This window comes from Taurulus bubalis, assembly GCF_910589615.1.
Source record: "Taurulus bubalis genome assembly, chromosome: 7".
Lineage (NCBI taxonomy): Eukaryota > Metazoa > Chordata > Actinopteri > Perciformes > Cottidae > Taurulus > Taurulus bubalis.
In genome coordinates, this window is record NC_136595.1 from 5,804,797 (window position 1) to 6,068,247 (window position 263,451).

Consider the following 263,451-nt stretch of genomic DNA (forward strand, 5'->3'; position numbering starts at 1 on the left):
AGCTCAACATTGAGCATGAATTGAGAGTAGCCGTTCCAAATCTACAACCCCGTTGTAAAACGATTTGTAGAGGAAAGCAGGCTCATTGCAGCTACGAATACTGATACAACGTGATGGCTCACACATATCTGCACTCATTTTGTTTTGTTTTGCACAGATTGCATGTTATTGTTAATCTCTTAAAAATATTTTTTGTATGAGTAAATACATTTGTTTTTAAGAAAATGCTTTAAAGTGTTGAATACAGAATAAAAGAAAGAACTGAATAATACTATCTCTTTAAAATTAAACTGCATTCATGCGTGGAGACCACCGCATGGAGATTCTTAGTTTTTTCACAGAAAGATGTGTGTCCCATGCAATTAAATATGTGTTACTTAACTAAATGTAAAGGTAAAGGGATTGCTATATGAGTTTTGAGAGTTTTAACAATTTTGATGATTATTTGGACATCGTTAATCACATTCATATTAGCCAGGATGGTCGTCACATTAAATTAGTATATCATTCCATGCATAGTTCCATCCACCACAACTCCGACTGCAACCACATAAACATAAAACCTGGCTGGCCACAACCTCCCTTTTGAAAAGTTATTGACACTTTGAAAAAGACAAAAAGGTTTTTGTTACTTTGTCTCTCACAGGTCTAGGAGCATTATTAGACAATGCATGTGTCATATTGCAGAACATTATATCTGTTGCTTTTTTTATATATTGCCAACAGACATTTCACTATACTGATTTTATACGTTATTTTAATTTGTTTTATTTATCGTTAAGTTAACTTCCAGAATGCACTAATGCAACCAAAATACATCATAGACAAGTCAGGATCATTTCCTACCTTCAACAAATTATTCAATTCATGTCCCCAAGTGTAAAAATAAAAGTATAACATTCTGATTATGGACAGGTATCTATATAGGTAAAATATGGCAGAAAAAGTAACTTTAGATGTTGATCTATGGCATTAGAGCTCTAGTGCTATTGAAATGGTCATAACAAGGTTTATTATGATTAATTGTACTGGGCAGAAGGAAAAATCACTCTTTGGTAAATGATGTATACAATTAACTGACCGCAAGGCAATTCAATAATATTAACCAAGAGAGATTATCAATGATTCACATAATTATCTTTAAAAGTTCAAGTCCCATTTTGTATTTTGTTTGTCTTTTATTCATTTCCAGATTTATGTTTTTTTCTTTAATCCCTACAGATGTGGTATATCTAGAGATGAAGATGACATTCTTTGAGGAGTATAGCAATGAAATCATCACTGAACGTGTCAAACAGGTAAACAAAACTGTGTAAAAAACATTTCCGTGAAGGATATTCTCAATGGCAATGCAGACACGATGTAAACAATGTCTGTTTTCTCTCCATTTAGTTTTTTAGACAACATCTCCTGAATGGAACAGTCACTGTGAAAAAGATCCAAAAGGTTGGAATTGAGAATAACACCACAACAACACCAAGCACCACTACTACACCACCAACTACCACACCACCAACTACAACACCACCAACTATCACACCACCAACTACTACACCACCAACTACAACACCACCAACCACACCACCAACTACAACACCACCAACTACCACACCACCAACTACCACACCACCAACTACTACACCACCAACTACCACACCACCAACCACACCACCAACTACTACACCACCAACTACCACACCACCAACTACACCACCAACTACAACACCACCAACTACTACACCACCAACTACACCACCAACTACAACACCACCAACTACTACACCACCAACTACCACACCACCAACTACTACACCACCAACTACCACACCACCAACCACACCACCAACTACTATACCACTAACTACTACACCACCAACTACCACACCACCAACTACCACACCATCAACTACAACACCACCAACCACACCACCAACTACAACACCACCAACTACCACACCACCAACTACTACACCACCAACTACCACACCACCAACTACTACACCACCAACTACCACACCACCAACTACCACACCACCAACTACTACACCACCAACTACCACACCACCAACTACAACACCACCAACTACAATACCACTAACTACTACACCACCAACTACCACACCACCAACTACCACACCACCAACTACCACATCACCAACTACTACACCACCAACTACCACACCACCAACTACAACACCACCAACTACCACACCATCAACAACAGCTTCCCCCACGACAACTACAGTTGCCCCTACAACGACAACAGCTGCCCCCACGACAACTACAGTTGCTCCCACGACAACTACAGCTGCACCCACAACAACGACAGCTGCCCCCACTACAACTACAGTTGCCCCCACAACGACGACAGCTGCCCCCACGACAACTACAGTTGCCCCCACAACGACGACAGTTGCCCCCACAACGACGACAGTTGCCCCCACGACAACTACAGTTGCCCCCACAACGACGACAGTTGCCCCCACAACGACGACAGCTGCCCCCACGACAACTACAGTTGCCCCCACAACGACGACAGCTGCCCCCACGACAACGACAGTTGCCCCCACGACAACGACAGTTGCCCCCACTACGACGACAGCTGCCCCCACAACGACGACAGCTGCCCCCACTACAACTACAGTTGCCCCCACAACGACGACAGCTGCCCCCACGACAACTACAGTTGCCCCCACAACGACGACAGTTGCCCCCACAACGACGACAGCTGCCCCCACGACAACTACAGTTGCTCCCACGACAACTACAGCTGCACCCACAACAACGACAGCTGCCCCCACTACAACTACAGTTGCCCCCACAACGACGACAGCTGCCCCCACGACAACTACAGTTGCCCCCACAACGACGACAGTTGCCCCCACAACGACGACAGTTGCCCCCACGACAACTACAGTTGCCCCCACAACGACGACAGTTGCCCCCACAACGACGACAGCTGCCCCCACGACAACTACAGTTGCCCCCACAACGACGACAGCTGCCCCCACGACAACGACAGTTGCCCCCACGACAACGACAGTTGCCCCCACTACGACGACAGCTGCCCCCACAACGACGACAGCTGCCCCCACTACAACTACAGTTGCCCCCACAACGACGACAGCTGCCCCCACGACAACTACAGTTGCCCCCACAACGACGACAGTTGCCCCCACAACGACGACAGCGGCTCCCACGACAACTACAGTTGCCCCCACAACGACGACAGTTGCCCCCACAACGACGACAGCTGCCCCCACGACAACTACAGTTGCCCCCACAACGATGACAGCTGCCCCCACGACAACTACAGTTGCCCCCACAACGACGACAGTTGCCCCCACAACGACGACAGCTGCCCCCACGACAACTACAGTTGCCCCCACAACGACGACAGCTGCCCCCACGACAACTACAGTTGCTCCCACGACAACTACAGTTTCCCCCACAACGACGACAGCTGCCCCCACTACAACGACAGTTGCTCCCACTACGACAACAGCTGTCCCCACGACAACTACAGTTGCCCCCACAACGACGACAGCTGCCCCCACGACAACGACAGTTGCCCCCACTACGACGACAGTTGCCCCCACTACGACGACAGCTGCCCCCACAACGACGACAGCTGCCCCCACTACAACTACAGTTGCCCCCACAACGACGACAGCGGCCCCCACGACAACTACAGTTGCCCCCACAACGACGACAGTTGCCCCCACAACGACGACAGCTGCCCCCACAACGACGACAGCTGCCCCCACGACAACTACAGTTGCCCCCACAACGATGACAGCTGCCCCCACGACAAGTACAGTTGCCCCCACAACGACGACAGTTGCCCCCACAACGACGACAGCTGCCCCCACAACGACGACAGCTGCCCCCACGACAACTATAGTTGCCCCCACAACGATGACAGCTGCCCCCACGACAAGTACAGTTGCCCCCACAACGCCGACAGCTGCCCCCACGACAACTACAGTTGGCCCATAACGACGACAGTTGCCCCCACGACAACTACAGTTGCCCCCACAACGACGACAGTTGTCCCCACTACGACGACAGCTGCCCCCACGACAACTACAGTTGCCCCCACAACGATGACAGTTGCCCCCACTACAACGACAGTTGCCCCGACAACGACGATAGTTGCCCCCACAACAACTACGACAGTTGCCCCCACAACAACTACAGTTGCCCCCACAACGACGACAGTTGTCCCCACTACGACAACAGTTGCCCCTACAACAACGACAGTTGCCCCCACAACGACGACAGCTGCCCCCACGACAACTACAGTTGCCCCCACAACGACGACAGTTGCCCCCACAACGATGACAGCTGCCCCCACAACGATGACAGCTGCACCCACTATGACAACAGCTGCCCCCACGACAACTACAGTTGCCCCCACTACGACGACAACTAACTGAACATGTCAAACAGGTAAAAAAAACAACAGTGTAAAAAAACATTTCCGTGAAGGCTATTCTGAATAGCAATGCAGACACGATGTAAACACTTCTGTTTTTTCTCCATTTAGTTTTTTAGACAACAACTCCTTAATGGAACAGTCACTGTGAAAAAGATCCAAAAGGTCGGAATTGAAGATAACATGCCGCCCACGACGGAGCCCCCAACGGAGCCCCCAACGACGGAACCGCCCACGACGGAACCGCCCATGACAGAGCCGCCCACAACGGAGCCGCCAACGACGGAGCCCCCAACGACAGAGCCCACGACTGAGCCGCCCATGACGGAGGCGCCCACAACGGAGCCGCCAACGACAGAGCCGCCATCGACGGAACCGCCCACGACGGAGCCGCCCACGACGGCGCCGCCAACGACAGAGCCGCCCACGACAGAACCGCCCACTACAGAGCCGCCCACGACGGAGCCGCCCAAAACGGAGCCGCCAACGACGGAGCCGCCAACGACGGAGCCGCCAACGACGGAACCGCCATCGACGGAACCGCCCACGACGGAGCCGCCCACGACGGAGCCGCCAACGACAGAGCCGCCCACGACAGAACCGCCCACGACAGAGCCGCCCACGACGGAGCCGCCCAAAACGGAGCCGCCAACGACGGAACCGCCAACGACGGAGCCGCCAACGACGGAGCCGCCAACGACGGAACCGCCAACGACGGAGCCGCCATCGACGGAACCGCCCACGACGGAGCCGCCCACGACGGAGCCGCCCACCACGGAGCCGCCCACCACGGAGCCGCCCACCACGGAGCCGCCCACCACGGAGCCGCCCACGACGGCTTCTGTCCATCCAGGGAGAGGGATCCTCCTCTGTTGCTCTCCCGAAGGTTTCTTCCCTTTTTCCCTGTGAAAGTTATTTTTCAGTTTGGGGTTTTTTTCCTGATCTGATGTGAGGTCCTGGGACAGGGATGTGTACAGATTGTAAAACCCTCTGAGGCAATTTTGTCACTTGTGATTTTGGGCTTTACAAAATAAACTGAATTGAACATTTGGTAGCAACTTGGGGTTCAGCATCTTACCCAAGGACACTTTAACATGCGTAGAGGAGCAGCCAGGGATCAAACCGCTGATCTTCCGATTGGAGGACGAGCCCTCTGAGCTACAGCTTCAGTGATAATTATAGGTGTACATTAAATACTATTATTGATCACTGTAAAAGAAAAAGATGCAAACAATGGAGAAAAATAATTTTGTTTCTCTGGCCTTATATTTTCAATACAGCAAAGGCTTTTGATTTTTAGCGCAAATGTATCTTATAGCTCAGATAAGGGAACCAGATACTGTCTTGCCATCTTTGCTATGCAACATCTTGATGTGAGACAATAGTGCTACCCTCCACACCACCGTCCAGCCCTTAAACAACATGTATGAAATGAATTATCAGCCTTTAGAAAATTTGAATAAACTCAACCTAAATAATACCAAGCTGAAGTTTTTGCAAATCAGATACAATTAATTATGATCCTCCCACAGTTTCTCCACCTGTTTCAGAGACTATAATTTCCGATTCCTACATCAATATAATAATAATTAACTTTATATAAAACAATGGAAGGAAAATTAACCAAAGCAAAAATATTTTTGTGGTCAGCCATTCCGACCCTGCAGAGCTATTTTATTGCAACAAACAGAAATGCAGTATGATATGGTCGGACAGAGCAGAAGCACAGTGGCTTTCAATTGAGAGAGAATCCACAACAATGTCCATAAAACACTGCCGTTTATATATATACGTTATATATATATGTATATATATATATATACATACATATATAACGTATATATATATATATATATATATATATATATATATATATATATATATATATATATATATATATATATATATATATATATATATATATATATATATATATACGTATATATATACATATATATATATATGTATATACATATATATATATACATATATATGTATATATAAATGTATATATAAATCTAAAACTATATTTATATACAAATATTTTAACGCAACAAAAAATATTTCTGAATAGGAAATCAGTAGGAAAATCACCACAGAATGGTCACACAGAATCGCAGCCATGAAGCTAACAACTAGGAATTAGTTAAAACCCTGAAGTCCATCAGTTCAAAGATTTCATGTAACTAGAGGAAATCTTAGAAATGGAGAGAATCACTTCTAGATTTGGAAACAAAGAAACAGAGGATAAAAGATGTACTGTATGTTTCAGTTGATGAGATATGAGGCCATGATATATTTTATAAATGATGAATAAAATATTATTTACACCCAGATTAACAAAATAGTTTATAAATGGAGAGAAGCAGTGCCACCATCTAGACGATTGAGGGCATATTTGTTGAGAAGCATTTGCACACAAGTTCCAATCTACGATGTATCAACTCACTGGAATTTGCGCAAACATTTCTGTTTGCGACAAAGGTCGTAGTTTCAACCAAAACACAAGCATCTTCTTATATATGGATGTCCCATACAACTGTGTACAAATACTTCCTGAGATGTTTGATGACAGTTGTACAAACGAACCACCTGATCCGATGATCCATTCCTTATGCTGCGTTCACACCAAAAGCATTGCGAATATTCACCGCACACAGCACCTAGTCCTCCAGGAACTGCGTCTGAATGACGGCCGCTTCCAGCGCTACTTCAGGCGGACCAGTAGCAGTGATGACGGGCAGAGCATCTCAACGCTGAATGACACAGCGTCACGTGAATTTTTCGCAAGAGTTGGAACATTTTAATTTGCGTTGGTAGCAACCATTCGCGTCTGTGCATTGACTTCACTTTTGATGTGAACGCAGAATAACAAGTTAAACATAACATGATGTATTGAAAGTCTGAGGTATTTGATTTCACAACTGCGGCTCCAGCAACTGCAGCGGAAACCACAACTTTGGTCACAACTTCAACTGTGGCTCCAACCCCCACTCCCCTTTGCACAACCACACCAAGCACCACTACATCAACGACGACACCTGTCGCAACGACAACACCTGTCCCCACGACGACATTAGACCCAATGACGACAACTGTCCCCAGGATGACATTAGACCCAATGACGACAACCGTCCCCACGACGACACCTGTCGCGACGACGACACCTGTGGCAACGACGACACCTGTCCCCACGACGACATTAGACCCAATGACGACAACTGTCCCCACGATGACACCTGTGGCAACGACAACACCTGCCCCCACGACGACATTAGACCCAATGAAGACAACCGTCCCCACGACGAAACCTGTGGCAACGACAATACCTGTCCCCACGACGACATTAGACCCATTGACGACCACTGTCCCCACGATTACACCTGTGGCAACGACAATATCTGTCCCCACGACAACATTAGACCCAATGAGGACAACTGTCCCCACGATGACACATGTGGCAACGACAACACCTGTCCCTACGACGACATTAGACCCAATGATGACAACTATCCCCAAGACGACACCTGTCCCCACTACGACATTAGACCCAATGACGACAACTGTCCCCACGACGACACCTGTGGCAACGACAATACCTGTCCCCACGACGACATTAGACCCATTGACGACAACTGTCCCCACGATGACACCTGTGGCAACGACAACACCTGCCCCCACGACGACATTAGACCCAATGACGACAACTGTCCCCACGATGACACCTGTGGCAACGACAACACCTGTCCCCACGACGACATTAGACCCATTGACGACCACTGTCCCCACGATTACACCTGTGGCAACGACAATATCTGTCCCCACGACAACATTAGACCCAATGAGGACAACTGTCCCCACGATGACACATGTGGCAACGACAACACCTGTCCCTACGACGACATTAGACCCAATGATGACAACTATCCCCAAGACGACACCTGTCCCCACTACGACATTAGACCCAATGACGACAACTGTCCCCATGACGACACCTGTGGCAACGACAATACCTGTCCCCACTACGACATTAGACCCAATGACGACAACTGTCCCCACGACGACACCTGTGGCAACGACAATACCTGTCCCCACGACGACATTAGAACCAATGACGACAACTGTCCCCACGACGACACCTATCCCAACGACCACATTAGACCCAATGAGGACAACTGTCCCAACGACGACACCTGTCACCACGACGACACCTATCACAACGACAACACTTGTCCCAATGACGACATTAGACCAAACGACAACATCTGTCCCCACGACGACATTAGACCCAATGATGACAACTGTCCCCACGACAACACCTATGGCAATGACAACACCTGTCCCCACGACGACATTAGACCCAATGAGGACAACTGTCCCCACGATAACATTAGACCCAATGACGACAACTGTCCCCACGACGACACCTGTCGCAACGTCGACACCTGTCCCCATAACGACACCTGTTGCAACGACGACACCTGTCCCCACACGGAAACCGGTCGCTGCGCTGACACATGTTGCAACGGCGACACCAGTCACAAGGACACCTTTCCCCACGACGACACCTGTTGCAACTATGGCACCTGTTGCAACAATGGCACCTGTTGCAACAATGGCACCTGTTGCAACAATGGCACCTGTTGCAACGATGGCACCGTTCACGACACCTGTCCCCACGCCAACACCGGTCGCTACAACGACACCTGTCCCCACAACGACACCTGTTGCAACGGCGACACCTGTCCCCACGACGACACCTGTTGCAACGATGACGACACCTAGACCGACGACAACGAGACCTGTGGCTCCAAACCAAGGCTTGTGTTTTTACCCTAAGTATAGCTGTACCTCTTTATACTGAAACAAAAAATAATGTAAATGAACATAAGAAATGTATTAATTCATTATTAATTTACAATATAGTCAATTCAGAAATTCAAATGCTGCATAAGTCGTCTGTATCTATTATTCATTTTTAAGTCTCCTTTTGGGCTTTTACATGTAAAGTGCAATAATAACAACTTAACACTCAATGGAGATACAGTAAATTACACATCACACATTTCACATACGACAGTACATCAATGCATATCCTATACAGCAAGGTTTATAATGTTTTTTTTTGCTAAAATTGGGTACAGCCCTGGTTTGCTTTTTGCAATTAATCTTTGTTGTAAAATAATTTATATCCAGAATTAATTATATTTCAGTTGGTATTGTGTTCCATGGTTCACAAACCTTTTTAATGTGGTATTTTACAGTTTCCATTCACCCCACTAATACTTACTTTGTTACTGCTGAGTCTTTGGATGTAACTTGAAAGAGGCTTTGGGGCTAGACTGTGAACACATGAAAACTTTACTCAATGCTAAGTAGGAAAATAAAACTTCACATGCAATGTTTTTTTTATACCTACAGAGTTTGTATTACTGGCCCTACAGATGAAGATAACTTTCGTTGGAGAGGTTAGCAATGGAACCATCATTGAAGAAGTTGAAGAGGTATGTAAAACAGAATGTGTAAATTAGGCGTTTTTTTAAGGCTTTTTTAGCAAAATGTATCAATGATAATACATATACACATGATAAAGGGTGGGGGATGTGAATGAGATGAATATCCTGATGTGTTTTCTGTTTTTTCTCTCACTTTAGTTTTTAAGAAAGCAGCTCAAGAACGGAACAGCTTACAAGATCAACGTGACAAACATTCAAAGGGTTAAAGTTGCCAAATTGAAGCTTCATGTGGATGTTTAAAGACAGCAATTCAAGGTTATACTGGTCAAATTATTTCAATTTAAAGTCAAGTGGCTGTTCACATCAATCGTTTATCTGTAAAGATTTTTTCGTTAAATGTTGTTGTACTGTGTTGCGGTGATCTACAACCAACAGCTCGACATTACCAGAAGTATCTTGATTGCCCTCCATGTGTTTAATCAAAAAGTATTTTTTTGTATTAAACACAGAGGCTCAGATTTTAGATTCAATCCCATCGTCTGCGTCTTTATTGTCAAACTCATGGGTCAACATTAGGACCCATTTTAATTTAATAACCCCTGAGAAATATTTCCAAGAATTGGATGTGCAATGAATGTACACAGTCGAATGGGAAGCTCAAACCAAGCAATCTGATCTGTCAAAGAGGTTTTAAAGTAATTCCCATGCTGTAACTGGAGGAGCAGCTACCAGGAAACACTCCACCCTTTCATCACGAATGAGGAAACGTCTCACATACCTTGGTGAGAGTCTCACACAAAGTGTATGACGACGATTGAACCGTGAAAAGGGGAAATTAATGATCTGTCAGATGTTGCTGATAAAATGCGCATGTTCGTTTAATATTAATATGTTTGCCTTGTGCCATCAATTTAATGTATCTTCGTTCCGGAATGTGAACATTATGACCCATTTTAAATTTCATAATCCCTGAGAAATATTCCCAATAATTATGTGCTTGTTGTGTGCTATAAAACAATGCCTTGAGATATTGCAGTCCAGTAAAGGAAGTCTAACAGACATTCTGTGTGCAGGTTAAGTTGAAAAAAAGAGTTTACACAGGTGTAAACGGCAGACCGTCGAGAGTGCGTTTGAGCACATCGGTCAGCTCTCGTATTTTCCGGTAACAATGCGATTCGTGATGCCCAGATTTGTGCCCGCACATGTAACACCACCGACCCTCATGCAGTGTCACGTATATCCCAACCGTCAGTATCACCTTGGGAATCTACCCAGGGACCGTGATCACGTTCGGACAGTTGAATTGATGATCTCATATATATACACACACACACACACACACACACACACACACACACACATATACATATATATATACATATATATATATATATATATATATATATATATATATATATATATATATATATATATAAAAAACAGTTTGCTTGCCTGTAGACAATAGTAAACATAAAATAAAAGGCTTTCTCTGTGACACGAGACAATAGTACAAAAAAATAAAGGCTTTCTAGGTGACACTAGACAATAGTAAAAATAAAAGGCTTTCTCTGCGACACGAGACAATAGTAAAAATAAAGTAAAGGCTTTCTAGGTGACACGAGAGACTAATTGGATCAGGCAGTTAAAAGTCTCAACTATCCATCATATTTTTTTCCAGAATCTTCCTATGAGTGTACAGTTACATAGAAGCTTATTTCTAGGGAATTGTATGAAAGGATGGGATCTGTAAAATGAAGTGTCATCAAAGTTTCAGGAACAATAAACTTGCATAAGTATACTTGTATGTAGATTTTAAAACATTGCACAGCAAAATGCATTTTCAAACATAGATGTATTTGTACAGAGTTTTTAGTTTGTTTTTAGTTTACTCCGTCGCAGACAGACGCAGTATGTTGTCATTGTTTTAAAAAAAAGATTCATCATATACTCAGAAAACCCTTTCCCATTTACAAGCAAATTACATTTTAAACATTTTACATGTATTTTTTAATAAACACAAGAGAAAGAGAAGAACTAAAATGTCCATCATTAATCTTTCACAACTGGAAGAAACTAATCATATTCTCTGTGGACTCACGTGTCTCTTCAAACGTACCTGTAGTGTGAATCTGTTCCCACAAAGATCACAACTGTATGGCTTCTCTCTTGTGGATTCTCATGTGTGTCTTCAGCTGTCCCTGTTGTGTAAATCTTTTCCCACAAACATCACAACTGTATGGCTTCTCTCTTGTGTGGATTCTCATGTGCGTCTTCAAATTTCCCGTTACTGAAAATCTTTTCTCACAAACATCACAACTGAATGGCTTCTCTCTTGTGTGGACTCTTGTGTGTCTCTTCAGCGCTCCCTGTACTGAAAATCTGTTCCCACAAACATCACAACTGTATGGCTTCTCTCTTGTGTGGACTCTCATGTGTGCCTTCAGATTTCCCAGAACTGAAAATCTGTTCCCACAAACATCACAACTGTATGGCTTCTCTCTTGTGTGGACTCTCATGTGTGCCTTCAGATTTCCCTGCCCTGTAAATCTTCTCTCACAAACATCACAACTGTATGGCTTCTCTCTTGTGTGGACTCTCATGTGTGCCTTCAGATTTCCCTGTACTGTAAATCTTTTCTCACAAACATCACAACTGTATGGCTTCTCTCTTGTGTGGACTCTGATGTGTTTCTTCAGATTTCCCTGTACTGAAAATCTTTTCCCACAAACATCACAACTGAATGGTTTATCTCCTGTGTGGACTCTCATGTGCATCGTCAGATTTCCCCGTCCTGTAAATCTTTTCCCACAAACATCACAACTAAATGGTTTACCTCCTGTGTGGCCTCTCATGTGTCTCTTCAGAGTTCCATGTACTGTGAATCTTTTCCCACAAACATCACAACTAAATGGTCTCTTTCCTGTGAGAACTCTTGGCCATGATTCTTTCTTTTGCTTCACTCTAAAACATTTCTTGCTCACCAAACAGCTGGAGGGCATTTTCCCAAAATGACACACCATGTGTTTCTGCAGAAACCCCTTGTAGTAAAACCGTTTACTACACTTGAAGAAGCTGAAGGATGTGCTGGCAGTGTTACATCCCACATGACTTACAAGGGCTTCCTTATATTTCAGGGCATGTGCAGCAGACTCGGGCGCCCTGGTCTCCTTCCCAACAGTGTCCTCGTCTTCACTTTCAGGTCCAGAATATGGTTCTTGCCAATCCACATAACTGAAATCAGTCTCAGAAGATTCTGAAGCCTTTTCATCATCAGCATTTGGATGTGAATGACGATGTGCATTTAGGTTCCTGGCTGGTCCACAGTTCTCTCCGTCAGTTTCTGTTTTTATCGGAGTAGCTGAGCTGCCGGCTGGAGGCTCCGCCTCTCTGTTGACCTCCGCCTGGCTTTGATGAAGCTGTGAGGTCTGAGGTTTGTCATCTTCACGCTTCCCAGTAACAGCAGTGAATGGAAACTTGGTGATATCGGCCTCCTCCAGCACATTAAGCTGCTCTCCCTCTGGACGGGTCCAGAGATCCTCCTTTTCCTCTTTCATGTGGAGGGGATCCGGGTCCTCTGGGTCCTCCTGGTCCAGGTACTCAGGGGGGGCATCTGCTGTAATCGCCAACAGCTGCTGGACATCTGCAGGGAGCACATAATGGACGACTGTGACTTCAGACTGATATCAGCTTTCATTAGTGGAGACATTCAACGAGTTTGACTGAATGTACTGGATATGTGTTGCTCTTCATGTACAAACACAGAAATACATATACAAAACAATAACACAATGACATTGTTAAATCGTGCTTTTAATTTTTACTCGATTGCGTGTGATGAGCACACAGACACCGCTCAGCTGTTAATGCTTTTGCGGGGAGTTGACGATAACTTTTGCATTACGGAGGAGCTGCTGGATCTGAGGAGTCTCAAGTGCATAACAACGAGGAAGGACATGTTTGAAGCTGTGTCAGATTCACCACAGAGAAGTTCAAGCTTTCCTGTCTGATGTTGAAGCTGAATACGGGACCTACTCTCTCAGTCTGAGGTGCGCTGGCTGAGTCACACTGAACAAGAGCCTGCAAGGCAAAGAGCAAGTAGTAGCACAACTTCACGCCCACATGAATGCATTGTGTGTGACGCTCCGTCTCTTTGAGACACAACTACACAACTGCGCACTTTGCCACGCTGTCTGAAATCCAAGTAGCTTTTCCAGAGGTCAACCTTTCTGCTAAAATGGGGAAATATGTGTGTAGAAGCCATTATATGATTTGTGTTTTACCTGTCTGTTTGAGTCGTTATGTTTTGATGATGCAATGATGTCAGGGGGTGTCAACGTTATATATAGACGTCCCCTGAGTGCAGTGTTTTTGTTTAGAGAGCGGGAGGGAAACCTATTTTTAACCACATAAAGACAGCATTATTAGAATGCATTAGGATCACATTAAGATATCAACCTTTTGAAACTCATTTAGAGACAAAGCAGTTTTTTTCTGTTCAAGAGGCGTTTTCATTTATTTTTCTGTTATACAATAAAAGGATTTGAAGTGACACTACGAAAATGCGCGTTATTTTACCGACCGCTCCTACAATGTGTCTGTCATCACATCTCTCATGACAGAATTCAGTCAGTGCTTCCAAGATTATTACTTTTTTTGTAATGAAGCTCGACTCCCTTCCTTATGGATACAGAAGAAGTGAAAGAGAGTCTGCAATTAGAACTGATGAAAATGTAGTGTGATGATTCTCTGAAGAATCAGCATCAGCTTCTCTGATGCGACGCCACTCTAAAAGAATGAGTCTTTTCAGCTCAACATACCCATGTGAGCAAACATTTTCTCTGTTAACGCTGAACCAAAATGACCGACAGCCATGTCTGATGTTCTTCGCATCTCAACCACCAAACATATACATAGACACACATTAGAGATAGATAGATAGATAGATAGATAGATAGATAGATAGATAGATAGATAGATAGATAGATATATACACACACATACATACATACACACATATACACACACAATTTTCCTCATTTGATTAATTTTGCGATATACCTCACCTCTAGTGAGTGGCCGGGACTTTCGTATATTTTTGTTTGTGGCCCTCAGTGAATAATTTTTGGACACCCCTGCTTTAAAGAAAACACCCTGAGGTAATAGAACTACATTCTTTGGTCGAGCAACAGACTGTTTCTGGATCCTGAAGGAGAAACGGATAACTTGCCCCGTGCTGCTTTACTGTAACCCGCAGAATGAAGACTTCCAGGATTCTTCAAGGCGACATTTGTCGTTTTCTTCGCTGTCAGATGAGAATCAAGTAAGAGGCTTTTGTCTGGGCAGAGATAGGTCAGTGTGTTTGTAACCTTGTTTCTTTTGGTTTAAGTTTAATTGCACTATTTACCGTGTTATTGTGTTTTTTACGGACTGTCGAGTCCCGTTCAGTTCAGTGTAACATAACTGTTGTGCTTGTTGCTGCTGTAATAGTGTTGTTCCACGCTGCTGAGCTTTGTTGAGTTTTAATCCTTCACAACGAGTAAAGTTGGCAGATGTAGAGGTGTAGTACAGTAAAAAGTACAATATGTACCTCTAAGGTGTAGTACAGTAAAAAGTACAATATGTACCTCTAAGGTGTAGTACAGTAAAAAGTACAATATGTACCTCTGAGGTGTAGTACAGTAAAAAGTACAATATGTACCTCTGAGGTGTAGTACAGTAAAAAGTACAATATGTACCTCTGAGGTGTAGTACAGTAAAAAGTATGAACATTTATAAATACTGCAGTACAGTACCTGTAACTCTACCTCAGTACATACGAATACTTCAGTACAGTACCTGTAACTCTACCTCAGTACATGATGTGAATACTTCAGTACAGTACCTGTAACTCTACCTCAGTACATGATGTGAATACTTCAGTACAGTACCTGTAGCTCTACCTCAGTACATGACGTGAATACTTCAGTACTGTATCTGTAACTCTACCTCAGTACATGATGTGAATACTTCAGTACTGTACCTGTAACTCTACCTCAGTACATGATGTGAATACTTCAGTACTGTACCTGTAACTCTACCTCAGTACATGATGTGAATACTTCAGTACAGTACCTGTAGCTCTACCTCAGTACATGATGTGAATACTTCAGTACTGTACCTGTAACTCTACCTCAGTACATGATGTGAATACTTCAGTACTGTACCTGTAACTCTACCTCAGTACATGATGTGAATACTTCCTCCAGAACTGGTTTAAAGTGAAAAACAAACAAACAGAACCAACCTGCTCTTTCTATCCGGACTTCCGGGTTGAAAACAGCGTCCAGTCGTCTCCGTTGTCGCTCGTCCTTCTTATTTGATCTAGAAAGTTCCTCCTCGTTCTCTGCTGTCGTTCTTTCAAACAGCGTTTCAACTTTAGACATTTTCACACAACGACAGAAACGTTTCCTCCACACAAACTCCCTCACAAACCCCGTTTCCTCTCCATTAAGACGGGACCAGGTGTGTTGTTGAGTGCCGTCACGTTGCTAATGGAGGAGCATTTGGGTCAGCTGCACCTTGCGGGTTCACCTTCAAAATAAAAGCCCGTGGAAGATTGTGTTGCTGTAATGGCAGACTTCGTGCATAGAGCGCATTTTATCAAAAATAATATTTTATCATTGTCATCTTAAGTTAGTGGTTGTTCACTTGGGAATTAAAGCTTAAAAACTATATATTTTTCAGATCCAGCCATGGCCATGAACAGGTTTCTAGAAATACAGAGGTCCAAAAGCTGAGCTTTCTATAGTCTCGTTCGTTAGAGCTGCGCCTCGCCTGGAATCCAGAGAGAGCAGCGGCCGCAGCAGGAGGCGTTGACAAAAAACTGCAATCAAGTCGGACAGTTGTCAGCTGTCAGCTGTGTATACATATATATATGTATATATTTTTTGTTTGATAGTTATAAACAGGTAAAATAGCAATACAATCTAAAAAAATGTCTTTATTCTTGTTCTATAATTTCATAAATACAACAAACTATAGTTTTTTGTATATATAATATGACTATGTATAAAACTTCAGAAGCTGTGATATAAAAAAATTTTTGGTGGAAAAAGGTCAAAATGGCTCTTTGGATACGAAAGGTTGCTGACCCCTGCCTAAGGCTGTGTTTGAATGTTTTGTATGTTTCTTTTGTGCGTATGTGTGATAGAAGAGCATTCCACGAGTTCGCTGAATTAATAGAAAATGCAGATTTGCCTATAGCTTGACCTATGTGAAATGACACAATCACCTCTTGAAGCAGATCTAGTGTGTCTGCCACTTTGAGTGTGTTGGTTAATAAAATCACTAAGCGGAGGCGGAGCCATACCATGTACAATTTAAAAAACCAGTGAACCATCAGTGAATTTAATGAGATTCTCCCAACTCAAGATATGGTGTTTGATGAGAATATTGCAGTAAAGGTGACTTTTTTTTTAATCCAGTGTCTTTAGAGCTTGTTAATGGAGAATATGGATAGGTTTTAATGTCATGCTGCTGGCTTATGCCCAGCTGGTTAAGCAGTAGGTGAGTTGGGGGATAATCATTTCGGTAAAATACAGTTTCGCAGCCTGCATGGGTAGACAGTTTCTTATACTTCTAAAATTCACAGAACACAGAGTTTAGATCAAAGTTCAATTCACGTAGATTTATTCGTAACACACAGTTTACAAATAAAACGAGTTGCACCCGGTATCGTTAGACAACAGCTCCCATTCCCGTCTGTCTAACGCAACAAGCCCCGAACAAACAAACAGACACATTATTATATCAATTCAAACAGTTTGAGGTACCACCCCGCCTCCAACCCCCATGATTACATATTCCTTGTCACCCACTCTCCTCAGCATACTAGTCCAAGCCGGTGATTTAAGGAATGTGGCTGCTTGCTGACGTCTCTCCCCTTATCGTTGTTTTGGTCTGGGCTTCTCGGCTGACTGCTGAGCAGAACAAGGTCACTGTGACTGTCTACGCTCAATGTTCCCTTTGATATCTCGTGGGGCTGATGATATTAAATGATTTCTACAGGGGTACTTTACGCATTAACGATCTAAACACAATACTTAATATTACACATTATTATAAAACATTTTCCCTCCACATGACCATTACTGGAGCTTTGAGTTAAAGCTTCCACTGAGTTGTAAAAGTATGAATTGAAAGCTGTACAGATTACAACTTCATCTTGTGTAAGGCACACGTTCACATGTATTTTAAATTGCTTCCTTGAATTGCTGTTTGTCTGTTAACTTCATCAGATTATCCAATATCAATGTTGAATTACCCCCTGCTTCATCAATGATCCTGATAAAAAATAAATAGCTTTTGCTTTTCTAAGTTCTTTCGTGACCTGGTTTCACAACATTGTAAATTTCTGCCTATCATTTCCTAATTCAGACTTGAGGGCTAGTTTTAAAACATAGTCCTGTTTTTTCATTACATTCCAGATGTCACTATTTAACCATGTAAGTGTGTTCATTTGATTTTGTTGATTTTTTTTTTTTTTTTTAAGGGAACTGTTAATTATGCTCTGTATTGTGGGTAAGAAGATGTTGCTATCTTCCTCCACACTTGCACCCGTTAAACAGTTGCTCCAATCAATTCCCTGTGTAGCACCCTCAAATGTATTTTGATCACCTTTCGGTATTCTCAATTGATAAGCCTTTCCATTCCAATTTGATATCACTTGACCACCCAATCTGGCTACAATTAAGGTGTTCTTTAATGTAAAACATTACTCCTCCTTGACCACTAGGTCTATCTCTTCTAAACATATTGTATCCACGTACATTCAAAGCAACAGAGGGCGAGTTTATATGTAGCCACGTTTCTGAGAGGCATAGAAAGTCCAGGTTTGAGTCAACAAGAAGTCATTTTAGACAAGAGACTTTGAATATTCAAATGCCCCCCAAACAGTCCTTTAGGTCTTTAATGGATAACCCAGAGCACCCGGGCATGATTTACCAACTTTGAAAATTTTATGTTTTCGTAATATTCTGATAGCTGGATTCAGACCGCTTTGTTTCACTTTAGAGCGGCGCCAGTTATTCTGACCGGAATGTTCATGGGTCGGGAGCGGAAGTTATGGTGGAGACTAGAGGGAGAGTAGTAGGAGACCCACCAGGCCACCGGGGGGAGCTATTGCTGAATGTACTGAGGGGATGGGAGAGCTTGTGTGCACAGGCTACCAGGTGAGGAAATGCAGGTGGGGTAGTCAATGCGATGGTGAGGTCAGCATAGAGTAAAAAGTATTGTCCGATAGAGTGTGTGACCCTAAGCCATTTGGGTGGACGCCATCAGGGATGAAAAAGGCAGAACGTTTCCAGAAAAGATCCCACATGCACAACCACATCATGGGTACGTGGGTGTTTGGCCAGGATGCTGGGAAACTTTTCAAGTATGTCAGTTAGCTTTGTGCCCGGAAAACAAAAAGTAGCGCAGCTTTTCTCCTCACGTTCCTCACAATTGAGTCCCCAATGATAAGTGTGGTGGGAGAGGGCGCAATCAGAGGAGAAAATGTTGCCTGCGACGGTGGAGAAGATGCAGGAGGACGGACGGAGCTGGCGGCTGCAGCTCTCTGCGGTGCCGGTGTGAATTGAGGAATGGAGTGCAGGATTTTGTTGTGGGAGACGTTTTGCGTTGTGGATTTTGGAAGGACAGCGAGTCGCGGAAAGGCCGGAGAGCTGAAGGAGGCCCCTCAGGCAGAGGTGGGAAATCATGCTGGTCCAGAATATCATACCTGCTCACCAGCTGGATGTTACGGCAGGGAGGTGAAGGAGAGAGGGGGGGGGGGGGAAGCACCTCCCTCTCCTGCTGCGAGCACTGACCAGGGACCATGGCTCCTGATGGTGTGGAGTTGAGCTGACCAAGGATTCAAGCTGAGCCCCGCGATGTATCCAGGAATCCCCGTCAACGGTGACCGGAGGAGCGTCAGCAGCAGCCGGGCAGCAAGCAGCGACACCGGACTCAGGTGGCGATGCACTCCCAGCGGCCATGGCAGCAGGACAAGGAGCGGTGTGATCAGGCACTCGGGCACAGGTTGCGTTGTCTTGTGTAGATCCGAAGATGATGGTAGGTACCGGTATCAGATTTCCATACGGTATGAATTTTTCATATGCCGTCATACCGGTCGTGCATGCCGTAACGACTGCTATCGCTCTTCAGCAGGCAGCAATTACAAACAAACTACAGGAGTTTTGTTGCCTTATATGGTAATATTACATGAAATATCCTATTACACAGGATAGGTTGTACAGGAAATATCATACATTATAGCATCTTATGCAGGTTTTATGTACATAAGTATACTTTTAGAATTTTCATATTTTTCCTACGATCATTCAACAATTGGCAGAACTTTTCAACTGTTTGAGAGCCACCATGAAACAATTAGAACAGATCACTGTTTTATTACAACTATTACAATCGTAGTAAATCAAAGAGAAAGTTCAGTCAACAAAAGGTAAAATATTCATATGCTAAAACAAAGGACAGAACCCCTATATCTCAGAGATGAGATCAGTAGAGGATGATGTTGAAGAAGAAAGAAGGATGGAGATAATTAACCACAATTCAGTCATTCTTCAGTTATAGAGCACAACTGCAGTTTCTACAGTAAATCTAAATTAAGGAAGTAATGAGTTTAAACTGGAGAGAAAATGTTGCTGAAGAGAAAGAAGGTTAAATATTTCCCTCAGTTTCATCACCAATGATAATTCAGCTCAACCCATAGTGCTGTATAGGGGACATGGACTACTTTGACAAGTTAAAACAATTATAATTAATATATACATGACAATACATAACACATGAGCCAATAACATAGAAACAAAATACCAACATAATTTAAATTGATGTGTAGCTTCATCTTTGCTGAATAAACTTGTTTTGCAATCTGTATCAGCCTTTTTAAGTGTTTAACTGTCCCATTTATTTCTGATACTCTCATTAATACACTTGTGACTTGATAAATAACAGAGACGGTAGTATCTTGTTGAGCAAACTCCACAACTAATTTGTTTCTCTAGTGTGGACTTTTAAATGTTGTTTCAGGTTTCCCTTTTGTGAAAATGTTTTACTACACACGGAACAACTAAATGGTTTCACTCCTGTGTGGACAATCATGTGAGAGTTTAGGTTTCCCTTATGTGAAAATGTTTTACTACACACAGAACAACTAAATGGTTTCTCTGTGTGGATAGTCATGTGATAGTTCAGGCTTCCCTTATGGGGAAACGTTTTACTACACACGGAACAACTAAATGGTTTCTCTCCTGTGTGGACAGTCATGTGATAGTTCAGATTTCCCTTTTTTGAAAATGTTTTACCACAAATTGAACAACTAACTGGCTTCACTCCTGTGTGGATAGCCATGTGATACTTCAGGTTTCCCTTAAGTGGAAATGCTTTACTACACACAGAACAACTGAATGGTTTCTCTCCTGTGTGGACAGTCATGTGATAGTTCAGATTTCCCTTTTTTGAAAATGTTTTACCACAAATTGAACAACTAAATGGCTTCACTCCTGTGTGGATAGTCATGTGATAGTTCAGGCTTCCCTTATGTGGAAATGTTTTACTACACACGGGACAACTAAATGGTTTCTCCCCTGTGTGGATAGTCATATGATAGTTCAGGTTTCCCTTTTTTGAAAAGGTTTTACTACACACGGAACAACTAAATGGTTTCTCCCCTGCGTGGCTAATCATGTGATAGTTCCGGTTTACCTTTTTTGAAAATGTTCTACTACACACGGAACAACTAAATGGTTTCACTCTTTTTTTGGATCTAGTGTGTCTCTCCAGATGTACCTTGTGGTCAGAGCGTCCAGCACATTCAGGCGAGCTGATTGATGTATTTCCAGTACTACAGTTCACATCACTTACAGGTACTTCATTGTTTTGGAGAGGGTTTAAATCTGACTGAGGTTCCTGAGTCTCCGTCCAATCTCTACTGTCATCAGTCTCAGGTTCAGACAAGTCTTCAGTCTCATCAGTAACTGGTTCTGATCCTCCACAATCCGCTCCATCAGCTTCTGTTTCTATCTGTTCAATTTGTCTTTGATGAAGCTGTGAGGAATGAGCTTCTTCTTCGTCATCATCTTCACTCTTTACAGGAGTGAATGATAACTTGATATCAGCCTCCTCCAGCCCTTGAAGCTGCTCTCCCCTCTGATTGGTCCAGAGTTCCTCCTGTTCCTCTTTAATGTGTGGGGGCTCTGGGTCCTCCTGTTCCTCTTTAATGTGTGGGGGCTCTGGGTCCTCCTGTTCCTCTTTAATGTGTGGGGGCTCTGGGTCCTCCTGTTCCTCTTTAATGTGTGGGGGCTCTGGGTCCACCTGTTCCTCTTTAATGTGTGGGGGCTCTGGGTCCTCCTGGTCCAGACTGGAGCTCCAGTCCTGCTGCTCAGAGAGGACTTCTTCTTTAACCACCAACAGCTGCTGGACGTCTGTGGAGAATCATAAAATGCATTCATACGTCTGAGAAATCTTATATTACTTACTTATATTCTTACTATTATTGTCAAGTCAAACAATGATTTTTATTTTGTAGAAAAATATACAAAAAGACAAAAGATGAAACATATGTTTAAATTAAATAAACAAAGCCATTAGTAAAATAGTTAGTATACAGACAATCTGACACTCAGAGAGGAAACAGGGCGGATCTACGAATCTTTGGGTGGTAGACTCAAAGAGAAGTTCCGGATTCAGTAAGTTATAATAAAACAAATTTAATAAAAAGTAAATGGTGATACAGTGTATACAAGGGTGCACAAATCACAGCATTCACAGACCGCACATTCAAAATGCACCACGATCAGTGTAATACTTTTGCTATTATAGATCAGACTGCGAAGATGGCGCCGCAGATGGCTGCCTCGGTGTGTTGGTGCTCACTGTTTCTTGTTGTTTTTGTGTTAAAAGCTGCTTTCTGCTGCGATTCCCGGAGCTCTTTCACCAGAGATCAGCTCATGAACATCAGGGGAACAACTCCAGCAGACTTATTTCCAACTTTTTTAACTTCTGTGGAACTACTGGACATTATTGTGAAAGGTGCGCTCACCTTGGCTCACGCAGTGAGACGCCGCAGGAGAGGAAAACGTGCCGGCGCGCTCGTCCGTCTCCGTAAACGGGGATCTCGTACAGCGCTGCCGGGAATATTTCTCTCCAACGTCCGCTCACTGTGCAACAAACTGGACGAACTCCAGCTTCTTGTAGGGAGAGACAGAGACTTTTCTTCCTCCTCCGTTCTATGCTTCACGGAGACCTGGCTCAGTGGATCGATACCAAAATCCGCGCTCCAGCTGGCTGGCTTCCAGCTGTTCAGAGCGGACCGCGACAAGGAGCTCTCCGGCAAGACGAAGGGCGGAGGAATCTGTTTCTACTTCAACAGCGGCTGGTGTAACGACGCAACAGTGATTCTACAGTACTGTTCGCCGGACCTTGAATCTCTCATCATCCACCTCAAACCCTTCTACTCCCCCCGTGAGTTCGCTTCATTCATCCTGGTCGGTGTTTACATGCCGCCGCAGGCCAATGCGCAGGACGCACAGCGGACACTCGGCGAGCAGATACGGTGTGTGGAGCGGACCTACCCGGACTCCTTAGTTATTGTCCTTGGGGACTTTAACAAAGGTAAACTCAGCCACGAACTCCCTAAATACAGACAGTTTATTAAATGCCCTACTAGAGAGAAGAGCATTCTGGACCACTGCTACACCACAATCAGTGGGGCTCATCATGCCGTTCCACGCGCTGCACTGGGAAACTCTGACCACGCCATGGTTCACCTGATTCCCTCATACAGGCAGAAACTAAAGCTCTGCAAACCTGTGGTGAGGAAATTCAAGAAGTGGACCAGCGAGGCTCTGGAGGATCTCCGGGCGTGCCTGGATTGTACCGACTGGGATGTATTCAGGACTGCTACTAACAGTCTGGATGAGTACACAGAGGCTGTAACTTCATACATCAGCTTCTGTGAGGACAGCTGTGTTCCAACCAGCTTCAGGGTGAGTTATAACAATGACAAACCCTGGTTCACAGCGGAACTCAGGAAGCTACGGCTGCAAAAGGACCAGGCATTCAGGAGTGGGGACAAGGACTTGTATACAGAGTCAAAATACAGGTTTAGCAAGGCGGTGAGAGATGCTAAACGACTGTACTCTGAGAAACTGCAACAACAGCTATCAGCAAGTGACTCTGCTTCTGTCTGGAGAGTGCTCAGGCAGATTACCAGCTACAAGCCGAAAACCCCCCACGCCATGAACGACCTCCGCCTGGCAGACGAGCTGAACAAGTTCTACTGTCGCTTTGATAGATAATGGAGCAGTCCTGACGCCATCCCCCACAGGCCCATCAGCCAGCCACAAACCATCAGCCCACCCTCACCCAGTCCATCAGGGGCTCACGCCTTTCTACCACCGCCCTCCCCAGTGACGACCCTCACTATTCTGGAGAGGGACGTCAACAGACTGTTTAAAAAACAAAACCCCCGCAAAGCAGCGGGCCCGGACTCAGTCTCCCCCTCCACCCTGAAGCACTGCGCTGATCAGCTGTCTCCGGTGTTCACAGGGATCTTCAACACCTCCCTGGAGACATGTCACGTTCCAGCCTGCTTCAAGGCCTCCACCATCATCCCCGTCCCCAAGAAACCCAGGATCACAGGACTCAATGACTACAGGCCCGTCGCCCTGACCTCTGTGGTCATGAAGTTGAGCGCCTGGTCCTGTCCCACCTCAAAACCCTGACTGACCCACTCCTGGACCCTCTGCAGTTCGCCTACAGGGCCAACAGGTCTGTAGACGATGCAGTCAACATGGCCCTCCACCACATCCTCCAGCATCTGGACTCCCCAGGAACCTACGCCAGGATCCTGTTCGTGGACTTCAGCTCTGCCTTCAACACCATCATCCCGTCTCTGCTGCAGGACAAGCTCTCCCAGCTGCACGTGCCCGACTCCACCTGCAGGTGGATTACAGACTTCCTGACTGACAGGAAGCAGCACGTGAAGCTGGGGAAACACGTCTCAGGCTCTCAGGCAAGAAAGATCGCAGCTGACCCCTCTCACCCTGGACACAACCTGTTCGTGTCCCTCCCCTCTGGCAGGAGGCTGAGGTCCATCAGGACTAAGACCTCACGCCACACTAACAGTTTCTTCCCGTCGGCAGTCGGGCTCATCAATGGAGCCTGGGTTCCCCACTGACTGACTATCACAGGACTATTCTCGGACCATTTATTTTTATTCTTTATTCCTTTCTCTCCTCTTACCGGTCACTCCACTGCACAATTCATATTTAAACACTTATGCCACATACACTTAACTTTAACTTAAACACACACGTCACTTTAACATACACTTACATTAATGTTATCTGTTGTCTGAGCACTTTATCTTTATCTGATTTAGGCATCATTGCACTGTTGCTGTCGTTGATTGTTGTTTGTCTCGTCTAATGTCTAATGTATGCATAGTATGTATGCATATTGGCATAGTCTTCAACCAATCAGATCTTTAGTTTGACAAGCCGGGCGTATTATTTGATGTGCCAAGGCCTGCAAAGTGGCCTGGAAGTACGTCAGCATTAACATGCACTGTGATTGGTCAGTGGGCCAGCGTGACTTTAGTCAACAAAAAGTTACCTAGCTGCTAGCAAAACTCAGTAGGAGCAAGAAGAATTCAGGCTGAAACATAACAGAAGTTAGGGCATTTTTGTGCTTACAAAAATTTCAAAAATAAACCTGAGCAAAACAAACCGTCGATTACTCCTTGTGGCCCTAACTATCGGCAAGAAAACTATCAAGAACTGGAAATCAAGGAATAACATACATATTACACACTGGAGAAACTTAATGATAGAATATATTTCAATGGAAAATCTAACCTCCTTCATAATTTACAATACAACAGAACACCACTCCAACTGGTTTATCGTTCACTATGTTTTTACAAACATGACACCACCCATTCTATTAATATTAACATTTGTGTTGTCGTTTTTGGACTGAAATCTATACTTTGTTTTTTATTATTTCACCTCCGAAAAAGGCAGGCAGGCGCGCACACACAAACACACACACACACACACATTTTGCTTGCTTGTATTTCACTGTTTTGTTGGGGTGGGAAAAAAAATAATATCGATACAGCATAGTATCGCGATATTTTGCCTAGTGATATTGTATCGATACACGGAAGCCAAGTATCGATCTTTTATTTAATCCTAGAATAATAAAATCAATTGTTTTTTCAGTCCACTAGATGGTGCTGTGTTGTTGTCTGGTGAGTCATCAGAAAAATTATTATATGGGGAAATTATTCTCTGCATTTTACCCATCCTTAGTAATTAAGGGGCAGTGTGCTGCTGTGAAGCTCAGTGCTTCAGGGTCTGGCTCAAGGACACTTCAACATGAGACTATGGGGAGACCAGGGATCGAGTCCTGTTTCTGATCATCATCTTTGGAGTCAATTATTTTATCACATTACAATAAAACAGTATCAAGTCAACACTTCTAGGTTAAACTGAGTTGTGTGGCGCTTCATAAACTGTTTTCTGCATATTCTGATGATCAGATTATAATCTGCATACAAACCATACAACATAAAGGGATATGAGACATTAGGCTCGTTCGAGATGAGCCAGTTCTGCGCAGAATCGATCGGCGGCGATCGGCGCGCAATGCATGCCGGTTAGATTTGTGTCCGACTTGCTCCTGACTTGCTCTGACGTCATGCACACGTGGTCAACAATACTCTCACGAGACCAAGCCGGCTGTCGATTTCAGAGTCAGTCGCCGCAGTTGCTCTCAAACGACTGCTTGGCCCAGTGCATGATGGGAAACGCCTGGCTCTCGCCACATCAGAGAGCTGATTGGCTCTTAGATCAGACAGCAAACACCACGTGTTGTAGAAAATCCTTATTTTATGTGTAGTTGTAATACTTAACCCTTGATTATTAACTATTCGTCTCATGTTTAATCTAAAAACACATCTTGTGTGGTTGATAATACAAAATCGTATTTTCATAACACATCGCAGCTCTAACGAACGAGCCTATTGTTAGTGGGATAACGTATTTAATTCAGCATGTTTGAAACTGAAATCTGCTGGCTGACTGTTGTACATGACTTGATTGTAAACCTACAACACCACCCGCTGTGCCTATTATGGTGTAGTGGTAATGACCTCTGATGTTTTTCCACCCAATGATACGAGTTTGAATCCCGTAAATGTAATGTATGTGTGTATATATATATATATATATATATATATATATATATATATATATATTAATTTTTTTCCTGCACTACAGAGTTAATTTACGTGACATATTTGCACAAAACAGACTCCAAAGTCCTTTTAAAAAGGAAGGGCAATTTGCTGACTTTACGTTTCAACACAAACAACAAGCGACGGACTCTTTCCTTGAAAAGACTCAACAACGTCAAGTCCGGTATGTTTTGACCAGAGACTTTATACGAGAAGGCTTGACATTGAACTGCAGAATTAAACAATACGGCATTCACGAGGACAGCTACTGTTCTCTCGCTATTCTCAACATCTGCTTTAACGACGACAACAGTAGACGCTTTCGGCCTAAAGTCGCCAGATAACAGGGCCGCCTCTTAATCCGTAACAACGGCTCGCGAGGCTTCGAACGTCACCAAATACGTCATCAACACACGCCTCGATACGCACTTCACAAAACTCTTCCTGGTTACTCGACACGGAAGGACACATCACTACCTAATAGAACAAAGACCACCAACCTGCTCTGTGTATCCGGACTTCCGAATTGAGAACAGCGTCCAGTCGTCTCCGTTGTCGCTCGTTCTCCTCTTGTGATCTAGAAAGTTCCTCCTCGTTCTCTGCTGTCGTTCTTTCAAACAGCGTTTCGACTTTAGACATGTTCACACAACGACAGAAACGTTTCCTCCACACAAACTCCCTCACACACCCCGTTTCATCTGCATCAAACTGGGACGAGCTGTGCTGAGGGCCGGCCCCGTCGGTCTGTTTCCAGCATGCTAAGCTAACTTCAATATCTTTGTAGGCTACCGGGAGATGAGTCAGAGAAACAACACACTTTATCAACGCAACAACGAGACGCTGCTCTCTCTACTCATGGTAGCCGCCATGTTGCTAATGGAGGAGCACCTGGGTCAGCTGCAGCTTGTGGAGTCACCTTCAAAATAAAAGCTGGTGGCTTTAATGGTAGACTTGCGCCTTTTATCAAAATAATGTCATCATTGTCATTTTAAGTTGGTGGTTGTTCACTTGGGAAATAATGCTTAAAAACTATTTCCCAACACACATCCAACCATGGCCATGAACAGGTTTCTAGAAATACCCCATTCAGAGTGTATCATGTTCTTGATCTAAGTATGTGCTTTTTAAATAATAAGTAAATACATTTAAAAAAAGTAGATTTAAATTAAATATACAACGAAATAAAAGTTATATACAAAATATAAATAAAAGTTCTACAGTTGATATTTTTAATTGGAGTAACTTGAGGTACTCCTGCCGTCTATTGATTTTATAATTAAGTTCAAAATGATTTCTTCCGAGATGTGTTTCAGACACATCTGAATATTGGATTCATAACATCCAGGAATGAAAAACCTGGAAACCCGTTTTTCTTTGTTTTTAATCCCATTGGAAACAGTTTCAACACTCTCCCTCGGGTGAGAATAAAACTTCCATCCAACCATCCATCCATTTTCAGCCGCTTATCCGGGGTCGGGTCGCGGTGGCAGCCGGCCCAGCAGGCCGACCCAGACTTCCCTCTCACCCGCAACACTTAGCTCATTCTGGAGGATCCCAAGGAGTTCCAAGGCCAGCCGGGAGATATAATCCCTCCAGCGTGTCCTCGGTCTTTCCCGGGTCTCCTACCAGTTGGACGTGCCTGGAAAACCTCTAATGGGAGGCGTCCAGGAGGCATCCTGACTAGATGCCCGGACCACCTCAGCTGACTCCTTTCGACACGAAGGAGTAGCAGCTCAACTCCAAGCTCCCTCCTGATGTCCGAGCTCTTTACCCTATTCTCTAAGGCTGAGCTCGGCCTACGGAGGAAACTCATTTCGGCCGCTTGTACCCAAGAGAATAAAGCTTCAAAATTTGCAATCAAAACGGAACCAGTATAAATACAAAGTAACCAACTATCATATTCATTATTTATTAATCTGTATCTTTTTTTTTCGAGAGCTTTCTACAGTCTATAACATGTCCCTCCCAGTTATTCAAAGTCCAAGATTATAGCTTTAAATGTCTCGTTTTGACCAAAATCCAAAACATACTTTGATTAATATGATATTAAAATAGAGAAAAGCAGGAAATCTCAAATCAAGTCATCTGATCTGTCAAAGAGGTTTTAAAGGTATGAATAATTCCCACGCTCTCTAACTGGAGGAGCAGCTACCAGGAAACACTGCACCCTTTCATCACGAACGAGGAAACGTTTTGAATGACTAGATTCCAGGGGACCCGGAACTTGCTACCTAGTCACACAGACTGGGAGAAAGCAGCTTCACATCAGTACAACTATGCATCTACAAGAGGAGAAGAAGAGAATGAATGTTATGTGTGTATGTGCACGGCACTGCAGAGGTTAAATATTTCTTGGGTAGTGGCATTGACAAGGAATAATGGTGTGGAAGGAAAATGGTATGCAACAATGGTTTCCTGCTAGGAGCAAACAGGTTTGGTAAATCCATTTGTGGCCAAGTTTCAATTCAAAACGCTCATCTGGTCAAATAAACACTGGGTTAATTTACCATTTTGTGTTTTCACCACTTATTGTTTCATATGTAATACAATTAAAAGTATGATACACAGCAGTGCATCCAAATTAGTCACAGCAATCTAAAATCATAGGACATAGGAGTTTTTGTATTTCTGCAGTCCGAAGTACAGGCGTGAGGTTTCTGCGTGTGTTTTACCTGTTGCAGCCTGATTTGTGCATCAGCATCAACAATGTGTGTAGACAACGGGGTCCGGGCCCACCCTGAGTCAGAGACCAGCCAATCAGAACGCCTGCTTCGTAATACTTCCCATCTTCAAGCGCTTTGAGATCGTAGGTGAAGAACAGACGCCCCGGATGACCCTCAAACACAGAACTTTGCTGCAGCTCCAGCAAAGTCAATCTGTGTGAGAAGAGGTTTAAAAAAAGTCAGGGAACGAACATGCAATTCCTCTCAAAAACAACATATTAGTGCTAAAGATGAATCAATTAGTTAAACAGAAAATTACTTGGAAATATTGTATTATCACATCAGTAATGAATAGGACAATGTGTTGCACCCCTTTGCTTTTTGTCATTGTAAATAATAAGACTTTGTGCAATGGAACTAACAGGAGATTTAAATCCATTCCCCGAACAGCAGCAAAGTCTCCCGTCTCAGACTCCTTGGACAAGGGACGAACCTGAATGAAAGAGTCAAACGCCCCTGTGTCCCTCAAAATAGTCACTGGCACCATTTCTTTCCAATAAATTTGATCTCAAAATGGCCTTCACTCTCTCTTTTAAATGTTTATTGTCAATGTTATAATATTGATACGGCCGGCCGAATCTCTAAGATGAGGCATTCCACACGATTCCCGATCAGGCCGCACGTTTTCATGTATTTTGAACACATGCATCTGGGAAAGTGTGATTTTTCACAATTTATATTTATTATTGTTCTAAAATAAAAATCTGCAGGTTAATTGATAAATACATGTTTGTTCTTTGTTTGTTACAGCCTTACACTTTTTGAGACGTTAATCATTTTGCAAGCACTTTTCTTCCTAAACGTCAGAGGATAAAAGATGCATCTTTCAGTTGATGAGATATGAGGCCATGATATATTTCATAAATTATATATAAAAAAGAAATATACACCCAGATTAACAAAATAGTTTATAAATGGAGAGAGGCAGTGCCACCATCTGGACGATTGAGGGCATATTTGTGATCATTGGTCTACGATGTACCAACTCTATTGGAATTTGCGCAAATATTTCTGAAGTAGACGCTTAATAAAAATACAATATTATTGTTATTATTATTATAATTATTAACAATAATAGCAACAATTAATATACAAATCATGACCCACTACAAACTGATTAGTTTGCTAAATAAAGCTAAATAATCTATAAAACAACTGGGTTGTTAGTTTAATGCAGCATGGTGTCAGGTCACTGGATGGTGTTAGTGATTTAGTTTGTAGTGTGCACGATCTTCTAAATATCTGTGTCTGTGACATAACTGGTTGTTCAGGTTATATGAACGTGGCCTCTATCACAAATGCCTTGTCACTGCCTCCTCAGCTGAGGGAGGAGTAGTTCACAAACTAAGAGCAACATGCAAAAACAGACAAAGTATCGTCTATTCTTGAGTAGTGAGGAGGAACATCAATCATCATGGAAAGACACATCCTTTGTTGGATATTTTTGTTTGGATATTTCCATACATCCTCTGCACAAAGTAACTATATCAATTATATTTATTAATAATATGTTTGATTGTTATTCTACTTTATAATATGCCTTCTTGTATCAGAGTAGACTTGATACATCAGAAGTGTTAAGTACTCAAAAGATTAAGGATTTATTTCCTTCTTTGTCTTCCATTTCACATTCTATAAAATCAACATGTCAACACGTTGATGCCAACTGTTTTATCATTCTTATTTGATTTTTTACTGTTTATTATATTTTATTCTGATAAAGTACTTTTTGAGTCATGTTCTATAAGACAGTGGTTCTCAACTGGTCTGGCTCCGGGACCCACCATCACCCAAATCGAGGAACATTATCAACTTCTCAAATGTATTTAATGAAAAGATGGTGCAGTTTGAACCTGAGATAGTAGAGAATATGTATGCCAACACAAAAACAAGTTTAATTTGAATTAAAAACCCCAAAGTGCATCTTCAGGACACGAGGTATTACAACATACATAACAATTCAGAATCTTCAGCCATTTTTAAACAGACTCACCAGCTTTCATGCACAAACAAAAAAGTCCAACAACTAAGAAGTAGTTTAAAACAAACTCAAATGACCTAACTTTAACTGAGAATACACACTCACTGAAGCTATGACAAATACTTTACTATGGAACAAGTCACTGTCTTGAGGATTCAAAAGGATTCATAGATACAAAATTAACCTTTCTTGTAATTATGTCATCAGTAGGTAAATACTGAAAAACATTGTGCTGTACAGACCTCACAACCGTCAATTTTTTTCCTGTCATGCAGGCAGCGCCATCAGTTGTGAATTTTATATTCAGTAGGCTGTTTAATTCAATTATCCTAAAAACCCAGAGTCTCCCCCATATCAGGATGGTTTGACCCAACCTGGCACACGCTGCTGAAACATGCAAGGACAAGTGCAAAACAATGTCATAGACCCCTGCAGCAAGCGCACTTCATGTTCTCCTGCGGGCTTAAAAATAATAATAACTAGAAAATTTTACAAGAAATTTTGAAAGTGTGGCTACTACTGCCGTAAGACGTCGCAATATATATACATTACCGGTAGTGAGATGTGTTATTGAGGTACACACACATATATATATATATATATATATATATATATATATATATATATATATATATATATATATATATATATATATATATATAACATTAGCTATGAGGGCTTGATGGTTTAAATATGAATAGGACAGCACTTTGCTGCAACATATCACGTGATTACATATGAATACCAGCCCCTATTGTCCTTGATCTCTAAAGAATCAATAACTCCTTGACTTAAAAATATATATATATATTATTTATTTTTTGCATAAATATGGTCAAAAGTCAAGAGTCTGAGTGCACGCGACATGCACGTGCGCGGCCTTTCATGCGTGTACGTATATATATATATATATATATATATATATATATATATATATATATATATATATATATATATATATATATATATATATGCCAACATTAGCTGTGAGGGCTTGATGGTGTAAATATGAATGGGACAGCACTTTGCTGCAACATATCACGTGATTACATAACAAAATATTGTGTACAATTGTGTATTTATTTTCTATTTAATACAATAATCCTCATTTGAGCTTTATGTTAAGATACACTTAAATCATGGGGCTTTTATGTTGAAAGGGAAGACAGAAAGACAGACAGGTAGACAGACAGTTCCTCCTGCGTGTGTGTGCCCGCATGTCACCGATTGCCATGGTGACTGCCTTGATTGGCTATATATATATATATATATATATATATATATAATGTACCTCAATAACACATCTCACTACCGGTAATGTATATATATTGCGATGTCTTACGGCAGTAGTAGCCACACTTTAAAAATTTCTTGTGAAATTTTCTAGTTTGTTGTTAGAATTTGTAAAATTCTAATAATAAAAATTCTAATAATACATTATAAACATGCAAACGAGTTTGACTGAATATTATTCAAATACAAGAATATGTTTATGGTTCTGATTCATTTCCAAGATGACATTTACTGCCTGAATGATCTTCTTTACTTAAGCAATAAGGCACGAGAGGCAGTACTGTGTCGTGCAATAATGTACTGTTCAAGGGAGTTGTTAGGCCCGACGCGCAAGGTACTGTATAATGTACAGAACCTTGAACTGTACATTATTGTAGACACAGTACTGCCTCAAGTACCTTATTGCTTTTATAATACGGGTACCTGCAACTTTATAAATAGTAATAGTAAGCTCCCTTTCAGCACAAAATAGTTGTAGCATTTCAGCGAAAGAGAAAATAGTCCCGGGACGCACGGGACGCACATATGGGACTATACAACTGACTGCCTGGTCAGTGACCAGACCGGTTGGAAGCAGGTGGAGGATGACACGCAGCCACCGATGTAAAGAAGTGCTCTCGCTGCTTCTGTCCGTCTTTTCTCCGTCATTTTTCTCCTCCATGATGTTTAGAGAACTTTCCTCGCGTCGGGAAATTACCAACATAATTATCTCTCACTAGAAATTAACATGATTTTGTGGTCAAACCCTTTTCATTCCTCATCTCATTTTAGGGAGGAAGTGACGTGTGTGTTGTCGTTCGTTATGCGAGTGTGGGGGATGCTACGTGAGCTTGTTAGCTGTTCCGTTTGAGCTAACGTTACTGTTAGCGAAGAGCCCCGTTGCAATACTGTGAACACTCAAGCAATACACCTGCAAGTTAAGGAAACGTCTGCGGGTCGTTACCGCGGACGTTACAATATCAAAGTTTACACGAACATGTTTGGTAACTGTCAAGCTTGAAATGACAACTAACGGTCACGCAATTTAAATCTACCTGTTATTTTGAGTGAGCACTGATATGCAACGCTCTAAATGTAAACAGGCTGTACAGTACTTCATGGCTGATGAAACTACACCTTGTGACTCACTCTCAACCAATCAGAATGCTTGATTTGATCTACCCGTAATATAATGGTCGGTACTCAACAGTAAAGGTGGAAGTTTCAACTAAAACACAAGGTTCTTCTTGTGAATATATTTTGTCCGAATACATCCATTTGATGACAGTTGTACAAACAGAAAACCAATCTCATGATCCATTCCTTACAAGTTAAACAGAACCTGATGTATTGAAATACTGAGCTGATTGTTTTAATGACGTTATTGAATTACTCATACTGAATAATTAACCACAATTGCAGCAACAACTTTAGCCCAAACCACAACCGCGATGACACCTGGAGGAACGACAACACCTGGAGCAACAACGACGTCAACAACGACAGCTGCCCCCACTACAACGACAGCTGCCCCAACTACAACGACAGCTGCGCCCACTACAACGACAGCTGCCCCAACTACAACGACAGTTGCCCCCACGACAACGACAGCTGCCCCCACTACGACAGCTGCGCCCACTACGACAGCTGCCCCAACTACAACGACAGCTGCCCCCACGACAACAACAGCTGCCCCCACTACAACGACAGCTGCGCCCACAACGACAGCTGCGCCCACAACGACAGCTGCCCCCACTACGACAGCTGCGCCCACTACGACAGCTGCCCCCACGACAACGACAGCTGCCCCCACGACAACGACAGCTGCCCCCACTACTACGACAGCTGCGCCCACTACGACAGCTGCCCCAACTACAACGACAGCTGCCCCAACTACAACGACAGCTGCCCCCACGACAACGACAGTTGCCCCCACGACAACGACAGCTGCCCCAACTACTACGACAGCTGCGCCCACTACGACAGCTGCCCCCACTACAACGACAGCTGCCCCCACAACAACGACAGCTGCCCCCACGACAACGACAGCTGCCCCCACGACAACGACAGCTGCCCCAACGACAACGACAGCTGCCCCAACTACAACGACAGCTGCCCCCACGACAACGACAGCTGCCCCAACGACAACGACAGCTGCCCCAACTACAACGACAGCTGCCCCCACGACAACGACAGCTGCCCCCACCACAACGACAGCTGCCCCCACGACAACGACAGCTGCCCCAACGACAACGACAGCTGCCGCCACTACAACGACAGCTGCCCCAACTACAACGACAGCTGCCCCCACGACAACGACAGCTGCCCCAACGACAACGACAGCTGCCCCAACTACAACGACAGCTGCCCCCACGACAACGACAGCTGCCCCCACTACAACGACAGCTGCCCCCACGACAACGACAGCTGCCCCCACTACAACGACAGCTGCCCCAACTACAACGACAGCTGCGCCCACTACGACAGCTGCCCCCACTACAACGACAGCTGCCCCCACAACGACAACAGCTGCCCCAACTACAACGACAGCTGGCCCCACGACAACGACAGGTTCCCCAACGACAACGACAGATGCCCCCACAACAACGACAGCTGCCCCCACGACAACGACAGATGCACCCACAACAACGACAGCTGCCCCCACTACGACAACAGCTGCCCCAACTACAACGACAGCTGCCCCAACTACAACGACAGCTGCCCCCACGACAACGACAGTTGCCCCCACGACAACGACAGCTGCCCCCACTACAACGACAGCTGCCCCCACAACGACAACAGCTGCCCCAACTACTACGACAGCTGCCCCAACTACAACGACAGCTGCCCCCACGACAACGACAGTTGCCCCCACGACAACGACAGCTGCCCCCACTACAACGACAGCTGCCCCAACTACTACGACAGCTGCGCCCACTACGACAGCTGCCCCCACTACAACGACAGCTGCCCCCACAACAACGACAGCTGCCCCCACGACAACGACAGCTGCCCCCACTACAACGACAGCTGCCCCCACGACAACGACAGCTGCCCCAACGACAACGACAGCTGCCCCAACTACAACGACAGCTGCCCCCACGACAACGACAGCTGCCCCCACTACAACGACAGCTGCCCCCACGACAACGACAGCTGCCCCCACTACAACGACAGCTGCCCCAACTACAACGACAGCTGCGCCCACTACGACAGCTGCCCCCACTACAACGACAGCTGCCCCCACAACGACAACAGCTGCCCCAACTACAACGACAGCTGCCCCCACTACAACGACAGCTGCCCCGACTACAACGACAGCTGCGCCCACTACGACAGCTGCCCCCACTACAACGACAGCTGCCCCCACAACGACAACAGCTGCCCCAACTACAACGACAGCTGGCCCCACGACAACGACAGGTTCCCCAACGACAACGACAGATGCCCCCACAACAACGACAGCTGCCCCCACGACAACGACAGATGCACCCACAACAACGACAGCTGCCCCCACTACGACAACAGCTGCCCCAACTACAACGACAGCTGCCCCAACTACAACGACAGCTGCCCCCACGACAACGACAGTTGCCCCCACGACAACGACAGCTGCCCCCACTACAACGACAGCTGCCCCCACAACGACAACAGCTGCCCCAACTACAACGACAGTTGCCCCCACGACAACGACAGCTGCCCCAACTACAACGACAGCTGGCCCCACGACAACGACAGGTTCCCCCACGACAACGACAGATGCCCCCACAACAACGACAGCTGCCCCCACGACAATGACAGATGCACCCACAACAACGACAGCTGCCCCCACTACGACAACAGCTGCCCCAACTACAACGACAGCTGCCCCCACGACAACGACAGCTGCCCCCACTACAACGACAGCTGCCCCCACTACAACGACAGCTGCCCCAACTACAACGACAGTTGCCCCCACGACAACGACAGCTGCCCCCACGACAACGACAGCTGCCCCCACTACAACGACAGCTGCCCCAACGACAACGACAGCTGCCCCAACTACAACGACAGCTGCCCCCACGACAACGACAGTTGCCCCCACGACAACGACAGCTGCCCCCACGACAACGACAGCTGCCCCAACTACTACGACAGCTGCGCCCACTACGACAGCTGCCCCCACTACAACGACAGCTGCCCCCACAACGACAACAGCTGCCCCAACTACAACGACAGCTGGCCCCACGACAACGACAGATGCCCCCACAACAACGACAGCTGCCCCCACGACAACGACAGATGCATCCACAACAACGACAGCTGCCCCCACTACGACAACAGCTGCCCCAACTACAACGACAGCTGCCCCAACTACAACGACAGCTGCCCCCACGACAACGACAGCTGCCCCCACTACAACGACAGCTGCCCCCACAACGACAACAGCTGCCCCAACTACAACGACAGCTGGCCCCACGACAACGACAGGTTCCCCCACGACAACGACAGATGCCCCCACAACAACGACAGCTGCCCCCACGACAACGACAGATGCACCCACAACAACGACAGCTGCCCCCACTACGACAACAGCTGCCCCAACTACAACGACAGCTGCCCCAACTACAACGACAGCTGCCCCCACGACAACGACAGTTGCCCCCACGACAACGACAGCTGCCCCCACTACAACGACAGCTGCCCCAACTACAACGACAGTTGCCCCCACTACGATAACAGCTGCCCCAACTACAACGACAGCTGCCCCAACTACAACGACAGCTGCCCCCACGACAACGACAGTTGCCCCCACGACAACGACAGCTGCCCCCACTACAACGACAGCTGCCCCAACTACAACGACAGTTGCCCCCACTACGATAACAGCTGCCCCAACTACAACGACAGCTGCCCCCACTACAACGACAGCTGCCCCCACTACAACGACAGCTGCCCCAACTACAACGACAGCTGCCCCCACGACAACGACAGCTGCCCCCACGACAACGACAGCTGCCCCCACTACAACGACAGCTGCCCCCACGACAACGACAGCTGCCCCCACTACGACAGCTGCCCCCACTACAACGACAGCTGCCCCCACAACGACAACAGCTGCCCCAACTACAACGACAGCTGGCCCCACGACAACGACAGGTTCCCCCACGACAACGACAGATGCCCCCACAACAACGACAGCTGCCCCCACGACAACGACAGTTGCCCCCACGACAACGACAGCTGCCCCCACTACAACGACAGCTGCCCCAACTACTACGACAGCTGCGCCCACTACGACAGCTGCCCCCACTACAACGACAGCTGCCCCCACGACAACGACAGCTGCCCCAACGACAACGACAGCTGCCCCAACTACAACGACAGCTGCCCCAACTACAACGACAGCTGCCCCCACGACAACGACAGTTGCCCCCACGACAACGACAGCTGCCCCCACTACAACGACAGCTGCCCCAACTACTACGACAGCTGCGCCCAATACGACAGCTGCCCCCACTACAACGACAGCTGCCCCAACTACAACGACAGCTGCCCCAACTACAACGACAGCTGCCCCCACGACAACGACAGTTGCCCCCACGACAACAACAGCTGTTCCCACTACAATCACAGCTGCCCCAACTACTACGACAGCTGCCCCAACTACAACGACAGCTGCGCCCACTACGACAGCTGCCCCCACTACAACGACAGCTGCCCCCACTACAACGACAGCTGCCCCAACTACTACGACAGCTGCGCCCACTACGACAGCTGCCCCCACTACAACGACAGCTGCCCCCACGACAACGACAGCTGCTCCCACTACGACAGCTGCCCCAACGACAACGACAGCTGCCCCCACGACAACGACAGGTTCCCCCACGACAACGACAGCTGCCCCCACTACAACGACAGCTGCCCCCACGACAACGACAACTGCCCCCACTACTACAACAACAGCTGGCCCCACGACAACGACAGGTTCTCCCACGACAACGACAGTTGCCCCCACAACGACAACGACAGGTTCCCCCACGACAACAACAGTTGCCCCCACGACAACGACAGCTGCCCCCACGACAACAACAGTTGCCCCCACTACAACGACAGCTGCCCCCACTACGACAACAGCTGCCCCAACTACAACGACAGCTGCCCCCACGACTACGACAGCTGTCCCCACTACAACGACAGCTGCCCCCACGACAACGACAGCTGCACCAACTACAACGACAGTTGCCCCCACGACAACGACAGCTGTCCCCACGACTACGACAGCTGCCCCAACTACAACGACAGCTGCCCCCACGACAACGACAGCTGCCCCAACGACAACGACAGCTGCCCCCACGACAACGACAGGTTCCCCCACGACAACGACAGCTGCCCCCACTACTACAACAACAGCTGGCCCCACGACAACGACAGGTTCTCCCACGACAACGACAGGTTCCCCCACGACAACGACAGTTGCCCCCACAACAACAACGACAGGTTCCCCCACGACAACAACAGTTGCCCCCACGACAACGACAGCTGCCCCCACGACAACAACAGTTGCCCCAACTACAACGACAGCTGCCCCCACGACAACGACAGCTGCCCCCACTACAACGACAGCTGCCCCCACAACGACAACAGCTGCCCCAACTACAACGACAGCTGCCCCCACGACAACGACAGCTGCCCCCACTACAACGACAGCTGCCCCCACTACGACGACAGCTGCCCCAACTACAACGACAGCTGCCCCAACTACAACGACAGCTGCCCCCACGACAACGACAGCTGCCCCCACTACAACGACAGCTGCCCCCACTACGACGACAGCTGCCCCCACTACAACGACAGCTGCCCCCACAACGACAACAGCTGCCCCAACTACAACGACAGCTGGCCCCACGACAACGACAGGTTCCCCCACGACAACGACAGATGCCCCCACAACAACGACAGCTGCCCCCACGACAACGACAGATGCACCCACAACAACGACAGCTGCCCCCACTACGACAACAGCTGCCCCAACTACAACGACAGCTGCCCCAACTACAACGACAGCTGCCCCCACGACAACGACAGTTGCCCCCACGACAACGACAGCTGCCCCCACTACAACGACAGCTGCCCCAACTACAACGACAGTTGCCCCCACTACGATAACAGCTGCCCCAACTACAACGACAGCTGCCCCAACTACAACGACAGCTGCCCCCACGACAACGACAGTTGCCCCCACGACAACGACAGCTGCCCCCACTACAACGACAGCTGCCCCAACTACAACGACAGTTGCCCCCACTACGATAACAGCTGCCCCAACTACAACGACAGCTGCCCCCACTACAACGACAGCTGCCCCCACTACAACGACAGCTGCCCCAACTACAACGACAGCTGCCCCCACGACAACGACAGCTGCCCCCACGACAACGACAGCTGCCCCCACTACAACGACAGCTGCCCCCACGACAACGACAGCTGCCCCCACTACGACAGCTGCCCCCACTACAACGACAGCTGCCCCCACAACGACAACAGCTGCCCCAACTACAACGACAGCTGGCCCCACGACAACGACAGGTTCCCCCACGACAACGACAGATGCCCCCACAACAACGACAGCTGCCCCCACGACAACGACAGTTGCCCCCACGACAACGACAGCTGCCCCCACTACAACGACAGCTGCCCCAACTACTACGACAGCTGCGCCCACTACGACAGCTGCCCCCACTACAACGACAGCTGCCCCCACAACAACGACAGCTGCCCCAACGACAACGACAGCTGCCCCAACTACAACGACAGCTGCCCCAACTACAACGACAGCTGCCCCCACGACAACGACAGTTGCCCCCACGACAACGACAGCTGCCCCCACTACAACGACAGCTGCCCCAACTACTACGACAGCTGCGCCCAATACGACAGCTGCCCCCACTACAACGACAGCTGCCCCAACTACAACGACAGCTGCCCCAACTACAACGACAGCTGCCCCCACGACAACGACAGTTGCCCCCACGACAACAACAGCTGTTCCCACTACAATCACAGCTGCCCCAACTACTACGACAGCTGCCCCAACTACAACGACAGCTGCGCCCACTACGACAGCTGCCCCCACTACAACGACAGCTGCCCCCACTACAACGACAGCTGCCCCAACTACTACGACAGCTGCGCCCACTACGACAGCTGCCCCCACTACAACGACAGCTGCCCCCACGACAACGACAGCTGCTCCCACTACGACAGCTGCCCCAACGACAACGACAGCTGCCCCCACGACAACGACAGGTTCCCCCACGACAACGACAGCTGCCCCCACTACAACGACAGCTGCCCCCACGACAACGACAACTGCCCCCACTACTACAACAACAGCTGGCCCCACGACAACGACAGGTTCTCCCACGACAACGACAGTTGCCCCCACAACGACAACGACAGGTTCCCCCACGACAACAACAGTTGCCCCCACGACAACGACAGCTGCCCCCACGACAACAACAGTTGCCCCCACTACAACGACAGCTGCCCCCACTACGACAACAGCTGCCCCAACTACAACGACAGCTGCCCCCACGACTACGACAGCTGTCCCCACTACAACGACAGCTGCCCCCACGACAACGACAGCTGCACCAACTACAACGACAGTTGCCCCCACGACAACGACAGCTGTCCCCACGACTACGACAGCTGCCCCAACTACAACGACAGCTGCCCCCACGACAACGACAGCTGCCCCAACGACAACGACAGCTGCCCCCACGACAACGACAGGTTCCCCCACGACAACGACAGCTGCCCCCACTACTACAACAACAGCTGGCCCCACGACAACGACAGGTTCTCCCACGACAACGACAGGTTCCCCCACGACAACGACAGTTGCCCCCACAACAACAACGACAGGTTCCCCCACGACAACAACAGTTGCCCCCACGACAACGACAGCTGCCCCCACGACAACAACAGTTGCCCCAACTACAACGACAGCTGCCCCCACGACAACGACAGCTGCCCCCACTACAACGACAGCTGCCCCCACAACGACAACAGCTGCCCCAACTACAACGACAGCTGCCCCCACGACAACGACAGCTGCCCCCACTACAACGACAGCTGCCCCCACTACGACGACAGCTGCCCCAACTACAACGACAGCTGCCCCAACTACAACGACAGCTGCCCCCACGACAACGACAGCTGCCCCCACTACAACGACAGCTGCCCCCACTACGACGACAGCTGCCCCCACTACAACGACAGCTGCCCCCACGTCAACGACAGGTTCCCCCACGACAACGACAGATGCCCCCTCAACAACAACAACAGGTTCACCCACGACAACCACAGTTGCCCCCACGACAACAACCACAGGTTCACCCACGTTGATGACACCTGCGCCTCTAAAACAAGGCTTGTGTTTTTTTAAGTATAGCTGTACCTCTTTTTACTGAAACAGAAAATAATGTAAATTAACATAAGACATGTATTAATTATTTAGGAATTTTCAATATAGTCAATTCAGAATTTCATATGCTGAATAAATCGTCTCTTGCTATTATTAATGTATTCTCTGTTTGGGCTTTTACATGTTAAGTCTTAATAAATCATGAAGCTTCACTATCATTAAAACATCAATAAACAATGGAGATAAAATAAAAAAATAAATTGAGTAAATTACTCAAAGCTAAGTAGGAAATTTAATCTCAACATGCAATATTTTTTTTATACTACAGGTGTTACATTACTGGCCCTACAGATGAAGATGACTTCCGTTGGAGAGGTTAGCAATGGAACCGTCATCGAACAAGTTGAAGAGGTATGTAAAACAGAATGTGTAATTTAGGTGTTTTGTGAAGGCTTTTTAAGCAAAATGTATCAATGATAATATACACATGATAAAGGGTGGATGACTGATGTGTTTTCTGTTTTTTCTCTCACTTTAGTTTTTTAGAAAGCAGCTCAAGAATGGAACAGCTTACAAGATCAACGTGACAAACATTCAAAGGGTTAAAGTTGCCCAAAAGAAGCCTAGTGTGGATGTTTAAAGACAGCAATGTAAAGTTATGCTGATTGAATTATTTATCTTAAAGTCAAGTGGCTGTTTACATCAATTGTTTATTCATATCTGTAAAAAGTCTTTCGACAGCTTAAGTATAACATATCAAATGTTGTTGTACTCCACTTTGTTGCGGTGATCATCCAATACTCAACATTACCAGAAGTAACTTGATTGCCCTCCAGGTGTTTAATCAAAAAGTTTTTTTTTTTTACTAAGCACAGAGGCTTAGATTTTAGATTAAATTCCATCTTCTGCGTCTTTATTGTCAAACTCATGGGTCAACATGAGGACCCATTTTAACTTCAAATTCCCTGAAAAATATTCCCAAGAATTGGATGTGCAATGAATGTGCACAGTTAAATGGGAAGCTCAAACCAAGCAATCTGATCTGTCAAAGAGGTTTTAAAGTAATTCCCATGCTCTGTAACTGGAGGAGCAGCTACCAGGAAACACTCCACCCTTTCATCACCAATGAGGAAACGTCTCACATACCTTGGTGAGAGTCTCACACAAAGTGTATGAAGACGATTGAACCGTGAAAAGGGGAAATTAATGATCTGTCAGATGTTGCTGATGAACTGCTCATGTTCGTTGAATATTAATCTGTTTGCCTTGTGCCATCAATAACTTATAGAATGTATCTTCCTTCCAGAATGTGAACGCACTGTTTGTTGTGTGCTATAAAACAATGCCTTGAAATATTTCAGTCCAGGCAAGGAAGTCTAACAGACGTTCTGTGTGCAGGTTAAGTTGAAAAAAAAGGTTTTGATGACATGTGCTTGAGGCACAAATTAATGACTCAACCTGAACTTAGGCCAGTATGTATCAGACATTTCTTATTCCCTTGCTGCAATTTTTATTTGTGTACATTTTGTTGGCCTTTACTTTGTGGAGATGTAGGGAAATCGATTTGGGGAAACCGAGGGGAGGCAGATGATCGGCTCCAGTGATGAAGGCGAGCAGGTTTTTAATGGAAAAATCTGCCTTACCATCTGATTTTGCACGTGGAAAATCTTTAGTGAAAAACTTCTCATAGTAAACCCTGACACACCTTCTCACTCTCATCCTCCGTGCATCCTCTCCGTTCTTACCGCTGACTAAAGTAAGGACCGTTTCCCAGTGTCCAGCTGTTGCCTCCTCGGTCGCCCTCAGCTGGCTGTCTGGACGGCTGTAGCAGATGGTGAAGAGCCGTTTGAACTCTTCCTGAGTCAGAGGCCGCTGCTGCGCGCTCGTCATCACAGGCACAAACTCCTCCCAGTTGAAACCAAGACCAACTACGAACCATTAATACATCAGTTAAAGTAATCACTAATTAATTCATCTATAAGCTGGTCTAAATAGAGAAAAGAGAGTGTCGGAAAGCTAAAAACAGGTCTCTAAAATCCTAACAATACACGCACCTTATTTGCTACCGTGGACAGGCTAACAAACCCTCCGGTGTCAGTAACTTCTACGCTCCAAAGATAAAACAGAAGTAATTGTTTTTGGTCCCAAGGACGAACGATTGAAAGTCAGTGCTCAGCTTCGATCACTGATGTTAAAAACCTCAAACCAAGCCAGAAATCTAGGTGTAGTTATGGATTCAGACCTCAACCTGAACAGCCATATCAAGACAATTACAAAATCAGCCTACTACCACCTGAAGAATATATCAAGGGTTAGAGGACTTATGTCTCAACAGGATCTGGAGAAACTTGTCCATGCATTTATCTTCAGTAGACTTGACTACTGTAACGGTGTGTTCACAGGCCTCTGTAAAAAGTCAATCAGGAAGCTGCAGCTGATTCAGAACACTGCAGAGTCCTCACTAAGACCAGGAAAGTGGATCACATCACTCCAGTTCTGAGGTCTTTGCTCTGGCTCCCTGTCCAACAAAGAATTGACTTTAAAATCCTGCTGCTGGTTTATAAAGCACTGAATGGTTTAGGGCCTAAGTATGTTTGTGATCTGCTGCTACCTTATGAACCACCCCTCAGGTCGTCTGGGACGGGTCTACTTTCTGTTCCAAGAGTCAGAACTAAACATGGAGAAGCAGCGTTCAGCTTTTCTGCTCCACACATCTGGAACAAGGTCCCTGAAAGCTGCAGGTCTGCTGAGACCCTCAGCTCCTTTAAGTCCAGATTGAAGACTTTTCTGTTTGCTGCTGCCTTTAATTCAGATGCAAGGATATTAATCAAATTCTGCATCTCACTACTGCATTTTATTTCTTAAACTGTACTGCAACTTTTATTACATTTTTTGCTTTTTGACTGTTTTTTTAATGTTTTAAAATGAATGTCCTTAATTGTTTGTAAATATTGTTTTCTTCTGCATTATGTTTTGATGCTTTTAATGGTTTTATGTGAAGCACTTTGAATTGTATTATTGTTGAAATGTGCTATACAAATAAACTTGCCTATAAAAAAGAACTGGATTGTTAGTTTAATGCAGCATGGTGTCAGGTCACTGGATGATGTTATTAGTGATTTAGTTTGTAGTGTGCACTATTTTCTAAATATCTGTGTCTTTGATATAACTGGTTTTTCCGGTTATGTGAACATAGCCTCTATCACTAATGCCTTGTCACTGCCCCCTCAGCTGAGGGAGGAGTAATTCACAAGCTAAGCGAAACATGCAATAACAGACAAAGTATCGTCTATTCTTGAGTAGTGAGGAGGAACATCAATCATCATGGACAGACACATCCTTTGTTGGATATTTTTGTTTGGATATTTCTATGCATCCTCTGCACAAGGTAACTATATAAATTATATGTATTAAATAATATGATTGATTATTATTTTACTTTCTAATTTTTTTACGTTCTATGAGGTTCTAAAATTAATACACTTCTTATTTGTATTATTATTATTAACTATCCTTATTAACCAAAACATATAGGAATTATGTGTGTTTATTGGTAAAATTATAATAATTCAAATAATAATACATTATAAACATGCAAATGAGTTTGACTGAATAGTATTAAAATAAAAGAATAATAATAGTTGTTATGTAATTAAAACACTGTTTATAGTTCTGATTCATTTCCAAGATGACATGTACTGCCTGAATGATCTTCTGTCAAGGACGTTGTAGAATAAAAACAAAAGGGTGCACATAAAGCATCAGGTTTCACTTTTTAAATGTTACTAAAAAGCAAGATAATATGTTTGAAAGTTATTTAACCCTCAAAGCAATAATTCCAAATTAAAGCTGCATTAAACAAAACAAAAAAGCACGTACTAACAATGAAGCACTCATTAACTTCTGTCAATGTTTAACCATCTCTGAGTTAGATATTGTATTTGAAGAGAATATTGAACTATGAAAAAAATAGAAATCTCATACAAGGTTTAGCTTGATGGTCAGTACTTGAGAGTGGGTAGTTTTCAACTAAAACAATAGCATCTTCTTGGGAATATACGGATGTTCACATACAAATGTACACAAATACTTCCTGAGATGTTTGATGACAGTTGTACAAACTAACAACCTGACATACAAAAATCCCATGAAAGTTAAACATAACATGATGTATTGAAATACTGAGGTATTTGATTGTTTGAATGAAATCATTGATACTACTCATACTGAATAATTAACCGGAATTGCAGCCTCAACAACAACTTCGCTCACAACTGTGGCTCCAGCAACAACAGCTCCCACAACTACGGCCAAAACGACAGCAGCTCTGACTACTGTTGTCTCAACAACGACAGCTCCAACTAATGTTGCCTCAACTGCGGCCTCAACGACGGCAGCTCCCACAACTGCAGCCTCAACAATAGCAACTCCAACTAATGTTGCCTCAACTGCGGCCTCAACAACGGCAGCTCCCACAACTGCAGCCTCAACGACGGCAGCTCCGACTACTGTTGCCTCAACAACGACAGCTCCCACAACTGCGGCCTCAACAATGGCAGCTCCCACAACTACGGCCAAAACGACAGCAGCTCTGACTACTGTTGCCTCAACAACGACAGCTCCAACTAATGTTGCATCAACTGCGGCCTCAACGACGGCAGCTCCCACAACTGCAGCCTCAACAACGGCAGCTCCAACTAATGTTGCCTCAACTACGGCCAAAACGGCAGCTCCCACAACTGCGGACTCAACGACAGCAGCTCCGACTACTGTTGCCTCAACAACGACAGCTCGCGCAACTGCAGCCTCAACAACGACAGCTCCCACAACTGCAGCCTCAACAACGGCAGCTCCCACAACTACGGCCTCAACAACGGCAGCTCTCACAACTGCGGCCTCAACAACGGCAGCTCCCACCACTGCGGCCTCAACGACAGCAGCTTCGACTACTGTTGCCTCAACAACGACAGCTCGCGCAACTGCAGCCTCAACAACGACAGCTCCCACAACTGCAGCCTCAACAACGGCAGCTCCCACAACTACGGCCTCAACAACGGCAGCTCTCACAACTGCGGCCTCAACAACGACAGCTCCCACCACTGCGGCCTCAACAACGACAGCTCCTACAACTGCGGCCTCAACAACGGCAGCTCCCACAACTGCAGCCTCAACAACGGCAGCTCCCACAACTGCAGCCTCAACAACGGCAGCTCCCACAACTGCAGCCTCAACAACGGCAGCTCCCACAACTATGGCCACAACGACAGCAGCTCCGACTACTGTTGCCTCAACAACGACAGCTCCAACTAATGTTGCCTCAACTGCGGCCTCAACGACGGCAGCTCCCACAACTAAGACCTCAACGACGGCAGCTCCCACAACTGCGGCCTCAACAGCGACAGCTCCCACAACTACGGCCACAACGACAGCAGCTCTGACAACTGTTGCCTCAACAACGACAGCTCTCACAACTGCGGCCTCAACAACGGCAGCTCCCACAACTGCGGCCTCAACAACGGCAGCTCCCACAACTGCGGCCTCAACAACGGCAGCTCCCACAACTGCGGCCTCAACAACGGCAGCTCCCACAACTGCGGCCTCAACAACGGCAGCTTCCACAACTGCGGCCTCAACAACGGCAGCTCCCACAACTGCGGCCTCAACAACGGCAGCTCCCACAACTGCGGCCTCAACAACGGCAGCTCCCACAACTGCGGCCTCAACAACGGCAGCTCCAACAACTGCGGCCTCAACAACAGCAGCTCCCACAACTGCGGCCTCAACAACTGCAGCTCCCACCACTGCGGCCTCAACAACGGCAGCTCCCACAACTGCAGCCTCAACAACGACAGCTCCCACAACTGCAGCCTCAACAACGGCAGCTCCCACAACTATGGCCACAACGACAGCAGCTCCGACTAATGTTGCCTCAACAACGACAGCTCCAACTAATGTTGCCTCAACTGCGGCCTCAACGACGGCAGCTCCCACAACTGTAGCCTCAACAATAGCAACTCCAACTAATGTTGCCTCAACTACGGCCAAAACGGCAGCTCCCACAACTGCGGCCACTACGACGGCAGCTCCCACAACTGCGGCCTCAACGACAGCAGCTCCAACTACTGTTGCCTCAACTACGGCCACAACGGCGGATCTCAGTACTGCGGCCTCAACAACGGCAGCTCCCACAACTGCGACCTCAACGACGGCAGCTCCCACAACTGCGGCCTCAACAACGACAGCTCCCACAACTGCGGCCTCAACAGCAACAGCTCCCACAACTACGGCCACAACGACAGCAGCTCCGACTACTGTTGACTCAACAACGACAGCTCCAACTAATGTTGCCTCAACTGCGGCCTCAACGACGGCAGCTCCCACAACTGCGGCCTCAACAACGACAGCTCCCATAACTGTAGCCTCAACAATAGCAACTCCAACTAATGTTGCCTCAACTACGGCCAAAACGGCAGCTCCCACAACTGCGGCCACTACGACAGCAATCACAACTGAAGCCTCAACAACGGCAGCTCCCACAACTGCGGCCTCAACAACGGCAGCTCCAACAACTGCGGCCTCAACAACGGCAGCTCCCACAACTGCGGCCTCAACAACGGCAGCTCTCACAACTGCGGCCTCAACAACGGCAGCTCCCACAACTGCGGCCTCAACAACTGCAGCTCCCACAACTGCGGCCTCAACAACTGCAGCTCCCACAACTGCGGCGTCAACAACGGCAGCTCCAACAACAGCGGCCTCAACAACGGCAGCTCTCACAACTGCGGCCTCAACAACTGCAGCTCCCACCACTGCGGCCTCAACAACGGCAGCTCCCACCACTGCGGCCTCAACAACTGCAGCTCCCACCACTGCGGCCTCAACAACGGCAGCTCCCACAACTGCAGCCTCAACAACGGCAGCTCCAACAACTGCGGCCTCAACAACGGCAGCTCCCACAACTGCGACCTCAACGACGGCAGCTCCCACAACTGCGGCCTCAACAACGACAGCTCCCACAACTGCGGCCTCAACAGCAACAGCTCCCACAACTACGGCCACAACGACAGCAGCTCCGACTACTGTTGACTCAACAACGACAGCTCCAACTAATGTTGCCTCAACTGCGGCCTCAACGACGGCAGCTCCCACAACTGCGGCCTCAACAACGACAGCTCCCATAACTGTAGCCTCAACAATAGCAACTCCAACTAATGTTGCCTCAACTACGGCCAAAACGGCAGCTCCCACAACTGCGGCCACTACGACAGCAATCACAACTGAAGCCTCAACAACGGCAGCTCCCACAACTGCGGCCTCAACAACGGCAGCTCCCACAACTGCGGCCTCAACAACTGCAGCTCCCACCACTGCGGCCTCAACAACGGCAGCTCCAACAACTGCGGCCTCAACAGCGGCAGCTTCCACAACTGCGGCCTCAACAACGGCAGCTCCCACAACTGCGGCCTCAACAACGGCAGCTCTCACAACTGCGACCTCAACAACGGCAGCTCCCACAACTGCGGCCTCAACGACAGCAGCTCCAACTACTGTTGCCTCAACTAGGGCCACAACGGCGGATCTCAGTACTGCGGCCTCAACAACGGCAGCTCCCACAACTGCGACCTCAACGACAGCAGCTCGCACAACTGCGGCCTCAACAGCGACAGCTCCCACAACTACGGCCACAACGACAGCAGCTCCGACTACTGTTGCCTCAACAACGACAGCTCCAACTAATGTTGCCTCAACTGCGGCCTCAACGACGGCAGCTCCCACAACTGTAGCCTCAACAATAGCAACTCCAACTAATGTTGCCTCAACTACAGCCAAAACGGCAGCTCCCACAACTGCTGCCACTACGACAGCAATCACAACTGTAGCCTCAACAACGGCAGCTCCCACAACTGTGGCCTCAACGACGGCAGCTCCCACAACTGCGGCCTCAACAACGGCAGCTCCAACAACTGCGGCCTCAACAACGGCAGCTCCCACAACTGCAGCCTCAACAACGGGAGCTCCCACAACTGTAGCCTCAACAACGATAGCTCCCACAACTGCGGCCTCAACAACGGCAGCTCCCACAACTGCGGCCTCAACAACGGCAGCTCCCACAACTGCGGCCTTAACAACGGCAGCTCCCACAACTGCGGCCTCAACAACGACAGCTCTCACAACTGCGGCCTCAACAACGACAGCTCTCACAACTGCGACCTCAACAACGGCAGCTCCCACAACTGCGGCCTCAACAACGGCAGCTTCCACAACTGCGGCCTCAACAATGGCAGCTCTCACAACTGCGGCCTCAACAACGGCAGCTCTCACAACTGCGGCCTCAACAACGGCAGCTCTCACAACTGCGGCCTCAACAACGGCAGCTCCCACAACTGCGGCGTCAACAACGGCAGCTCCAACTACTGTTGCCTCAACTACGGCCACAACGGCGGATCTCAGTACTGCGGCCTCAACAACGGCAGCTCCCACAACTGCGGCCTCAACAACGGCAGCTCTCACAACTGCGGCCTCAACAACGGCAGCTCCCACAACTGCGGCGTCAACAACGGCAGCTCCAACAACTGCGGCCTCAACAACGGCAGCTCTCACAACTGCGACCTCAACAACGGCAGCTCCCACCACTGCGGCCTCAACAACGGCAGCTCCCACAACTGCGGCCTCAACAACGGCACCTCTCACAACTGCGGCCTCAACAACGGCAGCTCCCACAACTGCAGCCTCAACAACGGCAGCTCCCACAACTGCGGCCTCAACAACGGCAGCTCCCACAACTGCGGCCTCAACAATGGCAGCTCCCACAAATGTAGAGTCAACAACCGCAGCTCCCACAACTGCGACCTCAACAACGATAGCTTCCACAACTGCAGCCTCAACAATGGCAGCTCCCACAACTGCGGCCTCAACAACGGTAGCTCCCATAACTGCGGCTTCAACAGCGACAGCTCACACAACTGCGGCCTCAACAGCGACAGCTCCCACAACTGCAGCCTCCACAACGGTAGCTCCCACAACTGCGGCTTCAACAGCGACAGCTCCCACAACTGCGGCCTCAATGACGACAGATCCCACAGCAGTTGTCTCAACAACGGCCAAAACGACAGCAGCTCCGACTACTGCTGCCTCAACAACGACAGCTCCAACTAATGTTGCCTCAACTGCGGCCTCAACAACGATAGCTCCCACAACTGCGGCCTCAATGACGACAGATCCCACAGCAGTTGTTTCAACAACGACAGCTCCCACAACTGCAGCCTCAACAACTGCAGCTCCCACAACTGTTGCCTCAACGACAGCTCCCACAACTGCGGCCTCAACAACGGCAGCTTCCACAACTGTTGCCTCAACGACAGCTCCCACAACTGTGGCCTCAACGACAGCTCCCACAACTACGGCCTCAACAACTGCAGCTCCCACAACTGTTGCCTCAACGACAGCTCCCACAACTGCAGCCCCAACAACGACAGCTCCCACAACTGTAGCCTCAACAAAAGCAACTCCGACTAATGTTGCCTCAACTACGGCCACAACGACAGCTCCCACAACAGTAGCCTCAACAACAGCAACTCTGACTAATGTTGCTTTAACTACGGCCACAACGACAGCTCCCACACTTGCGGCCTCAACAACTGCAGCTCCGACAACTGCGCCGTCAACAACAGCAACTCCGACTAATGTTGCCACAACTACGGCCACAACGACGACAGCTCCCACAACTGCGGCCTCAACAACTGCAGCTCCCACAACTGGCCCCATGATAACGACACCTGTGGCTCTAAACCAAGGCTTGTGTTTTTATCCTAAGTATAGCTGTACCTCTTTGTACTGAAACAAAAAAATATGTAAATTGACATTAGAAATGTATTAATTATTTATTAATTTACAATGTAGTCAATTCAGAAATTCATATGCTGCATAAGTCGTCTATTGCTATTATTAATTTTGATGCCTCTGTTTTGGCTTTTACATTAAAATGTGTAATTAAATCTTTTTTTTTTTTTTATACCTACAGATTTTACATTACTGGCCCTACAGATGAAGATAACTTCCGTTGGAGAGGTTAGCAATGGAACCATCATCGAACAAGTTGAAGAGGTGTGTAAAACAGAATGTGTAATTTAGGCGTTTTGTGAAGGCTTTTTAAGCAAAATGTATCAATGATAATATACACATGGTAAAGGGTGGATGAGGGAATGAGATCAATCTCCTGATGTGTTCTGTTTTTTTCTCTCACTTTAGTTTTTTAGAAAGCAGCTCAAGAATGGAACAGCTTACAAGATCAACGTGACAAACATTCAAAGGGTTAAAGTTTCCCAATAGAAGCTTAATGTGAATGTTTAAAGACAGCAATTTAAGGTTATACTGTTAGAAGTATTTCCACTTAGTAAAGTGGCTGTTCGCATCAATTGTTTATTCATATCTTTAAAAAGTATTTCAACAGTTTGAGTATAGCACATCAAATGTTGTTGTACTCCACGGTGTTGCGGTACAACCAATGCTCAACATTACCAGATGCTCTTGATCAACATAAGGACCCATTTTTATTTCATAATCTCTGAGAAATATTCCCAAGAATTGGATGTGCAATGAATGTACACAGTCGAATGGGAAACTAACCAAGCAATCTTTTAAAAAGGTATGATTAATTCCCATGCTCTAACTGGAGGAGCAACTACCAGGAAACACTCCACCCTTTCATCACCAATGAGGAAACGCCTCACATACCTTGGTGAGAGTCTCACACAAAGTGTATGACGACGATTAAATTGTGAAAAGGGGAAATTAATGATCTGTCAGATGTTGCTGATAAACTGATCATGTTCATTGAATATTAATCTAAAAAAATTTGCCTTGTGCCATCAATAACTTCTAGAATGTATCTTCCTTCCAGAATGTGAACGCACTGTTTGTTGTGTGCTATAAAACAATGCCTTGAAATATTTCAGTCCAGGAAGTCTAACAGACATTCTGTGTGCAGGTTAAGTTGATCAAAAAGGTTTTGATGACATGTGCTTGAGGCACAAATTAACGATTAACCCTGAATTCAGGCCAGTATGTATCAGACATTTGTTATTCCTTTGCTGCAAGGATTTGCAGAATTTTCATTTTTGTCTTCAGGCTATATAAAAAAAAAAAGAATAAAGACATATTCAAAATACTTTTTATTTATCCATAAATTCTTTAAGAAACCTGTTAAAACTTTGATTTTAAAGCAAATATAATTATACACACACTTGAACAGGTGTTATCAATTGCCATCCATTTTGTAAAACATTTCCTTAATACATCAATGCATTTATATTAGCAGAGACACACGGCAATAAACCATTTTGTAAGATGTCAAAAAGACAGTCTGGTGAAATCTTTATCACAGTTTTGTATATTATATTAATTATTAAAAGATTAAAACAAAACGTGGATGACAATCTTAACTTTAAGAATTCATCAATGGAGTTTATTTTACCTGTGTCAACAACCGAGTGCTGTATGTTGACACAATTCATCATATCTGAATTACAACAGCCCATACTATTCCTTCATATTCTTCTGAAAAACAATTCTTCCCCGAAACAAAGCACATTAAAGTATGTCCACAGCCGCATTCATACACCCGACTGAATGAATAAAGCCTTAATGCAAACATTGATCGAGGCTTACTAATCAGGTCAGATGAGTGAACTGCTCACAGACCAGCACCTGGCTTCCTTTACAGTCACATTGTTCGTATTTTACAAAAACTTTGAGCTCCACAAAGTCAGTTTCCGCAGGACCTCAATAATCCATCCACTTCATGAACTTGTCACCTCATCCGTGCAGCCACCCTCTCCATCTCCATCTGGGTGGAAACATGTAAAGCCAAGGGCTTCACGCACGGCTCTGCTCAGCAGCGCCAACAGGTCTGCAGCCCCGGCTGCTCCCCTCGGCAGGAAGAGCTCGAGAGCGCAGGTGGAGGAGGTAGGCAGCCGCGCACCTGACATGCTCGCATCCTGGGAAATGAATGCAAGGAGAGGTAAATATGACAATAAAGTGCATATCTAATCTTCTGTGAAATTCAACCAAAAAAGAATACTTAGTTTGATTTTAAATAACATTGAATTTACATTATTCCTCATATCACAAATAATATTTTATTTTGAAAAACATCTATTAGCCCTGTATAGTAATACATATATTACAATAAAACAAAAAGGTTGAGTATCCTGTAAACAATTTGAATTGGCTGGAAGAATATTTAGAGATGAGGATTTGTCAGACCTCCTGTTTCTTTAGCATTTAAAAATGTATTTACCATCTTTGTAAAATCCTCAGAAACGTCAATAGTGCTTTGATCAATGTCAAGTTTTAAAAAATCCTGCGCATACGCGGGAGCCTCATTGCTGTAAGTCAGTGGTGCATGACGCAGCACCTGCGACAATTTGCAGAGACTTTGCAATATTCTGTTAATATTGGACCAGTGAGTACAACAGTGAGGACAGTAGTGCCTGTCATTCACCAGGTTGTAGTATGAAGTGATTTAACAATGGCTGGCTTGCGAGACAGATAGATAGATTCCAACCTGGGAGTAAAAACGTAGGGAAATTGATTTGGAGAAACCGAGGGGAGGCAGATGATCAGCTCCAGTGATGAAGGCGAGCAGGTCTTCAAAGGAAAAATCTGCCTTACCATCTGATTTTGCACATGGAAAATCGTTAGTGAAAAACTTCTCATAGTAAACCCTGACACACCTTCTCACTCTCATCCTCCGTGCATCCTCTCCGTTCTTACCGCTGACTAAAGTAAGGACCGTTTCCCAGTGTCCAGCTGTTGCCTCCTCGGTCGCCCTCAGCTGGCTGTCTGGACGGCTGTAGCAGATGGTGAAGAGCCGTTTGAACTCTTCCTGAGTCAGAGGCCGCTGCTGCGCGCTCGTCATCACAGGCACAAACTCCTCCCAGTTGGACTGCACCGTTTCCCACAATCCACCACAGCGATTCAGCCCCTCTGTAAACTGGGAGATCATACTGGCCACCCTGAAGGACAGCAGATGTGATCGCTTCATTTGCTCACTAGGCTTTTTGTATTTAAATTGTTTTACTGTTCTGATGAATTCCAATTTCACTTTGATGCTGCTGCAGTTGAACTTGCAGAACCTATTAAGAGGACATGCAGTACTTTCATATATAAATAACTGGATACACTACATACAAATACAAGACTTAAAGACACAAGCCCAGTACCAAAATAAATGTACACCATACGCCAAACTGGTCTGAACTACAAACATGTGATTGCATATGTATTATCTACGTCTGTGGGTCAAACCTGTGGTAGATGTAATGTTTGACCAGGCGGACGTAAATGGAGGGTAGTTCCTCCGATTGGGCTGAATAGATTCCAGGGGTCCCAGAGCTTGCCACCCATTCACACAGACTCGGAGAAAGCAGCTTCACATCAGTACAACTATGCATCTACAAGAGGAGCAGAGGAGTATTGATATCGTGTGTGTATGTGCACGGCACTGCAGAGGTTAATTATTGCTTGGGTAGTGACATTGACAAGAAAAAAGGGGGTGGAAGGAAAATGGTATGCAACAATGGTTTCCTGCTAGGAGCAAACAGGTTTGATAAATTAGTCACAGCAATTCAACATTGATAAGACATCGTTTTTGTATTTCTGCAGTCCGAAGTACAGGCGTGAGGTTTCTGCGTGTGTTTTACCTGTTGCAGCCTGATTTGTGCATCAGCATCAACAATGTCTGTCCAGCTGAAGTCCTGCAAAGATGGATTCTGGCCACATACCAACTGTGACAATACAATACAACACAATGACAAAGAGAATATCAATATGCAAAAACAATTCAACACAGCTGCTAGGTATAATATACTATGTGTTTTCAATACTGTGATTTAGGAAACTTTCTGTCTCCATAAGACAATGCACACTATACCTGGAAGAGTGCAGGGTGTAGACAACGGGGTCCGGGCCCATCCTGAGTCAGAGACCAGCCAATCAGAACGCCTGCTTCGTAATACTTCCTGTCTTCAAGCGCTTTGAGATCGTAGGTGAAGAACAGACGCCCCGGATGACCCTCAAACACAGAACTTTGCTGCAGCTCCAGCAAAGTCAATCTGTGTGAGAAGAGGTTTAAAAGAAAGTCAGGGAACGAACATGCAATTCCTCTCAAAAACAACATATTAGTGCTAAAGATGAATCAATTAGTCAAACAGAAAATTACTTGGAAATATTGTATTATCACATTAGTAATGAATGGGACAATGTGTTGCTCCTCTTTGCTTTTTGTCATTGTAAATAATGAACTAGAACATTTTGCAACTACTGACATAAGACGTTGCAAAATATGTATTACCGGTAGTGAGATGTGTTGTTGAGGTTATTGAGGTGTCATTTCTGTATTTGTGATGGACTTGAGAATAGCTGTTGCTTTATAGACGCAGATCACTGGTTACCATGGTGATTGGGGCACCAGGGTGAAGGAGCAGACGAGATCTTAAGACTGGGAGTGGATTGTCTACAAAATCTGTTAAACTAGAGTGACCAGACGTCCTCTTTTTCCCGGACATGTCCTCTTTTCGAGACCTAAAAAAATGCATCTGGCAGGGATTCCAAAAACGTCCGGGATTTTGCCTCGTTGTATATTTGTGTTTCTCTGGGTCTTTCACAAACTAGTTATTACGCCCTTACAAGTTTTGGAAATGGTATCTCCCTTACGTTCCACCTTCTTGCGCGAGCTCTGACTGTAGAGAGAACTGTCATTGGTCAACCGATCTCAGTGTTGCCAGATGCACGATAATTATCCTCCAAATACGACCATTTTGAGCCTTTGGTACGATACTTCGCCATCTCCAATCTGGCAACACTGAGCACCTTTATCACCTCCACTAGTTGCATTGTTTACAACAGCACATGACATCTTCAGCCATGCCGAAACGTAAATGTAAGTTCATGGACGAACAAAAAAAAAAATACCCATGTTTTCGCCTCGGCCGTGATGCTTCGGAAGCTGAGTGCGTGACATGCAGAGCAGGTACTTATGTTCTTTATAAAATATTTTATTCTTAAAACTTATTCTTAATATGTGGCCATATTACAAATTTATTATATTGTATTTGTTATCATTATTGCTTCAATATATGGACAAGACACATTAAAGAAGCACTGGACTAAATGCCACAAAAGAGATTTGTTTTACATTTGCACTTTGCAATTTTGTTAAAGTTCAATAAACAGATGTTCATATAGTCATGCGTGTCATTTCATTCGTGACATTTGTATGCATTCACATATATTCATATGCGGCATGCTATACACTATGCTGGGAAGGGGAAAGGAGTCAGGCTTAGTTACATTATTGACCTTATGAAAGTCAGAGCAGAAGCGTGGCGCATTATCAGCCTTTGGAACCAACACGCATGGTAAGGACCAACTGGAAGAACTTGGCTCCGCCATTTCATTTTACAGCATATATAATTCACCTCTGCATCCAAGTACTTCCGCTTATTTGTATTTACCGATATTAAACAAAGGTTCAACCGGTTTGGCATCTCCAACATCAATGTCATGCTCAATTATGTGGGTGCGACCAGGCACATCACTGAAAGCTCTGAATCAACCAGCACAGGATCAGCTACCTCAGTCTCAGGGCGAACCTGCAGAAACGCTTCTTCAGACAGGGGTCAGCCTGCTGCAGCCAGGTCACTGTTAAATGTATGCACCTTCCGCCAGGACCAATTCCTTGTATGTGTAAGCATACATGGCAATAAATGGTTCCGATTCTGAGTCTGACATTGACACAGGAATGTCAGACAGCGGCAGCGAGAATTTCCCTGCAATCTTCTCCTTATCTGACTGAGACACAGGTTTTGAAGCCGTCATTGCACAGACTGAGAAAAAACCTCTCCCTCTGCGCCTAGTTCCAATTTCAGTGGCACAGGTGACGCCACCGGAGGAGGTACATCTGCCCAGACACGTGCACCAACCAAAGCATTACCCAGGATTGGAAAAGCTGCACGCACAGCCAGCTCAGCCTGGAACAAATCACAATGGAGCATTACTTTGTGCAATTAACTAACAGAAGATTTAAATCCATTCTCCAAACAGCAACAAAGTCTCCCGTCTCAGACTTCTTGGAAAAGGGAAGAACTCCAGCCTGAATGAAAGAGTCAAATGCTCCTGTGTTGTGTCTGTCCACAGACACCATTTTATCTCAAAATGGCCTTCACTCTTTTTTTTTTAAAGTTTATCGCCAACGTTATAATATTGAAACGACCAGCCGAATCGCTTGGATGAGGCATTCCACACGATTCCCAATCAGGCCGCGCGTTTCCATGTATTTTGATGCATGTGCTGGTAACGCCGCGCGACGAGTTACGTTCCAAAGTTTAGGCAGAAGATGGAGAATAAAATTAAGCCCGCAGGAGTAAATGCAGTGTGCTTGCTGCAGCAGCAGCAGCAGCTCGCTACACCAAATAATCTTGGTTTTGGTATGTTGATTAAACACATGCCTCTGGGAAATGTATATTTATTATTGTTCAGCAGGTTGATTGATGAATAAATGTTTGTTCTTTGTTCGTTACAGCCTTACACTTTGTGCCGTTAATCATTTTGCAAGCACTTTTCTTCTGAAAAGAATGCAATCAAGCAAAACATAATATTAAGAAAGTATTACTTGGTTTTCAGTACTTTTAAACTGCAATCACTTGGAAAGAAATGCTGCAGGAGTGTAGGAAACAAAAAACATTGACATCTTATATTTCAGTCAATAATCATAATTATCACAACCTAAAGAATTCTCTGAGAGGTCCGTCTTGGCCGCCAGTCTCCTCTCCACTGAAAGAGATGATGGGCGTCGTTCTGAAACAGAAGTCCGGACTCCTCACCGCCGTCAGAGCGCCGTGGAGCAGGTCGGTCCTCCTCGCCTGAACGCAGATTTCTACGTCTTTATCCACGTTCTCCTGTCTGAACAGTCTCAGGATGGAGTCCAGGTTGTGCGTGAACTGCACACCATATAGAAAGGTTCAAACACTTTTTAAGATTTGGTCAAATCTCACACCTCCCCCATATCTGCTGAGTGGAATAAACTCACGCTGGGACCGCATGGTCGTCTTCCCAGGCGATTGTCTTTGTCCGAGCAGCGCTCCGTCATGTTCCCCACACAAAGCTCCTTCCTGGCAAAAGACAACGCACATTCATATCTTCACTTCTATAGTCAGGGAAATTATACGATTCACCATTCTTAAATGTTTCTTCGCAGGAACAGCAACTGCTTTCTTACCTGTTCACCACAGGTGTGTCGCTTGCTGACTTCTCAGATTTTGCCTGTTGAGAGAAGAGTATTTAATTGTATGCACTTTTGAAGAAGTATGTCAAAGTTTAATTAATGAGTTTAATTGAATACATTACTGAAAACTATTTCAACATAAAAAGGGAACTGTTGGAAGAAAAAAAACATATTTACTCTTCATTAGTTACCGTTTCACTGTTATATTATTAATCATATGTTCTGTGGCTTAAGACTTCTCATTGAGCTCTACCATGTTAAATCTTACATATGAACTCTGGCAAACTACTTGATAAAGTCATGAGACCGTTTGTCTCCGTTTGAAGAACATGGTGTTCCTTGTTATCATATGACCATGCAAGCCAATCTAAAGACATCATGGGAGCTTCTGTGATTAATGTATTTAAGAAAGTAGTTCTCCGCTCAGTCGAGGATGCACAATTCACATACCATGTTGTGTAATTCTGTCGCTGCTCCTCTTTGCAAAGAATAAATGTCCTGATTGAATAATTTTACCACCAGGTGTCGAGTACATTTTTCTAACAGGAACTCCCACACGGTCACAACCATTATATGTATGCAATATACCTCCAGCACTGACTCCATATCTGTTGGAGCCCTCACATCACATGAAACCCAGAGCAGCTGTGCTTTACCTGTGGGTGGTCCTGTTGGCTGAGGATGTACAAAGCACCATATCCAGAGGTCCTGAGCACCTGCTCTCCTGTCCAGCCCCGTGCAGGAGTGTCTGGGACAAATAGCACCCCGGAGCCCAGGACACACTGGAAACCACACACACATAACCAGATATGCATTGTACCAACATGTGGAAGAATAGGAGGGAAACCTTCCAGATTCACTGTCAGATATCAGATTTACTTTAGTTTGTGGAAAGCTAAATATAATCCTTCATTTGTAACCCGAGATCTCTCAAGAAAGTTGCACCATGTGAAGTCAAACTAGCTTTCACAGGGATAGGAAATGCACTATACTACACACACCTGTAGAAATGTGAAGGAGAACCTTTGTCCCGCTCGTTTTACAAACCGGCCCCGGAAGAGCGTCGCCAGCCGACTCTCCAGCTGATTGGCCGACCATCCATAATCAATGGTCATGCGAGCAGTCATTCCCATGGCCGCTAGCGCTGCCCGTTCTCTGCCTCGGGGAACAGTGCGTCTGAAACAACAAAGGAATGGTTCCTTCATTTAGACATTCTTACTGGATATTATATTTCTAGACAACAATTTAGAATTATGTAACCGGCTGTCACTATCATGAATGAAATTGTGTAAATGTGTTGCTGCAATTAATATTTTAGAAATAACACGCGCGTATGAAGCTAATTTGAATGGCAGTTTGCCAAACTGAGTGTCAGGGTGTCCAAAAGGGAGAGGCTTTATCCTCTAAGGAGCATGAGTTTCATTTCATTCTGACCATAAGTGTTGCTAGTGATGGCAAAAGTATAACATATGTACCGATTGTTGCTTCATAGAGGAAAGGTCAGTGGGGTCACAGCAAACATTAGGATTCATTCCCTCAGGAACAACAGAAAATGTCAGGGGAAATTGGCCTTGGGTTCAATAAAACTTATCATGGACTAATAGTGGTGCTGGAGAAAAAGTTAAAGGGGTCACAAAATGTTCAATCAAAAAGAGACTATGAATATCCATACCATATTGATTTCATACCAATATGATCAGTATGAAAAAGTCCCAAGAAGCAAAGATCACCAACTTAGTCCTCGCTAGCGTTAAGTAGGAATTATAAGAGACGTGGACGGAAACAAATGATCTACAATCACACCGTATACCTCTCCAGCTGTGCCAGGTAGTATCCTCTGGGGAGACAGACCACATCTTTGACCACCAGTCCCGTCTTCTGCGGAGTCAGCCTTTTCCACTTAAGACCCCTGGCTTTGTTTAGAGACGGCTACAGCGCGCACAAATAATGAAGCAAACGGACATACAGGTAGATTAGACATGATTAAATCACATCAACAATGCACACAGGTTCTCATATTGCAATGCGTTGCTTTTTTCAATACAAAACTATCCAGGAAAAGGGAAATAAGTATTAAATGATCAGTCGATAACTGAGTCAATCAACAGACAAGTACGGTAATCTATAAAGTTAATCACTTTGGGTTCAAACTGATGCTCAGATAAAATAACATCTTGCTAGCAAGGCAACCGTTTAGGCTCTTGTCCTTATTTTCAGACATTTTGTACACTAAACATGCACGTGAAAATGAGCAAAAATACTATGTAAACTACCATGCCTGAATCTTTCAACACCGAGATAAGGTTTGATTGAATCAGTAAACACCATTTGTCTTTCCGTATGGGCTCAGGATTAGTGCACAACAAACCTATTTTGGTTATTACACTCAACCTCATAAAATGTTTCTTTTATATTATTGTCATGGAAGGAGGCTGACCTGAGAACCAACCAACAGGAGACGGCGTGAGCCTCCATGTTCGCACAGATCACTGTGCTGAACGGTCGAGTAAAACATTGTGATATGCGGATGAGGAAAAAAAAACCTGAATTGACATACCAGGGCGATGATGGACGGATCATTATGTTTTATCGCCACTCCCTCAGTCTCAGACACTTTGAGGGGAGATAATACCTGCATGGAGGAAAGGAAAGTTCATTTTGTTGAGAAAAATAAAAGATGCCAAAGAAAGCTTTGTATTTCCTTCACAACCTGTAGTTTCCACAGTATTACAATAAGTGGGGATGGGATGCTCTATCAATGTATTTACCTATTTACTTACATTACTCATACTTACTGACCTCCATTTCTATCTCAATCTTCTCCATCCACCATCCTGGGAAAGGCTCGGCCTCGCTCTTGGCGGTGAGCTCTGTTTTGGGCTCGGCCTGGTGTCTGGGTGGTGAGGTCTGGACCTCTGGCTCCTTCTCACAGGAGAGGACCAGGGGATGCTCCAGGGCTTTCTGGGTTCAGGAATAGAAAAATAACCATTTATTTAAGATCCAACATTTTTTTTAATTATTATTGCAAAACCAAGGCATGACTAGCTATTCCATCATGTTTCAGTCCTTGTTGTCAACACTTGTCATTTTATACTAAATCGTGACTCGTTATGAGGAATCAGAGTCGTGATTGGTACTCAAAGAATTGTAAAAATATATATATATATATATAGGATTTGGTTGAACCTTTAATGTTAAATTCAGTCCTTGGTTTAATCAAAGTATATTCTTGCTATGTTAACAGGTCTAAATGCTATCCCTCAGTGATATCTCATGTGGACCAGTCACATGACCTTTACAGTGATTCATTTGTAAAGGAATCAGCAACATCTAATCTCACTCCATTTACCTACAGTCCCTGCTCCACTCCCAATAGATCATATGATCCCCACTATAAATGGAAAACATATTTACTTACATAGAGCAACTTGGTAGAAATTAAAACATGCGTTATATGATTTTAGTCTGAAGGCATGTGGTCACATTTTGGGAGTTTACCTGCAGAACATACTGTTTGGACTTTCTTTAAATTAAAATAGGCCATTACTAAATACATTAATATCAGTCTGAGGATCACCAATCTTGTTGTAATTTCAGATTCAACCTGTATGCCCAAATGCAATTATGACAGAAGACACACCTGGTCGTCGCTCCGTCCTTCTTCCGTCTCTTGTGTTGACGTCACCACGCAGGGCTTCCCTGAAGAAAACAGCACCATCTCCATGTTTTCTGTGATGGCCAGCAAAGCCACATCCGTCTCGCTCAGCTTGATCTTCTCTGATGGAACTTCCAAACATCTAAACAGCTGAGCTCTCATTACCTCCAGCTGAGATCTAATCAGCCTCTAACCCATGAGTGGCTCAGAGTTGCTCTCCAGATGTGATTGGTTCTGCGAACTGTGCTGAAGTTCTCATTGGTTGAGAGTTTTGTGGAATAGCTTTGGTTGGTTCTGCAGTTTCTTTGGGGTTACAAGTTGGCCTATTGTTGCTGTTTGGAGTTTTTACATTGTTGATTCCAATTTTCTCAACACATCATGACTTTGTGTTAAAATGAGTATTGGATGGCTCATAAAGGTCAGATAGAGTTTACAGAAGGTCAATTAACAAGATTGAAAAGACAAACACACAACCAGTCATTAATTAACCCCTCTTCACACATTCTTTGTGGCCTGTTTCATCATTGACCTGATATAAGGGACACTTAAAAACATTGCACACCTGTCACTGAAGTAGTCACAGGAACAAAATGCTATCTTAGAAAATTGAAACCCATATCGTCACCTTCCTAAAATAATGGCCCAAGTCATTTTTTCAGGTTTTTAAAAAAACACAAAAAACTTGACCAAATGTAATAGGGGTGCACAAGCTGCCTCTAGACACTGCACAACAGGCATACTGTAATACCGGTCAAATTATGTTATGATTACTAATATTATATTTTCATTGACAAAAATGCTAACTAAATTGCTAGCCTAAATGCTAGCTTCAAAATGCCATCTTGAAAAGCTTATAAAATGGCTGAAGTCACACTCTAGACATGGGCCGTTATACTACAGGGGTAGAATCACATGATCTGTTCAACTGAGGTTGTAGAAGATTTTACCAGAGGTGGCCAGTATCACAAGGAGAGGATTTAGGCAAGAAAATATTTGTTGTCAAGAAATGACTAAGGCCATTATTTTAGGAAGGTGACGATATTGTATTACATTAGTCTCCAAATGTCTTTAGTGTCTTTTGTAAACAATTAAAGTGGGACATTTCTTGAACTTTGTATTCAAACAGCCAAAAAACTACAAAAAGCTGCTCAGTCCCTTCAGTTTGCAGACTTCAAATCAGACCTGCTTTCCAGGCACAGACGTTATTGTAGCTTAGAACTTCCTCATTCCTGGTGAGAATCTCGGGACTCAACGTGCAAACTGAGACAACAGAAGTAATCTTTTGCCAAATAGTTGCAGCTTGCATTGTTACATAACAATACAAAGTTGTCATGTAACAGCGGCATTAAAACATCAACAGAAAAAGAAGGGTTGAATGTTTCGAGACATTTGCTACATAATGCAATGTTGAAGGTTTTCATATTCAACACATGTGAAATTAAAACACACTGTAGCAAATTCCAAGGTTTTTTTAGTTCTTTTTTTTTTTTTTACACTGAATCAAACATGGTTTAGGATGAAATCTGGTGATGGACACTGCAGCTTTTAAGTGCTTAACCAACCTCCTGGTTTTAGGAATTACAGGACTAGTTTAAGGACTACAAACTGTAACAAGTAATCATACATTTTCTTATGAGCTAGACATTTAAGTGTATATCACAGTATGGTTCACATGAAGACACAAACAAATTCTTCAAATGCTACAAAAATGACAATGCAAGTGGAAACCAAAACTCATATGCAAAGCAATATTGAAGTACAAACAACTAACTAAAAATCCAAAAAGAAAAGAAACGTTTCAGATATTAAAAACCACTTGTTATGATCCATATCTGCTCTGCATGACTTGCCCTCTATACTATAGTCTATTCTTGTGTATCCTGCATATTCTATATCTACCTTGTCAGCTAAAAACACAGAAGATACATCACCAGAGTGACTGATTAAATGTTAACTTCATTTGCCTCATACTCAAAAGTTGATCACGTATTTGTGTGATCATAAACATGATCTGAGAACAAACAAAGTGCTGATAGCATAAATATGAGGGATGTTTTCAGTATTGCCAGGTTGAATCCTCCTCAAGCAGCGCTGTTGAGAAAATCACTGAAATCCCCAACTGCTCCGGAGCAGCAGTTCAACTGCTGGATGAAGGACGGACACGTTGGTCCTTGTCTATTCTAGTGTGTGTGTGTGTGTGTGTGTGTGTGTGTGTGTGTGTGTGTGTGTGTGTGTGTGTGTGTGTGTGTGTGTGTGTGTGTGTGTGTATGTGTGTGTGTGTATGTGTGTGTGTGTGTGTCAGGCCCACAGGTGTCTCTGGCTACATGTCAACAAGTGAGGCAGGAAGTACGAGGCGGTGCCGTCCTCAGGCATCAGTTCCAGAAACTCTGTGGGACTCGTCTCCATGGCAACCACGACCAGCGTCTCTGTTGGCATGAAGAACGTCCGACAAAAAAAATCAACACCAGATCCCAACTCAACTTTCTGGCCCATCCAGTTATTGTCTTTCGGTCAGAAGCATTTGTCTGGTGGTGCCTCCGTTAGCCGCCGTGAAACCCGACTCGATTCACTCAACAGCCATTATATGTAGAGCACAATTACCTTATTGCTTTCATAATACGGGTACCTGCGACTTTATAAATAGTAATAGTAAGCTCCCTTTCAGCACAAAATAGTTGTAGCCACCAAACCTTGTGTATCGCATTTCAGCGACAGGGAGACATAGTCCCGGGACGCACATCTGGGACTATACAACTGCCTGGCCAGGCCGGTTGGAAGCAGGTGGAGGACGACACGCAGCCACCGATGTAAAGAAGTGCTCTCGCTGCTTCTGTCCGTCTTTTCTCCGTCATTTTTCTCCTCCATGATGTTTAGAGAACTTGCCTCGCGTCGGGAAATCACCGACGTAATTATCTCTCACTGGAAATCATCATGATTTTGTGGTCAAACCCTTTTCATTCCTCATCTCATTTTAGGGAGGAAGTGACGTGTGTGTTGTCGTTCGTTATGCTAGTGTGGGGGATGCTACGTGATCTTGTTAGCTGTTCCGTTTGAGCTAACGTTACTGTTAGCGAAGTTGCAATACTGTGAACACTCAAGCAATACACCTGCAAGTTAAGGAAACCAACGTCTGAGTCGTTACTGCGGACGTTACAATATCAACGTTTACACGAACATGTTTGGTAACTGTCAAGCTTGAAATGACAACTAACGGTCGCGCAATTTAAATCTACCTGTTATTTTTAAGTGCGCACTGATATGCAACGTTTTAAATGTAAACAGGCTGTACAGTACTTTATGGCTGAATAAACTACACCTCGTGACTCACTCTCAACCAATCAGAATGCTTGATTTGATCTACCCGTATTATAAAAGAGCAATAAACACGTCATTTATTGCTCTTTTGTGCTCTACATATAATAAACACATTCTAAGATGTTTTCATTATTTGACTTCATCATATTTTATGTATACAGCTAATCAGTTCCATCTTCTGTAAATAAAATGTACCTTCGTGAAGGTCTAACTACTGTTTAAAATCCTCTCTGTCGCCTTCTGGCAGTAATAAACGTGAGTCCTTTATCTATCTATTTGTTCTGTTGACTCATTCCCATCATGTGCACATTCGTTACGCCCTGTTCCCACAGTGTCCTCAGTGGAAACAGCCCTGATTTAGATTCCTACATTGTTCTAATGTCCTTCTTAGATTGTTGTCTAACAACAGTGCATCAGTAAAATAAACCAAGTAAAAAATGACCCAATATGAGAAGTTTGACTAAATGATGTCAAGTGACCTAAAACTCAAAAAATACAGTACTGGGGTACTTTTAACAGATTGATGGTATTCCGAGAGAGGCTTCTACCTTTGAGAGCGGCCAATAGGATGCTGTTGTCTGCGGCGGCTCTGGTCCGGTCACAAAGCTCCGGCAGCAGCTTCTGCCACCACAACGGCTGTTGAGATCAGACAAAGCAGACGGGGTAATACCTCTGATCAAAATGCAGAATATACCAAACATTCAGACAGTGAAAACATAACACTTTTGAAAGGTCAGGCTCCTGCTCAGCACAAACCATATGCTTGTCTTGTAACTGGTGGTTAGCGTAGGCGATGATGGCCTGAGGACATCGGTCCAGCAGCTTTCCGATGCTGCTGTCGTACTGCCCCTCCCTGGTAGCGCAGAGGAGGTGCAGGCTGAAGCCCCATAAGGTTTCCTCTGGAAGACGCTCCATCAGGGGCATGACGGAGCCCACCGACAGCGACGGACCACACAGGAGAGACTGCGGATGGAATCAGGAATAAAAATCACTGCACATTCATTGTTTTACACCTCAAAAGGCAGATGGTGTCATTCATAACACTTCTAGATACTTACGGAGACAACCGAATGTATGACGTATAGAAGCAGACGTATTACCTGCAGCTTGAATAGCGCCTCCTGGTGCTGTGAGCTGGTGGCGTGCGCTGGATTGAGGACAGTGAGCCACGGGTACAGAGCGCCGTAATGGGAGCACGAGTTTATCTGAGACACACACAGCACACATCCAGGACTCTTATGACTCACATGAACTCATTTCTGAACATCACGCTGGTTATACACTATGATACAGTCAATAAAAGTGGCGGTCAAACATCACGAGGAGTCTTGAATTTCTCACTACCAAACATACAGCAGTAATTTTTAGCGACAGTACCAGATCGTCAGCGCTCTTCAGTGGCCTGCGTCTTGAAGGCGCCTGTGGTTTGTTGGTGTGTGTGTCCGAGGTTGTATTCGTCAGTCGGTCGATGTAGACAGACGCCACCCGGAACAGAAGTTCCTGGATGACGGTTTCCTGTGAGGACGCCATGAGCGTCGCCTCCCAGAAATCCACCTGTAAGCAGTTCTCACAACCCAGCTCCTAGAAACACACACACATACACACACACACACACACGTATTGCCATTCTTTTCTCGATCTTTCATGTGTAATGGATCAAAATGGACGAATAAAATCAAGACACCTTCTTTTTTATATTCTTAAAAGCTTGAAACAAATGTGAAAAATCACTTAAAACTTGCCTTCTATCCTCCTAGCACACACACACACACCTTGAATATGTGATCAGCCTGCTCCAGCTGGACTTTGTTGTTTTCATGTAAAGCCACCATGGCGGCCACAAGCAGTCCTGGTTGGGACTTGGCCAATTGGCGGGTCAACGCTGTGGGCCGGACGAGGGAGCGCTGGCCTCCACCGCCGCCATGCAGCAGCAGCCGAGGCTCCTCAATGAACCCGTACACCAGCAGCATCTGAACACACACACACACACACACACACACACACACACACACACACACACACACACACACACACACACACACACACTCCTCTGGAATGACTCGTATGCTGGGTGTTGTGTGACTGTTTATTGCTCCTGTGCGATCAAACATTTTTGTAAAAGGAGATCTAGCAAAGAATTGCAAGTCTTAAAATCAGCTAATGTGAAACGACGCCTTTATGACTTGGAACAAAGAGGCAACCAGGAAACAAGATCACAAGGCCTGAATGTGTTTGATGGTATCAGATGAATACAGTTTATACTTCCATATGCGGGTCTCAATCAACTGTGATCTGCAGGCAGCATGTGACTCCAACCAGTTTCAGTAATCTTCCTAATATGATTGAATGCAATGGCATCAAAAGCACTTGATTAATTTTTAGCGTGCTTTTCCTCTGAAATACGACAATATGTTTAATAATTATTTAATGCAAACATTAAAAGGAAAGTTTAGGCATGTTTAAAACAATATAAAACTGTACAAATAGCAACACGCTGGTGTGACATAAAAAATATGAATCTGTCAGACTGCTTCTATTTGCCTTTTTTTAATGGCTTTTTGAAACCCAATACTAGCTAATACATGTTTATGTATTAGCTATAAGGTAATTCATCGAGTTGGAAGCAATTGAATATGAATGTGCTTTGATATAGAAAGTGTGTATTATAGATACTAAAATGGACTGTTTATTGACGACACACACACACACACACACACACACACTAACCTCAGCGTGTCTTTCCATCAGATGTGTGTACTGTGGCAGGTCGTCCAGACGCAGCATCATGGTTGCCATGGTGGTTGTCAAAGGAACAGACACGCCAGCGGTGTCTTCCAGATGTTGTAGGATTTGCAGCGTCCGGGCAGGACTGATGTCTATCAGCGACGGGCTGGCACACACACTGACGAGCTCCGAGGGCTCTGATTGGCTGAAGATGTCGATGACCTCATCAGCTGCCTCCTGCAGAAAACATATTCTTTAATGTTAAACCTTAAATGTTGTGTTGTTTAACACAAATAAATCAGATGAATATAAAAATGAATCAATAATAACTAAATTGCATGTTTTATACACAATGTATGGTTCGTGTAAGAGACTTCTTGAGCTCAGGGAAAAACTTTTTGTTGACATTAATATTGAGATTTGGCTGTGAATGTATAAGTTGGGTGCACAGAAGCAGATGGAAACTGACTGTTTTTAATGTAAATACAAATGTATTCCACATGATAAAAGCTTCATGAGCCTTTTATGTTTGTGTCTACCTGACTGAAAATCTGCTCTGCTTCTTCGAACAGGTAATGCTTCAGGTAGAAGAGGAACCCGGGGCCGTAGGAGTGAGGGCTGCTGGGAAGCGGCCGGTTCCTGGCCATGATGTCTGTGACGGACAGAGCAGACATCCTGTAGTACGGCAGAGCCAGGTGGCAGTCCTTCTGGCTGGCCCTTACAGAACAGAAACACGTAGAATTATTGCAGCAATGTCTTTAAGTCTACAACAGCAACAACTTCTGATCGTCAATTTATTATTCATGAAGAAGGAAATACCAAACATTCAAGCAATTTGAAGAAGTCACCTTGGGCTGTTGGAAATTGTGGAATTGTACACTATTTTCTGACATTTTATAGATCCTACAATAAATTAAATAGTAATAATAAATAGTAATAATCAAGATCAAGTCATTCATTGCCAAACATTATTGTTCATTGCCGTCCCAAACAGAAAGGAACATACTCAAAGAAAGTAGCCACATCGTAATGATAGTAATGCAATTATCTCAACAAATTCCTTTAACTGCAAACACTGAATCCTCATCTAAAGTATATATTAATCATATTAAAATAAAGAAAGTAAAATGAGCTTGGATTTATTCATTTTAAGGGGTTTTACAATATTATTGTATAGCCCAAATGGCTGAACTCATCGTTCTGCTGTTAATGCTTTATCTTTTTATTTTACCTTTATTAATTATGGGGTTGAACCACTTAATTTAACAAGTAACTCAACGGCAAAGACACTATTTTAGGGTGGTGTTAAATGACTCTTTCAGGTATATTAAAAGGTAAGTGGTCAGTAAATGTACTAACCTAAACTTGTTGAATCTATTTCCGTGATAAAGGGGAACCTCATTTCATACTAAGGAGTGTGCATAGATTAAAAGATGGTTTGGGTATTTCTAAAGCTGCTTTATGGGATGTTTGTCCTTTATATAAGTGTGTGTGTGTGTGTGTGTGTGTGTGTGTGTGTGTGTGTGTGTGTGTGTGTGTGTTACCTGCTGAAACAGTCTCCCAGCTCTGCACAGTTTTGTCTGAGTGCCTCCTCCAGGTCTTGTCTGTCTGAGAGTCCAGCTGTGTGTTTCTCAGCCGGTCCATCTGGATCCGTCTGCAGAGACGGCGCCGAGTCTTCCTCAATGCTTTGTGGCTGCTCTGATGTTTGGAGCAAGGAGCTGCGGAGGAGGAGGTGAGCTTCACTCAGCAGGTGGCGAAGGCTTTGAGCCTGCGGGTTGGTCTCCGCATACCGCTGGCTGTATTCAAGCTGACGCACACAGACACAGAGAGAGTGTATCGACTCATCAACATGCAGCGTGGACATACTCAGAGTAAATCTTATCTTTTCTTTCCGTAATCTAGGCCTAAAACCTGTCTGTATCTTTAAAAGGAAAGAATACAGAAGGTCGTTAAGCTAGATTTAGGAAATATTAAACCTGAATGCTACCCTGTGACATTTGAACTTTTGTTAGAAAATACAACTTTAAAAGGACTCATTGCAGACAATATGAGAAAATAGACTTTGCAATGTAGATACATATTTAATGTACATGTGATGTTTTAATTTTTTTTTTTCTTCTCTTTTCTATATTTATTTTGGTGTCATTTCTTTAATCTGTCATGATTATCATAAATTAATTATGAATAGAAATATAAAAATACATAAATACAACAACTGACATTCAGATGGATGTTCAGATGGATAATATTATGTGTGCGTTACCATCTCTTGGTAAAGCGTGAGAGGGGAGACGGTGTCGACCACATAGAGGTTCCATCCGTGTCCTGCAGTGCTGCTTTCTTTGGGGGAAGAGATTGTCCACTTCCTGCTCCTGAGGTCAGAGGTCAAAGAGAGAATAATCAAACAGAGAGCTGCATTAATCTCTATATCTTATCTCAGAGTAGATGCTTCACTGGTCTCAAAATCTGCAAACGGTTCAAAGTGAATTTCCCATGATTCATGGTAACACTTATCAACAACAAAGGACGGTGAGTAAAACTTAAAGTTACCAGGAATCTGTACAAATAAAGATGGATTATTAGGTTAGCTGAATAAAATCCCAAACAGATCTTATTTCAGTAAAAATAGAATTAGTTTGTGAGCAAAACGTCACACACTGAGGACCGTTAGGAGGGTATGGTTGCATCGGGTTGGATGGGGTTTAGGAACTAAAACAGGAACTGTTGTCACTTTTTGACCAAAGGCACGCAGACGTTTAGATCATCAATTAACCACGGGCTGAACTCACTGCTGTTTCAGGGTTTTAGCATATTGCCATATGGAGAAGCTTGATTCAAGAAAACAACGTACACGGCATTTGTAGACCATCGATAATGAAAACTTTTTAACAGTTTCAAATTAGCTTGTAAACTGGCTACTTGTGAAACATACGTGTTGTCTTTAAATCCAACTCTAACCAATAGCCATTGGGGACACCGATGTAAATCCATGATTAACCTCTCAATTAGAGACTGTAGGTCTGAAAGATGAAACAGCTTTTGTCTTATTTAATTGACCTAATGAATATTTAATGAGTTAAGTTGATACAAGGCAGTGGCAAAATGCTAGTGCCTTTACTTCCCTTCTTCTCCAAATGAAGTAGTACCTTTATGCCGCTAAAAAAGCCTGAAGGTGTGAGATGAGGGCAAAGACATACTAGAACATGTTAAAGGTTCAGGCTAGTTTCCACCTGCCTGCAGCTCGGAATACAGCTTTCAGAGAAAAATGCAAACAAAAGTGTTTCATTCTGTGACATTAAAGGTAAAAAAGAATCCAAAGCGTCAAAGTTTTTAAAAACGGACTGATAAAAGGATTGGGCTGAAGCGAGTATTTCAAGGGTTTCTTGGCGTTGGTCTAGAAGTGACAACTGGGACTGAGGTGGGTTGGGCTTTGTCTTACAGGAAGGGCCGTGAAAGAAGACTCTCCAGAGCCGGCGTGGTTGCGGGATCGATTCCCACCGCCAGGAAAATACCAGTCAGCAAGGTGTGTTCTTTCAACTCACTAAAATAACAACACACACACACACACACACACACACAGTAAACAGGTATATAAATGCATGTCTGCCTGCACGCACATTACCAGTGCTGATGAAGTATTCTGGTACCCGTAGGGAGGTATTTGATGACATGAAAGGTGTATGATCTATACCCTACCACTGTTGTGTGTGTGTTAACTCTGTGTGTGTGAGGGACGTACAGGCCTCTGCGTTGCGGGGTGCGCTCTGGTTCCTCTGGTGCCTCTGCGTCGGCTGAGGAGAGCAGGACAACGTGGCGACCGTAGACGCACAGCGAGCGCAGACCAATGAACAGCTGCATCCTGAGCGCGCACACCTCCAGGCTGCAGGGCGGACAGGCCTTCAAGCGCACAGAGTGGGGAGAGTCGTGAGTAAATGAGTCCAGAGGCCACATGGCAAGGTTTTAAAAAAGGTGAGGCTCATACCTTCATGGTGGTATCGATGTAGGGGTCTTCAAGCCTGGCTGCTACTGCCGCACAGCGCACGGTGAAACACTGCAACGCACTCCTACAGACACACACAGGAGCGAGATGAGACTTAGTATGCCAAACAAAAACATATTTCGTCTAGTATTGAGGCTCATATTTAAATACACACGTCACTTTAACATACACGTACAGAACACTTGTTTACATTACTGTTATGTTTGTCTGAGCACTTTATTTTTTACTTAATTTAATATCTATTGCACGGTTGTTGCTGTTGTTGTTGTTGATTGTCTCGTCTAATGTCTAATATTATGCACTTTCCGCCAAGAAAAATCCCTTGTTTGTGTAAACATAGCTGGCGAATAAATGGTTCTGATTATGATTAAATACGTCTTTTAATGGAGAAGAATCCTTCAGTTTCCCTTTCAAAAGACTCATTGGACGAGTGATTTAGGAGAACTTGACGTATTCACCAATTAACGCATAATCTTATATGATATTATTGGGGGGCGTTAATTATGCTAATTTACAATTATCATGAACACACGCTCATGTACACACATCCGTCGTGTTTACGCTGGTCATTTACACGGTTATCTGAAAGTAGAACGGATAAAGAAAAGGAGAAAGTTAAGAAAATAATATGAAAATGTCCTTGTAGTTCAAAAGTCTTAAAGGCGTGGATGTTTGTTTTAACAAGCTGCGATTCAGTGAAGATGATCCGATTTCATATCAAATCAGACCGCGGACGTACTTCGTTATGACGTGCAGCAGGTGGTCCGTCAGCACCGCCTTCAGGACCTTCTCTGGATACTGATAGGCCGAGAGAAGCTCGACGCCACCCTTCAGACTGTACAGGTAGCCGGCGGAGGGGAGGGAGAAGAAGCAGAAAATGCACGATGGCTCTTCCAGAGACTCTGACTGGTTCCCTGGAGCGAGTCAGACGGAGAGAAATACAGAAACAGTGTTCTCATGTTGTGGTAATAATTCATGTACAGTTATTTTGTCAGTTATTGTAAATTGTATGACCAGTGAAAGAATGACATCATTTCGCTCATTTCCAATAACAACCAACTTTTCCTTTCCTACCCGGCCATCTATAATGATTTACATATCAAGCCCAATGTTTCATGAATATCCTAGAATTATATGATTAGAATTATACTGATGACAAGCCTCCTTCTGTCTTGTTTCAATAAGTAATTTTTTTAAGTCCTGACAGAAAGGAAACTGCTCTAATAAGAACATCTCAGTCAACTGGCAGAATTTCTTTTGAGAAAAATAGATCCCGAAGGTGAAGATGAAACGTTATAATTTGTGTGGGAGTTGCAGTGAATGCTATGCAGGGCATTGCTGCAACCAAATGAAGGTGCAACTGGTCTGAATAAATAATGCTCTGATGGAAATGTTTCCATTTACTGCTCTATAAATATTGTTCCGACATGGAAGTTGAGTCGTAACCTCAATTCCTGTGGCAACGTATGCCGCTGTTGTACTGACACCCACATCTGTATCTCATGCTGTGGTGCGGTACTGACTGGTGAACAGCGGGTACAGCTGTAGGGAGTGGAGTTGAGTCTCCTCCACACTGCAGCCCTGGAAGAAGTCTGGAGTAAAACGCCTGCGAGAGAGACGATACGTGCGAGTTAAATAAACCTCACATAGCAAGAATATGCTCACTGAAGCTCAGAAATACGCTACACACCTGAAGAGAACGTACGACAGTGTGCAATGCCCCGCACTGTCCTCCAGCCCGGTCTTTTCTACGCTGACAGGAATGTCACAGTCTTTTGCTCGATCGCCGAGCAACTCTTGGTGTCTCGGAAGGACCTGAAAGTCCGCCTGGTCTTCCAGATGATCTGCTGCACAGACACAGACACACACACACACACACACACACTTAATGATAGTCTGGTGTGAAGGGAAATTCCCTCACTAAACTTTATGGTCTTCTCAATAGCTAATTTCACCTATTTAAATGTGTGCCTAATGGCGGTAATTTTTCGCTCCAAAATGGGATTTTCTTTTGGGATCCGCAACAGACAAACACTGCCACCAGTTGCAAACTCAAGACTCAAAACACTGTTTCAGAATCCACGCTTTCTTACAGTCTGTAAACTAAACAAAAAAACAGATTATTGATTAATAAAAGAGGCAAACAAACAGACTTGTCTTTGTGTCCGATGATTCTTCCAGCGTTTTAGGTTCAGAGGATGTGTCCAGTTTCAGAACCAGCACTTCCAGCTCCGCCTGCACGGCCACGTATCTGCCACACAGCGCTACCTAGGGGTCAGAGGAGGTACATTTTAATAGTTTGAACTTCTGAAATACCGAAACACAGGTAAATGCGTCCTATGTTTGTGAAATGATCAAAAAGACGATTTAGGATTTTTGCTCCATTTATTTTTGGGGTTTTCCTGAAACAGTTCAACTGCTGATCGCCACAATGTTTCAGTTGTTAAAAGAATTCCAGCAAAACAAATGAGAACCGGAAGAAAACAATGTGTATAGTATGGATTATAACAAATCAATAAAGTAGTTATACTGTTGTGTACAGTTGGTTTGGCTTATAATTAACTAGATGTGTACACACTCCACACTCAGAAACCAGACCCGTTAGTACGGGCATTATTTACTGGTGCAACTCTGTAGCAGATGAATAGATTGAACGATGAGGAAAATAAAACTGAAGTGTAAAAAAGACAAATTGAAAAATAAGTACCTGTTTAGGCTTGATATTTGGAAGATGCAGGATAACTGAGCGTTCAAAATCCAGGAAATTCTGATTGGAATTTACGATCTGACCTGAAAACAAAGAGAGGACAGATGATCTTTAGGTCTTCAACAGGATAAGCCACAAATAAGTTATATTCTAGTCATGAACTAGAAATACAAATGAATTGAATAAGAGAATCTGTGGACGTGTTTAAAAGGCAGAGAGCATTATCATGAAGTACATGTGTTACTTTGGTTGAGTTACCTTGACTCTGACTGGAACTCTGCTGAGAGCTCGTCCAGCTGCTCTGAAGCATCTGCTCACTTTGATTCTGTTGGTTTGTTTACAGAGAAAGATTCATGAAGCCACTGCAACATCTACTGCATCAATACGTCACATGTTTAGATACAATATTAGTTTTATGAGTGAGAAACCTGGTGATAAAGTAAGACTTCAATGCACTACATTTCATATGTTATTACTTTTTGACGGCTTAAAGACTAAATGACATTTTAATGTTGTGGAAAACGATCACTGTCAGGTCTGAAGTGACCTCTAATCAATATAACCATCACAGAGATGTGAAGTAATCACGGCCGTCTGGCCCTGCTATGAACTCAAGCAGCTTCATCTTTTTACATTACATTGGTTCACACTTTAGAATGATCCCTCTGCAATTTGTTTCAGGAATTACATCACATCAAGGAAGTCCAAATGCTCGTCTTTGAATTGAGATAATCTAAACAAGGCCCCGGATGAGCAGGCGGACTCGTACCAGGCTCTGCTGGTTCTGTCTCCTCAAAGCAAACAGAACCAGGGTGCTCTCGCAGCCGACCACCAGGTCTCCCGTTACTGAGCAGCAGGCCACGGCCACAGGGCGCTCCGACAGAGGGATCTCAATGATCTCCATCTGCACCCCGCCCCGCACAGACGCCCCGCGCAGCAGGTGGCCCAGCAAGCGCACCCCGACGCGGGCCTTCCCCTCCGCCTGGATAGAGAGCAGGAAGCAAGTGGATGAAAATACATAAGTAAATAACAGGGTTCATCCACATTTTGACCAATGGATTTCCATGACTTTAAACAAAATGTTCATGACCAAACATTTTGTGAAATCTTGGTGTAAACATGAAAAAATGAGTAAATGTCGTATTTAAACTAACAATGAGAAACTATTGTCTCATTCATTTGTGTCATTTAAGGTTTACTGTATGCTTTATACAGTAAACCTTAAATGACACAAATGAATGAGACAATAGTTTGATTAAAAGAATAAACATTTATATAGATGCCTGTATGTATGCCTGCTTATATTTTGAGCGTCTTTCTTTTAAAAGCATCTTAATTATTTCAAACTCAGCGTAAATGAACGTCATGAACACATGAATATAACACATTTAACACATTTTCATGACTTTTCCAAAACCTTTGAGATTTTATTTTTTTCAAGGACTTTTCCAAGCCTGGAAATAACCATTTTACAATTACATGATTTTTCCAGGTTTTCCATGACCGTAAGAACCCTGAAATTAATGAATATTGCAGTAGATACACGGACGAAAAACTAACTTTTAAGCTTCATACTCAGAAACACATATGATCTTCCATAATTCTCTGGACTACTGAGCCTAAAATAAGTCCTCATTTGTCTTTGGTATATTTTGACACACATTTGTGCACCTGGACCAATTCTCAATGTTAGCACCACATTAGTACGGAATGTCTAGCTTATTTTTTGTGAAATTAAAGGTGTATGTTCTTATTCCGTACATAATACGGTTTAAATTAAAGCAGCATATAATATCAAAGAGAAAGAAGAAGAACAGGGTGTCCTTACATTTTATAGCACTACGACATTAAGTGCGTACCTGATGGCGCCAGTTGGTGTAGGCTCTCAGGTAGGTGGCGCTGTTCTTCTCCTCGATGGTCACCAGGTAATCTCCTGGATGTCACAGTGGGAGGTAGAAAGGAAAGCAAGAGTGTAAAATGTGTTTCTCACTGCAGCTCACTCCGTGATCACTACTGTCGCCGGCTGCCTCGCTCACATATAAAAGGCCAACGACAAATACACTGACGCTCATACAGTTGCTGATTAAAAAAGAGAGGAAATGTGTTTGTACCCATCTTGCTGTGCTGGATGCTCTTCACAGTGCCCATGGTGGCAAAGCGGCAGATGAGAGGGCAGCCCTCCTTCTCCACACTGTAGGCATCCACCTTGGTTCAGTTCACATCACAACATAGTCAGAACCCTGCAGACACCTTTCATCTCCACAATGTTATCTCTTGTGTGACTCAAGAGTATTCAGACAATCTGCAGACAGTTAGATGTGTTCTTTTATGAGGTGACACTGATCCTTTATGAGTTAATATTAGCTTTAAAATATATATATATATATTGGATACCCATTAAATAATGTATCATAAGTTCTTCTAATTACGTATAGTTTTCATTTTCACACAAATAAGTAACAAAATGGTTTAAAAATATGCATATTTTGAAAGGTAACCTTGCATCCTCCAGTAGCCACCACGAACAGGGCTCCGCCTCCACAGCAGATGAGTCCAGGCTCCTGCTCCACCTGAGACACAGAGGGAAGGGAGATGAGCTAAGACCCGATACAGACAACAAACAAACAACTGAAGTTATATAATTAGATTTAAAAAAAATCAGTAAGTATGAACCTACCTGTACTATCTGCTGTGAGGAGAAAGGATGGCAGTTGTAGACGTGCACCATGTTTGGTCTGCGTCTTGGAGAGTCACTTCATTCAAAGGTGGAAAGTTAACTGACTGCTTCCTCTTTCGTTTGGGTTTCTTGGAGGCCCCATCAAGCAGGACACCTACAATCATAAAGACAAAAGGCTGAATTAGAAATGGCTTGTACACATCACTGTGGACTTGAAAAAAGTGTAAATAGTATTTGTTTTCAATATGTTTGAACATATTTTGATAGACTAAACAATTAAATCAAGAAAAACAATTGTAGATGCAATCAATATTTAAAAACAGAATCGTCAATTACAGCCATAACGGAATTGCACATGTAAACCACCTGTAGTAACCTGCATCACATGTAATACAGCATTTCACATGTGATGGATTCACAAATAAAATTGCCATTATGGTTTTCAGACACTTACATAGACTTCACATAGTACAACGGAGGTAAATGCAACTTTTGCTTGTGGAGCCTAAAAGCACTTTAAAAGCAGTATACCAAAGTGAACCATATAAAACGAGCAAAACATGCATTAGACCAAGCGCTAACTAAACTGAACGTTGCATCCAGCTTCCCCTGCATCTCTGGCATCGGGCTGAAACAGGGCTGCAGTGTGTGTGTTTGTGTGTGTGTGTGTGTGTGTGTGTGTGTGTGTGTGTGTGTGTGTGTGTGTGTCTCTAATCGATATCACATGCCGCGGTCTCGTGAGAAGCGGAGGGTGTGCGCGTTACATTCATCGGTTTACTCGCTCTGTATTTACAGACAGGCGGAACTTAGAGAGTCTTTAGAAAGTGAAAGTATAACGGGTTCTTTGCTTAGTACTTACTTTGCTGACGGGTATTTAGTTCCTTCTCCTTTCCTTCTAGCTTAGAGGATTCACGGCGGCTGCTGCTTATTGATTTCACGCTGCCAGCAGGAAGTGAACAGTCGACCACAACAAGAAGCGCCCGCCCACTCTCGATTTTCATTGGCTCACGCTTCCTGCGTGTCTTGTGTTTGACGTCACGTTGGTACCGAGCTGTCACTATATAGGGTGGATTTGTCATACAATTGTAGTTTATTAGACTTTTGTTTTATTGTATTTGTCGGTATTTTCTCATCAGTGTATGGTTGTGTAGGGAGCAGTAATGTTGTCAATTTAAAAAGATCTCATCAAAAGATCGAAGCAAAGATAATTTCGAATATATATTCAATAATCAGTGATATCACCGACAGTATCTCTCTCTCTCTCTCTCCTAAGCAGGCCACTACTTTTGCTTTTGAAAAACAAAATGATACAAATAAAACACTCCCTCAGGAATATATGTATATATATATATATATATATATATATATATATATATATATATATATATATATATATATATATAAAATAACAAAAAAAGTATAAATTATGTACTAAAATAATAGTAAGCATGTAATAAAATAATAAGGTAATACTTTAACAGTCACCAACCTGCTTCAGGTCAATTGATTCCTAACATAAATACATTATATTAGCATAACATGGTTGTGTTTACTGTTCAATGAATCAAACTTAGATTGTGGAAAGACCAAATGGAGAAGAGCTACAAATAACTAAAACAACTGTTAATACATTTGGCCAAAGAATACTACTGCAATTAATACAAACGCTACTATACCAGATTTACACATCCCCGTATTAAATACAGTGGAGCAATAAACCCTTTCAGATTGCCTAATTTCGAAAAAGCACGTGGCTCGAATATGTACATATTTTGTCCTGACCCGGCCACCGTTGCTGGGGAAACCGTGCTCCTGAGTCGGACACATCCGCTCTGCCATAGCAACCACCGCACACGGATTTATGTGTAAGTAGAGTCGATTCACCAACGAATGAAACTCTATGTGTGTACATGCACAACGTCATATACATGTTTGGATATGATAAGATACACCTTGATAGAAGACGCACTCTGACAACAAGTATTAACGAGCGGTAACTGCCCCTGAAGGAACGGAACAGATACCGTGTATTTACCGTTAGCAAGCTAACCCAGCTATCACGTGACTTGAGCTACACCTGCCTGCTGGTTCAGTCTGTTTCCGGTTGCGTTAGGACGCTGCTTAGGCTGCAGTAGAATAGTCAAATAAATGACTTCCTAACGTCTAACAATAACCACTTTTCCTTGACCTCTGTGGAAAACGTCACGGGGTTAAGGAAAGATGGGAAGAAGAATTCATGAGGAGTTAGGAAAAGACAACCGCAGTGTTTAGTAAATCCGACTCCACTTTCACTAAGTGACGTAGTTATGACGCGACGGCAGGCGAATGTTAGTGACGTCAGTCCGCTGCGGTGAAACTACAACGTTGTAGTCCATCTCGGACCACAATAAAGATAATTTTAAATACTTCGTCCGTGTGTATTTTTCAGACAGTACAAAGCTACTAAACTGTTCAGTTTCAAACATGCTGAATTAAATACGTTATCCCACCAATAATGTATCATATCCCTTTATGTTGTTATGGTATATATGAAGATTATAATCTGATCATTAGAATATGCAGACAATAGTTTATGAAACACACAACTCAGTTTAACCTAGACGTGTTGACTTGATATTGTTTTATTGTAATGTGACAAAATGGTTGATTCAAAAGATGATAATCAGAAACATGACTCAAACTCAAGAGCTCGTCCAGTTTAACTCTTTTATCAAATCTTCTGTAGCTGAAGTTAAATAAAAGAATGAGGGCCGAGGCTGAAGTACTATTTTGTCACATTACATTAACAACAAAAAGAAAGAAAAGCCCCCAGTAATTACTCCATGGTAGCGTGATTAAGCACTCATGTATTTAAAAAAGTGTAGGTGAAAAGATAGATGAACTTCATGCACTCTGGTTAGACATGTTGGGAGAGCGAGTGTGACGCAGTGCGCATGAGTGTGAAAACAAGAAGCCACACTATCATCTAAGTGGTTGATGTATTTAAGTAAATTCTAGATGTTTTCACGTGTTTGTCATTCAGCCCTGTGTTTGATGATGCTGGAGAAGATAGGCTAAACAAGAGAAGAAGAAAAAGCACAAAGAAAGAAAGGGTGCAGAAAGAAGAAATAAATGAAGAAAGGTAGGTGTGATCTTTGTAATGTGTCTTCATGCGTCTGTATTTTTCTTCATAGGAGCCTTGGGATTTTAAAAGACAAGGTTGATGTAGATTGTTGTTTGTTTGTTTGTTGTTATGAACGTTGACATGAATTCTACAATTACGTTTCCTTTTTAATTTCTTGTACTATGCAGAAGATGCCCAATATCCGGCAGACTAGACTGAGACGAATAAATGGAGCAAAGAAGACGAATCAATGGAGCAAAGACGCCATGGAGCAGGCCATGCAGGAGGTGCAGGCAGGCAGGCTGAAGGTAAGGCAGGCGTCCAAGCAATTTGGAGTCCCAAAGTCGAGCCTGTCCGACCGACTCACCGGACGTGTAGCCGCTGACTGCGTCCAAGGCACACCCCCGCTTCTCACTCCTGAAGATGAGAGGTCCCTGGTGGAGTATTGCCTGTACTCTGCCAGTCACGGGTGTCCTCAAAGAAAGTATCAGGTGGTGGCCAAAGCTCTGGCCATTTTTAATTATCGTAATCCGCACAAACCCCGGACTGTTCTCGGCCAAACCTGGTGGATTAATTTCAGGGAGCGGAACCAATGTCGCCTTACCTCCCACATCCCAGACATTGCTGACCACGGTAAGACACCATGCACACGGAGCGGTGCACTCAAAGACATCCCCTTTTCCCGGTTACCCCCACCGGATTATCCGCCTTCATCTCCATCTTCCGATCCCTGCCTCACCCATCCACTGGTCGCATCAGGTCGCGTAACGGTGGAACTGGCCCGTGTCTTGTCCAAAACCAACCAGACCTGTGAGGTCCGAGACCTCAGGAGTGCCTGCGTGCTGACGGCTAAGCAGATGTCTGATGTCATCAAGAAGGTGGGGGACAGCGGAGCACGAACGGAGGCCAGGAGCGTGAAGCGACAGGGGCCACAAGAGGCCGACCTGGTGGTCTCTTCCTCGACCTCTCGCCTCAGGGCCCGGCCAGCCACCAGTTCTGGTGCTGCTGGACCCTCGGCCGCCTTTGTTCCCACTTGTGCCTCATTCACCTCCAGCAGCCTGCCAACCAGCCTGAGCTTGTCGTCCAATGACCAGCATCATAACATTGGAGACGGTAACGTTTCCTTAATTGTTTTGATTGAGAAAAGCATTTCTATGTTTACATATGAATAGATGCACAAACATTATTCATTATTGATATAATCTGAAAAGACGATGTAAAACACATTCAACATCATTTTAACACGTGGGTAACATTATAATAAAAACAGTAACCATCTCCAGACCACTAAAGCATGTATTTTTATATACACAGCGTTCAACCTTTGGCAGACCTCCTCTATGCCTCCCCCTTCTTCTCCTGGCTCCTCCTCCTCCTTAACTGCTGAACCCACAACATCCACTAGTACGTATGCCGGACAGTCTTAACTTGTAAACCCATACAAATTCTGCAATTTCCTCACACGTGTCCTGTATTTTGTTTTTCTTCTTCCTCTGACTAGGTCACATAGCTAGAAAGAAGAGAACATTGGAAAAGAAGATGTTGCGATGTGGACGGTGCAGACAGCCGTATCCTCCAAAGGACCCGGAAGGATTGGTTCTGTGGGTTCAATGTGACAACTGCCACAAAATGTTTCACACCATTTGTGTGAGCTCGGAGATGGACCTGGATGACGATGAATTTTGGTGTTTTTGGTGCCTTGATCTTTGATTTTATTGTAATTTCTCATGGCTCATGATGAATTCAATTTTAGTTTGACTTAATTTTCAAGTCACAATTGTTCCACATTGACATTAAAAAAATGTAATTGTTAGAAACTTTTAAGACTGATGCTGCAAAATACATGTTCTTTATCTGACACAAATTGTGGTCACATTTATAAACTGTGTTTCGTGTACAAATGCATGTTTTGCAGAATAGACCGTTTGTAATGAGGAGAGCTTTTACAGGCGCCAGCAGGTGTTGTATGCACTGAAATATTGAAAAGATTAGACCCTTTACATAATCTCTGATGTGTTTCTTAACAGCAGAAAGACATAATTTGACATCCAATTGACTGAGTTTCTGAAAGACACCACATGGGGGCAGTAGTTTACCAACAAGGGAGTCGGTCATGGATAAGAGACCAAATGTATTTGCACATGCAGATGTTGTGTTGTTTGTGTGGCTTTCTACAAAAACTGTTTGTGACTCCAAAATATATTTTTAAGCTCTTGGAGGAACATAAATGTTGATGTTTTTTGTAGTTTAATGTATTAAAATTTCTGCTTGACTCGATTTTCTATATACTTGAATTTGTACAACACTGACATTACAAACAGTAAAGTTTACAGACTCCAAAGTGTCTTTTGTCTGAGCCACATTAAAGTAAAATGTGATCGTGTGCATCACTTTGAGTTGGATGAGTAATTCAACCCCACTTGGATTATAGAATGCATTATATGCATGGTGCATCAGTTAAACACAGTTTTACAAGTTAACATTTGTTTTGCTGATCATAGTTTAAAACAAGGGCATTTTGTTCAGGACCTTGTTTTGTATGAAATACACATTTAATAATTAGAGCCTTTACACAATCTGCAATGTATGTTTTGACAGCAGACGGGCACCATTTTACTTACAATTAGATCATTTATTATTAAAAACACCACCAAAACGATGTATTGTTATTTTTAGTATGTTAGCTAACCAGTAAAGTGACATATGCTAAAGTAGCATCACTGGTAACTTGTGCTGTTCGCTACGTTATTTATGTGAATGACTGTCTACAGTTACAACTGGCTTTTACTTGTTTTATGAATAAATATATCATAAACATAATTAGACCTTACCTGCAAAGATAAATACCAATCAGGATTACCAGAGCACCACCTTTTTTACATGACACTTTAATATCACGGAGGTCTCTCTCTTCTCTCTCTCCCCTCTCTCTCTCGCTCTCTCTTTCTCTCTCTCTCTCCCTCTCTCTTTCTCCCTCTCCCTCTCTCTCTCGCTCCCTCTCTATCTCTCTCTTTCTCCCTCTCTATCTCTCTCTCGCTCCCTCTCTATCTCTCTCTTTCTCCCTCTCTATCTCTCTCTTTCTCCCTCTCTATCTCCCTCTCTCTTTCTCCCCCTCTCTCCCTCTCCCCCACCCCCTCTCTATCTCCCTCTCTTCTCTCTCTTTCTCCCCCCCCCCCCCCCCCCCTCCCTGCTGACAGGTACTTGAAGGTTGAGTCTCATTACAGACATCAGCTGAGGTGCAGACGGCAGCTGGAGTCGCTGTCATCCCTGGACTGTAAACTTTGCCGTAGCGGTGCATCGTGCCTGGAGGACGCTTCAGCCCGCGCAGTGACAGCGGGCTCCCGGCTCAGCAAGCGGTGTCCGCTGCACCGCCTCTGTGTCTCTGTCGCTCTGCAACTCCCGCAAGGTGAGACACATCTTTTAACTTCAATGAGCGGCATCGCTTTGATTCATGAACATTTGCTGGTGAAAGACGTGCAGTCAGTGTTTTACGCCTTGAAGATGCATCCCGCCTCTCTCCACCTGCAGGACGCTCGTCTGTACGGTGCACTTGACTTGCAACTTCAACATCATTTGGTGCAGTTCAAATGATGTAGTTGGGTAAACTAAATAAAAGCAATGTTGCAAGTATTCCCATTTGAGGTGCGGGACCCCTGATACCATGTTAGACCTTCTGCATAAACAGATGCGGAGCTGTTTGAAGGTAGTTGGTGCAGAAGCCAGGCATTTCCCCGAAGGAATGCCCTCACCTCAGAGCTGAGTCATGCAAATTATACCTCCCTTCTCCCATCTCCCATCTTTCTGCTGTTATCACCAGGCCACCGTCATTTAATCTATAACACAAGTTACATCTCATTCAAATTAAGATTCTTGAAATCTTTTTTTTCTTCAATACATCTGATGTCTGTCTGGAGTGACATTTTCAAAATTGTTGCAAACTCACTTAAACATTTCATTAAAGTGGAAAAGCAAGATTGATTTTCCTCCCACTGTGTAAGGTTTCACGTAAACTAAAAGAGATTCCATACGAGTGATGACTAGTTGTGATGAAGCGTTCCTCTGCATATCCAGCGCGTTGGGTTTTATAGGCCAACAAACAGTGATGTGGAAACATGTTGGCTCACAGCCCCAATAATATTTTGGAGATCCAAGCAGCGTTGAAGATTTAATACACTCAGCCAGTTTTTAGGATTAAATAAATCTTTACTATATTGATTCAGACTGAATTATATAATTAGTGGCTGACTAGTGACTTGAGTAATATGAGGGTTTTATTCCCTCAAGGACAAAGTACAGGAGATGAATGTTGACTAAAGAAAATTAATTTTATGGGGTTAAATTACACTGCCAAAGTAGTTCCCTGTTACCCTCGGGGCTTGTAAAAGAAATACAGAGACACTTGTATTTAAATACCCAATAAAGCAGAGAAAAGTATCCCCTGGGAGAACACTGGAATCAGTGATCAGAGAAGGACTTTAAATGAAACGCAAACCTCCTGGAGGCACAAACCCAGACCAAGTGCAAACCGCCGGTATCGCGGTGCGGTGGGATAATAGCTGCTCTGCTCGAAGCGCATGCACAGTGAAAGTCATCTTGCCTTTCACACAAATAAGATATGGAAACCATAAAAGAAAAAAAGATAAGAAAAGAAGAGAACATGCGAGGAAACAAAGAACACGAGTTTGGAGTATTAGATGAAAGGAAAGCGAAGGCGAGATGTTTTTTTTATCAGCCCTCAGATTACTGCCTCCTAGTTATTCAACCTGATCCTCACTGACATGTGATCCTCTGTCATATTCCAGCTGCTTATTGCTACTGGAACCTACAGGTAAACACTTCCATGCAGCTTCAGACACGTTCTCAAGGCAAGCACACAAATAAAATGATACTCCACCTCTGTCGAATGTTTACGTTCACACTTTGGACGAAGTTCAGGGGAGGTCATGGGCTTCTCATAACCAGAACACAGAAAGATGCTGAACAGCAATAGTTCAATAGATTTTACACGTCAGGTTGGTGTGATGATATATTTAGTTTTTTATGAGTTTTGCCAGGTTAAGCTGTGTGCCGAGTATTATTTTTCTTCTCCTGAATTAAGAGTCAGTGATGGTTGACGATAAGACTTGAGATCTTACTTTAATACTCACTGACTGTACGGCTCGGCGACGTTTCAATATTCTGAAGTCATTTATCAACTTGCGGTCTGGTCTTGGTGATATTCTAATTTATTTTTCCAATACAAAAGTTTTAATGAATTCAAGCAAATTGTGATTCAAAGATAAGGAATTCCCCCCCTTTTTTTTTTACATCTCTTAAAGGCGCAGTGCATACCCTCTGAAGTAGTTCATGTCATGAAATTCTAGTTTGATTGTTTTATGTGAATATAATGATGAGCTCAAAATGGTCCGGCCCTAATAGCTCATCATGCTATTTGTGGTGGAATCATTTACATGTTGCCAGCTAGTAACAGTTTGTGCTTTGCTTCTATAATTGTGTACGTATGGCAGGTATTGAAATATGAACTGAACTTTGTTTGTTGCACTGGTGTCGGTTGTATTCCAGCTGGGGTGAGTTTGTTTATCGTCATGTGGCCTTTTTAGTCATAGGACACATGGGAAGCTAACCTACTGTATACCTGCAACCTAGAGTATTAGCACAGTGGCCAGAAACAAAAGTCTCATCTTCTCTGCGTGGCGTCCTTCATTTGAAATAAGCAAACATTGTGCTCCCCGGCTCAATAACAGGAGCTGGAATTGCCTTGGTGGTGATGCTGATGTTATTTTTGCAGCTTAATTCAATTGGTTGGATTGTGTCAGTCTAATGTGATTGGCAAAACGGATGCCCTTGGACTACAGAAGGCAGCCAATACAGACGTTCGAGAGTGACTGGCAAAATGGAAAATTGTCCTCTAATGCTGTCATGGCTGCTCCGGACCTTGAGTTTGATATTTGTCGTAGTTGCTTTGGTATTTGTTGAGTGTTTGTCGAATAGCCAGGCCTGTTTGGATCATTCGGTGAGTGGGATGCTGGGATAGGTCAATTTATTTAAGTGTTATAGTACAATGGGCACTGTGACCGTGCTCCAGTGAAATGTGGTCATGGGAAAAAGATGAGGTCAAACTAACAGGCAGAGGAAGTTGGATTGGACCGGACAGGAAGAAGAACCCCCGAGGGACGGGTCCAGTTTTCTGTATGGGGATCTTGTTCTCTGGAGCAACTGGGAATGCTTTTCTACTCATGAATGCGAACCTCTTCTCGTCTCCCTTGTCCTGTCAGCACTGCTGGTAATGTGTACGAGCATGTCCAACCCATTGTACACTAAACGGACGTGAGTTACACATGATGAAGCCTTTTGCTTTGGCCAGTCGGTGGCATCCCTACTGAGTTGCCTCTAATGACGACAACCAGTGTTTGTTTTTAGTCCAGAAAAAGGAACCCTGATCTCCCCAGAGGACATGCAAGAAATGTAAAGTTTTCCTTCCCCCCCAAGCAAGTCATGTCTAACTCCTTTAAACATGCTTTCCCTCTTCTTCCCTCAAGTCGTCAAATGTATTTGTTTGTCTGGAAAAGGTTCTGTGATCTTTCAACAGTTTTCAACTATCGCCATGTGGAGCTTTTTTTTGTGAATGTTTTACGAGATAAACCGCTCACACTATCAGGAGAAAGCCTCAACACTTCAAAATGACATCCAGCTGTTCAATAGGCTGTAATAGCCTTCTGAGCAGCGACGTGGATCATCTGGCTGAAAGATGCCGTGAAAGGCCCCCGCTATCTGTGTGCAGTAGACTGGGCCGCAGGCGTAGACAGACTGGGCGTGGCCAGCGCAGGTTTCATTGGCATCTCCTGCTCGACGAACCCAGTGGTTCAGACTGTAAAACTGGAGGCACTTTTTTACGGTAATCATATGGAGGGCACCGTTTTTAGACCCTTTTCCCTCTGTGATAGTCCTTTAAAAAATAAAATAAAAAGGGAAACGAGCCAATTTGGCAGCAGTTAGAGATGACTGAATGTACTTTCTTTTAAACTTCACATTTACTGGTTTGTGGGGTTTCATACTGAGGGGGTAAAAGAGGCAGAAAGGGCAGATGTCGATGTTTTCGTGGTTTCCCTGAATGAAGCTCAGAAGCTGCTATCTGTATCATAAAAATGTCATTACAGATATTCACAATAGGCTTTATGACTATTTTTTATTAGAATTGTGAAAAGAAATAACGCAGTTGCAGAGATATCCAAAAATATAAAGGTCTTGACTAATTTGACTATCTATCATTGTAAGTATGGTGCAACAGTAGTTTATTACATGGCATGTTACGTTACAATAGTCATCCATCAAAAGGACCTCCAGTATCTTTTTGGAAGAATAATTAAGATAATGAACTGGGCATTAAGAGATGAAGAGGAGGTATGTCAGTGTGCATATTTGCAACATCAGCATAATGTGTATCTGCCATAGAATAATGAAAGAGCCGATAATGCCGATGACTCTTCATGCATGCATTTGCAGGCATGTGTGTCTGACCTATAGTGTTCTTGACACACTACCCAGGAGTATCACTGCTTTTACTATGAAGTGACACAAAAACAAACAACCAGGACATAGTGCGTCTCCATGAGGTATTTCAAACATTTAAGGCAGAAGTCATAGAGCTTAGAGAGCCTTTCATTACCCATAGCAGAGTAATGTAGAAGTATAGTCTCACAGAAAGTGCTTAATTCAGCTTAATTTGATATTTCTGTCTGATTATTAGTTAAGATAAAATGATGAACATTGTAATAGAAAATTACACCACAACACAGGCTGTTCCCATTATCCATATCGGCCACTTCTAGTCATTGAACACTGGGTTGTGCCCAAAAATCTATTTCAAGCAGTTAATGTGATGATGATAAATTGACAGTTAATGAAAGAGAGCTCTAAAAAACTAAAGTAGATCTGTCATTGACTTCTAATGCTGTTTATTGTTCAGCTCTACTGTAGATTATCACCTTTTTAAAGACTCCTTGTGTAAATGTCAGTAAATTCTCAGTTTTATCATCTACTGTCCAGCTTCCAGAAAAGGGAATTCTGCTGGAAATCATCGTGAATAATTAGTTTACCGTGCTGACATTGACATCACGTCAGAGTGCAGACGTGAGTGATGAAGCATGCTCTTTCTGATGCCTGGTATACAGTATGTTACTGTGAATAAGATCATTGCTGTTGGGACAAAGAGGTCATTCATTCATCCTCCTGAACGACCTCCATTTCTCCATTAGGTTCAACTGGAAAATGTGCTTGACACTGACAGGAGACCATATACTGTCTGAACGACTCCTCTTCTCTATGTGTGTGTGTGTATGTGTGTGTGTGTGTGTGTGTGTGTGTGTGTGTGTGTGTGTGTGTGTGTGTGTGTATGTGTGTGTGTGTGTGTGTGGCTGGAGATAGATCCTAGGGTCTAACAACATTTGGTGGCAGTCTGTGACATCACTTAATCTGATTGGGTATGGTGGGGGTACTGCACGTGCTTAGTGAACGCCTCTTTGCCTGACAAGGTTTTTAGGTCTTTACAAAGGCGTGTTCCGACACACACGGATACAAACACACACACACACACACACACACACACACACACACACACACACACACACACACACACACACACACACACACACACACAGACATGCATAAAACGTAATGACAGCACAACCCCCAACATGCATGTGTGCTCAGCCACTCACTTAACACATGACACAAAGGACACAATGACAACACACAAGCAATGATGCTAACACACAGGTACTCAGTATGTGCAGCAGAGAATACAATTAATTTATTATTTTCTATTGATCCGGAACAATATTATACATCTTTAACATTCTGGAGGATGAAACTATCTAAAATGCAAACTTTCTAAATTTGTTAATTAGCTGCTTCTTTGTGTTGTTGTGACTTTTCTTCTGTCTTTCAAAAAGAATTGAGAGGTTTTGTTGTACCACATTGTTAATGCATGCAAACGGCTTGTGACAGTTGGGAGTGTGGTGTGTATGAATGAATATTAATATGAATGCACCTTCAGATAATGTGTGTACTGTCCTCCCTTTAATGTCTCCAGTTGTATTAGTTCATTGTGGGCAATGTTTAAAAGCAATGAGAAGAAGTGATTTATGGCAATATTGCATTTTATACGATGTTTGCTTCGATGTGATGAAGAACCTTAGTTTATCAGGTATTTCATTTGCCGAATTAGCAACAGTAAAGTACACACGTTTAAAAAAAAAAAAAAACATTGACAGTTACTGAATTGATTTATTCGAAAATAGATTATCTGCCAATCTACGGACCGATGTTTTGATAAAAAATTACACATGCACTTAGTTACTAACCAATACTATCGTCAGATTCCCAATAATGAAGGATTCGGCTTGGGAACCGGGCAAAAACACTTGATCAGCACATTTTTCTCTCTGTTTGTTTATGTCATCTGCAAACACATTGTAGATGGGTTTCCTGCCAACTTAAGACACTAACAGGATCTTTCTAAATGGAGCCAGTTTAAAGTCAGCAGATTTTGTTCTGTATATATATTCACCAAGATTGATCTTGAAATAAAGCTTCAACATTAATATTTCAACACTTTGTCATTACATATGTTGCTATGTAGTTACAGTGCTTCTTAAACATGATTTGTGGTCGTAATTAGCAGAGGTGTTAGGCTGAGAGCAGCTCTTGTTACCGGCATCCAACTCCTGTGTTGTTGCTGTACATTCTGTTTTTTTGTTTCATGGCTGTATCTTGATTGGCAGCAGAGTTTGATTCTCAGTCTCAGTATCAGCCTTCAGTTGAGACTGAGACATCATCACCCTTGGGTGTTGTCTGCAGTGTTTCTGCTAATCGCCCATTAGACTGATAAAGAACAAGACTTGGCTACAGAGCTGCATTGCAGTGAAAAATAAAGGCACACATCGTGAGGCGTACATGTACTCACACACAGAAAACTATGGGTAGACGTGGGACATAACAAATACACTTTTTCACAGAAATGTGAAAAAAGCAGAACCCCTAACTCACATTTTAGAGTTGAATCAACAAATACATCATCTTTTAAAGATATGTGTGCAGTCTACAGTACCATGGGAGGAGCGCAGTTTGTGAACATCCTCGAAAAGTATCAGCTAATGTTCTTTAACTGGCTGTAATGGCTTGGATGTTTTCAGTGAAACCTCCCACATCTTGTCTGTGCTTACAGTTCCAGACCCCCTAAGAGGTTGTGAGCATGCATCATTCACGTCTTGTTGTACTTTCCAAACGCCAACTAGAAGTAAACTGGCAAATTCCAGAGCCATTACAAGTGAAAGAACACTTAGCACAGAGAAGATGAGTAATTGTATTTTATTTGGCTTCATTTTTCGAATTAGATTCCATGCATCAATTGCACAAACCATTGAATCTATCACTGTGTGAGATTAAATAATGAAGGTTTCACAATTCGTAGCTTTGGCATCAATTTCTAATTGTGTTTTTTTTGTATGACAATCAGTCACCTAAATTAAATCGATCTTCACTTCCTCCTTTGTGTTTCAGGTTGCATCCGACTGTGTGTGAGTGTGCAGATCGTATGTGCGTCTCTGTGCGTGCCAGCTGCGCGTCCACGTGTCACAATGAAGCACCAGTCCATCTCTCGATGGCTGAGCCAGCTGGGGCTGCCACAATACTGCCCGGCGCTGGAGCTGGAATATGACGGCGTAGAGGTAATGCATGAATACACACCAACAAGCCTGTGACATCTAAAGAGATATTTACAGAAGTAGTTATTCATTTAAACTATTTAGTAATTGATGGCTGCAAGCAGGCTTGCCTCTTGAGGCAGCAGTAGACCAAACATACCGACAAGGTTAAAAAAAACGTATTTAAACCGTTCCAAACTGTTTGCAGATGTTGTTAAAAATATGAATAATTTCCACAATAGTTTTGAGACACTATAAAAGACTGGCATCCTTTCAAACTGAGTGCCTCGGTCAGCTTTGGTGGGGAATTCTCTGGTTTTGAATTCAGTAAATTTGCATTACTCTAAATGTACTTGTGCACAAAAATAGACATCACAGCTGGACAACTAGAGGTAAGGAATGCACAAGCGTTGTAGTACACTTCAATGCAGTCCACCACCAGCCCAGACCTCATCTCTAATAGTGCACTTCTATCTTTGTGTCGTGTTTGCTTCTAAGGAAAATGCCAATATTGGTTGTTTAAGTTTTGTTTTACTGTAAATGAAAACAGGTCCGTCCTTTTTCTGTCTTGAACTTTTTGTCATTCAACTACAGAATAACCATTATCTATCCTCACAAATAACTACTGTAGCAACTCATTCTAGGTCTAAAATTAAGCACAATTCAGAATATGCATGAACCATGTTTCATTATCTTTATTTGTAAACTAATTTGCTGGGTGAAATTTGAAGTTTCCAGAAGAGCTGCCATGTTTTCCTATACGGGAAACATGGGGGCAAAACCCAAACTCATCCCAATGATTGTTCACGGTGCACTCATATTGATTCAAAGGGGCACCAGTAGAAACATACTTTTTGCGAGTAGGTAATTATGCAATCGTACGCACTACCAACAGGGTAAAGAGCAGAACTACGTTTTTATAAGCGGCCGAAACCCAGAAAATGAAGATACAGGCAATAAGACTTGAGGCATAGCAGGAAGAATGTCAAACAAATGGCTGTTTTTTGAGCGTCAGCACATAAAGCTGTCACTATCTGAATGGCCAGACGGTAAACATGTCTGTTTAAAGGGGGGTTTCAGTAAATGTTGTATTGGAATGCCAACTGTTGTCGTTGAGAGTGTTTCCCACAGCAGCTTAATGCAGCAGCCCAATAAAACTTCATCACAGGCCTAATAGACTAGATGCACAGTGATGGGGGTTTTAGCATCCAACCATTAGCTAACTTCAATATTAACATTGCACAGCCATTGGCTAGGAGATGAGATTGATTATTCCGTTACCTCCTGCTAATGTATACCCAGAATGCATTGGTGTAATTAGTGAGGGCATAACGGGGAAAAAGCGTAAGAAAAATGAGGTGAAAGGAGCAAAAACAAGGTGAGACAAAGTGTTGTTTTAGTCTGGTTTAACCATCACGGAGTTTGGATTGAAGTTTCTGTGCGAGATATTCTCTCAAAGTTAGATTCTCTGAGACTAAATCTACAAGTTAAATCAGTAAATGTCACTTTTCACTGAGAGAAATGACTTTGGTTGAAAGGATAACTTGTCCAGGGGTGTAAGTTTGCATATGAGCAGTAGGGACACGTCCCGACAAATACTTTTGGGAGGACAGAATTTCCCTGACCAATATTTGGAGCAAACTTCTCAAATAACGTTTCGCATTATCTTCTGTCGCACAGAGAGAAATAGAGAAGAGCAGACTGAGGAGCAGAAATGCGCTTCTGGTGTGATCATCATGGCCGCAGGCAGCTATGAGGTCATCAAGGTCCCGACCTCGGGATGTATTTCTTAAACTGCCAGCCATCAGCTGTCTGTCGTGGCGAGGTGACTGGAAAGGGCAGAGAGTGGCGTCTCCACAAAACATATTCATGTACTTGGTGATTTATGCACAGTATTAGAAGGTTTTATCTCAAACAATTGGCGCTCTGTTGTGCCATTCTCTAAGTTAATGCTATTTGATGTTATATTTCTACAACTGATGATGATGATGATTTCATCAGCTGCTCCACATAATCCACGTAGCAGACATGCTGGTGTTGTGCACTCGGACAACCCTAAACTGTTATTTTAAATGTAGGGTTTTAAATGCAGACAAATGTCACTTTCACTCTGTCTCAGTAGATTGTGCTGAGATCACCATCTGATTGTTTCACAGTTTGATTTAAAGTGTTTCTACTGAAAAGGTAAAGGGTAAATAATTCAGCTGCAGAGTAATGGCTTCCCTTTTATTTCAGTTTAGGCTATAAGTTGCTATTAAATGTATACAATAACCTAATTTCATCTTTATAAATATAGTTCAAAAGTGGACCCATTATTTACCTGCATAGAATTACAAGCTCCTCAGACCAGGTGAGTGTTAAATGTATGAAATTAAAACAGCAACAATTATGAAAACAGCCAGAAATATCAGCTGGAAACATTGTTTGAATGTTACGTTCATGGAATGTCAACTCGAGACAGCCCAAAATATCTGATGCAAACGTTGTTTGATCCTAAAGTGTATGAAAAGGAACTTCATAGGTGGATGCATTATGTGGCAATATTGATATTTTATCCGCCAGGATTTTCTCCTCTCTGTTATTTCAGCCAAGATGAATGTGACATGTTTGCGAACATTTCTCAAAATGTTACAACAACAACATCCAGCTCGGTGGCTCCGAGGCATCCGGGCCGATAACTTATTAAAACAAACCGGTCCAACCAAACTCAGCCAACGTCCTCCACACTGGTGTCAGCTTCATGAACGTAAAGTTTCCAAAGGGCAAATTTTCTTTCTAGGTCTAATGCAAAGTATTTGTGTTCATGCCTGTGAGCTACGACACGTCCAGGTGCACCTCTGACGAGCCAAGAAAACTGTGAGCCAACTTTACATGTTTCAATATGTACCTTTATGGAATGATGAATGGTTCGCGCTCATCTCCAACACGGGAACATGGTTTGCATACCTGCAGTGGATGTGACTTTCCATTAACGACACACTGTTTGGTCAACGGCAGTGTGAACAAAGACAGTGTTCACGCTCTGTAGAGCTGCAGAACCACATGCTCATTTGATTCATTTTAACATCAGACATTTTGATTTATGGCGCAGCGCTGTCTGTACCACACTGCTCTGCCGTTTCATCGCTGCAACAACATTCACGAGGGGCAAAACCAACATTCACAACTGCTCCATCAACTCTCTATGAGGACCGCTATGAGAAACCGTACTGTTGTTCTGGAGAAGAAAGACAAAAAAAGAAAACATGTCAAGTTGCTGCTGCACACGGAGGGAGACGAGAACGACGAGGGAGGGGAGATAGATTCTGAGATAGATTAGGCTTGTGATATGCTCACCGTGTCTCACACACACACGCACACACGGTCAGCATCAAGGGGTGTGTTTGTGTGTGTGTGTGTGTGTGTGTGTTACTCGTGTTAAAATCAGCAGAACTAATGACGGGTCTTCTTCTTTTAAGCTACTAACATGTAATTCCCGAGCTCTCAGTCTCTGCACGTTGACTGCATTGACCGTGTGTGTGTGTGTGTGTGTGTGTGTGAGAGCATGTGCATGTGTGCTACTGGCTACTTTGGTATGCATGTATGTGGTCACGGTCATGAATGCGTGTGTAACTTCTAACTTGCCGTTTGTGACTAAGAGTGAGTGTAATTTGATTGTGCACTGTGTGTGTGTGTGTGTGTGTGTGTATATGTGTGTGTGTGTGTGTGTGTGTGTGTGTGTGTGTGTTTATATTCATGGGTTTGCCCTGTGTAGTCTAAATAGAGCTTGTGTTTGTGATGAACTCAGAGAATGGTCGTATTGTTGAGAAACCAAAACAACAAGGGTTTGAGCTGGGAGAGTCACAGTGGGTGTCATTTGCGTGTGTGTGTGTGTGTGGGTGGGTGGGTGTGTGAGTGTGTGCATGCGTGCGTGTGTGTGTGTGTGTGTGTGTGTGTGTGTGTGCGTGTAGTTCCATTACTGTACAAGGTTGTTCTGCTTCAAAGACTTGTGGCTATTCGAGGGGTCGCTCACGTTAATACCATAGTGAGGGTTGAGGTGTGTGTGTGTGTGTGTGTGTTTTGGAGTGTGTGTGTGTTTAAGACAATGCTCTAATGACAGGAGCAGGATGAGGAGGGGAGGAGATGCCACACTTGTGGAAGACAGGAGGTCACCAGTGGTCTCAACCATTTTCCTTTTGCTCTTCTGGAGCCACCAACCTGTCTAGAGTCACTGTGCGTTACTTCTCCTCTACTAAGCTGAATGAAGTGTGAAAATTGCAGAGAAGTGATTAATTAAAATGTTTCAATGCAATGCACTGCTATTCCTACTTGTCCACTGGGGGTTGTGCTGTCCTTATAAGAGCAGCATGTCCAATGCTGGTACGCTATTATAAAACATACGTGCTCACATACAGGCTGTGTGACTCAACAGTCAAGCACACGCTTGTTCTCATGCAGAAGCTGCCGCTAGAAAACATCTTTGTCAAAAAGGGGAGAAGCGTTGAGTTTTCCCAAATCAAATTTCATAGAGGCAAATGGGAAGCCAGTTCTCTTGTTGTGTTCACTCATCTTTCAGTGAGTATAATAGTATAATATTCAACGCCACAATCAGACGAGAACAGACATGAATGACAGTCTCATGCTGGTTATCATCGGTTCTGCAAATCAATTGTGAACGTTTTCAGAATATACTTGTCATTCTTCACACAAAAGAAATGGAACCATTTAGAGGTGCTGTTGTTCATAGATTATGATGCCATGTATTTACTCAAATGATTGCATTTTCTGTCAAAAATGAAACCCCTTCTTGTCAATCGGCTCATCCTACTCTTGTTAATGTGTGTTGAGAATGCAATGTAGATGAAGGAGAGAGTATAAACTATGGTTTAATCTGTGTCTAAACTAGTGCACACGGTGTATTCTATGACATCTGCTGCGTCCCATACGTCTTTCAGATGGAAAGAGTGACCCTGGAAATGTTGTTGTTGTCGATCAGTGCACAGGTCATATGATATCTTACGATATGGTATCTTACGAAAAGTTATTATTCATTTTTCGCGCGTTTTCCAACGAATGTTCAGCAGTCTTTTCAAAATAAAAGAAAACAAAAACAGCTGAGTCAGGCTTAGGCAAGAAAACTACTTCATCATCAGTAAAACATTCATTAGATTAAATGTTATAAATACGCTGCAATTATCCGAACAAAACACACATTAAGGCTCCCTCATGTGGCTCGATGGCGTACTGCACATTAACAGGTGTTAAATAAAATAAACGATGGAAGAAATGTATGCGGTGACCCAAATAAAACCTCCTGTGACCTTTCAGTGGCTTTGAGAATGAAAGCACCATCACTTTACATTAACTTCTGTGTTTGTGTTTTCCAGGACCTGCTCCACCTCTCAGAGTATGACCTGCTGGAGCTCGGAGTCCACAATCACCTCCACCGCCTTCACCTCCTCACTTCTCTACGCCTCCTCCAGGAGCGAGACAGGAGGAGAGGTAGCCACACACACACACACACACGAGACATTACGAGTCAATTACTGCTGAGCCTAATGCAATGATATACTGACTATTGTGAGCGGTTGTTTGAGGAGCCACACCATGATTTAGGACAGCAGTCAGAGTAGTAAACATTTCCAGTAATTGCAACCACTGCTTTTAGCTTTTAACGGATGTTAGAATGCAGTGTGACGAGCTACGGAGAAGGAATGCAGCGGGTCACAGCGTTCCCAGGCTCGTCCAGGCTGCCCAAATACCGGGAAGGGAAACGTTCGGGGATCGACATGCGACTCAAGTGGTTCACCTTTGGGAGGTGTCAGGGAGGTCCGCAGCATTCCGTGTCAGTGAACCAGCTCATGAAATATTCTATTTATAAATATACATAATCTGAGCTGATGACATCATGATGTCACAGAAAAGACTGATCACAAAACGGTGGCATCGCAGAACACAAGGTGAGGGGAGGAGCTTAATATAACATCTGAGCTGTGATGTCATAAGAGAGCAAAAAGGACTTTGGTGCTTTTACTTGAGCTCAGCAGAGGGGTCTGTCTCCTGTCTCCTGTCTCCTGTCTCCTGTCTTCTGTCTCCTGTCTCCTGTCTTCTGTCTCCTGTCTCCTGTCTCCTGTCTCCTGTACACAGAGACAGAGACAGATAGCATCAGTGTCATGTAAAGACATGCTTGTGCCTGGGGGGTCGGGTGGTGGAGGGGGGATTGTCTGGTGGACACGCACACACATAGGACAACAAACACACACACTACAGACAGACACAGACACACACACACGCACACAGACACACACACACAGACACACAGGGACAGACAGAAAGACAGACAGACAGACACACACACAGGACAACACACACAGACACACACACACAGACGCACACACATAAACACACACAGGACGACACACACACACACACATGACAACACAGACACAGACACACACACACACACACACACAGATAGACACACACAGACACACACACAAACACATACAGACAGACACACAGGACAACACACACACAGAGACACACACGCACGCACGCACACACACACACACACACATACACACACACACACACACACACACACACACAGGACAACACACACACACACACACAAATGTGAACACTTCCAAAGCTGTCGGTAAATAAGGAGAAGAGTGCTGAGGCCTGCAGTCCCGCTGGGTTTAATCACTTCTAGGAGTGTGTGTGTGGACGCATGGAGATGTGTGTGTCGCTCTGTGCGGGACCGCCGGCTTTGTTTGCCCAGTTTCCCATGCATTATACTGGGAAATGTAGCTGTTGTCTTGGTGACTGTCTGAGCCCTGCAGAAGTCCAGTTAATGCCAAGTGGAGAAATCATTTTAGCGAATCTTCTAAAGTTAAATAGGGAGCATTCGCCTTGTTGACCCCTGCAGCTGTTCTCGCATCATATTACAGACATAAATATACCAGGAACAAACTTTTTTGTTTGCACGGGCAAAATATGCAGTTTGCGACCTAAACACTGCGCCTCCATCTGCCGTGTGGACAAGTAGTCTTGTCTAACCAGACTGTTTAGAGTTTAGAGAGCCATCTGGAATGGAGTGTCTTCTATAAAATAAATACAGACCTCAACACGTGGTGAGCATGAGACCGTTTCACTTACTGCGTTTAAAAGAAGTTACGCTTTGTGCAAATGAAATTGTGTTGCTTGTCATTTCCTTCGTAGGACTATAACAGTGTTAAGAGGCAATAAAAGTGCCGGAAGAATCTGAAATTAGAATTGACGAAATGAAAACGGTAAAAGAAACAGTTTGAAGAATGGCTTCTATAAACATGCACGTTGTGAGAGATGAAAAGCCTGTAGCACGATGGCATGTTTTACTGGAGCGGTTGATTTACTAAAGAAATGGATCATGGTCACCTAAACCTAAACCTAAACCTAAACCTAAACCCATCTGAAATATAAACCAGTTCCAGCACACTGCCAGGCTCCAGAAGGAGCCAAAAGGGTGTATATATTTTCAAACAAGCCATAACTGTATAATTGAATGCATAAATAGAATGGGCTTGAACATAAAGTGTCATGGTGTACTTTATACAAACATTGGCAACTCATCTAACAACATGTTCTATTCCTATAGATTTTTTTCATTTTTAATTGTGAGTTTCAGTTCGTGACCTTAGAGTCGAAGTTTAGCTTGTGTGTGTACTGATGACTCACTTTCCTTGTGTGGTGTCTAGATGTCTGTGGACTTTACACGTACAAAAAGACATAATAATAATAATATGACTTGCATACTGGTGGTGGCGCTCGATGAGTCAAGGGATCACAAGCTATTTGGATTCATGCTCTGACAACCATGAATGTGTGAATGTCCAGACAGCCCATCTGCTATTGTAGTATTTAACAAAACTACCTTGCAATGGATTGACATTCAAAGAGTCACATATGTGTGTAGCAAAGACATTAAGATGTAAAGAGAAGCAGTGATAAACTACCTTGAGCATTGAAAATAGAAAAACTCAACAGAAGAAGAAAAAGAGGAATCCCATTGATCTGTGAGTGACAAGTACAGTCAGTGATGTCCGCCAAAGGCACATACGACACAGGAGATGAGCTTCCCAGAAAAGCGTGCACGGCCACATTCCTGAGATCTGTGTGGCCGCTGGTGTCGCCCCAACCTGCAGGTCGAGCTCCGCTGAGGTGAAACAGCCTCTAGTTGACATCACTCAGTCACCAGCTACTGTGGTATTATCTGTCTGCCTGGCAGCCTGCCACCCCTATCATTACCACAAAGGCCAGATTTGTTCAGCTAATGGTATCCTTCACACACACATACACACACACATGCAGCATCCTCCAAAAAATGCTAACTCAACACTTGTCCCAGATAAGAGCATTCCAGTGAGAGCACCTCCAGGATAAAACGCATGCAGACTCACACACAGCGTCCAGGCAGCACATATTAGTGTCATCATATTTATGTTCGTTGGCTGCAGTATGGGATTACGCGGCTAGAATGTGAATCTGTGTGTGTGTCTGTGTGTGCGTGCCAGGTACTTTCCTCGTTGGCAGGACTTAAAATGCAGCAGAGAAGTAGAGATGCTCCAATTAGAACAATTAGTCGGTAAAATGGGAGGCTTCAGTAAAACACACGCTCACATTTCACATATTTGAGGCCTTTTAGTTTCAGCTCGCAGTGTGTTGAGTTACAGTTGTGCTGTTGTGCTGAGGCTGTTCTGTGGACACTCATTAACTCCATAGCTGTGTTCTTGTTTGTAATTCTACGTTGAAAATAGGGCACGCATTTCTGGTTATTGCTACTTTTAGCAGCATGGATGCTAAGCTGCAGTTTGCTGCTTGATTCAAATGAAAAAATGTAATTCTGTAATCTCACCAGAGGCAAAGGTAGGTAGATGAAACCAATATTGCTCAATATCACCTGAGTATATTAATGGGTGATTCTTACCAGCTCTGTCATGTGAAACTGCTCGGTTTATTAGATTGCTGGTCATCTGAAAGCAGCAGTGATTTTTAACAGCCATGCACAATAACACACACACATCTAGGACGGAGGGTTTTATCTAATCAGGCACCTGGCTCTGGAACAAATTAGTTTATCTTTTCCTGCACACCAAAGACAATACATGGATTTCACACGTCAGATTGTGGTGACAAGAAGCGTACTGTTTGTTCAGACTCCTCCATCATAATATTCCCTTTTATAATATGTCCTAAAGAGAGGTTATTAGTCTCTTATTAGTATGCAATGAACATATTAACCGTAAAGGCATTACCACATGTACAAACAGCGTGGCGGAGATGCTTTTAAAGGGACCGGCAATAGAACCAGTATCTGTTTAGCTGTTTAGCATGTGCTAATGTTTTTGGTTATTGTACTATTATTTACTAAAATAGTGGTTGCAGTTTAACAATGTATGAAAGAAATTGTTATTTAGTCCTAGATTTATTTGTTTAAGTTATTTTTCCGACTGACTGTCAAAGTAGATAATAAAATAAAGTTATATGGCATTAATTCACTGGGTTTAACCCTGAGCCAGACACATCCAAACATATCATATCCACACAATATTATTGAGCTGTTTTTAAATATATATTTTTTTATTTGAATTTGATTTCATTTAAACATCATTAAAAATCATATTTTTGAGGGAGACCTGGCCAATTGGCAGCAGCATAAGAAACACATAGTTACAGACAGAAAACACAGAACAAGACAAGTTAAAAGAAACTAAAAGCTAAGAGACACTGACGCAACAGAGTCAATTTAAGAAACATTGACATTTTTGGGAACCTGTCTCTATTTCTTTCATTCTAGATTTAAAAGCAGTCAGTGGTATCATTTCTGCTTTAAAACATTCTGCAATGTATTCCAAGATATATATCATTTTTAAATCAGAATCGGTATAGGGAGGGAAATACATCCATATCAGAGCATCTCTACTGATAAATACTGCCATGTTTGCACTTTTTCCTATCGGTGCACTCTCTGAGCTCCAGTATAGCAGCTGTTTAGTCCGAGGGTCAGATCTGTTGTGTCCCTTCCTGAACTGTATGAGCGGAGGAAGTGAGTCAGACAGACAACCCTCTGCTGCGCTACGCCATGCTAAACACGACAAGTTTTACATTGTACGTATGTGTCTGAGAGAGAGAGAGAGAGAGACAGAGAGAGAGAGAGAGAGAGAGAGAGAGAGAGAGCAGGTGTTCATGCAGACAGTTTGTTTGTTTGCTTGTTTGTTTGTTTCCCTGCTGGACCGTGGAGTTGCCATGGGGACAAAATACTTAACAGCGTTCAGTTGGGAGTGGCATGTGACACTTCACACATGCAAAGCTGTCATCTTACTAAAACTGCTCCTGAGCTGTTTTCTCACATCTCAAGTTGACCAAGTAAAGCAGAGATTCACTTTGACATCAGATCCCAGATGTGAACCTGTTCTGTCCTTTTCTTCACTATGATCAGGTGGATCACTATTCACATCACACTGGCAATATCCAAAACAACTGAATTCACCTTAATTGACAATGCAGAGGTTTTTAAATCCACAACCTTTGCATATGAGATCATTTATGTTGCATCAGGCTGCGACAGGATAATCTCTTTTAAGGTTATAGAGACATCACCGTGACCTCGAGGTAAGACTAAGTGTACTATAAACATGTTCCTCTGTCTGTCTGCGTGTGTCAGAAACACCATCGCTTATCTCTCCCATGTCAAAACATGGACGATCCAGTTCCCAGAATTAGGCTGATCCAAGATAGGAACGTCCAAAAAACAGAAATACTTCAAGGAAAATAAAGCTGAAACATTGGTTGCTAGACTTTATATGTTTGGCTAGAATGTGATTGAATAGCAACTGACTGTAATCACTGACTGTGCATTGTACTGTATTTCTGCTCCGTATCTGTGCCTGCTGTTTCATGTTTTTGCAAAAATAAACAATTAAATTAAATTAAATTTATTTACTATAGCCCAAAACCCACAACTACACTCAATTGCCAGTGTATTAGGTTCACCTAGCTGAAAAGTAATGCAGTGTAATACAACAGTCCTGCTATGAATCTTAACTTTGTGATGGTTGTAATGTTCAGTTGTTGAGAGGTGTGGGTTCGACCGTGTGATCATTTTAGAGGAGCGTCATGTGGTTTAAGTGTATCGAGTTGTATAATGAGGTGTTTCTGTTATTCAGCCCACCTTTGTTAAAGAAATGGGATTAGGCTGCATTGGGTTTCGCTGCACCTAATAAACTGTCATCTGAGTGTGTATGTCAGTAACCTTCAGTCAGTCGTGTCAGGCCTGTTCCTTCCTCGTTCTGAGTAAATGCTGCTATAACTTAAGGTAGAAACAGTCAGTAAAGTAGCGTTCAACACAAGCCCCCAAAAACAGGAATACTGTTGGTCACTGCCATCCAAAAATTCATATGACCATTTTGTATTGCTTTCTGGGAGACTCTCTTCTTACAGGTCTTGTCAGGTATGTGGTTTTAGGCATAGAACAAATGATCGATGCTGTCCTTTTCCTGGTGAGGACAGTCTCAGTTATTTGGGTGCGATACATCATAAATACATAAATGGGACCATGTATATTTTACAATTGCTCTAGGCCGCTGCATGTTGCAACCTTCACAGATTCATATTACGCAGAAGCTGTCGTGAATCACGAGTGTTGATCCTGTGAAATTCTGCAGCTTTCATCGTGAGGTTCGTTTAAATAACCGACACGAGTCCCTTCAATTAACTCAACTTTGGTTTTCTTCAGAAACCATGATAGGTTCCTTGTATTTGACTTGGTTTGCAATAGGAAGCGAGGCAGAATCACCACAACAAGACAAACATGATAAGCATGAGAAAAGTACACAAAGCTATAAATCAGTGCACTCTTATGATTGCATGAGTCAGAAACATTTTCAGATGTCATTCCACCTGAATAGATTCGGGCCAATTATTAATTTATCGTAAGACCCGGCCGGAGGCTGCAACCACAGGAATGAGGAGTGGCCCAAAACATTTAACTATTTACCCTTCACACTTTTCTGATCAGAAACACTCAGATGGAAACACAAGCATGTGTGTACACAGATCTATAAAGAAAAAAGGGAGTGGAGGGGGAGGATGAGAATGTTCCTTGCACAGTTCATATCTTCATACTGAGAAGTTACAGGGAAACAACACATCTCCACGGAAAGGAACCAAAATGAAAGAAAATGTTTGCTTATAATAAATCAAAATTAGGTGCAGGTGGGGTCTCAAGAAGGTATAGGGAAGCCAAACCTATCTCTTTAATGGTTTGGGAAACACTGATGCCCTGGGGTGGAGTGGTGGTCAGTGTTTGGAAAGGACCGACTCAGCGAGGCGTGGTGCCAACACGCTGCGCTCTGAGTGCCGATGTGGGGGCTCGGCCTGAGGGACTCGCATTAGCAGGAAGTGCAGGAAGTGGCTGTAAGGATGTGGCCTTCTTCAAACTCAATTTTAACGAAGTAGTAAAGTAATCGTTTTCATCTTTAGACTTTTCTTAAGTTGGAGATCAAGCCTGGATGTAGGCTTCCTGTGCAGCGCAATTCATTTGTACACAGCATCTAAAAATACTGTGTTAAGTAGAGGAAATGCCACTGTGCATCACAATGGGACGTCCTGCTCTGCCCTTTCATGTATGATCATAAACCTAATGGTGATAGCATGATCCCCCAGCAAAATAACTCTAACACAACAACAATCTACACATTTTCATTCCAGATGAAGCTGCATCAGATTATGAGTATGAAACCAGAACAAATGGGTTTCCCACTGTGAGAACAATGTGTCCACAGAGCATTACAGTCAGGTGGGAATCTAGAATCAGACTAGATAGATAGATAGATAGATAGATAGATAGATAGATAGATAGATAGATAGATAGATAGATAGATAGATAGATAGATAGATAGATAGATAGATAGATAGATAGATAGATAGATAGATAGATAGATAGATAGATAGATAGATACTTTATTAATCCCCAAGGGGACATTTGTTGTCAGAGTAGCAGTTTACAGACACAGAATATAAAATATAAAAACTACAGGGATGAAAGATATATACAAAAAACAAATAAAATACAAATAACTGGGATGAAAGATATGTACAGCGCAGAGTAATAATTTAGGATTACATTTAAACAATAGAGAAGTGCAAAAATGCAAAGTATGTATGTGGAGTGTATATGAAGTGTGTGAAGTGTAAATAAACATAAACGTGTACAGTGATGAATTGATCCACAGAGGATTGTAAAGTGAGGATGAGGATGTGCCTGCTTTCATGAACGGTTTGTTATTCGGTAAACAACCTGATAAGATCTTTCATCACAAGGACACACGTCCGTCAAGGATTATAGTTCTGCTCTTGCCGCCCTTTTTGGAGATTTTGAGGTGATTCAGGAGATGATTACAGATTTCCCTCTTTGACTCACTGTACACCTTCCTGGAAATACCACCCTCACACACACACCCTCACACACATACACACACACACACAAAGATGCCGAGAGCTTTCACAAGCCCGTGTGAAATACTTGTGAGATTGACTCAGGGTAGAAATATGAAATTCAAGAGTCCCTCTATCTGTACCGGAGTCCAGGAGCAACTTTGACGTTCAAGCCGTGCTCCTCGCTCACAGCTGCTTGTTGTGAGCAGGTCAAAAACATATTCATGTCATGATTTGATCACCATTACCTAATGGCCTTCTCTTAGTGACTAGTTTTAGTTTGTGGGCTTCTTCTGTACTGTATATGGTGAAAAGGAAAGATGTTTAAATGTGATAAACAGTACAGCCATAGTAGTTCCCACCCGTAAAAGTCCAATTGAAGTTTAATTTCCCACAAATCGTTGTACTCAAATCATTTTAACTACACAATGAACTTTTACAAAATAACTGATAAAAGATATCAGAAACACAATGTTTATTCTGTGTTTATTGCCACGATGAACAATTTGACTCTGTGAAAGTTGCATAAGAATAAACATAGACATAGAGTAAAACTATAAAATATAGAAATATAATAAAAACAACAAATATATGAGCAACATACAGTAATACACATTATTTAGTGGCATGATTCTGTTTATATTATTTGCAGCCCTGAGATTCTTGAATGACCCCTTGGAGTCTTGACATCATAGGAACCTCTAGCATAAGAAATTTGGTTTAAAAAAATGATTGGCTTTAACACCCCATGTACACTTTTTACAGTTTTGTTGATCATTTTTGTGGCTTATGACATTTTACTTGACAAGTTATCTGCTGTGATCGGTGACAGTGAGGCAGGAAGGAGGAGTGGCCTGAAATTAAACAGACGGTGAACCTCACCCCGAACAGCTTCGGCCCTCATGCACTTCCCCAGCTTTCTCAATCTTCACTAATGTGAAAACAGCTCGAAGATCAAAAGGGCCGACATGTTTTGTGGCAGCGTCTCTCCGTGCGTGTCTGTCCGATGCGGGACATCTGATCATCCCGGCCTTCATCCTTCATAGCGGCCGGACGGGCTCCTTGTATTGTCTGAAAGGAAACACGTGCACGTGCACGCACATGCACGTGTCTGGGTGTTATCAACTCCAGACAATACAGAGGAACAGGAGGACAAAGACAGGAGAGAGTGTGGTCTTGAGGTCCAGTCAACACGCACACACACACACACACACACACACACACACACACACACACACACACACACACACACACACACAACATGACCTCATACCTGAATGACAGAAGTAGAGAAGCTCTTTTACATGTTTCTACTTTACTAGATGAAATTTGATCGATTCTGCCAACGTTCCCTCCATCTTTGAAAGCTTTGTCATAAAGAACACTGAAAGTGGATTTTAAACCGCGATGCTGAGCTGATTTATGTTTCACTCAATTCTGAGCCGAGCAGTTAAACTCCACGAGTCTCGAGTGCACCTCAAACATGTCACAACCATGCAAAAGATCAGGGTGTGTGTGTGTGTGTGTGTGTGTGTGTGTGTGTGTGTTCCATCCTCTCTCTGCATTTAGCAACATTCGGTCACATCTAAATCTTCTCTAAGCACCACAGCGGTTGGTGGTGTTGGTGGAAGAGGTCCCAAACAAAAAGACTTGGAGAATGAAATATGAGGCTGTGCAGAGAACGAGGAAGAGGAGGAGGAGGAGGAGGAGGAGGAGGAGGAGGAGGAGGAGGAGGAGGAGGAGGGCAGAGAGAGTTTTGTTCAGGAGTTGGGGGGTTGTTGGGGGGCAAGAGACAACTCAGCTAAAACAGAAAGAAAGAAAACTCCTCCCAAGCACTGTGGGGAAAGAGGAGGGGTGTGTGCTCGCAAATCACTCCCCAGCGAGAGAAAGAGGAGGGCAGGGCTTCTGATTGTGCAGCGCTACTTGTTGTTGCCTGTCTGAAGGAGCGTGAGTGTGCAGTCTTGCAGTCGGTCAGCTAGTCGGCCCCTCAAGTCATTCAAACAAACTATGACATGGAATCGCTTTGATAGAAGTGTATACATCTAAAAAGAAAAAGAAGAGCAAAGGTCGGGAGCAGGAGGTCACACTAACAGGTATGAGAGTCTGTGTGTGTGTGTGTGTGTGTGTGTGTGTGTGTGTATGTGCGAGTGTGCGTCCATCTACAGTAGATGTGTGGAGGGATGTGTGGAGACAGTTATCTTAATGGTCATCTTTTTCCTCTGGGTGCATTTTCATTCGCCTTTAGTTTTTTCTGTCTTCTCATTATCTGAGCTACAAGTTAGAAATAGAACATGTTTCTTTCTCTTCTCTCCCTGTGGTGGATGCATGTCTCACCACACTCCTCTTCCTCGCTCAGCGGTCCCTTTCTCCATCCCCGTCGGTTGGATTGTTTACAGTGAGTTAGAGGGTTTTCTCAGGGACTTTTTTGAGCAATAAGTTGCCTTCCCAAGACACTGGGTGTGACTGTGGTTCCTGGGTTTGGTGGCAGGAAATAATTACATGCAATATGACAGATAAGATCAAGAGCTTTCGTCAAGGTGTTTTCTTTTTTATATGTTTTCGAGTGAGTTTGGGGGTTGCTTCCTTTGAAGTTTAGGTTGAGGTCACAGCTTTTCATAGAAGTTTATTTCTCTCAGTCAACCACTGATATTATAAATACACTGAAAAGTCATAAATATGTATTGTCGTATATGACCTCAAACCAAACAGTCAATGTGAGGCTCTTATCAAATGGCTCCTTGCTCAAGAAACCCTTTGGCAGGTTGAATGACTGTGACCTTTCACTTATGAGAACACAGCTTTAAACAGCAAGCCACCCACGGGATGATGACAGAGGCAGACGTGTGTGTGTGTGTGATGTGTTGATGTTGTATCCAGATACACACACACACACACACACACAGCAGGTTGTTGCAGACATTAGTCAGTGTTGGGTTTGAATCCCAGTGTCAAGAATCGAGCCAATGAGATTCAACCTTTAATTAACGCTGAAACGTGTCTGTGTCAGATTCACAGAGGTCAGCTTTAACTTTGTGATGGTCACATACTTGCAGTGTGTGTGTGTGTGTGTGTGTGTGTGTGTGTGTGTGTGTGTGTGTGTGTGTGTGGTGTTGTGTTACTTGCCCCAGTGGGATGAGGTGGTTGGTATTCCAGTAGTCTTCGTCGACTTCCCAAAGCCTGACTGACTGCACAGGTTGAAAGTAAAAAAACAAATACATTTTTCCAGACCATGACTTGAGTTTCATTTTGGTATCCTAACTTTAGTATAACTTTGTGTTTAAACTTTACTGTATTTCAGAGGAGAATGTTGTAGTTGTAGGCGTACAAAGTATATGATGAGCACCTAGTGGAAGCAGCTAGCTGTTAAAAAGTAAAATGAAATAAAAGACGACCTATCCTGTCTAATCCATACAAGAACATGACAAATGTCAACATGATAATTGTTGGTTTAACAGGGAGTCAAGTGCTGGAATTATTTATTATCCAGGCCATTGACTTCCTGCAGTGCTGTCATCACCTGCTGGTCCCAGCTTCAGACAAAAGAGTGGTGTTGATCTTCTCATCTAACTGTCTGCAAGAAAGCAAATACGCATCTAGAAGTTACAGATTAAAGATATTTAGGATATTAGGTGTGAAATGTAACGGATTACTTCTCCATGGTACTATTGTTGTTTTAACTTAATTATGGAACTAAATACTTCTTCCACCACTGACTGACTGCTTCCTCTCTGAGTGACTGAGTGTGTGATGATCGGTGACACACACACACTCTGTCCGTCTCCGTCACTGCAGACATGTGAAATAAACACACACTGAGGGTAAAGGTGGAGAGAGATTCAGTAACAAATGGCAGCTATGGCTGTGGGATTTAATAAAATCCTCATTAACATGTTGCATACATACTACACACACACACACACACACACACACACACTGGTGGGCCCACGCACAGAAGAGCGCAGTAGGGACACCTCTCTCTCTCCCTCTCTCTCTCTCTCTCTCTCTCTCCCTCTCTCTCTCACTCTAACAAAGGCTGCCTCTAACCAGTGGTCATGTGACAGTTGTTCCCATTGTTCACTTCTGGCCAGGGGTGGTTTTGCTAATGCACTAGTGTGTGCGTGTGTGTGTGTGTGTGTGTGTGTGTGTGTGTGTGTGTGTGTGTGTGTGTGTGTGTGTGTGTGTGTGTGTGTGTGTGTGTGTGTGTACGCTTAACAAGAGACCAGTAAAGCAACGTGTGATAGTTGCTGTTTTAACTCCATTTAATTTTAAAATGATATTATTGCTGAGCGTGTGTCTTGTATTATGTGAACCAAAGGACTTGTAAGATTCCTTCAGTCAAACCTGAGTCCTCTACATGCACAGTAACCCAAGGTGCCAGTTTTTAACACCACTACTTCAGTGGATTAACAGCAAAGCCTGCTTCCTACTTGTTCATGTGTACGGTGAGCTAGAGAGAGACAGGGACACATTACATTACATCAAACAGGAAAGTGTGTGTCCTCCAACATTGTGAGACAGAAGTATAGATATAATTAGGTTTATAGTGGAAAGGAGAAAGGGAAGCATGAGAGATATTTGTTTTATTGGCAGTAATCCTTTCTAATGAGCTGGCTGCCGTCGACATGTTTATACTGCCACTTCCTCTTCCTGTTAATCTGCGCTGGTTTCCCACCCAGGGCCTTGTGTATGCGTGTGTGTGTGTGTATGCGTGTGTGTGTGTGTGTGTGTGTGTGTGTGTGTGTGTGTGTGTGTGTGTGTGTGTGTGTGTGTGTGTGTGTGTGTGAGTGTGTGCTGACATTCCCAACCCAAGGTCTTCACTGCTGTTGCAAACCTCTCTTCAGAATATTTTGTCTTTTGTACCATGGTCAAGGAAAACACTTCTCATTGGTTTCCAGGTGTCCATTAGCGGGGGAGCTGCTGGTTTTTTGAGTATTTTGACACGGTATATTCTTCTCTATGAAGCCTGGTTCCAGACCTCTTGAGTTGCTGACCACTGGAGCCTGATAAACCAATATTAGCTATTTAGAGATCTATTGTATCGCCGTATATGTAATGTTTATGTCAGTGAATGACAAGAAGTTGTAAATCCTGTCTCCGCCGGTCTATAGTCCACATCTTTTCAGGTGCTACAGCTAGAAAAACGATGAAAAAAAGAGCCACAAAGATGACATGAAAGCAGCTATCATAGGTTTTTGTAGGTCAATTTACCAAAATAACTGATCATTATGACAAACATAACATGTTAAGTTAACTGTTCCTTGCAGCTGCTACATCTGTGCTTCTAATTTGACTGAAGATGACATTGGGGCGTCATCTATCACTACTCGTCGCTTAGGACAAGACACGATCCGGCCCAACAGAAATCCATTGAAACAAACACAATGTCCATCTGGTTATCAGGTTAGCCTCCGTCTCCCTCAGCGTAGAATCAAGGTAGTCTGTGGAATAATGATAAGTTATATTTCTCAAGATTTCTTCGTGTCAGTTTTTCTGTTTTAAATTTAAAAAGCTTTGTCATTGCAGTCGTTCACAAAACAAACTGTAGTCGCTGCATTCTCCAAACATTGACACAGGATTGGTAAATAAAAGACCATTAGTTCAGCTCACAATTACGGTGCAGGCAAGCTCTTTGATTGGTTGTGTCTTATACATTTAAATAATTAAAATGTCCTCCTGTTTTCTGTTCACAGGCTTGTACCTTTGACTTTTTAAGACAGTTCCATGCCGATCCAAATCTTGAAAGTGCTTCATATAGGACATGCATGGTCAAAGCAGGAAGAGATTTTCTAATTGTGTGTGTGTTTGTGTGTGTACATGTGTGTGTGTATGTGTGTGATGCAGGGCGCTGAACAGCTGTAGGGAGGAGAGGATGATGCAGGGAGAGAGAAAGAGGAGAATCAAAAGAGCAAAGTCTATTATTACGAGAGGTGGAAGGACAAAGGATAGAATGAAGGTGACAAAGTGAGGAGGCAAGAGAAGAGCTGACATCATGATGGACAGACAGAAGGAGGAGGGGATGTCTGGGTGGAGGGGGTGGGGCGGCTAAAGGTTGAGAAAGAAAGGGATAAAAGTGAAATAAATAGTGTGGAGGGAGTAGATGGGGGAGACGGAGAGAGAAAAGGTGAAAGGAGAAGAGTGAGTAGGAATTTCACACCTCCACTCGAAGTGGAAATTACCTCCTATATAGCTCCTAGCATGAATAATTTATTCATAAGATTAATCGACAAAGTATTCATGTGCGTAAGTGCTGTCTGTCTGTGGTTTCACTCAGTGAGAGACAGTCCTTTCTCCTCTGTGGATGAGGGTGTGTGTCTGGCAGATGGTCAGGGCCACACACACACACACACACACACACACACACACACACACACACACACTCACACACAGAGCTGACCATGCCTGAGGGTCTTATAATAAGTCCTCCTCCTCCTGTAGTCGTTCTGCCCCTCAGAGGAATCCACACTCTGACCCAGCATGCCTTAGCAGGACTTTTACAGTGTGTTTGTGTGTGTGTGTGTGTGTGTGTGTGTGTGTGTGTGTGTGTGTGTGTGTGTGTGTGTGTGTGTGTGTGTGTGTGTGTGTGTGTGTGTGTGTGTGTGTGAGTATTCACTTTACTCGTCACGTTGAAGAGTCTTGAACTGGACAGCTGTTCCTTTGCCAAAACCTCTATTTGCATTTTAATTGACATTCATCATCACAAGCTGGTGACTCCTTGACCTCCTGCTGGAGTTGGGTTTAGTTCCACTTTATATTCTTGGTTTTCTGTATTCACTAAGCTCCAAAGCTTATCGATCTTTTGTGAAACATTTTATATCTCCTTGATGTTTTTTTTTTGTATTTACAAAACAGAGCCTTGTATAAAACTGAGGTAGCAGGGCTCTGAATGTAATCTGTTGCTTTGGCCAGTGGAAATGAATAACATTACAGCAGCTGTCGCTAATCAATTCACAGATTGTAAGTAACTTGGCAAAGTAGAACCTGATTGGTTAATGTGCTCTCAGTGTCTCGGGGAAAAGGGTTGTTTGTAAGAGATACGAACGCACTCTCACATCACAAATGGACATACCAGAGTTATGTGCTTTTCTTGTGAAACAGAATCATACATTAGACTTAAAAACTCCTGCAGAGAGAATAGCGACAAGCATGTTTTAATGCTTGTGTTTTGCATATCTTATATATGACATATGTACATATATGATTTTCTATCATCCAGTTGTTCAGTACTGAGCAGCAGATGTACAAGTTATTCAGAAAAGGCGCTTCTCACAGTGTTCAGTCATTTCACAACAATATTTCACTGGAGGAAGTGGTCCCAACATATCAGGAAATGAGCCTGTTTTCTTTCTAACTGGAGTTAGATGAAAATATATATAATATCCTCCCTGTTCATGTCATGCAGAGCTTCATGACATACTTTAGTTTAGCACAATGGAAGCAGGGAAGACAACAAGCCTGGCTTCATGGAAGATGACCTCTTAGAAAGGCAGCGTGGGCCTTTCTTACACATCGAATGTGCTATTCCAGCTAGGAACAGGAAACCAAACCACTTTGATTTGTGTATCTATTGGCTAGCTTGCTAACTAACAATAATATACATGGAAACTGAACGTTTTCAGAAACATTGAACGGCGTGCGTTTCCTCTTCTGGTGTAGGCTAGCTTACTATGTGCTAGGCTAGGCTAACAGGTCCTGGACAAGCTCTAATCTATGTAGATTAAGTTGATTTTATCTGACTTTAAGCAAGAAGGCAGACAAGCATAATAAAAACCAACATGTTCTGAGTGTTCCTTTCAGTTTCATTCCCTAATTAAAGTCATGTTCCTCTCTGTCCTCAGGTAACCGGCTGGTTACAGGCTTGTATCGCTACGCTGAGCCCATTACAGATTAGCTTGTCTCACTACTCTGGCCTTACTTGACCCGCTTTATCATGCTGCTTTGAGATATAGCTCAAAACATAGGACTCATCACTGCACATTGTACAATCGGGTCGGATAGTCCTCATTTGCAGTGCCCAGGATATATAAAATCATGCCAGGCAGGTTACCCATGTACATAAGCTCTACGTTTGTACTTGTACAAAATACCTCCAACCGTAGGTCCAATAACTGTCTACGCTAATTATTAGTCTGGAAAAAGAAGTTTATTATGGCCCTTAGTCTTAAATAATACTCTTACAACAACGTGCAACTGTTGCCTTTGTGTCTATACTGTATGTATCACACACACTTTGTGTATATTTCAACTCCTCTGTTGATGCATGGACTTTAATTTTACTTTTAATGCAATGGTTTGTTTTTTCTTGTCCTGATTGCCAAGACAAAAGCAACTGCATCTGGTTGAATACCACTAATGACACTTAACTTCATCAAATAAGGAGATCATTTATTTGCATTCAATTCACATGCTGAAACTAATTCACAGCATTGACAGACGATTTTTACCTTTGAAATCCAAATATTGTTTAACCAGGAGCCGCGTCGATCGCCTCGGTGCTAAACATTGCCTCTTCTTCAGGGCGAAAGGGCGTCTGAGTGCTATGAGTACTACACAACCCCCACAGCTTCCTCTGCAGCCTATACTTTCCCTGATCGCAATCAGGTTGTCCAAATAGACACAATAACAAACACCAGCATAGTTGTTTGTGTCAGATTCTTTGGTGAGATTAGAAACAGGGAGTGTTTGTGGGATCTCGTACCACCCTGTCTACCAACATGTCCGTCAGCTGATGGTATTTTAGTGTTTACAGTATGACTAACTGCTGCATGCTGAGTGATTCAGAGCAGATGAGAGCGGGCTGTCCATTCATCATCACAGGGGATTTAATCAAGAACCTGGCCACTGTTTTCCATCGCTGCCAACCGATCTGTCCGGTTCATCTGAAACTTAAACTTAAACTTTATTACGTTCGTCATTTTACATACATACTGTACATACATACATACATACAAACATGCATACATACTGTACATACATACATACATGAAATGTGGTAATTCTGCGTGTCTGTCTGTCTTACAAAATCAAGCTCATTAGCAAAGAAAGTTGTGTGCCGTCGGTGCTGCTTCTTGGTAACGCCTTTTGTGTTAAGAAGTCTGGAGAAGAATCTGGTTTGAAGTGCCTCGCTGGTATTTAGAGAACTTCAAGCATTCATTGTGACATTCAGAGTCTGTTGAAACTGAAGCAGAAGGTCAGACCTCTGTTCTCTTCTCACATTGTCTGGTGACATTTGTATTGGCTTTGAGCCAAGCATCATGTAAAAACTACAACTGCTGGACTCCAGTCTTTAGTCCAGTCAGTGTTATGACTTGAGAGGTTGACAAGTCATCCTTCTGTACAGTGTACTAATGCTCTCCTAAGTACTTAATATATATATATATATATATATATATATATATATATATATATATATATATATATATATATATATATATATATATATATATATATATGTATATATATATGTATATATTTGTAGCTTGGAATACATTTTTTTAAATTTATCTAGAATTGTTTGATTATCGTTGGAAATATCGCTTGTGTAGCTTTCAAAACCTTTCACTGAAATATTGTGATAACATCAAGTCTTAAAAATAGTGCAGTACTGGGGAAGTGTCTTTTACTTACATTCTCCAAAAACAAAGAAAAGTAAGTTTTGTGTATGGTGTTACATAATTGTTTTGTAAAATGATTGTATTTGATGTAAACAACACATACACTATAAAGGTTTTCCGACATGCACACAGGCAGAGTACCATTACTTAGCTGAAGCTACTGGTTTAATGTTATGTAATCAGAAGCTGTATTTCCCTGCAGGCCATGAGTTGCTGTAGATTGGGTATGCATGTTGATGTGCAGTATGTGAGCCTTGTGGTGGTGATGGGAGGCCACCTGTTGTACTGGATCATGTATCATCATATTTCATCTCAGTGAGGACCTCGGTGTGTGTTTGTGTGTTTCAGATCATATGTCTTCACAGAAATGTTCTCCTTTCCGTCTTGTCTTCCTATGGTTACATAACTGTGTTCCCCAGGTTGTACTGTATGTTAGGCTATATCACACCCTGTGAGGTTAATTCACCTACATTTCTTTATGTATGTATCACCTTAATAAAATTATTAAAAAGCTTTATACGTACAATGATCAACTCTTCAAATCCAGAGCTTTCAATGGCTGGTTGACAGGAATCAAGGCCAATACATCAGATTTTTTAATTTCTATATGTGTTTCTTTCCAGAGTTGAGGATGATGGCAGAGGGGCGTTTTGCCAGTCTGCCCAGGTCCCACCATGCACACCACTCCCTGGGAGGAGGCCCTGCACACCCTGGACTACCCTCCAACTCCCTGGGTGTCCCCAGCAGCAACACCTGCTCCTCCAGGGGCCTCCAAGCCTCGCTCGCCTCCTCCATGGACCTCCTCAGCTCCAGATCTGGGTGAGTTGGCTGACCACCAGTGGCTCGCAGCACAATCAAAACGTCTCCAAAGACTGTGAGCAGGATGCGCGGTGTGTGAGAGCTTAATATGTTAGTCTGTGTACAGTGAGCAGCATCAAACACCTTCAATGCCTTTGACAGCATCACATTTATGCCCTGTGTCGGCTTGTTCAAAGTTTTAAGAGGATAAAATCCTTACGAAACCCCAGTGGGTAGCTAGTTATCTTGATGTGGTGAACATGGAACATGGAACTGTCAATAGCTAGAATACATAATATATGCATATATATATATATATATATATATATATATATATATATATATATATATATATATATATATGCATATGTGTACATGTTTATATAAGGGGTGTATATGTGTGTATGTGTGTGTATACACATGTGTTTGTATACACATGTATACCCTTATGTATCTATTTGTATTTGTATTTATTATTATTTGTATGAATATGTGCATGTGTATCTTTATGTACATGTATTGTGGACATATTTTCTTTATATGCATATCCAGAAAATCAATACAAATTTGATTTAAAAAAAAAGAAAGAAAAAGAGGATAAAATCCTAACTGGAAGGTTTTTTTCTCAAAGTATAGAGTCTTCTCAAAGGTTCAGGGTGTTTTAACTTACTTCAATGCATTATGTAGTCTTATTCGTCTCTCCCCTTGTGTCATTTGCCCCCCCAGTCTCCCTGCAGGGCAGGGCAGCGGCCTATCAGATCTGTCCACTTCTTCCTACCAGCCGGTCTCCATTCACGGGACGCTGCCTCGACGCAAGAGAGGCGGGGCCAGCCTCACGCATGGAAACTACACCTGGGACCCCAGAGCCAATCCAACGCAACAGATACCTTGGGGGAAATCGCTGGTCCCTGGACACGCCCATCAACCCATGACCTCTCCGCTGGTCCAAAATATCATCGATGACTGTCACGGTTACAGGTAAACACATGAACACACATGAATATGTCCATGTTGTTCTATTTATTGATAAACGGAACTGCTTTTCCAATATGTACAATTGGGATTTTGTCATCACGGTTCATAGAAAAGTGCAGTGACCTGTTTTTATACGTTGCTTTACCTTTAATTATCGACTGAAGGGTGACACAATTCTTTACACTCCTCCGAAAATGTTCCTTTTCAAATTAAAATACTGAAAGGTAAAGTAGGGCTGTAAAGTAGGGCTGTCTGGCCTGACTTATAGATGAGGTCTCCACAAAGAATCACACGAAAGCACCACTTTAAATCTTGTTTTTACCCAAAATGTGCTCATAAGATGCTTGTAAATAAGTAATTCAGCATGAAAAAAGGCATAAAGACCGATAATTCGATGAAATAAATCCTAGTCAACCCATTATCCTGAACAAATTGTATAGCGTGCTTCTTCAGACAGACCCACACAGAGAGTTTGGAGTTGCACAGAGAAAGGCGAGTTGGTAAAGAGCCCCGAGGAGGTGGAGCAGTTCAGACTTCAGAGGCAACGCGCACACCTCATTCTTCATCATGTCCTCCCATCTTTCCATCTTTAGTGTAGAGTTACGACGGACAGTATCTGATGTAGCCAGCTGTGTGTGTGTGTGTGTGTGTGTGTGTGTGTGTGTGTGTGTGTGTGTGTGTGTGTGGGTGTGGGTGCGTGTGCGTAGCCCCCAGTAGTTGGGTTACCTTTGTAGGTCAGGGTGTGGCAGGACAGATCACAGATTACTGAGAGCTCTTTGTCTGCCCTCTCCATCTTTCTGCCTCCATGCTGGATACATTTCATACACCGCTGACACACAGCAGGACAATTTGTCCAGGTCAGATTCAAGCCGTGCAAGTGGCAAAAATAACGAAGCGTCATTCTCTCACACTGGTTCATTTTATATGGGTATTGTAGAGTCAAGTGTGTTTCTAACCTTCACTTTTTGTTCTTAAAATGCATCACGAGAAAAGAGATTGCTTTCTGGTCTTGGCTCGCGGGTGTCGTTCTTTATAACTCAGCTAATGTTGGCCGGACTTCAAGCAGCTTGAAGTTTAAAGGGCAGCACTTGGTCATAATTTAATTAACCCACTAATGGCCTCACAAATACTAAGAAGACCCTTATATGCAAACAACGGCAGGCCAGAGAGATTAATCTCACTGTGTCCATAGATATTTGATCGCTTTTTTTAACTTAATGAAAATCAACTTCTTGCTCCTAAGTGAAAGGTTTTGCATAAAAAATGTTTTAATTGTAATTTCAAAAGGTATATCTTCATTCACATAACAATACATGCAACGGATAATACATCTCAGCTCATCCCATGAAATGTTTCCTCGTGATTTTAAGTTAGGATGATTAGAAATGTGCAATTGTGTCCATAGCATGTGATATAGTAAAGAAGTAAAGAAAAAAAGAACATGTCACATGTTCAATAATACATGTCCTGATGTGGTTAAAGCAACCTGAAGCATTATACAATTCAAAACTTCTCTCCCCGCTCACTGTTGCTGTTTTGAAACGACACACATGTCCCAGTTGGGTTTTCCATAAGTACGTAACCACTGGTCGGTCTTGACTTTCCATTGCTCATGCTGTCAGCTGACCTATGACCCCTGACCTTATGTTGCACTAGCCTCCGATTGGTCAGCGTGTCTCTCTGTTGACCTCCGTGGGCCGCTGAGCGGACCACCAGGAGAGGAGGAGGGGAGGAGCAGCGCAGAGAGGAATGAGAGGGGAAGAGAGGCTTTTCATTTCCTCAACATGAGACGCTAAAGAAACGGACCCATGTATCTGTCGAGTGTGTTTGGATCATAACTAAGCTTTAATATTTATTAAACAATTCGCTTGGGTGTTCCATGAGCTGTCAGACAACTCGTGTGAATGTTCTGCAGCTTTGAGCAATTTTTTAAGTGTTTTGAGTATTTATCGTATCTACACCTACATATTCAAAAGGAGACATTTATATTTATTTATGGAATTGGGACACGACTCCAGAAAGCAGTGAAGGACACTTTGGAAAATCAAAAATATTGTGTTTACTTCCTTACACAATGTCCTTTTAGTACTGTACATTCACTTCATGTCGACTGACAGCACAGAGGTTAATCGTGTGGATTGGAAACACAAACACAGCAAACACTGACTTTGCACTGAGTCTGTGGATCTTCTTTATGAAAACACACTGACCTCTGGAGGCTGCCTGCAGACCTGCATGCTGCTCATGAGCGCTCTCCTTTGCTCATCCCTCTCTCTCTCTCTCTCTCTCTCTCTTGCTCTCTCCCACACACAGAAATATGGTGCAGTCACTCTCGACAGCCAGCTGTGGTCGTGCTGAGTATTGTGTGGTGAAGCACAAAGAACAACAGTAGCCAGAAAAAGACTGTGGCGAGTGCAGCCTGCTGCTGCCCTCCCTGCTTGTGTTTTTTTTTCCCTTCTCGCTCGCTTCCACTCGTTCTGCCCTCAGAGCTCTGTCTCCGCCCGTGTTGCAGGTCAGTTTTGTGGTCGCAGAAGCAGAAAAACCCAGTGTCTGATGCTGTTTCAGCAATATGGGCAGAAAAAAGGCAAAGTTAGCTGTGGTCAGCTTGTGTATCTCACTCTCACTCTACTTTGCTTCAGTTATTTTAGTGCTGCAGTCGGGCAAACAACACGTTATCAGGGAGAATACAGATTATTCAAGATGCGGGGCGGGGACGTCATCCTTCACTTGACGACCCGGGTTTAAACGCAGGGGATCTCCATCAGCTCCAGGGGGCTGCTGCTCAGTTTGAGGGCTCGACCTTTGACCTCCATGAGGAGCAGAGGGAATTTCCCTCAGTCGTAGCACATTCAGCTACAGGAGCGTATGGGTGTTGTCTGGTATGTGGGGATTCTCATCGCACCACCTCAGACAGGGTTACGAGGGCCAGGTGGTCGGAGTGGTGAAGGTTTTGGGGTCAAACAAAGGTCCAGCCAACAAAGCAACACGAGCCACTGCAATAAGTGTGGTCAGTGTCAAACTGAATGTCTGATTCTCATTTACATTTGAGACCACAGAAACGTCCTGCGCTCTTCCTCCTCATCCTTCTCTTCATCGTTCGTCTCCTTCATCCTCGGCAACGGTGAAGAACTGTGAGCACCTTTCCCTCCTCACTATAACATAAACCACTAATGAAAGATATTTTCTGATGCACCAATCAATTGATTTCCCCCCTTTTTTCTTAAGCCTTATACATGCAGCATTTTATGCCACTAATATGATGCAAGTTGCGAGAAACTACATGTATCAGGACAAAATAAGGCACAACACAAAACATTGGATATAAATCACCTCGGGCTTGGAACATTGTGATTAAAATTATATTTACATCATCATTTAAAAAATATTTTAGAGGCTAACGAATCAAAAAACTGGGGAGAGAGGAATTTGATTATGAAAATAATAGTTCCAGCTCTAGTAATGAATGGATCCCCCTGTACTTGTGAATGAAGTAGCAGATACCTACTGGCTCATTGTAATTTATAGATTTTTAGAAAGTAAACTACATGGTGGAATAGATGCTGGTCTGCAGAGCACTTCAAATGTATACAGTTGACGGGGAAAACTTTCCCAGGAGCTAGTAGTATCCAATAGTAACACCCCCGGCGCCGTCAGACAGTTGTTCCTCCAGCAACAACTGATGTGTCCTCTGCTGTGAGGACGATTCGTGTTGATACGCCGTGGGCGGTGTCAGGATACGTTGGATTATTATGTTTAGACCTGGAACCGGGTCGGTTGCCGTACGCCGAGCGTCCTCAGCTCTGCAAAGAGACATCATGCTGCCGACCCCTGAGGTTGATGGAGAGGCCGGAGCGCTCCGCCGTCTCTGAGTAATGAGCGTACGTTGTTGTGAATGGAGGCTTCTGTTTAGTTACACAACTTAATCCCACTCATTATTTGGGGCCACATTAAACTGAGAGGGCTAAGAGCTAAACATATTTGGTTTGGTAAGTAATGGACTGTGCTAATATTCCCGTGGGAACACCAGTGTAGGCTTAAGGGATTTAAACTACCAACCCTGGTAACATAGTCGGGGATTTGCGCTAATTACCTCTTTCACTGAGCCCCAGGCTGTAAGCCTCCCGCAGAGAGAGACTCAGAGCTACATTTATACGCTCAAGTACCACATGTGTAAGGCAACGATGGAGAGCAATGGAAATAAATACGGGCATTCTTTAAAGAACACAACTTGAGGATCTTATATTGCCCAAAACAAACACAATGCCAAAAATACAGTGCCTGAAAATGTGTTCAGTGTATTCTGACTTTTAAACAAAAGTGTTCAAGAAAAGCCAAATAAACTGGAGCGAGAGGTTGTTCAGGAAACAGATGACAAACTGCTGATGTGGTTGTTTTGGGGAGATTATTTGAAGAAATCAAAGAAAATGCAAAAAAATGTCACGGGGGAAAAATAAAGAGAAAATGCTGCTGTTTTTATGTGTGTGCTCTAACCTCTCTGTGAAATTGTCAGTGGACTATGAAGGGCAGGCGTGTGGCTGTGATGTGTGTTATGGTGGGGGAGGAGAGAGAGAGAGAGAGAGAGAGAGGGAGAGAGAGGGAGGGAGGCCAAGTCAAGCAGGCAGTGAGTGAACATGTTTACCACTGACTGAGAGAAAGAAAGAGGGAAAGACAGACTGCGAATGGGACACAGAAAGAGAGGGACTCTGATTGAAAGCAGTTCAGTGTGAGCTTTGGTTCCACTCAACTTCTGTCTTTCAGAAAAAAAACTGCAATCAGGACAGCTCTGCCTTTCCAGTCGACTGTACGCCAGCTTTACAGCACAGCTGTACCTTATCTGTCAAACATGGACACTTGTCATGACCAGTGACATCCATTTGGACCTTTGAAAGCAAAGCGACTGTATCATCTTCTTAAAAAAACTGAGCAGAGTTTGGGTCTCTAAAGACGCAGCATCAGCACCGTCCTTAGGGGACCCACCTGGACGCAACACAACCAGCGCAGCAGTTTATTTGCATCAAGAACGGAAGAGAGGAACCAAAGATCAGCGCCGAGCCGTTCGGGTCCAGGAGCAAGATGTGTTCACTAAACAGGACCATGTCTTTGTCTGTGTTCCCCAGGGAGCCCGCTGCCGGCCCGGACGCCACCGTGGACTACGTGAAGGTAGGAACGGCAAATGTGCTTGTTTGTTATTTACTTGTTACACCGACTAAACTACCACAGAAGCTGCCACATGCAACCTTCTATGTGCAGCACAGATTCAGTAAATTGTTATTGCCGTAGGTGCAAGTCTGCTCGTTACGTAGCAAGAAGGAGTGTTGGAGGTACTGGCATGCAGTACCAATAGCTGGAGTATAAGTAATACTACTAGTTATTTAAAACCACAATGATTCCACTCTGTTGTGAGAATGCTGCAACTCTAAACGCTTTTTTTCTTCGATCTTTGCTTGGTTAAATTAAGTTTTAGACATTTAGTAGACATCTGAGAAAAGTGATTGAATTTCGTCACCATCTGAATGAGCTGAAACTGGACGTGAAATGATATTCACCAGTTTCTGCAGCCTTCAATGTAAACATCACTCATGGGAGACGTTCATCCAATCGCCCCCGGGATACGAGGATAATTCGCCTGTTAAATCATAGGTCTGCCACTGTGCTTAGGCTGTCACCCGGCTGTAAATCATATTCACACACACACACACACACACACACACACACACACACACACACACACACACACACACACACACACACACACACACACACACACACCACATGAGCCCCCCTGTAGAGGGGATTACAGAGAAGTCATCATTCACTTATCACAATATCATCTATCTGACATACAATATGTTATACTGTCTATATTTCTATCTCTCAGTATATGTCTTTGCCTTATTTCTTCAACTCACCCTGTACAGCTTCACTTAATTATTAGGGAAAATCCATGTAATCTAGGCAAATATTAAATACACAGTAAATACGTACATGAAATGATGTGAAATCTAAATACGTTTTGAAAATCGATTAAAATGGTTTCCACATAACTGAGAATCACACGCTGCCAAGTACTGAACATTGGCACAAAATACTAAAATAATAATATTTGTTTATGTATTCTGCAATCAAATATTATGATATTGTCTGTTTTAAATAGTGATTTAGTTATTTATTTCTCCAACATGTAATAGGGGGGGAGAGAACAGAAATGGAAAGGCAACATGCCGAGAAACACATTTTAGTTATTGTTAATGTATTTATGCAGAAATTCAGTTTTCCATCTGGTGCTGTAACTGAAAGCGTCCACGAGCTTTTTGCTCTCTCTCCCCATGTGAGGACAAATGAAATTCAAACAAAATAAAACCTCTGCACAGACATCTTATTAACAAAGTGAAGCTAAACTATAACCATTGTTTAAACATTATGCACTACACTTAACAGTGCAAAGTAGTCCTACCTACACAAACATATTCAGATGGTGCTTCTCCATCTCTCCTCTCTTCTCCGTTGCTGACACCTCAGTCTGAAAAGCAAACTCAGTCCTTCCCACGAGAACATGGAGGAGCAAACCACACACACACACACACACACACACACACACACACACACACACACACACACACACACACACACACACACACACACACTCAAACCTGCACGGCCACACATTCAACTCTGCACACACACATGCACAAACAGTACTTGTGTGTATTTCTTTGGTCAAATTAGGGTTGTGTGCAAATGTCAACAGAGAGTGTGTGTGTGTGTGTGTGTGAGTGTGTGTGTGTCGACCGCAAATGGAGCTACTGTATCCCAGATATTATATAATATGTGTGAAAGTGTTGCTGTCAGCTGTGGTACTCCAGGTGTGTTTGCATTGCCACTGTGGATGGAAAGCACACACAGATGTCCATGCACGCACACGCACACACACAATCTGGGTCATATCCTGTGGAAGGGTCAAAAGTACAGGAACTATGCAGTGAGCCTTGCATTGTTTAGAGCGATCCGGCCATCGATGTGGGTTCACCTGATCAACTGCTTGCTCAAGCGTAGGCAGCTCAGACGTATGTGGACTAAGCCTTTGGTCTGGCTAGAACTCAACCTCATCATAGACTTGAAGCCTTGCTCTGGCTGCATCCAGTCCTTTTAGCTCCTCTAAACGTCCAAGCTCTCTTTTCAAGTCTTCTCCAGACTTTTTTCTTGCAGCATTCTCTTCTTGCCATTTCTTTAAGAAGGGAGCTTCTTGTCTCTCCTCTTCTCTTCTTGAAGACGATGAGTTAATGCAGCTGCTTCTTGGTCTGCAAGTATCTGCAGTTCAGATAATTCCCTTTGAATAGTGCTGATGTCTTCTTGTAAGATGTTAATGGGATCCTGTTTTGTAACTGGCTTCTTAGCCACCTTAGTTAAAGCTTTCCAGCGTTCCTAAATACTGTCAAAGCGAAGTAGTAGCTCTTGTTTTTTCTTTCTGCAATTCTTATCTAGACTCATCCGTCTGTTACTTGTTCTACGAGTGCTCCTTCATACCGACTCTTTTTGGTTGTGACATTTTAAAGTATTTTAAAGTATCCTGCACACAATCGAGTTGTCTTAAATAAGCAGTGCAGTTTACAACAAATATTTTACAAAAATACTTGAGAATAGAATATGCTGAATTAGGTTACAGTCTTTTAAATGAACCCTTCAAAATAAAGTAGGCATTATAAAGATTTGGAAATGTTGCAGAATCTAAAACTTCACTCCATATGCAAGCTTTATTAAATGCACACAAACAAAACAAATCCTCTTCTTAAGTAAATCAATTGAATAATGAATGATCAATAGCACAAAATCACTTACATTAATGCCCCATAATATCGTGTTAAACACTGTTATGTTACTTGGCTACACACAGCCCTTTAAAGTCCTTTATAAGTTTTCACTCCCTCCAGGAAATACACGACACCCTAGTTCTTCTGTTACTGATGGATTTATTAGTGTCACGTGCGCCTCAGTCAACACCACACTCGAACTGTTTAAGCACATTTCAACATACACAAAACAAGTTGGCGTTCACGTTACACAATAAACTGTTTTTACGTAAAATATGCGCGACGATCATTAACATAAATAACTCAGCTCGCTGGCTGCACACAACCGAGGGAAAACAACTATAATCTTGAAGAAATCAACACTTCATTGTCACTTTAATTTAAATATTTGAGTGGCGTGCTAACAACTTCTACCGCTGCATGTCTTCAGGAGTCACACCTAAATGTGTCCCAGCACAACATGGGACGTAAAGATAGTTCCTATCAATTGTAAATACAAATATAAGTAATATTCAAGAAACAAGTTGTACAAATAATACGATGTAAACAAGCCATAAATAAATAATGACATGAATAATATTTATGGCAGTTAAAACCCCGTCGGATGCTGCTAACAGCGCATCGGCTGCTGTAACGTGAGCGCGCGTGCCTCTTCCTAACTCCCGTAATTTATCGATAATTTTAACAAAACGGTGACGTTATAAGGTTCCTTGTTCCTACGTGTAAAAGAGATAGCTGCCTCATGTCGATTTAAATCTTCATTTCTCAGTAAACGGGACCGCCTAGTCACAGCCGCTGTGTCGCAGAATTATGACACAAAAGGCGCGCGACGTGACGTCAGAGATTCGACGATCAAAGGCACCTTAGTCCAGAAACTCCGTAACCCAGAGTTTCTTTTGGCTGTATTGAACACAAGCAAGTAACCTACTTCTTCTTCTTTACGGGTTATTGGCGGTTGGCCAACAACCGTTTGGTGCCTTACCGCCAAGGCAGGTAACCGAGAAGTGTTTGAGAACGAAATGTCTCAAAATTATTTACGCACTACTCTGGGCGATCCGGAGATGGAGGAATTACATCAAGTATTTTCATGGGAGTATCTTGAAAAGGAAAACATGAGTCTTAAAACACAATTGCGTAAGTCCCAGACAGAGCTCTTTAGATCAAATGAAGAGTTGAAAAATGAATGTGAAATTAGGGACACAGAATTATATGAAACCAGGATTAGGACTGAAAGGGCGTATACGGTGCAGGAATCAGAAATACGTTTCCTTGAATCAGACTTAAGCGAAGCGAGGGAGGAAATGGTCAGGCTCGCAAGAAAGCTGGAAGAGAAGGAGTTGGAATCGAGTAACAATAACCATATGATTGCTCAGGTAGCCCAACTTGAATCTCTGAAGAATCAAAACCAAACAGAGATTACCAGTCTGAAGGCAACTGTTGATGGCCTTGAGCTGTCAAAAGATGACATGGCTGCCAAAATAAAACACCTAAAGAAGACACTGAACACAAAAATACAAAACCTGTTGGCCACTGTTCAGGATTCCGAGGACATCAAGACCTCTCTAATCAAGCAGAATAAGGTCATTGCTGATAAACTGGGCCAGAGTGAATTGGAGAAAAACAGTCTAACAGCAAAGAATATTAATCTGCAGGCAGAAATTGAAGATCTACAGGAAAGTAAGAAAACCCTGACTGCTAGTGAGGCCAACCTCGAATCTCTGAACAAGAAAAATCTAAAAGACAATGGAGATTTGTGGTTAACAGTGCAGGACTTTCAATGTAAAGTAAGAGAATGTCACAGAGCCATCAGGGATAAAGATGAGGTAGTAGAAGCACAGAAACAGACCATTGACAAATATATGGCAAAGCTAAAACAATTGAAGCAAGCAACAAAGGATTTTCCGAAAAAGGAGACTTTTCTAAGTGTGCAGAATGAGAGCATGGGTAAGGAGCTCGCTGAACTTAAGTCTCTGACAGCTGAACAACAACAATCAATCTATGATCTCAAAGACCAGCTCAAGATGAGGCAGGAGGAGAACAAAATTGCTGGCCATCAAAATGAGATCATGGGTAATGAGCTCGCTGAATTGAAGTCTCTGACAGCTGACAAACAACAATCAATCTATGATCTTAAAGAACAGCTCAAGATGAGGCAGGAGGAGCTCAAACTAAATGGCCTTCAGAATGAGAGGATGGGCAATGAGCTCGCTGAATTTAAGTCTCTGACAGCAAAACAACAACAATCAATCCTTGATCTTAAAGACCAGCTCAAGATGAGGCAGGAGGAGCTAAAACTTGCTGGCGATCAGAATGAGATCATGGGTAATGAACTCGCTGAATTTAAGTCTCTGACAGCTGACAAACAACAATCAATCTATGATCTTAAAGACCAGCTCAAGATGAGGCAGGAGAAGCTAAAACTTGATGGCCATCAGAATGAGAGGATGGGCAATGAGCTCGCTGAATTGAAGTCTCTGACAGCTGACAAACAACAATCAATCCTTGATCTTAAAGACCAGCTCAAGATGAGGCAGGAAGAGCTAAAACTTGCTGGCCATCAGAATGAGGTCATGGGTAATGAACTCGCTGAACTTAAGTCTCTGACAGCTGAACAACAACAATCAATCTATGATCTCAAAGACCAACTCAAGATGAGGCAGGAAGAGAACAAAATTGCTGGCCATCAGAATGAGATCATGGGTAATGAGCTCACTGAATTTAAGTCTCTGACAGCTGACAAACAACAATCAATCTATGATCTTAAAGACCAGCTCAAGATGAGGCAGGAGGAGCTAAAACTTGCTGGCGATCAGAATGAGATCATGGGTAATGAGCTCGCTGAATGTAAGTCTCTGACAGCTGAACAACAACAATCAATCCTTGATCTTAAAGACCAGCTCAAGATGAGGCAGGAGGAGCTAAAACTTGCTGGTGATCAGAATTGGAGAGAAGAATGCTGTATTTCTGTAGAAAATACAGGCTCATCTGAGAGCCTCCTGGTGAACACACCTGAGGATCACACAGATGATAACACACCTGAGCATCACACAGATGAGAACACACCTGAGGATCACACAGATGAGAATACACCTCAGGATGTCGATCCAGCTGCTGAGGTTCAGGCCAGACCTCGGTGGTTTCGCTGTACTAAAGGTCTACTTAAAGCAGGATTCTATGTTGGCGTCAGAGTCGTGGTTGCCCTTCTTGCAACGGGACTATCTCAAATGATTGTCGATGGTATAGTCTCTAACTGCTCCCCGACGTATTCTCACTGCGAGCTGCTAGAGAGCTTCACCTCTCTCCATTACATCACACCTCCTCCCGTCTGAACAGGACAAACTACAAACTTCCATCTCGCCTATTGTGAACTATGATAGTTCATTATGAGTGACCTCTCGCCTAATGTGAGCTGTGATAGTTCATTATGAGTGAGAGGAAAAGAGAACAAATGGATGGTTTTCTGAATGCACTCAGAAAAATGCAAATAAACTAGTAAAATAAATACTAATACAAACTTGGAAGAGGAACTTAATTTGTAAAATTAATAGAAATTAAATGAGAACTTTTTTGTGTGATTATTCTAAAGACATTTTAATTTAATAATTTACAAACTGTAATAACAGTTAATAGCGTTAATTGAAGCCATTTTCTTCCTCATTCACGGCCAACTTTAATGTATGTTTTCAAGAACACATTGTGAAACACTAAATAAATCAATTCAGAAGAAAAACTGCCAACCACACAAGAAGCCTGCAAACAATGCAGCTCTAAGCATCTTAATTCATGTAGTTATTTCAACTTGTGTGTTTATGTAAGAAAATGAAAGCACAAAAGAAATGTGTTGAGAGCTCAGGTGTGTGTGTACGTGTGCTGCTGTGTGCTTTCTTTATTTCTTTCAATCGTTTTATTTGCAATTTTTTACAGGTTACACATTGTGCTATGTCATGACAAAAAAAAGTGATTGAAGGGTTTTTTTGGTCAACTGCGAGCTCAGCTGGTTGTGCAGCCTGACAGCAGCAGGAAGGAAGGACTCGTGGTACCTCTCCTTCACGCACCGGGGATGAATCAGCCGGTGGCTGAAGGTGCTGTGCAGAGCTGCCAGAGTGCCCTGCAGCGGGTGGGAGGATGTGTTGTTCGTCAGGGATGATAGGATGATAGTGTGAGCCTTTCCAATGGGAGAATTGTCAAACATTGTGAAGCTAACTAGCAACAGATGGTTTAGCGCCGTCTTGTACAGTACACATGCGTAGGATGGATGGAAGCAGGGAAAGAAGTTTCTGTGGAGAACAATCGTATAAAGATACCACTGTAAGCCAATATCTCTCCTTGTGGTCTCGTTTCCAGAGCAGTTTGATGTATACATTCAGAGTATTGTCTGGTTTGCTCGTTCCCCCTCACTAAAATGAAGTAGAAACATTAAAAAAAATCTCAATTTAGCAGCTTTTAACAAAAGTTATAAGACAGTGGGTTGAATGTAAAAGCTGTTCTATAAATATCATAAAAAAACGAGTTACAAGCCGCTACTACCTTCGGTGGTTGTCCCCGCTGTAGCAAGCTAACGCTGCTGCTAGCTCCCCGCTGCTACTGCCCGTGTCCCCTCGAGCCGGGGCTGGTACCGCTACCTTCGGTGGTTGTCTGGGAACTAGCAAGAGCTAGCGAGAGCTAACGAGAGCTAGCGGAAGTTAGCGGAGTGCTAGTGGAGCGCTAGCGGAAGTTAGCGGAGAGCTAGCAGCAGAGCTAGCTGGCTACAGCGGGGAACTAGCGGGGACACCCATCAAACATAGTAGCGGCTTATAACCCGACTTTTACGGTACACACATGTATGTAGCAGTTTATACCATACATAAAATGCAAAACATTAGTATCCAAACTGATGTGTCACCAGATGTTAGGTTAGGTAGAACAAATGTACTCATCAGTGGGGCTCATGGAGCTAAAGTTGCTACAATTGTTGGGAAAAAGCAGGCCGATTCAAGTCTGTGAGGGGAATTAGGAAAGATTGGGACAAATTTCCCACAGGATAAATCAGAGCAAGAAACACCCAGAGAATCCTGACTAAACGGAATAGCTGAAAGTCTTGATGAATGATGCCAAAGGATGTTCTTATGAGTAGAAAGGTGGAAGGAAATTTGGCAATCAATAGACTCAAAATTGTCTATCTATTATAACAAACACAATACTTTCTGCTACAATAGGTGGTAGGAGAATACTCCATATTTTCAATATTCTTTGATAACAAATTGACTGATTGTGACAAGAGACATATAGGAAGAAAGAAAGAAAGAAAGAAAGAAAGAGAGTCAAACCAGCTGTTAATCCTCTGTAGTTCAGAATGAACACAACTCTTCTTTGACTCAGACTTCTCTAAATGACTCTCCCTCTTTTTTCTCGTTCTCTTTTATTCCCACTCTGTCTTTGAGTGGAACACATCAAGTTGCTCTCCCCTCATGAGAGAGCTTGAAGACACAATAATGCTCTGTGTCTATGTGTGTGTGGTCGTGGATTGCAAACTCTTTCAACTCTCAAAGTGATGACATTTAAAAGCTTACGGTACACACACACACACACACACACACACACACACACACACACACACATGCATAGTTTAGTTATCAAAGCATTCATTCAAGTGTTTACTTACTGAAATTAATTCATCTCTAAAATGATAAAAGTGCCTTGCTGTGCTGGAGGAGCGCTTGAAGGTAGAGATGAGCTCTGGTAACCTCTAGTGGTCAGATTAAGGTACTACAATATTAGACAGATCCCCACAGCTGTAAATGGATCAGGAGTCATTCAGCCAGTTAGAAGTCCAAACAGCAGTGTGACATTCATCAGGATCATCGTACCAGTCTGTCAGCATGCCAGCAGGACTTCAAATAGCAACCAGCTGGTCACGCTGCTAGCCAACCATCCAGCTCTACTAACCGGCCTGCGGGCGTGTCAGCCAGCCAGTCAATCAGCTGCACAGCTAATCAATCATCCAGTTTGTCAGCCTATAAGCAGGCAACTGGCCAGCAAGCCAAAGGCGCGCTACAGTAAATGAACAATGAGCCACCGAACTGGATTTTTTTAGGGTAAATTTAAGAAGATTGCTTTGATTTTAAATCAGAGCTAAGTACTAAATAACCAACTTTTTTGTAGAAACCATGAACTGCCACTTTAAGAATCTTTCACCTTCTTTATTTATGTGTCATTATTATTATTGTATAACCCATGTATCAGACTCCATATATTAAGAATCACAATGTAAACCATGTTTCTTGAGTTATTATCCAAACACATGTCTCATTATGACATGTTGTATAAAGTGTTGGTTTGGTGAAACTTGCCTCCTACGGTGTACAATCAGTTTGTATTTCCGGGGTGAGTTTTGATATTTTCTCTTCATAAATCATTTTAAAATAGGTAAAAAAAAGTTATTCAAAGCTATCAACAAAACCTAAACTAATGTGCATAATCTCAATATGCTTTTGGGTTTTTCCAAGTCCTAGTTTAAGTGTCAGCTAATATTATCTTGCTTATAAAGGTATACATATATTTTTAGAACAAGTTTGGATTGAAGCGGAGGCACAGAAAGGATTATGTTTAGCATCTGAGTCTAACGAGTATAAAGCACACATACAACTGATTTACTGTGTGGGGAAAAAAAGACAGTTTGAACCTATTCAGACAAAATGTTTATTCCACTTTGCATAGATTAACTAAATGTTCCCCACGATGAAATATAGGAAATCTGTGATATAACATTTTCAGATGCATTGCATCTATATATAACATCACCTCCAGTACGCCATTGTAAATACTTGGAGGCTGTGACCCCAAACAAACTTGTGGATCTGCTTTCTCTTTTCACCGACCAACGACACACATTTTTCTGACGTGACGAGGACTCGCACAGTACAGGCGTCACGTTGCACAAATCAATACGACTGTCACCAAATCACAGTCCATTACTGATCGATGACCCATTAAAACACTCACACACTCAGACTCCCCCAGGGGGCTGACGTTCACTCTCTGGGATTTGAAATGCCCGACTGGTGCAGAAGGACACTGAAGCAGACGCTGGGACTGAAAGTGTGTCAGGAAATCAGTGGATGTGTTCAAAGCCCCGACATTTGTTTGATTTTAAAGACTGCTGGAAAGTTGTAAAAAGTTGAGAATGTTACATGTTCTGCAGCGTGCTTTGCTCGTATGTGTGTAATAGTTGTCACCACACAATTTGATAGAAATGTGGAAGATTAGCGGCGGTGAGAGTAGGCATGCTAGCAGTAGAAGCTATGTTAAAATACATTTTAATGTAAAAGTACTTGTTTGTTCAGTTAAAATGCACTCTGAGTAAACGTTTCTGGATTACATTCTTTTTTTTTAAAGGTGAGGACGAGTATATGATAAAATGATACGACTGTTAAATTAAATAACATCATAAGGCAACAACATAAATTGCATTAAATGTCAACTTATACACAAGTGTACAGCAACCAGATCCCTCCTGCCCAAGCCAACAGATGGGCACACTGCAGTACAACTTATTATCAACTATATAAATATACAACTGTCTTCCTCAATATAGAATTAACCAGAAAAGAGACAAAAACTCAGACAATGGACAGATAAAACTATGGCTCATCATTTCCTCTCGTATCAGCTCCACTATGCAATAAATACCTATCAAAAAACAATTAAATTCAATATGACCAATTAATCGTTTCCCCTCCCTTGCGATGTAAGTTGCTGAAACAGCTCTGCTCTCTTTAGTTCATTTGAAAGAAACAACAAACAGATAGAAATAGAAAACATAGAACCTCAGCGCGCCGATTTCTGTCCCTCGTTGTTTTTCCAGAGCATTCCTGGAGCGACGGATGAGTGTATTTTAAGGTGGACGTTTAGCCTAGCTGGTGATTTGGGGCTGCTGTGGTTGACATAAGTGTGTGTGTGTGTGTGTGTGTGTGTGTGTGTGTGTGTGTGTGTGTGTGTGTGTGTGTGTGTCTGTGTGTGTATCTTTGTTGATGTAACTGGCTGTTTGTGCGTGTATCTGCTTGTTTTGGGCATTTTCTGGGTGCCCATGTGTGTGTGTGTGTGTGTGTGTGTGTGTGTGTGTGTGTGTGAATTGGTGGGAAAGCTGTGGCACTTAACTAGTGCGTGGGAGTAATTGCTCACTAGTCATGTAACACAAACGGCCAGCTATTTATCAGCGTCACTCTGTAGGACACACACACACACACACACACACACACACACACGGGGATTGAATTTACAGCCACTTGCCATTAACTGTTTTCACATAGTTGTTGTCAGTGTCTGGTTATTTTCGGGAGAGAAATCTTGCCAACACAGGAAGTGATGTATTTTCTTTTTTGGGGTTGTTTTTAATAAATAAAAGAAGCTGTACTTTGGGAGAGCAGTGAGAGAAGCAGGGCGTGTCATTTATCTCTAGCACTCACTATTTATTTTTGTAAGTACATGTTTTCCAGTTTGCGCTTTTAAAAGACATTTTAGTGACAATTGCGAGTGACAAATAATTGGTTTGAGAGACACCCACAACATTTTGTAATTGAGGCTATCAGGGGTCAGAAGTGGCAATCAAGGAATCTTGGACCCCCGGAGATCCACTGTATTTCGCACACCCACTGTATATCAAATATAAGACCTAAATGCCATGAAGTTGAGGTCCATTTTGAAAATATCAACTCGTGATGGGCAGTTTAAACTATTTGATAGACTAAACAACTAATCAATAAATCAACAACATGATAGTCAGATTCATGAATAAAGAAAACAATTAGTTTCAGCCCGAGATGCAAAAGATCTCGAGCCCAAGGGAATCAAAAGTTGCAGAGAGGGATATTTTGTCCGGGCGAGATATTATAAGCTCCCCGAGCTTCATGCAAAATATGCACTATTATCCATGTGCCTTTGTTTATGTTCTTCCATCCATCATCCATATGTTTCAAGAGCCAGAGAGAGATTCTGGGCCACTCCCAGTCCGTCCACAGACCATTGGCTCACACCAGATCACATGGGTCTTTCTCCCACCCATATATGGAGCGTGTGGGGGCGGGGCAAAGGGAAGGACCTCCAGAGCCGAGTGAGCAGTGGAGGGTTCACTCTGCGGGAGGCTGTGGAGGAGGGTGACAGCTTCAGTGCTCATCCTGATGGGGTGTTGGGACCTGAGCTCTGTTCTCCTGCAGACTCTGACTTATTGTAGTGGATTTACATCACAAGTGACCACACTGCAAACTGTGTCGCTCACTTCAGCTCAGGGAACTCCTTGATGGAAGTTTTCCCTGGAAGAGGCCAATGGGACTCTGTTAATGGACCTGACATTTTCGGGGCGTGTGGCCAAGGTGACTAGGGCGGGTGTTAACTGCTGAAGGGAGCTAGCTGCAGGCAGCACTTGGTTACCCAGTTAGTTACTTAGTCCTGGCAAAGGAAAAGTTAACAAGAATGTCCGAGGGATGCAACCTCAAGACCCTGACAGCCGCTCTGTGCTGCTTCTACCACAAGAACTCTGTCATCACTGCCAAGGTGAGAGAAAGGGGAGAGTGTGTGTGTCCATGTTGTGTGTCAGTGTCTTGGTATCTTTTTGGTGTGAAATCCTTTATGGCAAGCGTTTCTGCAAGTGCTCATGTTCAGGTGTGTTTGCTGCAGCCTTTGCACATCACCTTTATTTCTGCTTTACCCGGTTTAAGTTTGTGTGTCTGTGTCTGTGTGTGTGTGCATTCAGTGCATGAATAACCACAAAATCTGGAGATTTGCTGTCATGGAAGCATGGCTTTTCGGGGCTCCCGTTATCTGTTGTTGTCGTCTAAAGGAGAGCGCAGAAAGAGAGACATTAAAAAAAGACATTACCAAAAAAGACACATGGCTCCACATTGCAGGGTGGAAAACAATTTGTGCATGGCAACACTTCCATCTAATCCCACTGAATAGTCCTCCTCTTCCCCTCACACTGGGAGTTGAACACTGGGCTTTTATTACTCGGACCAGACGCTCTCATAAATGACCGACTGTGTGACTGTCTGCCTGTGTGTGCGAGCGAGAGATATATAGCCGCCGTCATCCATAACTAGTGCCGGCGGACAGACAGGGCAGTGTGTGATGGCAAGGGTGGGACACAGATAGTTCCAGGCGTAGAGGTACCAGGACGAGGGTGATGGTCCCCATGAGGATGATAAATGACTAACTTGGGATAGTTTGTCCTCTTTATGACGTCGGTGAAGCGCATGAATGCCATTAAGTTGATTGGATGGAGCGAGCAGCGAGGTGACGGGGTTCATCCCTCCGGTGGACGAGCCGGTCGCTTCTGTGCCGTCCCGGGGCCCATTTACATCAGCTGTCGAGAGGCAGCCTGAGCCCAAATGAAGGGAAACGTATGTGGATGCATGTCACATGGGAGGGGGTCCGTGGGAAAATGATGAATTATATTTGGGCTTTTGTTTAATTTGATTGTGTTTCGTTAATTTAGATTTCCTTCAGCCTCCCTGCAGCTGTTGCTATTCCTCATTCACAGGAAATCATTTTAATTCTCACCCAGAGACATTATGAGACAAAGGAAATGAAAACTAAACTAAACTCCCGGCCAATGAACGTGAGAAGCCCTCAAAGTGTTCAGGAAAATGGACATTTGAACATCTATTCCATGAAGAGTGTGAATTGAAACTTTCCTCGAAGAATTGAACATTCAAATACGTTGTCCGAGGAAACTTTGATTCGTGATCAATGGCTGAACTCTTCGCTTCCTCTTACCTCATATAATTAACTCACATGAACAAAGAAAGTACTCAAAATCCAACTGTCTCTCAGTGGAACAGTCCGTGTGCAGCTTTGAATTCAAAGAGAAACTAACAGACCGATACTGGAATTAGTGCTAATTGCGCAACTGTCTAGTGCAGGAAATGTGTAATTTATGCTGATATTGATCTTTAAAGTTGTTGGTTTCTTTCCAGAGAGAATCAATCTGTTCATCTGGGTGTCTCCTTTGATGGGAACTTGTCATCTGCATGTGTTATGTGCTGTCGCCGTATCATCGGATCCTCTCTGGCTCTACAATGTGCCTCCAGCGCTGCCTTTCCCTCCATCTTTCCCCCAACACACTCAATTCTCTGTTTTTCTTTCTGTATCTCTCTATCTGTGTCTTCCTCACGTCTTTACATCTGATTCCAAAGAGCCCGGGGTTTTATTCCATTCTCATTTCCCTCACTCCCGTCTTTATTCTCTCCTCCATCTGTCTCTTTGGGAGGCTGCCATTTATTCACAGAGAGCACGCTTCTTGTTTTGGTGGATCAAAACTAACTTGTACTTCAACCACGAGAGACCCCATTGACCCATTTGAATCCCTAACAGTGTATGAGGCAACGATTGAGCAGATTATCTGATATGTTGTGCAGAATGTGCTTAGAGCAGCACTTTAAAGTCATTGTATACAACAGATTACACGTGTTCCCAATGGGACACAAACAAATACAAGCACTCAAATCTATCTTTAAACAATTAAGCTGTAACCTCTCCCAGGCTCAATTGTTGTTTAATTTAAGTCTGGCAACAACCAGATGTGATCCAGGCCGGTTAGATACATACACCTAAAATAAATGAGGTGTATGTATCTATTTTGTGAAGGCTTCTCACCAGATTTGGGAACCTGATGTCGAGCTGCAGAAGCCACTCAATACACAGAGGGTCCAGGAATTTAAACCAACAAACTACCGGCCTTTAACCTGCTTCTCAAATGTTTGCAATGAAAAGACATTCAGAAAATGTAACCTGCCTCGGTCCTCAATGTAATACAATTAAATAACTACAAATCCTAGATGTGTTGCATTGACTGACGCACAGTCACACATGCACAGCTATGCATCGTAGAGATGTTTCTAATGATGACCCCTCAGTCTCGGTCCCAGACCCACCAGTCAGACGCCTCCCGGCCTAAACACAGGAAGAAGCGTCCATCTAGTTGTGAGTAAACAGGAAAAGTGGAGACTTTGTGATCATGGCTCCAAGATGTCGAGATCCTTGAAATCAAAGGATTCAGACTCATTAGCCTGAAAGAGCCTTGAGAATGTCCATCAGCTCAAATGTACAGTGAGAGACAGCAGCGTTGTGTCCTGCATTCATTTATTCAAATAGTGGAATGGAATAAATACAATTTCATCGAGTTTCCTCAGCATTGCAAAACATTTCATTGTGGGTGAAAGGTGGAGAGATGGAGGTTGTTGCTGAATAATCTAAAGTTTTCCTTCACTTTCCTCCTGCATGTATTGTGGAGCTGCACTCCTTCACACTGACTTAATGTGACAGCTGGATGGATTTATGCAGTGCAGTAGCTGGGAACAGCAAAAACCATAGTGCCATGAGGCGGGGGAGGGGAGGGAGGGGAGGGGGGCGGAAACTGAAGGGAGAAAGAAAAAGATAACGAGAAGAGGAACTACCAGATTAACAGCAGACCAAACTTGTTATTTTAATTGTAATGAAAGTCACCACTTGAATGGCAAGACTAGAAAACCTTCCTTTAAACCTGCAGTAATATAGTTTTGATCCACCTGGTGTTCCACTAACGTGATTTACATTGTGCTTGTTCCTGTAGCCCGTTACAGCATTATTTTCATAGCTTTAAGGCTCTTTCGTCATTTCTCATCCTGCTTATTCTCAGGTTGAACCCTTATTGTGGATTTTTTTAAATTGTAGGTCAATAGTCTCATCCAAGAATCTCCAATTCTCTTGCAGTACACATGCAGTACACGTGGGATTTGAGCGAAAACGGATTATAGCGTCCAGTAGTGTGTGTGTGTGTGTGTGTGTGTGTGTGTGTGTGTGTGTGTGAGATGATGAGGAATCTAAATAATAATGCTTCAAGGTTATTTGTCCTAACCTCACTGAACTCGGAGGACAAGCAGCTTACCGAGCGGTCCGCTGCTTCTGATTGGTCCACGCCGGCTCAGACTGGATTGTCACAGCAAACAAAAAGAGCTGCTTTTGAATCTGAGCATCATCTCCCACCGTAGACACAGAAACCCTTCAAGAGTTTAAGGAAATACTTTCTCTTCATGAAAAAAAAGCCAGGAAATCCAACAGGATTTTCTTTGAACAATACCCTTTTGTTTTGTGTCTGTCTAAAAACTGCTGCACTTTAATTGCAGAGATTATTGTTTTGGCGAGACAGTGTTTTTAAAAATTGGAGAGAATGGATATGAGAGGGGATTACATGCCCAATGGTCCTGTGACAATCTTTGAATGTATTGTATTCATCTTTGAACGTATTCATACTGTGGCCTGTGGGCCGATGAGTGTCTTATAGACCAGATACAGATACTTTAGGAATCCTATTAAGAGCTGTATTCAATGCTTCTCTTACAGTATGAAACAATTCAGTATGTTTACATTTATTCATTTGGATTTTATCCAAATTAGGTGAACTCAGTGACAGAGTAGTGTGTTTCTCTTTCTCCAATTGTTTTGTCATCAAGCTCCACAAGGCTGCTTTTCAAACTTCCACATTTTGGATGAAGTGATTTTTTCATCTACAGCCAACCGATAAATGAGGTAACATATCCTTTAACTCCCTGTATTTAGTGTTTCTAAGCAATATATACATAGTAAATACATGGTTTATAATGCACTATACTGTTGCCATAATCAGATATTAGGACATTTGTAAGTGTTCATTAATGTAGAGTATCTCCCATGAAGACATGGTACGTGTTGCCATGCAGTATGAAGGCAGTGAAGGTGTCTTAGTGGCTCAATCAGGACATGATAGCACTGAGAGAAGAAGTAAGAGAGGAGAGGAAATAAGGATGTAGGAAAGACCGTTGGGTCAGTACAGTCCACTGTACTGTACTGCTGTGGTCCATATGCACAGGGTGGTACAGTATAAATGCAGCTGCTCCCTGAGGATGACATCATAGTGCAGGGCCTTATTAAAGGCCAGCCTATAAAAAACACTCCCACCCACCATTTCCATTTCTCCTCCTTCTCTCCCTCACTTCCATTTCTCCCTCATCACTCCTTTACTCTCTCTCTCTATATATATATCTTCTTCTTCTTCTTCTTCTGTTCATCCTTCCTTCTACACGATCCATTTTATTGCAATGAATGTAATCACAGATGTGACTGTAATCTATAAGAAAAGAAAGACATGTCATTGATCAGCGCTCTACACAACCAGGTAAAGTGAAGCAAGCTCTCGTGCTTTCAGTCCATCCCGCTCAGAACCAGTTTGTCTCTGTGTTGTGTTGGGTAACGCCGGTCCAACAGGAAAAGCACGCTGCCCAGTCACGGTTGGGACATTCTTCTAGCTGACGTGTGACAGAGAACCAAAACAAAAAGTGAAATAAAATAAAGGTGATGCAACCTCTGAATCGTAAGTACAGGGCATCTCTCTCCTGTCTGCCTCCCTTCGCCTGCTAGTGCCACCAAATTGGGGTCAACTTGGTACAACAGCTGAAACCATTCTGGCGAGCCCTAACATGATCAATAATTGATAATGAAGTGACACACTGATCTCCAAATTGCCAATGATGGTCAGAGCCTCAGTTACATTTGGTAATAGAAGTTACAATATGGTGCAATATGGGCACAATGTTGTTGTTTATTATAGTTTATCTTCTGGATTCAAGTGCTAAAGTTTATTTATTTATTTATATATTTATATATATATATATATATATATATATATATATATATATATATATATATATATATATATATATATATATAAATATATGTTTAGTTTTTTTTAAACCTAAAACATTATAAACGATGTGCTATTATTTTTTAAAGACATTTATATTGTTGTATATTAGATTATCCACACTGTCATTTAATATTTTTTTTTAAATAATTTTCTTTATCCTCCACTCTCCAGATTAAACAGTTGATACTAAAACCAAAAGGTTACTGAAAAGTCAGACTCCGTTGAATAAATTGGTAACATAAAAGTAAAGAATAAGGAACAATGTCCAACTACAGAATGTTTCTCCTGCAAATTATAATCAAATTGAGATTTTCACATTTGATTTATTCATTCATCGAGTCGTTTAAAAAAGAAGAAGAAAGAAACACACAGTTTGCACGTGACCAAACTACTTTGCAGTCATATTGAACATATGATCTGATTTCATAAGAGTGAAATCAATGCAACCGCAGGTCTGCATGATGGCGGCCTCTACTACCACCGCTGCACCAACAGACACACAATCTTACGACACAGTCGGGCTGCACTGACACGTTTCCTCTGTGTCAGACTGCAAACAAACAAAATCAGTGCTCGAGCATCATGAAGGTCTATTGTGTCCTGTGTAGAAGCTGTAATGGGATACGCTGATTTCCTGTTAGATATGAAGGTGTGGCGACTGAGGGCAGAGGGGTCTATTGTAATGACTTTAGAGAGAGAGAGAGAGAGAGAGAGAGAGAGAGAGAGAGAGAGAGAGAGAGAACAAGCAGTAAAGAGATAAAAGGTTTGCACAAGGTTTCAGTTTCATGGCGACATTATAGAGTTATTTCCATTTCCATCTCATTTTCAATAATTCCCTCTGTGTGTGTGTGTGTGTGTGTGTGTGTGTGTGTGTGTGTGTGTGTGTGTGTGTGTGTGTGTGTGTGTGTGTGTGCGTGTGTGTGTGTTAATGTCGACACTCTTGTAACTTGTAACTCACTGTCAGATCATTCTGCCTTGGACCTCTTCATCCGTGCAGGTTTGGATCAAAGTCTTCTTCAGAGCGTCTTTGAGGCTTCACGTTTCAGTGTCTTTTTGAATGGTCGCTCCAATCAAGATGCAAATATACAATTTAGCGTTATAGTATCATAAAACTGTGGACCTGCAGTAGAGCCATCCTCAGCAGTGTGAGCACAGATGACAAACTAGTTTCACCTGTCAACTCTAAGTGAAAGTTCAGAGGGAAGTGTATGCGTCACCTGTGTGTGTGCGTGTGTGTGTGTGTGTGTGTGTGTGTGTGTGTGTGTGTGTGTGTTTATGTGCGTCAGGTGACGGTGTGTATGAAGGCAGGTCTGGGCGGCTGGGTGGGGTCAGGATGAAAAGACAAGAGGAAAATCACAGAGGAGAGAGAGAGAGAGAGAGAGAGAGAGAGAGAGAGAGAGAGAGAGAGAGAGAGAGAGAGAGAGAGAGAGCAGCATGTTGACTGAAAAAAGGACTTGTGTTTGTGTGCGCTTGAGAGCGAGCTGCTTAATGTTTGTAGGTGTTGGATATGAAGTGTGTATTTGATTGAAGGAGAAAGCGGGAGCGATGCAAAGACCCAGCAGCTGCCATGTAAGTGTGTGTGTGTGTGTGTGTGTGTGTGTGTGTGTGTGTGTGTGTGTGTGTGTGTGTGTGTGTTGTGGTGCGGGTGGTTGGGCCGACTCTGCATCCCAGCAGGTTGTCACCAGGTCGTTCTGTCCTTCTCTTTTATTTGACTGTCTGGGCTCGCCGTCTGGATTTAACTGATCAATCACTCGCTCATCTGAACTGTTCATTCTCCCTGTCATCTGTGTTTTGGGTTATTTTCAATCAGTTTGGATTTAAGTTCATATTGCGGCTGTCGGTTCACGGATTGTTAAATCCTTTGAGGCAAATTATACATTTTGGGCTGGAAGGTAAAACTTTTTTTTTTAAGTCTGATGGCTTCTTGTTTAGGAAAGTTCCCATTTCTGTTACGGCTCTTAAAAAGTTTTTTCTTCAATCCTTCATGTTATGTTATATAAGTGTAGTTGGGCCTCATCACATATGTTTAAACTGCTGCTGTTGGTGTTTACTGTGCAGTTTAATTTGGCTTTTAAATTGTAGCACCTTGGCTCTTTCCCACTTGAATTTTGTGTTTAAAATGAAATCATTATCATTATCATTATTATTATTATTATTATTATTATTATTATTATTATTATTATTATTATGAGTATTACTGAAAGAAGTAGTAGTTGTAAAAGTGGTAGCAGCAGTTGTACCAGTAGTAACAGTATCAATACCAATAAATGCATTGACGTAGGTTATATTGCTATCAATACATGGAATAATTAGCTTTAGCTTCAGCTTTAGCCTCAGCTTTAGCTTTAGCCTTAGCTTCGGCTTTAGCCTTAGCTTTAGCTTTTGCCTCAGCTTTAGCCTTAGCTTTAGATTTAGCCTCAGCTTTAGCTTTAGCCTCAGCTTTAGCTTTAGCCTTAGCTTCGGCTTTAGCCTCAGCTTTAGCTTTAGCCTTAGCTTTGGCTTTGTGACTGAGGTCTAAATGACGAGTCAGTGTTTAGTTGTTGTTGCAAGACCACCGTTCCGAGACCACCGTTTCAAGATAAATCTGAGATCGTAGATAGTGTACAGGAAACTTTCCGCTTTAGCTATCATCAAAGCTGTGGATGGATGAATGAAGACACTGCCGTCTGTTTCTGTGTGTCAGTCCATAGAGGTCAGCCACTTTATTCTTCTCTGTTTTTCTATATTTTTCATGGCAGTTCTCCAGAGATCAGTTCATCGTGGACTGCCCCTCAGAGAAGCTTCGCAGAGAGCTGGAGGAAGAACTAAAGCTGAACTGTGAGGAGCCGAGAAGCCACGCATGGTACCACGGAGCGATACCCAGACAGGTAACACACACACACACACACACACACACACACACACACACACACACTCACACATACATCTGAGTCATGCGTCCCTCCCTTTAAAAGCCGAGTTAAAAACTTGTTGAACCAGATCACCTATTATTAGACTGCCACACTGCACACACAGTGCTTACAGGAAAATTATAACTTAAATGGTGGCCTCTGCAGCGGGGCCTGGGCTATAACATAAGGTCAGTGCATAAAAAGCTCTCTCTGTATGGCGTGTGTGTGTGTGTGTGTGTGTGTGTGTGTGTGTGTGTGTGTGTGTGTGTGTGTGTGTGTGTGTGTGTGTGTGTGTGTGTGTGTGTGAGTGAGTGAAAGAGAGAGATTATGTGTTCCCTCTAAAAGCTACTCTGAGATGTAATCATTTTTAATAAGCTGCTTCCTTTGGCTAAACTAAACTACCAATATATACTATACAAACACTTGCTTAATTAAAGTCTGTAATGTGCGTAAAGGGTTATACTGTGTGTGTGTGTGTGTGTGTGTGTGTGTGTGTGTGTGTGTGTGTGTGTGTGTGTGTGTGTTTGTCTCTGCATCTGCATGTGTGTGCACGTGTGTGCATGAAAGAGAGAGAGAGAGAGAGAGGATAGGCATTACATTTCACAAGAGTGTGATGGATATGAAGATTAATAAAACAAAACATTTACAGCTCATTAATCACCTGTCAAACCCAAATACACATTTTAGTTTTGAATGAAAAATGTATTTAACTGGTGAGTTTTGCATTTCAACATTTCCTTGGAGCAACTTAAGGTTACTTTCTTTATCGATTGATGATTTTCTTAATTCATTGATTTTCTCAATTCCTTTATTAATTGTTTAATAGAAAACTATGAAAATTGTGGAAAACAGTACTTTGACAAAACAGAAAAGTGTAAAACTAATCTGACAGTCAGGAGGGTTTGGCTGAAATTAATGTATATACATTGTGGAAGGTAAAAAAAAAGGTTTAAAATTAGTCAAAGAGCACATTTCCCATATGAACATTAAACAATAAATGTAAAAATGTGATTCTATTCTATTTTCTGTGAGAGGTTGAGGCTTTAAATATCTTCATGACTTACGTAACCTCTGAAAACCAGCCGGCACTGAGCTCATAAAGAATGTAACAGTATAACAGCCGACCCTTATTAGATTTAATTAAATGTTTGGACGACAAACAAACACAGTGTGCGTGTGTGTGTGTGTGTGTGTGTGTGTGTGTGTGTGCGTGTGTGTGTGTGTGTGTGTGTGCCCATATGTAATCTTCTGTGTTGCTCCAGGTTTCAGAAAACTTGGTGCAGCGTGACGGAGATTTCCTGATCCGTGATTCGCTGTCCAGTCCAGGAAGTTACGTTCTGACCTGCCAGTGGAGAAATGCTGCCCAGCACTTCAAGATCAACAAGAAGGTAAAACACTTGAAGGTGTATAGTGTAATACTTTGGTACGCCGGTGAAGTCCATCCTACACTTCTAAAGAGTCCTGTGAATGTCCTGGTCAGGATCAGAATGATAATAATGAACATCAAAACAGGACCAATGAAAACAGATGATACTGTTGATGCTAGTGTGTATTTGTTTTGGCTTCACTGAAGACAGCAAACATTTCATTTCATGCTCTATAGCTACACTCCCTCCATCATAAATATTTCCTGCAAAGTCTGATATGGGGATCTTCTCAATTGTTCATGTTATTTTAATAACAGTCATACAATCAAAGCAAGACGCTGAAAGCTCAAGACTCAAAAAAGTGTTTTCAGTTTAGATTTTGTTCTAATATTTGCAATTTCCTGGGGACTCTTTTCAAATTCAAATTGATTTATGTGCTGCTCTGTAGCTTTGTATTGTGTGTCTTGTGTGTTACGTATAATGTTGTATTGTGTCTTTCATCCTGTACCGTTTGATGTTGTGTTATGTTTGTTATGACCTGTCAATGGACTACAGATGCAAATTAGCTGAAGATATAATCTGGTACAGTGCATCAAATGGGGAAATTTATGATTGAACTGTACTGGTCTCTTTTAAATAAATATGACATCTCTCCTGCAGGTCGTGATGCTGAACGAAGCCTACTCCAGAGTCGAGTACCGGCTGGAGAGGGAAGGGTTCGACAACGTCCCGGCACTCATAAGATACTATGTCGGCAACAGAAAGTCGGTCTCTCAGGTGGGTTTGGTGAAATATTTGACACATAAACAGTTTTAATAATAGGCTCTCTGACACGGTTGATTTGTTGGTGCTCAGTAATATATGGGAGTTAGTGCGTTTTCCTAATGTGAGACACTTAAAGAAAGCTGTAAGTGCACTACCTTCCTCTGCTGACATTGACTAGATGTCAAATGCCATCAAAAGAATTAGTTATGAACGTAATATTCCACTGTCTGAGAGAGAACGTTTGATGGAGAAAACGTCTGTCCGTGCATTGAAGGTGGTCGGAGCCATCATCTTCCAGCCAATCAACAGAGGGCTGCCGCTCCGCTGCCTGGAGGAAAAGTACGGCCTGTCCAGCCATCACCGAGAGGCGCTCATGCTGCAGGAGCGGCGCAGCCGGAAGCGCCTCAGCCTCAACATCACCAACGGACACACACCGGACAACGCAACCAGCGTGCAGCACGGCACACACTGCCGGGACAGCGGAGGGAGCCGAAGCAGCCAGCTCCGGTTGGTACTCTCCTCCAAAGCCAACACGAGCACGCTGAGTAACGGCAATGCTCCTCAGTGATGCGTTTGTTGCTTCTGGACAATCACACATTGAGCACGTGTAATTTGTTACATTTTGACAAATACCACATTAAAAAGAATGCTTTTAGCTCTAAGCGACACAAGCCCATTACTGAAAGTGGGTCGTGGGCTACAGACCAAATAACATGCTGTCTGCTAAATTTGAATAATGGAGACCCGTCTTTCCTCAGTCATTCTCTCTCTCTGTTTCTCTTTCTCTCACACTCTGTAAAAGACTTAAATCATTCCTTTAAATCCCTTCCTGCTTTTAACGCGTCGCCTCGAGCTGTTTACATTCATCACCCAGGCAGGTTGGCTGTGTATATATACGACATGTTCCATACGTGTCTCAAGACCTCTATAAATACAGACACTGCATGTCTGACTCTCTCAGCCGAAAGGAACAGAGGTGTGTCATTTCACGAGTGAATAGAGCTTAATGCATGGAGTCGGTCTGAGTGAAGAGAAAAGATAAATATGCGGTCCAGAGCAGAACCGAACACAGAGGTGGAGAAGAGAAGAGAAGTATAGGAAAGGAGGAAGAGAAACGTTGTTTCTTTCTCTTTAATGTCCCTTTTTATTCTCACCATGTTAACGTTTTGATGTATTCCTCCTTTACTCATGTTTATGTGTAACTATGTCTCTATAATATTAGTTACTGACGTCCTCTTTCACTCACAGGTTGAAGGATCGCTGTGGCAGCCAACCAGCAAGCCTCAATCAGGTCCAGGAGAGGCGACGCCCACTCAAGGCGCACCAATCAGAAAGCTACCTGCCGCTTGGTAAGTGAACGTGAGACATCTGACAATCTCACTGCAGACAGACATCAGTCTTTTCAGAGTAAGAGTGATAATACAGTTTGTTTGTTTGTTAGAAGCATGATGGAGCTATTGTTCACTTTTTGTTGTGGAGGATAAAATCTAAAAATCAAAACGTGATCTGTGAGATAGAATCAAATAATTTGTATCACTCGTTTCCTTTCTTCCCCTTTCTCGTTGAATATATATATTCTCACCGACACACTCGTTCCCCTTTATTCTCGTCTCTTCTCTCTGTAACCACCTCTACTTGTCCTCTCCTGTCGGCTCCTCCTTCATCTCCCAGGATCCAAAGCGCAGCCTCAGCGGTCTGCTGATTCTCTCCTCCCGAGCCCAAACACCAAGTCTCCGGTCTTCCGGACGGGCAGTGAGCCGGTGCTGAGCCCGTCTCTCCCACGGAGATCTGCAGAGCTTCTGGCAGGTCGGTAGATCTGGAGGCTAAGATCCAGAGTAACACAAATAATGACGATTACAAAGCCTCTCCGCTTCTACGGGATCTAGTTCAGTATATTGTTGAAGCCAAAGAACATTCACCCAGCCATATCTCATTGGCTTCCTTCAGCATCAAATTGCAAAGCATTCTGTCCCAATTCAGTTCATATCTGCAAAACACTGAATGCAGAGCTTATTGTCGCTGGCAAATCAATCAGTGCACGACGTCCCAACAGCAACGGTGCAGCAGTCTTATCGCTCGTGAGATCAAAAGCACACACAAACCTGAAGGTTTAGGCACTTTCCTTTTGGGCTCCTGCTATTATTTGCATGCAAATCAGAAATTACATTTAAAGTAAAGTAAATGAAAAGAGAAACTGTGGTCTTATGTGGTTCACTGCCACAGAAACAAGATGAGATATGTCTTTAATACAAACGCACTCATTGATTCAATTTGCTTCCAAGAATAAGCGATGACGTCTGTCTGATGAAACATATTGTTGACGTGTTTACAGGCCAGGCCATCCGGGGCTCTGACAGCCAGCTGTGTCCCAAACCGCCTCCCAAACCCAGCAAGGTGCGTCTGGCTCGCCTGACCCGCTCCCCCGGCCTCCAGCCTCTGGCTCCGCCCTCCAGCTGCTCCGGCCTCTCAGACTCCTCCTCCACGTCCGCCCTCGACTTCACGTGCCTGGAAACGCTTGGCTCGCCCTGGAGGACTGAAGGTAACTTCATCTTTCATGAAATGCATCCACATTAACTGTTATTCAAAATAGTTTCAGGAAATATGTATATTTTATAACTAAATAAATACAAATATAAAGATTGTGCACAAATGATATTGATAGGGAAGTTACGCAGATATGATGGAGATCAGGAAGACTTAAAGTCTAAATGTGAAGAAACAGCAGCACAGAGCCTCTGAAACAGTAACTGCTGCTCATTAATTACGACGTTGCTATACTCATAAAAAAAGAAAAGCTTATAAATTGTACTGTATCCTTCAGCCTGAAGTTATTTGATTTATTTTAAGTTTACGAAAGGTTAGAAGTCGCTTTCAGTCCAATTGAATTGCTCCGGGTGCTCATATTTTACTTTAATAACCGTAATGTATGGACTACTACTAGTAGATCTATGATCTACTAGATCTATGATCTACTTCCTCTTAAAGTTCTGAAGGAATTAAAAGTATCAGAATCAGCTTTATTGGCCATGTGTGTTTACACATACATGGAATTTGACTCTGGTTTCACGTAGCTCTTCGTACTCATGTACATACACAATATACAATAAACAAGATAAATATAAAAAAGACATTAAAGACAACAGACAACTGTTAACACTGTGATTGTTCCACAGCCACCCCGGGCCCTCCTGTACCTCCAGCCAAACCCCTGAAGTTCCTCCATCAGCTCCGCCCTGCAGACTCTCGCGGGTCGTCCTCTTCGGTGCTTTCCCCTGCTGAACTTGTTCAGGGTTCGGATCCTGGAGCGAACACGGGATGGACGGATCGGCTGCAGCCGAGCCCTGCGGACCGGAGGTCAGGCAGCCCGCTGCAGTGGCAGGAATCAGACCTCCTTCACCCGACCGCGGACCTCGAAATCCTGCCTCCACTCTGCAGCTACGTGGAGAGGCTGAGAGAGGAGGGCGAGGAGGAGGGAGGGAGGAAAGGACTGGACAGAAGCTCCTACCATCACGCCATCGCCGCCTTAGAAAACACCAGCGAGGAAGAGGAGGAGGACGCATGGAGGGAGGAGGAGGAGGAGGAGGAGGAAGACAGGAGGAGCAGTTTCCAGCGGCCGGTCGAGGAGACGGAGTCGGCGTTTCAGCCGGCAGAGTTCGGATCCCGACTTCTGCCGCCGGAGAACAAACCGCTGGAGATGGTGGTGCTGAAGAGAGCGAAGGAGCTGCTGCTCAGCCACGACCACCACAGCATCGCCCGACACCTGCTGATGGCCGACTGCCAGGTACACACACACACACACACGGACACATACTCACGTACGCACACACACACACACAGGCGCACACACGTACACAGTTCAACAAATTAATTCATGGTAATTATTGAATGGCAATATATCTTATAATGCAGTTATAATATAATACACAATGTTGGAGGATCATTTGATTTGGAACCCATTTGCAAAGCATTTTCACCTTTTTATTTCTCATAACCCTCATCGTAATGTTTTTTAGGCTGATATCAATTTGAGAATGTCAAACCTGTCAGTGCTCTCTAATAGACAGACAATATAATAATCACACCATTAATAATTGATTAACGCTATAGATCTTAAATATTGTATTTGGTAATAATGGAGAATATAAATGCTGATAATCATTAATGATTCATTATTGATACATTACTTCCTAATAAACCATGAGGATAAACACCAGACAAAGGATTGTTACCTATCCAATACATTATTAACCATTAATAAAGCCTTCAGTCATATTAAAACCACGTGACGTTCACACACACACACACACACACACACACACACACACACACACACACACACACACACACACACACACACACACACACTTAATTAGAAGATGTTTACAGCTCCTCTGTTTGTGTCACACAATCAGATTGCTATCCTGCAGTGGATGCTATAAAATGATCCTCTTGACGCAGAATAATTAGTCAGAGAGAAAACAGCCCTGAGTCAAACACACTGTTACACCTCATCAGCACACACACAACAGACACAACAGAGTAAGTGAGGAAAGTAAAACAACTAAATGTCATTGATTAAATGCCTCTTTTAAACCTCTTTTTGTCTCCAGGTTGCGAGGATAGTCGGAGTGACTCCAGAGGTTAAAGGTCAGATGGGCGTGTCTTCTGGTCTGGAGCTGGTGACGCTTCCACACGGTCGACAGCTGAGGCTGGACCTGATGGAAAGGTACACACACACACACACACACACACACACACACACACACACACACACACACACACACACACACACACACACACACACACACACAACAGATATCATGTTGCGTCACAGATACAGAATGAAGTAACACATTTTTTAGGAAGTTTAAGTCCCCATAAAAAAAGTAGTTTGACATTTCTGGGCGTTGTCTTCTGAGCGTAAGATGAGAAGGTCGACACCACTCTCACGTCTGTACACCAACATGCCAGAAAGTTCCTTTTAGCTCAGCACAGCTCTCCTCAGGGTCCCAGACAAATGTCAAAGGTCACAAGAATGATTATATATACACATATACCGCTATATCTGGATTCATATATCTTTATTTTAACCTTGAAATTGTCTTTATTTCAGTAAAGAAATTATAAAAGACATTTTGTGTATGTTTTTTAGTGAGATTCTGGGTACTTTCATCCTTTAGGGCCTCAAAATTGTTTGCATTTTAACTGGTTTCACTGAAACTGACACAACAATCTGCACCAACACTGATATTTAAAGACGTCAATATGATTCATAGTCTTTAAGCCTTGATTGAAACCAAAAGAGAAGATGCATCTCTGTCCCCGCTGGTGTTGATATCCCTCGTCTCCTCCGTCTCCAAGGCACCACACCATGGCGATAGGCGTCGCCGTGGATATTCTGGGATGCACGGGCAGCGTCGACGAGCGGGCGTCGACCTTAAATCGCATCATCCTGGTGGCGTTGGAGCTGAAGGACGCGGTGGGCGACCTGTTCGCTTTCACGGCGCTGATGAAAGCTCTGGACCTGCCACAGGTAACACACACACACACACACACACACACACACACACACACACACACACACAAACTTGATATATAGTACACTTTATTGGCAAGCATGTGTCTTTCTTTTGCATGATCGCATTAAATCATCTGACATGGATACAATGGATGGTTTCATGATAGTTTGGGACTCTTACAGTTGGTGTGTGTTGTTGTTGCAGATCAGCCGCCTGGAGGAAACATGGACGACTCTCCGAAGGAACTACACACAGACCGCCATCAGCTACGAGAAAACTCTCAAACCTTTCTACAAGAATCTGTATGAGGGAACAGGTACTGAACACAAACACTATCAGTATGAAGTAGTAACACTTTGGGATCTACATCACAGTTTGTGACTTTACTTCCCGACCAAAGAGCCAATGAACCGCCGCCATGTTGAGAGCCGTGTGGAAGCAGTCACTCAATCATAACTCTCCTCTTCCTCCTCCTTCTCCTCCTCCTCCTGCAGCTTCCTCACCTGCGGTGGTCTGCGTCCCCCTCCTGCTGCCCCTCCTCACTCTAATGGAGCGTCCGTCAATCACCCCAGAGGGGGCGGAGCTCTGGGAGACCAGCGACCAGGGCTGTGACATCATGCTGCGCCACCTGGAGGCCGCGCGCGCCGTCGCACACAACGCACAGAGCTACACGGCCAACACGCAGAAGATCTTACAAGGTAAAGAAACAGAAAATACATACACACAAAGACATGCATGTGTTGTAATGTAATAAACAGAAGATGTTAACACAACAGCTGTGTTCTTTCTGTCCTCAGGGTTCCCGTGCGATGAAGACCTGCTGGAGGTGTTTAAAACAGACTTTCAGCTGCGGCTGTTGTGGGGAAGCCGCGGAGCTTCAGTCAACCAATCAGATCGCTACAACAAATTCAACCTCATCCTCACCGCGTTGTCCCGGAAACTGGAGCCCCCGCCCAAAACACAGACCGTGATCTGACTTCAGATGAGCGACGGCTCCCATCGGACGTCAGACAAGTCAATGTCCAGTAAAACTTCACGTCAAAGAAACACAAGTTTATTCAGAATGCACATTACCAACAGTCTCTGCACAATTCACAGATTATAACATAGCGTCAGACTTCACGCTCTCACACACAAGCAGAGTCAAGATGGAGATGATTATTATTACGTTGTACTTCTTTACTCCAGTGCTGAGATCAGGAGATGCAGAATCTACAGGCTACTAAATTCTCCCATGTTTTGGTGAAAGAAATCCCCCAAATAAATGGTGAAAAGCAGCGTTTGGTCACAGTTAAACTAACAAGGACCTTTTTTAAAGGGAGTGACTGATACTTGTGTGAGAGCAGAGCAGACGAGAGGCTTAAAGGGACACGTTGGTGTAGAAATGTTGCTTTTTCCTTCACAGGCACGTGTTTTATTTTTACTCTGACATTCCAGTTAATGGAGAACATCGTTCTACGTTTAGACCAAAAGAGAACAACTATAAAATGTAAGAACGTACCCTTCAAGTCGTTAAAGAACCATGTATTTATTCCTGGTAATTCAGCGTTATAATAAAACCCAGATAATAGTTTCATAAACTGAAGAAGGACATTTTCCTTCAAAGTCAACGACTGTGCATATTGTCTGGATATAAATAATGTATTTAAAAGTTAAAATGAGATTGCTGGCTGCATTTATCTGTTTGTGACCTTTGATACAAAATCACTGGAAAGAAATCTAAAAATAAATAGTTAATATATATACAGTGACATATATTAATTTAATATTAATATCAAGGTTTCCACAAGGTGCTTTTTTCACCAAATCATCAGAAGACAAAGACGAACTTTAGCAAACCTTTTTTATTATTATTATTTTTTACAGTATTTACATACAGTAGGAGCAGAACATCTGTTTGTAGCAGCAATTTAAACTTCCTGTACATATGTATGTGTAAATGTAGCTCGAGGAGGAGGATATTTGTGTTCCTGCACCTGAAAGAAATGAGTCGGTTAACATGTATGAGACTAAAGTTGTACATATTTGAAATATTAGCATGTTAATAATAGACTGTACATATTTTCTGTAGATGACTGACTGAAAAATAGACGTTGATGATTTTTATGTTTTTATTATGATGAACTACTGTGCTGAGAATTAATAAATGTGGTGTACGATCTGACGAGGTCGACTGGCTTTAAATTAATTCAAATCTTGAAAACTTTAACGACACATTTGAAGGTTTGTGTTTGGTTATAAAGCAACAGACAGACTAACATACTTTATTTGACCCTTGATGTCACATAGTAATAAACTAAAGGTCCCATCTGGCCGAGTCAGGAGTTCTCATCACTTCTGCACCGATAAAATGTCACAGAAGACAAATCCACTTTTCAATGCCGTTTATTTTCATTAGACAATATCTTGGAAGAAGGAAAAAAAAAGAAAATGTTTTTCTCACATAGTGTCTGACAACATTTGAAGTAAAAAGATGTGCACAATATGGAAAGAGAAGTACTGCCATTAGTTATTACAACATATACAACATGGATAAAACACATTTACATGGATGTCAATATCCTGCAGAACCACCTTGTACCTGCTGCTGTTATCTTTATCCACAGCGATCGGTGCGTTTCCACAGGGCAGACATGATGATCGGCGTTCAAAAACAAGAGGAATGCAGAAGACGTCTGGTTTATTTTTATTTTCTGGGTGCTAAACGGCACCACGCTCACAGCAGCTCGGCAGCTTTCAGGAAGGAACCGTTACGAGTGGACAAGAACGTCAGCATATTCATCTCAAAGCTGCTTTATTATTGTTTTTGCATAATATTCAGAAATACAGCACAATGGCTATTATAATACTTAGCTAACAGTTTATATATGTATATTAATGGGTATGAAAAAGAACTGTTAATGGGACTTTTGGTGAATTTGCTCATGTCCAAGCTGCTGCCTTCCCCTGACATGATGTATTCTTTGATTAAAGGGACATTAAACTCCAAACATGTCAGATGAGCCTACAGAAGGAACTCTGGGATGATGAAATATTTGGAGTTTGTTTAAGAGTTAGAAAAAAAAAAAAATGTCCTGCAAGAATCTTCACAGCAACACTACTTCAGCAGGACAGAGGTCGCGACCTTTATCGTTCACTCCACTACGGGTACGTGTTCATGTCTGAGTGCACGTTTAGAATTACAAGCAAGGTTCTGGTTTTAGTGCTGAAAGTGGTGCGATTTGTTTTAATCTATTTTCTGTTAGTCGTTGAGCAAAAACATTAAAATCTCAAATAAGCGGCCTTTCTCTGTTTTATATCAATATTAATTGAATGCGTTTGAGTTTTGGACTTTTTGTTGAACAAAACCAACACTGGAAGACATCGCCACGGGCTGTTAAATCTTTTGATAGGCATTATTTACTATTTCATTTTACACATCATAGACTAAACAATTAAACACAATGAATCAATAATGAAAAACAATCAGTTGCAGCCCTAATTGCTTCATGGGAGAAACTGGAATGAACAGTGCGATTGTATTGCCACTCGAACTAAATAAATCTAATATGCAACACTTAACTGCACACATCTTATATCATAGTTTAGTTGTTTTTTTTTAACATGTAGCTTCAATTTGATTTGAGGCATCACAAGCAGGCCGCTGCAGGAAACAGGAAGTCATCAGAGAACTGGTTATAAAAAGCAAAAAGTGACACTGACCACTTTCATTTGCGTTCACTTTTTTTTTGCAGAGAGTTCGATGAGAAGATTGACACCACTCTCCTGTCTGTACTGTACACCTGAAGCTAGCCCGGGTCCGAGAAAAGTCACAGATCGGAGAGTAAAATGTAGAGAAGCGTGACCAAAGTTCAAGTAACAACACCGACAGCTTCATTCTGTACATTTCACAGCTTGACTACAACTGAGGCGGCGCCCCCTGCTGTTTAGATCTACAAGCAGCGAACCATTGGTGGCACTATTGACTTAAATAGCATCAAAAGGAAGTCAAACTTTTCTTCAGATGTGTAGTTTTGGTAGTCTCTTGAAAAAATAAAAAATACAGTGAATGGTTAAAACAGAGAGACGAATGAATTCAAAGAATCTAGAAAATCATGCACAACAGAAGTCGGTCATTGCTCGGCAAGAGTTACAAAAAGAGTATAAAAACCATCAGGAAGAGAATTAACTAGAGACGTTTCCGTTTCTCGCTGCTACACAGTGGTCATTCATAAAGTTCACACCTCTCTTTGCGGGCAACACAGACCCTCATTCACCTATTCACTCTTTAACTCGTTCATTTTAAATCAGACTTCAGGGCAAAAGTGCATCAGGTCAATTTAAACCTTGTAGTCTCTCGTGAAGAGTGTCAATCAAACAAACCTACAAACAATCACCGTGGGAACACATTCAGCATGACATGAAAGATGTTAATATGTACAAATCATTCAACGGTAAAAACCAGCGTACACACGTCTATATATTAATGCGTATGGAGAGTCAAACAGGCCAGCATCCTACACGCGTTGGGCCTGTTTGGCCTTCCATAAACATGTTGATACACGCGTGTGTCGTCACTTTCACAAAAACAACTGACAAACATTTTTCCCCAGGGAGGAAAGGCAGAGCCCAGGTGGCTGATGGGAGATGTAGTCAGGCAGAAGGGCAGACGTCCAGAGATACGTGTGGAATAACAATAATCCCTCCACAGTGAAACAACAAGGGGTGTTAAGGCAGAGTCTGACTCCATAGAGCTCCTCCTCATGTTTGGTGTCAAAGCGGCCCAGTCCGGCTGGAGCTGAGCTGTGGTTTGGTGAGGGGAAACTGCCACCTGCTGGTCAACTGGTGGTATTACAACCCCAGGAAGGAAAGAGAGGAAGTGTGGGGAAAGAAAGAGAGAGAGAAGTAGAGGAGTCCTGTGTTCACCTGACCGTCCTTCTATCTGTCCAACGAGGAACTCTGAGTTATATTAAACGCACAAACATATATCATACCCATGCTTCCATTCAAATATGAGGATGACAGCGTTCAACACTCAACCCAATGCACACACACACACACACACACACACACACACACACACGTAAAGTTGCAGTTAAAGGCACAGACACAAACGCCCGATCAAGTTTGGGACACGTTACGGACATGCGAGTGTATGCAGGTGAAGGCAGGCATGAGGAGCAGAGTGGCTCAGGCGGGCAGGCAGACATCACCAACAGAGCACAGATGATGATGATGATGATGACGACGACATCGTTAGTGGCAGCTAATCATGTAAGCACAACTGACCCTAAATAAAAGGGTGACAAACCCTGACAGTCGGAATTTGAAATCAACTGAATTCCTCTCGTGAGGAGCTGGACCAATCATTCAGAGGATATTAAAATGTTTTATCTTGAATTTGAGGGGCTCCATTCTTGATGTTGGAAATAGCCGTTTGACTAGAAAAACAGCTCATCACAAAAGTCACTCACTTTGGCGTCTCCAAAGCTTTCGGACGCGGCTCATGGCCTTCTTCGAGCAGATGGGTGCAGCGTCTTCTTCTGCGATGAGGCGTTCTGGTCAAAAGGCTAATTCATGGTTTGTGGAGCTCATTGATTTGAGTGAGAAATGGCGAGCATGCGAGAGACTCGTTTCCACAGAGGTCACCGCTGCTCTCTGCGAGCTCAAACCTTAAAGTTCTATTAGCCACGCCCCAATTAGTGAGGTCACAGCAGACATTTTGCCGACAAGGCGATGCATACGTGAACGTTTGAACCCACAGAGAGCACCAGCAGCCTTTTCCCCTTGATGTGAATGGATTTTCCCCCTCAAGGCCTTTAAACAAGTGTAAGCCATCACAGAAGTTCCACCGTTTCAGACCCTAAGAGACGAGGAAGTAGGAAGTTGCAGCTTGTGTTTTATTTGAACTAAAAGTCTGGCAGCAGCTTCCTCTTCCAGTCCGAGGGCCGAGCAGAGGGTTTCCCCCAACTGCTGAAAAACTTTAGAAACTCTTGCCGGTCAGGGTGGGACGTCTCTCATGGCCGACACTCTTTAAACTATATTAGCGCCTTTTCTTTGGTTTTAAGGTCATCTACTCTTCTACTCATGACCCTCCCTTCTTCCTCCATTAACATGCTTTGCCGGTTATGGATATACGAGCATGCAGACATGCAGACCTGCCTCCGCTTATATCTCTCTCTCTCTCTCTCTCTCTCTCTCTACCTCTCTCCCTCACTACCTCTCTTCTCGTTCTTGGGTCGCCCCCACCACCAATAATCAGCGTGAGCCCTCCACCAGCCAATCAAATCGCCCGGCCACCCTGCAGCCCTCAGGAACCTGCGGTCACATAGAGGAGAGAGCGAGTTACTACAAGACGCACAAGGTGCTGCAGTCATCTCACACACACACACACACACACACACACACACACACACACACACACACACACACACACACACACACACACACACGGGAGGTTTAAGGAGGAGTTTGGTGTTTTAACAGAATAAACTTTCATTTGGGGAGACTGCCAATTTTAAAAAAGGTATGAAAGTCTTTTTATTTCCCATCAGAGTGGAATAAATTCATGGGAAAGTGAAGAAAAAGAGGAGGGAACAAAGAAAACAATTAAGAGTGGAGGAAGAGGAGAAGACATAGATAGGAGGGAGATGAGGAGATAGAAGGAAAGGAAAGAAGGAAAAGGAGGTCAGGGAGGAAGACAAAAGCGAAGGAGGTGTTAAAAGATAAATACGGGAAAAAAATGATCTAATTCATTGTATACTTGGCAGCCTCCCCTTTAAACCCATTTAACCAGTTGCTGTAAGAACTGATTACGTGATACTGGTAACGAATACAATGCAGAATAGACCCGTGTTTGTTCTGCAAGGTGTTGCTGCGGTAACGATGTGTGTGAAACACCTGCAGAGAGGTCACACCATCATGGACGCCAGGGACACGGTCAGAGCGGCTTTTAATCAGGGACTCACACAGTGACCAAGACTGAAGGATCAAATAAAATACAGGATTTTGTCGGAGACAATTATAAGAATTATTGCTACAACTGAAGTGAAACCACCTTCACACTGCACACTTCCTTACTTAATCTCTTAACTGGAGGCTTCAAAATGTCTGGAAAATATTCTTAATGTTTACCATAAAAAAACAAAACCAACAATGAATTGATCCTCTAAGAAGTATTATCTGTGTTTGGCCGTGTGGGAGTTTCAGCGCTCATCAGGTAATTAAAGTGTATAAGAAGGAAAACTTTCTCCTCAGGCATCTAAAATCATTCAATAAAACGTGTCACACCTCGTGTCTACACAAAGGACATAACATGTGACAACATTATGCTTAATGCAAAAACATAAAACAAACAGATTGAAGTGGTTTATACGTCTTTGTCTATCAATTGTCTTCTAATTTAATTTATATTCAGTTTGCGCTGGTGAAGTTAATTTGTAGCTATAGAGAAAACACTCATCTGAATTAATAATTCATCTGAGTGAACTTGGATTGATTTTGCGATCATATTTACAAAATCAATTCCATTTAAAAGGTTTTATTTCCATATTTTGGCATTGCAATTTACAGTAAAGAGTTCAGGAGTCGTGAGAGACGTTTTCTGCAGTGATGTGCGTCTGCAGTGGGAAGCAATGGGCTCAGAGAGCCACGGGCAATCATTAAAAATAAAGAACAGCAGCTTCGTCCTTTAAAACTTCCATCTGTGCTCTGAAAGGACGCGCGACATCATGAAGACTAAACCAGCCGAGCTCCTGTAGCGGTACGATACAGGAAGCTGGAACCAGACAAACCTTTAGTGTGATGGCACCGTAACACAGAAAGACTAATGTACACACACACACACACACACACACACACACACACACACACACACACACAGATAAAATCAGAACATGTTGTCGACACATGAATCAAAAGAGTGTAAAGTTCGTTTTAAATGTCTCCAGTTTAAAAAAAAAAAGGAACATAGAAAATAATCAAAAATAAATTGTTTCTCGTATATTACATAAAACTTTAACACTTTGATCGATAAGAAGTGATATAGCCTTGACAAGAGGCTCAAAACAGCATCTTTAAAAACACACACACACACACACAGAGAGAGAAATGCCTCATGTACAACATACAAATCACTCAAATGGTCTCTGTGACCTTCGACACTCACCTCTGGAACATCAGTGCCACAGAGATGAGAGGACGGATGATTACAGGGTGAGAGGGATGCACAGCAGGACAGAGAGACAGGAGGAAATCAGAAAACAGATGAAATGTCCATGCAGGTGTTGAGATGCTGTCTTTTGTGTGTGTGTTCCCTTTCGTAGTGTTATTTGGAGGAAGAGGAAGCAGGGAGGATGGTGAGGGCGACAGACGGGATGAGCACAGAGTTAGCTTCAGATGTAGGTGACGGCACCTTTGCTGTTCCTCTCCATGGTGATCTCTACGTAGGACGTGGGCACGTAGCCCTCCTCGCCGCCCTGCTTCCTGGCCCGCGTCCAGCCGTCGCCTTTATCCTCCTCGATGATGTACAGCACCTGCAGCGGGAGGTAACACAGGTTTTGTTTTAATGTAAATGAACGCGGTGGGGTTCTGGATTAACTGCTGCGTTAAAGTCAGAGCGAGCGTTACCTCGTCGTCCGCCATCACCAGCGTGCCCTCGTTCTGACCTGAGAGTCAAACCACAGAGTCGTTAAGCACACATCAAACTACCGTGTGTCCATTTAGCTTGTATGCTGGAGCACATAAGCATCGTATCGGGAGCACTTCATAATAACTAGACACTATTTAGCATTAGTAAAGAACACTTAATTCATCATTTATAAAGCATTGCTCCCACATGAACACTCATTAGTAACTCATTAGTATGTAATTCATAAACAGTTTTATTCTTGATTAATAAGATTGACCATTGTGCGTTTCATGATTGTGTTTTCATACTTACTCATAAATGATGGATTCCCCATTTGTAAATTAAGTATATATTGCAAACCAATTATTAAGGACTTATAGATGATGCACTAATGGTTAACATGTGCTTTAATACTGCAATTCATGATCAATTCAGGTCGTTACTAGTAGTTAGTTAAGTATTTCGTGTGACCTCATCTAAAGTGAGGACTATCTATTTATAAATGACATTGAAGGCCAGCAGCGCCTCAAAGCTAACAAAAAAGGGAAATAGACACAACACGTGTTTATGAATTGCATACTAATGAGTTACTAGTGTTGGAACAGTGCTTTATAAATGATGAATTAAGTGTTTACTCATGCTCTACTGATGCTAAATAGTGTGTACTTATTATAAAGTGCAACCATTATATAGTGATTATTGGAGGCTCACCCAAAGGGCCAAAGTAGGAAGTTATAATTCATACTGGCTTTTCTCTCATTACACAGCTGACTTCAAGCTAACGCTTGTCCTCACCGTCGAAGGAGTAGAGCGCTTTGCAGTGCCCGATGACGGGCAGCGGGTCGTCGTCGTCGAACTCGTCGTCGAACTCGTGCAGCTCGGGGTTGGGTTGGCCGGGCTTCGGAGGACTGGTGCGCTGTGGCGGTGCGTGATGCTCCTGACTGGTGTCGTCTGTGTAACTGCCCTCGGGGCTGATGGGAAACAGGAAGCATTGTGTTTGATATCTATGGTTAGGATACATCCCTTCTTCATGTCCCGTGACCAAAAATGTATCTTAGCGGGAACATTTTGTTTAGGTCAACTTTCTGAAATAAATCCTGAGTAAAATTAAGATGGTGACCTTCATACGTTGTGTATATTTTGACCTCCATTCAATGTGGAATCAACCAATGTCAATGTGAAAATAACTTCTTTAAATAATGATGTAATCAGGTATTAGACCATTCAAAACCAAGTAATACATTCAATAATTAATTAAACATTATGAACACATTATTTATTGGAAGCTTCATTCCTTGCATTTGTCGAATTGTATACTTTTTATATGTTCAGCGGATCTGCTGTGCACAAGAAATGCATTTGAATTAAACTTCAATGGAAGAAAACAAATGTAACTCTGCCTTCAATTTTCCTTATGATGAGTACCAAAGGACTCCAAAAATCAAGAATTATTACTTTAATTAGTTACTCAATGGTGCCATAAACAAACACTCAAACGCAGAAGAAGAAGACGAGGTAAACTCTAAAGCCAGCGAGTCTGATTTAGAGTTTTCATAAAAGTACTCTGTAACAATAGTTTGTAGCCTCTCATAATTATAACTTCATGGTCCATATTGCCTACTGAATTGATTAGCTTCAGTGGTTCTCTAATGGGGGTACGTGAGATTACAAAAATATATATTTAAAATGATTAAATTAAATACATTTTAAATCCTTTAAAAATTGTAAATTAATAAATATTCAATAAAATATAAGTGTAAGTTCATGAACTGAACTTTAAATATTCTATATTGAATCAGACACTGATGCCACAGCACTGTGTATTCCTTGGCTGAACCACTGGATTAGTTGATTTTGAAAGCAACGATCACTCTGAATCTCAGCCTGCCATTCATAAATCCATAATGTTGAACAGTTTGCCCTGAACCTGCGTGTGGTGTCTTTGTTTACCTCTCTCTGCCTTGAGGAGTGTGGTGGTGGTTGTCAGCGCTGTGTCTTCTGTCTCCTCTGGAGCTCTGCTTTCCCTCCACCTCAGACAACCACGTCTGTCAACAGAGACACCGCCATCATCCACATGGAGCTCATCTTCACCCGCTACTAAGCATCCCTGCTTCTCTTACCCTCCACTTCCGTCTTGGGTTTTACAGTCTGGTAATCTTGGCTCTATTTACCTCGTTTTTGTGGATCTCCGACCGCAGCTTCTCCATGTTGCATATGGTCTCTGATATCTTGGGCTGCAGGCTGCTGGGATCTCCCATCTGTGGATTCTTCTCATACACGTCCTTCATCTTGTTCAGGGCATCTCTGAAAGACACGGAGCAAACATGCACTGGGGTCGATGGGATGGACGGACGATAATACGCAGTTCAAGTGAGGAACAACATAAGCACATCTACGCTGGCTTTACTTCCCCGGAATTCATTTTTCTGGAATAAAAAGGCCCAACCTTTGATCAATCTCTTTCTGAAGCTCCTTCCCGAGTTCGTCGATCCTCTGCTGCAGCCTCTTCCTCCTCTGCTCGGGGGGCAAGTGGCTGAAATCCTCCAGAGATGGGGCCTGGTGGTAAAAAAATAAAAATTAAATAGATAAATAAACATCTTAAACTACATACCAACCCATAATGAAGTCAGTAAGGTGGAGGAATGATCCAGGAACAACAGACGGAATAAAGGTTGATCTCTAGGTCTCTCTGATGTGTTAGAACAGTCATTATACCTCCTTGTTGAGCCCAGCGGCCTCCATGTAACACATGTAACACATGTAACACACGTAACACACGTAACACACGTAACACACAACAAGACATGAAGATAAGCAGCCGGAATCAGCACGGAGTTGTTGCACTCAAAGTTAACTTAAATGAAGAATAGTTGACAAAAGGCTGAAAATCCACTGCAGAATATAAATCTTGTAAAACTGACTGACGCACCAAACCTCCCAAGACACGGTGAAGTTGAAACAGACACCCTTTGAGGAAGAAAACTAATTTACAACCAATAACTTGGTTAAGATATTCAGATACTTGTTTTTCCAGGTTGTCAAACAAGTCAAATCTGTATTCTTTTCTTCCCTACGGCTTTCTAATTGCCATTATTTTGCTCCTGAAGTCAGTTGCCTTCTGGGACCGTGTCAGTACTGACCAGGTAAACGTGCCGTAGGAGACATTAAATGGGGAAAAGGGGACTAAAACTAAGGAACTCTTATTGGATGCATGTGGGTGTAATATTTGATAAGGCAGGACATCTATTTTAACTCATTAAGGAGACGTTACCGTCACTACAGGGTTTATATATTAGACACTATGGGAGGTGAGGATACATGCATGAGCACCTACACTGCTGGGTCTTCTTATAACTACTCTATACACACACACACACACACACACACACACACACACACACTTACCATCTTGACTGACCACTGACGCATTAACCGTTATAATAAAAAGAGACAAACACGGATGCTGGTTAGTTGTCAGTGTGTCACACAGCGACCAACAAGCCAGTTGGTCACTATGGAAACCAGTCCCATCGATACGGGTTCCCAGTGATGTCAGAAGGTGAACCTCCACGACATCATCAAAAGTTAACCATTGCACACCCTAGGGGGCTGAATAGGAGTATGAATATTCTTCAATAGTTCATATTCACTAAATACTAATGTAATGCATATGAACTGTTGAATATTTATACCAACGATTCAACAGCGAGGGAGGTTTTCCTTTGCAGGGAGGTAGAATTTATTAATTTATCTCTTTGGTGTCAAATTACAACAGATTAAATTACTAAGAGGTAATGGTGAATAAAGAATGAGAGCAATCACTCATTCAGGCAAATTAGGAGAACAGAAAATGCATTCTGGTATATTCCTATTAAATAAGTTCATATCAAATTGATAAAATCCTCTTCCTGTCTGGAAAACATCCCTCTAAATGTGATGATACTCAATAAGCACTGAGGCGAGGTGTTATTCTCAAGTTGGTTAAACAGACTGAAGCAGAACGTTCTGCTTCAGAACATCGGGCCGTCAGCAGAAGCACTCCAACACACACACACACACACACACACACACACACACACACACACACACACAGATCAGTGATCAGTGGACGACCGCAGAGCAACACAACGAGGTTAGAAACACTTTTTAAAGTCCCACACAACACGGCAACCAGAGCGTAAAAGAACATCCAATCACCAAGGATCCTCCATCTTGTGACTGAAGCAAACATCTGTTCATGAAGGAAAGGAGAGAGAAGCACACAGACACAAAGGAAAGAGGGAAGAAGAAGCTGAGAAAGAGAAACAACCCGAGAGAGACAGAGAAAAGAAATGAGGGAGAGAAACACAACGTGGTGCCTGCAAGTTTCACTGACTTTAAATTTTAAAAATATTCATCAAATCAGACCTATAAGAGAAAAGAAAAGCAGATATCTAAAAAAAAAAAAAAAAAATTGTAAAATCAACTTGTTTTCTTAAAATTGCAGACACCCTGAAGAAGAAATAAAAAAAACTAAAACCAAAATCAACCTGTCAATCAAACACACTCGAACACTACTTCCTGTCTCACCCCTCTCCTGAGGACCCTCAGATTCTGGGGGATTCTGGGTACTGTAGTCTTTATCTCAGACAGATAGTGGCTCACTAAGTCAGCGCTGAACCGGGATGGAGGAAAGATGTGGGAGGTGGACCGGGGACGGGAGGAGGATGAGGAGGAGGAAGGTGGTGGAGGAGGGAGGGAGGAAGGGGACTGGTGGAGGAGGAAGAGAGGAACACGCGTAGAGGTCAGGATGACACATTATTCATCATCAAAGCATCCAGGTTCACATGGAGAACATTTACAGTCATGGAGGAGTCAGAAACATGACTCGTGTGTGACTCTTCTTTGTTGGGTGTGTGTGTGTGTGTGTGTATGTCAGTGTGTGTGTGTGTGTGTGTGTGTGTCAGACAGGAAATCAGCCACTGAGAATTAAAGGCCCTGAAAACATATTTTCTCAAACAGCATCTTAGTGTGACGGGATCCTACATGAACATCATACTTTCTGACAAAGTTAGATTATATATATATATATATATATATATATATATATATATATATATATATATTTTTTTTTTTTTCTTTACTTTAATTTTACCTTATTTCGTCATGAATATTTAATGTGACAGAGAAAAACCTTGAGACTTTAAGCCACCTTTTTTAAGGGCTTTTAAAAGTCGCACTGGTTGAAAAGCTTAACTGACCCATGAACACAAACGCACACCGATCCATCACACATCACACTGATACTGACGACGCCAACATAAACCAACAGCAGAGGTAATGAGTAACCAGCATGGGCTTTATGGAGAGGGGCAAGGTCCAAGAAGTGTATCGGAGAAAACATTTCAGAGCGCTGGAAAGGTGACAAAAACATTCAACTCAAGACGAGACGAGGGGAACGACTGAGGAGCGGAGAGAGCAATAAAACACGAGTCAGCATGTGACCTGATATTCAGCTGCAGGGGCGTGAACTTTCACTCTGGCATCGAGTCTGTGAGGAGGTGAACACGGTTCTCAAATTACTCTCCTATCCAGTGAATCATAAACCATAATTGTTCAAATTAAAAAGGCTGTGACTTCTATGTCTAGAGCAGATTTTTGATGACATCGGCTGTAAGAGTCTACTGTCCACAGCAAGGAGAACACATGACATCGGCACTTAAATACAAGTTAAACATTAACTTATTAATGTTTGTTTGTTAATAGCTTTCCAGAAGAGGTTGCTGTTTATATAAAACAAATATTTGTTTCTCCAGTTTGTCTCATATCTGCAGTTTAAAAAAGGTTACTTAAAAATTGTGGAATATGGCAAATATTGTCACTAGTATGAAGGCATGATCTGAACGAGGTTGATTCACACCGTTATTCCTCATCATTCTTTCTTCTTCTCATAATGACATCATGTTGTTGGTCTAAGATGACGACGCTGTAGTGTTGACTTTCAAGTCCGGCACAAAAATGCAACTAAAAAACCCCAAAAACCCGACAAGCAGCCTTCATTCCTTGTACCTTAGGTTTCTTCCCAAACAGCCACAGCTTGTTCTTGGTCCTGCTCATTGGGTGCTTTGGGTCGGTCCGGGTCCCGGGGGCCCCGTCCCGGTCTCGGTCCCGGTCCCGCTCTCCTTTGGGCGTGTTGCTGATTGTCCCGTCTGATCCGGTTCGGCTCAGATTCTGACTGAAGTCCTCAAAGGGGAAGTCGCCCGGAGGTTCGAAGCCCGACTTAAACGACTCCACGACGATGGCTGAATCCTGAAGATGGAGACGATGGAGACAGATGAGTGGAGGGAGACAAAGAGGAGAGGCAAATAAAAATAGCTTTTCCTCTTCCGGTCACGTCCATCTTCAGAGAACCTTCCTGAAGGAATACGCTGTTGCTTAACTTTGGGGAGGGATGGCGAGAGCGCCATCCCTCCCCAAAGTTAAGCAACAGCGTATTCTCTGAAGATGGCCGTGAGCGTTTCCTCTCTTCCATCCGTCCTCCACTACATACCCTTCGCATGTCGACAGCTTTGGCAGCAGAGACCATCCCGTCTAGACATTTGGAGACGATAGGAATGACTCTCCGCTCCGCCTCGGCAAAGCTCCGGTACGTCTCTCCGAGCTTCACCGTCCGACGATCGTCCATGTCCTGCAAACTCTGGAGCAGGAATAGGAACGAAGGCTCATACGGACACTTCTGCTAGCCTTCAGCCAGCAAACAACCAGTCAGAGCAAGCAGCACTGATGGGAGTCAGTTTATTAGCAATGCTTTACATGAGACACGCTACATCACAGTTTGTGTGTTAGTGACTGATTACACACATTAAAAATAGGTAAAACAGGAAGTAAAATGTGAATGTTCTTAGTTGTTTTGTGTTAATACTGTAATTGGAATCCCTACAAGACTATAAGCGTGTGCCTTTACCTTGAAGGTGTGCGGTATGACGTTGTTGAAATGCTTCCACTGCTCTGCGTTGAAGTTCTGCAGCTGGGCGGCGTACTCGTTCTTACTCTCGTCCGCCATGTGAGTGCGCAGGTAAAACTGGGCTTTGGCCTGAAGGAGGACACAAACACAGACAACTTGAGCTGAAGCCTCAACAACCTCTTGTTTGCCCGACAACAACCACAACAGGGAAACACACGGACGACGGTACATACAGATTTCTACGACCCTGAACACAGATTTACAAACCTACACCTACTATTAAAATTAGCATTTCTAATACATCTTCACTGAGGAGATTTGTCAGCAGGATCACGGACAAACTGCTGGCCCGATTTTCATGAAACTTGGTGGAAGGGTGCATTGTGGGCCACGGAAGGACCCGTTCAATTTTGGATCATATCCCAATCACAAGGCGAATACATATATTCATTTTTCACTTTTGGTAACATTGCGAAATCGTGCATTTGGCATTGGCGGAGGTCTGGTCTAGTTTCCATGGTCTTCAGTTAAGAACAGTTTTTAGACAGTACCTCATCTAAAAACAAGACTTAGTGGGCAGTTCTTTAACCTCCGTTTGGAAAGGTTTATTTTCCTTCAAGCTTCAACTTAATCCACCTCGTCTAATTATACGGTAAGTGTGGAGGGAAGAAGGAGCTGGAGTATAATTTCATAGGCATCAATTATACACTATGGACTTTAAGGAAAACAAAATATTTAATTGCTGAAATGTTACGGTCAAAAGATGAAAGAGCTGTGTTTGATTTAGCCACGGCTCATCCAATAACTCCAGTCACGTGCCCACTATAGATCACTATAGTATATACTTTTCATTGACAATAGAAGAAAAGGGAAGCCGGCTCACGGACAAACGAATGACTTCCTACCTTCTCCACCTCTGACTTGGTGGCGTTGATGTCATTATCTAGCCGATCGTAGCTGATCTGGGATTTCTCTGCTTCCTTACACTCTCTCTCAAACTTCCTTTTACTCTGAAAAAAAGACACAAAGACAGAAAAAGAAAGATGGCACAATGTTAATAAACGTATCGAATACACGGTGTAACCTCTTCATCATAATGCACCGTCTCTTTCTTGTGAATGAGAGTTTGAAAAAAGAGGGCGAGAGTGAGGGGGATGAATGAGGAAGAGAGATAGTTTACTTCCTGCCAGCCCATCTGGGTCACATTAGTAGTGAAGAAAACAGGGAATAGCTGAGACATTACAGTCCAGTCACCAAGTAGTCACTACTAAAGTCATGCAGACCACACAATGAAACACTCTCCATCACATGTGCCAGAACAAAGTCATTCTAATGGGCTGCAGGCCAAACTATTTAACTGGGCATGTACTATTACAATTTAAATTAAACAAGCAGCAATTAGCTTTTCAGCTCTTTCAGCGGCGGTTAATGACATGTTTGTGGTCTAATGAGCGGATTGTTTTAAAATAACTGAGCAAAATGCAATTATGTGACCTCAGGAGTGAACAAACGGAATCTCTCTGTGGAGGATTTTAGGAACCAAATAGAAGATTGTAGAGGGCAACATGTGGCATGTTGGCTTGGTATTGATTTGGGAGAGGCTCTGTGTGTGTGTGTGTGTGTGTGTGTGTGTGTGTGTGTGTGTGTGTGTGTGTGTGTGTGTGTGTGTGTGTGTGTGTGTGTGTGTGTGTGTGTGTGTGTGTGTGTGTGTGTGTGTGTGTGTGTGTGTGTGTGTGTGTGTGTGTCGTCTTTGGTCCCCACTGACTGGGAAATTGGCCAAGAAAGAAGAAACGGTCCATTCTCGTACTAAACTCACTGTATTAATAACAGTACAGAGGGGCAGAAAACACAATTGTGATATAAAAGCATATCTAAAATGTGAGAAATGTCATTTGTCTCTTTGTGAAATAATAGCATGAGTGGAATTAGGGGGTGGAGCCTCATTTGTCCTAAAGTTACCTTTGTTAGCATTTCATGCATTCTTTGTGCAAACAAGTAGGAGACAAGTACAGCTGGCTGTCCCAAAAAAAAAACATCTACACATATCTAAACATTTTTTTTTCTCCATGCCTCCTCTTCTTTCTCCTCTTCCTCCTCACTTACATTGTCCATCTGTTTCCAGCAATGATCCAAATGCTGCTGGGCCTTCCTGCCCTCCTGTAGATGCTGCTCATATACACACACACACACACACACACACAGAGAGACACACACACACAAACAAACAAATGACATTTACACAGAAAAACACACATAAATAGTGTATATAAAAACATTCATTTACACGTACACAATATGACTGGATTTTTTTTTACAATGACACAATAACAATCCACTGGAAAGAGAAGTGCTGAGGCCACAGACACAGATTTAAGAGTCTAGTGACTAAAGCAGTAAAATGACAAATTTAGACTTAACTGCACTGAAAACTAGTTACTCATTAAATCATTATGAAAGTTTTGTACTTAATTGCTTTTTACAGAGCTAAAAAAAAAAAAAAAAGCTGGTAAGTAGACCTTCAGTTGGGTCTGTTTTGATCATATCCCATTTCCAAGGTCAAGAATTAACCTGTATGCTTAAAATTTGTGCTTTGATACCTCTATTTTATCCAATGTTAAAATACAAACAAAAATCCCTGTCTTTATATTTTTAAGACATCATTATGACAAACTGCCTGTAAACAACAGCTTGTACATTGAGCCTTATAGCGTGATATTTGATGCTCGACAAGCAGAGGGCGCTGTTCTTCTAAAGCACATTGATCTCAGACGGTCAGCTCATGGCATCAGCAGATGGTGGAAGTAAAAAAACAGATGGTTGACATCTCATCCAACAATATTTATCCTCTTGAGTGAAGCCAAACTGAAAATAAAGGCTCACGAGGCGACACACAGGATACAAAGGCCAAACGGCAACATCCGCTTCATGACAGGAAGCAACAGCGTTTCCCAGAACGTCGGTCTGAATTATCAATGGACGCACTGTGAGCTGCGTCGCTCGTATTCGACATTACCCAGAGGGCAGTGGGGTATGAAACCCGGGCCGTGTACTCACGTGCTTCCTCTCAGCTTTGATGTCTTGGCTGTACCTCATCAGCTCTCCGTACACCTTGTGGGCCATCTCCTCCGCCACCACCTCCCTCTGGCCGGCATAGTCGTTGAGCTCGTTCAGTACGGCGTAGAAGGACAGACAGGAAGTGAACCTGCAACACGGACACGCATGTGAACATGTGATTAATCGAGGGGCGCCGCAAGCACGCCTACTTTCTGGCCGGCTCCCACGAGCATACAGAGTCATACAGAGTTCATCAAGAGATTCAACAGCAGCCGAACTGATGCACTAATATCTAAGTGTAATGTGTGGATTATTGATGTGTAGTGCATGCGACATCTTACATTATTGCATGAATGTCCTGCATTATTTTAAGTGCAAATCTTCCAATTTAACATGTTCTTTTGCTAAAATGACTTTTCAACTTCTTTCCCTACTTTCTTTCCCTAGAAATATGACTCAGAAAAGAGTAAACATTTGCATGGACCTTACATTTATGCGTAGAATCAGTGATGATAGTGACAAACAGGGATTCATTCCATTCACTGAAATGCAATTTCAGTCATTTTTACTTCCCGTGGCTCACAAGATATCTTCACAATGTTGTTGTAATGTGGTCAGAAAACACCCTGAATACTGTTTTTGTACTTATGGGAAACATTTGAGTGTGCAAAACATTTTTTGCGCAATGCATAAAGTGTGAAAGAGTTGGTTGTCAGTCACGTGGCACACCTGCTTCAGTGAGGATGAAGGTGAGAGGGCGGACCCATTTTTATTGTGTAAAGCTCTGGTGTCAAATGACTAATTCAAGCGTTTGTGAATTTGCAGTCAGACCAAATGAACTGAAAGCACTTCCACAAAGTAGATAAAAGCAGAACGACTGGAAAATAGAAAGAATCATCCTATTTGACTCACCTGGGCTCCTCATCTTTAGAGCGCTTTGGACAGTATTTCTTCACCAAGTTCCTGATAGGAGAGAGAGAAGCAGACTCAGAGGTTAAAATACTGTCTGATATTTTAAGCCTGGCACTCAGGCATACACACACACACACACACACACACACACACACACACACACACACACACACACACACACACACACACACACACACACACACACACACACAGTCTCAGTGTTTTATTAAAGATGAATCAAAGATTTAAACATCAAAGCTTCTGCCTGTCCGTTCCCTCAGGCTCTGACAATACAGACTACAGTACAGCAGCGAGTTAATGATTTAACTAGAGAGCAAAGGCTTGTGTACGTGTGTGTGTGTGTGTGTGTGTGTGTGTGTGTGTGTGTGTGTGTGTGTGTGTGTGTGTGTGTGTGTGTGTGTGTGTGTGTGTGTGGGAGTTTTCAACAACAAAAAAGGAGCCTTCCTGCCGAATTCCTTGTCTGAACTGCATGTACTGTAAAAACATCAACACACAGTTCCATCTTTGATCATTCTTCAGACCTGCAGAAGCAGAACAGTGTGTGTGTGTGTGTGTGTGTGTGTGTGTGTGTGTGTGTGTTTGTGTGTTTTACTTATTCTAATGGGATTTCCCCTCTTTGAAATCAACCACTGGGACTCTACTGGTTTTTAATGAGCGTTATTGTGTTGCAACGTTGGGATTTAAAACCAGTAAATGAAATATTTACTCACAACGTGATTGCCTTCATTTCAACATGTTCAATGCGTTGCACTACCAAGTGCAGACACTGACCAGCATGCGTTTGAACTTTAGTAATATGTGCATGCTTGAGATGAAGACAGGCCGCCCCCCCCAAAAAAAAAACAGATGCCTGAAGCAAAAAGGAGCAGCACTGTGTTCTGTAAAGTAAGGCAACCAAAGCTGTGTTTGGGATGAAGAGCATGTCACATGTAGTCTGCCATGTCAAGCATGTCTGACTGTATGATCGCCTCAAATATTGTTAAGTCTCATCCTGGGATCAGTCTTTCAGTCACTGTATGAAAAGATAAATATGATTTATTTAAAGAAGGCCTGTGTTAATGCAGAGCTATTCTCTCATTGGTTAATTAACTGAATGTACTTAAATGTCTGATGTATTATGCAGGAAAATTAAATATCAGTTCAGGACTCAGGACTGGGAGATAGTCGCTGTGACATGACTCGGATTAAGGAAAGAGAAGCTTCATCCAGACATCCTTGTGTCCAAAAAGCTTCCTGTTTTTGACGGAGGAAGAAAAAGAAGATTGAGTGTCTTCAGAGCTGCTATGAAAGCCTGGCTGTGTGTGTGTGTGAGCATGTATGTATGAATGAGTGTGTGTGTGTGTGTGTGTACCGTAGCTGCTTGGCGTAGTTTTGCTCGATGTCCAGTCTCTCCTTGACGAACTTTGCAAAGCGCTCAAGGAAGTCGATCCCCCATTGAGTGTGTTTGTCCAGGTTATCAAACTGGTCCTGAAGAAGAGAGAGAGGGAATAACATGGAGGGCAGAGGAAGAGGACGGGGTGGAAAGATGAGAGACAGAGAAAGTTAAGTTAATTGTGATTAATGCCTCTGGATTGACAGAACACTTTTTAAAACTCATTGTGCACATGAACTACACATTTGAAAGGATTCAGCAGAGAAAGGAAACGAATGAGTAAGAAGTCAAATGGAAAACTATCTTTCCGACGAGAGGTTAACATTCAGGGTCACATGACTCAGGAGTCTGTCTGAATGTAAGCCTGTTATTATTCAAACAAATTAAATGAAGCATGTCCTCCTGACAATGACTCAGCGGCGTTTCATTTCTGCCTTGTGTACATATTATACACACACATCTCATACATTATGAGGCCGGGAGCAGACTCTATCTTCAAGTAATTCTTATGTCAACGATTAATATTATTCTAGTGAGGACAGGTGACATAAGATCCCATCACAATGCAGTTTCAGTGTGTGTCTTCAGGATAGACTGGCAGCAATGGCTCTGCTCGACTGGAAAATCATCACTCTCTCTCTCACACACACACACACACACACACACACCAATCTCCACCCTTTTCCAACTGTTTTTAATGCAAGACTTAAATCGATTTGAAATTAATCACTCGACAATATACGTGCATATGTTGGTAATCTTCTTGGTGATTGACTTTTCCAAAAGCATAGCTCATCAACTCAGTGCTCCCTGGCCGTGAAACATCGGTGGTTACATGTCCGAGCGTATTTGGACACGACCAGTGAGAGCCATGAAGACGGTGTCCATTTGCAGCTTTTACAATCTAAATCAAAAGTTGGCATTGTGACACACATATGGTACACAAGTGGATTCATGGAAACTCAAATACAGAAACGTCTTTGTTAACACAGAGCAATCAAACATTGGAGATAAGCCATCCCCAGTTTGTGTGTCAACACCACGGCCTGGATCGGGGTCACCAAGGGGAATACGAGACAGCCGACCTCCTCGTTTGTGAAGTTATCATCTTCTTCAGTTACAAAAGACAGCAGGGAGGCTTTCAAGCAGCCATGCTGAGCTTTAGTGTGTAGAGGTCGAGTAGTAATGTGTTTTGGCAAATCAAATCAAATCCTTAATTTCCACCTAAATCAAATCAGTTCTCATCTCTAAGTCCAAGTGGACACATTTTAAAAAAGGTGTTTCTGAGATATTGTGTTCACGAGAATGGAGCGGACGGACAAACCGCTGTATAAAACCTCGAGCCACAGCTATCGTCAGCGTGGAAGGCATCAAAAACCATCATTTGTGTGTCAATTCTGTAAAAAGACAAATCACCAGGACAGAAACATCAGTCTGATGAGGCAGTGAGCAATAAAACACAACAGCCTTCTTCTTCCAACGAGAAATTTCCTCTAAGAGCTCAATGTCATAATAAATGATGTGAAACACATTTGCAATTCATTTTGATTATCCGTCTGATATTTCCCTGTGTTTGTGCATTGAGGTCCACCCGAAGGGATTCATTGATGCTTGTAACTCGGGGTCTTATTTCCACTGGGACCTGGAGGAGAACAATCGACTAAACAAGAGAGCGTCTGCAGTCAAAAACAAGACATCAGACCAAAAGAAATGACCAAAATAACCAACAAAAGGAGCCCAGCATGTTCAAACAGACCAGTGACGGGCTGAAACATGGACTGGCGGCGTAAACGGCACCCACTGGTCTCTGCGAGGCCGAATGCCAGCTTTCATCAGCCAGAAAGAAGTTGAAAAAGATGCAGAGTGGTGCAAACAAATGCCAATTTCAAGCCTATCTTTTTAAGATGTATCCGTAGTGCAGCCGCGATGTGAAACGGGGACAAAGGAAAGCCGGATGTTGCCCTGAAACATGGCAGGATGCCCGTTTTCTGCTACGTCGTTTATGGTCTGCCCGTCCGGTTGCCTCTGCTAAACACCGGCCAGGCTTGTGACAGCCTGGCCGCCTCCTTTTAGCCGCTGTGTGTGTGTGTGTGTGGTTGCGTCAGCCCGTGTGACGGGTCCATGAATAAGTAATGGGAGATGAGCTCATCCTGTAGTTTGTGGCAGGCTGAGCGCAGACCGGCTCACCGGGGAGATGACGACATCTTTGTTCTCCGGGTCTTTCGGCAGGATGGGAGAAGAAGTAGGGCGATGAAAATGAGGAGGATGGTTTCCGCTCTGCCGGCTGAATCTGGGGTTTACAAGCTGGGCTGCACTCAGCTACCCAGCAGCTGCTGCACCTGCGCTGCACAGGAACGGATCCACCGCCGTCTTGTTTCACTCTGGTATGTCATCGAAAAGACCAGCAGGTGCCGACGTGCTCATGGTCCAATCAATTACTATCGCATTGCTCCGGTTATTTGGTTTCCTCCTCAACACCTCATGTGGCCTAGTCTTGGTCCCAAATGTAACTTTTGGCAGAACATAATAATATTTTTGTAATTCTAGTTTTTGCAAGATAAACAAATATTCTTTTTTACTTCATGTAGATTGACATGTACATAATTTTTGTAGTCATTCATTCCAAACGGAGGCAGTATTTACTTAACAAAAAGCTTTAACCTTAACATTCCTGACTTCAGATCACATAGACAAATAAGTGGCGGCTGAAAAAAAGGTTTCTTGTTATTTACATTAAAGTATTTCAAGTCCTCCAAGTCACGGAAACACCGCAATTAATTTAAATTGTATAGTGCATATTGATTTATCAACTGAAATGTTTTTCGCGGTGACCACTTTGGCTGGAGAGCTAGAGTGATGTCACTGTACGATGTCTTATATCTTGGACTATATAAATAAATACGTTTAAGGACTCCATGCCAAAAATAGTTTGAGTTAAGAGCAGCAGCCGAGTATCAGCTGGGCTTTAAAGTCATAATTACACTGGTGCTTATGCCTAATTGGACACATGCCACGATGATTGGTGGACAATCATTTTTGTTTCCTTCCCAGATTAAATCGCAAACAAAAATGGGTCACGGTTCTACTTCTGCTTAGTTTCTCACCGACAAAGCTCCTGCTCTGCTTTAATGAGCTTCGATCTCAGGGTGGGAGAATAAATTAGTCATTTAGCTTCCAGACAAGGAGAGCTCAAGAAGCCCCTTGTGTGTAGATCCCACACAATGCATGTACACCCCGATTAACCAATCAGGAGGCTAGACGGGCCGTGCCCAGCCAATCAGAGAGGCAGGCGGCCTGTGTGCGTTCCATGGGAGAAGGCAGGTTAATTAGCATAGAAAATGCTGCTAGGACAAAAGACTAATTACACACTGTGGCATTCCAGAGCAGACAAACACACACACACACACACACACACACACACACACACACACACACACACACACACACCCAGACTCTCTCTCACACACACAGCGGCAGAGACGGGTGGGAAATGTCAACTTGTCTGAAACACTGGCATCACTGACGACCCCCGGGCTCCGTCTGAACTGTGTGTGTGTGTGTGTGTGTGTGTGTGTGTTTACATTTACTGTGTCTATGTGTGATCCTCTTCCTCGAAAACAATCCCCCCCCCAAAAAAAAGAAGAGCATTCCAGGAATGAGCTGGGGAGCGAGGGAGGGGCGGAGAGGCATTTAAAGGGGGAGGTAAGGAAAACAAGAGGAAAGTAGGAAGAAAATTGGACAGGAGAACGGGCCGGCATCTGTGTGTGATAAACATTATTTTTGGTCTACGTCTGTATAACACGAACATTTGATTAAATAACAAACCTAAAGTATCACAACCTTTAAGTAACTGGATTTGAATTGATCACAAACTATAAACTCAAACTGTGAATGTTATTTTTCGTGTTATTAGTAGACACTGCCTACATACAGTAGATGCAAAACAGGAATTTCAAGCAAATGCAGTTGATATGTTTTGATCAAGTTCGCTGATATTAAGGGGAGGTCGGTGATAAGAATAAACAGCCAAATTAATTAAGAAATTGTTAAGGATTTTAATAAAAAACGTTGCATACGGCAAGAAATAATCTTGCTGTACATACTGTATATATATATTTTTTTTTTTTCATTGTCCATTAACCGCACTATTAAACTATAATCATATGCACTGCATTACATAACAAGTATAATAACATTAAATGTTGGATCTGGATCCAATAGATCTGTGAGTAGAAGTTAGCATTTCGAGTGAGCTTTACGTTCGGAATATATATACATACATACATACATACATACATATACATATATACATATATATATATATATATATATATATATATATATATATATATATATATATATATATACATACATATATATACATACATATATATACATACATACATATATATATATACATACATATATATATATACATACATACATATATATATATACATACATATATATATATACATACATATATATATATATATATATATATATATATATATATATATACATATATATATATATATATATATATGTATATATATATATATATATATATATATATATTTAGTGTGCAGACTCGTACCTATGCTGGAGGTCTGAGTTTTGTAAAAATAAATATATAATAATAATAATAATAATAATAATAATAATAATAATAATAATACAGACACACACGCGCATGCTTTGCTGTTTCATTGCTGAGATCATCTGGATTTGAATAGACTTGGATTTGTTGCTAAAAAGGTTGTTGTGGTGAAAAGTCTCAAATTTCCATCTAAGGGCAAACAGACAGGAGCTCCGGCCCTCTCTGCTCTGCAGGAACCGCCCGCTTGACCGGCTTTACAGACTCTGGTTTTAGCCTGAAGGTTTCTGGATTTTGATCGCTGCCCAGAACGCTTCAACAGTGTTGAGCAAGTAGACACAAGTCTTCCCTCTTTCTATCTAGTAGCTCAACTCTGTGTGTTGGAGGTTTGATGAACGTTTGAACTGCACTGGCAGCTCTTCCTCTTCCTCTTCCTTCAGTTCCCTGACAAAGCAGCAGTTTAAATGTACAAATAAAGCTTCAGACCTCCCTCTACACTTCATGTGGCTAGTTCACAATAAAAGCCATGAAGCGTTTTATTAGCTGGAAGGCTTTTGCTGTGAAAAGCACCAGGAGGAAGCGTTGCGCTCGCAGTGGATTTGACCACCAAAAAGGTTTATGACAGTTTCACAAAACTGACCATTTGCACCATGGGTAAAAAATGCTGCTGTACAATGTGTTAAACAAGATAAATAACTCATCTTTCACAATGTTTTGATTTGGTTATGTTGAACCTGCAATTAGGGCTGAACAATCTTGGAAAATAATTCTCACTTCTTATTTTCAAAGAAAGACTAAATCAAATTATTATGGTACGATTTCTGCGGGTATCTGTAACAAACAAGTCTGTAGAATATGATGTGTAGGCCATGACATATCAGCAGCACAAAAATGTATACTAAAAAAGATTTACCTTTCACAATCGCCTCCTGCGGTTTGAAGATTCCAGTGGGTTTTATTACGATTTCAATAAAAAATGTGGATTAATTATGTCGCTCTACCTACAATCCAAATAAATTTCATTTATTAGAAGCTTTGTTAATGGTCTCATGTTGCTTTGAAAAGTGCTGACAGCCTATTCTATAACTATCAAACGTTGCCAACTGGCACTCAACATGACCCATCTTTGTAGCTGTTGGTATTTTAATGACTTCAGTTTGAAAAGAGCCGTTGACACTATTTCATCTGCACACGAACACACGCACACAATACGTCCGTACAAGGCGGAGAGGGAATTTGTGATTCATACTTCTTAAATTGTCGTTATTAAAATAATTCAGAGAGCGAGTCTCCTGGATCCCAGTCAGCGACACTTCACTCCTGCAGACACTCGGTGACTCCGTTTGGATCTATGTGCATCCAAAAGCACACCGATGGAGTCAAATGGGTTTTCCTGTGAGCTGAAGCAGCCATTGTCCAGACACTTGTTTACATCAGTTCAGACGGCTCAGCTGAGGTGAATAAATGGGTGTTTCTTCCTCTTATGTAAGCGCTTGCAGGAGCTTTTGTTGATCCCAGTCTGTGTATCGTTGAGATGGAGGATTATCCCAAACAGAGTGCACTGATTTACACCTCGCTAACAGCTGTGCAGATTGTTAAAGACAAAATCCAGGTCACGGTCAGATTTGTTTTGCACCGGGACGACTGCCGAAGCCAAGAAACTCGATCAGCGCTGAAGGTCTTGTATCCCTGAAACCTCTCTGGAACGAGTGCTTTCAGTTTCTCAAGTGGCTGGACGAGTGAAGCGCCCAGGAGGCGATGGGGCAGGAACCCGTGCTCACTGTGTGCAAGCAAACACAACCCGGGGGGGAAGGGGGGGGGTCGTTGAGAAATACCAGCGCTTTCCTCAAACCCAAAAGGAGCGCAGAAGGAAAAAGCATCGCAACTGCTAATAAATACCTTAAACACAGACTTCTCAACACTGAAACTAGATGTTGGCTGAAAATGTCAACAGCGGTCCGCTCCATGTTTTCCCTTTTGTGACCGGGCTGAAAGAGAAAGGAACATGCCAGAAACAGAGGAGGAGGTCCGTCTTCTGGTCTGCATCTTTACAAAGGAACTAATTCATTAGTTCATTATTAGTTGATTGTTATGCAACAGCTTAATAGCACAGTAACTGATTCATGGTTACTAGGAGAGCAAAAAAGGAAAACATGTTCTACTTCCAGGTTCTTAAATTTCAGGCTGTGTCTCTTTTGTCTGACTTTATAATGACTGAAAACTGAATGCCTTTGGGTTTCGGTCTGTTGGTCAAACAAAATTTGAAGACACGACCTTGAGCTTTAGGACATTGTGACGAAAACCAATAACTGAGAAGGAAAACCATCTCAGCTTTTTTCTTTGACTGGTCACCGTTTAAACTAATTGTGAAACAAGTTTCCACAAACTTATTTCTGGCTGCGGTTCCATTTGCTGTCGCTTTGAATGGACACAGACAAAACCCATCAGGAGGCGTCTGTGTCCCGAGTCAGAGACGGGTCAGTCTAACGTTAACCCGGCGCCGCCACAGGGGAACCCTGTTCCACTAAATAAGCACTACAGTGGGCCTATTATCCCCGCAAGTCATCCAGCGAACGTTGCCTAGTGGCATTGCTTTACCCATACACTGATAGAGAGAGAGAGACGTGTTGATAATAAACATGGATGACACTGACTCCATCACCTGATCTCTTCCCACAATAAACACTCTGTTGCTGCAGCAGAGACATGCACACACTATGTCTTTCTTTCATACAAACAATATCAGCATTGTATTCATATTTAAGCCAATGTGCTTCATAATGTAAGACAACAATGCTTAATAATGACCATTAATTTTGCCTCAGCTTCAATCCACCCGTTCTCCTCAGTCATTCACCTGCTCTATACCGGTTTTATGTGTGAGATTTAGTCAATACAAATCTTTTTGCTTTTCTAACATGTTGTGCCAGCAAGGAAGTTGATTAAAGAATACATAAATACATGAAAGTGTGGGCATGGTGCTGGAAACTGTGACATTCCCAATGAGGTGTGAGCTTTTCGCTGGACAGACTTATTTAAAAAAAACATGCGAGAGCTTTTTTTGTAGAACGAGCAAAGTTAAATTCAGTCTAAAGGTCCTAAAGGTTATCCTTTTCCTATATTATGGTCATATATAGTGAAAGACCCAATTCAAATGATTAGGAAATACATAAGTGTACTTAAAAAAATATTGGTAATTGGTAATGAATAAGAAAAGTTGCCTGTAAAGTGCACTTGACACATATACCGTAAACGTCGGGTTACAAGCCGCTACTACCTTCAGTCAATGTCCCCGTTAGCTCCCCGCTGTAGCCAGCTAGCGCTCCGCTAGCTCCCCGACAACCACCGAAGGTAGCGGGACCAGACACGTGTCGACACCCGAATCGGGCAGAGGGGACGTGGCCAGTAGCAGCAGCAGCAGGGGGCTAGCAGCAGCGGGGGGCTAGCAGCAGCGGGGGGCTAGCAGCAGCGGGGGGCTAGCAGCAGCGGGGGGCTAGCAGCGCTAGCAGCAGTGCTAGCAGCAGCGCTACAGCGGGGACACCCACCGGAGGTAGGAGCGGCTTGTAACCCGACTTCCTGATTGGTCCGCCAGTACAACCTGCGTCTATTGGGCTGTTTGTTTTTTTTGCAACTGAAAAATAAATGCATGCTAACGTGCAGTATCATAAGATTCAAGACTCGATCGAACATCACATTTGGTCAAATTGAGTTGGATTGCATCGTGTCGGGCCCATGAGGCAACATATACCAACGCTAAAGACATCGAGGCCTTTAATCATGGCAATTATGTACGAATATTACGTTAAGTCTCTCAAGGATTTGCAGACAGCATAAATAACTGGTGAGGCAATCCTAATCCATTGACAGCCATTCCCAAAACCACTGGTTTGGGTTAAAGCCACTATTCTGTATTTACTAGCCGTCTGTTGAAAACACACACACACACACACACACACACACACACACACACACACACACACACACACACTTGGACACACCTCCTGTCTGTGGCTAGCAAGTCAGGTTTCATAGCAACCCGATGCCCTCTATTGTCCTGCTCTGCTTCACAAACACACACCCTGATGGACTGGTTAGGCGAGCGAGAAAGAGAAACAGATAGAAATCACTCTAATCCAGATACGGTCGTGTCCAAACAAGCACTGGATGCAACCCATGTTTTAACACGGAAACATGTTGCAGACACGTGCTTTTCCTCCATGACCGTTTAAACACAACGCGTCTCCTCATGTCAGCTGAAATGTGAACTGTTGACACGGTGAGGTTAGGCGTCAAATCCGATTAGTTCTAGTACGAGCGGCCACTACTTGGTCCGTCTCTCCCTTCCCGACAGTCTGCCAACCAACAAATCCACCGACTCTAATGCAAAGAGCCGTCTCTGTCCGAAAGGGACAAAGTGGAAATATAATAATCCAGACAATCAACGTTGTCTCACCTTGATTTGAAAGTCAGTGAAATCTGAGAGCAGCGAGTCGCCTGAAGTTTGACCCAGTTTTTAAGCCGTCAAAATGTTTCAGTACTGCGTTGTTTATGGTAGATGAGCTAAACCTTAAAAGGTCACCGGGTCAACAGGGGAAACCATGTGTACTTATCAATAAGCATATTGTAAACAAAACATAGTTAGAGTAACGGATGAAGCGTCCGACTGTTGTCTCCTCATGTTTAAATGAAGCAGGAAACAATATCAAGTCTAGAAATCACGATACAGAATTAGCTAGAGCCGAAACAATCAGTTGATTAATTAATTAGTTAAGTGACTAAACATTAATACTATTAGGTTGATCGATCAATATTATAAAAATGAACATAAAATTCCTTGGTTTCAGCTTCTCAGACGCAAGAAATGCTTTTCTTTTATGTATCTTGTCTTTGACGGTAAATAAAAAATCTTTGAAGATAGCACGATGCAATTGGAAGTAATTATATTGAGCTATGGGGAAATATAAATGTTTCCACTATTTTCTGACATTTTATAGATCAAACAGTTGATTGAGAAAATATTTGTTTCAATTAATTAATAACTTAATGAATAACCCCTTATTTGTATTTATTTATTCTATATAAACGCTGCTAATCCCGTGTTGTATGTTCTGTTGAAACAGAGCAGAATGTCTCAAACATCAATGGTTCACATGATTGGGAGAGACTGTCAGTAATGACTTTCAAATGACTGCAGTTATGTTAACGTAGTTAAATAAAATGTCAGTGGCTTTGATCGGAAACCATCAGCCGGTCGTGATCAGGGTCATCCCTCTGACACTGAAGGTCGACTAGCGGATTTCCTCGATCACTATCTGATCTAAAAAGAGGAAACAGAGGAAACCCTGTTCTTTTAACGAGGATTATTTTATGTTTTTAGGATGACATCAGTCATTTTGCATGTGCTGGGCTGGCTCTGGTCTTCTCCTGAGAGGAAGTTGTACGCTGTTCAAGCCCTGAGGAAAACGTGTGATTTGTGATATTGCGTTATGGAAATACATTGAATTGTTTTAATGTTGCTGCTGATCCCACAGTGGCACATACACACATAGAGGCAGTCTCTGTACGAACATCATCATAGGACAAATAACCCAATAAAAAGCTTATGCTGCACTGTGTACTGTACTACACGGGTCTAGTTTAAGTTGTAAAGGATGACAGTGTCTCACTCCGAGCCTCTGCTTTCTGAGAGTTTACAGTTTGGAGACTTTGTTGTAAAACATCAAACAAATAATGGCAAGAGCACCCGTCTCCCTCCAACTCTCTCACAAATAAAAAGGCTGCAGACTACTTACTTTCGCATCGATTCAAATAAAAAGGGCTCTTAAATCAGAACTAATTAGAGGTCAAAAGATGAGAACGATAGACACACACACACACACACACACACACACGGCTAATTTCAGCACAATCCTTTTCAGTGGTTGTCCACAGTATTAACCACAGCGTTTCCTGTGTGTGCGTCCAATATGAAAGAGCAGGATGTGATGATCACTGTATCTGTTCAACAATCCATTGAGCTGTGTCATCAGACCATATGTGCATGCTTGTACACACACACACACACACACACACACACACACAAACAGCTCATTCATCTCAGAGAAAAAGCCACAGGATACTTGATTTATCTTACCGCTGACTCAAGTGCACTAATCAAAGCCAGGGTTTGGCATGAGAGGGTGTGTGTGTGTGTGTGTGTGTGTGTGTGTGTGTGTGTGTGTGTGTGTGTGTGTGTGTGTGTGTGTGGACCCCGACACCTCTTCCTCTCAGTGTTCATGCTGGTTAGTGCGGTTGACTGTAGGCTATGACACTGGGTTTGGGTGCTGACAGCTGGCACTATTCTTAGGCAGTGAACGCATCACGTCAGTTTTAGTCCACTCAGCACTGACAATCGCAAAACTATAATTAATGCGACCAAAACATCATGTCCTTGCATCCTTATTTGTGACTAACCATCAACAGCACGGGTTAGGTAACGCTAATTCATTTAAATTCTAATTCTGGTTAAAAGGAACAGTTTGACATTAAGGGAAACGTGCGTATTTCCTTTCTGGCAAAGGGTTAGATAAGACTTCTGTTCACTAAATATAAAGGTCAGCCAGCAGTCTGTTAGCTCAGCATGAAGACTGGAAACAGGAGGAAACGGACACATACAAAAACTGTAAAAAGGACAAGTTGTGCGTATTAAACAAAGTAGATATAATGCGTTAATTAGTGAGCTTTAGAGGTCAGGTAGATTCTGTTATCTTTTGGGCAGAGCCGGAGAAGCTGTTTCTGAACTTATGTGACGGGGTATCAATCTTCAAACTATTCATTTGACATAATAATAAATAGACTTTAATAGGTTTTCCATAGACGGCAGCTTAAAAATGACTATATTCCAGATGAAGTTAGTTTTAAAACTGTCTGTGCATTGAAAAAGAAACATCAAAATAGTCTCTTTATCTCCACGGAAATGGATGGAATATTCCCCACAATGTTCCCTTATAGGCAGCGGGAAATTCCTATTTAATAGCTTGCATTAGCTCAAAAACTGCCTGCATTCATTGGAAACATCTCCTCAGCTCACCCTTTACCACGGTATAAATAAGCATGCAGATTCACAGAAGTGCCCTTTTATTTCCTGCTGGGAGTAGCTGAACATGACCGACCTCATCATGTGACCTGCTGACAGACTCTTCTGCAGTCGACACGCAGGATTTCATGTTTTTCCTCTTTTGTCTGCATGTTTAAAAGCAAAAGAACACCACAAACTGGCCCGCACAGTGTACTTGGCTGTTAATGTGTATCATGAGGGTTAACCATTAACTCCATATCATATGACTAATATTCGATAAGCAGGCAGAACACTGGTGTAGTACAACTAACCGCTGCTGCAGTCATCAGATGAACTACTCGTGCCACATTTCCACCGCATGGTACGGCTCTACTCTACTCAGCGCGTTCCTTTCTAAAGTTGTGGATTGTACCTGGGAGGGATGGGCCGAACTGAAATCCCCCTACTGACCACATTGCATTAAGAAAAAAAACAAAAATGATTAAGAGAGAGAAGCACATAGATATGGACTGGCCATATATGGCGCCGTAAACCTAAGCGGCCTCAACGTACAGGCAGTAAGTTACATTTACACAAGGGCATGCTGAGACCTAATAAATCAGATGAATCAACAGGCAGGGCGGATATTGTGTGTGTGTGTGTGTGTGTGTGTGTGTGTGTGTGTGTGTGTGTGTGTGTGTGTGTGTGTGTGTGTGTGTGTGTGTGTGTGTGTGTGTGTGTGTGTGTGTGTGTGAGATTTTGGATGGTGAGTTGAGGTTTCCATCTTTAGTCTCTGGCTCTCCTTTCTCATTTGGTTTAAAACCCAATAATTCACCAAATAGATGCATTTACATTACGAGAGCTTTCAAAAAATACATTTTCACTTTGTTCAAAAACTGTATCCTCTCCCTCCAGCACCGGTATTAACTGGTCGGTCTAGCAGTGACCTGACAGCACCACATAGCTAGCATGTTGGTACCTTTCACATCAAATATCCCAATATGTTCGACCAAATACCTTGATATTGATATTACATTGAGCTGACGCTTTTATAGGGTTAGTCGGAACAGATGTATAGGACAATAACGTAGGGTTTGACTATTGGTGCTTTCACAAAATATTGGCACAATGAGCTTATTGCATCAGTAATGTGGATATAATGACTAAGTGGGTAAAGATAATCAAACAGCTCCAACAGTCTGGTTGATTCAGAAAATTACACTTTACAGCCTTTAAAACCAGGAAAAGACAACACTGATGCCATTTTACCATATCCAAATTCTAAGACGATATCTATGTATTGATATGACATCAATAATTAAGGAAAACAAATCCTTTACGCCTCCATCTCCATGTTTCTTCTTCTTGGTGTTTCTGATGAACAGACTCAGCAGTCGGCCTGCTGCTCAGCGTGGTCGCATCCTTTCTTCTGCACTTTGACTACCTGACATATTATGGTCTGGCTACCCGTGGAAACCAGTGGGTACAGTGTGTGCTTCATGGACAGGTTACCTGGGGAACCAGAAACCGTCCACGCTGAGCAGCTTGTGTGTGTGTGTGTGTGTGTGTGCAAATGAGCAGCACAGAACAGCTTTATTGGGCTCTGAAACGTCATCGTCCAAATAAACAGCCTGGGAACCCTCTTCTGGAGCGGGAATTAACATTGTTTCCTCGTCTGCAGACAGGCTGCATGTCAGACAGGGAGGGAGACGGAGGGGAGAAGGGGAGGGGCCGTCCTAGTTACGCTCAGCCCGTGTGTGTATACATCCTTCTGCACATGACGCTGTGGTATGCGCGTTGTGGTGAATTACTGCCAAAGCCAGCGTGTTCCCATACATGTACATGACTGATCAGCCACAACGGCAGAAACATGCATCGCAAATAGAGTCTGCTGGCTGATAAGGCCGCGTCGTAAAAACTGCTTTTGTACACAACGCCAACTGCTACGTCAGCACCGAGGGGCGGAGGCCGACGAGAACCCTGGAGATGGTTCCTGGAAGTCAAAAAGACGAAGAGCGACCCTGAGGGTTGATCTGCAGCTGCAGTCACTGGAGACTTGAGAATTATAGTTTTCATTCGTTTGGTTTTGATGAAGAAGGAAATTCAGGGTAAAACTGAGCCAGTGCTAAACCTAAACTAAAACGGATACTGGATAGACTTCAAATGTACAAACAATCATTATGAAATCAGAAAGGCCGTACATGAGCGGGCTCCAGCCACCATGGGGCTTTCCTACTTTGACCAAAAGACCAGATGTTAAATCAACAAGAAGATAAATACAAAAAAGAAAGGAACAGTGACTTAGAATTATGTCTTCAAAATGACCATTTCCAATATCAATAATTAACTTTAACCCTGATTAAAGGACTTCTACAAGGTTCATTCAGAGGATACTCCACATTTTTGATAAAAAAAGTACCTATTTCTCCATTTGACAAGAAAACTTCACCACTCTCTTAACTGGGGTCAGAACATTGTTAGCAATATAGCAATACTCCTCATTTAACCATTTAATTGAGCTAAAACAAGAGATTTCATTCACTAAATGATCTTATTTATACCCCTCTTGCCACTACGGTATCCCGTTTATCCCATACAGTATGTGGCCCCTGGGAACAAACTTTTTCAAAACAGCAGCCTCACTTAAGTCTATTTAAGGGTCTGTGACTAAAACCCTTTGAAAACACTTCTTCCATCTTGGCCTTTGGGGAAAACTCAAACAAAGAGTTTTGTGCTGGAGAAGAGGCGGGGTTTGTTGAGGGGGTTGATGAGGAGGAGGATGAAGAGTGTCGGCGTAAGGATGGAGGGGAGTGGAGAGGTTATCAACTCTAAAATGGGAAAAGGAAGAGCTAATGGTTTATTGTCTCATGGCAAACACACACCCACTGGTCGTTATTCACTTGAAGGCGAACACACACACAGAAAAAGGGAACAAAAAGGTGTTTGATTCATTCCTGCTTGATTTATTCGCCGTGCACTAATAACATTGGTAGCTAAGGGAAGTAATGGTGCTGCAGAGGCCGAGAGCCAGATCACTAGACATGGAACTGACCGACAATCAGGCGGCACTGAGCTGCACAACGCTCCGTCTTCTAGAGTGAGACTCTTGCTTCTGTCTTTGAGCCTCGAAGTCATAAAGTCATTTATGACATCTTTTCTGCGGGGTTAGGCCACTTCTGAAGTGTTGCCGCGGGTTTCATTTGGTTGTACGCTGGTTGGGTAGAACTCATTTGCATTTAAATTACATGAAAAATAACCCCGCCCCCCCAAAAAAAAGATCAGCACACATGGAAATTGGGACACGTCACACGCCTGTACGCACGCACACGGCTACACATAGGAATGGGAAAGTAGTGTGTGTGAAGTAAAAACAGTACATTCATGTCGTCAAGGCAGGAGGAAAGCAAAAGCAAAAAGACAAAGCAAAATGTGTGCGTCAGTGAATTGGCCTTCACATATTGTATTTATGATTATATACTTTATCTAATCACATTTCAGGAACTAGATTAAATAACTGTTGAGGGGAAACTGCCAAAGTGATGGCTCAGTTCACATTTAGGTGTTACTTTGTGGATATTACAAAACATTTGGCAATGATAGCATTGCTGTTGGATGTTAAAAGCAGTGCATATGGTTTGGTTCTGGTTCCCGCCTGTTTTTTTGGGCTGTTTCAGGCTGGTTGTGTCGCACAGACCTGGCAACCCTGCGTCTCCATCCACAGAGCAGATCGCATCAGAGCAGCTGAGGTGAGCGGATTTGGCAGCCAGATGATGTGTTTCGTACACAGCAGGAGCCAAAGGACAGCTGGAGGACATCTCGCTGCTACGGCACCAACTTGACAAGTTATTGCAGGTTTTTGCGACGAGGTCCACAGCCGTGACAAGAAACGTTGGTCTCACGGCGGCGTCAGTCAACCGGTGAGAAAGATTCTCATTTTTAAGGCATGTTACACTACAAGGGGTGACGTACAGCTATTCCATGCTAAGTCGTAACATATAGATTATTATTTTCACTGGAATCAGCCGGGTCGATTGAATGTGAACGATGCCATCAAAGGTTCCTAACGATAAAGATTCGGTATATAAAATATTTGGTGATCTCGAAAATTATTCTGGGAAATCTACTGAGGTATTCTTGATGTCAAAAAATTAAAGAATTAATTTCTGTGGCTAATCAAGTGAATTAAAGACTTGAAAAGCAAAATATTGATGAAACAAATTGTGAAAATACAAGATTGCCAGCGGAGGTTCTGCTCATTGACGTGCAAAAATTACCCACAGTGAATTAATATGCTTAAAGGATATAGATAGTATAAACAGTATGGCAACAATCAATATAATGACAACTGCCCAACCCTCAACCCCAACATTATTTAAAACATCTTTCGCCGTTAATAAGCAGGGCAAACAACAGGGATCGCCGTCAGTATAAAGTGTGTATCACATGTAAGCCCTCAGTGACAGCAGACAGCCATCCAGCAGAGCTTAGTCTAATGACTGGGTTGGAAATGTACGGAACGTTCACCAGAAGAATTCCCCCCGTCTTCCAATTTTCCACGCGTCCCAAAGCCTGATTTTTTATCCGCTGGCTAATAAAGTAGCTGACTAATAAACAGTTGACAGACCGACAGCAACCGGTGAACGCACTCAGACCAAAGTCCTGCCTCTAAACGGTTCGTGAATCTGAGACGTCTGGAACCGTTTCGGTCTCCTGTGATTCAGTTTTTACTTCCTGGAAAGAAACGATGAGGAATATTGACGCTGCTGACAAAAGTTCAAAATTAGAAACGATAATAATATGTTATCTTTACGACCGGAATGAGGAGACACAATGAAACAGAAGTGTATGCAGCACATATCGAGCCATGAGTGAGATATCTAAGAACATATCAGACTTCATTCACTACCTTGCTCTTGGCTTGAGGAAAGAAAAAAGAAAAACCGCTGACGCTTTGGGAAGTTTCTTGACAAGTAACCCTGCAGGTAGAAAACTAATCAGAGAGTTTAAAGACACAAAAATAGGTCACATAACAAGTGTGGACAGAAACGAGTTCATCCAGGGTCACCGCATTGGTCTGACAGGAGCACAGATGTGATGGTGTGTGAATCTGAGAAAGGTTTGAGCGCCAAACAGCTGGCTGGGTGGATACAGCTGTGACTGCATGCAGAGGGAGGACGGCGAAGGAAGAGAGGGAGGAAGAGCAGAGGAACGAGGAAGAGGAGGAAGGCAGCTGTGGTCGTGGGTGTGTGTGTGTGTTAGCATCACGTCCCACAGAATTAAATAACAGAATTCATAAGACTATTCATGAGAGTTCATTTCTTACTCATCACGGCCTTCATTTGTTTGTCCTTTTGTCTTCTGTGATATTGCCGACACCATTAATCAGATTCTGATAACATTTTTGAGAATGCATCTCACCATTACATTGCTACAAGGCCTTGCCAAAAAACAAATTATAGATTGATTACTAATTTAAGTAATTAGCTCCTACAGGTGTTTTCCTACTCTTCTCATTGAAGCCTTGTTTGAAGTTGAGAAACCAAACTTTATTGACTACTAAGAATGCTAAATGTGTAATTCGTCCCACCCTAACAGCTTCTACAAGAACAAACCTCCTCAAACATGCAGTTATTTTTTTCGTGCAAATACTGCTTGGAATTCACTAGCTCCTCATATAACTCACACTGGTAATAATCTGTCATTCAAAAAACAATTAAAAGGCGCACCTCAGCACGTTTTCCTTTGCTTTTTAGTCATCTGATTTTCTTGTATAAATTATGGTTGAACTGCACTAGGTATCTGACTGTACTATTTGTATTTTTATGTTTTATTCTGTTTGTATTATTTTTAACTGTTTGTTTCACGTTATGTTTTGCACGTTTTTGTATGTATTTTGTCCTTTCTGTGGACCCCAGGAAGATTAGCGGCCGCTAAGGCATCAGCCAAATGGGGATCCAGTAAATAAACTAAACTAAACTACACAGCCAAACTGAGCCTGGTGCGATAGTTTCTGCTGCCGTTTTGCACCCATTGCTCATGTTTGGATACGTTTATGCAGCGTGCTCGTCTCTCGGTGCTTGGACCGCCATCCAGTCACCTCCTCCCACGTCTGAAAACATCTCCCGTCATTAAGCGTCCTCCCTCCGGTCCTCTTTGTGGGCGTTCTCCTCCTCCGCTCTCTCACGCCTCCTTCCTCCCGCTCCACCCTCATCTTCCTCCCCGGCTCCCGGAGACGTGCGTTTGCACATTTTTGGTAATTAAGAGAGGCAGCCGCCCTCACACGTGGGACGTATCCAAAGTACCGTGGGCTTCAGCAACCGTTGTCACACTTTCAGAACTGAAAACACGTCGTCTCACTCACGCCTACAAACCCCCACAGCAGCCAGGTCAGTGGCCTCAGCTTGTCACGCCGCTGTGAGCTGCTCAGAACCGGACTACAGGAATGCGTCCAATACAGCATCCAGTGCCACAGATCATGAAGTCAATGAGAAGCTCCAGCGAATGGTGGACCAAGGAGCCACATACGCAACCCTTTCATACTTTGAAGTCAATGTATCGCTGCAAATTACGATTTATTTTGATCATCTGACCAAAACTAATTTATGGTCAGACCATTGGGCAAAGACTGGATGAGCACAGGAAGCAGACACTATGCGCCCGGTGAACGTCAGACCAAAACCAGTAACACCATCAACTGGCAAGACGTCAACGTCATGGACCAGGAGTTAGTGGAGAGCCTTTAAACGTTTTAGGAGGTTTTCAGATCCAAAGAAAAACAGTGGAGACATGAACTTCCATGCTCAAATCCAATAACTGTATTTCAAATGTCAGAAAATAGTGGGGAAACATATTTTAAAAAGCTCAAGGTGACTTTACTTTCTTGTTTAGTCTCCCCAACTGTCCGAAACTCAAAATTATTTGGAAAACTGAGAAAATAAACCAATTCTCACATTTGAGAATCTGAAATCTGAGAGAATGTTGGACATTTTTGCTAGCTAAATGACATAAACTAGTAATAGATTACTCAGTTATTTTTCTGTTGATCAACTAATCATTTAATGCAAGTACAAGGGTTGATTTCCAGCCCACTACTGACCTCAAGAAACTTAACTTTCACAATGATATTTAAGGAGTTTTAAAAAAGAAAAAAACACCAAAAAGGACACATGCGCAAATATATCTTTAAAATCCAATATGTCCTCATCCAGATCTGAGACGGTAGTCTCATAATGCAAGACAACACAATGTGAAAGCAGCAGAGAAGCTTCCCCACGGGTCAGTAAGACCTTGATATATACTGTACACTACGATCTATAAATACCACAGACAGGAGCGGGGATATCGAACACCCTTGTCTGAGTGCGATGGCCACCTGATGCCAAGAATGCAAACAATCCCCTCGCTGCAGGTATCAAATGATTCCCACATAACCCCGGTACCCCGCTCTCCAAACAACACCTGAGGGAACACCGTAAGAAGGCTTTACCAAATCCCCACAACACATGAAGGGAAGCAAAGCAAACACTCGTGACCCCTTAAGCTCCAAGAGCGTTAAAAGAATCAAAAAGACCTGCTCACTGCTCTGGATCCGAGTTTCCACAATTGGTCTAAAGCCTCCTCTGCATTTAACAGCTGACTTCAAAGTAAAAGCGAGAGTCTATCCAGCCGTTTAAAGCCGGTCCTCTTTCCTCTACCTCGCAACCCTTCATCCCCCACCCTCCTCTTTCAGTTTGGCCGACCAGGAGAGACGACGGCCTGTCAGCCTCTTGTGCTTCGGTCAGACATGGCTGCTCCAATCTGCCGGCCTCCGGCTCACCTCACCCAGACAGACCGGAGCTCAGCGTGGCAGCATCCTGGCACTCGACACACACACACACACACACACACACACACGCACACATACGCACACAGAGCTTTAATTCAGACCAACACTTCCTACTGTGTGTGTGTGTGTGTGTGTGTGTGTGTGTGAAGCCAGCGCACTAATAGGATATTCCTCGCTTGCTTTGTGATGTCTCACATTACCTGGGTTATAACCAAAACGCAGACAAAAAGCAAAAGGCATGAAGCTTCATTATATATACTAATGCTGCTTTTAAAATGATGCTGTTAATAAAAAAGTACTTCAATTTATTAGTTAATTGGTTTACAGCATAGGGCTCTAACCCGAGGGCTCACAAGATGATCAAAACGACAGAAAACATGATATACAGAAGTTATTATAACTTCAAATATACAATAGTGAGGATGTGACAGAATCAAAGGACTGCAGGCCTGTAATGTTGGAACTCACTGGATTAGTCAATTAACAGAAAACCAACCAAAAGTAAGTAATCGCTTTGTTATTTTTTCCTCAATAAAAAACTACTGGTTCTAGATTCTCATATGTAAATAATGCCGGATTTTCTTTATCCTATATGACAGTTCATTAAATACCTGTTTGTTGGATTGTTGGTCCAATAAGACAAATCTGAAGACATTCAAACTGAGGATGGCTCAATGCAGCCATCATTACCATATGTGTGACAAGCGATCACCTAAACAGTGAATGGTATTTGGCCGACCACTGTAATCTCTGCTATTGGGCAGCCAATAAAGTCTCATGTGATGTCAAACAGCCAGGCTCCTACTTAAGAAATGAAACAGTCAAATATGTACAACGTCTGACATTAGATAGCCAGTCATCTGTAAAACACAACAGCCAATCAACGGCTTTACATCACATCGTGCGGACAATAATCCGTAATCTGACATCAAGCAGCCAATCATGTGTAATCTGACAACAGACAACCAACACATTAATCTCATCAGTGGATTGAGGGGATTATGACGGCCCATCAGCAAGCGTCCAGTCTGCTTGAGCGAAAAGACGCCGCAGAGATGGACGGAAGCAGGTTGGAGAGATTAAGACTTGGAATTTGACATACTTTTACTAAAATCAATCCTCTGACTTATTTCATTGGGATTTCTGGTGGTGGATTTTCTATATCAGTTTTAGACATTTCATTTTGAATTGTATTCGTATTAATAAGGGTTTGAATTTTATTTATTTTTTTCCTTCTAATCTTGAATTTTCTTTTGTAATTTTTCTGTCAAGAAACATCACATACAGTGATGGGGATTTAAAAATAAGGTAATCATATGGCTGAATTTACGTATATACGTATTTATTAAAAATAAATAGTAAAAAGATCAGGTATTTTTAAACACTCATGCTGAAACAAATAATCGATTAATGGATTTGTTGATCAACACAGCGTGGCTCGTTTGTGATAGCCATCTTTTTTCCAGTTTTTGGAAATTGGAAAGATGGCACCGATTAATTACTGGAAGAAAAAACAAACAAACAGATTAATTAACATTGAAAATAAGTTGCAGTCCTACTCAGGACCAGTTATAGTTTTCTTGGTATGACCATCCTTCTATCTTAAATGTTCATGCCACTGAATCAAATGGTAGAAACATCCAGAAACATACAACTGTTATCTCATATTTTTCTGATAAATCAATAGTCTTTACGGTCTTAAACCCTTGTTCACAACCAGTCTCTCCATCCGTCTTTCTGGGAACGCAAACTGACACAGCTCAATCAAATATATCCTCTCAATTATTGGTACTAAAATGCCAGAAGGTTAAAAAAAACCTGCATGGATAACATGAATAAAAGATCCACTGAAATCCCGACAAATCACATTTGTTCATGTGCACAATATTTTCCAATCCTTTTTAATCACAGACCTCGTCTGTAGCATTATGGTCGTGTTACATTTGACGTCTGAGCAAGCAAAGACAAATGTGCTTCTATTAAACACTGAGGTCAGCTGGAGGAGTATCATCTCAAGGAGGTTGAAGCGCGCGCACACACACACACACACACACACACACACACACACACACACACACACACACACACACACAGAGAGAGAGAGCGGATGCTTCTGGTTGCCTCTCTGGTTACAGCAGCTTGTGATGGCCAACACCCCATACAATACAGTATGTCAGCTATGACGCTTGTTCAAACAAATATAAAAAATAAAAAAAACATTAACTCCAAGTTCAACACACAGTCAAACCACATCGTAATATCTCATTTGAGACAAGGGAGTGAGGTAAACTCACTGATATCTGCTGTAGCCACTTCACAAAGAGCAGCAGCAGCTCGTGTTGGACTGATGTAAGTGATACAATATAACTCACTTCTATTTAAGCTACTCTTTGAGTTCTAATAGATTGAAAGACAGACGATAGAAGGCGAATATATATATATATATATATATATATATATATATATATATATATATATATATATATATATATATATATATATTACACAAATCGGCTGGTTCGTGTGTTCCTTCTAATCAGATAGAAGTTGGGACAAAAGATAGGTTAAGTGGCCACAAAGAGACATGCTGTGTCAGTCATTGAAGCCCCGGCTCTCCCGTCTCTCCCACCGGATTCTCCACCCTGCTGTCGGGGGGGTCCCTGCCGGGCTTCTCTTTCAAAAACAGGGTGTGACACTCCCAAAAAAATAACTAAAGATACAACTTTGTAACTTGCCGGTCAAACAAACAAAAATGATAAAACAAAAGCGGCAGCTCAGGTGTTATTTAAGTTGATAAGTAACCGGGCCGTAACCCTAACCACCCCCCCACCTTGTCTGTCTCTTCCATTGTTCCGCCGCTGTCACCGCCGTGAAGGTGCACCGCGGATTAGCTTCGCCGCTAACGAGGCAGTTGGCCAGCTAGCGCCCACGTTAGCCGCTCGCATTTGCACACAAAGCTAAAAAAAAAAAAAGGTAACACGGCACCTTTTGTCACACACACACACACACACATACAGATACACACTCTCTCTCTCACACACAGACCAGTCGGTGTGTGTGTGTGTGAGTGTGTGTGGTTGTTGACCGGGCCACGGCGCAAACAAGTCCAACGGTTGGTCAGCAAACAGTTTACGGACGGTGAACGTACCCAGAGCTCCGTTCCCCAACTCATCGCGACTTCTCCCGTATTTGGACGCAGATTTCCCCGCTCAGACGCTTCCCGAGCTGCCGCTGGTACTCCCGGTCCTTCTGACTGACTAATGCCGACAAACACACACACTCCTCCTCCTTCTCCTCCTCCTCCTCCTGCTCTCTATCCGCCTGAATCAGCAGGGCCGCCCAAAACCAGGGGCCCTTTGGTTTATTGGCCAGGCCAGCCAAGTGTTTTAGGATCTGAGAAAGATGATCAAATACCAACAAATAAAGAACAAAAATACAATACTGGAAAAGCTGTGATCTTTCTTTAGGTAATTAGGTGATTTTAGGCTCCTGGGAAAACAACACACATATCAAAGAACTGCAGTAGTCATCATGTAAAATAAAACATGTTACCAAACATGGAGCAAGTAAATCCCATTCAGACAAAACATTTTATGAGATTGTATTCATTATTAATCTAAGTATATTATTAATTCAGTAATAACATACACGTAAATTAACCAGAGCAGTGCTAAGGTGGTACTTTATTACCATTACTGATTCAGGTTTAATCAATTTGATTTTACTCAGTTTTATATTATTTTGTCGCTGTGATTTCATGTGTAAAGGCAATTTAAAGTTTACCTTTCCAAGTGCTATAGTGTAAAAATCATTCAGATTAAGTATTGATGATATTAGAGAACAATCAGGGGGAAAGTAAAGCTACAGCTATAACTATTACATAAATGTGATCCATGAATTGATATAGATATTTGAGATGGATACTATAAAGATAGAGCTGTTTGATATTTGAAATTAAGCAGTACAAAGGCTAAATAATGAAACATGTGTTTTATTACCTTTAAAGAACAGCTTGTCTGCTATCTATATCTTTACAATTACAACCCTGAATTACTGAAAGTAATTATTCAAGATGCATTACTTTTCATCATTCAAATATTTATTAATTAGATAGTTTTGTCATTGAACTAGTTGATCACTGTCTTTTCACCTCTCCAAGAATAACTACAGGCGCACACAATGTTTACTCTTACTTTAGGTCAGTACAGTGTGTGCAGAAAGTGTCCTATCTCCTTCTGATGCAAATATATTTATTTAAACACGTCTGGGGTTTATTAAAATCAAATTACCTCCATGAAAGAAAAACATGTGATCGCTTAAATGGTCATTGGGACATCATTTTGAGAAAATCTGGTTTATCTCAGGTAGAAGAGTTAATATTAATGAGGAGACTTAGCCTGCAGCACATCACTGGGATGTGGGACAACTTTGTTTTCATGTTGTAAATGTTTTAAATTCTAACAATAATCAATCTTTGGGCAGAACCCCTACTTAGTAATTGATGAAAGAACAGTTCCCTCTAGTGGCCAGGACATATAATTACAGCTGAAGTCAAGGATCAGGGTCACACATCGGCCACATTCAGTGCATCGGCTACAATAAACACATTAAGAGGACGTAACAATTATAAGCAAAGTACAGTATAAATATGAAAAATACTATAATATGTATTTAAAACATGACAATGTTGTGCATGCAAAGGTTCATAATATGAAGTATACATAGAATGGGGGGCTTGATGATGAGGACAACTGCGGATGTTTAATTGTTTTTGGGGTAGGAGATTTTAGTACTGATGAATACAGCCTCTTGCCAGAAGGGAGTGACACAAAACAAGTGTGTGCAGCGTGAGAGGGGTCGGCCACAATCTCTCCTGCCTCAGGGCCCTCAGCGGGCGTACAGGCCCTGGAGGGAAGGCAGATTGCAGCAGATCACCCTCTCAGATGAGTGAATAATACGCTGCAGTCTGTCCTTGGCCTTGGCAGAGGCAGCAGCCAACCAGATGGTGATGGAGGAGGTGAGGATGGACTCAGTGATTGCAGTGTAGAAGAGCACAGTCAATGTCTTTGGCAGGTTGAATGTCTTCAGATGCCGCAAGGAACGGCTCCCTTTTGTACACCATAGGCCCCAATTGGGGTCGTTTTCCGTTCTGTACCCCTTGTTCCCCGTGTTCAAGTAGTCATATGAACCCCAAATGAGTTCTAATACTTGTGTTGTTTTATATAATTTTTTTCAGAATAAAATAAATAAATGTATATAAAAAAAATAAAAAACGTTTATAACATATTTTGATCATAACTATGAACATCCAGCATGATTATGAGCAAGATTTGCCAAAAATCCCTTCTTGAGCGATCCCTGAGTTTTTCCAGCTTTGCACCAATCACTTTAGAGTTGCCATAAATAAACCTAAAAAATAATAAGTCACCAGGAAATTATGGAATCACCTCTGATGTTGTTGGAACCATTCCTTCTGTTTTACCTTGTTCTCAAGAAATTTAAGAAAGATATAAATTGCAACTTTTGCAAAGCTCAACTTAAAACTGTGCCGCATCTTTTTCGGCATTGTCAGCAATCAAAAAAGTTATGGGAAAATGTCTCAAAATGTCTTTGTGATGTTTTGTACAAAGATGTTGCATTATTCTATGAACATGTTATATTTGGATTCTTTTGCTATGACAGAACATTTGAGGAAAGGGCATCTATCATGTGTTTTTTACAAAGAGTTTGAAACTCTTAAATACTGTTCCAACAAAAAGGCCATGCATTGCCTGTGATACATATTTGTAATTACACGCACAGAGTGGCCCCCTTTTTATTTTATTTTGTACTTTTTTTCTATCTAATTTTTATTCTGCGGTTGCCTCCTAGTTTAAATGTATTTTGCTGTTTCTTATTAACAATTTATGAAATTGTACATATGAAATTGTAGAAATAAATATTATAATGTTTGATATACATTATGTAATGTTTTAAAGGACACAAATCTAACTGGCATGCATTGTGTGGCGATCGTCGGTGATCGAATCTGCGCAGGCTCGTCTCGAACGAGCCGACTGGGATCGATTAGTAATGCCTGGTTCAATAAACTGATATAAAGAAGGCTGCCATCACAGTGCACGCTGTAAACATGTACCGCTGTATTATAAGGTAAGAGACGGCACAGCTTTCATTTCCATGCATCTAAAGTCACACATTTAGCTTGAAGAGCACTCGGAGGTCTCACGACCTTTGGCTTACATTTGTTTCTGCGCAGTTTCAGGTAACGACTTATCTCCCGTCAAAGGCTGCATGCAAAACTATCACTGAGCTGAATATCACGTGCACACTGACATGTATAGACGTTTACAGACTGACTTTAGCTGGGACATTGACCCTCAAGCCAGAAAGAAACAAAGTATTAGCAGTAAAAGAACACGGAGACTCCATAGAAGTAAAGTAGAGAACAGCTAGCTAGTATAGTGGAATAGTTGTGCACGTTGTTTAATGAACAAGGTCAGTTTGAGTCATTGCTTCTTTTCTTTGGCCTACTTGTGTTAAATAAAAAGGTGTTTTAGTTCGTTGCTGGTGCTTTGAATGAACACGTCCGGTGCATTGCTGTGCACAAAACGTCAGCTTGTTCTCCACCTTCAATAACACGGAATCTATGGTCGAGAACCGGAAGCAGGGGCTCGCCTTCAAAGTAAAAGTTGCACGTCAATTTTAGTATATATATATATTCCTTTTTATTTCACTCATGGGTGCATATAGCAACAAATACAACACAATACGAGGACACAGGTATACTCATTGCAGTTAAAAAAAAGTGGTTAAAAACATACAGACCAATATTATATATGTATTTCCAGTAATATTAAGATGTGTGATAAGTCTGACTGGATAGCTTTCTCTCTGTGATCGTGACAGTATAACGCCAGTAAGCTGACAAGATCCAACAAGATCCGACTAGATCTTTCAAGTCTATTTACTGTTTGTCATTCTAACTATTCTAGAATAAAATAAATTAATACATAAAAATCTTTTTCCCTGGATAATCCTCTGGCCTGTTCAGAACTCAATTCACCCAGCGCTTCTTATTAGGTCCATTACGTCAGCACAATACACATAGCGCCCCCTAACCATGAGCCTTTCTTTAATTTGCGTTTTTAATAAGACGGCCTCCTCCTCGATGCTCATGGGTGAGCTGCTCACAACATGGCCCCTGCATTACAATGTGTAATAACAATGGTAATAACGTATCAAACTAGCATGCCAATCAGCTCCTCAAACTTCTTTATCATCAAAATCATTATTAGTGCAGCTCCCTTGATTCAGGTGTAGGCCACACACAGCACACATGATAAAAGCCAAATTAAAGTTTATTAAACAGTTGAAGACCCACTGGTTTCTTCATGTTTTCTATCTCTCTGTCTCTCCCTCTCTCTCTCTCTCTCTCTCTCTCTCTCTCTCTCTCTGTCTCTCTCTCTCTCTCTCTCTCTCTCTGTCTCTGTCTCTCTCTCTGTGTCCTGAACAGGAGTGTGAGTAGAGGAGGAGTGTGTCCTGCCTTTGTGCCTCCATCCACCCAGTGTCCGTCATGGACGCTGAGAAACACGCCAGAGGAGAGACGTCACAGGTGGACTACAGGCGCACTACTTATTTAATATGCTGCTGTTTTGTGTGAGGAATAAAAACAACAATAATATATAAATAACATATAGTTTTTTGAACAATTTGAGCTAAACATTTTGTGACTAATAATATTTTCTTATATAATTGTAACAAGCATATAGTCACAAATTCAACTTTTCTTCAGTCCTATACAATAGTGCTGTCCCAGGTTTTATTATGAGTTAATTAGCTATAAACTCAACTGCTAAGTAAACATTTGTGGTATACTTGACATTCCACAATAATATTAGAGTCGGACATTTATTGTAATAAAGGTGAATCAAACTGCTGTTACGTCATTTCCGTTCCGTGTTATAACCTGTGAAGTCCTCGGCTTTAACTCTCACTCGCTACAGCTTGTAAATTATGTTATTTATGTAGATTACAATTGGAATGCTTGCTCTTGTGATTTGGATGATTAATTACTTAAATTACACATCTAAAAAAACACTTCTTTTTAAACATTCAGCCAGCTATATTAGTCATGTTCAGCAACAATATAGATTTTTTTAAATTTGTGAATCAAAATGACTCGGAAGTAGAAGGTCAAGACTCCAACCAACACAACACATTTGTTAGCCGATGATGTACTTAAAACGTGTTGGCTCTTCTTATTCATATTATGTTTTACAGTACAAGGAAAGAACTTAACAACACACTAACAATCTGGCAATAACGCGCATACTTTGACCTTTTTCTCCAGATCTTCAGATGCTCTGATATTGTCACTCCTTCTCTTCCCCGTGTTGTCCTGTCCCTTCTGATCACCTTAGTTAGTGTGTGTGTCTCCTGTGTGTTGCAGGCCGGCTGAGCGGTGTTGGCAATGTTCGGTCCGCGGCGTGAGCTCGGCCGCCGGGAAGAGGAAAGCTCTGCCGAGCGCCTTCCCGGTGCTGGAGCAGCCGCTCCTGGCCGACCACCGCCGTGTGTTCGAGGAGAACCTCCGCAACAGCAACGCCTGCCGCGACCAGTGAGTTCTACTTCATAGCTCAGATCAGAGCTCGTGGATTTAAACCTGCATTATTTATCGACCTACATTTGTAAATGCGTGCTATTCATTATCTCTCTCCTCTTTCTGCTTTCTCTGTTCTCTTTCTCCTCTCTCTCTATGCTCGCTCTCTCTGTAAGGTATCTAGAGTTGAGTGAAAAGATAAGGAAAGGTGGAGGGGAGAAAGCCATCGCCAGACACACTCAGAGAAACAGGAAGTTGCTGGTGAGAGAGCGGTTGCGCCTCCTGCTGGACGATGATGACTTCCTGGAGCTGTCCCCATTCGCTGGCTTCGGCCTGCCGTACGGGGACATCCCTTCTGCCGGCTGCCTGACTGGTCAGACTCCGCCATATAGCTGCAAACCTGCATCTTTAATGCTGTACTATAATAACAATAATAATCTGCTGACTTCACTTCAGGCATTGGCAGGATCAACGGCCTGTGGTGCGTGATCTTGGCCCACGATGCCACAATAAAGGGCGGCACCGCGTATCCCATCACGGTGAAGAAGCAGCTGCGAGCTCAAGACATAGCCATCCAGAACCGGCTGCCCTGCGTTTACCTGGTGGACAGTGGAGGAGGCTTTCTACCACTGCAGGTGAACACACACACACACACACACATGCCATAATAAGAGCTCAGCATCAGAATTGTGTCTCAATGACAGCATAAATATTGTGTGTGTGTGTGTGTGTGTCCAGTCAGAGGTATTTCCCGATAAGAACCATGGAGGAAGGACGTTCTATAACGAAGCCATCATGTCTGCCATGAAGATCCCACAGGTAAATAAAATATAAAGTAGAGAAGGCTTGCTTTAACCGAACATAAACAAAAATCGGTGAATTTGTTGTAATAAATATCTGGCATGCTATTATGCAAAACAATTTTATTATATTCAATTCAATCAATGTTGAGCGAGGTCCAGTGAGAGAGAATTTCCTCACTCAATAATGTCTAACTTGTGTTATGATTTAGTCCCATATATATTAATATAGCCTAGCAGTTGTAGTCAACAACTAACTGTCAAATAAAGAAAATGAATTTTCAAACTTCTTGTTTCAGCTCTATTCTCTCTGTTAGCATCATTGTTGGAAAATTAATGAATGTGTTAGGATCCTGATCATATTTTGCCCTTATCTATATTCCCCGTGCCTTTATTTCGGATGTGAGTAGATACATTTGCTTTGTGCTTTTTCTCGTCGTGGCGCTTCCCATTGCTGCTTTTAATAATCATTACGGGCTGTGAGCACATGAGAACACTGGTTTCACTCTGCCCGAGGGAGGAGTGAACCTATAACATTCCTCTGGAGAACACCATGTGAAATAACTTCCCCGACTCGCGTACTCTTCCCGACCTCTCGTCCGGTTTCTCCCGTTGAGGCGCTCCTGTTAACTCCATGAGGGTTTAGTTCTGGCCCACTGTCACATCCTAGACTGTTTGAGGGCTCTCTCTCTCTCTGGCAGACATTTTAACTCCTTTATGAACCCTTTCCCTAAGTCAGCATGAGAAATACCCACAATTCATAGCATGTGACGTGAAACACGCAGTTACCAATCTGAGCATGGAGACGTAAAAACAACGAGGACGGCACATAGGTATTCAGCCGGATAAATTACATTTACACAACAACATTACGGATTAAAGATGGAACAATATAATGCATATAAATGTATATTTATTCATCAAACATTTTGTTTTGTTATTTAAGCTCTTTTGACGAAATCAAGTGAATAGATTATTTGAAATGACCTCTCATCTCGTGAGGAAAGAGCCTGGAAGATGTTCAAATCAGGGAGTAAAAAGTCTAAAATAAATACCCACAATATTTGTTCACATTGTAGTTGCATCAAAGTGCTGTCCCGTTCATATTTACACCATATTAAACCCTCACAGCCTCTCACACTCAGCCCTTTACCAGGTGACGTCAGTGAGTCCCTGAGGGTTCAGGGTTGAGGGCCTTTATCTCACTCAAGCTTATCAGAATACACACATTTAATTGGCCGAGTAGCATCATGTGATGTGATTTGAAGCGCATGTAATTGGTCGGTGTGTTTCCTGGACCGCTGAACGAGTGCCTTACAGGCTGGAAAAGCGCTCCGTCAAAATTGAATAAGTCTCAATGATGTACAGGTCCAGGGTCCAGATGCAACAACATCTGGGTCCAGACCCCTGCAATAGATGATACTCTAAGGACCAAATGTCATTGGTGACAGTCAAATAAAATCCACATATATCATATGTTTTAGAAGCTGATGTTCTGACAGCTTTAGCCATTTGAAAAATTGCTCTCTCTTAAATTGCTTTTTTTTTTATCTGAACACAATGGATGATTCAAAAGGTGTCGGTGGTGTGCGGGTCGTGCACGGCAGGTGGAGCGTACATCCCCACCATGGCAGAAGAGTCAGTGATGGTGGACCAGATAGGAACCATATTCCTGGGAGGACCGCCTCTTGTGAAGGCCGCCACAGGAGAGGAAGTCACACCGGAAGAGCTGGGAGGAGCCCGGCTTCATGCGGAGTAGGTCCAAGAATCAAACCAGACCCCAAATATACAAATATTACAGAAATAACAGTAGGAATAAGCCAAGTCTGTTCATTCATCGTCTGGTTTCAGAGTGAGTGGCTGTGTGGATCATTTTGCCGTGGGAGAGAAGGAGGCTTACGATTGCACCAGAAACATCGTGTCCACCCTCAACTTCCGACTGCCCGAGGAAGAGGAGGAGGACGAGGAGAAGACGAGGAGGAGGAAGGCTGAGGAGGAGCCGCTGTATGATCCAGTGGAGCTTCTGGGGCTCGCTCCGAAAAGTTATAACTACAGCCTGGATGTTAAAATGGTACAGTGTGCAAAAAACTAAAAGCCTAATCATGACAGTATGAAACCCAAACGCAGAACAACAGAGTTTGTCACATAAAAAAAAACACACCCAACAAAAACGACTACACAAAATGTTGTATTATTATTCATGTTTTTTAATCCGTACAGGTGGTCAGTCGGCTGACAGACGGAGGTCGCTTCCAGGAGTTCAAAGCTCGCTATGGAACCACACTCATCACTGGCTTTGCAAAGATTCATGGGTAAAAGACAAACACACACACAGATTGAGGCAGTGAGGGCAGGGACAACAAACACTGGACTTCTTTAGCCAATAAATAGCAAGTTAAAGATTTTAAATGATGTTAAAACAATAGTTATGATTATTGTAAAGACATCACATTACAAGCAGATTGTGTGATGCACCTGAATCTCTCACGGACCAAATGCAATATGAACAGGAAATACAGTTTCTGTATTTTTGGGTGCAGAAATACATTTTCAATGATCTTACCGAAGCTGTTATTTCTTCTTTATTATAAAAAATGTGCTCGCATACTCTCACACTCGGTGACCACAGTGACGTCCTGATCACATGAGCGGACGCCAAAAAACAGAAGACCAAAACAAATGCCCTCCGCTGTCCCCTTGACCAAAGCCCAACTGCCACGCATGTGCTTGACTAGACTGATTATTATTATTATTGTTTGTGTATTGTGTTGTTTTCCGAAAGCATCTCAATACCGAGTCAGCAGCTGTTTTACTCTTTATTCTTGAGTATTAGTTTTCACATCTGTGTACATGTCCTGTGTTAGCCACCTGCTGGGAATAGTGGCCAACAACGGAGCGCTGTCATACCAGGCCGCTCTGAAAGGAAGCCATTTTGTCCAGCTGTGCGACCAGAGAGACGTCCCCCTCCTCTTCCTCCAGAACACAGCACCCACAGCAGCCTCGACGGTCTCCACGACGCAGGTATTGACTCCCAGTAAAACACACACACACACACACACACACACGCTTGTGTCAGCCAAAGTGACTTTTTGTTTTGATGGAGGCATTTTTAATGAATTTTTCCTCTGTTTTTCTCTCTCCTCTAGGCCGAGGCGAACAGTAACCACCTGAAGGCTCAGGGTGCCATGATGTCAGCGGTAGCGTGTGCCTCGGTCCCCAAAATCACTGTGGTGATTGGTGGTTGCCATGGTGCCGACAGCTACGCCATGGTGAGAGACACAGTCACCAAGCTGTCGGGTAATCTCACCGTCTTTGGTCTTTTTCCCTTCGCTAGAATTTAAAGGTGACGTTATCGACGCAGACATGGAGTCGCCTTTGGGGACATGCATTGTGCACTCGACAGACACCAATTGCAAAAGATTTTTATAAAAAAGATAAAATTTTTATGGCAGACCATCACAGATATTTACCGTGTTTTATTGGTCGTTGTATGTTTCACAGTTTTGCTCTAGTACCAATCTGTACCGCCCTTATTTCTCACAGAAAAATGCCTGAATATGTTTTTTTACAATTAATGTCAACAGCTTATTACTAATCACGACTATTCTACACTATTTATACTTCACGCTCATGTCGGATTCGTGGTTCATCCCACAATGATTTTAAAGTAGCTTTCTGATCGTCTCTAGTGCGGACGGGCATTCGACCCTAATTTCCTGTTCCTGTGGCCCAACGCCAAAGTGTCGATCACGGCTCCGGGTCACGCTGGCGCTCTGCTTCCCGCTGACGGTGAGCAGGAGGAAGAGGAGAAGCAGGAGGAAGAGCTCAATATGAGGCTGCAGGAGGAGAGCTCGGCTTTCTTCTCGTCCGGCAGGCTCTGGGACGACGGAGTCATTCTGCCTCAGGACACCAGGAAGGTAAAATAACAGTATTTTGTTAAGACTGTTCCTAAATGGCGTCACCTTCTAGACCTTTAGAGACACCATCTGAACTGAAGCGGTTCCTTAACGATGTGTTTGAATCCGTTCATGTTTGCAGGTTCTCAGAAACTGCCTGGACATCATCAAACAGCAGCAGTATCAGGTTTCCACGGAGAGACTCCAATCCCCACTGCTGCGTGTATAGACGCGTGTTGTGTTGTCCAATTTAATTGGATAAGGCTACAGGGTTTTTTTTGTAATACACGCACACAAAAGGAAATCCAAATTGGTGATGTGAAATGTATAAATAAAAATTATAATTAAATAATAGACCAGATGATGATCTGTGACGTGATTTAACGTGGCACTTTTAAATCCATTATTACCAAATGGAAAGAATGAGAACAAAGCTGCCGAGAGAGGACGGCATTAACCTGAGAGGAAACAAAGACTCGGCCAGAGAAGACATCGCATCAAGAAAAAATACGTTTGAAGTAATAATGGAATACTTGCAAATTTAATTATAACATTTTTCAACAACAACAGTACTGTTGATGCCTGTTTTCTCTTTTTTTTATATCTCAACTTCTACTACTACTACTACTACTAATGTTACCTCCGTGTACACTGGCCATGCCCTGTTTAGGGTGCTTCTTTAACACTACTTTGTGGGACTGTATCTTGATGGAAATGTATTTGCACAAAGTCCGTCCTCCACTAGTTCTTAGGAACTGGTTAATCCTGCAAAAGTGCCTCCTCATGTTGTTGGTATTTTAGTCATTCTCAGTGGTAGGTTTGACCTTGACCTGCGGAAGGTCACCCGGTGCTACAACACATGTGAACCATTCTCATTATTATGTCGCTTATGCCTCTGGTGGCCCTGTGGCGGTTATATTCAGCAGCCAAGTGGTCTGTTTGAGATCTGGCTTGAATTGTTTTATTTGTTCAACTTTTACACATTATCGTGTGAATCTGATTTATTTTACATTGTTGGGAAGGGGGGGGGGGGGGATTATGAATGTAAATTAATTATTGTAATGTAGTTTTTATGCTGGGGACATTTTAATTGTGAAATAAAACATTTTCACGGCAGTAAATTGATGTTTTTGCGAACATGTTTGAACAGAAGTGAAGCACCGTTAAGCTGCTTGCACCCAAACATTACAATAATTGCAAGAACATTTAAATTAAAGTAACGTGTGATTGTATAATAGCGACAGAGTAAATGTAGAGTGTTCTTTTTTAAAAATATTCTTCAAAAATCAGAATTTATATATTTTATTGGAAGTCTTCAAAAAGCATAACATTGTTCTCATCCTGTCTGCCTGAACATACTTGAAATGAAATGCTCCGTTTCAGTGCTTGTCGAACAAAAAACTATATTTTTATTAAAATGAATCTACACAGATGTCACCACTCTTCTAGGAGATGAAGCTTCAAATCTAGTCTCCAGAAACAGCTAGTAGCAGTGCTGAGAAGCAATTATATGACAGTAATTTTTATCAAAACAACTACACTTTAAATTTTATATGATTTGTTGTATTTGTTTGAAAGAAGAACAAATTTAAATAGCTTTTAAAATACATACTGCAAAGATATTCTGTATGGATCTAATTGTACCTCTAGAAAGTTTGTCATGATGATTTAACTATATGTAAGTGCAACTATAATTATGAAATAAAACATTGTAAATGGAATACATGTTTTTGCTGAGGTGTTTTAACGTAAACTCTCTGTTCACAGGCACAGTTTTTATCAACCAGCTGCAAGACACTGTTCAGTTGTCTTTCAGCGTCTGTACGTTACAATCAACAGACACCAATCGCTCCAAGCAATATCAGCCGGCCTTACATTTGTTTTACTTTAACTTGGCAAAATAAAACAACCAAGTATTTGGAGTCTATTTCTAATTGAAAAGCGCCTGTAGTTGGCTGGCAGGAGAGTGAACATGGAGTATTTGGGATGTGGTTGGGATGCCGGTGCGTCTCATGGTTTGTAAATGCCGTGGAAGGTCACGGGGATGATGGCGTTGACCGCGGCCCTGGCCAGCTCCGTCAGTTTCATGGCGTCCAGCACCAGCAGGAAGCCCGGCCTGTCGGCGCCCGGCTTCACCACAATGCTCAGCAGCACACCTGCAAGTTTGATTTAGATTTATGTATTAAATATTTGATCAGGAACAGACTAGAAGTTAAGCGTTTAATGTTGCTGTTATTGCTGTCCATTAACATGTTGTCTCTCTTTTCTTGTTGTTTTTTTATACAGATCTCAAAGTTCAGGCAAAAGCAACAAATCAAGTCAATTCATAAACTAGTTTGTGTTAACTTCAGCAAAGAATCCTTAAGATCACAAGCGTCATCTGTGTGTTACCATCATCCTCCTCGGTGGCTCCAGGTGTCGGTACAAACAGCGGCTCTGACGGGTAACACTCTTCCTCCTGCCACACCCAGGTCTCTTTGGTCTGAACGTTCAGCTTCACTATCTACAGGGACAGCAAGTCAACAATAAACAACCAGCAGTCTCAGATTGAGACTCGGTCTTTGTCTCTAGATCAAAGCGTTCCTACCCGGTCAGGAATGAAGTGGTTGAGCCCCAGACCGTAGGCGAAGGAATACTTCTTCCCACTGCACAGAGAGTAGTTAATCTGTGGAAACTCAAAGGCTGACAGAGAGACAGCAAGATGAGTCATACTGTGCATTTTTACAACATTTAGGTTGTTTTAATGGGAAGACTAAATGAGATTGCATGCTGTGTGTGTGTGTGTGCGTGCATGTGCGTGCATGTGCGTGCATGTGTGTGCATGCGTGTGCATGTGTGTGCATGCGTGTGCATGTGCGTGCGTGCATGCGTGTGTGTTACCCAGTCTTGGTCCTGAAAAGAGGACTTCAGGTTCGAGCCAGACGGTGCCGTCACTGCGAAGAACAGCAGTAGCTGTAGTGTAGGGCAGAGACACCAGATTCTTCCCCTTCTCTTCCTGACACACAAACATGGATGTACACACACACGCACACACACACACACACACACACACACACACACACACACACACACACACACACACACACACACACATACTGTATATGAACAGATGCAGTCATGTAATCAATCAAACATTCGCCTTCCCACCCCCGTTTTAGAAACTTTTAAAAGGGGAGTGTTGGGAGCGGGTGTAGAATTAGCACACAAAAAAAAGGAGGATGAGCACCACATTTTTATTTGGAATTTTTTTAATAATAACCTTTTGAAACTACATTTCAGATTAGTTATTTTAATAAAACTTCATTTTATTTCTGTTTGTATGATATTACGACAAAAAAATATGGCATACACAGTAGGTATTTAGGATTATATTGACATGCATATGATCTAAAATAATTAAATCTGTTATATATATGTTTAAACCTCAGGGAAGGTACCAAAGAAATGTTTACTAATCTTCATAATTTGTGCATTTTGTGCAAAATAAATGTAGCCCAATAGTATAAATACTAGTATTTATAAATAGCCCAATAGAAACAAAAGAAAGACTGGAGGCAAACACGAATCATCAGTAGTGGACTAAAGTTACACATCGAGAAAGCTATCTTGCTTGTTTTTGGATGCCAGAATCGATAATGCTTTCTGTAACCAGTGTGGCCTCGAGGCATGGTGGAATTAGCAGGCTAACAAGCAGACAGCTGGCAATTAGCTAGGTTGCTAACTCCACCATGCTTCATGCAACACTGGTTGCAGAAAAGGATCTGAACAAAGCTGTCACTTATCCAGCGTTAACAATGCGCTTTCCTACACTGTGAGTGTGTGCATTAAGGATTAAGATGTTATATTACTTATAATTTAGCGGCTGGCTAGTTAACTAGTTACCGCGCTAATTCCACAATGCTTTCATGATAACGTTACACTGGTTAGAGAAAATGGCCGCTCTGGAGATGGCAAAGCTAGCCAGCTAGCTCCCATGTCCTCTAATCTTCCAGAGGTGGAGGGGTCGGGTCATTTAATTTTGCTATTGTATTCTTCTTTACTGTTCTTTACTGTTTATTTATATTACTTGATTTTTTATTGTATTTACTATGTGTCTCTTGTGTGCACTGCTGCTGTAATCCTGACATTTCCCCACTGCGGGACTAATAAAGGATTATTTTATTTTATCTTATCTTATTTTATGTGGTCCCGCTGGTTCATGTAAACTTTCTCAGGTGACACCCGCGGTCCTTGAGAGGGATTGACTGAACATTTTCAGACAACAGAAAATAAACCTATTTATCATTAGTTTAAAAAGACCTCCAACACCAGCATTCCATGTTTCAGCATAAAATAAGGCAACACAACCATTAAATACAGAAGTAAACACTGCTAACTTGCAGTGTGTGTGTGTGTGTGTGTGTGTGTGTGTGTGTGTGTGTGTGTGTGTGTGTGTGTGTGTGCGCGCGCTCCCTCACCCTGTGTATATCCAGTGGCAGTACGTATCGTCTGACCTCCGGCTGGGGAGCTCTCATCGCTGCTTTCTTCACTTCCTCCCACTCCTCCTTGATGTTGGCCAGGTACAGGTAGTTATACACAAAGTCATGACTGCAAAAAAAGAGGGAGAGGGAGATGTCAGGGTGGGACAACGGCACTGTTCGTACAACACTCGCACAGACACGGTGTGAGGGTCACCATTTACCCTTTCCACGTGCAGAGGTCGACCACGATGAACCCCTGCTCCTCGTAGGCGTTAATGTGGTGAAAGATGTTGAAAGCTGACGTTCTGAACTTGTGGGTGCTCAGATACTCTGCCGGGTCTTTAGTGGCTAGGTGGAACCATGTCTACAACACATGCACACGCACACACACACACACACACACACACACACACACACACACACACACACACACACACACACAGTATATGAACAGATGCAGTCATGTCATCAATCAAACATTCTCCTTCCTACCTTTCTTCTGGTTTAGAAACGTTTAACACAGATTTCAAGAAAAGGGACACAATTTATTACGATAGCGTAATAAATAAATGGCAAGTAGACAACTTTAAATATCCTAATATGATAAATAATATCAATAAATAACTCTTATTTGTATCCCTAAATAGCCTGCATCCTTGGACACGATATAAAACAATGGGCTCCTGGATGTCTCTATGTGTCTCTTTGGCCCTCTGTTTTTTTTGTCTGTGGTCATGTTGTGTCTCCTTTTGGTCTCTTTATGGACTTTTTGCATCTCTTTTTGGTAATCACGTTTCTCTTTGAGGTTGTGTTGGATTGACCAACAACACGTGTCACTTCATACACAGGTCCATGGGTCTGCAATCCATCCATGAAACAGACAAGTCCACTCCCATCCCCCTCTGGCCCCGCCCCCTCCCATGGCCTACCCCCATGCTGTCGTTGGATTCAAAGCAGTCCATGTATGTGGCTCCTCTGATGCTCCAAGCCGACAGGAACTTGAACAGGTTGATCTTCACCGGCTGCTCCACAAACACAAAATAGTTGTCTGTCATACCAAAACTACAGACAGACAAGCAGAGAGATAGACAGGGATCCGTGAGCAGCAGTGGCAACATAGACACAGCCAATGCATTGTGGGTGGCGGGCATTGTTTACAGACGCAATGCTTAGATTCACTGCATTGTGTCTAAGTCGGTACCTGTGTATGTAGGAGGGCTTCAACCTCTCACTGCTGGGCAGCTGAACGAGCACCTTGGATTTCTCCAGGGGATCTGACTTGTCTGGAAACACAGTGACAGATAGTGTGTGTCACATGTTGTCTCCGAGTGTGTATATGTTCAGCTGAGTCCATTTCATTATGAAAAATAAATCAATAATCAGTCTCACCTTTCTGAAGAGGCGGGATCTTGACGATGTTGTAAGCCAGACTCATGTTCTTGCCAAAGCAATTGCCGATGTTATAGACTGTACCATCCGCTTCAATGTGGGCGTGGGCAGTCACCCCGTTCACAGAGAGGTACTTACACAGGTCCACCTGACGTACATACATGCACAGGGCAGAGATTTAATACGCATAAAGACTGAATATGAATAAGGGAAGACTGATGAGCGTTTACCAGATCAATCATCTGTCCTAAAGATGTATTTAAAGGATGTGTCAATCATCATTTTTACGTAAACAAAAAAACACTCCAAACTGAAATGGCAATAATTCACTCAAAACCCTGGTAATTAAAAATACAAATTTGAAATATTGCATTCTTCATCAAGGGAGTCTTGTCTGCACATGATGTCTACCGGTCAGCACTCGCCTTCTTTAGAGTCTCCAGCGAATCAGGATCCACCTTCGTGATGAAGTTGGTCTCTGTGACGGCGTAGAAGTCCTCACCGATCGGACAGATGTTCACGAGGCAGTTATCAGTCACCTCGATGCCTTTGAAGTAGGTAAAGAATCTAAAAACAAGGACAGGTGATGTTGCGTTGATATCCAAAGGAAACGTATATGATCATGTGAGTAATGCTTTTAATAATAATATTACAGGATGTGAACACTGTGGGGCTTTATATATATTATTATATGTACAGAACAACACGTCTAATATGAACAAAAAGACTGAATACATCAATGGAACAGACGCAATCTTTTATTTTAGTGTTGTAGTATAATGAAGGGTAAACAATTACTTTCACTATTGAGTAATCAATAAAAACTATTTTCTTGATTACGGCATTTTTTTAATTTTTAATTTATTTGATCCATAAAAGTCAGGGATAAGTCAAAAAGAAATGTGCATCATAATTACCCAGAGCCCAAGTTCACATTCTCCCACCAAACGTCCCAAACCCCCAAATATATTCAGTTTAATAGCTTCTAGATCGACTAATTGATTACATGACTTATTGTTTCAACTTCAAGGAAGTTGACTATACATTTAAGGTACTGTGGGGGTAAATATGGACAAATGGTCGTAAAAGATGCTACCAACCATCAAACAATGTTCTTTGACGAATAAGGTCTTGAAATCACTAAACTGGCACCAGCTTCATATTTAACAGATAAATATGAAAGTAGTTTTGATCTTAAGTCTATTCCACATATCGTTGGCTGCTCACACACAGCACCCACAACATGTGTGTGTGTGGTTCACCTGGAGAAGATGTTCTTGCAGGGGTCTGGGTAGGCCACTGTTCCAAACTCAGTGAGGACCACTCGGTTCTCCGTCATGGCTCGAACATACGCGTCGGTCCTGATAAACCTGAGCAGACAGAGATTCATGGCACATCAAACTGTCAACGTAGTTTTGAATTCCAGAAAACACATTGCTGATTCTACAGATGATGGATTTGTGTGCTCTGCATCTAGCAGAGTATTGTTTTTCTCCTCCACTTTCCAGTTGGGTGAATTCACCGTCAGCTCTTTCCCTCAGTTGCACAACACTGCTGCACTAACACAATTCAGATGCCATAAAATATCTGCAACATTCCTGGACCCCACCACCTTAGACCCAGAACCAAAGCCAGAAACCACAGCAAGAGACACAGCAGGGGATGAAGAACACATGAGGCAACGGACAAGTGTGTCTTCTTACTTCCTGTAGTAGGTCACCTGACCGTTCTTCAGGTCAAACTTGTGCATGAGAGCCTGTCCGTCAAACAGGTGGTAGTAAGGTTCACCGCCCACCTCGAAAAGACCTGGACCCATCCTGAGAAGACTGCCGCCCAGCCATGACGGTATGACACCTGCACACACACACACACACGCACACACACACACACATGCTACTGTTCAGTTTTAGTGTTGATAAGCACATGACTCAATCAAGAAATAGTAATGGGCCCAAAAAAGACAAAGATATAATAACAAACAATATATAACATGTTTATTAGTGATCTTTTGAGGTGCTGGTTGGCAGATGTATATTGGTTGTTTCCTCCATCTTCAGTCTTTGTGCTAAGCTAACCAGCTAAGTGTTACTCACACTTCTGTGACCCATCAGTACATGTGACCCAAAGAGGAAGTTTAGTTGCAATGCCGTCACGCAAATGTTTCATCACACTTTGTCACAAGTCAAGTGATACCACTGACTGCTTTTAAATCTAGACTAAAAGAAATAGAGGCAGGTTCCCAAAAACGTCAATATTTCTTAAATGAACTCTGTTACGTCAGTGTCTCTTAGCTTTTAGTTTCTTAACTTGTCTTATTCTGTGTTTTCTGTCTGTAACTATGTGTTTCTTATGTTGCTGCCTGTCTTGGCCAGGTCTCCCTCGAAAAAGAGATTAAATAAAGGTTTAAATAATATGTTGTTATGATAGGTGCTCCACAGTATTTAGAGAGGGTCACAACTTTTCATTTCTATAATAGCAGAAAGAGCATTGACACTTTTTTCATATCATTTATCGTCACAGAATCTGACGGGCCACTAAATCCAAAGTAAATGCAATAAAGTATGATGAAAACATCGGCAGAAGCAGTTTTGTGTGTGTGTGTGTGTGTGTGTGTGTGTGTGTGTGTGTGTGTGTGTGTGTGTGTGTGTGTGTGTGTGTGTGTGTGTGTGTGTGTGTGTAACCTTTATAGTTGGCAGACAAACATGGCAGTCTCGGTCAGAAAGAGAAGAAGTGTGTTTCCTATTCCTTTAAGAGCAATCCATCAGGGTTCCTGCTAAATAGCTTTGTAAAGACTTTCTATTGTTCGCTTCGACATAAAGGCAAAAAAAATAAAGATATAAAAAACAGAGCAACCCATTGTCTTTCCTACCACTGATCTCAGCAGGTATCGGTTCATTCAGCTCCTCCACCGTCTCAAAGATCTTCTTGTAGCCTGCAGCAGGATGCTCCACACTGGAGAGGAAAACACCTCCAGGAATGTGAGCAGCAGTTCCACAACATGAAGGTTTTAAAGGCCGTGTTTATTGTGTGCTGTGTAAAACCTTTAAATCAGGACTTTCTCTAAAGACAGGTATATATTTCAAACGTAGGCTACACACACTGATCATTGGGGTTCATGTCATGCAGACAAATACTGCACTCTAAATAATTATTATGGGATGTTTGCATCCATTATTGAATGTATATAAGACTCTGCTACACTTTTTCTCTGTCCATTTAATTGAATTACTCCAAGTATCTGTTCAATAAATGTGTTTTCACATTTGTTTTCTCTGAAGGAGATTGAAAAGGTTCATTTCCACAACACTAAACCAGTACATGCGTGTTGAGGATTTTATTGGGTCTCACTTCTTCATTTTAGAGTTGTGTTCAGTTTTTTCCTCATTTACAGGAAAACAAGATCCAGTGGAAAACTATAAAAACCGAATAACTCTCACATCCTTTTTTTCTTACAAGGAAAACACCGTCACGTCACTGCGTGCGGTCTACAAGCTGCTTTCTCTTCTTTCATTCCTGAGAAACAATCAAATTGAAACCTTGAAAAACCTTTTTGTTGTTGTTTTGCTTCAAGAAAAAAAGTTTCTAACTTCAAACATGCAAAACCATTTGAGCAAAGAACGAGAAAGTTTCCCTCACCGGCGGGCCATGCTGCTGTATGCTCCTCAGGCAGACTGTTTTTCTGCAGAAAGAGACTCTGGCTTGTATTTAAACCACACACACATTTCCTGCGGTGAGGGAGGAATTGTGGCCCCCTCCCCCTTTTCTTCCTCTCATGTACCTCCTCCTCTCCTTCTCTCCTTCCCTCATCCATCCTGCCTCACATCCCCCCCCATCCATCCTCTCTTCCTCTGCATCTCCGTCTCCTCCCGTTTCATGTCTTTTGCTCCCCTTCTCCTTCTTCTTCCTCCACTCCCACCCCTCTTCCTCCTCCTCCTCCTCCGGTCTTTTACCCAGAGCTGAACAAGCCAGCTTTGTCTCCTCTCCTTTCAGCCGTCTGGCCGGCAGCTCCATGCAGAATGTTCCCCCCGGGCCCCGAACCAAGGTCTTTGTCCACCTGGGAGCACAAACACTCACCGACAGGCAGATGATGTGGGTCAGACTCGTAAAGTCAGCTCTTAAAAGCAGTGTGCTGGGGTCGCTGTTTGTGCGTGGACTTACATGTAGAGGAATCCTGTCTAATTAGTTCCAGACAGCCTTCCACAAACACTCAAACTATTTCAAGTGGCGCTCCAGAGGAGAAGGAGCAACAGAGTTATCTCTGGATGAGAGAGTGATTAGCCATGTCAGCTGTCATTTCTGATAAATTACAGCTGAATGAAATAAACCACTGAACAAACAAATATAGTACGGATTGCCAGTAACTTTTGAACAAACAGTCACGGCCCTGAGAGAATTGAGAATTAAATCCTTTGGCAATCCCCCGAGGTTGAGTCCTGTGGTTTTGAGTGGCAGGTCACATGACCTAGTCGGTGCATCGTCATGATATTCGGTTCAGACGTTCATGTTCCCCTCCGGAGGAACCGTTCTAACTTTGGAGATCTCCTTCACTTTTCATCCAGCGCTGCCTTGAGGTCAAATCCTCAGCACTCTGTACTCGGCTCCGTTCAGTCTAAACACTAGATTTGTAAAATAAAAAAGTTAAATGACTGACAGTGATGCTGGAAGAAAGTAAAAGATAAACCAATTTAATGAAATCGATGTCACGCAATCATATAACATCCATTTATTTCTGAAGACCTACTAGATTTAGAAAAGAAAAAAAAACTTTCAAAGTGGAATGAACAGATTAGTAGGACATGTTGAGTGAATAAGCAGTTTAAATAATTGGATTAAAGTTTTGTGTCCCTATGACCACACACACACACACACACACACCTCAACAAGTAAGCAGGTAAATAAAACACCAATAAAATAAAAATAAAATACCAGTCACAACGTTAGTACCAGGTGTAATACAGTGTGTGTGTGTGTGTGTGTGTGTGTGTGTGTGTGTGTGTGTGTGTGTGTACACAGTATTTATGGCACATCACACACATCATTTCACACAAACGGTTCCAAACAGAAAACGGGACAATGGCACATCAATATAACGGCTTAATGGATTTATTTCCCAGGACTTTGCATAGTAAACAATGTAGAGGAAGAGTACAACTGTGTGGGAGTACAACACAACACCTCTCTATAAAAGCGCACACACACACACACGTGATCTGAGGTATAGACAAACATGTCAGGGAAGAACTAATACTTCATATAAGATGCAAAACAAATAAAAAAGCTTGAAATTGTAAGTCAAACCTGTTACTTCCGACATTTGTAATGATGTGGGTTCTGTATTGCACTTCTGTTTACTAAACACCTTTTAGCACCATCAGGGAAATGAATGGAGAGTGAAAGCAAAAAGCCACTTCACTGCTTTCAGATCATTCATGGAGGATGTATTCATAAGCATCAGCAACTATTTACCCAAAATATGACGGCGTCTGGTGAAACCTGCTGTGGGGAGGCTAATAAGCATTAAATAAGTATAAATAATTTGAATTATTGCCACACGCTTTGCTGGCAATTTACAATGCCTACATCCAGTGCAACTATATTTATCTATCCAATAAAGTCAGCAGAGATGAGTTCAAGATGAGACACGAACACGAGGAATAAAAGAAACGGGGAAGGACAAGCTCCAATCAAAAAAAACGGAGTTATATAGGAAGCTACTGAAAAATCAAAACAAACTAAAACATTAACGTAAAAGTCCTAAAAGCCCACAACACACAAGAAAACAACAACAGGAAGAAAAAGACAAGCATGGAGTTTTTGAGAAAAAAGGTTCAGTTCATTTCAAACGAAACTCGAGATTCTACAATATAAAATGTTAATAAAAGTCTACAAAAACAGTTCACTTGACAATAGACACCGCACAGAAATACCAATCCATCACTGCTCCCAATGCCGTCAGCATATAAATTAACAAATCTACCATCTAATTATTCCCATATGGACCAGTGATCTTAAACATTGCACATCAATTTTCTCCCAAAATGCAATCTGAGGCTTGTTCGCACTGGTTCCCACACACACACACACACAGGTCAGTATCAGATAGTAATAGAGGAGATAGGAGTACCAATTTTACTCAACAAAAAACCTTCAAAACTGCTTCATTGAAAAGTTTATATTTGAACACAGTCACAAACGTGAACTGCTGCAAGAAGCAACTGTGTGCCTGACTTGGTGTCTCTCTCACACACACACACACACACACACACACACACACACACACACACACACACACACACACACACACACACACACACACTCTTCCAGTCTGCATTACTACAGAAATGAGACAACAAGAATGTTCCACAACTCTTAGTCTCAGTGCAGTGAGAACGCCTGTGGCTTCTACGATGGAGACGACCTGTGTGCTCAGTTTAGTTCCTGATGCTGAACGCTTTGGTCTTCCTGATGTTGAAGAGCGGAGGTTTAATCTTTGGCTTGTCGGCCTTGTTTTCCCCGTCTGAGGAGGGGAACCGACGACGGTAGATGTCTGGGTACTGCTTCTGAAACTGAAGCAGAGACAATAGGACTGATTTACGCTCCCGTTCAAAGAGCAGCTGCCAGTGAGCTTCACGAGGACCCGGGTCTGTTACCTGCTTCAGCTTCTTGCGACGGTCCTTCTCGTTCATGTTTTTGTCGGTCAGCAGCATCTCCAGCAACTCCTCCATGGCCTTCTGGGACGACGTCATCTTTTGCTGTTCGAACTCAGCGCCGCTAATCTGACGGCAGAACGCGTACATGGGCATCGGAGCGCAGACTGGATTAACGGCGTCAACGTGGGAAACTCCATCGATCGGGACCTGGGGTGAAGAAGAGAAAACATCCGAAATCACACTTTGCTGACAGCTTTTCATTCAGCCATTCAAACCCTCCCATTGTCGAAAGTTACCACACTGTTGACAAACGACATGGTCCGCTATACTTTCACTAGATTTATGAAACCATCTCAAAATAACCTCCATAGACTGAACATCGTATTGCCATTAAGTTCAAAAGAAAGCCGTCTCGGTTTCTAATACCGTGCATGTATAAGGAACAATGTATCAGGGTTCATACACATTTTCACCAATACATTTCCATGACTTTAAACCAAATTTCCATGACAAAGTATTTTGTGAAATCTTTGTGTATACAGGAAAAAGTGAGAAAATGTAGTATTTAAACTAACAATGAGAATACAAAGCATACAGTAAACCTTAAATGACACAAATGAATGAGAGACAATAGTTTGATTAAAAGAATAAACATTTATATAGATGCCTGTATGTACGCCTGCTTATATTTTGAGCGTCTTTCTTTTAAAAGCATATTCATTATTTCAAACTCAGCATAAATGAACGACATGAACACATGAATATAACACATTTCCATGACTTTTCCGAAACTTTTGGGATTTATTTTTTTTCAAGGATTTTTCCAGGCCTGGAAAGAAATATTAAAAAATTCCAGGACTTTTCCAGGTTTTTCATGACCGTAAGAACCCTAAATATATAACCATTTTAAAATTCCATGACTTTTCCATGAGCGTAAGAACCCTGATGTATCTGTGCATGTGGTTTCATTCGCCCACATGCTGTCACAGTTGATGGGCGTACCTGTACGGTGCGCAGGTACTGTATGTGGTCATTGATGGCACTGAGCAGGTACTCTGGGACCGTGAGGATGCTTTGTTGGTTGTCCATTAGAAATGAAACCAGTCTGGTCGCCAACAGCTCGTCCAAATCACACTCTTCTGCGCTGCCCAGGACACAGCCAGAAAACGTGTGAACCATCTGGAATGAGAACCACAAAAAAAAAAAAGGTAAAGCGACAGCTAATCAATATGTCACTGGCCTGCAGGGAGAAAATTGGTGCTGGTTCAAAAGGAAAAGATCCTCCCATCAGTGTTGCGCCTCACCAGTATTCGGGTGTCGATGGCGGGGTGGAGGCGGGGCATGTCCACGTTCTGGCTGATGCGCGACATCATCCTCATGAGGAGCTGCAGCTTCCTGCGGGAGCTGGGAGGGAGGAGGAGGGTGCAGAGCTGCAGGGCCTCGATGGCCACGCGCTCACAGTGAGGCTGAAGAAGGCCTACACACACACACACACACACACACACACACACACACACACACACACACACACACACACAGTAATGATGATGGAGATCGATGAAGTCTGTAACAGCAAACGGCATTAGAGTCACTCCTTGTGGCCGCATCCATCCATCACTGCTACGTCACATTCATTCGCTCAGACAAATGAATGGCTTGATGGATGGATGACAGAATTAATCAACTACAGCTACAGTGCAAGACGAGTCAGATAAGATTTATAAAACAAAAATGTTTTGTATTGTAATATGCTATTAAAAGAAAGCTTGTGCACCCGTTCATAGCCCTGATGTTGGACTGTATACATGTGCATCATGTCACAGATCCACTAACAAAAGTCGTTATGGGAAGACATGTTTATATTACAAAGATAGATACTTTATTTATCCTGCAAGGGCACATTTTTTCACTACAGCAGCATTTATAGATACAGGTAAAGCAATATTAAATATTTAAAAAAATGCACAATATATACAATGGAAATAGAATAATATTAAATTAAACTAAGCAATAGTGCAACGATCTTACCAAAGAAACAAACAACAGTGTTATAGTTGTGTGATTGATTTGGTCAGATGTGATTTATTGTAAAGTCTCATTGCAGTGGGCAGGAATGATCTTGATCGCTGCTACTAGTGGCTGTGATTTATATTCCAGCTGAGGGAGGAAGGAGTCATGTGACATCTTAGACTTCACGGTTTAGCTGTGATCCAAATAGAATACTTATTTTTATTACATACTGCAGCTGCCCTAACAACTGTCACATGTAATATGCATTCAATTGGGACATACTACTTCTTCATAACATTGAACTTTGACCCTCCTACATATCCGCTGCACTGACCAGGAGTCAGAATAACCAGTGAAGCACGCCGGCTTGCATACTGCAAAATGGGGCCGGGTGCAGTAGGACGTCCTGGTATTTCTGGTGACAGCATTTTAAATACTATGTTTTGGGACATACTAAAGTATTTTTTTCCTGGCATACTAGACGCTTTGTTATTATGGGTATTGGAACAAACAGCAAATATTGACTTCAATGAAAGAAAATTTGAAAAAAGATGATCTCCAATGAGTAACACATTTTATAAATGGATCTGTCACTGAAATGTCCACGGTCCAGAAGATATTGATGCAGGACCGTGATACATCGCTGCAAAGCGCATTTCATGAATCAAAAGCAGCAGTGATGAAATGTGCACCTTGAGCCAGAGCCGTCTTTCATTACTTGTTCTGTCAATTTGTTTACTGGAACCTTAGAAATGTTAAACAACAGACGCCCAAAAAGTGAAATCATAGTCTGCACGTCTTCAACTCAACTTCACCTTTTGAGTTCAACAGGAGTTGTATCTATGAGTTAAAGCCCTTGCATACCAACAGCGGTTAGATGTTAGCTGGAGTTAGTTTGATTAGACAACAAGAGACAAGCAGACAGGTAGAGAGAGGTGAGGCGGTCTTACTGTGCTCGGGTTTGGGCTGCGGGTGCTGGGAGGTGCTGGTGGGCGCGCAGGCGGGCGCTTTGAACAGAAAAGCGGGTCGAGGCGGCTTTGACACATCCAGCGAGCTGATGCAGCGCCGGACAACAGCGGGCGGAGGGAGCGTCCACACGTTAGAGGTACTGCAGGCGGGCCTGGGCCCACCGGGTCCCGGAGCAGCACCAGAGCCTTGTGCTTTGGCCAAAGCAGACGAAGAGAAGGAGGAAAAAAGACGATAGGAGGAAAAGGAGGGCAGGTGGGAGTACAGCGAGGGAGGACGTGAAGCGGAGGAGTGATGCTGGTCCGCGGGAGTGTTCACGTCGAGGCAGCTGGTTGCGCGACCTTGAAACTTGGGCTCCTTGGCGTCTTCCTCCCTGCTTTCTACGACGATGTCCAGACAGCTGCCGGTGCTGTGTGGCCGCGATGAACGCGACCTGTGTGCCGCCGACAGGCCGGCGACAGACAGCCTGCTTCTGGTTGGACCCGCTGGAGCATTGTCCCACGCTAAGGGAGTTGCTTTGGATACAGATGTCAAGTCTGTGTGACTGTGGGCCGTCGTCATGGCGGTGCCGTTATCGTGACTCGCGCTGCCGTAGGCGCAGGACGCCAGGCTGTCGTTGGACAGGAACAGCTGTTGCCTGGTGAGAGGGGCGGAGTCATCGAGGATAGTTTCCAGCGAGCAACTCTTGGTCTGAGGCCTCGCAAAACCAGCTGTGCTCAGACTCGAGCAGCTTCCTCCCAGCTGACCGTCACCTCTGCTGGCGACGCCTCCTTTCAGCGCCGCCAGCCGCGACTGAAGTTTCCCGCCGAGCACCTCTCCCATCGGCGACTCGGCCTCGTCGCACGTGCCCTGCCTGAGCAGCGACAGGAGCAGACATTCGGTGGAGCGGAAAGAGTTCTTGGCCGGAGGCGGGACTGAGGGGAGGTCGGGCTTCTTGCGTTTCCCAAGTTGGTGTGTTGTGGGCGCCGCGACGTAGCCGCAAAACACTGAGAGCGGATGCACAGAAAGAGAGAGAGAGAGACAAGCAGGGCAGGCAGAGAGAGGGTCAATGCAAGCAGAAGGTGAAGGGGAGGGAGAGGGTTTAGTCATTTCAAACTTTTACTGAACATAGAGAACCGTCAGCTGATCCGAGACAACACAGAACAGGCATGGACACAGAGAACCGCTGCTCATACGGCTGTTAGGACACACAGAAGTGACAACAACCGAAACCTCTGTTAGCAGTCAAAAGGCACAGTTAGAGGTCAGAGAGATCCTGCGGAAAAACCTGTCAGTTCGAGCATTATTTCCCTGAAACACAGCAGCATCCACTGAAACGGAGCCCCTTAAAAGCTCGTCCCTTCAACGGCTGTTCCGCGATGAGGAACAGGCCTCGGTACCTACCCAGGACGTTGATAAATAGTTCATACAGTTCGTAAGTGAGCACGGGCGTCGGAAGGCTGTAGAAGTAGTCAGACACCGTTTTGAAGACGTCTCGCTCAAAGCCGGGATACGACGGCTGAGCGCTGTCGTACTTCGGCCCTAGAAACAGACAACAGGTTAAAGCAGCTAGCGGGAGAAAGAAGGATACTTCAAATCTTAGGATCTACATTAAAAAAGTATTAATTTTACTGATTGTTAAGCGAGATTCCTGGGAATGTGCAGGACATAAAGTCGTTCTGTAATGGGATTCAAATGTCAAAATGTAGGTATTGAGAAATGATGCATCAATGAAAAAATATATATAAAACTCACAGTTGGCCAGGCTCTTCATGGCAGACAAAACCCAATGTGGAAGGTCATCTAGAGAGACGATGAGCAGGTCAGACGGGTCGGATAGATTACGTTGTGTGGCTGATGCTCATGTTTATATCACATTCATAGTGGCCCACAGTTCAAAGGTAAGCAGTGTACATGGTAAAGGGGCCGAAGTGAGAAGACAAACCAAAAACATGATGGTTTTTATGCTTTCTTGTGATGGAAATGTTTTTTGTTGAATAAATAAATAAACCTACTGGTTTTGTCGTCCAGTGTGACCACTCCGTGCTTGTTGACTTTGGTCATATTATGGATGATGTTCTGTGGGTTTACGTAACGTTGGTCTAAAACCTCATCAAGAGACGCAACGCCCAGAATCCTCTGCAGGCTGAAACACAACACACAAGGTTTCGTTACACAAATAAATCTTCCTGGCTTTCTGATTACTAGACTTCAACCTTTGCTTAGGTTGCACGCATCATATTATTTCTCCCAATTTATTCTACGGGTCATTTCAAATAGGGGAAATACGTGCTTCCACTTTCTGACAAACTTGCAATGTCCCTGTGTTTTAAAAAAGTAACGGGTTCATACTGCGTCAGGGTGATGTCTCTCCAGATCTCCTGTTCATCCTCCACCGTTAGCTCTCGTCTTGGCAGCTGCTGCTCTCCTATTGGACGATTCTCTCCTCCTGCTTGGAGGGCGGGGTCTACATTCTCCTGGAAGGCACGAACAGAGCGTGAACCAAACAATGGATTATTGATCACATTTAGACTGTAATTTATAACGGTGACTGGAAAAAAAATGTTTTGCCTTGAAAAGCGCCACTGATTGGAGATTGTGTAATTTTCAAGATAAAGTTGTACACAATTTTGCTTGGATTGACAGTAAGGGTTGGCAACCATTTTCTTGTCTTTTTTAGTTTCCATCAGTGAAAACCACTTTTTCAAGTGTAAAAAGATTCAAGGTGCAAACTGTGCAACACATTATTTTTAATATTTGTGAAATTTAAATATTTCTAACTTAAACAAATGTTTAATTTAATATCTCATGTTGGGATGACAACCAACATTTGAAAGCGACAAGTGATCTTGAGCTATGGAGAACATGACAACAGATGCGCTACTGATATTTTATATACCAGAAATTGAAGGTTGACTGATAACATTTTTTTTGTCCAGTTACTGTAATAAAGTTTTGATGTCACATTTTCATTATTGAGATGACGCAGAGTACCTTAAATAGTCTAAATACCAGGAGAAATGGCAACCGTATTTTTAATTTGGGCAACCAAAGGCTGATGCCAGTCTAACTCACCTGCGTCTCTTTCTCTTGCTGCTTCTTGAGATTCCTAAACCTGAAGAAACTTTCCCGGTCCCTGAATGAGGGCCTTTTCTTAATAGAGCCAGGGGCCGAGCCTGAAGCGGAACACGGAATGGGCTTCAGAGGGGAAGAGGAGGGGAATCTGAGGGGAAGAAAGGACGAAGAGCGTGTCAATGTGCCATTTTAAGCGATTATAAAGCAAATTTCTCCAAAACGCTGCCTACCTGTACAGAATGTTGTTGTCCTCCAGATCCTCCGTGCCCCAGCGACCCTTCACGTCTTCGATCACATGGTTCTTCAGAAACTTCTTCAGAAGCTGCACCGTCTGCTGCCTGGTGACATCGGGGCCAAAATTGCTGTTGCAGCGCAGCAGCTGGTGCATCCACTCCACAGCGGCAGAGGCGGCGAAGCAGGAGGAGTAGTGCCGGAAGTTCTGCCGGTGTTTCCTCAGGGGCATACCGGCCCGAAACAATTGAGTCACCTCATTCCACTGAAACAGGAGACGGGGTTAGTGCAGTCCAACTGGTTCATGTACAGCAGAAGGTATGTCAATAACCAGTTTAATTGTAATGGTCAGACTATGAGTCCTGAGGGACATTACTGACAGCATCCACCTGAGGACCCCTGGAGGTTTACAAACCTCTTCTGGCTTGGAAATAAGATAATCATGTACTTGTCTGAGCACTGTTCTGAGACAAAGTTCTCCACAATCAAGACAAACAGAGAAAAGCAAGTAGTGCTGAACATATTCGTTAGTGCTCCTAAAAGGATCCCAACTCCAGCAATGCTTGTAAGAATAAAAGGCATTTATTCTGAGACCAAGTGTTTTGGCTTGTGGTCTTCTTCAGGGTATTCCAGGGGTGACAAGTCGAGGATTATTAGATTGACTGTAAAGGGGCTCTGTTGTACTAAAAGTGTTGCAGACCTGTTGGAAATTTGGGCATTTAAGACTATTCAGCAGCTCTAGCACCCTAGAAGCCAATCAAGTTGAATTGATTTGCCAACATTTGGTCAGATTAAAAAAAGCAATTTGAAGACTGAAAAATTGTCCCATTATCCTTACACATTTTAGTAAAAGATCAATGAAAAAAATTATGCACAGTGAAAATGTTTTTTTTAGTTGATTCAAGATATTGTTATAGTCATATGCACAGATAACAGTTACTCTGTATAATGAAAAGCTTATTTTGCTGGGTCCTCCTAACACACGCAATTACAATAAAGTTAAAAGGTAAAAAATAAATAAAAACAAGGCAAAAAATAAATTAAATAAAACTAAACTGGAACTAAAGACATATCCGAGCTGTCTGATCGTTGCTGCCTCAATGTACATGTTGTTCAGAAGCGAGCTGTCTGACTTGTATTGACTGAAGGTGTGTCAAAACAAGTGAATACTTTAAAGCTTCTTTTAAAAACAGAGGGTCACATAAATTCACTGTCTAGGCGACTATGCTTTATTATCTCAGTATTTAATAGAGGCGATATATAAAGAAGATGACGTAACGCTAAAGGACAAAATATCAATACGTGTTCACAACAACTTTGATAACGATTGATCCCGATGAATACAGTTATTTCGGCCCCCTCTCAATGGTGAATATGTTCAGTTTCTTTCCTAATATTCTATAGTGTTACATATTATTACTTTCGGACTTAAACATGACTCGGTTGGCGAGTGTTGCGTTCAGGGTAATCAGTAAAATAGTTATATGCAGTAATAGTTTTCGAGGAAAAGCCACGTATTGGGAGAAGTGACACACAATACCCTAACTTCGCTGGGTTATTATTACATAACAGGAAGTGCTCGTAAAAAACGACGATGAACACGCGAGGAAGTGTTATTTAAAACCAACAACAGTAGCTAGCGGCGGAGCGGTTGGAGATACATTTTCGCATGAATTAACGTTAGCTAGTTAGCTAACAACGTAGATACGATAACTTACCAGTTTGGTGGCCCGGTAGGGTCCAGGGGTGATAACACGAGAACTCATATTCATCAACAAAAACACAGCGCTTAAAGTTTCCCTTTCACCCGATATGACAGGAGGTAAAAAATATCCATCACTCGGGGGAGGATTTATTGAACCAAAGTTTTGCTAACCGGAATATGAACGGCAGCGCCGACGATACGCAGCTTCTGCCTGGCTGCTAGGCGTCTGTTCAAAATTACGAGCCGCGCTCTCCGGGCACGGGATTGGACGACGCGCGGGTCACGTGATCAACCTCAGTCCTGTTTTACAGTATGGCCACAAGGCAGGCGAGCGGCACAAATGTGCTTTTTACTGTCTATGCTTTAAAAAAAGAATGGAAACTAATTCAAATTTAAGGTGTAATGTTTTCTAAAACACTGTTCTGTCCTTGCAAATAACCTTCTTCAGCGCAGTTTGCTGTGCTTTAACTTTCTTAAAGGAACAGTAGAGAGCTGCAGTTTCAGCAATGTAAAAGTTAATCACTGGCGGGCGCGCGCACACACATACATACGCACTTGCGGAATTAACATTAGCATATCTTAAAAGGCCTTTTGTGGGGATTATCCTCATCATTTAAATTGAGAACTAGTGGGGGGTCCGACAAGAACACAGTGGAGGTTAGAGACATTACCACATGGATACTGGGAGGTTGGGTTTGACTCAAGCCACTTCTATGGAAATGCTAATGTCTGCAAACGGATACTAAAACCATACATCTAGCTTTCTGTTATAAAATACATCCAAACATTTTTTTAAACATAGTCACACTCTGCTTGGGTTAAAAAAAAAATCAGTTTGAAATGTCTCTGCACAGAAGAAGGCTTTGAAATGAAAATCGAGGATGAGGAGCAAATATGGAGTTATGGAAGTACGGAAGCCAAGAACGCCATGCTTGCATGTTATTTTGCTTATGATGTTAACGCAGTGTTATCTAAACATCACAAGTAAATCTTGTTTTCTTGCGATAACAGTTTAATTTATGTAGATTTTATTTTCTCAAGATCTTAGGATAATGTTAATTATGATTAAATTAACTTTTCTTTGACCATGATTGAAGTACAGTCGTCAGGGCGCCATCAATGCCTGCTGGCTTGGGCCTCCTGGTCTCTGATAAACAACATTATAAATAGGAGGAAACAACATTGCGTTTTTTCCTTTGATATAACGGGTTGATTATCTCGACACAAAGCTTGTTCCCCTGAGATAACAAAATAATTAAGTGATGATCTCCGGATAACGACATCAACAAAAAAAAGAATTGTAAGTGGAGACACGTGAATAGCAACGTGTGAGGCCTCCCAAGGTACAACGTCTCAAGTATGAGATTTACAGCACAAGTTTACAGATATTTCACTTGTGTCATTTGACTTGAGGCAGCGTCATGTACACTCTTGAGTGATTTAATGCCGTCTTTCTGTATGTTTTGCTATTTTAATCCCACCACTCAATGATCACTGCCTCCATATTTCACTTGTCTGGGTCTGTTGGCATATCTTCTCCATCTCCCCGATTGCTCCAAGACAGTTGACAGACTTCACACTTGTTTTAATATGTCATAGGGTCCTGGCAGCGCCGCTGGTAAAGAAAAAGCATTGCAGTGTGAACGTTGTGGGTTGAAATCCAACATGAAATGTTCTGTGTTACTTCCCTCCACCATCAGAGGACTGTTTCTTAAAGGCGTCCCTTGTTGTGAAAAGCCTCACTTGGATCAGTCGGCTCCATGAAGACACTTAGAGAGGATCAGAGCTTGAATTGATCAAAACGTCTCAGAGGAAGGAATCAGTCCTGCAAATCCTTAGAGTGACACATGTTTGGTTCTTCTTTTAAAATGAAGAATACAACATTTTTCTCCCTTTCCTATAACTTGTGGAGTGACTCATCTCTCAGCTGAGATGTATCGGAGCAGATGTCACACTGAGGATGACAACAATCAATCAAAAATCTTTTTTGGCAAAAAGCCAGAATAATATTTATTTATCCATACGCACAACTTCGGGGTGAAGCCCTGAATATGATCGTTAAAGCTCTTAATAGATAATCAAAAAATGTGGTTGAAATGAAAAGCCAGTATATGAGATGGAGCTGTTAACCCACAGAATAAGAGATCAAGAGGAGCGATGTCGTGACAAGTAGGAGAAATGGACGATGTTTACACGTCAACAATAGAACAAGATAAGAACACCTGAATGTTTCTCAGGATTTGTCACGTTTTTGAGAGGACAGAGCAAACCAGACCCTTTTTGTTGTAGTTATGATTGTTGTTTCTTCATTTCTGTGTATATGTTTTCTGTTCGCGGTGAAAATGCAAAAAAGAAAGTGTAAATAAAGACATTAAAAGGCAGGAGAAAACGTTTTTGAGGGTTTAAAACAAAACATATATGGATGTATGGAGTTGTGGAGTTGTGGAGCAGCCAGGCAAAGCTTTGTATTTTCTCCTCTGGAAGGGCCTTCCAGAGGGCACTTTATACAGGATGGACATCAATAGGGCACCTTTGTAGCGTTGTGTTCTTTCTTTTTGCAGGGTCACAAAGAGGGCACATTATAAGCAATGTGATCTCCACCCTTTAGTTTAAAAGGATCACTTCAGGAGTTTAAAGGTTAGTTGCAGTGACTTGTTTCATGCATGATTTTAAAACGTGACGCCCTAAACGATTGAGGTAAAACTTGGTGAGCTGCTGTTTTTCCATTTCTTTTTAAACTGAGTTTAAAAAAACTGGAGACTCTTTTCACTGACTGCCTGCTCCATATTGTTGTGGTAAACTACTTTATGTACACAGCCTGCCTCATGTGCTTGTGAAAAATAGTGCACGTTTATAGCTGACATAGATGAGTGTTGCTATACGGTTACCACACATGGGATGCCATTTATTATCATGTGAATACTAATTTGCACAAATAAACAGATGGGGAAACAGAGGAACGGAACTATGAGTCTATGATGAGCATTTAATCAGTATTAAGCAATTGCCTTAATTTTAGTACTGTGCTTATGTAGCCTACTTTTTTTTGAACTATCCTGTAGTTTTTATGAACTATCCTGTATTTCAGAGGGAATGTAATTTGGCAAAATACTATCTGTAATAGTTTACTAGTTCACAGTTCTAAGACAATAACCTTCATTATATGAAGGTATTTCACTTTTGATGCCATTTTGTATTGTAGATTTGGTTTGTATTTTAACTCATCGATCTTCAGAGGAACATTATAACGTTCAAAGGAAAGCTGCGGCTCTTTCAAAGTATATTATATATTGTCTCCATAAAAGCCTGACTGCCGTGACCCGGATTCGAACCGGGGTTGCTGCGGCCACAACGCAGAGTACTAACCACTATACGATCACGGCGAGCTGAACGTCAGGTACACACGACGACTCCACAGAAATGCTAGCATACAACACATCCAGTGACGTAATCAGACGTAGACATATTATTATTAATGTTATTATGATTTGTGCTAAGCACGTTAGATCCGAGTGATAGATAATGTGCACATTAAAGGAAAGATCGCAGGTGTATATAAAAACACAATTAAAAGAGTAAAAGGTTTGGAGCAAATGGAGCATTTAAACAACTTACGGGCTCCTGTCTACTGTACGTACAATTTGAATAATTAAGTTTTTGTTCTGGACTTAGCATTGCTTTGTTTTTGTGTGTAAATATGGTAATTTTAGCGAGAGCATAAAGTCGTTCTTTGGCTTTATTAAATAAGCTTATAAATAAAAGGGACACAGCTCCGTTTTTTTTGTCCCTCGTGGTTTGGGCGGGGCTTGCGGCAGTTTAAAAATGTAGTCGTGAAGTGATTGGCCGACAGCTGTGTATTTGTATGGATTCGATCTATTCTCTTTACCCATTGGACGAGAAGTAGCCACCCTCGCTTGTGATTGGCTGAATAAACAACGCGACCAAATTTCAAATGAGATCCCCTGTCTTTCGTCGTGTTGTTGAAGGAAGCGTGTCTGAACGGTTGCTAGTAGACTAGTATCGATTCAGATCTAGTAGTTGTGAGCAGTCAACATTAGCAGCAGCGCGCATACTAACGGTAAACGTTTTAAAACAACTAACTGTAGCATGTAGCGAGCAGCTACTGTTTCTTCATTTGAAATGGCTGAAACGGAGACTTCCTCACGGAGAGGATTTCTGGACTTAAGTCCAGCAAAGAGACACGACGCGAACAAGGAAAACGATGTTCCAGTTTTGGTTTTGACCCTCTTCTCCAAGGCTCCGTTTGTGACCTTCGGTACCGTGAAGCTGGGAACCTCCAAGTCTGTGGTTCTGCGCATTGAGAACCCGGCGGATTGCTCTGAAGCCGAGGTGACCGTTGTGAAGATCCCCTCCAGTAAAGGCTTCTCTGTGGACCGCAACCCGTTCACCATCCAGGTACTGGTCCGAGCTAACGTTAGCTAGCAGCTTCTCTCCAACCGACACACACACGAGTGTGTCTCTGTGTGTGTGTGTATGTTTATTTATATATATATATATATATATATATATATATATATATATATATATATATATATATATATATATATATATATATATATCTATGTGTATGTATATATGTGTGTGTGTGTGTGTGTGTGTGTGTGTGTGTATGTATGTATATATATATATATTTATATATATCTATGTGTATGTATATATGTGTGTGTGTATGTGTATATATATTTATATATACACACATATATATGTATATATATATGTGTCTGTATGTGTGTATATATATACGTGTGTATATACATGTGTTATATATGTGTGTGCGTATGTATGTGTATATATATATGTATATACATATATACATGTCTGTATAGACATGTGTGTTTATATATATATATATATATATAGATATATCTATATATATATATAGATATATCTATATATATATGTATGTATGTATGTATGTATGTATGTATGTATATATATATATATATATGTGTGTGTGTGTATAGATATGTCTGTATATGTGTGTGTATGCACAAACCTGTGTGTGTGTGTGTATTTGTATATACTTGTATGTATGTGTGTTACACACACACACCTTCGATGACTGTTGCATGGTCTTGTGTGTGTTTGCAGCCCGAGGACTCGTTCAGTTTGACTGTAACATGGACTCCGACAGAAGAAGGTGGAATCAGAGAGCTCATCCTCTTCAATGCCAACGGGCTCCTGAAGCACCAGGCCGTGCTGCTGGGGAGAGCGGAAGCACCGAAGAAGAAAAAGGTAAATGCAGAGAAATTAATTGATGGACAGAGAATGAATAGGCAACTAGTTTTCAAATTAAAACTGTAAAAAACGAAGATGGCTGCCCCATAGCTAATCTAACTGGGAGATTGATTGTTCATGAAAATGAGTCAGTTTTAACACACACTTCAGTCCTAATTTGCTTGATTGGTAAAGGGGGAAAAAGTTCTCATTGATTCAAACAGAATTAGGGAGCCTAATTAGGGAGCCTAGGACTGTAATTCTGACGCGCCACATATATTTCATGTTTCTCTTTTGCGTTTCAGAAAAGCTTATGGGATACGATCAAAAACAAGAGGGATGGTGAAAAAGTATCCGCGCCAAGGAGAAAGAAGACGGAACAGCCGTTGAAGATGGCTGCCAATAAAACCTTCCAAGTGTCCCGAAAGCCACAGTACACGCGGAAAAAGCCACGCAGCCCACTGGCTTCTCTCAACGAGGGCAGAGCCGTCTCCCAGCTCAGTCCCGTTGACGATTACTCTCTGAAATCCGAGGAGAAGAAGAACTTGACTTCCACCCAGAGGCAACGGTCTCTGGGCTTGTCGGGCCAGGAGAATGTGCAGAGGAACTCTCCCCTTGTCCTACTCGTCCCAGCCGGAAAGCTGATGTCCGCGAGCCCAGATGCTTTCGCTGGCAAAGATCTCACCAAAATGCTCAACAGGACGCTGTCGCCTATCGGGACTCCAGACACGTTTAGAAAGCTCATGCCTCATATCCGGTCCGATGGCCCACTTTCTGCGGCTGACGGTGCGTTAACTGGAACACCAGTTCTCTCTTTGAAAGATGCCCTGGCCCTCATCGACTCTGATCTGAGCTACATTAACACCAGTCCCCGAGACGCCAGCGCGAGCTGCAGCTTCTCGGATTCGCTAGAATCCAAGAGTGGGAATCGTGGCCTCAAAGCGTTACCCGATAGCCCGCAGGGGTCCGAGTCCAATGAGCCCAGACTCACGTTCTTTGTCAGCAAAGAGGTTGTTGTTGTTTCAGAGAATGATGCTGTCAAGGAAAAGGTCAAAAAGGCCTCGTTCCCATCTGCCACGGTGACCAAGAGCAGAGCACCAGCGGCGGTGGAGGCGACCCAATCAAGTGGCAGGAAAATGAAGAAGTCAAGACGAAGGCTTTTGGAGAAAACACTGGAGCTGTCTGACGGCAGCAGCCAGTGTGAGTCTGGACCGGTCACTCCAAGCCTCCCCGTTATAGACTCAGACGCAGAAACCAGGGGGTGGCAAAGCTCTGAGATCGCCAGCTCCCTGTGTGATGACGGACATCCCGCCCAGGAGGTTCCCTCCTCCTGCCCGCCTACGCCCGTCACCTTCCCCGTCACCTCCCCTCCACCTTTGGCCTCCACTCGCTTCTCTTTCTCGGCCGCAGCCCCGACTCCCGCCTCTTTCCCGGTCACCTCTCTGTCGCCCCTGGGCTCATCTTCTCCGTTGCACCTCAGCTTCACGCAGCGCGCCTCTCCGAACCTTTCGGTGCCGCTGCTCGTTCCGGACGACTCCTTTCCCGTTCACGTGGCGGCGAAGAGCAAGAAGAGGAAAAGCGAGGAGTTTTTGAGAAGCGACGCGAAGATTGAGGATGCCGGGAAAGCCCAGCGTGTCAAAAGGAGCAAGGGGGTCGCCGGAAGAGCCGAGACCCCACGGTCTGTGCAGGAGAGAAGTGCAGCACAGAGGCAACAGCCGAGAACAGCAGGTGAGCAAGTGAAGTGTGTTGATGTTACAATGTGTGATGTGCCACGATGTTGTTGGATACTAGAATCTCAAAAATACTGTCGCTGTTCCTTCTATCGAGGAATATCTGCCGTGTTCCTGGACCCTCTGTGTTTACTATGATGCTTTTTATTCTCTCCTTCAGGCTCTGTGCGATCGATGACTTCATCGTCTCTCAGGGCCGCGAGGTCCGTGGTTCCTGCCCAGGCAAAGCAGTCGAGCTCCAAACTCTCCGCACGAGGTATCAGAACGACGTTCTTGTGGTGAAGATCTGTCTGGGAGTTTTGCCAACATCAATAGGTGATGAAATACAAAATGACCTTTTTTCTTCTTCTCCTCTATTGTTCGCAGGTGCCCGGTCATCTAATATTTCATCAGTGAAGACTGCAAAAGTGATTGCTGTAGCGCAGTCAAAACTGACTTTTATCAAGCCGGCGCAAACTGGTATTTGATCCTTTGTATTCTGCTTTTGTTTATCTTTTTTTAAAATGAGTATTTAGTCATCTGCAACTACTCTTTTTTTTCTCTCAGCCATACCGAGACACCCGATGCCATTCGCTGCCAAGAACATGTTCTTCGATGAGCGGTGGATCGAGAAGCAGGAGACGGGATTCACCTGGTGGATCAATTACGTCCTCACCCCGGACGACTTTAAAGTCAACACTGAAGTCGCTGAAGGTAACGGTCAGCAGCAGCTTCCACCACTCCAATTAGGGCTGGGCGGTATGGCCAAAAATTCATATCACGGTATTTTGTAAGATTCTGGCGGTTTTCACGGTATATCACGGTGTATATATATTTTTTTTTAACGAGTAAACACATTGATTCCATTAACAGCATCAGTCAGCGAGCCGCCCATAGCCACAGCAGGCAGCAACAGCAGGCAGCAACCCTTACTTTTTACAGTTTAATACTGGGAGCGCAGTGGAGCTACTTACCTGCCAGGGTAACTTGGTTCAGTCATGGTTCACACTTGTTATAAAATGACAGCGCCGAATTGCATGCTGGGTAGAGTTCACGCACACAAAAAACAGGAAGAGACAGACCAGAAGACACGCCACACAAACAGCTGTTCGCCGCCCAACTTCCCAGCATGCAATTTGGCCGTGTAATTTTGAACCATGAGTGAACCAAGTTACCCTGACAGTGAAGTAGCTCCACTGCGCTCCCAGTATTAAACTGTAAAAAATAAATGTTGCCGCTTGCTGTTCTTGCGGACATACACAGCTTGTTGACGGCTGGTTGCTGACGGCACGGCTGTCTAGTTGACTGCCGTAGAGCAACAACAGTTGTGACAGTATATGGAAATCTGAAACCGGTATACCTCACAGCCTTAACTCCAATGATGGAGGGCGGGGCTTTTATTGTGTGGTGTTTGGTTTTAAGAAGTATCTCCTTGTGCTCTTTGAGTCGCTTGTTGACTCATTTTTATTATAGTCTGAAAACTTCTCTACACAAACGCAGTGGAATCTTTATTTGAACGAGTGTCCGAGCTCTAGAAGTCCTAAACGTTGCTTTCTTTTCCCCGTTTGTTTCTTGTGCAGTGAATGCCGTGTCCCTCGCCATGGGCTGCAGCGACAAGCAAAGTGTGCCTCGAGCTCCCACCAAAGAGGAGATGTCCTTCAGCACATACACGGCCCGCCGGAAGCTGAACCGCCTGCGGCGCTCCGCCTGCCAGCTGTTCACGTCCGAGGCCACGGTCAAGGCGATCCAGAGGCTGGAGCTGGAGGTGGAGGCCAAGAGGCTGCTGGTCCGAAAGGACCGGCACCTCTGGAAGGACATAGGTGATGGAACATTACATCATGCAACCGGTCGATGAAGGGCTTTAAAAAATGAGTAAAAGTAACATTATTAACCTGTTTTTCGTCGTCTTTCAGGGGAACGCCGGAAAGTCCTCAACTGGCTTCTTTCCTACAATCCGCTGTGGCTACGGATCGGGCTCGAGGTATTCTGATACAGCCGTGTTTCTTTTATTTTTTATTTGTCTTTCCAAAGTGTTCAATTGTCAGTGTCTTCTCTGTGCATGCCAACGCTCGCTAAGCAATCAGCACAACGTTCCCTCGTTCTCAGACGATCTTCGGGGAGTTGATATCGCTGGAGAGCAACAGCGACGCCTTGGGTCTGGCTCTGTTCGTCCTGCAGCGGCTGCTCTGGAACCCCGACATCGCGGCTCAGTTCCGACACGCCAAAGTGCCGAACCTCTACAAAGACGGTAATGGAGGAGCATTGGTTGTGTTGTCTGAGCTGCACACACCTTCAAGCGATATTTAGCGGGTTGTTGGCTCTGGTTGTGTTTCCTCTATCCCGTCAGAAACAGAAATGTTAACCTATTTATTACACAGAAATAATAAATGTTCAGCTTGGATAAAAGTTAAACGACACAAACTAATTTAATTTCCTGACTTTACATTTTCAGCATTGAAAAATCTAGGGATTTATTTTGTCATTAAGTGATCATTACTTTAGTCTGTAAGATAAAAAAATGTATTGCTTTGTCAGATCAAATTAAATTTGCAGTTGTATAAAACGGCAAATCCTCACATTTAGGAAGCTGGAACCAAAAATGACAAACTATTCTCAAAATAGTTGCCAATCAATTTTTTTCAATCAATGAATCCACTTATCTTTGCAGCTCTACTGGAATTCTACATTTTCTCAAAGGGAACACTAGAAAATTAGAGGTCACTGGATAGTTTGTCCCAACTTACAAATTACATTTCTGAGGTCCCAAAAAAAAGAGTTAGTTACAATGTGGTTTTGATTGGATTTAGAGTACCAATTAATTAAAAAAAACGTTTGCTGAAAATTGGGGAATTAATTACAAACTATTAGTATTTCCTCTGTAGTATAAAACCAAATGTATTTCATGTAGTTCTTCTGAAAGTCAATGTTGCGTTAACCAAGGTAACTGTTGCTTTGGACTGGTGTTAATATCTGTGTGCCCTTTCTCGGTTAGGCCACGAGGAGGCGCTGTCTCGCTTCACGCTGAAGAAGCTGCTCCTGCTGGTGTGCTTCCTGGACAAAGCCAAAGAGTCCCGGCTGATTGAGCACGACCCCTGTCTGTTCTGCTTGGATGCCGAGTTCAAGGTAGGCACAAGCATTACATACATAAAAAACACATTCATTCAGGATTTTAGTTTTTGTCCATCTGAATATCATTTATTTTGGGTCTTTTATTGCTTTCATACTGTTAATGCCTTTATTGAGAGGAAATCTAGGCTTATTTTAAGTATATGATCATTAACCTCTTCCACTCCCATTAACCTCTTCCACTTTTGCTAACATTCTTTTTTGTAAAAGACCCAAAAAATGGTACGTACCCAGATGCAGTGTTGAGAAAGAAAAAAACCCTAAAGTTTCTTGTGAAAGTGTCAGAGAACCTGTAGGTCATACAGAAACACAGCAGTAAAAATTGAAGATTTTTGTCCGCCTAAAATAAAAAAGTATCTCTCAGTATAAATAACTGTTGCATTATCTGCACAGGTAAAGGACCTTATAGGGCTGTAACTACATCAGTGAAGTGTACACCCATTGTTCCATCAGGGAACACTTTAGTCACACTGAGATATTTTAATAATGAGTTAATGACTGTACCCACTGTACACTTTACATGCATGCAATTCAAACAATGCTTCCTGAACAGTTTATGGATTTAATGACAGGAAGAAGAAAAAAATGACCTTATTTTTTAAAATTTTGTTCCAAATCTTCCAGGACTGTAGTGTGGCGTAATTTATGAATTCCTTTAGGGCCGAGGGCTGCAGGTGTGTACATAATACATGAATGTGTACATATCCTATCTACCTTTTTTGTATCCGAGAGGGAGAACGCACACTGGTATATATTTTTTTATGCACATCGGGAGCACCAACCTGACAGCCATCCATAAGTGAACCTCAAGGTCCCCACTATCATGTTGTCTGAATTTGAATCCTTCATTTGACATCCTTTTATTTGACACTGTTTATTGCATTTCATCTCATTAGGTCTTTCATGTGTGTTCTGAAACTCTGCAATATTCTCTGTGTGTTTTTCCTTCCCCTCAACAGACGAGTAAAGACCTGCTCCTGGCCTTCTCCAGGGACTTCCTGAGCGGGGAAGGGATCCTCCCGCGGCATCTGGGCTACATGGGGTTACCCGTCTCCCACGTCCAGAAGCCCCTGGACGAGTTCAACTTCGCTGTGAAGAATCTGGCGGTGGATTTGAAATGCGGCATTCGTCTAGTGTGAGTGAGACGGCATGAATCCTAATGTGAACGCTCTGATCCCCTTGTCGGGATATTCTCTTTCCTCGGAGGTCAGGCTCAGCTGCAGCTGGGAGGGATTCAGTGTCTCAGACTGGAGATCTCCTCTCTGAAGGATGCTCCCTCCAACTGACGTAGCAGTGCTGCACTCGGATCATGGGTCAATCTCGTGTGCGTGTACATATTTTAGTCATGTCAATGCCTCTGGTTGAATAAAGCCATTGTAGACAATGTTGGCGATCAATATGGCACAAGAAGCTTGATGGCAGAATTGTCGCAACAGTATTTTAACATCAGTGCAATGTTGCTACCGGTCACAACAGCGGCTCTGGTATGGGTTTCACCTTGTGAGTGAATACGGTGTAAGATAAGATACGTGTAAGATGCAGTCATAAAACTTTGCTTGATGTGTGGTCGACGTCAAGATGAAGATGGGTGTGGTCGAAGCGAATGCACTGGTAGTGGGGGTGGGGCTGATCCTCCACTTTACGCCCAAGACAGTGAAATATCTAATTACAAAGAGCTAATTGGTTGAATAATCAATCCTGAGCTGCTGTTGTATTACAATCAAGGAAAAGGCGCCAACAAGGCTGCAACCCAGAAACATGCAGGAATTAAATGATGCAAAACGTTGTGTGCATCAAAGTGACTTTTTCTCACACTTAGTTTCCTTCTTCTCTTTTTATCAAATGTTAAAACAAGAAATGCTTCATAGGATAGCAAATTGTCAAGCGGCTGATTATGAGTAGATATTGCATTTAATGTCTGTTATGGTGTAGATTCTGGTCCTTTATGACTTCAAGTCACTTAAACCACCAGCATTCATTCATTCATTCATTCATTCATTCTCGTGTGAAAAGGTGCCACAGCAACAAGCACGCAGCACTAAAGATGTCAGAAATGGAGGCAAACCAGTCCGTATAAAGTCTTTAATGCGGTGGGGTTCTCTTTCAGGCGTGTGATGGAGCTCCTCGTCCAGGACTGGAGTTTGTCAGCCAAGCTCCGCCTGCCAGCCATCAGCCGCCTGCAGAAGGTCCACAACGTGGACGTGGCGTTGCAAGTGCTCAAGAGCAAAGGGGTGGAGCTCAAGGATGAACACGGTAATTCAGAATTGTCTTTTCTTTTTTTAAGTTCCTGTGTTTTCCATCCTGTGCTGTGTATTGTATCCTGGGCTGTATTTTCCGTTTTTACTTGAGCGTGAACTGCTGCCATTTCACAGCACACCTTTTGAGTTTGATCACACGCAGCTGTTGCAGAGCTGAACAGCAACATCATTGGATTGCTTTGTCCTACGTGTGACAATATGACTCTTTGTGTTTGTGCGTCCACATTAAGTGAACGTGTGTCACAGTGACGAAGCGCTCCAGGATGAAACTCAGACCTGCCTATATTGCAAAAAGACCAAACCTAATGCCTTAAATTGGCTTTTTAAATCATGAAAATTCTTCAGCGACAAGACCTGTTTACCTAAACATGTCCTATAACATTATAGAACAAACACAAAATGAACTGTCCTATTTGACAGATTCATAATTAAATAATTGTCAGCTGCTGCCTATCATTATCATTATCGGTGGTGCAGTCCCCGTCACAAAATTCCCAAAGCTCAAGGCGATGTCTTCAAATTATCATTTGTCCCAATAAAAGGGTTGTTTGACGAAACAGAACATTTGTTCTGCAAAAATGAATTGCAGATAGAAAATAGGTATTTGATCAGAGTTCATCACACCAGATGAAAATGTGTTTATAAGCACCCCGACAAATTGGAATAATTAAAAGAAAATGGTCAAGAATATAAAATCGTTTTTTTTTTTTTTTTGCAGAAGTTGAAAAAAAAGCAGTATTCTCTGCTCTGATGCACTGAAGTCGCTGTATTTTTAAAGTAATTCTCATATTCTAGAGTGAATTTCGTGTTTGGGATCTCGTAGTCGTACCGTCTGACAGATCTCCAACCCGCCTGCCTGCTTTTCGTCCCCGGGGACCGCTAGTCGACTATAACCGTGACAATAAATACTTTTAGGTTTTTATTATAGACCTGAATTCAAGAATATGTAGGACATTTCAACAAACAATCTTGTAATCTTCGCTCCATCAATGTGGCTCTTCACAAACTGGGGTTAGGATCTCCTTCAGGATCGTATAGTTTTGTCTTTTCGCATGTTTTCAGCTATCTTTTAACATGCATTATGCTTTTTTTACAAGCAAATCTCTGATTTTTACTCTGCCCAGACTTTAAGGATCGTTTCTTTCTTCTCAGGCTCCAACATTGATTCCAGAGACGTTGTGGACGGACACCGAGAGAAGACACTGAGCCTCTTGTGGAAGATCATCTTTGCGTTTCATGTGCGTTCCAGACTTTGTTTACAGTCGGCCAGAGGCGCACAACATTGTCTTTTTTATTGTGGAAAGGATTTATGTTAAATGCTGTTCTGGAACAATCTGTTCAGGTGGAGATGATTTTGGACGAGGACCAGCTGAGGGAGGAAATTGGCTTCCTGAGGAGAACCTTGAGGACCAAACGGAGGCTGGCGTCCCTGAGGGCCGACCGGGGCCTCCAGCCGAGTCCTTCAAGGGCCAGAGCGCCGTATGAACACAGCAGCACGAAGATCACTCTGCTGATGGACTGGGTCCGAACCGTGTGTGACTTCTACAATCTGAAGGCGAGTTTGACATTGTTATCCTCTGCTCGCAGGCCAAAGATGAGGATTGTGTTTGAACTGATTAGGATTTCATTTCGTCTGGTCAGGGAACACACAGGGTTGCTTCTTTGTCCTTGGATGTATTATTGAGCTGTTATTCAGTTGCAGCCTTTGCTGCCGAGTGGTGGTTTCACCTATAAGGCAAAAAACAATAATAATAATCTAGTGTTTATACGGCTGTTTGCTGGGGTGTGTCGCCGTTGTGTGAAACGATGCACTCTCACCGTGGCCAAAATGTCTTCACATCAACGTGATCGTCAGAGGAAATGTAACAGGTCTAGAGGGAGCTTTCATTGTTGTCAGGCATTCATTTTTTTGAGCCCTAAATCACTGTCAAACACTCAAAAGTCCTACTTTAAAAACATTACATTTAGCTGATTCTTTTATCCAAAGCGCCTTATGTGCATTCAACCATGAGTACAAACTCAGAATAACAAGAATCAAGAAAGTACAATTTCTTCAATAAAGTGAAACCACAAAGTGCTATAAGTAAGTGCCATTTGAGTGCTACTTTTTTTATTCAAGCTATAGTGGAAAAATATGTGTTTTTAGTTTACGACGGAAGCTGTAGAGGCGTTCTGCTGTCCTGATGTCAATGGGCAGCTCATTCCACCATTGAGGAGCCAGGACAGCAAACGGTCGTGACCGTTGAAAAACAAAACGTAAATGAAGTGTCTTTGTCCGTCGGTGCAGGTGGAAAACTTCACCGTGACGTTCTCTGACGGCCGCGTCCTCTGCTACCTCATCCACCACTACCACCCCAGTCTCCTGCCAGAGCGGGCCGTCAGCCGCAGCACCACGCAGACGGTGGAGTGCTCGGCGAGGGGCCGCCTGGAGCTCGACTGCTCTGCCAGCGACTCCGACAACTCCTTCGGCTCCTTTCCGACGGGCCTGAACGGTACGCGGCAGCCGTGTGCTGCGGCGTCTTCAGTGCAATCGTCTGCTTGGATGCACATACATAAATATATAAATATATAAATATATAAATATATATATATATATATATATATATATATATATATATATATATATATATATATATATATATATATATATATATATATATATATATATATATATATATATATATTTAGGATTCTTACGGTCATGAAAAACCTGGAAAAGTCCTGGAATTTTAAAATAGTTATTTCCAGGCCTGGAAAAGTCCTTGAAAAAAATTAAATCCCAAAGGCTTTGTAAAAGTCATGGAAATTTGTTATATTTATATGTTCATCTCGTTCATTTACGCTGAATTTGAAATAATGAATATGCTTTTAAAAGAAAGACGCTCAAAATATAAGCAGGCATAAATACAGGCATCTATATAAATGTTTATTCTTTTAATCAAACTATTGTCTCTCATTCATTTGTCATTCAAGGTTTACTGTATGCTTTGGAATTCTCATTGTTCGTTTAAATACTACATTTTCTCACTTTTTCATGTTTACACTGAGATTTCACAAAATGTTTGGCCATGGAAATTTGGTTAACAGTCATGGAAATCCATTGGTCAAAATGTGTATGAACTATATATATATATATATATATATATATATATATATCACCATCACACAGACATTTTTGGTGTAATAGAAAGTAATTTGATAAGAAGTCTGGGGCATAATAATATATTCAGTGAATTTTGTTTCATACAATGCACATTGCATCACTTGGGGATTTGTATCTGGCTTTATCCACAGTGAACCTACCGGTTAATAAAGTACACCGGCTTTGAACATTAATTAAAAAGTAAAACAATTATAATATTTAAATGAGGGCCAGGTTTTAACTCAAATGCTTAATGTTTTGCATTTAAATGGAATTTCTGCTCATTGTAGAGGATAGAAAGACCATTATTGTTTTTTTTAATTACAGGATGAGTTCAGAAAAAGTGATTGACGGCATGTCATGGCTCTAAAGTTAAATGAACGCTTTGATCTCTCATGAAGGACTTTTAAAGGACGCGATGAAGAAATTAAAGGGACAGTAACAGACTTGTGATGACTGTTGCTCTTATCTGTCGTGAACAGGCCCAGATTCTCCATCGGTGGAATTTAAAGAGCTGCTGGAGAATGAGAAACACAACTTTGGGCTGGTCAACGCTGCCGTGTCTTTCCTGGGCGGTGTTCCCGCCATGATCAACCCGGCGGACATGTCCAACACCATCCCCAACGAGAAGGTGAGACCACACGCCGATCAGTTCTTATCAGACGCAGATCTGCAGGATACGTGGCCAACATATAATGAATGCATCAGTGGAGGCCTTTGCATGAAAGTCTCACTTTTCTTTCCAGCATTAAAATAATATCGTTCATGTTGATGAATATCAGATCACAGGTGTATGTTTATGTTTTGCTTTAAGGCGCACTTCAAGAACCAGACCAGTGGTTCTGCACAATAAACCCAATTAAGTGTTATGTGCATACAACTTGCAATACTGACATCATTTCCCATTCACATCATTTTAGTACACCTTCGAGATTTTAAGGTGGATGTATCACCATTTCAATTTGATAATGTTAACGGTTATTGCCTCATGCTTTGGGATTTGAGCGTCTCTAATGGAGCGGCAGCACATAGGAGTTTGTTTGGTCCTTTAAGAATACGGTCTCCTTTGTTTGGGTTATTATTATTATTATTATTATTATTATTATTACTTTTTAGACTGTCTTTAAATTCTTTATCTCATGCAGTTTAACTCGCAACAATTCTTTCTTTCCTACTTTCTTTCATGAGGCAAATACAGATGAGTTGCTCAAGGATGAAACACCTTTTTAACAGTTTTATCACCGTGTCCAGTAAAGCTTTCATGGTAAAATTTGAGACCAAGTCCAATGGAACTGTTTCATATGTCTTTCCAAACATGAAAAAAATACACAAAATATTTAGTAAGAATAAAGAAATCAGGGTTTTGACTAATGACCGCTCTAAATCCATCACTAAATGTGCTCCACCTTCCCTCATCCACCTTTGTTTGTCTCCAGGTCGTGATGTCTTACCTCTCCTTCCTGTGTGTCCGTCTTCTGGATCTGCGCAACGAAAGCAGAGCAGCTCGGGTCATACAGGGCGCCTGGAGGAAATACAGGCTAAAGAAACAGCTGCAGCTCTACAAGGTTGGTTCAATGTTTGGAACTACTGCAAAGTCATACCGATTAAGCCATTTATGTGTCTGGTGGAGACAAAATGTATCTGTCACTTTAAAATATCTGCAGGTTTTTTTGTGCCACTTTGTTCCTTTCCTGCTTTATTTTCTATCATATTTGACTTTATTGTTTGTTTCTTTTGGTTGCAATAAAAACTTAATCGTGCCAGTTGTTAAGTCATGGTACTATTGTTGTTCCACGTGGACTTTATTTTTGAAATAAGTACTCCCACTGCTGTTTGTGATATTATCTACATATACAATATTGGTATGAAACGATTAACTGGAGATAAATTAAACAAATGCTGCGCTTATTTATCTCATTTATCATTTCCTTTTGTGATTAGTAATTTATATTGAAAATAAGTTTTTGTATTTGTGTAAAATAGTCGAGTAATGTGCCATCTTTGAATTATTAAAAAGGTCAGTCAGGTGCGCAAACAAGGTTTTCATTTAATACATTATATATTAATTATTGCCGCTGTAAGCGGGGAAGGAAACTAAAATGTATGATTTTTTTTTTTTTTATTTTTTTTTTGTGGGGACACAGGAAAGAAACATGGCTGCCATGAAAATCCAGTTAGTCGTGAGGAGTTTTCTACAGAAGCGCAGAGGTAAGAGGCAGACTGGAGCCGCCGTGATCATCCAATCCTTCTGGAGGGGTTTCTTAGCCCGCAACCGGCTGAGGCTCCAGAAACAGGCTCAGCTCCGGGCTCTGCGGCACGAAGCAGCAACGGTCATCCAGGTGAGCGTTAATCACACATTGTGTTACACGATAACCCAGTAAGAGTTTTTTAATTCACTCAAAATAAAAAAATATATTGTTACAGTAGAAATAAGAGATTTTACATGCTGTTGGTGAACATTTGCTCAAGTCTCAACATCTGTCAATTTTGTTGGCCTGCTTGGGTAACCGTTCTTTGAATATTTTCTTATCTCGTCCATGCAGGCTCAATGGAGGATGTTTTCGACCACGAGGGCTTACCAACGCCTTCGATACTACGCCATAGTTGTCCAAGCACAGTGGCGGATGAGGAGGGCGGCCGCTGCTTACGGGAGAGTTCACTGGGCGGCAACTGTCATTCGGAAGCACTGGCGAGCGCGTGCTCTGGCGAAAAGAGACCGGGAACGTTATCTCTCCCTCAGAGCCGCGGTGGTGAAAATACAGGGCGGGTACAGAAGATGGAAAACCCAGAAAACGGAAAAGGAAAACCGCGCTGCCAAAGTGATACAAGCTGTGTTTAAGAAATGGTACGAGGGGAAAATATCTGCAAGAGCTGCTGCTGCTGTAAAGATTCAGTCTTGGTACAGAATGCAGATGTGTCTCCATCACTACGGAAAGATCCAAAGAAGCACTGTGCTCATTCAGGCCCAGTGCAGAGGTCACGCACAGCGGCGCCGCTATCGGGCGTTGAAGCTGCAGCGCCACTCTGCCGTTGTCCTTCAGAGCGCCTTCAGAGGTCACGCCGCCAGGAAACGGATGACGAAAATGAGATGCGCCGCCGTCGTAATCCAGCGCCGGTTCAGGGCCTCGGTTCAGGGAGATGCGGAGAGGCGAATGTTTTTGAGGATGAGATTCGCCGCCATTACCATACAGGCAGCTTACCGCGGACAAGCGGCTCGGGAGTCGCTGAAAAGACGCCGCAAGTCGGCAACGGTAATCCAGGCGGCTTTCAGGATGCACGCGGCCCGGCGGCGCTACCTTGTCGTGAGAAAAGCTGCAGCTGTGATTCAGCAGAAGTACAGAGCCGCCGTTCTGGCTCTGAAGGCGAAGAAGGATTACGACGCTCTTAGGAACGCCGCGCTCGTCATACAAGCTAACTGGAGAGGCCGAGCTGAGAGGAAGACGATGGAGCGGCGGCGGCGGTGTGCAACGCTGATACAGGCTCACTACCGTCGCCACGCGGTGCAAGCAGAGTACAGCGCCAAGAAAGCCTGCGTCGCGGTCTTGCAGCGCCGCTATAGAGCGCACGTGGCTGGAAAGGAGGCGAGGAAAGCGTACCTGCACACGAGAGCGGCCTGCGTGACGATCCAAGCTGGATTCAGAGGCGGGAGGGCGAGGGTGGAGCTGAGGAGAAACCACTGGGCAGCGACTGTCATCCAGTCTTCAGTGAGGATGTTTTTATGTCGGAAGCGATATTTCCTCCTCCAAAGTGCGGCGATCATCGTCCAGAGCCGATACAGAGCTCTTCTGGTGGGCAGGGCGCAGCGGGAAGAGTACAGTGCGCTGAAGCGGGCCGCCGTCACAATGCAAGCCGTGTACCGAGGGTGTAGAGCGAGACGAGTCCTGAAGAGGAGGCACGATGCCGCCAGGGCGATCCAAGCGCAGTTCAGGATGCACAGAATGCACGCGGCTTACCTCGCCACCAAGTGTGCAGCCGCCATCGTTCAGGAGCGCTACAGAGCCAAAGTGCTCAGGAGTCGACAGATGCGGAGGTACGGGGCGATGAAGTCGGCTGCGGTGTTCATCCAGGCAGCGTACCGCGGCCGCAGGGCGAGGAGCAAGATCGCAGAGATGCACCGAGCCGCCACGATCGTTCAGAGGAAGTTTCTGGCGGTTCGGGACAGGAATAGGTTCCTGGCTCTCAAGGCGGCAGCTGTGGTTTGTCAGCAGAGGTGCAGAGCAGTGGCTCGGGCAAGAAAAGAGCGGTTGGACTATCTGTCAAAGCGCACGGCAGTCATTCGCCTGCAGGCGGCCTGCAGAGGATGCGGGGTCAGAAAGCAGTTGCGTGTGCAGCGTTCGGCAGCCGTGACAATTCAGTCCCACTTCCGAAAGCACCAGCAGAGAACCTACTACAAGACGCTCCTCTGGGCCGCCAGGGTTTTGCAAGCGCGTTACAGAGCCAACAAGAAAATGAGAGAGGAGACGCGAGCCCTGAGTGCCAAGAGAAATGCTGCTGTTCTCTTACAAGCCGCCTTCAGAGGAATGAAATCCAGACGACTCTTCAAACACAGGCATCGGGCTGCCGGGGTTATCCAGAGAGCTTACAGAGCACACTGTGAACACCAGCAGTATCTGACCTTAAAATCCTCCGTGCTCACCATGCAGCGGAGGTATCGGGCCACTGCAGCAGCAAAGGTACAGATGCAGAAATACCAGACGATGCACAGTGCTGCTGTTGTCCTGCAGGCAGCTCACAGAGGTCAGAGGGTCAGGAAGCAGGTTGCTGGCTGGCATCAGGCTGCCACTGTGATCCAGTCTGCATTCAGAAGGCACCGAGAGGAAGTCAAATTCAAAGCCATGCGTCTGTCGGCCATCATGATCCAGAGATGCTATCGCTCCTGTGTTCTTCAGAGGCAACAGAGAGAAGGGTTCCTGAGAGCCAGACATTGTGCCATCGTTCTTCAGGCAGCTTTCAGAGGTCATCGTGTGAGAACCAACGTGGTCAAGATGCACCGGGCAGCTGCTGTTATTCAAGCCAACTTCAAGAGGCATAGACAGCAGTCAACCTTCAGGAAACAACGCTGGGCAGCCTGCGTCTTACAGCAGAGGTTTAGAGCTCAGACACAGAGGAACACTGAGGTGAAACACTACCAGGAGGTAATGAAGGCCGTCATTAGGCTTCAAGCTGCCTTCCGAGGAATGAAATCCAGAAGAATAACCAAAGAAAGGCTTCATGCCGCTTGTGCTATCCAGAGATCTTACAGAGGCTTCTCTCAACGCAAACAGTACCTGAAATTGAAATCATCTGTTCTGACCATTCAGAGACAATATCGGGCTGCTGTTACAGCTAAAGCCCAAAGAACAAAATACCTGGAAATACGCCGCGCAGCGGTCATCGTTCAGGCAGCTCACAGAGGTCAGAGGGTCAGGAAGCAGGTTGCTGGCTGGCATCAGGCTGCCACTGTGATCCAGTCTGCATTCAGAAGGCACCGAGAGGAAGTCAAATTCAAAGCCATGCGTCTGTCGGCCATCATGATCCAGAGATGCTATCGCTCCTGTGTTCTTCAGAGGCAACAGAGAGAGAACTTCATCAAAATGAGACTTTCTGCCATCGTTCTTCAGGCAGCTTTCAGAGGTCATCGTGTGAGAACCAACATGGTCAAGATGCACCGGGCAGCTGCTGTTATTCAAGCCAACTTCAAGAGGCATAGACAGCAGTCAACCTTCAGGAAACAACGCTGGGCAGCCTGCGTCTTACAGCAGAGGTTTAGAGCTCAGACACAGAGGAACACTGAGGTGAAACACTACCAACAGAGCAGAAACGCAGCCATCGTGTTACAGGCTGCATATCGTGGGATGAAGTTGAGGCAGGAGATCAAACACAGGCATCGGGCCGCCGGGGTTATCCAGAGAGCTTACAGAGCACACTGTGAACACCAGCAGTATCTGACCTTAAAATCCTCCGTGCTCACTATTCAGCGGAGGTATCGGGCCACTGCAGCAGCAAAGGTACAGATGCAGAAATACCAGACGATGCACAGTGCTGCTGTTGTCCTGCAGGCAGCTCACAGAGGTCAGAGGGTCAGGAAGCAGGTTGCTGGCTGGCATCAGGCTGCCACTGTGATCCAGTCTGCATTCAGAAGGCACCGAGAGGAAGTCAAATTTAAAGCCATGCGTCTGTCTGCCATCATGATCCAGAGATGCTATCGCTCCTGTGTTCTTCAGAGGCAACAGAGAGAAAGGTTCCTGAGAGCCAGACTTTCTGCCATCGTTCTTCAGGCAGCTTTCAGAGGTCATCAGGTGAGAACCAACATTGCCAAGATGCACTGGGCAGCTGCTGTTATTCAAGCCAACTTCAAGAGGCATAGACAGCAGTCAACCTTCAGGAAACAACGCTGGGCAGCCTGCGTCTTACAGCAGAGGTTTAGAGCTCAGACACAGAGGAACACTGAGGTGAAACACTACCAGGAGGTAATGAAGGCCGTCATTAGGCTTCAAGCTGCCTTCCGAGGAATGAAATCCAGAAGAATAACCAAAGAAAGGCTTCATGCCGCTTGTGCTATCCAGAGATCTTACAGAGGCTTCTCTCAACGCAAACAGTACCTGAAATTGAAATCATCTGTTCTGACCATTCAGAGACAATATCGGGCTGCTGTTACAGCTAAAGCCCAAAGAACAAAATACCTGGAAATACGCCGCGCAGCGGTCATCGTTCAGGCAGCTCACAGAGGTCAGAGGGTCAGGAAGCAGGTTGCTGGCTGGCATCAGGCTGCCACTGTGATCCAGTCTGCATTCAGAAGGCACCGAGAGGAAGTCAAATTCAAAGCCATGCGTCTGTCGGCCATCATGATCCAGAGATGCTATCGCTCCTGTGTTCTTCAGAGGCAACAGAGAGAAGGGTTCCTGAAAATGAAGCAGTCCACCATCACGCTTCAGGCAGCGTTGAGAGGCTGGCGCGTCAGGAGGGACATAAGCCGACAAAACCACAACGCACTTGTGATCCAGTCGTGCTGGAGGTGCTGGGTGCAAAGGCGCATCTTCCAAAGGACGCGTGAGGCGGCCGTGAAGCTCCAGCGGAGGGTCCGGGCCGTGCAGCTTGGCTCGCTGGAGAGGAACAACTACACCCGGATGAGGAACGCTGCCATAACACTTCAGAAACACGGCCGGGCCTGGATTACAAGACAACAGGTAATGGGTCTTATTTAAGTTTAGATTGCATTCACAAATGTATTAAGTTTGTTATCAAGTGGTAGTTTGATATAGTGGATAGATGAAATTAAAATATATATACTGTAATGAAAGGAAACCGCTGCCTGGCTGGAGAGAAGCTGGCCACATTTAGATGTGATTTGTGGTAAACTGGGTAAAAACGTGTGTCCTTTGCATGCTCCTGTGTTCCAGGTACTAGAGAGAGCCGCGGCAGAGAGGCGGCTCCGCTTCACGTCTGCGGTCTTCCACCACCTGAGCGCCATGAAGGTGCAACGCGCTCTGAGAGCCCACTGGGCTTTGGAGTCGGCCAAAAGACAAATCCATTCCGTCATCGCCATACAGGTACAGGGACACGGAGCCCACAGCGCCGAAAAAAGCACTTCTGATGACTTTAAATGAATCGCTGCAAAGCACGACCTCTCCTTTCAACGATTGCCTTCCTCGTCCCGCAGCGATGGGTACGATCGAGGCAGCAGAGGAGACGCTATCTGGAGGACAGGAGGAAGGTGCTGGTCGCCCAGAGAGCGGTGAAGTGCTGGTTAGGTCGCCGCCACAAGGCTGCGTCCGTCATCCAGCAGGCCGTCCGCAAGTTCCTCCTTCTGATGCGCCAGGAGAGGGTCCAACAAGGCATCGTCAAAGCTCAGGTACTGCAGCCAGATGACTTCTGCACTCTGAAAGGATAGGTTCTTGTTCTTTCAGTGGAACTGATGGACAACATTCAAAATCTTCTTTCTGTGTGACAGTGTATGCAAGTATCTTTCAAAGTTAGTCCATCTAGTACCTGTTTTTTTCACCTACATTCCCCTGGGTCCTATGCCTCGTCAAAACAGCTGTTCACCACTCGCAGCAGATGTTCAGTTGAAACTTGAAACTTAAGAAGATAGTCTTTTGTTTTGAATGAATTGTAGTGTAGAACGTCCGAGGCGAATAACATTTATTAGTCATCATGTCCATCCTCCCTTTGGCGTATAATTGTCAACATCCTCTGATGCGATGCACCAATGATTAGCAACTCATTTCAGATCTTCTTTAATCCGTCCTCTTGTCTGCGCTCTCCCTCCAGGCTCTGTGGAGAGGACACCGCTCCCGCCGACTGAACGACGACGCCAAGTTGGTGAAACTAAGACACCGCTTACGCAAAGTCTCCGCCGGCGTCCGAGAGGAGGACAAACTGTGCAACAAGACGTCGTCCGCCCTGGACTACCTCCTTCGATACAAACACTTCTCCTGTATTCTCGAGGCCCTCAGGAACCTCGGTAAGGAAAATGTTCCGATTTATTGTAACCAATGCAACCAGTCTGCATCGCAGAGTATTCCTATTCTGATGAATCCGTTTTAATATCAGACTTCATCAGAGGGAATTTAAAAATGGGCTGGAACTAATTATTTTCATTATCAATTAAACTAATCAATGTTAAGTCCATGAAAGATTAGTTCCAGTATTATTATAATAATACAATTTATTATTTTAATTAATTTGGTACAGCTTTGATGGACTTTTAACAGACATCAGTACAAGCTTCAGGCTTTGTTATTCTGTTGGTATTATTACAGTTGTTTCAAATAGCTGATTGTCTGAGAAGGTCACGACCCCCAGCTGTGGCCACCGAAACTGAGAAACGGGAAGACTTTTAGGAAGTGGGAGAAGAAGTTCCTCCTCTTGTTATGGCAAAAGTGCTTGTGTTGACATGTGTTGCCAAATTCTAATGTGTGTGTGTCATCTAAAAAGCCAACTAAGTGTATGAAGTATCCTTGGCTCATACTTGATTGTGATTATGGGAGTGTGGTCTTTTCAGTGGTGCAGTTTGTGTGAGTGCTAACAGAAGACCCTCTGTGTGTGTGCGTGTGCGTGTGCGTGTGTGTGTGTGTGTGTGTGTGTGCGTGTGCGTGTGCAGAGACCGCCACCAGACTGTCCCCAGAGTGCTGCGAGCGGCTGGTTGAGAGCGGCGTCACCAACGTCATCTTCACACTCATCCGCTGCTGCAACAGGAGCGTCCCTTGCATGGAAGTCATCACCTTCTCCATCCAGATCCTCCTCAACCTCTCGAAGGTACAAGCCCAGACCGGCTCTGATTACCTTTCTCACCCTCGGCACGGGAGCCTGATCTACTTTCTTTCACCAGGGCAGCACTACGTAATGTGAAATGGTGAAGTTGACTTTCTAAAAGGGTCCTTTAGACTTGGAAGAGCTACACTTCTTGCTTTGAGGTATGAAGGTGTAAAGAGGCGGATTTTAGTCTGGCTCATTACGTCACGGTGAGGGAGGAGCCAAAGAACTGCATAAATCCAAGAAGACATATACTTTTGAGCAAAATGTTAATTTGAACATAATACTCTAACACAAATCCATATGATTTTATATATATATATATATATATATATATATATATATATATATATATATATATATATATATATATATATATATATATATATATATATATATATATATATATATATATATATATATATAAAAATGACTTCTCTGACAATTATTTTTACAGGATATTAAAAAAAGAGCAGCAATAACTAGCAGAACTGCTAAAATATCTCCGTCCGTCTAGTATATATATATATATATATATATACATCATAAACTCAATTGCATTTATTTGCCAGGAGACAGTTATCTTATCTTAAAAGGATATCTCTTGTTATATCTCCTACAATAAACAACATGTTGCCGTTTCACAGAGGATTTAATGCAGGTCTATTTCTCATTAATTCATATTGCATGGCACAGTGGCTTCCTATCAGACAGTTGTATTACGTATACATGTTACATGTGGATTTGGTGGGATGGGGGTTGTTTGTGGACCAGAGACAGGCGAGCTGCTTCCTGCTGCTTCATGCTAAGCTAAGCTAATTGTTTCATGTTTGTCATAAACATCAGTGTTTGTGATCTTTTGATCTAACTCTAGCAAAGACACTCTTTAAATGTATTCCCAAAAATGTCAAACCATTATTTGAATGACGTGTTAATCGTGTCAGTTTGATAAGTTGTTGTGCGTGTGAGGATAGAAACACTGCGTGGAGCTGAACAACATGTTTGTACAAAGTAACCCGTTTGACCCCAGTGAGGCGAAGGCCAAAGCATTTCCTCATCCACTCTCTCACTTCCCCACAGGCGCTTTATATCGGGCTCAGTTTCTCTTCTGCAAAAGCAAGATCGGACGTGAGGCCAGCATCCATTTGTTTCTGTGGTTTTAAGTTTAAAAAGTGGGTCGGCTTAGAATTTATCCCTCCACACGCGCTATAAGTTGCAGATTGATTGATGGTTGGATGTCATGATATTTCTTATTGGTTTTAAATGGGTCGGTACAAGCTTACATAAGCAAACTTCATATTCAGTTTTACAAAAAGATGAGATGGTTGGACTTTAATTCAGTTGAGTTTTCCATTCCATCCTTTATTCGTCCCGCAGGAGGGAACTTTACAAACGTGATAGTACATATTTCACATACATGACATTTTTTGTCTTTGTATTTTAGTAATTAAGGATGGGTGAGCTGCTGTAAAGCACCCGGGGAGCAACTGGGCGTTCAGGGTCCTGCTCAAGGACACTTGGACATGCGAACCCTGTGGAGATAACACTCACTGTTAGCTAGCCGGTGTTATTCACACTGGGGATAAAACGGCTAAACATGCTAACATGAGCTAATTAGCACTAAACCAAGTGTACAGTTGAGGCTGATGGGAATGTAATTTGTTCTTCAGGTATTTGGTCATAAACCAAAATAAAGACCCACATTTAAAAAAATGACCTGATGATGGCGCCAGATGATTTGTGCAGGGATCAGCAAAGTGATTATAACTCATCTTGAGGGAATGTATTTCCATCCTGTGACATCAGACTCTTTCCAATGCCGTCGCATACTCTTCTCAAGTCGTTTTTTTTTTTTCCTTTGTCTGATCAAGTGGTTCAATGGGTTTAATGCCACGTTTGTACTTTCTCGTGCTTTCTTTCCCTCGGCTCCACTCACTCAAAATGTCCTCCCTCAGTACCACAAGACCATTGAGGCCGTGTATTCGGTGGAAAACTTTGAGGAGACGCTGCTGGACCTGCTGCAGAGATACAGGGAGAAGGCCGGGGATAAAGTAGCAGAAAAGGGCGGCGGCATCTTCACCAAGGCCTGCTTCCTTCTCGCGCTCCTCCTTCAAGACAAAAGCCGTGCTGGGGTTCGTAGCGACTATAAAACATTACTTAAGAATACTGAATGTTTTGCCAATAGGTTTGGATGTCTAATTCAACAGGAAAGATGGCTATCATAGCTTTGTAAATGTAATGTAATCTTTTTTTCTTCAGGGGGTTATGAAGCGCCCCATGGTATTGGATCGAATACGCAGTATTTACCGTCTCACTGCTCGCAAACAGAAGATGGACGCTGAAAGAACTGTGACGAAACAGAAGATGAACGCATCGACGAATGGAAGCTTCTTTTTCCAAGCGACGCCTCGTAAATCCCGCCCTGTGCCAAAGTATGTATACGTGTACATATATATATATATATATATATATATATATATATATATATATATATATATATATATATATATATACACACACACACATTACTGTATTTGTCAGAGATTGTATGTGTCCAAGGCGGTAATTGACGTCCCGTTTTTGTTTTTCAGATTTGCACCGGAGTGGGTTCTCAGAAAAGACAAGCTCAAAGATATTGTCGACCCTCTCAGGGCCATTGAGATGGTGGCACACACACTCCACATTGCGTTGTAAATAGATCGGCTTTTAAATCTTGTCATTTTGTACTAAAAATATTTTGTATAGTTTTGTTTTTACATTTCCATATTTTTCATGTATATAATAAAATGGATTTGCTTCTTAAGTGTGTGTGTGTGTGTGTGTGTGTGTGTGTGTGTGTGTGTGTGTGTGTGTGTGTGTGTGTGTGTGTGTGTGTGTGTGTGTCAAAGAAAAATGTCTAGTAAAAGATGGGGAAATAACAGAAACTAGGGTCCCATTCACACTTCATTTTACAAAATGTATTTTCAAAATATTTTCCTTCAGCAGGGGCTACACACCGAGGTAGCATGATACACGTAATGTGTACATTTAGACGCCGCCACCACAGAAACTATTAAACGTTAGATCTAGAATACGTAAGTAAGTAAACTCAACAACGCGTTGAGACACAAGAAAGGAAGGAGAAAATATACTTTCTTTTTTTTTTTCTCATAAAAATGTGAGTTTTATTGAAATTGTTAGATGACGGCACTGAATTGGGGACGGATGACTGATGCAAAACTGTTGCAGTATTTGTCTCCGTGTCCTCTGGTTAATCATTCACATATTTGTCCTGCCTGCTCATGTGACTTCTCGTTAACTAAAGCGTTTACTGGCAAGAGGGCAAGGTCATCAAAACATTCAAACACCCACACGATCTCAATTCACCAGAGGATCTTCCCTTGGTGCGCCTGAAGTCAAGTTCATTATGCAATATTCTGAATGAATAATATTCTCCTTGGGAAATTTCACCATATAGGAGATAAATACATTTTTGTAATGATAGGAATGATTTCAAAGCATATACACACACATGCAGACCAGTGGTGGGAGAGGTGCTCTGATCCTTTGCTGATGTAAATGTTCCAATGCAACAAAAAATAAAGACTAGTATAACCGATTGTGGATGCATTGATGTGTAAGCATTATTTTAATGTTGCAGCTGAACGAGGTGGAGCTAGTTTGAAACACTTTGGCCGGGCTACGCTACAGGATGAATCAGAAGGGCTGTGAAGGGATCAATATAAGAGGAACTGAGACAAAAAACTGTAAATTGGATAAATCGTGTAATGGGTCAACTAGACTGCCGGAACTCTTGATAGCCGGCCAGACTTTTTTTTTTAAAGGCGCCACAAGAAAGAAAGACCAGAAACCTCAATCTTTAACAATTTGCCATATTGTATAAGCTGATATGTTTCAAATGTTACATCTTCATCTGTAAAGTAACTAGTAGTGTAACCAAACAGAAGCGGAGTAAAATGTAAAGTAGCATAACATGTAAGTACCAAAGTAATGTGTATTTACTACCTGATATACTGAATACCTCATCCCTGATGATTTCAAAGTTTTATTAAGAATATATAAAAAATAAATCTTTAAAGAGAACAGGCCAGACTAATAAACAGTAGCGTCTGCTCTATTTAACCAAACGCTTGAAGGGGCAATATATAGATAATTTGTCTTGTATGAGTGAACATGTATGTTTTATTAAAAGTATCACAGTTGACAGCACTTGAAGTAGACGCATAAGACGCAGTAGACGCATAAGATCAGTTCATAACTGTACTTCATAAGTAGCCTCACTACTGTTGTTCTCAGGTCCGCCACTGCTAGTTGACTCAAACCTTTACTGGCACAAAGTGGGCCGCTGTATCACACCATCAACACAGCTCTTTGTTACCGGCACACAGGAACTGGATAGCACCATTATTATTTGTTATATATTATTATTATTATTATTATTATTATATACAGCTTATTGTCAAAGTTAAATCTGACGGAAATATCATGAGAGCTCAAGGCCTCTATCCAGTGCAGGGTTCTGCGAGAGATAACCGATGATCAGGGACCGGTATTTCAAAAATGATCACGCAGGATTAATCCTCCTGGATTGGATTAAATCCTGATCAGATCCCAAAAACTGGTATTTCAAAGCAAATCTGATCCTGAAGATTCAGATTTAGATTCGGGAAACCAATCCTGCCTTTGATCCAGATAAAAAACTGCTGTTGAGTATTTAAAAACTTTAGTGGGAAATCTGGATCAGTTTGATCCTAAAAATCAGGATTACCCTGATCCCACCTCGGAGGTGGATTTGAGGGAGATTACATGTAAAGGTTTGAACAGCCGAAGTGCAACTGCTCCCAAAGATCCTTGTTTGATACAGATATAGCTACGCTTCACTGCTGTTTGATCAATGGTGATTTTCTTTGCACGTTCCTTTCTTTTTCAGCAAAAGTAAAAAAAAAAACATACAATGTATTCGTCGCCAAAACAATTAACACACTTCAACATAATCATCCGACAGCCATTTTACCAATTAAGCACGTGATCCACATGCACGCTGTTCACTGCAATGCTCGAACCAATCGGCGATTGCAACACAGAATTTACAATAGGCTAAAACATTATTGCGACAGCTACACCAAGTGTTAAACATAACTCATCAAGTACATTTCATTAATCTTTTAACTGTTTTTCCAGCAACTGAATTCTTAACTTAGCTTCTTATTGTTTAAGCAGTGTCAGTTTAATTGGTTCATTTGTGAGAATTATTTGTTTGCCTTTCGTCTAGTCTTAGGACGCATCAACACTGACCAAGATTATACTTACATTTAGAGACAATAGTTGTGTCAGCTTCTCCTTTTTTCGGTAAAATGTTCGCTCCATTTCCTGTTTCCTGTCTGTGATCCGGGGGGCGGGTATGGATTTGGACATCCTAATCTGCCGGTATCAGGATCACTCTGATCCAATAAGGCAAAGTTTTGAAATACCGGGATAGATCAGGTTGATCCCTGGCTGAGGAGGACAGGGGGATTTGGTTATCCAGATCATTCTGATCTGGATTATAAATTTTGAAATACCGGTATTCTATGCTAGGTTCTATGCTCTGACCTCAGGATTCTATGCTCTGACCTCAGGGTTCTGTGCTCTGACCCTAAGGTTCTATGCTCTGACCTCAAGGTTCTATGCTCTGACCTCAGGGTTCTATGCTCTGACCTCAAGGTTCTATGCTCTGACCTCAAGGTTCTATGCTCTGACCTCAAGGTTCTATGCTCTGACCTCAGGGTTCTGTGCTCTGACCTCACAGGAAACCAACATGTGTTTTACGTATGCAAAATCCTCACAGAAGGCATTACAATATAAAAGGTAAATGAAACTTACTGCGGCGCCTGATCTGTCCAATCCCCTCACCATTGTTCTGTCCGGCTCCCCCTCCATAGTGTAGAGACAACACTCTTAATCTAAGACTTTGTCATTATCGGGAAGGAGGCCAAGTCTTGGAAGTTATTGTGCTGCATTAATATATTGGATATTGTTTTTTGTCCAGAGAAGAACAGTTTTCTCCAAAATAGCTCATTTGAATCGTCCTTTAAGCACATACAGACGGGACAAACAGACTTGACTCATCATGCAAATAGAGGCAGAAAACAAGTGAATATAAATGTTTCATTAAAATGACCACATGAAGTAAAGACACTGGATCAGGACATCAGGGGGCTAACTCTTTACTTTGGTTGCCCATCCAGCTCATGTTTCATCCAGTGAACTAAAAACCTTTACTGGCATGTGGGCAGGTGGATCACACCATCAACACACCTCGGGCGCATGTTCATTGTGCCGACTGGTCTTCCTCTGGTACACGCTAAACTGATATGACCATCATGGGTTATATCGATCTTATCTGCAGATTCATATCTGAAGTCAATATTATGTGAGCGCATGGCTTCTCTATCCACAGTGCAGGGTCCTGCAAAAGATAACAGATAAACAGTATTTTATTCATGGAGGATGACTATACAGCATACTCTTCTTGGATAAGCTACCTTTAAAAAGGTTTTAATGTTTTTTTTTACCCTTTTAGAGAGAAATGATGGCGACAGCATTCTGTGACAAAGAGACTTCCACGTTTACCCACAGTTTGAGAAACAGACAAATGAAAGACAATCCCATTTTGGCAACGTCTAACTGAGGCAAACTCATTTGTCCCAAGCTGGAGTTCTCAAGGACTACCAAGGGATGCAACATGGACTGCCACGCACAAGGCTGGAACAGACGTCAGGAAACATTAATGGTACACCACATCAAACGTGACCCCACAGGATGAACAACAAAGACAAAAACTAATAATATGGCTAACACACGACAGCCTTAAGGGCAATACAGATTGTTTTGGTTGAAGTTGGCGACCTGATGTTTGTGAGTATCTGTTGATGATGAAATACTTTCTGTCCAGTTTGATTTCCACATTCACTGTGTCATGAATAGTGTTGACTCTGAGGCAAAGATCGGTCAATAAAATAATTAGATTAAATGGTACTGAGAGAGCAATGCTGTTTATATTGCTCTATATCAGGGGTGTCAAACATACAGCCCGCGGGCCGGATCCGGCCCGCCAGGGGGTCCAGTCCGGCCCGTGGGATAATTGTTAAAATTGCAGAAAAAAACAAAAAAACCTGGCTGAGCTGGGGCTCAAACCACTGATCCTCTGATTGAAAGACAGGCATGCTAACCATTGATCCACAGTCACAATAAATTGGATCACTGACATTACTAGAGATATTGTTCAAATGTGAGGGAATCTACAGAGGAGAGCCCAGGCAGGTAAACAGTGGACTGATGTCTGAATTGTTGGTCTTTATGTTTCTAGTATATTGTAAAAAGACCTTAAAATAGGGTTCATCATCCAAAAACCTTCACCAATGATTTAAACAGAGAAATATTGTCATTATGTATGCGTTATTATGCTATGATTTTACTGGTCCGGCCCACTCAAAATGGGCAGCATATGGTCCCTTAACTAAAATGAGTTTGACACCCCTGCTCTATATTGATTCATACTTTAAAGCAGTGATTCTTAACCATAGGTCGTTGAGTACCAGGAAACATTATATCAATGGATTTACTTTTCTTGGTCTACAGGGCTTCATAGTAAACTGTTACAATGAGCAGCATAGACTGGGGCCGAGGCAGATTAATAGTATATTGAAGTGACTGCATGACTTGGAGAAGGGACTTTTGTTTCCTGACATAGTTGCAGAGTTTACTAGCTCTCAGTTCCTATGGTTTTTGGTGGAAGACAGCAAGAAAAATATATATAAAAAACTCAACCATAACTGGACCAGAAGCTCCTTCCCTGCTTTCCCAGATATGGATACAAACCTTGACCTTGACACAATGGATGTTGTTCCCATCCATTTCTGGTGCATGTGGCATCGGTGGCACCATCGGTCTTCATGTAGCCCGTCTGACATGAATATCTTACAGTATCGTCCAATTTTAATACGTGATCCCAGCTGGCGCTCCAGTAATGCACATTTTGCGGTTTTTGATTGCTGCATGTAACCTCTAGATGAAGAGAAAGACTTGTGTAACTTAAGTAAGAAAGAACAACAATCTCATAATCTGTATCTGGCACGACACCTTTGTGGTTCTATACCTCGGCATACTGGTCGTAAAGTCCAGTCTCCATTCTCTGTGCATGTAGTTACTGCTGTGGTGTCCCGAGGGTTAGAAATCCAGTACTTCCTTCCACACGTGACTTCCACTGTGTCACCAGGTGAAAACATATTTCTGGAAGACGGTTCATAGCTGGTTCCATCCAGTGGCGATGGCAGTCTACATTTTATTGCTTCAATTGGGAAATTAAGCATTTTATTTGTTAGCATCAATTCCCGTTAGACGATACAGACATCAAACGTGACGACTCAGTTCATGCTTACTGAAAAGTGGCAACACCCCAATGGAAAAGCAAACACATGAAACAGCTCTGCATTTAAAGAGTTACTTATGTTGTGCAAACATAGGACAGCAATATATATTTTTTATATTGATGATCAACGTCATCACAAGTTAATCGCACTTTTTAAAGAAAAAACAGGTATGCACATTAAGCCCTTATTCGGTGTGGCGAATTGCTACACTGCATGTACTCATGGGGGATTAATAAAAACCCAGCCCTTCATATTTGAATCATAACATTTTAGCAAAAACTCATGCAAGAGTTCAATATAGTTAAAGTCAGCTTTTACTTTTTCCATCACAATAAAAACACACACAACTTTGTTGAGATTCTCGCGACGTTGCCAGCACATGCGTCAAAATACATCAAAACGTGCGGCTTGCATCGGGAATCGTGTGCGATGACTTTCCTAAGAGATTCGACTGGCCGTTTCCCTGAAAGACGCAAAAAGTGGCGAGAAAATGTTCCATTCACTTGAATGGGGTTTCAGCGTGAAGAGAGCAAAAACTAGAACTCATCTTTGTGCCCATAGTGACTCACCATAATTTAACGTAGAGAAATGATTTAAAGTTTAAAACGTTAACAAAAGTCTGGAGTTTATTTGTCCAATTGGGCATTTTTTGATAGCACAGTTTTCATGTGATCATTGTTCAAGTTTAGGAAGATTTTCGAACTTTCGAAAACGAGAATTTTCTTGTGAAGAAAATGTATATTTTCAAAAAAAAACTTTTATAACATATCTTGATCATAACTGTGAACATCCAGCATGATCTAATTAAGAATGGCAGAAAAATGCTTTTCAAGCGGTTTCCGACATGTTCAAAATGTGTGCTTCAGACCCTTACCAAGGTCTCACATACTAATACACCCCTTGTTAGAAAGAACAGAGCCTAACGAACCCAAATATGCAATGAAAACCACAGAAAAACAAAGTGTTGGGGTCATTTGAAGGCTTTTCAGGGGGGAAACTGTGTAAATCAGTCCAAAAATTAAAAACGTCAAAGTTCTATAAGAAAACTACATTTCCCAGAAGCCAGCCCGGGTGCATTCTCGTCAGTAGACTGCGCATGTGCCGTCTGAGGTGGATCAAAGATCGTCCATTTGACAGGGGAAATGCTGGACCCAGAAATGTAAAATAAAAAAATCTCCGACGGTTGACGGAATTTAAAGTTACTTATAGGTGGCTGGTAAGGATCTAGATGGAGCCGTTCGACTCCTACATGCCCGCACGGTCACGGAGATGTGTTTATTATTGAAATCCGTTGTTTTAAAGGATAGTTACGAGCGATTTTGTGAAACGTTACTTGCTCCGCGGAAAGTTGAGAAAAAATAAAAAAATAAAAATTGCCACGCGAGGCCCCCTGTCCATGCGAGGCCCCCCGCGGTGCGGGGGCTGCGGGGGTAATCTCTACGGGCCTGGTTGGACCTGATGTTTTGTAACCAGGTTCACAAGTGAAATGTATCACATGTCCTCCTTGGTAATCAATTCTTTTGGTCTCTTCTGAAATGTGGCCATGAGGAACATCTGGGAGCATTAAGCATGCTGGCAAAGAACATCAGAAGGGAAGAAGACACACATTGTCACATATGGCGCATGTACAGCACTGTAGAAATGAGTAGGGTTGCTCATCCAAAGATATTTTCAGATGCGTGTAACACACATGTCAATAGAAAATAAAAAAATGACCGCAACACTGAAAGGCTAGTAGTAAAGCAATTAAAGGAAGGACAGCACAGACAAACTTGCCTCTGCTCAAACTGCAGCACTTTTACACACAAGTGACTTTGAATTAAATATGTGGACACAAACACGGCCATTTGAAAATCCAGCATATTAGACAACAAAGCAATGTGCAGGTTATTCTTGTCATATCTATGTAGAGTTACGTCTACAAAAAAGATTAATAACTTGTATTGGGTGCTGTTACTTTTTAACAATTACATTGAAACATCAGAATTGCAATAATTGTCAGTGTACAAATATAATTGTAATATAATATAACACATGCACTAATTCTTCCTGTAATAAGGAAATACCACAAATGGAAACATGCAATTTACGAAGACGTCTTTCTCTTCTCTTTGCATACATCCTCAATTTAAGCTAAACACTGTTTCTCCACAAAGATTGATCATAACACGTCAGCAATGAAAACCTCCTACTTACCAAACTGTGATGAAGAAACTTCCACATTTCCCCACAGTTGGAAAAACAGAAGGATTAAAGACAAGAGCACGGTCTTGAGACAAAAGTGTCCTGAGAAGGATTCCTGCGTGTTTGAGTCTTGAGGGAGCACTGAGGTTCACAACATGGACCGCTCAGTGGGATTGTACAACGCATGTCTCATTGCAACACACAAACTGTTTGCAGTACTAGACATTCCAGATATGCTTATGTACCGCATCTATACCGTAAGTACTTAAACCTAACGGTTACTTTAATTATTTTTTTAACCTTAGGTCTCTTCTCACAAGGGTTTAAACTTAAATAAAGTTAAACAACGATGTGGTTACGGAGATAATAAAGGAAACCTTTTTTTTTGTCCGACCCTGTGTGACCTCCCTCTATGCCCGTAATAGTGCAAAGAAAATCGGCGTGAGTACTTAATTCATAATTTATAAAGCATTGTTCCAACATAAACACTCATTAGTATGCAATTCATAAACACAGTTATATATGTTTTATTCTTGATTAATAAGCTTGACATTGATGCGTTCATGATTGGGTTTTCATAATTTATAAATGATGGATTCCCCATTTGTAAATTAAGTAATACATATACATATTTATATATATATATATATTACAAACCAATTATTAAGGACTTAGATCATTAATAACATAATTTATAAAGTGTAAATTATTTAAATGTAAATTATTCATGCATTTATTTATGGCTGCAACTAACGATTATTTTAATAAACAATTAATCTGTCGATAATTTTTTTTTATTAATCAATTAATCAGATAACAAAACAAAAAAGTATTAGTTTTCAACCATTTATTCTAAAACAGACTGACACAAAAAACATACACATGTACACTTTACATCTGCCAAATACATAGGCTTCATTTTTTTTAATAAAGTGCACAGAAATATGTATATTTTTGTTTAATAAAAAGTGTGTGCGAAAATCCCCCTGCGGCTATTATCAGACAAAAAACAACAACATATTATCTCCGGAACCACATCATTGTTTAACTTAAATTAAATTGCTACAATACCGCAACCCGTGTGAGAAGATACGTCTGGTGTGAAACATAATTAAAGTAACCGTTAAGTTGAAGTATTTACGTAAACTCCATTTTTGAATCAAACGACACAGTTTTTTGACTGAAACTCCTTTGAACACCCAAATGCTGTGTTCTATTATGATTTTGCAGATTCCGATTCATTAGGTCCTAATCTTTCCAAAAAGGTGTGTGTTATTAGTGTGTGGGCTGTTGTTAGGGCACCATAATACAGTTTGAAAAGCTCGGTGACCGCTCGAGGAGGCATTTGTGGGAAATCTTGCTCATATCGTGCTGGATGTTCATAGTTATGTTTAAAATATCTTTTAAAAGTGTTTTTTTTGCCGATAAACATTTTTTCCCCAAGACTTTGCTGAACAAATACATACAATAAGCACAAGTATTGGAATTCATTTGGGGTTCCTACGACGACTCAAACACAGGGAAATAGAAAAAAAACGTCTAGAGCCAAAATTGGTTCCAAGGTTTTTAAAGGATTAAAGGGACCTGAGCTGTCAGAACAATGAATACGTTATGAAAAATAAAGAAAAATACAAATCAGAAAACTCAACAGGATTTGTTTGAACGTCAGAACTTGCTCTCTACTACACTCACAGACGCACACTCACAGACACACACTCACAGACGCACACTCACAGACACACACTCACAGACGCACACTCAGAACTCAGAGAACGAGAGATGAGAATTCCAGTTGAACCTTACATCATACAAAACAAATCAGAATAAACTGAAGGGTTTAACTACATACTTTCATTCTGTAGATACCTGAACATTCGGTTCTGATACAAGGAGTCAAGGAAATTCACGGTTCAAGAGCAAACACACACACTGACACACAAGCGAAACATGTTCCATCATAAAGGGTTATTGCACAGGCTACTGAACATCACACATCACACGCGACGTTTACACATTGCTTCTTTTGAAGCCCTTAAAACGAAGAAACGTGGTTTCAATAAGTCGTTATCTAACCCAACAGCGCGGCTCAAACACGAGGAATGAATGACTAGCTAGCGAGCTAACGACAATGGTTAGCCTAGCTGCTAAGTTATTGTAGCAAGCAATTCGACCACAGAGTGACATATGAAAGGATACTGTCACGGTTTGGGGTTTCCTGTTTTATTCTGAAGTCCTGTCTTGTGTGTCCTCTGTTCCTCTGCACTTCCTGTCTGTTGAATGTCTGCTGATTGTTTCCTCTTGTGTCAAATCACCCACACCTTCCCCTTGTACTTAAGCCCTGTGTGTCTTCTGTTCCCTTGTCACATCTTACTGTGTGTTGCCTGTCCCGTGTTCCTCCGTGTTCCACCTTTCGGTTTTGATTATAATGTTTTTTTAAGCCTTGTCTTGTGTTTTGTTGAGAATAAATTATTATTTTTGAACGGTTGCTGTGGCTCTTGGGTCCGCTCCTTGAACCTCTCCATAACAGAACGATCTCACCATACTTGGACCCAGCCTGCAACTTTTTATTTTATTTTTTCAATCTTTTTTCCCGGCCAGCCACTCAGACCCAGCGCTATGGGCGGGCCTTGGGGGGCCGGGCCCGCCCTCGGACTCGGTTGGGCCCGCCCTGGACGGACAAGCCTGTCAGTCACTTATCACACGTAAAAAAAAAAAAAAAGAGCGCAACTCTCTGTTGCCGGTGACAGAAGCTGTCACAGGAAGTAAGATGCAAACAGGATGCAAAACTAAAATTACCATAACTCCTCAAATATTTACGCCATCTACGTAATTCCAACGGATTCTGAACACAAAGAAGCGTAGCTTTCCAATGCCATGCCATACATGGTAAAACACAGCGGAGAGCTTGTCTGTGGGGGAGGGGTGGAAGCGAGCAGGGAAGAGAGTTTGACTGGCTTTTCACTGCCTTTTGAGTGGCGTTTTCTTTGGAAATAATAATTTGTGGTTGTAAATAATAGTATTAGTATAGTTTCTGAGAGTTCTGCCACTTACTGGCCCACTTAAACCCATGTTCATTTTCAATTGTTTATTCGAGAGATATGATGAAAATTCAAATACATTTCTTAACCTTTTACTTTTTACACAGTGTTTTAAGCCTTTATAACATACAATAATGACACATACTTGCCAGATTTTTACATTTCTCTTGAAAAAAGGAGCAAAATCATTTTGATCACAGACAGTCGATGCTCCACAAACGAAAGGCCAACCTGATTATGCTTTGGAGAAGGACTTAGCAAAGAAGTTCAGGAGTGAATGGAGGGACACGGTCCTACGCAGATCTCACTTGGCGGCCAACCGTCGTCTCCCGCTCTACTAACGGTGAGTTATCTGGTTTCATCCAGCCTGC

General features: G+C 43.0%; 9 protein-coding genes and 1 long non-coding RNA gene across 13 annotated transcripts; 6 read left to right on the top strand and 4 right to left on the bottom strand.

Moving 5' to 3' along the window:
* Positions 1 to 1,343: 1,343 nt before the first annotated feature.
* Positions 1,344 to 4,557, top strand: LOC306739484 (uncharacterized protein; the record flags this gene model as incomplete). The annotated part of the gene is made up of 4 exons (XM_079221502.1): positions 1,344 to 1,362; positions 2,729 to 3,336; positions 3,968 to 4,262; positions 4,550 to 4,557. 4 exons carry the CDS (start codon positions 1,344 to 1,346, stop codon positions 4,555 to 4,557), a joined length of 930 nt encoding a protein of 309 aa, XP_079077628.1.
* Positions 4,387 to 6,066, top strand: LOC306738700 (uncharacterized protein). Its single transcript, XM_079220590.1, has 2 exons — positions 4,387 to 4,452; positions 4,550 to 6,066. The coding sequence occupies exon 2, from the start codon at positions 4,622 to 4,624 to the stop codon at positions 5,345 to 5,347; it is 726 nt and encodes a 241-aa protein (XP_079076716.1). The 5' UTR covers positions 4,387 to 4,452; positions 4,550 to 4,621; the 3' UTR covers positions 5,348 to 6,066.
* A 2,563-nt stretch (positions 6,067 to 8,629) lies between these two features.
* On the top strand, positions 8,630 to 10,650 carry LOC306739203. The gene is made up of 3 exons (XR_013771029.1): positions 8,630 to 9,258; positions 9,860 to 9,942; positions 10,093 to 10,650. It is a non-coding gene; the product is annotated as an uncharacterized lncRNA (long non-coding RNA).
* A 54,320-nt stretch (positions 10,651 to 64,970) lies between these two features.
* On the bottom strand, positions 64,971 to 79,887 carry hps3 (HPS3 biogenesis of lysosomal organelles complex 2 subunit 1). Its single transcript, XM_079221142.1, has 24 exons — positions 79,788 to 79,887; positions 78,929 to 79,082; positions 78,750 to 78,821; positions 78,363 to 78,456; positions 78,111 to 78,184; positions 77,021 to 77,233; positions 76,510 to 76,573; positions 76,252 to 76,334; positions 75,698 to 75,812; positions 75,235 to 75,391; positions 75,068 to 75,150; positions 74,284 to 74,458; positions 73,527 to 73,608; positions 73,284 to 73,441; positions 71,808 to 71,916; positions 71,089 to 71,351; positions 70,084 to 70,261; positions 69,548 to 69,781; positions 68,593 to 68,790; positions 68,198 to 68,401; positions 67,921 to 68,025; positions 67,577 to 67,783; positions 67,369 to 67,456; positions 64,971 to 65,931 (listed from the first exon to the last, which is right to left on the bottom strand). Exons 2-24 carry the CDS (start codon positions 78,977 to 78,979, stop codon positions 65,804 to 65,806), a joined length of 3,135 nt encoding a protein of 1,044 aa, XP_079077268.1. The 5' UTR covers positions 78,980 to 79,082; positions 79,788 to 79,887; the 3' UTR covers positions 64,971 to 65,803.
* A 12,781-nt stretch (positions 79,888 to 92,668) lies between these two features.
* Positions 92,669 to 152,779, top strand: bcar3 (BCAR3 adaptor protein, NSP family member; the record flags this gene model as incomplete). The annotated part of the gene is made up of 18 exons (XM_079221390.1): positions 92,669 to 92,758; positions 98,101 to 98,215; positions 116,424 to 116,619; positions 117,325 to 117,576; positions 122,691 to 122,733; positions 142,812 to 142,940; positions 144,227 to 144,352; positions 144,992 to 145,108; positions 145,371 to 145,603; positions 146,345 to 146,445; positions 146,768 to 146,902; positions 147,429 to 147,635; positions 148,270 to 148,877; positions 149,707 to 149,822; positions 150,458 to 150,629; positions 150,820 to 150,931; positions 151,110 to 151,313; positions 151,413 to 152,779. 18 exons carry the CDS (start codon positions 92,669 to 92,671, stop codon positions 151,589 to 151,591), a joined length of 3,135 nt encoding a protein of 1,044 aa, XP_079077516.1. The 3' UTR covers positions 151,592 to 152,779.
* Positions 152,780 to 158,987: 6,208 nt separating this feature from the next.
* Positions 158,988 to 194,207, bottom strand: fnbp1l (formin binding protein 1-like; the record flags this gene model as incomplete). 4 transcript variants are annotated; one of them, XM_079221269.1, is made up of 17 exons in its annotated part: positions 194,132 to 194,207; positions 171,505 to 171,620; positions 170,133 to 170,183; positions 169,221 to 169,368; positions 168,270 to 168,332; positions 167,072 to 167,176; positions 166,167 to 166,295; positions 165,753 to 165,899; positions 165,272 to 165,511; positions 163,793 to 163,972; positions 162,629 to 162,643; positions 161,670 to 161,779; positions 161,395 to 161,527; positions 161,174 to 161,268; positions 160,019 to 160,194; positions 159,223 to 159,260; positions 158,988 to 159,128 (listed from the first exon to the last, which is right to left on the bottom strand). In XM_079221269.1, the coding sequence occupies exons 1-17, from the start codon at positions 194,153 to 194,155 to the stop codon at positions 158,988 to 158,990; spliced, it is 1,911 nt and encodes a 636-aa protein (XP_079077395.1). In that variant the 5' UTR covers positions 194,156 to 194,207. The 4 variants fall into 4 exon arrangements, with proteins under 4 accessions (XP_079077395.1, XP_079077394.1, XP_079077393.1 ...); XM_079221268.1 differs by lacking the exon at positions 162,629 to 162,643; XM_079221267.1 differs by lacking the exon at positions 162,629 to 162,643 and having other exon boundaries at positions 163,778 to 163,972.
* A 4,293-nt stretch (positions 194,208 to 198,500) lies between these two features.
* Positions 198,501 to 204,625, top strand: LOC306739287 (biotin-dependent 3-methylcrotonyl-coenzyme A carboxylase beta1 subunit). Its single transcript, XM_079221266.1, has 12 exons — positions 198,501 to 198,639; positions 199,433 to 199,597; positions 199,756 to 199,952; positions 200,036 to 200,214; positions 200,318 to 200,398; positions 201,956 to 202,134; positions 202,231 to 202,450; positions 202,600 to 202,691; positions 203,244 to 203,400; positions 203,526 to 203,648; positions 204,069 to 204,296; positions 204,418 to 204,625. Exons 1-12 carry the CDS (start codon positions 198,557 to 198,559, stop codon positions 204,502 to 204,504), a joined length of 1,791 nt encoding a protein of 596 aa, XP_079077392.1. The 5' UTR covers positions 198,501 to 198,556; the 3' UTR covers positions 204,505 to 204,625.
* Positions 204,626 to 205,480: 855 nt separating this feature from the next.
* LOC306739486 (retinal Mueller cells isomerohydrolase-like) lies at positions 205,481 to 213,771 on the bottom strand (the record flags this gene model as incomplete). Its single annotated transcript, XM_079221504.1, is given in 15 exon segments — positions 205,481 to 206,431; positions 206,667 to 206,778; positions 206,863 to 206,957; positions 207,156 to 207,270; positions 208,733 to 208,862; positions 208,957 to 209,099; positions 209,665 to 209,797; positions 209,937 to 210,018; positions 210,125 to 210,272; positions 210,536 to 210,538; positions 210,541 to 210,691; positions 211,387 to 211,494; positions 211,828 to 211,978; positions 212,994 to 213,076; positions 213,761 to 213,771. Coding segments are annotated over 15 exon segments (1,611 nt in total). The 3' UTR covers positions 205,481 to 206,285.
* A 2,784-nt stretch (positions 213,772 to 216,555) lies between these two features.
* Positions 216,556 to 224,807, bottom strand: depdc1a (DEP domain containing 1a; the record flags this gene model as incomplete). Its single annotated transcript, XM_079220497.1, has 12 exons — positions 216,556 to 216,690; positions 216,775 to 216,981; positions 217,777 to 217,953; positions 218,079 to 218,251; positions 219,735 to 220,736; positions 221,134 to 221,271; positions 221,485 to 221,532; positions 221,745 to 221,875; positions 222,082 to 222,206; positions 222,805 to 222,952; positions 223,035 to 223,300; positions 224,754 to 224,807. The coding sequence occupies 12 exons, from the start codon at positions 224,805 to 224,807 to the stop codon at positions 216,556 to 216,558; spliced, it is 2,604 nt and encodes an 867-aa protein (XP_079076623.1).
* A 4,073-nt stretch (positions 224,808 to 228,880) lies between these two features.
* aspm (assembly factor for spindle microtubules) lies at positions 228,881 to 252,163 on the top strand (the record flags this gene model as incomplete). Its single annotated transcript, XM_079221134.1, has 27 exons — positions 228,881 to 229,156; positions 229,853 to 229,996; positions 230,284 to 231,706; positions 231,869 to 231,964; positions 232,075 to 232,167; positions 232,255 to 232,401; positions 233,268 to 233,507; positions 233,601 to 233,668; positions 233,794 to 233,935; positions 234,680 to 234,810; positions 235,773 to 235,948; positions 236,921 to 237,066; positions 238,224 to 238,309; positions 238,414 to 238,626; positions 239,359 to 239,563; positions 240,696 to 240,844; positions 241,650 to 241,778; positions 242,358 to 242,552; positions 242,757 to 244,970; positions 245,628 to 247,379; positions 247,593 to 247,742; positions 247,853 to 248,044; positions 248,464 to 248,656; positions 249,296 to 249,450; positions 251,403 to 251,579; positions 251,707 to 251,879; positions 252,039 to 252,163. 27 exons carry the CDS (start codon positions 228,881 to 228,883, stop codon positions 252,139 to 252,141), a joined length of 9,168 nt encoding a protein of 3,055 aa, XP_079077260.1. The 3' UTR covers positions 252,142 to 252,163.
* Between the last annotated feature and the right edge of the window lie 11,288 nt (positions 252,164 to 263,451).

Coding starts and splice junctions, on each gene's coding strand:
- LOC306738700 (XM_079220590.1), top strand. CDS start 4,622: ATGCCGCCCACGACGGAGCCCCCAACGGAGCCCCCAACGACGGAACCG.
- hps3 (XM_079221142.1), bottom strand. CDS start 78,979: ATGGTGCACGTCTACAACTGCCATCCTTTCTCCTCACAGCAGATAGTA. Junction 78,457..78,749: donor TGGCTACTGGAGGATGCAAG/GTTACCTTTCAA, acceptor AACTGAACCAAG/GTGGATGCCTACAGTGTGGA. Junction 68,402..68,592: donor AGGCTGATCACATATTCAAG/GTGTGTGTGTGT, acceptor GTGTGTTTCTAG/GAGCTGGGTTGTGAGAACTG.
- LOC306739287 (XM_079221266.1), top strand. CDS start 198,557: ATGGACGCTGAGAAACACGCCAGAGGAGAGACGTCACAGGTGGACTAC. Junction 199,953..200,035: donor TTCTGCCGGCTGCCTGACTG/GTCAGACTCCGC, acceptor ACTTCACTTCAG/GCATTGGCAGGATCAACGGC. Junction 203,649..204,068: donor GTGCCGACAGCTACGCCATG/GTGAGAGACACA, acceptor GATCGTCTCTAG/TGCGGACGGGCATTCGACCC.